This window comes from Gopherus evgoodei, chromosome 11 (genome assembly GCF_007399415.2).
Source record: "Gopherus evgoodei ecotype Sinaloan lineage chromosome 11, rGopEvg1_v1.p, whole genome shotgun sequence".
NCBI classification, from domain to species: Eukaryota; Metazoa; Chordata; order Testudines; family Testudinidae; genus Gopherus; species Gopherus evgoodei.
Genome location: NC_044332.1, coordinates 40,196,534 through 40,484,891, shown reverse-complemented (window position 1 = coordinate 40,484,891; position 288,358 = coordinate 40,196,534). Strand labels below are relative to the sequence as shown.

General features: G+C 41.6%; 3 protein-coding genes and 1 long non-coding RNA gene across 11 annotated transcripts; 3 read left to right on the top strand and 1 right to left on the bottom strand.

Moving 5' to 3' along the window:
- Nucleotides 1-6,519: 6,519 nt before the first annotated feature.
- On the top strand, nucleotides 6,520-19,988 carry LOC115659682. Its single transcript, XR_004002629.1, has 4 exons — nucleotides 6,520-6,574; nucleotides 10,877-10,932; nucleotides 14,089-14,169; nucleotides 19,624-19,988. It is a non-coding gene; the product is annotated as an uncharacterized LOC115659682 (long non-coding RNA).
- Nucleotides 19,989-90,839: 70,851 nt separating this feature from the next.
- On the top strand, nucleotides 90,840-151,226 carry ITGA6 (integrin subunit alpha 6). 2 transcript variants are annotated; one of them, XM_030580614.1, is made up of 26 exons: nucleotides 90,841-91,230; nucleotides 117,198-117,325; nucleotides 118,069-118,148; nucleotides 119,599-119,872; nucleotides 122,062-122,193; nucleotides 125,158-125,371; nucleotides 126,050-126,243; nucleotides 126,382-126,470; nucleotides 127,392-127,519; nucleotides 130,193-130,288; nucleotides 131,896-131,957; nucleotides 133,582-133,739; nucleotides 135,807-135,965; nucleotides 136,916-137,031; nucleotides 137,144-137,333; nucleotides 137,421-137,504; nucleotides 137,750-137,829; nucleotides 137,985-138,062; nucleotides 138,161-138,263; nucleotides 139,939-140,112; nucleotides 141,296-141,394; nucleotides 142,193-142,303; nucleotides 142,388-142,486; nucleotides 144,715-144,840; nucleotides 147,110-147,239; nucleotides 150,162-151,226. In XM_030580614.1, exons 1-25 carry the CDS (start codon nucleotides 91,067-91,069, stop codon nucleotides 147,215-147,217), a joined length of 3,246 nt encoding a protein of 1,081 aa, XP_030436474.1. In that variant the 5' UTR covers nucleotides 90,841-91,066; the 3' UTR covers nucleotides 147,218-147,239; nucleotides 150,162-151,226. The 2 variants fall into 2 exon arrangements, with proteins under 2 accessions (XP_030436475.1, XP_030436474.1); XM_030580615.1 differs by lacking the exon at nucleotides 147,110-147,239 and having other exon boundaries at nucleotides 90,840-91,230.
- Nucleotides 151,227-167,020: 15,794 nt separating this feature from the next.
- On the top strand, nucleotides 167,021-216,283 carry PDK1 (pyruvate dehydrogenase kinase 1). Of its 4 annotated transcripts, XR_004002661.1 has the most exons (13): nucleotides 167,021-167,285; nucleotides 172,967-173,108; nucleotides 179,877-179,948; nucleotides 181,090-181,274; nucleotides 181,569-181,664; nucleotides 181,983-182,060; nucleotides 187,930-188,006; nucleotides 193,229-193,327; nucleotides 195,337-195,447; nucleotides 196,887-197,000; nucleotides 197,115-197,276; nucleotides 209,215-209,298; nucleotides 213,820-216,283. XR_004002661.1 is itself a non-coding variant. In XM_030580617.1 (12 exons), the coding sequence occupies exons 1-11, from the start codon at nucleotides 167,168-167,170 to the stop codon at nucleotides 197,253-197,255; spliced, it is 1,233 nt and encodes a 410-aa protein (XP_030436477.1). In that variant the 5' UTR covers nucleotides 167,021-167,167; the 3' UTR covers nucleotides 197,256-197,276; nucleotides 209,215-212,874. The 4 variants fall into 4 exon arrangements, 3 of the variants coding, with proteins under 3 accessions (XP_030436477.1, XP_030436476.1, XP_030436478.1); XM_030580617.1 differs by lacking the exon at nucleotides 213,820-216,283 and having other exon boundaries at nucleotides 209,215-212,874; XM_030580618.1 differs by lacking the exons at nucleotides 209,215-209,298; nucleotides 213,820-216,283 and adding an exon at nucleotides 172,119-172,212 and having other exon boundaries at nucleotides 167,197-167,285; nucleotides 197,115-197,509.
- LOC115659877 (neurabin-1-like) lies at nucleotides 200,545-275,237 on the bottom strand. Of its 4 annotated transcripts, none has more exons than XM_030580611.1 (19): nucleotides 275,154-275,237; nucleotides 272,438-274,330; nucleotides 263,703-263,835; nucleotides 262,905-263,025; nucleotides 261,211-261,315; nucleotides 260,867-260,987; nucleotides 260,141-260,290; nucleotides 258,371-258,424; nucleotides 255,869-256,098; nucleotides 246,383-246,479; nucleotides 246,121-246,304; nucleotides 241,724-241,875; nucleotides 238,126-238,459; nucleotides 227,863-227,947; nucleotides 225,556-225,627; nucleotides 224,913-225,111; nucleotides 216,301-216,417; nucleotides 205,574-205,762; nucleotides 200,545-202,164 (listed from the first exon to the last, which is right to left on the bottom strand). In XM_030580611.1, exons 2-19 carry the CDS (start codon nucleotides 274,076-274,078, stop codon nucleotides 201,997-201,999), a joined length of 4,152 nt encoding a protein of 1,383 aa, XP_030436471.1. In that variant the 5' UTR covers nucleotides 274,079-274,330; nucleotides 275,154-275,237; the 3' UTR covers nucleotides 200,545-201,996. The 4 variants fall into 4 exon arrangements, with proteins under 4 accessions (XP_030436471.1, XP_030436470.1, XP_030436472.1 ...); XM_030580610.1 differs by lacking the exon at nucleotides 275,154-275,237 and adding an exon at nucleotides 274,933-275,092; XM_030580612.1 differs by lacking the exon at nucleotides 275,154-275,237 and adding an exon at nucleotides 274,730-274,795.
- Nucleotides 275,238-288,358: the final 13,121 nt, after the last annotated feature.

Genomic DNA, 288,358 nt, shown 5'->3' with positions numbered 1-288,358 from the left:
TGTTGCCCAATTGCAGAAAAAATATTTTATTTCCTATGTATTTGTAACCCAAAATATTTAGTCACTTTTTACCAGTAGTAATGCTTACCACTTAGTAAGATAAGCAAAGATTTTACATAATGTTTTTCTTTTTTACAATTAACTTCTGTGTTAAATGAACATGTTTATGATATATAGCTAGAGTGACCAGGTAGCAAATGTGAAAAATCGGTATTAATAGGAGCCTATATAAGAAAGACCCAAAAATCGGGACATCTCGTCACCCTATATATAGCATTCTATCTTTGTCTAACTATATCACTCGCTACATTTCTTACCTTTCCAGCTGTGATTTCTTATCATATCTTTTGCCTCTTTACCCAACAGCAATTAGCTAGGTTAAAGTAGAGACAAAGTTTCCAGAGCTAACCATACTGCATTTCATGATTATTCAACAGAAAATCAGAGTCCTTTTCAGTCCATGTTTGGGGCACATCCAATAAATAGCAGGTCAAATTACCAATCTGTTAGCTCTTTGTCTGTTACGGTATGCACAGTTAGTCATGAAATATTCATACAATTCAGGAAAAAGTCTGAAAAAAGAGCCACAGAAATGAAACCACAATACTGTAAGGTCAGTCAGCCGTACCATTCCCTAGCCCAATCCTAGGGCAAGCCTTTGATCCTGGAAACTTTGCACAAGAATTATTTACTTGCAGCTATCAGGCTTGTTAAATAATTACCAATGTCAATAGAAATTTGCAAGCATGGATTTTCTTCAACTGCCACTTTAGTGTTGGGCAGATTTTCAACCTGTTGGATTGTGACAAAGGATTAGGTGAGTATAGAATTCAGCCACATAGTTTAGTTTATTATTAATATTCCAAATGTACATATTAATAGCATTTCTGGTTTTAGTTTCACTTAAGCTGTGGCACACATTTAAAGAAAAAGACAAAACAAGAAACCCAGAATATTTATATAAATCCATTTTTGGTGGAAAAGGATTATTTATTTGCAGATTTTTTTTTTCCATATATGACCTTTTTATAGAAGACCCACTCCAGGTCACAGTTAAATCAGTTGACAGCTTCTGTTAAGCTCCACGGAAACAGTATTCGGTCCATCTATCTCTCTGCATTAGAAGAAAGTTGATTTAAATAATAAATGGCACGTTCAATGGCACTTAATAATAAAGATTATTTTGGATTGTAAAAGTGATTGAGCATAAAGTTTATAAACCATGAGAATATGTACCTGCAGTTTTTAATACAACAAAACCATATATACGCTGTGCTTCCCATTCCCTGTCTTCTCCATATAGTCTTTGTTTCTGGAAAATTAGCAGGTCAGAGAAAGTGGATTTGGACAAAAAGGTCTGGACTTTGGAATTCTGTTCTATATAAGTTCTTAGACTATGCTCATCACTAAAGTATTTGAGTGCCTTTCAGTAGAGCAGTAAAGGATGTCAACTAATATCTGTCATGTGCTGTTTGGTCTCTCAACCTCTCCCTAGTGGGAAAATTGTGTGGAGAGGAGTGTCTTGTTTTGGTGGTAGTTTTTTAAAAAAATATTCCTGTTGCTGTATATTTATGTGAGAGAAGGAAAAGCACCTTGCACTTGGAGCTGAAGGTGGTGAGGTTTGTGATGGTCCTTAGGTCCTGTGGTAGTTCATTCCACCATCTTGACCAGCCCCCAAGAACATTCTGTCTCCTGCACATATAAGCAGTACCCTTGTAGAGAGTTCCACCGCAAGGCTCTCCAAGCACAGAAGCCCTCTATATTGAGGGCTTGTCTACATCAGAAAGTTGCAGCGCTGGTGAGGGAGTTACATCGCTGCAACTTTGAAGGTGTACACATCTGCAGGGCATCACCAGCGCTGCAACTCCCTCTTTGCAGCGCTGGCCGTACTCCCGTTTTGTCTCGGGTGTAGAGGATCCAGCGCTGGTGATCCAGCGCTGGTAATCCAATGTAGACACTTACCAGCGCTTTTCTTGACCTCCATGGAAGGAGGAAGCCTCTGGTAATCAAGCTGGTCTCCTTCCCCGGCTTGCTCTCGCGTTCCCGGAACCCCGAGCAAGCAGGTCTCCTTCCCTGCGGTTTGCAGGGTGGTTCGGGGAACGCGAGAGCAAACCGCGGCGAAGCTGGTCTCCTTTCCCGGTTTGCTCTCTCGTTCCCGGAACCCCGAACAAGTAGGTCTCCTTCCCTGCGGTTTGCAGGGTGGTTCGGGGAACGCAAGAGCAAACCGCGGCGAAGCTGGTCTCCTTTCCCGGTTTGCTCTCTCGTTCCCGGAACCCCGAGCAAGCAGGTCTCCTTCCCTGCGGTTTGCAGGGTGGTTCGGGGAACGCGAGAGCAAACCGCGGCGAAGCTGGTCTCCTTTCCCGGTTTGCTCTCGCGTTCCCGGAACCCCCCTTGAAGCCGCCCAACAGCGCTGCAGTGTGGCCACATCTAACACCACTTGCAGCGCTGGTTGCTGTAAGTGTGGCCACTCTGCAGCGCTGGCCCTATACAGCTGTACTAATACAGCTGTAACAACCAGCGCTGCAAAATTTTAGATGTAGACATGGCCTGAGACTGGAAGTAGTAGCAGAGCAGCTGCTTTAGACAGACATATTCTGTGATGCAGGTGAGGAGTGTGTGCTGAGTAAGCTCTCTGAATAAACTGGAGGGAGGGAAGCAAAGGGGATAGGCCAGGGCAATGTCTACTGGATCGACAGTTCTATGAGTCTACTGGCTAGGAATTCCTGTATAACCAATTACAACACTCAAATTAATATGCAAATTAGATACAATTAACTTAGGTTTAAACAGAGACTGGGAATGGTTGGATCGTTACACTAATTGAATCTATTTCCCTATGTTAAGTTCTCCTCACACCTTCTATGGGTCATCTCAATTATCACTTCAAAGGTTTTGGTTTTTTTTGTGTTTTTCTCCTGCTGAGGATAGCTCATCTCAATTGATTGGACTCTTCCAGTTGGTATGCGTACTTCCACCTTTTCATGTTGTCTGTATGTATAAATATCTTCTGTCTGTGTGTTCTATTCTATGCATCTGAAGAAGTGAGCTGTAGCCCACGAAAGCTTATGCTGAAATAAATTTGTTAGTCTCTAAGGTACCACAAGTACTCCTGTTCTTTTTGTGGATACAGACTAACACGGCTGCTACTCTCGATTTTAGCGTTACTCCTCTCGTTTTGTAGGAGTACAGAAATCGATTTAAAAGAGCCCTTTAAATCAATATAAAGAGCAGTGGAGCAGGGCCGGCTCCAGGCACCAGCATTCCAAGCTGGTGCTTGGGGCGGCAATCTGCAAGGGGTGGCAGTCCCTGTTGTTTTACCCCAAGCAGTGCTCTGAATTGTCGCCGTGGAGGGGCAGTCTGTGTGCCCTTAGGGCGGCAAGCGCGTTTCCACGGCGGCGGAAATTCGGCGGCAGCATCTATGTTTAGCTGTCTGGGGCGGCTTCAGCTAAACATAGAAGCTGCTGCTGAATTGCTGCCATCGTGGAAACGCACCTGCCGCCCTAAGGGCACACAGACTGCCCCCCTGCCAGTGGCAGCAATTCGGCGTGCTGTTTGGGGTGGCGAAAACTGTAGAGCCGGCCCTGGTCCAGCCTAGGGGGCAGTGGAAAGTCCTACCACTTACTGAGCTGAGCAGCACCTTGGACTTTGTTTGCCCGGGAGCTGGAGACTGTGTTTCTCTTCGACAATAAACCTGGTCGATGTGTCTTCGTACCTTACTAGAGTCTGTGGTCATTGGGGGTTCTCTTGGTGTGCTGCCCCAGCTCTGTGCAGATAGCTGACACAGCAGATCCACTGCCCCCTCGGCTGGACAAAGACATCCACTCAAGGATGCATTCTTATACACAGATACAAACAAGTTACACATCACTCCTGATGTATTGAGGTGCAACCCTTCTACGTAGCAAGGTACAACCCCTCTACGTAGTAAGGTGCCGCCTCTCACCTTGTACATATTGGTTTGAACAAAACAACTCTATTCATCATATCCTTTTGGCCCTGTCATTGGGATGGGTCAGCTTGTTCCTTGTTACCTGTGTGGAATGTGCAAATATTGGAGTGTTCTGATATCTAGTGTTCAGTACCTTATAGGTATGACTCTTTTTGCAGCATCAGCCCTTTCCTTGCCAGCTTCTGTGAGCAGGTCCTGCCTCTGGCTCCAGGCCCCAGCGCGCCAAGCGCGTGCTTGGGGCGGCATGCCGCTGGGGGCGCTCTGCCGGTTGCCGGGAGGGCGGCAGGCAGCTCCGGTGGACCTCCCGCAGGCGTCCCTGCGGAGGGTCCGCTGGTCCCTCGGCTCCGGTGGACCTCCCGCAGGCGTCCCTGCGGAGGGTCCGCTGGTCCCGCGGCTCCGGTGGAGCATCCGCAGGCACGCCTGTGGGAGGTCCACTGGAGCCGCGGGACCGGCAGGCAGCAGAGCGCCCCCCACCTCCCCGCGGCGTGCCGCCGTGCTTGGGGCTGCGAAATGGCTAGAGCCAGCCCTGTCTGGCTTACAGCTTAACTTTGCTTTATGTTAGCAAAGTCTTGACCATTACTTTAGTTCAGGCCTCAAACTGGGCCTCTGATAAGGGTTTATGTTTCAGGGTCTCATCTTACTACATTCCCCCACTTTTTGTCTTTTTAAAGGGAGGATGTTTACCCACCGTCCTGGAAAAGCATAATGCATGGACTGAAGATAACCCAGTGGGCTAAACACTGTTATGCGGTTATCTTATTTTACTATCCATTCACTCATGCCCCATCTGTCTTTTTAGTCTGCACACTCCCTTGTACGACTGTTAGGCAGATTTTATTATCCAATTATTTTTTAGTCCCTTATGATGGGCCTGGGAATGTTAGGCCTGGGACCATGACTGAGGAATGTAGTATTATGATTGAGTCTTAGAGGCACTCCCAAATAATTAATATATATGAATTATATGGATATGGGATATATATTTGTAGTGTATATTGGCATATATATATAGTATGTATGTGTACCTATGACACCACCTTGTATCCAAGCATAACCATGTTTTTCAGTCTGCTGGTGTACTCTGGCCCTTTTACTTTGGTGACACAGATAGAAACACACTCCTATTAGGGCAATTCCAGTGACCACCTGTCTCATCATTAGTAGTAGGCTGAGTGCTTTGAAATACTGGGATAGGGATTGTGATAGTGTGTCCCACAGTGCTATGTATATGAGAAGTAAAACAGACATTTGGAGTAGTGACACTACCACTGAGGCCTTTATATATTAATATATTGTAATTAGTTACTACACAGTACTGTCCATTCATGTTATAGGTTACCTTTACTGCCGGCTGTCACCCTCTGGTAAGCTTTGCTGGGCAGGAAACAGAAGTGGCACTTCTCTGTTCCATTGGTTGAACTGCTCTGTGATACACCAGTAGTTGATATAGATCCAGTTGTTTCTTATGGATGCTATTTTCCAGATAACCTACTGAACAGACAGTAACCAATTTATAAAATATTGCTGTGTCTGGATTTAATATTGGTACTCAGACACTGAACAAGATTGTTTTGAGTAACATGTGCCTCAGTTAGGAGGCAATGTCACTGACTCAAATTATGACTGATACTAACAGGGAATTGGTTTATTGGTTTACCCAATTTGTAGTTACTGTGTAACTTAATTTCTTAATTTCTCTTCGACAATAAACCTGGCCGACTTGCCTTCGTACCTTGCTAGAGTCTGTGGTCACTGGGGGTTCTCTCAAGATCTGCTGTGTCAGCTATCTGCGCAGAGCTGAGCTGCGCAGAGCTGGGGCAGCACACAGAGGGAACACACGGACGCAGCCGATTGATATCAACATTGAACAGAGCAGAGCACCACACCAGTAGTGTCTGACAACAATAGCTACTGCCTCTTGCTGAGGTAAAGTTATTAAATTGACAGGAGCTCTCCCATCAGCTTAGAGCTTCTTCACCAGACGCGCTACAGCAGCGCAGTTGTGCCAGTGTAAATTTATGGTGTAGACTTGGCCTAAGGGCAGGTTGACCTAAGTTACATTGACGTATGGCCACCGCAGTAATAAAATCACTTTTGCATTCCACACTACACTCCTTGTGTCGGCAGTGTGCATCCTCCTCACCAGGAGTGCTTACGCTGATGGAACTATCTGTGTGGGACATTGTGGGACGGCTTCTGAAAGGCAGCAACAGTCAATGTAAATAATGCAGTGTCTACATTGACACTATGTCAACCAAATTACATTTACCTAAGTGCGTGCTACGGCTCTCACAGAGGTGGAGTTATTAAATCAGTGTAATGGGCGAGTTCCATCAGGGGTGCTACATTTTTTTGTATAGACACTTGCAGAGTTAAGTCGACAAACTGCCTTATGTCAACCTAACTCTGTAGTGTAGACCAGGCCTGCATCAATCCTAGCTCTAGTACTAATGTACTTAGAAAGTACAGGTGACACTACATGATGACATTTACCATTATGCATGCTTGTTTCTTCAACATTCTCATCACTATAATACCAACATAATTTACTCCCTGACTTTTCTCTTACCAGGTACATTTCTTTTGGCTTTTGATGTGCAGCTCTACAAAACCAAAGGGAAGCAGGTAAAAAGGAATGCTCTTTGCTGTCAAACACATTCCTGAACATCATTATTTTCTGTAGAATGCTATGGTACAATAGAGTTTTATGTTGTATTGTCTGTATGACAGTCACTATCAAGGGATCAAGGACTGGGACTAAGGAAGAGGGATAGCCAGGACTTTAAGTTATGGCTAAAGGAGAGGAAGCAAAGTGGGAAGACATAGTGGGCACTTGAAAGGAGACGGTGGTAATGACTCGGCCTTTGGTGGGACACTACTGAGAGTATTAGTTCAGGACAAATTGCTTAGGGCAGGGCAGTCACAGCCTCAGGCTGGTGGTTCTCCACCTCTAAGGCACATTGAACCAGCCAAACAGAGAGGACTTTGGTTTTACCCCACTGGCTAACCAGAAATCATACAAGCAATTCCCTCAGATACACCAGTTCCTTTGTATCACCACCAGCACCACTCCTTATGGGGATGAATGGTTATGAAAACCAATACCCCAGTAAAAGAAAAAAGGTTCCCCCGATCCCAAAGGACCAAGCCCCAGACCCAGGTCAATATATAAGTCAGATCTCACCCACAAATCACGCTGTTGCCAATCCTTTGAATCTAAAATCTAAAGGTTTATTCATAAAAAGAAAGAAATATAGATGAGAGCTAAAATTGGTTAAAATAATCAATTATATACAGTAATGGCAAAGTTCTTGGTTCAGGCTTGTAGCGGTGATGGAATAAACTGCAGGCACAGATCAAATCTCTGGAGTACATCCACAGCTTGGATGGGTCATTCAGTCCTTTGTTCAGAGCTTCAGTGTAGCAAAGTTCCTCCAGAGGTAGGAAGCAGGACTGAAGACAAAATGGAGATATGCAGCTGCCTTTTATAGTCCTTTTGCCATGTGGCTCGTGCTTCCTTTGTTCCAAACACAAGCTACCCAGCACATGGCATGGAAAAACATTAGAGTTCTGTCCATAGGCATGTCCCTGCATGCCTTGCTGAGTCACAAGGTATAACTGCCTTCTCTCAATGGGTCAGTTGTATTACTGATGGTCCTTAATGGGCCATCAAGCAGGCTAGTGAGTGCTGATGCCAAATTGTCTGGGGTGTCACCCAGAAGCATAGCACAAGTTTGAACTACAGACAGTATAGAGTCAATACTTTAAATACAAAAATCATACATGCATACAGATAGCATAATCATAACCAGCAAGTCATAACCTTCTCATAGACAACTCACTTGACCTCCTTTGTACAAGATTTGGTGCCACTGTAGGAGGTTGGTTGCAACGATAATCTATACGGTCACAGTTCATATCAATAACTTTACAAGGGGAAAATTGGGAGGTGGGGCATAAAGCCTGGAATTGACAAAAGGATGCGAGGAGGCAGCTGTTGTCATAGCCCTACAGGTTGGGAAGAGTGAGAAAAGGAGAAGCAGCGATAGAAATGGAGTTAGGATGATGGTTTTGAAGCTAGAGTCTGAGAGTGAAGAGTTTCAGGGAGTGGGAAACTGAAAGGTCAAAATGAGTTTCTGGAATATGCAGCAAAAGTTCAGAGGGAGCATAAGCTTGAAAATGGGGGGAATGTATCTGGCTGTGGGGTGTAGAAAAGATTTGGAAGTGTGCATCCTAAAGGCAAGCTTGAAAGCTTGGGGAGCGTTGGGCTAGGAAAAACTCATCTGAATAAAGCAGCTGGCAGGTCATAAAATGGAAGTGGGACTAAAATTTCTGAAAGAGAAGGGTGAGGTGGAAGTGATGGGAAGAAAGAAGGATGGAAATCTTATAACAAGAGGGGGTAGATAATAAGAGGGGGTAGAGGGTAAGGAAGGGGAAATGGATTAGAAGAGAAAGCTACAGAGGACACTGAAGGAATTTTTCCGGCCAGAGATTCAGGAATAAAATAAATTGTCTGCAACAAAGCTCCCTATATGAAACTTTTAACATATGGTTTCAACATTTAAATTTAAATGCACTAAACATAAACTATGTTTAACAACACAAAAGTAATCACATTAGGAATTTCAAAACATTTAATAAACTTTGTATTTCAATAGAAATATATATAACTCATGATACATGGCACAGGATAATACAAAGACAGGAGCCATGTATTTGAGCTCTTATAAATAGCCATTTCTTTTTGGATGAAAAGGCACATTATTTTTCTATTCACACATGCCAGACCTAGCACTGCTGAAGTTTATGAATCACTGCAAAATAGCAGCAGGCTCCATAAAATATGAAATTTCCATTGGCCTATGGCCAGTTTTCCTTGAACAATCTGATGCTCCACCCTGTAGCAGGATACCCTGCCCAACGGCAGTGTCAGGAAGTGATAAATAGATTTGTTTTTGAATAAGAACCTTCACTGGCATGGAAAGGAAATGTATCTGAATCCAGTTATGTTTTCTAGGATGCCAGTGTTTACCCATTTCTGACAAATCTGAAACATCCTATGATATCAGCTCTTTAGGTTGATCATTAGACGTGATGATTGTGCACCGTCAGTATCATTCATACCTTCAGAGATAGAGGAATCATAAAAAAATGAGTTGATTACTGGGATTGAGCTGCAATATTTGTATTAATTCTAAAAAGAACATCTAAAGTAAATGTGAAAGTACCCTACTAGTTTCCAGATAAGTGACTCGAACACTGTTGCAGTGATATTTATGGCAGAACGTAAATTGTGTGATTAGTGGACGTGGGATACCAAAAGATTTGCCCTTTTGGGTGAGTTACACTAAAGCTCTCCCCAACCTCTGTGAGAATTTCTTGGCATGAGGCCTGATCCATTCAATGATCTCTAGAGAAGGGCCTTAAAGAATTAAATGTGATGTGCTTACTGTATTTTGGTGTATTATAATTATCAATGTACATTTACTTCAAAGTTACTACTTTGTATTGAAATGCTGAAGAGAGCTAAAAACATCATCACATTCAGCATATGCTGCTCCTAGAAGAGGATGCCACTGTTAACTGAGATTTCCCCTGGAGATAGTGTCTGTATGCTATGTTTTTCTTTGGAAGGCAATTGCCCTGAATATTTTTTGCATTAGAAGGGTTCATAATCCTGTGACATGGAAGTTAGTATATTTAATAAGTATATTTAATAGAATTAAATGCCCTGATTAGTTGCCAGGGTGTGAAAAATACTCAATATATTGCTTTTTAAAAGATTCTGTTTTGTTCATATTTGCACAATAAGGACTTTTCTGTGACAAGGCAAAGGCTAGTATAAGATAGAAATAATTCTGTTATACTTTGCCATAGGCCATTACATTGAACTGATATTAGATTAAAAAATACTATGCATGTTGTTCCTGTGCAGAGTTTCAGAATACCATGCTGCTGCTATGAGGATCAAATCCTGCAAGGTTCTGTGTACACTCATCCCATGCTGAAGTCATTGTGCCAAATTCTGCTCTCCGCTGTACCAGCACAAACAGAGTAACTCAATGACTTTGGTAGAGTTAGTCCAGATATACACAGGTATAAACATAAAATTGACCCAGTGATAGTTCTCAAAGCCAAGTATCTTGCAGAATTAGACCCTTTTCAATAGAATGGAGGTTGCATTGCCCTTTAAGTGTTACTACTGAAAAAGGAAACTTCATCAATTGCTTGACGTCAACGGTGCCAGAATTTTTGTACAGATGCCATTGCCACTGTTCCATGCATGCCACCCATTGAATACAGCCTTATATTGAAACTATAATTCTGTGACCTGAAAGCTAAGCTTTTAGCAAAACTAACGTGTCATTTGACAGATTTGTGCTAGAAGGCTGAAACGGAGAGCTAACTTTACTTCTAGTATTCCTTAGCTTTTATTCTGGCTGTGTATTTCAGAAGTGATCTCATAACACCATACTAATAACCTCCTGTTTAAATCTTAGAACCAAATTCTGTCATCAGGGGCACATTTACAACTTTCACTGAAGTTAAGGAGAGCTGCATACAGGTATTCTAGGGCAGCATTTCTATCTGAATACCACAAAAAGTAAACAGAGCAGTCATGTACTATCTGTGGCTCATTTGTTTTCTTTCCTTGTTCAGTTTTCATTATTCTTTAAAAACAGTGAATCAAAAAAACAGATTCATTAATATATGGGGAAAGTATAGTTGCTAGTTGCTCATTTTTACTTGGCCATGATTCAGCCTAGAAAGTCTTTTAACTGGGTGGGACTCCAGCAGTGCAGTCAAGAAGTAATAGATGAATATTTTTTTGATTGTGCATAATTTTTGCCACGAAAGAAAATATATCTTAAAACTAGTTGTAATTCCCTTCTTTTCTTTTCTTTTTTTGGGACCACTTTTCTGTAGCTGTATCTGAACTATTAAGAGATAAGGATGAGTAAAACCTGGAACAATTTACTAAGGTACGTGGTAGATTCTCTGTCACTAACAATTTTAAAATTAATATTGGATGTTTTTCTAAAAGATATGCTTGAGGAATTATTTTGGGGAAGCTCAGTGGCCTATGTTATACAGGAAATCAGACTAGATGATCACAGTGATCTGTTCTGGTCTTGGAATCAGTGAATCCTAGTATTTTTTAAGGGAGAATGCCTTACTTGATCTCACTGGAGATTTATTTAAAAACTGATGTTAGAACATGATCTGTGATTAGGATTAATCATTCTACATGGGTTGTTTTAAAAGAGATATATTGTTTCTCAGAAGGATATCACACTCCCAATAGTTCTGATTCACATTATCTTGTTTGCATAAGAATAAGAATTTTCTTTCTTCTTATAAGGTAGAGCTGTTTTCACAGATGGTTTGCAATGGGGACTTCTTATTCCATGGTGATGTAACTGAATAAAGGGCCTTAATCACAAATTATAAAATTCACTTTCTAATTTTTATGCATCCTAGGTAGATTCTAGCCAGTACATGTTATGACATTATGTATTTATTTAAGCAATAACAATGGAGGCACAGGGCATTTCCTGGAGATTAATGATTGACTAATTGATGGTCTTAAGAGAAGCTAAGATCACCATTATAAAGTTGAAAATGAAAGAAACCATAAATGAATGGATTTTTGTTTTAGCAGTTGAGGCAGTTTCAATTGTATATGTATAGAAAAGTAAGTCATGGTCATTATACACAAAAGAAGAACTTTTGGGGGACCACAAGAGAAAAGAAAAAAGAGATGCAGATGTTGCTCAATTTACGTTAGGTATAACACATTCAGTAAATACCCTAAGATGAGCAAACTCATCAGTTAAAACAGACAAATCTAGACTTGGTATTTTAAAATACTAGTAAATCTTCATTGGCGTCAAACACAGCTAAGCACTTTACTACTACTACTAACCTTCTACTGACTGATCATCTTCTGTAAGTGGTGCACAGCTTTAATACATCTCTGAGCTGCCTCCCTTGCCATAAATAGGCCAATTGTCCATTTAGCCAGTATGCCAAGCCAGTCATTGCAGCAGAGGGATTTGAACTCTCCAAGCTCTGACAATAGCTTGCTTCCCAGCCAGCACTTTTTAGTTAAGACTGTGGTTCATTTCCTGTTACTGCAGTGCCTGTTTATTTCGTTTTTGTGTTCATTAGGTTTTGCATAGTTAATGAAATCATGCTTGTTATTGATTCCAAAATGCGCATCAGTATCTGCATTATTTTCTAGTGTCCCAATAGTTGAATATTATTTCAGATAAAAATGGTTTTTATTTTTCCTTTTATATCCAAATCAAACTGAAGCAAGTGCTGGTGCCTGTTCCGTGGCTGCAGAGCTCATCCTGGCAGGAGAGTCAAGTGTGGCTCTGTGATGCAGAGAAAGGGAAACTTGGGGAGAAGGCAAACACCCCCTCCACATCCAAGGACTCTCAGCTATGCAGATTCTCAGGAGTTCATGCCCTCATGGGAATGGGATAGGATATCAAAGGGAGCAGCCCAGCAGTGTCAGTTGCACCCAAGGGGAGCAGCCCATGGGTTCAATTGCACCCACATAATTAATAAAATCAAGGGTGCAAAACCAGGCAAACGTATACTTCTCCCAGCGTGTCAGAACCTCATGGCCAAACTTGAGTGGTGCTGCAGCTCTGTGGGTCAGGTCACTACACCTGGAGCAGCGAGCTAGACGGGAACTGCTGCTCTGGTGTGAGTGCAGGGCAGGCTCAATCTCCATAGCTCCCTGCCAAGGCCTCCCCTTCATACCAGACTGGGATTAGGGTTATGAGGCCGGGTGGGGGTGCCACTGCAGGTGGTTAGTGCTCACTCAGCAGTTGAGTATAGTGCACCCACTGAATAGAGAGGTTACGTTCAGCCTTGGAGTGGCGCACAAAGTATAAACTCAGCCATTAGACTGAAGCAGCCTGTGTGGATCTGCTCTTCAGTTGGAGGGGGAAGAGGAAAGCCCTCATCTCAATCCCCTATGCATGGGCCCATTGCCAAACATAGCTTTGTCTGGGTATATCATTATATATTAGGTTTTGGTGTGCTTTTACCAAGCAGTGTTACAGAATTAGAAATCTTATATACCTATGTTTCCCCAACCAAATTCTCCCATCCTGTCATGTTCTCGTGCGTTAGCTCAAACAGTTTTAGGATAAGAAGTGAAGGATGATGTATGAAATTAAAGTGAAAGGGGATTAGAGGAAAAATGCAGTTATCCAAGTTGGAATTTAGCCAGGGCACCAAGGCTAACACCCTAACTTTTAGGCTAAATACACTAGATGGCTGTGCAATGTAGTGTTATCCTTCAAAGGCAGCTACATAGCCCTGCTGTTTATGGGAAAGCATCTGGAATTGTATGGAGGGCACATCGCTACTTGGGAGGGGGAAGGATAGGGATATTTTTAATGGAGAGAGGTAGATCAGAAATAAAAGGGGTAAGAGAGAACTCAAAGAATACCCAGGCAGATGAGATCACATCTCTTGGCTGTTGCATAAGGAGACCTGGCAGAAGTGCCCTGGTTGACACAAGGAAGTTCATCCTCAAGTACCTGAGACCCACTGACTACAAAGCTAAACAAGAGCCAAATGTCTTTCTAGCAGTATTAAGCCTCAGCATGGTACAGATCTGTTTTTCAAATCAAAGAGACATTTTATTAAAACCAGTCTGGATTTCAGATTCTACAGTGAGTCCTTGTTTAATGGCAAAGACTTTCTGTGGTAAAATCATTGCTTCATTCATGAGTGCCAACCTTTATTTTAAAAATTAAATGAATAGATTGCCTTTCGATTCCACCTCCTTGCCTTGCTGCAAAATCACATCATTTTAGCTTGTTTATACGAATGTGGGTTGGATGAGGATTTAATTAAATAATAAAAGGACCGGCATTGCATAGCCGTTAAAGATCAAGCTCTAGTTTTCTGCAAAACACTTTTCAAACATTACTTAGCTAAAACGTGTTTCTTTAAAGGCATAGAATGCTCTGGACCTAATCACCTCATCCAAGTCTAATTGACAAGTTCTCTCAGTAGTGTTTTAATTGTCTTCTGGAGCTATGTATGTCCAGATAAGGAGCAACTCTGAACTTTTGAAAGTACGTTCTACATCCTGTTTTTACCCTTTATAGATAATGAAGACTCTCCCAAGTGGTGCTTCTGAGCAAACACAGGGCAATGAAAGGAGAGGCTAACATCACTTAATTTTTAAGGTAATGCTTATACTAGTCTTTGTCAAATGTATGTTTCCCTATATGCTGATCACAGTGACATTAAATAATACTTTTTAACTTTTCACTGGTTAAGCAAGTGAGAATCTGTCTTTAAAGCATGTAATTTTTAATGTTTACCTAGGTTAGGTATTTACATCATGCCAATCATGAAAGTATCTACTACTGGGAGGACAAAATAGATCCTATAGAAAACGCTACACTATATGATGTTACGGAAGTGTGCCTGGGTGTACATGATTCGTCTTTAATAATGTACATTCCTATTCCATGGCTACCAGTTCTGCCACACATTCATCACACAGAGTCTATAGCCAGATTGATGGAAAAGCTACATGCCAATCCAGGTCTCCCAATCTACATAGGCATCTTCAGTCACCCCAGAGCATGACTTACATTGAGGCATCCATTGTGGTCTCAACTGCCAGATCAAAATATGTCAGCAGCAACCCTATAGTGCAGTGAGTGGCTGGCTAACACATTTAGAATGGTTTCATTGTAGCTGATGTGACCATTTGACCGTGAGGATTTGACCTGCCACATCACCTTTGGTCTCTGCTGAACAGATTCCGAACTAGCTCAGGAATATGCACAGCCAATGTTTACACATAGGGTCTGTGTGACAACCCACTTTGTCAACATGGTCTCTGTCCGTCGGTGATGCATGTTGTTGATGAGTGTCAACTAACTAGACTTCAGGGTGGCCTTAGGGCCCTTCATTCTGCCGATGAAGCTGCTGTCAGGTAGCTTGGCAAGCACTGCAATGCTAGAAGAAGGAGGAATGTTTCAAAGATGTTTAGTACATATTTAAAATAAGATACACTAACTACAAGAAAATAAGCAACAGCTTAAAAACAAATTCTTTTTTTGTATTAAAAATGTCTAATTTTCATACTGAACAGAATACAGCTTAATACTATTGTGGTGATGTGGAAAGAGCAAGGAGATGAAAAAACATTTAAAACTATTTGCAATAATCAGTTATGATGTGATGTTGCAAAGTACCATTTACCTCACTGTTTTATTTAGACACATTTCACCATCACTCTTCCACTTTGCTTAAAGCTAAGGGCTTTTATTTAAATAAGAGAATAAAAGTGTATTTTTTCCCTGCAAAATCTCTTCTTATATATAGAAGTGTTTTCTCTCAAGGGTGTTTGCGAACAGTGTGATCAGCAGATTAGGACCTGTCATTACCACTAGAAAAACATGGCTAGATTTCACACCAGGTCATCCTTGTCTCATGAGAGCTTTGTCCACGATATAGTTTTCTTTTTTTGACTAAATTACTCATTGTTCAGCCTGCTCAACTGTCAATGAAACTGATTAGCAAAAATCATCTTGTGCAGAACTCAGCCGTGATCCTGATATCTCTACATTAGTTATTTAAAAAACAAAACAAAAACACACACAAACACCACAAACTAAAGGACATATTTTAAAACATCGCTGTTGGTATATCCGGCCCTGAGCTCATTGTGGACAAGAATCTTAAAATATTTTCTATACAGATCAGAGTTTAACAGAGGTCTACTACTAATCCTATTCATGAAGTCAGGTGTATATTTTTGTCCAACTGAACACCAGACACCTAGAAATTTTATTTAACTGAAGATGGAAACCAAGCTAAATGATGGGGAGGATAATAATAAATTGTATATTAAAAGTGGAATTACAGTGGCACAAATTGGTATAACAGAGTGGAAAGACAAGCCCCCCATATTTGTGCAAAGGACCTTAAATTTGTATCAAACAGCACTGCAATACTTAGTCATAACCTCACAAAACAGATTATACTATTTCTTCCATGGCTTTTTAACAACTGGCTATTAGTGACTATCATAGTATAATTCCCAATTCTGGACTTTAGCGTCCAAAATATGGGTACTAGCATGAATTCCCCTAAGCTTAATTACCAGCTTAGATCTGATAGGCTGCCACCAATCAGGACTTTGAGTAGAGCGCCTGATAGACTCTGGTCTCCCCCAAAAACCTTCCCTGGGGGTCCCAAGACCCAAATTCCTTGAGTCTCACAACAAAGGGAAATAAACCATTCCCTTCCCCCTCCCTTCTCCGTCCCAGCTCCTTCCCGCCCTGGGAACACTAGGAGATCGCCTGATTCAACTTCTTGAATCACCACACCGAGAGGAGTGTTACCTTCCCCCTCCCTTCTTCCTCCTCACCCAGAGGCCATACAGATTCAAGCTGCGTGAATCTAACACAAAGAGAAAAGTTATCCTTCCCTTATCCCCACCAGTTTCCTGGTGAGTACAGACACAATTCCCTTGAACCTTAACTAGGAGAAAAAAATCAAACAGGTCTTAAAAAGCAAAACTTTTAATAAAAAAAAAGAAAGAAAAAGTAAAAGGTTTATCTCTGCACTTTAGATGGTAAAAAGTTACAGGGTCTTTCAGCTTATAAACAATAGAAATAAACTTTCTCCAGCAGAAACACAATTTAAGCTACTTCCAGCAAGTACACATATGTAAATGAAAAAAAAAAATTAAAAGACTATGACCGCCTTTTCTTACTTACAATTCTGAATAGATCAGAGACTATAGCAGGGAGATTGATGAAAACCTGGTTGCACCTCTAGTCCCATCCAGGACCCAGAGAGAACAAAGCCAAACCTCAAACCCACAAACAAAGGCTTCCCTCCCATGAGATTTGAAAGTATCTTGTCTTCTGATTGGTCCTCTGGTCAGGTGTTTGGGGTCCCTGTTTGTTAACCCTTTACAGGTAAGAGAGACATTAACTCTTAACTATCTGTTTATGACAGCAACTATTCAGCTTCAAACAGGGAATCAAAAGTATTTGTATAATGTATAAAAGTACAGTGAAGCTAAATTCAGAATTTCATCTACATTAGACCAAATGCCTATTTGAAACTGAAATTCAGTAGTGTTCTAAAACAAGTGCTATGAGGTAGAACATTGTTAGCTCATTTCACAGTTGTGGAACAAACTATCTTTCTCCAATCACTAAAGGCAACTGCTCAGCCTAATTTTAACAACTTAATCAAAGAACAGCGATGAGTGAACAGGGAAAATATGAAGTGACCCAAATCTTTGCCTAAAACTTGAACTCAGCCTCTTGAGACTCCAAGTTCAGTTACTTTTAATTTCAATGGAATCCTGAGACCAAAAAAGTAGGAACCAGAATTTTTGGGAAGAGCTCTGGACAAATCATTCTAACTTCTGAAGGTCACTTACCAATACTGAAGATGCAATTTTTTACTCTGTTTTTCTGAACAGATGAAATGTAAAATGAATATTCATTAAAGCACTGAGATGAGTGAGAACCACCACAAATCTCAGATGTTGATCCAAACTCTATCAAAATTTGAAGACTGTTTGGATACAAGGTTTTCGTTCTGGGCTATCCACAATTTCAGTTATTTACCCTGTTTTTCTTATAAGTATCATTTTGCAAGGTGGTTCTCTATCTTTGTGACATGGATTTTGTGTTTGAGGAGGATGGGAGGGGACTATATAAAGTAAGTTGGTTGCTGTAAAACAGATTTAGAATGTCTGTGTTCTAATCAGGGCCAGCTCTACTGTTTTTGCCGCCCCAAGCAGTGTGCTGAATTGCCACAGTGGACGGTGGAGGCAGTCCATGTGCTGTTAAGGCGGCACGCGTGTTTCCGTGACAGCGGAAATCCGGCAGCAGCTTCTGTCTTCACCTGGAAGACAGAAGCCGCCAAATTGCTGCTGCCATGGAAACTCGCATGCCGCCTTAACGGCACACGGACTGCCCACGCTGTCTGTGGCAGCAATTCGGAGCGCTGCTTAGGGCAGCAAAAAACCACACGAACTGCAGATTGCTGCCCAAGCACCTTCTTGGAATGCTGGTGCCTGGAGCCAGCCCTGGTTCTGATCATCGCAGAAAATTCTTTAAGTTTGTATGCAGTAGAACCTCAAAGTTAGGAACCCCTTGGGAATGAAGGTTGTTCATAAGTGAAATGTTCATAACTCTGAACAAAACGTCATAGTTCTTTCAAAAGTTTAGAACTGAACATTGACTTACTACAGCTTTGAAACTTTATTATGCAGAAGAAAAATACTGCTTTCCCTTTATTTTTTTTAGTTTACGTTTAACACAGTACGGTACTGCATTTGCCTTTTTTTTCTCTGCCACTGTCTAATTGAGTACTGTCTAATTGAGTACTTCCAGTTCCAAATGAGGTGTGTGGTTGACTGGTCAGTTTGTAGCTCTGAGGTTCTATTGTATAACGAAACAAAATGCATGGCAGCTGCTGTGCTGCCAGTGTACTGACATACACTTTGCACTCTGAATGGCTTCTCAGCCTATTTGTCTGCTCTGTGTTTAAGTGGTATGAATTTAGTTTGTAATCCTCAATGAACACTTTCGTTTCAATGGGCTACTGACATTCCAAGGCTGTTTATCTTTGAGCCAGCACGTTGATAACAAGTGTGAGAAAGGAAAATCTATGTTTAGCCAGCTGAAAATAAGGCAATTGTTAACTTTCAAGGAAGTGAATGTTTGATTCTTACAGCTATGAAGCTGAGATCTTCTAATGTAGGATCTTAGTAGATTTTAGGATTTTTTAAAATATCTATAAATATGGCAAAAATGCACTTATTGGGTCTGGCTCTCATTTACACAATACACCATTCTGGCAGTGTAAATGGGCTTTCAATTAAATGGAAATGTAACTTATGCTCACTTTAAGGCCCTTTAGTAGTGTCAGAATGGTGTAAAATGTGCAAATGAGAATGGAGTCCATTATTTTTGAGACTTTACTAGTGATTTGGGCCCAAATCCTAGTCCCACTTAAATCACTGAGAAAACTTCCATTGATTTCAGTAGGACTAGGACTTTGCTTTTTTTTTTTTTTTGTTCTTTGAAAGGAACAGACCAGTTTTTGACAGAAGGTCTCTTCTGTGGAGAGGACAGTGTTCTGGTTGCAAAGATCTGCCTCTCAGTGAAATGGAAAATTGAGGGAATTCTCCTCCTCCCAACAATATATTTTTCCCACATCAAAGAATGAAAGCTACACTATATAAGCCATACATTATTGCCAGTATATATGCCAGTGCATATAGAACAGGAATGAACATCCCAGTAATAATATTTAGCACTTGCCATGACAGGAAAGATGGTCCTATTGTTTTAGCACACAAGACTGGGAGTCAGGAGTTTAGGCCCAATCCTGCAAGACCCAAGTCCTTTGAGAAATATGAGTGTCTTCAACTTCTGTTAGTTCAATAGAAGATGCAGGTATTCACAACCTGTGTAAAGCAGGCCTTTTTTAGGTGCACCCATCCATGTTTGAAAACGTTGGCCTTTAGCACTCTCTGCGTGGGATACTCCATCTGGCTGGAACTTTGTCTTTATTTGTAAAGCACCATGTACACTGATCGTATTTAAACACACGCACTCTCTCTCTTCCTTCCCCTCCTCTTCTTTTTGTAGGATTCTCTGCTTCATGGTGCCAGCCTGAAAACTAGCTTTCGAGGCACATTCCACATTATAGTGATAGCTTGAATTGAGTTTGCAGCCATCAAGCATGTTGTAAAACCATACCTAATTTGCTTCAAAATATGGAACCAGCATGTCAGGAAACTGTTTTGCTTTTACTAGAATTAAATGTGAAATAACCTTTTTTGTGCTCTTTTTACAAAATGTCCATGAAACCTGCAACAATTACAGGGAGCTCCCTACTTATTTTCAGAAGATAGATATCACTTGCTTCAAGAACTTTGTTCTTCATTATCCAAGATGCTTTTTCTACGCTTGCAGGATAACTTTCAGGATATGAAAAGTGTCTTTGAAGCTCAAATCATTTTGTACGACAGGAGCTGACCTTTCTTTCTCATAAAGAGGCTTTCCATTGCTGGAAGTAGGATTGTTGGAATTTATCATAAACACAATCCTTTGACAGATTAAAGATATTCATGATCCAATTAGGCTCTTGGCCTATTGTGTAGTATCTAGTAAAGGAGATGTTGAGTGTCAAAAATGTGCTAGGTTTTATAAAGACACATATAGGGAGAGACAGTCCCCACCCTGAAAAACTTGCAGTAAAAAATACATGCTAACTTTGGGAATTTCTGGTATTCCTTTGTACGTGGACCAGAAGTGAGACCCGATCTCAACTCACTGCACATTGGCCATTGAATACTTTCCAGATGCTTGCTGCTAGTATCTTGGGCAGAATTTGAAGTGGTGACCTAATGGTGAAAGTCTCCATCACCTGTTACTATACCTGAGTTGATCCCATGCCCCTTGCAGGGTTTCTCCCTCTGTACTAAGCTTACTGAATCACGCTGTACCTGAAATACATGACTTCACATTCATTAACTGTTAATGATCACCACTACTCCAAAGAATTGGAACATATACATCACAAAAATACATTAATGATTAAAAACAATCAGAACAGGAACACTGAAAAAACACATCCATCTGTCATTCCTGACCACTTTATATTGTCATTTGTGGAGCTGCCCTGAAGTACCATGCTAAAAAGCTGCCTAGAGATGACAAACGTTATTGTAATATCAAGCCAAGTCGCAAGACCCAAAGGTTTATACATGTATTATTATTAATAAAATAGACTGCAATGGCTCTAAAATACCAAGTCGTCTTTGGGCACTCACTCCTTTTCCTAGTACGTGGAGTTTGAATATGAGAAATTCTGGTGGCTCCAGCAGAGCCATTATAGTCTATTACAAAAACAAATGCTTTTATTACAAAGATTATTGGCACTGAAAGAGCTGTAATGGCTCATTGTCAAACAAAGTCACTACACATGTGGTCTAAACCCATGCAACTTCTTTTGAAAATGTTGCTATGCCTGTACAGAAGCCATTGTCCTAAGCAAAATAGTTTGATCAAGTTTTTATTTTGCTTTTTATTGCCTTCCCCGTGACTCTAATCTATATTTTAGAACAACAATACTTTTTACTTAGATCCAATATTTTCACAGTACATTTCAAATTTTAAGCCTGAATTTTAAACCCTACTGAATGTTTTATCCTTATTTTTCAGATGGGTAAACCGAGATGCAGAGTAAATAATTTCCCCACGGTTACAAAATGAGACTGTGCCAAAGCTGGGACTAGAACCCAGAGGTTCAGACGCCTTTTCCAGTGTTCTATGAATACCACTTCCTCTATTTCTCCAGCCAGTGGTTACATTATACAAATAGCAAGGCTTGGAAGGATTAGGCTTTTATTGGTAAGTGTCAGCAAATGTCGATTCCACTCTACAAACAAACGGATGTAAAAGTATTTCCATTGATGATAATCAAAATTTACAAAAGTAATGTAAGAAAAATGCTGCTTGAGAACTTAGAGTTTGATTTAAGGCTGTTGACTTTGTATATTTTGACATGTGATGTTGACAATTTGTGTCTTAATGGTTATCAAGATTCAATTTTTAAATCCACGCCTAGTGTCATAAAATAATTATCTGATGCCCCCTAATTTCCCTCAACTGTGAAAATTTAAAATCAATACAAATCTAAAATACTAAAACCCCATAATTTTGTGGAAATCTGAACATTTAAATACAGCTATACAGCAGTGTGGTGTCCTTCCCCACAGCCAAAGGAATGTCATCCTCCTCCTGCTTGCAGACCTGGTTGGGGTCTGTGCTCTGCCCAGGGCTGACGCAACCCATTAGGCGACCTAGGTGGCCACCTAGGGCACTAACATTTGGGGGGCAGTGACCGCGGTGGCTGGATCTTTGGCCACCCCAGTCGTTGGCAGTAGTTCGGGGGCAGGACCTTCCGCCGCCTAAGGCACCAAAAAAGCTGGCGGCGCTCCTGGCTCTGCCTTGCCAGGACTACAGCGTCTTTACTGCACCTGGTGCATGCAAGGATCAGGTGTCACCTACCGGCCCTTTGGCAGCGCAGGGAGCCCTCTGTAGCTCTGCTGCCACATTCCTGCTCACTCACTCCAATGGCAGCAGAGCTAATACAGAGGGCTCTCAGGGCTCCTGCAGGACTGTTCAGCAGGGTGGCCTCCCCCGTGGCCAAGGGCAGCAACTGCTCCTCTTCACAGTCCTGCCAGGGGATCTTTGCTCTATTATCCAAACCCCTTCCTTGTCCCCCAGCATGAGATACATGCTGTAGAGGGAGGGCATATATCTCATGCTGGGGGACAAAGACAGGGTTTGGATAATGCAGAGGTTCAGATAATAAGGTTTGGAATAAAAAGGAGTGTGCTATAAATAAAAATCTAAATCCTTAAAATAAACATCTGTTAAAAAGAAAACTGAATTCTACCCAGCCTATGACTAGCTTCTACATTTCAGACGTTTTAACTTATAGGAATACAAAAACAGCTTCTGAAACTGACTTCTACTTTTTAACTGCTATGACTTTAACAAATGTTAAGCAGATTTTATTTTATTTTTGAAAAAAGAAGGAAAGAACTAGCTCCTGGGTCAAGTGTGTCAAGCTCAGTCAAGAGACAAAATGTAAGGCTGAGCTAAAAACAGGGTTGAAACAACTAACTCTTTTATGTAGCATTTCAAATAGAGTCGTTGTGAACTGAGAAAAGATGAGGGGCTTCAAGAGAGAAGTATCTGAGAAACCAATCAGCTGAGCATTGTTTCAGCATTTCTGCAACTAGCTGCTGGATAATGTGTGGTTTCACTAGCACTATGAGTCTAAAAACAAACACCTGCAAACCAAATATTTGCAGCTGTGCCAGCACCGCAGAGCACTCCTGTTGCACACTAGCTGCTTTGCACAGAGAATTGTTGGAGGATTCATTAGAAAGAAAACCTTCTACAACTGGAGTTCTCAAACTGGGTGCCAGGACCCCTCAGGGGGTCACAAGGTTATTACATGGGGGGTTGAGAGCTATCAGCCTCCACCCCCAAATCCCGCTTTGCCTCCAGCATTTCTAATGGTGTTAAATAAAGAAAAGTGTTTTTAATTTATGAGGGGGGTAGCACTCAGAGACTTGCTGTGTGAAAAGGGTCACCGGTAAAGTTTGAGAGACACTGTTCTACAATCACCAAACCAAGTTTTTTTTTTCCTGCTCTAATTGTCTTCTCACATTAGAGATCTTAATTTACTTTTAAATGTAGGTCACTCTTGTTTTCCAGCACTGGCAGACTTTGGATAACTTTTTTTCTTAATTCAGAAACAAACCAACAAACCAAACACAAAATGCCCTAGCTGGCTTGCTAGGCAGGTTTTATTGAGTTCCCTCAGCCAGCTACATAAAAGAGCTTGCAGGTCAGCACAAAGAAACAAGCTTTTTATTATGCCAAAAACATGAAGAAATGCTTCTTCGCATAGATGTGACTGAACAGAGCCTCAGCTGGTGTACACTGATGTAGTTCTAGTGATGTTAGAGTTGCTATCGCAGGTTACACCACCTGAGGATCCAGCCATGCTGGTTTGTTTGTATGGTATAAAAGAAGCTGAAATGTTTCTACAGAGTTTATCTATAGACAGTTGTGCACATATATGTTAAGTGCAAACTGCCTCTAAATGAACGCAACATTATTGTTGAATTCAGATGCATAAATCAGGAAATTCCCATGGCCATAGTAACCCATCCTCCTTGTGCGCATGTAGTCTTCGGTATTAATGTATGTGCTGTTGAATTTATGTCTATGGGATAAGTGCTGTGTGGCTTTGAATGCGCTATTTTTTGTGTGGCTAAATTCTCAATCATAATTTTGTATTAAATGAAGCATAGCAGAACAAACTGGAATTCAGGAGGCCTGGATCACTGAGTGCTTCAAGGCAGAGTTCTATGGGGAACAGCCTGTGTCCTCAACACACAGATTTTTTTTTAAGAGATGTAGAAGGGTGGCTCCCCTCAACCCTCCCTGAGGACGGAGGGGAGCCACACCAGCTCACCACACTCTGTTGGCCTGGGTCCTGCCCTTCGCTTCCGGGCTGAGCGACAATGCATGGTCACTTGGGGCTCTGGCCTCCTGCGGCAAGGCGGAGCAACAACACGCAGTTAATTAGGAGCTCAGGCCTTCTGCTGCAAGCCTGAGCAAGAGTATACAGTCAGCTGGGAGCTCAGGCCCCTTTGCCTCAGGGCTGAGCAGCAATATACAGTCACTTAGGAGCTCAGGCCTTCTACTGCAAGGCTGAGCGGCAATATACGGTCTGTTGGGAGCTCCGGCCCTCGGTCTCAGGGCTGAGCAACAATACACTGTTAGCTGGGAGCTCAAGCCCTCTGCTGCAGGGCTGAGCAACAATACACTGTTAGCTGGGGGCTCAGACCCTCTGCTGCAGGGCTGAGCAGCAATACACAGTTAATTATGGGCCCAGCCCTAGGTTGGGCGGGACACCAAACGCAGTGGCAAAGCTCAGGCCCTCTGCTGCAGGACTGAGCAAACAAACAGTCTAGAAGCCCAGGCCCTGGGGCAGGGCGGGGCAATAAGCAGTTCAGGTGTATAAAGCCCAGGCCCTGGCTCAGGGTAGGGCAGCAAGCGATTCAGGGCTCAGGCCCTTCAGGAGGGGCTGAGCAAACAACCAGTCTGCGTGGCCTCCTCAGGCCAGGGGGAGGGGGAGTCTGCCACCCTTGGAAGGGTGGCAGGGGGAACGCAGGCCCTCCCACTCCACTGTGTTCCCGCCCGGGGCCCTAGCAGCGGCAAGGGTTCACTGCAGTCAGTGGGGGTCCTGGCCGCAACACACTGACATAGGCTCAGGTATGTCTACAGCCTGACTGGGGTCGGCTACTCCTGGGCCACTTCCAAGCTCCCCCTCACTGGGTACCTGCCATCCACCGGCACCGTCCGGTGGGTCCCAGAGCATGGGTTCCTCAGGATACCGGGCATCGGGAACTCCCGGCCATTCCTCTGTGTACCGGGTGTGGGGTGGCTCAGGCAGCTCCTCTAGATGCCGGGTGTCAGGAAGCACAGGCAGCTCCTCCAGGTACCGAGCACGGGGCAGGTCAGGCCAGCACTCCTCTGGGTACTCGGGGCGGGGCGGGTCAGGCCAGCGCTCCTCCGGGTACCGAGCACGGGGCAGGCTGGGCTCAGCAGGAGCTCGGGCACCAGCATCTGTCCTCTCCAGCAGACTCCTTCCAACTGAGCGCTGGGGCCGGGCTTTTATACTTCCTGTCCTGCCCTTTGACTTCCGGGGGGCGGGGATAGGTGGAGGTGGCTCCGCCCACTGCCGCGCCTGTTCTGGCTTGTCCCTCTCTGGCGCGGCGGGGAGTGAGGCCTCCTCACTACAAGAGGTGACAAAGAGTTGAAGGGTTTAGTTGGTTTGGACAAGTGGATCTGCTACTAGCTGTTCTCCCCTCTGCTGTTATGCTCTATGTTTATTAGAAAATTCAAATATATGCACAGAGTCAAAATTTTCAAGAGTGATTTTTGGGTGCCTCAGTTTCTGAGTGACCAACTTTTCAATTCTTGTGTCTGCTTTCCAGGAGTCCTGTGCACCTACAACTCTTCTGGGCCTCAGATGGAGTTGTGGAATCCCAGTGCTTCTTAAAATCAAATCCAAGTTACCTCAAAATCAGACATCATTTTTTAAAATATTGACCTTGACTTTCATATTGAAAAATACACAGACTATTTTTTTTTAAGTAAAATATCCAATAGAAGACACTGCAGGGAAAATCTTGTTCATGTATTCCAACCCAAAAAAATGGCTGGAGAGGCTTCCTGGGGAAGAGAATTGAGAGAACCCTTCCTTATGCTGCATGTTCTACTCAGGATTGCTTTATCTCCTGCAGCTTATCCTCTTCAGCATGCCAATAGCTAGTGCTGAGTAGGAGCAGATCCACTGGTTCCGGCTTCACTAATCCTTTCTAGACTGCCTGACCTCTCCCCAGTTCCCCACAAAGCCCTAAAATAATTACCACCCTGTGTGATGGGATAAAGCTATCCCCCACTGAGTTGCATCACTGTCATTTCAGTGTTTTTATAAATGGATCACTGCATGTTGCAAAACCCACCAATGTTAACTTCGTTGTCCAGAGCTTGCTCTCTACCGTATGCACAGAAGAGTGTGCATACGGTAGAGAACTTCTGAATCTTATCAAAAGTCACCAGAAAAAAATCTCATCTTCAGAATTTTTAAAGCAAATTTTTTTTAAACCTAAAGACATTTGTCCTCCTTGAGCATTAGGGTCTGATTCAATACCCAGTGAAATAAATGGAAAGACTTCCACTGCCTGACTTGATCCAGAGTGCCTGCTCTCACTAAAGCCCATGCAAGCAGGAGCAGGTCATAAGTTCATGTTTGAATTTTTTTTAATGAGCTATTTGAGGCAACTGAATGCCCCTCCTTCTTAGTCCTCACTCCCCATAAAAAAAAACAAAACAAACCAGCAGCGGGACAGTTTGAGTGCTTTAATACTGTGTCTACACTAGCTGTGCCATTGTAGCATTTCAGCAGCACTGCAGCTACACTGCTGTAATAGAGACACTTTCTACAGTGCCAGAAAGGGTTCTTCCATCTCTGTAGTAAATCCACCTCTCGGAGAGGCAGTGGCTATATCAATGGAAGTCCTAATGCTGTTTACACTGGGACTTAATTTGCCTTAACGGTGTCTCTCAGGGATGTGAATTTTTCACACCTCTGAGCAATGTAGCTGGGTTGACCTAACTTTCTAGTTTAGACCAGCTCAAAATCCACATTTGTTTTTAAAAATTTAAAAAGCAGGAGGTATAAAATATAGAACTAATATAGAGCCCACATCTTCTCCCACTGATACCAGTATGGGAGTTTTGCCATTGGTTTCAATGGAAACAGTATTAGACCCACAGTCAGGGCCAACTTTAGGACAGGTGGGGCCCAATTTGAAAGAGCAGCTGCTGAAATGCCGCTGAAGACAGCGGCAGCGATTGAGCTGCCGCCGAAGATACCGGCGGCAATTCGGCGGCAGCTCAATCAGTTGCTGCTGTTTCCGGTGGCACTTTGGCAGAGGGCATGGGGCCCCTCTTCTGGACACTGTGGGGCCCTCTTAGGTATGAGCCTGATTCCTGGGAATCGGGGGAATCACCCTAAAGCTGGCCCTGCCCACAGTTAAATTTAGCTAATAAAAAAATGTTAAGAAAATGAAGTAGTTTTTGAAGATCTTGAGAAATCAGAGTTGTAGATTTCTTCTTAGTTTCCCTGCCACAAGGATTGGCTTTACAGCCACCATAAACATAGATTGAAAAAGTAATTCCATTTTAAACCCCTATATTCAGGCCATTTACAAACTTCTAAGAGAAAAATGAACTGAAATTTAGTATGCTTGTTGATAGTACAAATAAAAGCTTATTTTGAAAGTTTTAAAAATCATTGAAGCTATTTTGTGATATAGGAAAAGGTAGGTGTTTTTCTTAAAGGAGAGTGGGTGGTTTTTGTTTTTTGTTTTTGTTTTTTTTTTAACAACAGTGATTTTCTAAAAGAATGCTCTTGTTCAAACAGGACTTATTTTGGGGAAAGTTCTATGGCCGGTGTTAAGCACGAGGTTAGACTAGATGATCACAATGGTCATTTCTGATCTTAAAATCGATGAATGAAAATCAGAGCCATTCTTAATTGTTTAGTGTAGAATAATTTTGATCTATGGGCTTGGTTACACTTAAGAGTTACAGTGCTGGTGGTGGCTTTACAGCACTGTAACTTACTCCCCATCTACACTGGCAAGGCACATACAGCGCTGTATCTCCCTGGCTACAGCGCTGCATGTACTCCACCTCGACGAGAGGAATAAAGAGAACAGCGCTGCTGTTGCAGCGTCGGGGTGCGCGTGTAAACAGTGATTAATCTTACTATGCTGTAACTGACCTCTGGAACCTTCCCATAATGCTTTTAAGTAAAGATAACACTCTTTTTGTTTTGTTGTGATGCCTCTCTTTGTTTTGTTGTGAACTCGGGGCTCCCAGAGCTGCTTATTTAAAAAACAAACACAACTACTGTTTGCTCGAGCAGAGGCAGGCAGGGGGATGAATGTCCACAGCTAGTGTTTGCTTGAGGAGAGAAGCAGCACGGCAGGCGGGGGGAGGGGTCCGTTTAGGAGCAGCTGTTTATCTGGTCTGTGAGGAAAAAAAAAAGGCTATTTGCATTTAGTGAATGAGAGAGGGATGGGGGAAGGGGTCAGAACTTGCAAGGCAGGGAGCTGACACAGTGTCAGCTCCAAAAATCCACACACTCTCTCTCTCTCTCTCTCTCTCTCTCTCCTCCATGCTCCCTGTCACACTCCACCCCACTCCCCTCTTTTGAAAAGCACGTTGCAGCCACTTGAACATTGGGATAGCTGCCCATAATGCACCACTCCCAACACTGCTGCAAAAGTGGCCATACTGCAGCGCTGGTAACTGTCAGTGTGGCTACACTGCAGCGCTTTCCCTACACAGCTGTACGAAGACAGCTTTAACTCCCAGCGCTGTACAGCTGCAAGTGTAGCGAAACTCTATAAAAGAGAGAGGCCTCTGACATCTGAAAAATTAGTTTTATAAATAAAAATTCTAAGTGACACAATGCAGATATTTTGTTCATGTTTACATTTGAAGTTTTGGTTGGCTAGTGCATGTTATTAATAATGAGGACTGTGTTACCACATAGCACTTTGCTACCTCACTTGGATTTGTTTATCTTCTCTCAGAATTGTGTAGAATGTTTGCCACTTTCTTTCACAGTTGATCACACAGAAATGAAATAGACTGCACTCTTTCATATTTGAGTACCTTTCAGTTACCATGGAAGTTTCCAATATGTTCTTGATCAAATTAGCTAGTTCCAGCACAAATAAATAAATAAATAAATAAATAAATGGAATAAAAATAGATACAAATGGTTTTGATTGCAGTGATGTTGATTGAACAAAGCAAGGATCAGTGATCTAATTAAGTGGAAGCACTGCATTTATCTTTTGAGATAAAGGAACTGATAGCACTGGTCAGAATCAAATTAGTGGCAGGAGAAGTTTTCCTCATGTAGCCCTGCCCATCTTCTGTCATGCTGGGATGAGGGGCACTCAGATCTAGTGACTGGAGCTGGAGTTGGGAGACAGGTACCAGGAGATTAGAGTCCAAGGAAATCCAGAGGGCGAACTGAGAGTCAGGCATCAGGAGGCAGGCAGGGTCAGGTTATCAGGAGATAGGATTGGGTGCCAGGTTACAGACAGCAATCAAAGAGCCAAGGTGAGGACAAACCAGGGTCAGAAACCAAAGTCTGGGGCCAGTCACAAGCAGGGTCTCAAAGGCAGGCAGGCAGTCTGTAGTGTTGCTCACACAGCTCCCCTTCATGGCTTCCTGGTTTAAGTACTGATATTGGCCAGTCAGAGGGCTGTGTGAGGTCACGACTCAGGTACTGCTGGACAGTACTTCCTGCCTAGCCCACCCAGCCTTGCACGGTCATCTAATCTGAGCCTGCTGTGGTGATGCAGAGGTGTCAGCAGCCCAGAACCCCCCTGGTCCCAGCCCTGCAGGTTCCAACACCTGTAGTATCTGGGCTGTCTTGTCTACAAACATGAGCTGTACTCTAGTAACTCTACCCATAAAGTAAAAGTGGTTCTGCCCCCTCGTATGGATGCAATAATGCTGGTAAAAAGGTGCTTAATACTGGTATAGCTCCTGTAAGGGGAATAAGTTATACTAGTATAAGGCACCTTTACAGTGATATAACTGTATCCATACTAGGGGTTATATTGCTGTGTCTGTTTTGGTAAAAATTCCAATCCCAACTGAAATAGTTATACTGACACAAAAACTACTTGTACCTTTCTCTTGAGCAGATTGCAAAATGTATTGGGATATGTGATCCCTCTATTTCTCTTCTCACTTTCAGTTCTGGGTCCATTGTACTAACACATGAAAATAGATGGATTTTTGTAATGCTAAAGCATAGGTGCAAGTTGGTAAATCAATGGATATACAATATGGTATATTGGAGACTGCAGAACAGAAGAGAGGCTCTTGAGTTGACCATTTGCTTTCTTTCTTATTTTCAAACTTAATCTTTTTCTATCTGCTTCCATTATTTCTCTTCAGTCAAACTTCTTCAGTCAGTTTCCATCTTACAATCTTTTAATAATTTGTTTTGTTGTTCAAATACAATGTAGGGGCTTTTTATTTCAAGAGACATGCTAGAATCTGTGTTTCTTTAGCACATTGTTCTGGGGACTCTACTCTCTCCAATCACCATATCAACTAGGGCCCAGCTTTTGTAATCTCTTGTCTCTCTTTAAATGCTAAGCCAGCTCAGGGCTGGCTCCTTGAGAGCCCTTACTCCCCTCTGAGGATTACAATATATTATTATAAATGGTAGGAGTTTGCATACTTTTTAGCTTGAGTAGACTGAGCTTACTGCACGCACCAGGGGCTCCTTGTGTCTCTCCCAGCCTCCTTCATTTTGGGAACTCCCTGCAACAACCCCCAAACTTTCCTCCATACACTCTGGTATGTGCCCTCCCTACCCTCCTCCACCCGTACATAGCTGGGTCTGTCATTCCATGCCTATTCCAGCACCTCTGTGTACACCCTCCATGGCAGGGACTCTGAGTTTGGCTAAACTTGCAGCTGTACAGCGCTGGGAGTTAAAGCTGTCTTTGTACAGCTGTGTAGGGAAAGCGCTGCAGTGTGGCCACACTGACAGCTACCAGCGCTGCAGTATGGCCACATTTGCAGTGGTGTTGGGAGTGGTGCATTATGGGCAGCTATCCCACAGAGCACCTCTTCCCATTCTGGCGCCGTGGGTTGTGGGAAGGGGGCAGAGGGGGCAGGTCATTCTGCTTCCTGTCCCAACGCCCTGTGATGCATCACTTCACATCCCAGAAATCCCTGTTTTTCCGTCCACGTTTGGCACCATCTTGCCTCTTTCAACGGTTCCTGTGCAGCACGATTTCTGTGGGAAATGGAGCCCGAACTGCTGAGGAGTATGCTGACAAGTCTTGCCAGCACATCACATTTGGCAGTTGAGCTATTCCTGAATATCCAAAGTGACAGTGAGGAGTCTGACGGTGATAGCGAGTCGCGTAATGTGTACGACACGAAATTGCTTGTGGCATTCACAGACATGCTCAGCACCGTGAAACGCCGCTTTTGGGCTCGGGAAACAAGCACTGAGTGGTGGGATCACATCGTCATGGAAGTCTGGGATGACGAGCAGTGGCTGCAGAACTTTCGGATGAGAAAAAGCCACTTTCATGGGACTATGTGCTGAGCTCGCCCCCACACTGCAGCGTAAGGACACAAGATTGAGAGCTGCCCTGCCGGTGGAGAAGCGGATGGCTATTGCAATCTGGAATCTGGCAACTCCAGACAGCTACCAATTGGTCGCGAACCAGTTTGGAGTGGGAAAGTCAACCATTGGAATCGTGTTGATGCAAGTTTGCAGGGCCATTAATCGCATCCTGCTAAGAAGAACCATGACTCTGGGGAACGTGCAGGACATTGTGAATGGCTTTGCCCAAATGGGTTTCCCTAACTGTGGAGGGGCGATAGATGGGACGCATATTCCTATTCTGGCACCATCCCACCTAGCATCCGGGTACGTTAATCGGAAGGGGTATTCCTCCATTGTTCTCCAGGCTCTTGTGGATCACCGTGAGCATTTCATTGACATTAACACAGGCTGGCCTGGAAAGGTGCATGATGCATGCATCTTTTGGAACACTGGCCTGTTCAGGAAGATGCAGGCCGGGACTTTTTTCCCAGACCGGAAGATCACAGTAGGGGACATCAAAATGCCCATTGTGATCCTTGGAGACCCCGCTTACCTGTTAATGCCGTGGCTCATGAAACTGTACACAGGGAGCCTTGACAGCAGCAAGGAACGGTTCAACTACAGGCTGAGCCGGTGCCGAATGACTGTGGGGTGTGCTTTAGGTCATTTAAAGGGGCGCTGGCGATCTCTGTATGGGAAGCTGTACTTGGGGGAAAGCAGCATCCTCGCAGTTATATCCGTGTGCAGTACCTTCCATAATATTTGTGAAGGGGTGGGTGAAAGATTCAGTCAGACATGGACCTCCAAGGTTCAACACCTGGATGCTGAATTTGCACAGCCAGAGAGCAGGGCTACTAGAGAGACCCAGCACAGGGCTGCAGGGATTAGGGATGCCTTGAGGGAGGAATTTGAGGCTGAAAACCAACAGTAATGTTTGGTACCTTGCATGGGAGTGAAGTGCAGTGGTTACAATGTTAGTAGGAATCTGTGTTTCCCAAGCTGATTTGCAGTGCCTGTTTCTTTCCTGGGCTAAGGTATCTGTGACTTTCTGCAATAATAATCTTTTCAAAGCCAAGAATTCATTTATTGAAAATAACTTTGACAGACACACAAGTTTTTGGGAACCTAAAAGGGCAGGGGGGTGGGGTGGGGAACTGTACAGTGACAGGTTTGAATATGTCCTGTCAGGAGTGCTGTGCAATGACTGCTGCACTTCAGGATGGCTATACTGCATGGTGAGGGGGGGTTGAGTGCAGAGGGTAAGGGTCGTAGTTCTCAGGGCTGGTTGGTGAACATACAGGTGTTGGAGGCAGCTGGTGGTGGTGGTAAGAACCTGGATGCTGGGGAAGGGGGTTTTGAGCTGACATGGGGACACAAGGGAAAGAGCTTTGGGACAAGGGCGGTGGTGGGTGTGGTAGTGCTCCACTTGAATGGCTACGAGCACTTGGATAGAGTCTGCTTGGCGCTCCAGGATGCTTATCAGCTGCTTTTTGCTTTTATAGACTCATAGACTTTAAGGTCAGAAGGGACCATTATGATCATCTAGTCTGATCACCTGCACAATGCAGGCCACAGAATCTTACCCATCCACTTTTATAACAAACCCGTAACCTATGTCTGAGTTATTGAAGTCCTCAAATTGTGGTTTGAAGACCTCAAGCTGCAGAGAATCCTCCAGCAAGTAACCCGTGCCCAATGCTGCAGAGGAAGGCAAAAAACCTCCAGGGCCTCTGCCAATCTGCCCTGGAGGAAAATTCCTTCCCAACCCCAAATATGGTGATCAGTTAAACCCTGAACATGTGGGCAAGACTCACCTGCCAGCACCCAGGAAAGAATTCTCTGCAGTAACTCAGATCCCATCCCTTCTAACATTCCATCACAGACCACTGGGCATACTTACCTGCTGATAATCAAAGATCAGTTGCCAAAATTAATTGCCAAAATTCAGCTATCCCATCATACCATCCCTTTCATAAACTTATCAAGCTTAGTCTTAAAGCCAGATACATCTTTTGCCCCCACTACTCCCCTTGGAAGGCTGTTCCAGAACTTCACTCCTCTAATGGTTAGACACCTTTGTCTAATTTCAAGTCTAAACTTCCTAGTGTCCAGTTTATACCCATTTGTTCTTGTGTCCACATTGATACTAAGCTTAAATAATTCCTCTCCCTCCCTAATATTAATCCCTCTGATATATTTATAAAGAGCAATCATATCCCCTCTCAGCCTTCTTTTGATTAGGTTAAACAAGCCAAGTTCTTTGAGTCTCCTTTCATAAGACAGGTTTTCCATTCCTCGGATCATCCTAGTAGCCCATCTCTGAACCTGTTCCAGTTTGAATTCATCCTTTTCTTCCTGTCTGCTGCATTTCTCTGGCGGATCCTGCTTTCCCTTGCCCTCCAGTCCTGCACTTTTTGATTCTCTGTGACAAAGTGCTGAATAATTGCTTGCAGCATGTCTTCTTTGCTTTTTCACGGCTTCTTCCAGAGGTTTTGTAGTCTCTCAGCTGTTGATAACACGGGCATCCGAGATCTCAAGGTTGCATCTGTAATGGCAAAAATGCAACACTTAACTGAGGCAGCATTGTTTATAGCAGACAGTTATTCCCACACAGTTAAGGAGGGTAACAGTCTTCACAATAGCATAATTTTTCCATCCCAAAGAGAGCGCACATAACCCACGGGAGCCCCAAAATGGTGAGTCAGGGGGACTGATTATTTCAGGGCTGTACTGTCCTCGGGATTTCTGTGTGTTGGGGAAAGCATACAGCTGCAGGGGGCACCTACACTGAACACTATCCCAACATTTTCTGCAGGAGTTTATCCTGGAAGATATCTTGCTGCTGCGGGTCACCTGGGAAGCATGGGAGGGTTTTCTACTGCAATGCGGATTCCACCCTGGCCCCTATGCAGCTTGCCTGTGTCTTGCAATGGTCCCCTCACCCCTCGCAGCACAATGGTGCAGATGCGTTAGCCTGACTGGGACAAGGACCGCAGTGGCTCTCCCAAGAAACCTGCGCAAGCGCATTGCCCACGCTGTGGTTGAAACTTTTGAAGAGATTACTGAGGCCGATTACTGTGACATGATACACCACATCAGTGCTCTGTTCCGCATCTAGGCATGCATGCATGCAGCCCTAATCCTCCCTCCTCTCCCGAAAAATTTCAGTCCTGAAAATAAAAGCCGCTTACCGGGAACCTGCTCCTCTTTTTGTCCTCCACCAAGTACTGGCTGCTGCGACTGGCCACCTTCCTCCTGGCTTGAGAAGAGCTCCTGGCTGCATGCCTCCAGGGACTCCGGGGTGTCTTCCCCCACCCCAGTACCCTCACTCTCGCTTTCCTCCTCCTCCTCCTCCTCCTCTCCTCCCCGCTCTGAAGTGTCCATCATAGTCCTCGGAATGGTGGTGGGGTCACCCCCAAGTATCGCGTCCAGCTCTTTGTAAAAATGGCAGGTCATGGGGGCAGCGCCGGAGTGGCTGTTTTCCCTCATGAGCTTTGCAGTAGGCACTCCGCAGCTCCTTCACTTTAACCCTGCACTGCACCGCATCCTGGTCGTGGCCCCTTTCCAGCATGGCCCTTGAGATCTGCCCATAGGTATCATAATTCCTATGGCTGGAGCACAGCTGGGATTGCACAGCTTCCTCACCACAAACACTGATGAGGTCCAGCAACTCGCCATTGCTCCATGCTGGGAATCGTTTGCCACGTGGAGCCATGGTCACCTGGAAAGATTTACTGATTGCACTCTACACCTGGCTGAGCAAACAGGAAGGGGATTTTTAAAATTCCTGGGGCATTTAAAGGGTGGGTCTGATGCTTGGTCACCTGAGGCCAGGGCAGTAGAGTTTGAACCAATGAGCAGAGTGGCTGAACAGGCATTCTGGGATATTTCCGAATACCTCTGGAGGCCAATAACAGCACATTTGGTGGCCACACTGGCGGAGCAGCGCTGCATTAGCAGCGCTATAGTCGTTATTCCCCAGGTCAAGGTGGAGTACAGCCAGCGCTGTAGCCAGGGAGATACAATGCTGTATGTGCCTTGCAAGTGTGGATGGTGAGTGAGTTGCAGCGCTGTAAAGCCACCACCAGCGCTGCAACTCTCCAGTGTAGCCAACCCCTCTGTATGCACTCCTCTCAAGCCCCATTTCTCCCCTTCCTCCATAACAGATCCCTCAGTTTCCCCCTCCCTATTCCAGGGTCTCAGTTTGCATTTCTTTCTCCCAATAGTGGGTGCTATATTTGTCTGCCATTCCTTTCTTCCTTCCCATGCTAGGGTCTGTGTGTATCCCTTGCCTTATAGCAGGATCCCTCATTCTCCCTCTTCTTACCAGAGGCTGCCTGCATGCCTTCATTCCCTTCCCACAACTGTCATTTGTCTGGGAGATAAGACATTCAGGTTGTCAGGCTGTCAACATGTTAAACTCTATTGGAAGGATGAGCAAAGATGAGATGAGGTATTGTTATGTTGGAAGGAATCAATGGGTGCCATCAATCAGTTGTTTCCTCTGTAGACAATTGCAGAGGTACTTGAAGCTGTGGCTATGTTAATCAGATGGCAGAGGTTCCAGTGGTTCCCAGCTTCCCCTTTTTGTTTTCTAATTCCCTGCCCCGCCCCCAAGTCAATAGGGTTCTGGTCATTTGTTGCTTACAACAGTCTCTGAAATTCTGGAATTGAAAAGTTTATCATGTTATAGACATACACTCAACTCAATGATATTTCTGTGTAAGGGCTTCACAACTCAGCCAATTACACTGGTCTACAATTTTTGAGAAGTCGTCTGCTTCAGAGATAAAATGTGATCTTGATTATGTATTTTGATGTGCTGAATTCAAATGTGACAATTAAAACAACTGATTGGCTATTGTTTCTAAGATATTTAAGTTTTTACATTTTATGTCTATGTATATTGTGTAGATAGTAGAGTTTTAATCATAAATTGTAAACCTAGGTCTTTTCATGTGTTTATGGTTGCTTTACATGATAATATTTCACCTGTCCTGTTTATGTAACACTTTAAAAATAGCAAAAGGGTTATATAAATAAAATTTATTATGAAACAAAAGGCAAAAAACTATTATGTACATAGTTTAGTCCTATTCAGTGTCTACTCGGCGCTTCTTGGCTTGTCTCTTGTATTCATTAAATGGAGCATCTCTTGTCACTGTCCAGCAATAGTCTGCAAGCATTGATGGGCTCCATTTGCCCTGATAGCCTGCCAGGAGATTCTACTGCTGTAATCTGGAGCCCAACAGCTCTGCCTTACTCTTGGGTAGTTCCAAATCCCCGTGGGGTACTGGGCGTATAGCTGATAGAATGTTTGGATAACGCACAGTCCACTTTTTCTTCTTTGACACACCTTTCCCAACTGGAGGCACCATGCAGAAGTAACAATTGCTGGTATGATCTGTTGGCTCTCTCCAAATCATTGGCACTGCAAAAGGCATAGATTTCCTTTTCCTGTTCAACCACTGGTGAAGATTTGTTGCACAAGTGTAGCAGCATATGTGTGGGGCCCACCTCTTGTCCTGATCTCCAATTTTGCAGCCAAAATAAAGGTGATAGGCTTTCTTAACCATAGTGGTTAGACTGTGCTTTTGTGATGCAAAAGTCACTTCATCACAAACATAGCAGAAGTTATCTGCACTGTTCACACAAGTACCAGGCATCTCTGCTCACTTTGGCTAAACAGAAATGTGTCCCTTTGCAAAATCAAACACTGACAAATGAGAGAGCACGACACTGTATGATTTCTAGAGCTGATACAGGGCAATTTGTTCAGCAGAGTGATGTAAGCTTCGTTATGATTGCATCATCCATGACTTCTAGGAATAACATGATGCAATTCATGTCATGTATGATGCAATACCAGCTTCTGATTGCATCATTCATTGTTTTGCCTCAAAAGCAAGTACTGTCCAAACCCAGTCATAGATTTATTCATAGATCCAGTCAAAGATGTATTTTAGTCATTTCTGGTTTAAATTGAGATCCCTTCCCTTTATAACTCACTTATCCTCCGCCATTCCCAAGTCAAGGGTCGTATATACTGACCCAATAGCATATCTTGAAAACTAGAGCCAATCAACAATTTTAAGCATCATTTTCGTTTTCAGTGACCCAGAATTAGTAAAGATGGACTACATTTATTTCAGAAGCATTTTGGCTGTAGAGCAGTGTTATTGTTAATACATAATTTGTTTAATTTTTAATGTAACGCTTTTCTGTAGCTGAACTGTAGCTCAGTGGGAAGCAATAGCACAAAAGGAAGCTTAAAATTAAGTTTCTGTCTTCTTTATTTTTCAGTTTTATCTTGTCAGGAGTTTTCATGCTAAATTCTGTGGTTGTTTAGCATATGAATAAAGTGGACTCATTTTTTAAAGAGTAATTTCATGCTCACATGGCAAATATGGAACAGAAATAACAATGGATAGAAGTTCATACAGCACAGGAAGATCATGCACAGTTTTTCTCCCTATACAGCTCTTCTACTCCACCTTAGTTTGTGTCTAACAGCCCTGATATTTCAGTCCTGAATCTGCCTTGAGCATAGAGAGCCAATTATATTAATGTTAACAAATGGTGTACCAAATATGCCTAGCTGTACCAACATGTTTTATAGACTTAAGTGAAGACTAGCAGTCTAGTGTCACTTGAACATGTCTGAGCATGGTTTACCTAGTCCTAATGAAAGATAAAATTCTAGAAGCCCTAATGGGGCTACTAATTTGAAACTAGATTTTTACTAGGATTTGTGTCTACGCCAAATAGCAGCATTATATTTTCATTCCAGAAAGTACCACCTTCCAGGAGACATCTTCCAGAAATGGCAACCAAAATATGTCCTAAGCCTATAGAAGGGATCATCCAATAGCCACTTACTCTCTCAGGGTATGTCTACACGGCCTGCAGCAGTGCATCTCAGACCCCACCCCCACTCCCTGGGCTTCAGAGCCTGAGCTCCAGCCCGAACTGCAATGTCAACACAGCTATTTTAATACTGTAGCGCAAGCCCCACACACCTGAGTCTGATGACCGGGCTCTGAGACTTGGTGCTGCAGCTGCTTGGTATGTAGATGTATTTATCCCAGGTTTTCACACATTCAGGGAATATTCCTTACTCTTTTCATCCCTCTACTACTGAATATTTGCATTTAACTTGTTAGGTAATAAAGCAAGTCCTCACTCACCTCTCCAACACCCGAGGTTGTGCGGAGTTGGAATATGGGCCCACAATTCTGTCAGAGACCAGACACAAATGCGTTGATCAACGGGCTCACACTAACCCCAAAGCTTTAGAATAAGTGTGGCCCCTTTATTAGGGGTGAGCATCAATATTTATACACAGAAGTAAACAAAGTGATTAATAAAAGATAATGGTCATGCATAATCAATCAAGATTTTACAGGAAGAGCAAGTTTAACAAGTAAATGCATAGAGATAAAAGGCTAATGGCTACTTGAGGAAGGGGGTGTCATGAGTAGTTTGCAGGTCAGTGCTTTGTTCAAAAAAAGGTTCAGAAAGGATTATGCAGAGACGGCCAGTCTGGGTGTTTTTTGGCTCCAAAGTTCACCAAAAGTTTAGACCCAACATTCCTCCATTTGTAGCTTTGAGATAACTATTAATCAAAAAGCTACACCCTATTTCAAGATCTCAAGGGCCACTTGGCAATTTCAGCCTGGGCCAATTCGAAGAGAGTAAGGCTTTTAGCTGAAGTGGGAAAAGAATAAACTGACTTACATGAGTTTATGAGGGAGGGGACACACTGAATACAGCAACACAGTATTATAAGGACTACCATGGCCCCAACAACACCCACCAAGAGGTTTTTAACCCACCCAAATCCGGGCAGCCAATTCCATAAGGCTCCCCACCAATCATAAGGTGGCTGGCCAGAGGAGTAGTTTTTAGCCATTTCCCTTAGGTGTTTGGTACATTGAAAAGTGTCAGAGTAGGTGTCATTTACAAAAACACAGCATTCTTCATTTATGAGGGCGCAAGTTCCTCCCTGGGCTGCTAACATCATATCTAAAGCCATTCTGTTTTGCAAAGCCAACTGGCGCAGCTGGGACATTTCCCCGGCCTGGTTCTCAAATAGGGTTGCAGTTTCATTGGTCAAAGATTCTAATAGTCCCTGTAGACGGATGATGGCACCCTTCAAGCTAGTGTGACCAGCCCACCGCTGCCAGGACAAACCATCACGGAGATTAATATCTCTGTCAGTTTCACGGATGTTACGAACGTGGGGAAAATGAGGGGGAGTGAGGGAGATCCGAGAAGGCGGTGCTAGCCATGCCAAATAACATGACCCTGCCCAATCAGGGGAGAGAAAATAATAAGCCTTGGGCCCGCACACCCAGTATGTTCCATATAATGCGTTTTGGGTATTCCATTTCTCAAAGTAGGAGGTAACCCACCACCCGTTGTACCACTGTTCCCCTGGTAACGCAGAGGGATCGTTGTGTGAACTGCAGAGGCACAATTTGGTAGTGTTGTCCTCAAAGGGCAGTGTAGTACTGCTTGAGCAGTTGTAGAAGGCAATTGTGTATCCTTTAACAATTAGTTGGACACCTTCGAGATCTGAGCAGGGCTTTTTAAAAACTGACTCTGAAAACCTGCCCCTCCATGAAAAAGTTGAAAAGGTTGGATCGGGGTGAGGGATCCACATATGGGATAAGTGGGATGCGCAAGGCTTGAAGCCAAGATTTTTACTAAAGGCGGTGCCATTAAAATATATGTTGCATTTACTTGTTCCCACAAAAGTTGACCCTTTTTCTTTAACAAAACACAGTGATCCTGTTTGATTGGTTACCCTGAGATATTTGTTAATTGGCACTTCTGTTTTGTCCCATGTAAGATTGGGTTGGACTGGATCTTTTATTCTAGTCGGTGGCATCCAAGTCATATTAGCAGTGGTTAGGGGAATGGGTGTGAAGGGGAGTCCCTGTGCTGCATTTACTGGAAATTGAGTACCTACCCAGCAATCACTTCTATTTCCTAAAATACGAGTTTTAACCTCGTGGGAATATCTAATAAAAGCATTATCTTCATAAGCAGAAAATAAACTGAAAAAGCATAAAAAACATACAGTTGTCAGAATAAAGGGTCCTCTCATTTTTTTCGAGTTAATTTAAGTCTAATGTCTGAGAGAGGTAAGCTGGTCCACTGGTCGAAGGCAGTGTCCTCAGTGGTGACAAGAGCTGCTGGTCCGTCACTGTGGTCCACTACGGCTGGCTTGACGTGGGAGTGGTGGATCCAAGATTTGCATCCTTCCAGGAACACTGCAGTCTGGGTTGTCAAAAGAACCTGGTGGGGTCCAGTAAACCTTGGCTGGAGGGTGTCGTCACGAACGAACTTTTTGGCCCAGACGAAGTCCCCTGGTTGGAACGGGTGGATTTGTTCCTCCAGCGGCACGGTCTGGGAAAACTGCGAGGCTTTCCAAAGGGTACGGAGGCGAGCCTGTAGGGAGAGAAACTGACACGCAGTCATATGATCCCCTCCCAATAGTGAAACATCAGCACGTGGTAGCGCCCCGCCTTTGAAAGGGGGGTGTCCATAGAGCAGTTCAAAGGGGGATAATCCCAATGCGCGGGTTGGGCGAGTACGAAGGTGAAACAGGACCAAGGGAAGTACCTGAGGCCACTTTAATCCTGTTTCCTGACAGTATTTAGCCAATGTAAACTTAAGTTCCCTATTCATACGCTCAACTTTCCCGCTAGACTGGGGGTGGTAGGGTGTATGAAAGGAGTGTGAAATGCCCAGTCCTTGTTCTAAATGGCCAAGGACATGACCAGTAAAGTGAGGTCCGCGATCTGAGTCGAGCACAAGAGGGATGCCAAAACGGGGTACAATATCTCTAAGGAGAATCTTCGCCACTGTGGCAGCAGTACAATTAGCAGTAGGAAAAGCTTCGACCCAGGAAGTCAGAGGGCAAACCAAAACAAGGAGGTGCTTTTTCCCAAAAGCCTTTGGCATATCTACAAAATCAATTTGAAGATGTTGAAATGGAGCAGCAGGCGGAGGTCTTCCACCCTTAATTTTGTTAAGAGGTGGAGCAGGTCCATTACGCTGACATGTGCTGCATGCTTTCACTATTGATAGGCAATAGGGTTGAATGCCTGGAGCATACCAAAAGCGAGCGATAGTGTCCACGAGGGCGTGCGTGCCGTAGTGACCCCCTTTATCATGGTGCCAGCGAACTGCCACGGGGTACGTGGAGCGAGGGAGGCAGGCTCGGCCATCTGGCATAAGCCAGGTCCCTTTGACCAGAGTGGCCCCGAGGCTTTCCCATGATTTTAGTTCAGCAGCGGGTACTGGTACGGGGTGCGGTGGAGTAAAGGAGGAGGTTGCAATAGCCAATGTGGGCATGGCTAAAGGTAAGGTGGCAGCCTTCTTGGCGGAGGCGTCAGCCAGGGCATTCCCACGGGTAACGGGGCTGCTATCTTTAGTATGGGCCCGGCAGTGAACTACAGCCAGGACGGAGGGTTTTTGGAGGGCGTCCAAAAGCTTGTGGATGAGGGGGAGGTGCTGAATGGGTTTACCGGCAGCTGTCTGGAAACCTCGAAACTTCCAGAGGTGGATATGACAATGCACAACTCCAAAAGCATATTTGCTATCAGTAAAAATGGTAACGGTCTTACCAGCGGCCAACTGGCAAGCTCGGGCCAGGGCATATAGTTCAGCGGCTTGGGCTCCCCAGTTGCCTGGCAGTGAGGCGGCCTCTTGAATGTCCCATTCAGAGGTGACAGCATAACCAGTGAAACGCTTGCCATCAACATAGAAGGAGCTTCCGTCCGAGAAGAGGATGCAATCGGGGTTGTCCAGTGGCACGTCAAACAGGTTGTCTCTTATCTGTAAGATGCTGTAAACTACTTCCACACAGTCGTGCTGGTCCTGGGGGACTGGCAGGTCAGGAAGCAAGGTAGCTGGATTAAGGGGTCCACACCTTTCAAAAAGTAGGTTAGTGTCTTCTAAGAGTTCGGCCTCTAGCTGTTGCTGACGATGGGCCGAAAAGACTTGGGTTGTGCCCCTACGCAGAAGGGCTGACAAGGCATGAGAGGTCCAAACCGTGGTAAAATGACCCAGGGTTAGGCTCTTTGCCTTTGTGATCAGCAGGGCAGCTGCTGCCAGAGTCCGGGTGCAGGATGGGGTTCCCTGAGCGACAGGGTCGATTTGCTGAGAGTAAAAAGCAAGCGGGAAATGGTGGGGCCCGCTCAGCTGGGTAAGGACACCACTAGCAATTCCGCCCCTCTCGTGGACAAAAAGGTGAAAGGGTTTGCTGTAATTGGGGGGGCGGAGAGACATGGAGGAGGCCACACTGTCCTTGAGTAACTGAAAGGCTTGAATAGTGTCCGGGGACCACTGCAAAGGGTCAGGAGCAAGGTTAGCAGTGAGTCGGTGGAGCGGTTTGCTTAACTCCCCGCAGGACGGCAACCAGGGGCGACAGAAGCCAATTAATCCTAAGAAACCTCGAAGTTGTTTCTTGGTGTTCGGTAGAGGGCAGTTTTGAATAGTCTTTATGCGGGCTGGGTCCATCTGTCTTCCTTCTGGGGTTAACAGGAAGCCCAGATATCGGACCTTCTGTGAGACCCACTGAATCTTTTTAGGGTCTACCTTGTGGCCTCTGGTGTGTAGGTATAATAAAAGTGCCTTACCATCGATGCGGAGGGCAGCTTCTTCGCGATTACCTAATAGGATGTCATCTACGTATAGGACCAATGTGGATCCCTGCGGACTGGTGAAACCTTCCAAGTCGTGGCGGAGGCACTGGCTGAAAATCGTGGGGCTGTCTCTGTAGCCTTGAGGAAGTCGTTGCCAGACATAACTTTGTCCCTCCCAGGTGAAACCAAAGAGATACTGAGAGTCTGGGTGCACAGGAATGCTGAAAAAAGCTGATTTTAAGTCAATAACAGTGAACCACTCAGCATCCCAGGGGATTTGGCTGATGATAGTAGCTGGGTCAGGAACTACTGCATGAAGAGGGACCACATACTGATTAACAACTCGTAGATCCTGTACAAAGCGCCAACGAACAGGGTCTCCGTCCTTTTTAGGAGGCTTTTTGACAGGCAGTATAGGGGTGTTACAGGGAGTGCGCTGAGGGCGGACTAGCTTTTGTGCAATGAATCCCTCAATAATGGGGCGGATGCCCTCCCGGGCTTCCAGCGACAGGGGGTATTGAGGGACTGACGGGGGGGTTAAGGAAGGCTTTACCTGAATCCTTACGGGCTCTGCCGAAAGGAGCAGGCCAACATCAGTGTCAGAAATTCCCCAGAGGGTTGAAGGCAAGTCAGTGAGGTCAGGGGAGAGAGAGAGAGGTGTTTCCCAATTACCCTGAGTAGGGGCCGAATCTCCTAATACTGTCATCAATAATCCTACCCCTTCAGGAGTGCAGGTTAAAGTAGCCTCAAGCTTACAGAGTAAATCCCGGCCCATCAAAGGGATCGGACAAGCTGGGGAAAAAAGAAAACGGTGAGAAAAACATTTATCAGCATAAATAACATTCAAAGGCAAAGTGAGTCCCAGAGACTGTGGGTTGCCCTCCACCCCAGTCGCAGTTTTAACCTCAGAGGATAGCCAGGGAGAGGGGGCATGATTTAAAAGAGAGAAAGTAGCCCCAGTATCAATGAGGAAAGAGACAGGCAGTCCCTGGACTGAAAGGGTTAAACGAGGCTCTTTGCTGGGAGGGCAGAAAGTGAGAAAGGAGCCGGCTAAAGACATTAAGGAAATAAGACCATCACATTGTTTGCCTTCGCCCCCGGGGTACCGTCATTGAGGAGGCTGAGTTTGCTGCGGCTGCTGCTGTTTCCCGTAGTTGATCCAGGCCTGGGGGATGGGCTGAGCTGGTGGTGCAGGGGTGTATTCCTCACTTGTATAAGCATCTGCGGATGCAACCAGACCCTCTGGGCGTCCCCAGGGGCATTCACGTTTAAAGTGACCAGGCTGTCCGCACTGAAAACAATTTCCTGATGGCTGGGGTCGCCAGGACCCTTTTCCCCGGGCACCCTGGAATCCCCTGCCACGGCCACGGCCTTTGCCTCGAACACCACCGTGAAAAGCTAAAGCCATCAGCTTATATTCTTCCTTTTTCTCTTTCTTTTTACTACTTTCCCTTTCTTTCTCCCAGGCAAAATCAGCTACTTCCAACACTGAAGTGACTGACTCACCTCCCCAACCAGGGCGAAACTTTAAGAAGTAATCCCTTACAGGGGGCACCGACTGATTCACAAAAAATGAAATAAGAGTAGGGTGGTCTGCTTCTCTCTCAGGATCCATCTGAGTGAACATTCGGGCCCCCTCCAATAGCCTCGACCAGAACTTTCTGGGCGGCTCATCAGATTCCTGCCGAATCTGCATGAACTTAGCCTGATTAGGCGAGCGGCGAGCCATTTCCTTGAGTCTCTCTAACAATCGCTCTCTATCTGTTCGCAGCTGAGTCAGCCTTAGCTGAGTCCAGTCTAGGGGATTCCAGCCAGCGGCCAGATCCCGCCTATCCATCCAAGTAACATTAGCTGCATTGCTATCTCCCCATGTCCTTTCTGCCATCCACAATCTACTACGTTCTTCTCCAGTCAAAACTCTACTTAACAACTGATCCACATCCGTATAAGTAGGATTATAACTTAAAAACAATCTTTCTAGAAGTTCTATGATCTTTCGGGGATTTTCCCCAAAAGATCCTGACAACTGTCCCCACTCTTTCAAATCCCATTCTAGCCATCCTTTATATTCCACAATACTAGCATGTTGCAATCGTCCATCATTGCTCATATAAGGTTGATCGTGCACCTGTAAAGGCATCTCTATAACCATACTTTTATTATTCGCAAGAGATTTGACAGAGACATCCTCTGGGCTATCCTCGGGGGGGGGCATGCACCCTGCTGTACCTGCTTGGACCTAAGCCTAGTAACTACTCCTCCCGAGGTTTGCCCCTCCAATTCCTCCTCATCCTTCTGCACAAATTCCAATCTGGGATCCTGCAGATTCCCCTCTGCTACAAGGAGAGAGTTCCCCTGCGGAGGAATAGGGGCAAGTGCAGAGGGGACCAGCTGACGAGTCAAAACACGCCGTGGTCTACACCCTTCATCGAAATAACCTGGAGGGGGTTCACTCTCGGGAGAGTACCTGACTGCCATAATTTTTAAAGATTTCCACAGCTCTGCTGCTGTGTCCCAACAAAACCAGTAACATAACTGTCCCGGATGGTCTTTTTCGATCTGGCTCTTTACTCCTCTTAAGGCAGCCTGCTCGAAAGAGCCATACGAAGGCCACCTCATCTCCGAGTCGGCCAATACCACGGTATACCCAGTCCAATTCCTTACACATAGTGTGTACAACTTCTTCCTAGACATTCCTGTCTGTACTGGGAGTTTCCCTTCGTTCCATAACTTATTTACAATCCCCAACGGACTCTCAAGAGGCACGCTAGTCCCTTGACCCATGGTGTCTGACAGGAGCCCTCCAACTGGCGTTTACCCTGCTGTCCAATACACGACCCCTCAATATTGAATTGGCTAGGAGAAATCTCCTGTGGCGCCTTGCCAATTCATATATGAGTGGTCCGACCACTGGACAGAGGTACCGCACCAGAAGGAATCCCGGACGAGCCCCCAAATTGTTAGGTAATAAAGCAAGTCCTCACTCACCTCTCCAACACCCGAGGTTGTGCGGAGTTGGAATATGGGCCCACAATTCTGTCAGAGACCAGACACAAATGCGTTGATCAACGGGCTCACACTAACCCCAAAGCTTTAGAATAAGTGTGGCCCCTTTATTAGGGGTGAGCATCAATATTTATACACAGAAGTAAACAAAGTGATTAATAAAAGATAATGGTCATGCATAATCAATCAAGATTTTACAGGAAGAGCAAGTTTAACAAGTAAATGCATAGAGATAAAAGGCTAATGGCTACTTGAGGAAGGGGGTGTCATGAGTAGTTTGCAGGTCAGTGCTTTGTTCAAAAAAAGGTTCAGAAAGGATTATGCAGAGACGGCCAGTCTGGGTGTTTTTTGGCTCCAAAGTTCACCAAAAGTTTAGACCCAACAAACTCATTACTTATGTGTAATACCAATTCTTTTAGAATCAGGAATGAAGATGGATCTTTACACAGGCAAATATAATGTCAGGACATTAAGCCATAGCATCAGTAGGCCTCGGCTATAAAACAGTAAAACTATAAAACAGTAAAACTACTAAAAACAGGTTTGGTAGACTAGTATGTCGTAACATGATTCCTGATGCAATAGTTTGTGCCTGCAATGAACAGGTCTACACTATAAAGATAAGTAGACCCGGCTACACCCCTTAGTGTCATAGTTAAACTGACCTAAGCCTGGGTGTAGACAGTGCTAGGTTGATGGAAGAATTCTTTTGTTGACCTAGCTACCACCTCTCCGGAAGATAGCAATGGGAGAACCCCTCCCATCACTGCACTGAGTGTGTACACTGAAGTGCTTCAGTGGCGCAGCTGTCACATTTTAAGTGTAGTCATAGGACTAATCCTAAGGGCTTCTCTACACTGGAAAGTTACAGTGAAAAAACACCCCCCTGAGTGCAGTAAGTTTCAGTGTTGTAAAGCGCCAGTGTAAACAGTGCACCAGTGCACTGTTAGCTACACTCCTCATGGGGATGGTTTTTATGGGGATGGGTTTTTTAGAGAGCTGGGAGAGCTCTCTCCCACTGCCCAGCGCTCTGCTGTGACTACACAAGCCACATTAAAACGCTGCCGTAGCAGCGCTTTAATGTTGCCAGTGTAGACTAGCTTGAAGAGACTCTTTTCTATATCTTGCTGGCTGCTGTTTTGCTCTGGAAGGAATGAAAATGTTACAAGCCTTACATATTCCTCTGCTCTGAGATTTTAGAAATAATCTCAGTTAAGCAGTGAAAGGCAGCTAAGGTCATTAGAAACTACTTTATTCTTTGCCTTCACATATTGAGCCTCTTACTCCTCCAAATCTCTCCTCAGAAATCCACTTCATTTGTGAAGCTTAGTTACTACAATGACCACATACACACATTTGTCTTTTTTGGTGTGTGCATTGTACCTGCTTGTGCTTTTAGGTGCTCAAGTTGTAACCTGTTCAGTGCTGACCTCTTTTGAAAATCTGGCCATGTAGAGATGAATAATGCGATAACAACAGTCTAAGGGAAACATGTGGAAAAGATTTAGCTAAATAGAAAAACACCCCTCACACCTTGACACTCTCCCCCACCCTCAACAGAACATTTTTCACTCCCAGCTAAGAATTTATTTCTCTGCTACAATATGATATTCACCACTATTGTCTCCATGGTTTCCCAAAATCTAAGGGCAATCAAGTGCTCTATTTCTCTTACCTGAAGTGTATCAGATTTCATTAGTTGTTAGCAGCAGCAAAAGCGAAAATTAATTTGGAAGTTAATTCTGTGTCTGAGGTTTGGCTGAAAACTGACTTTATTGCATTAGTAAATAGGATGTTTTCCACCTGATTCCTGGCCCTTCCACCCTCACTTTTCAGGAGCAGGATCTTTTTGTTTCCAATGAGATTTGATTTTTCTGCCTGAGCTCTCAATTGTTTAATACCTTTTGAAGTCAACAGTACCTGAAAGATCAGAGACCAAAGCACTAGTTAGGACTTGCCAAATACCTCTTTCATTCTGTCACAGGTTTCATGAACTGAGACATATACATAACTAAAATAATTTTCATTATAAACACAGCAATTATGAAATATCCAGGAAATACTGTGATAAAAAAATTACGCTGTGAAATACTTTACAGAAACACCCTGTGATAAGGATTTATTTTCCAGATAGGATTTAACCTAAGGGGTGAGTTTTTTCAACCTCACCTCAGTGTGTGGTGAGCTCACATTTCAAACATGTCTGTATAAAAAAAAACAAAACCAAAACAATTTTTAGCTTCTGCATTCTTAGAATGGTTCTCTCTTGATAACAACAGCCTGTAATCAAGTGTCTGGACTCCATTACACTGTCTGTTCAGTTTTAGGTAGAAATTTACATCTAAAATCCAGCTTCAATTTTGCCCAAAAAAATTCATCAAAGAATAGCTGAAACAATCACATCTCAGATTTTCATTATAAAGCATTTTCTTAAAATGTACTCTTTTTATTTGATTTAATTAAATCAAGATTCCCTTTGCATTGCACATCTATAGACTTTTAAGGAGCTCAAGTGCCATAGTGATGGTTGTGATATAAAAACTAAATACATAACCACATGCTTATTTCTTGTACAAATGTCAATATTCAGATACTAATACATTACAGAGTTAATAAGAAAAATGAAAATAATCTTTCCAGAATATAGGCCATTTTAATTTGGAAGATCATGGTGTCGTTTCCCCCCCACCCCCACCCCCACCCCCACCCCACCCCACCCAGTGATCTAGTGTTAGGGTATATAGCAACATCCTGGCTATCGCATTTAGGACCTGATCCTACATACCTTAATTGCATTGACTTGATAGGGGAATTTTGAGTGAACAAAGAATACAGGATCCAGTACCCTGATTATCCCTGTGCTATCTGTGAGGAGAGTAAGAAGACTGTTAATCTGTTGTACAAAGTCATGATCCACGATAAGGGTAAGACCATTTCAACACCTTAATTTAGGGATTTGCATTCTGGAGCAGGGACTTGGACTTTTTATTAGAAAAGCACAGTTTATGTGTGCTGCTGAAAACCATTAACAAATAGTAATAGTTTGCTGCCCTTATTCATGTGTAACTCTGATTACAATTAATGAGCATTTATGTGCACAAAAGACAGAGGTCAACCCCTTAGTAAATCTCACACTGGACATCTTACTCATTTGATCTGTCATGACAAATGTAGTGTAGATTATTTTACTTACTGACAAAATAAAACATTTTCTTAAGAATTACACATTTTTTCCTCAGAGCAGCTATTGCTATTATTTAATCTCTTTTTATTAATTGCTAAAGTAATGCACAAAATTAATCAAATTATTTAATATACAAAACATTTAACTTAAAACCAAGATAGAATGTGTTGTACTTCTCTGAGATGTGTTTCATGTCAAGCAAGATCAAGGATGGAATTTATGCTTGGCGCAATGGCTTTAATGTGCTGCATTAAAAGGCCCCAAAAAGTAATAAGACTGGAATCTGCTTATGAACTGTTCAGTTAATGAAGAAAATACATTAAGCCACAAAAATATGTGTATACATATGTGTTTAATATACAGTTACATGAAGAAAGGTGAAAGAGACTTTGTCAGGAGCTTTTATAGGAAGCAGTAACTGCCTAGGTTTTTACTGAAGACCAGAATTTGAATTAAAATTGGAATATACCGTTTGCAGAAGAGCAACCTTCTTCCCACAGAGTTTAAGGCCTAGCAAGACAGGCCTTCCTTTCTGTAGACTTAATCAAATCTATAGGTGGTGCAGGGCTGAGGCTTGCAGGGAAAAAGAGCAGGAATGATTGTTCCATTTATTTCACCATCTACAGTATGTGGTGTGCTGCTAGCCCCTAAAATGACTTCTGCCTTTTGATCTCTCTTTTTATTGCAATTACTTTCTCTCCATAAGAGAGGTAGCTAGGAGATTTTGTCTCCAAATGATACATCTTGCTTTCTAATACAGTTTTTATAACTTTCTCCATCAGAAAACTAATATATTACTGGAACCATATGGATAAAAATGTCTTGCAAGTTTCACAGAAGTCCTCTGGTTTAATTCACTTAGTAGCAAGAGGCTGATTCTTTCACAGTTAAAATATTACAAGTATGTTAATATTCTCTCTTTCCTCTTCACAGTGTTGCTACATGCAAATGCCAGATAGATACATAATCATGAATTTCAATAGCCTGGCTCCAAGATTGTTTATAGTTTAGTACAATTAAGACAGGTCTAATCTTAAAATATGCCTAAATCCTGAATAAATATAGCATTAGGGTTGCAATGAGTAATTCCTTGCTTTTCAAAAACAGTAATTGAACTCAGAAATGTTAAAGATAAACCACATGGGGGCCCAATCCATCAGATTTCTAATCTACTTAATGATACCATTTTATATGGTTAGATTCAATTAAAGAATGAATACATCTAGTTTCCTCAGTATAGGAGCTCATTGTATTTTATATTCAATCCAAATCCTAGGATGCAGTTTAAAACATTTGTTGTGATAGTGATTATTCAAATAAATAAATCTCTCAAAACCTCAAGCTTCCTAAACAAAAATTAAGACTGGTCTGGCCCAGTTTGGCCAATCGTCCATCTAGCCCAGTATCTTGTCTTCCAACAGTAACTGATGCCAGATACCTCAGAGGGAATGAACAGAACAGGACAACTATTGAGTGATCCTTCCTCTATTTTTCAGGTCCAGCTCTGGCAGCCAGAGGCTTAGGGACATCCAGAGCATGGGGTTGCATCCCTGACCATCTTAGGCCATGTCTACATCTAAAATTTTGCAGCGCTGGTTGTTACAGCTGTATTAGTACAGCTGTATAGGGCCAGCGCTGCAGAGTGGCCACACTTACAGCAACCAGCGCTGCAAGTGGTGTTAGATGTGGCCACACTGCAGCGCTGTTGGGCGGCTTCAAGGGGGGTTCCGGGAACGCGAGAGCAAACCGGGAAAGGAGACCAGCTTCGCCGCGGTTTGCTCTCGCGTTCCCGGAGCCACCCTGCAAACCGCAGGGAAGGAGACCTGCTTGCTCGGGGTTCCGGGAACGAGAGAGCAAACCGGGAAAGGAGACCAGCTTCGCCGCGGTTTGCTCTCTCGTTCCCGGAGCCACCCTGCAAACCGCAGGGAAGGAGACCTGCTTGCTCGGGGTTCCGGGAACGAGAGAGCAAACCGGGAAAGGAGACCAGCTTCACCGCGGTTTGCTCTCGCGTTCCCGGAGCCACCCTGCAAACCGCAGGGAAGGAGACCTGCTTGCTCGGGGTTCCGGGAACGAGAGAGCAAACCGGGAAAGGAGACCAGCTTCGCCGCGGTTTGCTCTCGCGTTCCCCGAACCACCCTGCAAACCGCAGGGAAGGAGACCTGCTTGCTCGGGGTTCCGGGAACGAGAGAGCAAACCGGGAAAGGAGACCAGCTTCGCCGCGGTTTGCTCTCGCGTTCCCGGAGCCACCCTGCAAACCGCAGGGAAGGAGACCTGCTTGCTCGGGGTTCCGGGAACGAGAGAGCAAACCGGGAAAGGAGACCAGCTTCGCCGCGGTTTGCTCTCTCGTTCCCGGAGCCACCCTGCAAACCGCAGGGAAGGAGACCTGCTTGCTCGGGGTTCCGGGAACGAGAGAGCAAACCGGGAAAGGAGACCAGCTTCGCCGCGGTTTGCTCTCGCGTTCCCCGAACCACCCTGCAAACCGCAGGGAAGGAGACCTGCTTGCTCGGGGTTCCGGGAACGCGAGAGCAAGCCGGGGAAGGAGACCAGCTTGATTACCAGAGGCTTCCTCCTTCCATGGAGGTCAAGAAAAGCGCTGGTAAGTGTCTACATTGGATTACCAGCGCTGGATCACCAGCGCTGGATCCTCTATACCCGAGACAAAACGGGAGTACGGCCAGCGCTGCAAACAGGGAGTTGCAGCGCTGGTGATGCCCTGCAGATGTGTACACCTTCAAAGTTGCAGCGCTGTAACTCCCTCACCAGCGCTGCAACTTTCTGATGTAGACAAGCCCTTAGTTAATAGCCATTGATGGACCTATCCTCCATGAATTTATCTAGTTCTTTTTTAAACACAGTTATACTTTTGGCCTTCACAACATCCCCTGGCAATGAGCTCTACAGGAAGATTGTGTGTTGCGTGAAGAAGTACTTCCTTTTGTTTGTTTTAAACCGGCTGCCTGTTAATTTCATTGGGTGACCCCCAGTTCTTGTGTTATATGAAGGGGTAAAGAACACTGTCACTTTCTTCACACTATTGAAAATTTTATAGCCCGCTCTCAAATCCTTGCTTAGTTGTCTCCTTTCTAAAATGAACAATCCCAGGTTTTTTAATTTCTCCTCCTATGGAAGCTGTCCCATATCCCAATAATTTTTGTTGCTTTTTTTTTTTTTTTTTCAAATTCTACTATACCCTTTTTGAAGTGGGAGGACCAGAACTACACCCAGTGTTTATAGTAGGACATTATGATATTTTCTGTCTTATTATTTATCCCTATCCTAATAGTTCCTAACATTCTGTTAGCTTTGTTTAACTGCTGCTGTGCACTGAGCAGATGTTTTCAGAGAACTATCTTTGTTGAGTGGTAATAGCTAATTTAGACCTTATCAATTTGTATGTACAGTTGGGATTATGTTTTCCAATTTGCATTTATCAGCATTGAATTTCATCTGCCATTTTGTTGCCAAGCCACCCAATTTTGTGAGATGTGTGTATATTTCTGGAAGGAGAGTGCAACGGGTTTCCTGGGGTGCAGCCTGGAACGGGGATACTACTGAGCCTCTGTCTTACCAGCCTGGACTTCCTCTCACAGTGTGATGCTGTGACAAGCTGCAAATTCCTCCAGGTCCTGCACTTGCACAGCTTTCTACAGGCAGGGCACACCCAGGGCCGGCGCTTTCATTTAGGCGGCCTAGGCAATCGCCTAGGGCATCAGGATTATTGGTGGGTGGCGTTTTGCCAGAGGGGGCGGCAGGCGGCTCCGGTGGACCTACCACAGTCGTGCTTGCGGAAGGTCCGCTGGTCCGCGGCTCTGGTGGAGCTGCCGCCGTCGTGGCTGCGGACAGTCGGCTGCTCGCACAGCTCCGGTGGACCTCCCGCAGGCACGACGGCGGCAGCTCCACCAGAGCTGCGGAGCAGCCAACCGTCCGCAGCCACGACTGCGGCAGCTCCACTGGAGCTGCGGGACGAGCGTGCAGGGTGGCGAAATTGCCGTGCGCCTAGGGCACTAAAACCCCTAGCGCCGGTCCTGGGCACACCCAGTTGAGTTACATGAATGCTTTTGCCAGCCACTCATGAACCAACAATAGAGAGGCTCCAGCCAACTCTCCCCAGCGCCCCAGCCTAGGACCCCAGAGCTGTACTGTCCTGCCCTGGTCAGAAGCCTGAACAGTGTAAGTTTATTATCCAGTTTGCCTTTCCCTCTGTGTGGCGTGGGCATGCACCAGTTTTGTTGACTGAGCAGATTTCCCATGCACTTCAAACAACACACTGTTTTAGGTTATATATATATATATATATATACACACACACACACAGAGATTTATTAACTACAGAAAGATAGATTTTTAGGTGATTATAAGTGGTAAGCATACAGATCAAAGTGATTACTTCAGAAATAAAAATAAAAATGCAATCTGAGTTCTATAGACTAGACAGGATTTGAACCAAGCAGTGTATCACCCTTATAGACAATACAAGCAGGTCACTGATCTTCCATATGCAGGCTAGAAATCCTTTCAGCGTGGGACCACTACCCCAGTTCAGTCTTTAGTCCTTCGGACATGTTTCCATGTGTTGAGTTGTGGAGGGGAGTAAGGACAAAGTGATGATATCACTTCCCCCTTTTATGGGTTCCTCCAGCTTGCTTAGAGTGACCAGACAGCAAGTGTGAAAAATTGGGTGGGGGGTAATAGGAGTCTATATAAGAAAAAGACCCCAAAGTCAGGACTGTCCCTATAACACTGGGACATCTGGTCACCTTAAGCTTGCTGGAAAGATCTTTTGCCATGAGATGAGTCAAACGGTGTCCATTGTTTATGTGCCTCCTCTGAGAAGTCTTCATTGTACACAGATCCTGTAATAGTTTGTACATGGTAGGCTGCCTGTGGGTGTTCCCAACTCACAATATATTTAAATAACACATACATATCAAACTTCACGTACAGTGATAGCACATACAATCCAACAGAATATTAATGCTCAACAGATCAAGACTTTTAAAATGATACATCACAAGGCATGCTTTGTGCGAAACATATAATTATATCATAACTATATAATCATACCACCTTGATGAATATGGGGGTGCCAGGGTGTTGCCTTGGGTACAGAGTGTCACAGAGTGATTTTGCATTAATCCATGGTAGCCTAGCGATGTTTACACTGCCACAATTTTCTTGTTCAATAAACAGTATTGCCAACCCCAAATGTTCAAAATTCACCAAAAATCAAGAGATTGGCTTTAAAATCATGAGATTATATAAAAATAATAGATTTGTTGTTCTTTTTATGTGGCTTGTGCTTTTTGAGCCTTTAGGGTGCACTGGGGTCACATTTTGAAGCTTTCTCCCCACAGCCACGAGGGCTAGAGGGCTGAAATCATAACATATCCACTTAACTCCAGGAGCTGGGGCTTTAAGGTAAACAATAATTATCATGTGACGTGTGACAAAATCCTGAGAGTTGGCAACACTGATAAAGACCCAGTGTTTGGCTGTGTTATGCTGTCCCCATTCTGCTACTGCTTTGGGCGGGCTGGCTTGATAGTACCATGGAATATTTGGAAGAGCTGATAAATAAATTTCTATTTAAAGTAATAACTCAGATTCAGAAGAGTTAGCTATAAATCTCACTCTAAATTTTGCATATTGCTTGTCTGCCACTGTAAAGGTCATTTTGCCTAAGGCTCCTTGTTTTCGATTTAATCAGCTGCCTATTTTATGGCCCAGCCCCATTTCAGCAAACATCTTTTCACTGTAATGTGACACACCCAGCGAATTTGCACAATGTGCATTTTAAAGAAATGCTGATCTGTTACATTTAAAGACAATGATCCAAGTGTTTCAAATGTTCTTAAAGCTCAGCATATCAATTCAGCATTGTTGTAACCTCCTGGTCTTTCTAAACGTGAAATTACAAGATTTACGATTCAGAGCTCCTGTGCAAGCAGTCCCTATAGATAATTTGTTGGTCACATTAACATCTAACAAGTTAATTAACATAGCTGTTGAAGGACATGAATGCTGGCTAGGCACTTGATTATGAAAGCTAAATTCCAAGGAACTCCTGTCCTAAATACTTGCTTGTTGGACCTTTGCAGCCACAAGCAGTTTTTGGTTATTTCATTGTAAAACAATTTTTGGACAATTAAGAAAATGTGGTTGTTGGAAGTACCTGTTAAGATGTGTAACATATACCAGGAAATACATAATGTATTTACAGAGAGTCCCAGTTCTCTCTCTCGCGCTCTTTTTGTCCTCAAATGTAGAATCCGAGGGAAAAGAAAGCAAAGTTTGTTGCTGGTACTAGTAAATCAAATGACATTTGATTTAATCATACAAGTGACTCATGGGTCTTCATTTTTTTTTTCCCTTTAGAGAATAGAGTTTGTGCCTTAACGTTGGATCCAAACCCAATAAACTTTGTAGAAGTTCAGCTCTGAACTTCATGGCTCAGGACTTTCTTAATAAGGAGACTAACCAGAACACTGGCTTTAAATTTCATGTATCATTGGGAAATCTTAGATCCAGCTTCAAGTTGTGGGCTTGGCCTCTTTTTATTTGCAAGTGGTATTCTTACATCCACATGGAGGCACAGAAATTAGCTACTTACTGTTTATAGTGTTGCTTTATTCCATATCTAAAGTTTACATTATTGACTAAGTAACCAGGGACGGCTCCAGGGACCAGGGCACCAAGCGTGTGCCTGGGGCAGTAAGCCATGGGGGGTGGCCTGCCGGTCACCCAAGGGCGGCAGTCAGGCTGCCTTCGGCGGCATGCGTGCAGGAGGTCCTCTGGTCCCGTGGTTTCAGTGGCAATTTGGCGGTGGGTACGTCGAAGGCGCAGGACCGGCGGACCTCCCACAGGCATGCCACTGGAAGCCGCCTGACTGCCGTGCTTGGGGCTGCAAAATACATACAACCACCCCTGTAAGTAACCAACTATCTTGCTTTGTGATTGTGACTAATGTTGCAGTGATCATTGCTTTGCATTGTTTTAAATTTTAGAAATTTAAACAAACAACTGTATGGCCCTGAAGGCTATGAGGGAAAAAACATTCTATTTTAGCTTATATGGATTCCCATACCTTCTCTACACGGGAAAGCTTTTTTGGTATAACCTAGGCTGCAACTTTAAGTAGATATAGTTATCCTTGTGTAATCCCATATGTGCACATTCTTATTCTATCTTAAGAGGGGCTGTTTTGTTTATGCCATCTCAGAGGGGGGTTAAGGAAAGCTGAAAAAAGCCACTCTTTCATATGGAAATAAGTGTGTACACATAGGTGGTTGAGATACTGGTATAAGTCTACATTTCTGTAGCTATATTGGTGTAACTGGTAAAACTTTCCCATATGAAGAAAGCCCTAGCATATGGAAGTTTGAATCAGACTCAAGTCTATTAGCAATTGTACATGTATGTGTGTGGTACTTGAATTGGTCAAAAGGAATTTGTGAGGAAAGCAGTCCTACCTTCTGAGATTGACATCCCCTCAGAACAGGAGAAAAAGCTAGAGGGTGAAGGTGGGGGAGAAGGGTATCCATCTACTCTGTGGACCTCTCTTCTGGGAAGGCTTGCCACCCAGAGAACATCTGGCTCTGTCAGTCAGGTACTGTTCATGATCATAAACATACATGATTGTGTGGGTGGATGGGTGGGTGGTGAGATGGTGAAGGGAGGTGGAATACTTGGTGAGAACAGGCAATGGTTGGACATCTCCCACCTCCATTCTGGAGGGAGGAGTGAGGTATAAGGGCTGGTGGCATGTTCTTCATGGACAATTTCAGTACAACAAATGTTCTGAAGTCAGATTGGTTCCAGAAATGGATGATGGTTTGGGGGGAGGGTGGGGGAAGGCAGAGATTTCACCAGTTTTTTCTACCCCCCAGCCAGGTTACATTGAAAAAATTACATGAAAGTGTGTATAACCAGTAGGGTGGCCAGACGTCCCAATTTTATAGGGTCAGTCCCGATTTTTGGGTCTTTTTTTTATATAGGATCCTATTACCCCCACCCCCTGTCCCAATTTTTCACACTTGCTGTCCAGTCACTCTAATAACCAGCTTCTATTCCAGTGTTTCAAGAACACTTACACTGTAGTGATGAGCCTGAGTTAGTTTGGATCCAGACTTCCACAGACTTCAGGGCTGTGGTTTGGGTCCCTTTCTACACCTTTGTAGTTGCAATGTACTTGGAGATATCTTGTGAGAAGTGTTTCTACATGAGTTCATTTTAGGCTCATAAATTCCACATTTTTGGAGCAAAAGCCATACCCAGAAGTTTAATGAATTGAGCCCTTAATTTGGGGCAACTCCAGCTCTACCTACTATTTTGGCAATGCAACCCAGAGAATTTTAGGAGTTGGTTTACAGCAGATCTTATGGCCTGAGAACTGGAAAACAGACTATCATAATGAGGGCATCTTTCTATAAATATGCGCCTTAGTAAACAGCTTCCTAACACTAAAAAAAAAAGTACTGTACAAGCAGCGGAGAGGCATTTTTTAAAAACTGGTTGTGTATAAATGACTAGGATTTGAATTTCTGGTTTCAAACTTCAATTGTGGTAAGAAAATAGTCTTCAAATTCTGATTTGATTTTGATCTAGAAGCTTTGGCTTTTAAGATAACACAGGGCAATATTGTCCTTTTGTGATTGTATAGGTATTAGGGATCAGATTTTCAAAGGTATTTAGGTGTCTAAAGTTGCAGATCACTTCTCCTCAATTTCCTTGTCCTCTGTTCTTCATTTCTCTACCTCCTTCCCTAATTTCTTCTACAAGTCTGTATGCTTTTCTGATTGTCTTGAGCACTTCTTATGTATCTCCATTATCAAATCATCCATGCTTCTCCATTGTTTTGTCCTCCAATTCACAATCCTGTCACAGAGACTGCTCGCTAGGCCTTGACAAGTTTGAGTGATGTAATTCTTCCTGACAGACAGCAGGGAAAAACTTGGTATGCACCCTTCAATTCATACAGTTTTATTCCCTCACTATACAACTACAAGTAAGAAGTAAGCATTTTTACCTCAAAAAAGCATGCTATTCCCTTAGCTTACTCATTCTGTCATCAAACTTCTTCCTGCTGAGAACTTTTCTAAAGGAGTGTGAGTGAATTTTACCTTCCAACTATCTAAAACTTTTTCTTTTGGGGGGGATGGAGATGCAGGGTGTGGGGGAGTGGGCAGTTACTGGCAGCAAACTTGCACCCTTCTCAGGCTGCTGAAACCTTATAAAAAGTTGTGCTTCTTCAGACAGCAGAATGGAAGATGGACCAATTATTCCAGGCATCAGGGATGAGCCCTTCCATTTGATACCAAGGAAATCTTTGAGTCTTGTTGTGACAGATGAACTGCTAAGTGACTGGACTGAGATTAAATTACAGTCGCAGCAGAGGGAGGCATACTAAAGAATCTCAGCAACTGTTTGGAATTTTTACTGAATGAAAAATTCTATTTTATTACTCTCCAGGAATGGACCGAAATCAGATCAGTTATAAACTGGCTTCTGCACTAGCGGAAGGGTTTCTTAACGTGCAATGATTTGGGTGGCAGCAAGTGCCATCCAGCATTGTTCACAGTAACTTGCCCTTTGGAGGGGCAGAAATCATCAAATCAGAGAAATATAGGGCTGGAAGAAACCTTGTAAAGTCATCGAGTCCATCCATTTGAGACAGGACCAAGTAAACCTAGACCATCCCTGACAGGTGTTTGTCCAACCTGTTCTTAAAAACCTCCAAACTATAGAGTGCCGGTTTGAATTTTTGTTCTACATTTGTCTGGCACTTTGAATAGTGTGACTGGGAGAGAAAGAAGTAGGAGGAGAAGTGAGGGATGGACTAGTGTAATGGTGCTGCATCCACTCAGACTGAAGCTGCAGTTAGGATTATAAGCTAAAATACACACACAAGTTTTACTGCTTGAGAAGTGGGTGGTGGATGAGCTTAATGGTACTATATCTGCTCTGAAGTTGAAGCCAAAGCTAGGATTATTGTTGGCTAAGGACCTGCCCAAATGTTTTGTATTTTCCTTCATAATAACAAAAAAAATGGCAGCCTCCATCTTCCCAGTCTTAGATGCTGAATCCTCCTCTGTTTTTTCTGTGTGGGAAACCTCCACTGTGCTGTGGTCTTCCTGGAACATATAAGGGAACAGCTCCTATGAATCAGAGCCAAGTTCATCTCTGAAGATAAGACTATTCCTGCTCTTCCTCTTCCTCCTCTCCCTCTCCTTGCTGGCTGGCTGGGATGGGCTGGATCAAGCTTTTGCAGTCATCCAAGTTCTGGACCCACACCTGTCTGGCTCTACACATCTGTCCATGCTGAAATGGGGCTTTGTGCTCATGTGACTGCTCAGAACACAGTCCAGTAACTGTAAAGTGGAAAGGTTGTTGGTATAGCACCAGCTGTCTTATTCTTCTCTATGTCCTTTTGGTAGTTCACTCTGAGCCCCGTTATCTTCTCCCTGCACTTCTGACCAGTCTGATTAATCCCAGCTGCTGAGGTACACCTTCACCCAGTCCAATGTTCTTTTTTTTACTGTTAATATTGTGGGTTTGGCTCACTCCAGCCAAAACTGCACCAAGATTCTGGTGTGTTCATATGGCCAAGTGGCTGAATGTTGATCCACAGGCTTAACAGGAGCTGTTGTTCTGCTGATCCAAACATCAGAGACGGATGAAACCGGAGAAACTGAAAGCACGGTGGGCCCATGGATACTGAGCAGCAGGACCAGTGCAAGAATGTTTCGCGCCCTAGGCGAAACTTCCAGCTTGCACCTTCCCCCATTCCTGAGCCCCCGCCCTGAGGTGCCCCTTCCATGGCAGCTCCCCATCCCCCACCCTGAGGCATGCCCCCTGTGGCAGCTCCTGGCCCTGAGGCACCCCCGTGCCCCAGCTCACCCCTCCTCCACGCACGAGCACCCCGAGCACGCCATCGCTACTTCACTTCTCCCGCCTCCCAGGCTTGCGGTGTCTAAGCTGATTGGAGCCGCAAGCCTGGGAGGCGAGAGAAATGAAGTAGCTCACCTCTGCTTTGCCTCCTCCCTAAGCACGCTGTCGCTGCTTCACTTCTCCCGCCTTGCAGGCTTGTGGAGCCAATCAGCTTAGGTGTCGCAAGCCTGGGAGGCGGGAGAAGTGAAGCAGCCACCGTGTGTTCGGGGAGGAGGCGAGGGAAGGGTGAACTGGGGTAGGGAGTTCCCCTGTGTGCCACCTCCCCCCCTTACTTGCTGCAGGTGGCCCTCCCCGCGCTCCTCTGCCCCAGCTCCCTCCGCCTAAATGCCGGCGGTGACCAGGGTGGCCGAAGATCCGGCCGCCACAGTTGCTGCCAAAGAAAATGCCACCTCCAAATCCAATCGCCAATGGTTGCACCAGCCCTGCTGAGCAGAGGGATACAAAGGTAGACTACTTTCAGTCAGGGGTCAAAGCACAGGGAGATGCAAGTTAGTACACAGGAATGCGTGCCCATGAGATGGATTGGAGGACCATAGTATCCAGATTGTTGTGGGTGCCCAGCTCTGCACTGTGTTAACCTTGTGATAGCAACATGCATTAAAAGTTACCTCAAGTTCTACCCTATAGTTCAGAGCACGGTGGCTGCCTCACCATGTGGCACTGATGGAGGTGTGTGGGTGTGAGAACTTGTACTGTGTTAATGGGGAAAACTAAGCTGAGCACAAGGTTAGTATGCAGTGAAGATGAAGCCATAGGGACAACCACATCCTTCCCGATGGAGATAGACTTTTCAGAAAAGTATCTAAGACAGCGCTTGGTCCAGAATGCTGATCTGGCACTTTTTGGCGGAGTACTTCTCTTCTTTTATGACTCAAGAACTATGGGCCCCAATGCAATTGCTCAGTACTGGACAATGGCCTCCTTCCCCTGCCTCTATGAGTGGCTTGATCTCTTCTCCATGGTGGGACATGGGCCACAGCAGGGTGATGAGCAAGTGGCTGCCCAGGAGGTTTGGGGAGCAGGGACTGGCTAGGTATGGTGGCTTGATCCTTGCCTGGTGGAGTGTGCTGCTGAGTTAAAGCCACCGAGCTCAGCACTAGTGGGATGTGGCGCTCTGGGAGCACCATGTTCCAGCTCCTCTCCGGGGCAAATATGCAGTTGCTGGGGACCCAAGCTGGACCTCAACAGTTGGCTGCACCAGGCTGGTGGAGAGTCAGGAGGAGGAGAAGAGCCAGCTGGCTGCACCCCAGCAGAGGCAGCTGGGGCTGGTGGGCTCCTGCTTGGGTCATACTGCATGTGTACTCCTGCTGCACTGGGCTGCAGCATTCTGAGCTGCTGCTGTACCAGCTGCCTGAGGTGGGTGGTGCAGAGCCCAGGCTGCCTAAGGCCAGGACCTGGCATTGCTCTTGCTGTCTGCTGGCACCAGCCTGAGTGTGTGCTTTGCCTTGCCAGCTCTGGTGCACCAGTACCTCTGGGATCTACTACTCTGGGCTGAGGGCCTGGACAGCCTGTCTAGGGTGTTGTCCTTCACCACAGGATTCATTGTGATCTCCTGTCCCTGCAGCTGGGGGCTACAGGTATGCAATAAAAAAGTATATGCCAGCACAGCATTCTTGTACTTCTTTATTTTTTTAAATACTCAAGTACTGGTCTAAGGAGAAGAGCAGGGAAACTTTCACTGCCACTATCCATGATGTGCCACTTCTGTGGATAAACACAACTATGGGTACATCTGCACTTTGAGCTGGAGATGTAAATTCCAGCTTGAGGAGACATATCCATGATAGCATTTTCTGAGCTATGTGCTAAAAATAGAGTGTAGCTGTTCTGGCATGAGTGACTAGCTGGCCCGACTATGAACTCATCCAAGATGTTTGGTACCTGCTTGGGATGACTAGCCCCTCCCCCTTCTCACGATGCTGGTTTTAGTGTGCTAGTTTGATCAGAGCTAGTGGGGGTATGTCTCTTTGTGCTGGAATTTACACCTTCCAGTTTGAAGTACAGAGGGACCCTAAATCTGCTCCTATCTCCCCCTCAAAGAGAAGTGATTTATCAGAAGAAACATAACTAACCTCCTGCCATCAGAATGTTTTCAGTGACAAAAAGAACAGGAGTACTTGTGGCGCCTTAGAGATGAAGAAATTTATTTGAGCATAAGCTTTTGTGGGCTACAGCCCACTTCATTGGATGCAAGAAGTGGAAAATACAGTAGGAAGATATATACATATGTATACACACACACACAGAGAACATGAAACAATGGCTAGTGGCGTTCTGTTATTTTCTTTGTTGGGCCTGTCAAAAGTAAGCCATAAAGATGTTGGCATACTATGGGGCCATGTGGGCTGATTTAGAACAACGCTTCCTTAGCTCTCGTTCCCTAACGCCCCTACTCTACTTGCGCTACATTGATGAGATCATCATCTGGACTCATGGAAAAGAAGCCCTTGAGGAATTCCACCATGATTTTAACAATTTCCATCCCACCATCAACCTCAGCCTAGACCAATCCACACAAGTGGTCCATTTCCTAGACACTACTGTGCTAATAAGCGATGGTCACATAAACACCATTCTATACCGGAAACCCACTGATTGTTATACTACCACATGCCTCCAGCTTCCATCCAGGACACACCACACGATCCATTGTCTACAGCCAAGCTCTAAGAAACAACCGTATTTGCTCCAATCCCTTAGACAGAGATAAATACCTACAAGGTCTCTATCAAGCATTCTTAAAACTACAGTACCCCCTTGCTGAAGTGAAAAAACAGATTGACAGAGCCAGAAGAGTACCCAGAAGCCACCTACTACAGGACAGGCCCAACAAAGAAAATAACAGAATGCCACTAGCCATCACCTACAGCCCCCAACTAAAACCTCTTCAGCGCATCATCAAAGATCTACAACCTATCCTTAAAGATGATCCCTCACTCTCACAGATCTTGGGAGACAGGCCAGTACTTGCTTACAGACTGCCTCCCAACCTGAAGCAAATACTCACCAGCAACTGCACACCATACAACATAAACACTAAACCAGGAAGCGATCCTTGCAACAAAGCCCGATGCCAGGTCTGTCCACATATCTATTCAAGTAACACCATCATAGGACCTAATCACATCAGCCACGCCATCAGGGGCTCGTTCACCTGCACATCTACCAATGTGATATATGCCATCATGTGCCAGCAATGCCCCTCTGCCATGTACATTGTCCAAACTGGACAGTCTCTACGCAAAAGAATAAATGGACACAAATCTGACATCTGGAATCATAACATTCAAAAACTAGTGGGAGAACACTTCAACCTCTCTAACCACTCAGTGACAGACTTGAAGGTGGCAATTTTGCAACAAAAAAACTTCAAAAACAGACTCCAGAGAATGACTGCTGAACTCGAATTAATATGCAAATTAGATACAATTAACTCAGGACTAAATAGAGACTGGGAATGGTTGGGTCATTACACTAATTGAATCTATTTCCCTATGTTAAGTTCTCCTCACACCTTCTATGGGTCATCTTAATAATCACTTCAAAAGTTTTTTTTCTCCTGCTGATGATAGCTCATCTCAATTGATTAGACTCTTCCTGTTGGTATGCGTACTTCCACCTTTTCATGTTCTCAGTATGTATAAATATCTCCTGTCTGTGTGTTCCATTCTATGCATCCGAAGAAGTGAGCTGTAGCTCACGAAAGCTCAAGCTGAAATAGTCTCTAAGGTGCCACAAGTACTCCTGTTCTTTTTGTGGATACAGACTAACACTGCTGCTACTCTGAAACTCTAACGAGAGTGATCAGTTAAGATGAGCTGTTACTAGCAGGAGAGAAAAAAACTTTTTCTAGTGCTGATCAAAATGGTCCGTTTGCAGCAGTTGACTAGAAGTTGTGAGGAACAGTGTGGGTGGGGAATAAACATGGGGAAATAGTTTTACTTTGTGTAATGACCCATCCACTCCCAGTCTTTATTCAAGCCTAATTTAATGGTGTCCATTTTGCAAGTTAATTCCAATTCAGCAGTCTCTTGTTGGAGTCTGTTTTGAAGTTTTTTTGTTGCAATATTGTGACTTTTAGGTCTGTAATGGAGTGACCAGGCAGATTGAAGTGTTTTCTGGCTGTTTTTGAATGTTATAATTCTTGACATCTGATTTGTGTCCATTTATTCTTTTATGTAGAGACTGTTCAGTTTGGCCAATGTACATGGCAGAGTGACATTGCTGGCACATGATGGCATATATCACATTGGTAGATGTGCGGGTGAACGAGCCCCTGATGGTGTGGTTGATGTGATTAGGTCCTATAATGGTGTCCCCTGAATAGATATGTGGACAGAGTTGGCAACGGGCTTTGTTGCAAGGATAGGTTCCTGGTGTAGTGTTTTTGTTGTGTGGTCTGTGGTTGCTGGTGAGTATTTGCTTCAGGTTCAGGGGCTGTCTGTAAGCAAGTACTGGCCTGTCTCCCAAGATCTGTGAGAGTGATGGATCGTCCTTCAGGATAGGTTGTAGATCCTTGATGATGCACTAGAGAAGTTTTAGTTGGGGGGTGAAGGTGACGGCTAGTGGCGTTCTGTTACTTTCTTTGTTGGGTCTGTCCTGTAGTAGGTGACTTCTGGGTACTCTTTTGGCTCTGTCAATCTGTTTCTTCACTTCAGCAGGTGGATATTGTAGTTGTAAGAATGCTTGATAGAGATCTTGTAGGTGTTTGTCTCTGTCTGAGGGGTTGGAGCAAATGCAATTGTATCGTAGAGCTTGGCTGTAGACAATGGATCGTGTGATGTGGTCTGAATGAAAGTTGGAGGCATATAGGTAAGTATAGCGGTCAGTAGGTTTCTGGTATAGAGTGGTGTTTATGTGACCATTGCTTATTAGCACTGTAGTGTCTGGGAAGTGGATCTCTTGTGTGGACTGGTCCAGGCTGAGGTTGATGGTGGGGTGGAAATTGTTGAAATCATGGTGGAATCCCTCAAGGGCTTCTTTCCATGGGTCCAGATGATGAAGATGTCATCAGTGTGGCACAAGTAGAGCAGGGGCATTAGGGAACGAGAGCTGAGGAAGCATTGTTCTAAGTCAGCCATAAAAATGTTGTCATACTGTGCGTCCATGAGGGTACCCATAGCAGTGCCGCTGATTTGAAGGTATATGTTGTCCCCAAATGTGAAATAGTTATGAGTGAGGACAGAGTCACAAAGTTCAGCCACCAGGTTTTCCGTGACATTATTGGGCATACTGTTCCTGATAGCTTGTAGTCCATCTTTGTGTGGAATGTTGGTGTAGAGGGCTTCTACATCCATAGTGGCTAGGATGGTGTTTTTAGGAAGATCACCAATGGATTGTAGTTTCCTCAGGAAGTCAGTGGTGTCTCGAAGATAGCTGACAGCCTGAGGAGGGAGTCTTCATAGTCAGACAATCCTGGTGTCAGGATGCCAATGCCTGAGATGATGGGGCGTCCAGGATTTCCAAGTTTATGGATCTTGGGTAGCAGATAGAATACCCCAGCTCAAGGTTCTAGGGGTGTGTCTGTGAGGATTTGCTCTTGTGCTTTTTCAGGAAGTTTCTTGAGCAGATGGTGTAGTTTCTTTTGGTAACCCTCAGTGGGATCAGAGGGTAATGGCTTGTAGAATGTGGTGCTGGAGAGCTGCCTAGCAGCCTCTTGTTCATGGAATTAATTTGCAAAATGGACACTATTAAATTAGGCTTGAATAAAGACTGGGAGTGGATGGGTTATTACACAAAGTAAAACTATTTCCCCATATTTATTCCCCACCCACACTGTTCCTCACAACTTCTAGTCAACTGCTGCAAACGGACCATTTTGATTACCACTACAAAAAGTTTTTTTCTCTCCTGCTGTTAATAGCTCATCTTAACTGATCACTCTCGTTTGAATGTGTATGGTAACACCCATTGTTTCATGTTCTCTGTGTATATATATATCTTTCTACTGTATTTTCCACTGCATGCATCCGATGAAGTGGGCTGTAGCCCATGAAAGCTTATGCTCAAATAAATTTGTTAGTCTCTAAGGTGCCACAAGTACTCCTGTTGTTTTTGCGGATACAGACTAACATGGCTGCTACTCTGAAACTTTTCAGTGACAGTTTCTCTATGTCTTAGGTGTGCCCTAATGTAACCACTGTTTAGAGAAACTATTCCTGTTTGGGATGAAAATTTGCCCATCAGAGTCTTCTTCCACATGAGGTGTGTAAAAGATGATTCACAGTTCAAAGGTATTTCAAAAGAATTTGGAAATACAATACACCTTTACTTGTGCTATTTACTGCGGTACTGCTTGTTGATCATGGATCCATCAAATTCAAAAGATGGACAGGAACAGTCCAGTTCAAAAGCAGACTGCCTTTTTTTCTTTAATATTTTTATAGAAAGCCAAAACAAAAGGTGACCATTACCAGCTATTTAATGGAATGTTTTGCTTGAATGAGAAAGCAAATTTCGTACACAGGAAACAACTGCTTCCCCTCTGTCCTTTTTGGGTACTTAAAAAAAAATCCTTACATAAACAACAACGTAACAATTATAAAGACTGGCCACTCTCCCCTTTTAGTTTTATTTTTTTGATGTTTGTCTTATATAAGCTAAAATACACACCACCACAGCTTCTCTTTAGTTTGCTTTGAAACAGGGTATCTAATAATAGCAGTGTACAATAGCAGAGAGAAGTTTTTAAACTTCATTACTGCTAATAAAGGAAACATTGTGTTTGGAATCTCTTATACACTGTATCACCAAATTCCTTAACAAACCTGCTAAAATAATAAAAATAACTTTTAATGACTACTTAAAGGGCAATTTATAACTCAGTTTATGCTGCAAAGAAATTGGATGCCTCTCCCCCCCCCAGCTGTCTTAATATCATGTTTCGTTTTTGATCTAATAAAAGCATTAGAAATAGTTGATCCTCTTGCTTTTAATCTTTACTGTCTTAGGTAGAGTGACCAGATAGCAAGTGTAAAAAATCGGGACAGGGGGTGGGGGTAATAGGTACCTATATATGAAAAAGCCTCCAAAATCAGGACTGTCCCTATAAAATCAGGACATCTTGATCTTAAATGACTTTTGCTTATAGGGATACCAAGATCCATGTGTTTACCATATGTTTAGTATGGAGCTTGTCTGGTTGAAAGTAGTCCACTTAACCACCATATCAAAGACAAAATAAAACCATTACAAAAACGCCTTGCAAGCCAAATGTGATCATGTTTCCTCTGTACTATAATATGTTTTAGTTTCCTTAGTTTCATAAAACCCCACACAACTACCTAATTTTTTATATAAATGTATTCTTACACTAACCACCAGTTTATAGTAGGAATTAAGGTGATAAAGCAATGATGAGACTTGGGAGATCCTGTTTCTATTACTGTCCCTGCCTGTTGAGTGACTGTAGGCAAGTTATTTCACTTCTCTATGCCTTAATGTCCCTGTCTGTAAAATGGGGACAGTGATACTCCCCTCCTTTTGAAGTTCTTTGAGATCTATTGATGAAAAACTGAGATGTATTATACTATTATTCGGTAACATTCTAGGACTTGATCCTGCAATTCATTGTGTGCAGAGTACCATGGGCAAAACTGCTTTGCCAGGGCAGAGCTTTGTTGATTTCAATGGGCTCTGCACATGTACAGGACTGAGGCCTAAGCCCCTACTCCTGAAGAAGGGATCTGCACACACGCACTTTTGACTTAGCCAGACACAGAATTCCTATGCCAGGGAAGGGTCCAAACTTGTGGATATTTTTTGCAGGTTAGGAGCTGGGAAAGATGTCACATGATGCAAGGAAAGTGTGAGCATGTTAGTTAACTATATTTGTGCATGGACAACACAATGCTGTGTTGTGGGAAAAGCTGCTGCGTGAGCACAACCCATGTTTGGCAGATAGGTGTCATGATGTGCCTTTAAAAATAATGAACATTTACTTTATATAAACAAGTCTTAATACTCTCTAGGTTAGAATACAATTCTCTAACATGGCTATGGAAGCATGTTTCCCAGTCACACAAGTAGTAAAACCATGACACAGAGGCCCCTAATTGTGACAAAGAACTACACTAGCATGATGGTTTTTGTAGTCAGGGCTTTAGAAGGTGGCAAAGAGAAATTAAAGGCTCAGTTTGGGCTTTTAGAACAGCTTAGGTGAGAGAGTTCAGATTCAACTATATATTTATTACTAGTCAGTTCCTTCCTTCAGAAGCACAATTATCTCTGTGTTAGACAGAAACTTCCTATTTGTCTTTACCACCTGTTATCCTGACAGCTGTAAGACACCAACCCTTAACAATAAATTCCAGTGGATTTCCCCACCACAGATTCCAAGTATTTGCATAACTGATTGGGGGTAGAGTAGCTGCTTGTTGGTTTCTTCCTTTCAAACAGGTTGCATTCCTGTTTTGTCATGAGAAAGGATTTCCAGCTGGTTCTCAATGTGTGGTGGGAGGAATTCCAAAGGCATAAGGCCAGTTCTCAGTTACTCTGTTTCTGCATTTGAATCAGGAACAGAGAGGGGGGAAGTTGACAAATGGTAGCTTTAAGTTACGTTAGCCCTGCGTGGCCCCCAGTATAAGTTAGTAGTCCCTCCAACTGCTGTCTCATTTATGCTCTGCTTCTCCTGCCCCTTCTATGGGCTCTGGGAAATGGAGACTAGATTAATAGAATTTAAGGTCAGAAGGGAACACGAATACCAGATCATCTAGTCTGACCTCCTGTGCACAGGTGTACACTTTCAAATGTGCTGGGGGGTGCTTGACCCCCAGCTCTGCCCCAGGCCCTGCCTCCAATCCACCCTTCCCCCAAGGCCCCACCCCACCCTGATTCTACTCCAGCCCCCGCTCTCCCTGGAGCACGCTGCACCCTCGTCCCCCCCCCCCCCCCGCTTTCCCTCCAGGGCCTCCTACATGCCATGAAACAGCTGATTGCGATTGGCAGGAGACACAGGGAGGAAGAGGGAGTCACTGATCAGCAGGCCCTCTGATGGGTGGGAGGCACTGATAGGGGAAGTTGCTCCTGTGTATCACAGGCCACCAACACCACCGAGCACACTAAACCCAACAATCAAATTAGATCAAAGTATTACAGCTCTCAGGCGACCCAACTATTATGTGCCACAAGCAGAGAATAGGAGGGACTGGGACCATATCTACACTACAAAATTATGTCAACCTAATTTACGCTGGCACACAGCCACCACAGTTATTCAATCGCTTGTGTGTGTGAACACTTGGCTCCTTGTGTCGGCAATGTGCATCCTCACTAGGAGGACTTGTATCAATTGTATTGTCAATGTAGGGCACTGTGGGACAGCTCCTGAAAGCCAGTAATAGTCGACATTACCAACACAGTGTCTGCACTGACACTGCACCAATCTAATTACATTGACCATGATTCTATGCTGCTCGGGGAGGTGGTGTTACTAAATCAGCATAGAGAGGCACTTATGTTAGCAGGAGCCAAATTTAAGTGAAGACACTTGGACAGCTAGGGCTTCGCAAGGCAGTTTATTTTGTAGTGTAGACCAGGCCTGAGCTTCATTAATAACTGAGACTCCTGCAATAGCAGGAAATTGATTAAGTGAAATATACCCAGATAATTCTGGCAAACGCCTGCACCCACACTTTGCAGAAGAAGGATAACCCCCAGCCCCCACAAGGTCACTTCCAGTTGGACCTGGGGGAAAATTCCTTCCCAACTGTGCCATATATGGTGTTGAGTAAGACACTGAGCATGTGAGCAAGAACCAGCCAGCCAGGGACCTTAGAGACAGAATCCTTGGTGCCACCTGACAGCACCAGCCTTCCCAATCCAATGGATATCCCTGATGTTTCAGAGGAAGGAGTTTAAACCCCCCCCCCCAAAAAAAAAACCCTCAACCCATCCCATAATACATTTTTTCGTGGTGGTGAATTCCTTCCTGACCCTGGCAGGTGACCAGCTGAAACGTTGAAGCATGAGAATTTAGGAATGGGGTGGGTCCTGAGATAGACAAGCAGGAGCTGTCTGGGAAGCCGGGTTAGCTGGATGGAGGGTGTGTTTGTGACCACCCTTGCCTCCCAAACTGCTCTTTCTGCATGCTGCTGCATTGCCTCCAGCTGCTCCTTCCTTGCTCAGCCCCCCTGTTGGAAGGCAGAAAGGGTGCCTGCAATGCACATTACAGGGTGGCCCCTGGGAAGAGTATCTTCAGGCCATCACTGGATGTGTGGGAGATGAATGTATTATTATGTATGTATTACTGATTGCCGAGCGTACTGATAGCCCCCCAAAAAATAATCTCAATTTATTTCCCCTTACTTTTCTATCACAGAATAGTTATGTTCTCAAACAATACTGTAGCATAACAACTGCTCCTTCCAACGCACTGAAAATTCCAGGGGAATTGGCTTGAAAATTGTACCATAATGGCTTTCTTTTCAAAGTAACCGCTAGTGCTCTCCTTTTAAAATTGTACTTTAGTGACATGTCCTTCTGGTTTAATGTTCACTGTGATCATGGCTATTTAGTGAGTTCCTTTTAAAATTAGCTCACTGAAATTCCAGTAAATCAGCATTTAAATATAGCTTCCACCTATGGGTGGGGGGGAGAAGGAGAAAGTCAACCCCTCTCTTTCAGTGTCTATTATTTATAACAGATGCCTACTGTAAAATTTGTATGACTTTCCAGCATTGACTTCCAATTAAAGATAATGGCTTTGAAAGCTCTCTGAACCTATATTGTTATGTAGATGAAAGAAAGCCTTTACAATTAATCTATGTACTCTCAGTAATAAAGGACAGTTATCCAGTCCTCATTTTACAGAACAAAATCCAGAATCTCAGTGAAACAGACCCAGAATCTAGTGAAACAGAACAACCAGTCAGGAATCAATGGAGTCAAATTAGTGAAGCAGACTAGTGAATCTAAGAACCAGGGGGTGATGCAGGCAGACCAGTTGCCAGCTCATGCCAAGGCCCTAAGCCCCAATGAACACGGACAAATGCATAACTGGAAACCAGTCTGGCTTGCACATATGTTAGTATTATTAAAATAAATATTAGAGTTATAAAAATGCGTTTAGTATTTAGACTTAATGGAATGCTTGTAGGATGCTGCATGTATTAATCCTACTTGTAATATCTCTATCCCATGTATAAGGTTAAATGTTTAAATGTTTGATCTGTAACTATACAGTCTTATCAAACATTTTTAAATTCTCCACAGTCGGGGGAGAAGCATTACCACGTATAAAATGCTAGTTTACCACAAGAGCTATTATCTCCTCCCCAGCAAAATAAAGTCTACAGGCATCAGCCAAGTCATTGCGGACAAAAAACTTGTCTGCTCCTCCCACACTACTGAAGAGGGTAGGTGCACAAGCCCATGGCCCATCACAGCTCCAATGCTGGGAGAAGGGAATAAAAATATCCCTGTGCTGCTTGAAATCTGAGGGGGCAATGATTTCTAAGCATAAGCAAGGAGTCCTCATCTGTTTAGATTGGGTTAGCCGTAAAGGACTTATAAAGTTTGCTTATTATAGAAGTTTTCATTACGTTTTGGCATTTAAGACTGTTACTCGTGTGTGTCTGTTACCTGCTTTAAAATTGTAAATTACTCTCATTTCCTTCTTCTAGTTAATAAACTTTCAGTTAGTTAATTACAGGATTGGCTACAAATGTTGTCTTTGGTGAGAGATCTAGGGTAAAATTGACCTTGGGTAAGTGACTTTGGGTGTGAGAGCAACCTGAATATTGTTGTAATTTTTGGGATAAGGGGCTATTTATCACAGAGGCAGGCTTATCTGAGGTGGTAAGCTAGACCGGAGTGCCCAAGAGGACTCTGTGACTCCATGTTAAGGTTGTTACAGGTGTTTTAGGAGTTCACACTTGTTACTTTGTTGCTGAAATCTAATTTGGAGTAATGCCTTATTTCTGGACAGTCTGCCCTGAGGTTGGCACTCAAGGTTGTGAGCCTCTCCAGACAGCATGACACAGGGTTCTAATGTAGAAGTCACTGTATAGAATAGAAGTATAAGCAATTTATTGTGAATTAAACTAAAAATGAAATAAAGTACCATAAACAACAAGCACTGTGCTAGCATTAAGGGGTTTGGCCTATAATGCATCTTTGAAATTAATTCCTACCATACAATCATGCAATAAATTGCTCCTTACTCACTAACCACCTGAGTTAATCACTTGGGCTTTTATAGAGTGTTTTGTTGTAGTTGGGATGATGCTGAGGATGGCTTTCTCTAGACACCCTGGAGTTGTAGGGTAAATTTTGCCTTTATTTACACTCTATACATTGACCTCAGCATGGTATCACAGGATGTGGCGTAGCACAAAATCTGGCCAACGTGTTTTAATTTGCCTGTTATACACTCCAAAATGTAAATGAAAAACAAAACAAAACAAAGGTACATTAATCTCAGGTTTGTGAAATCTTGGAGCCTGATTCTCTGCTGCCTTGCACCTTGTGTAGTCAGGTATGGCAGAGTTGTATTTTTATTTCCATGCCTTATGGTACTTGGTTTGACCCTTATTGACCTATGCAGTGATGTAGCCACGTTGGTCCCAGATATTAGAGAGACAAGGTGGGTGAGGTAATATCTTTTATTGGACCAAATGCTGTTGGTGAGAGAGACAAGCTTTCAAGCTTAGTCAGAGTTCTTCTTTTAAGTCTCCCAGGCCTGAAAAAGAGCACCATGTAAGCTCAAAAGCTTGTCTGTCTCCGCAACAGAAGTTGGTCCAATAAAATATATTATCTCACTCACCTTGTTTCCCTTATTGACATGTACTTATCCCAAATGGTGAAGGTTTTCGAAAGGCTAGGTTGATTGTATCTTCCTTTTTAAGTTTGCAGATTTGGTTTAGTAACCGTACTAGAACTGCACAGTTTTCAGGAAAGGACATAATATTTACAATAATCATTGTAAAAGAGGAGGACATAAAAGAAATCTCTTTTCCCTCTGCTCCAGCACTGAGCAGTGGCCTGCTAAACCCAGGGTTGTGAGTTCAATCCTTGAGGGGGCTACTTAGGGATCTGGGGCAAAATCAGTACTTGGTCCTGCTAGTGAAGGCAGGGGGCTCGACTCAATGACCTTTCAGGGTCCCTTCCAGTTCTGTGAGACAGGTATATCTCCATATATTAACAATAATGGTGGGACCTTGGTATGTATGGCGAGCTCAGTCTGTGCATTAATAATCAAACAGTTACATTGTTGAATATTCCATGCTGTAGCTATGTTCTTATAAACACACTACTTTGTTTGAATTCCTTTATATACTGCCTTTTTAACACAGGTGTATTTCACTAACTTGACAGCATGAGCCTGCTTGATTGCAAACATTAACATTTCTACTTCATCACTTAAACGAAAATAAATCAATATGGATGCCAACCCCTTTCTTTTCTAATGTCAGGGGGATGATGCTCATGTCTGGGCCCTGCTCTGGTACTCCCAAGTCCTGTACCCTCCCTCCATGTGGACCCTGACCCCTGGGATGGGGGTGGGGGAATAGTACTGTGGAGGCCATTGACACCACCCTTCTGTTCCCTTGTTGAAAGGTTGAGATATGTCTCTGGAAGATGTAGGGTGGGTGTACGATCTAGCCCTGATTTCACTAATCATATAAAAAGTCATAGTGCAGCTTGGTTGAAACTTGCCTACAGCAAGATACTCCATGGTCTGCTGTGGATTAGAATAAAATTAAATTAAATAAAAAAAAAAAGATAGAATCTAACTAGGTATAATCTTAGATTTAACCAAAATAAAGCAGAAAACTGAAATGTAATGGTTCATGATGCCCCACTAATTCTCAGAAACTTGACACTCCATCTTTTTCTGAATCAGGGTGTCTCTGAAGTTAAAGTGTTACAGCTAGTAATATCTTCAGGACACTTAGTGTGGCATGCTACTAATTGAAATAAGTATTATTTTTCCAAACTAAAATGCTACTGAAAGAATATTTTCTGATAGTGTCATTATGAATTATTAAGAATAGCCAAAGTTTGTTTTCAAAAGAATACTGATAATGAGGCAAATTGGCAGTCAGGAGACTTGGTCCTATTCCAGGCCCTGCTACAGATTTCCTTTGCAGTATCGGGGGAGCCACTTGACTTCATGATACCTCAGTTTTCTCAGCTGTAAAATGGAGATAGGGCAATATTCTTAACTTCCAGATGTATAATAAGAGGTGTTTCATTTTTGTTTGGAAGTACTTTGTGATAGGATGAAAGGTACTATCAATAGAAAGTATTATTACTTTAAAAGAATTGCTACACTTTTGTTTTGTTAATGTGAAGGATAGATCCACAGCAAATAGAAGAGATACGCCTTTACTGCAAAGAGCAAACATGAATTACACTGACAAATATGGCCCTGCATATCACTTGTACTGTCAGACTGTATAAATTAGACCCTGACCTGGCAGGTGAAACTTCTCTCTTTTTGAAGTCAGTAGGAGATGGGACATTTCTTACTCAAGCAAAATTCCCATTAACAGAAATAGGGATTTTGCCTGATTTAAGTAAGAAAGAGCAGGTCCAATTTCTCCATAGCCTGTAAATTCCAGAGAACACTGATAATGACAGCTGAGCAGGGTCACAATTTTAACTGTGACAAAAGATGCTGGTGAATCCAGTTTTTATATTTTCTGAAGTCATAAGTGACTTAAGTGGTAAAAAGAATTGACTACTTCCATATTTATATTTGAACTTCAAAAGTTTCCAAAGTGTTGTCATCTTCTCCAGGGGAGGCTCTAGCTTTTTTGCCACCCCAAGCATGGCAGTCAGGCAGCCTTTGGCAGTGTGCCTGCGGGAGGTCCCCGGTCCTGCGGATTCGGCGGCTCGCCTGAGGGAGGTCCGCCAGTCCCGCAGCTTTGGCGTACCCACCGCTGAATTGCCACTGAATCCACGGGACCGGCTGACCTCCTGCAGGCATGCCGCCGAAGGCTGCCTGACTGCTGCCCTCGCAGGGACCAGCAGGGCGCCCCCTGCGGCTTGCCGCCCCAGGCACGCGCTTGGAGAGCTGTTGCCTGGAGCCACCACTGATCTTCTCAAACAGAAGCACACATTTATAAAATAAACACATGCCGTTGTAAATGTGAAAACTCTAGGAATATTCCAGAACTGATCATTAGAACATGAAGAACAATAATTGCTCCTGCAAGTGCCAGTCTGGAGTTACTGTCTGAGCAAATCTTCCTTTGAAAATGATCATTACTTCAGTACTCCATACTATATAGGAATTTGGAAAGATGTTTGTAGCTTGTCTGTTTTTATCACTGAATATCATTATCAGTATAGTTTCCAAAACTCTGAAGGCCAGATCCTGATCCCATGGAAATCAATAGGAATTTTGCCATTACCTTCACTGGGTCTAGAATTTGCTACTAAAACTACAGAAATATGGAAAAACTGTAAGAAAATTAAATAATAATAAGTAACATCTTAAATCCTGTAAATAACTGTAGCATTTGAAATCTCTTCACTGCATACTTGTTTTCTTTTTTTGTTAGAACTTCACTTCAGTAATTAATTGTCTGGATTTTTACATCTCCAGCTGTTCTGGAAAACAGTGAATCACTTGAAATCAGTGAAGCCAACACAACTATTCCTATTGTTTACACTGCTCCATGAAACCCTTTTGCCAAACTGATTAGATTTACAGTTCACTCACTAAGCTTGTCTGCTCATGTCAGCATAATGCAATGAATCTTATCTCAGAATGAAACTGGAACTTCAGGGGAACAGTGCCCTCATAGATGGAGTTTTCATGTGTCCACATTTTCTTAGAGTTCCCAGTGACCTTTCCCTTTTGCTGGTTGTAAATGTTTAGAGGTTATATAGGAATTAATGCACTTCAACATTCCTCCTTGGCTAGCAAACTGTTGTAACATTTTAAAAATTCCTTGGAATAAATAAGAACAGGAAAGTGACAGCGGATTATTTAGGGTGTAAAATAGCTATATGAAGTGAAAAGGCAAAAGAAGCCAATGTTTCTGTACAATAAAAGTTTAGTTCCTGAAGCCTCCAGAGCTAAATTTATACCCTGATCCTAGAAGACTTATTTCTGTACTTAATTTTATGCACTGTGAGCAGTCCCACTGAAATCAATGGAACAACTCACAGCATGAGTAAGTCTTAGCAGGTTCAGAGCTATAAATAGAAGTCTAGGTTTAATTACAGTAGATTTTCATATCTTCCCAAAAAGGAACATTATTAACGCAACATGAAGTTATTTTAATGTGTCATGTAATAAAAATGAAATCAAGTGTACATCATCTTTAGGAATAACACTATGTTAGTGTTTTCATAAATGTTGTATAGACTTATATTACGTATTTTAATATTTTCAAAGTAGAGAGTCCACTGAGAGATAACTATACACATTTATCAAGAGAACCCCTATCCTCACGTTTATCTACAGGAATGTATTGCATGGTTGGAGTTATGTGAACGTCCACAATTTCAGAAGCACTAAATCCAGTCACTTCCTTGTTTGTGATATCTGGCTTTGTTTGTGATGTCTTGGTTTTGAAAGCATCAGGTCAAAGAATATGCTTCTATCTAAGAGCTTGCCTTCACTGAGTTGTAGCATGTACCTTCAGCTGAGTTTATCTAATGATGTAATATTAAACCAATTTAGTTAAATCAGTGAAAAAAGTTGTATGCACACCTTTATTTTGATTTAAATTGGGTTTATTACAGTTGATTAGGAACAGGTTTAAGCCAACCCATTCTTGAAACAAAATAAGACTCTCCACACAGGGTTTTGCACCACTTTAACTAAATCAAAGTGAGTTTATGTGTACACAACCCCTACACTGTGGAATATGCTGCTATATAAATGTATTTTTTATAAAAAATATAAATAAAACAAATGCGTTTATTAAGAGGTAAATATTACACATGCTAATGGCTATATGCTAGTTAATTCTTAAATATATACAGTGAGGCTTGGTTATGAACAGCTGACATAGCTGGTGCAGGGAGGTAATTTACACCTGATCAATGCCCATTGGTGAGGATTTACCCAGGTGAAGTTAGTGTTTCTGCTGCTGCCCTCTCTTGGGTGGCAAGGCTGCTTTAATTTCTGTTGGGGTTCCACTGGCATGAGTCACTGGGAGAGGGTGCTGAATCATCCTTTCCTCAGCTATGCAGTTCTCTGGCCAGAGCTGCATATCTTCTGGGCGACAGTGGACCTTGATGGCCTTGCTAGTGTAAAGGAGTTTGTGGCCTCTTTGCATACATTCCACCACTGGGGACCTCTACCGGGTGGGATGCCTTCTAGTGTGAAAACTGTGTAAACTAGCTTAGACCCTAAAATGAATCTAAGTGATTACCTGTATGTTCAAAATATCGACAGGTTAAAAATATGTAGTTTTTAATTAAGGTTTGAATCACTAAAAGACTAATTTGATGATACACCATGAAAACTTGTAACCATTGTTAAACAATGTAATGTTTCCTGATTTTGCAATGTACATTCCTTTTATATTCAAGGGTTCCATTTATGGTGGTTGTTTTGCTGTAGGAAAAATACCTTGTTACACAGCAATACTATCTGATCCTGGAACATCCACAGAAAAACTTTTTCAGGTTTATGCAGTGTGCAATTAACAATTGTTGTTCTCCACACTCCCAATGTTCTGTATCTGTTTTTCTTGGTTACTTTGAGTTACATGAGTGAAATTTTCTAAGGGACCTCAATTCAGCCCGTATAACAGCACCCAGATACCTCATTTCCACATGTAATATTTTGTATATACAGCACTGCTATTTACACTTACAAAGTGGTTAGATGTCCTACTATCTGATTTCTGTGAATAAACAATGGGCTGAATCCTGAGGGCCTTTCTTAGGGCCTTAATGTTTTTTGCAGTCTTTGCTCAGCTAAAACTCTTAGCTGATTTTTGTGGGAATTTTGCCTCCATTAGGGAGGTTGAGTACAATCAGTGAAAGGATTTCAAGCTTTGGCTGCCTAGTTTAAACTACAGATCCTATTTGCAATGTAGGGCTATCCATAGGGTTGCCAACTTTCTAATAGCACAAAACCGAACACCTTAACCCCACCTCCTGCCCCGCCCCTTCTCCGAGGCCTCACCCCCACTCACTCCATTCCCTCTCCCTTCATGGCTTGCTCTTCTGCACCCTCACTCACTTTGCAGGGTGTTGAGGTGTGGTAGGTAGTGAGGGCTCTGGCTCCAGAGTGGGGCAGGAGATGAGGGGTTCGGAGTGCAGGAGGGGGTTCCAGGCTGGAGTCGGGGGCTTTGGAGTGTGGGGAACCTCAATGGGCTAGCACTGGCTCTGAGTCCTGACTTGCAGTCTGCTGACCCAAATGCTGGAGCACTGCCCCAGTGCTGTGGTGTGCTCCAGCTGGCTGCAAGGAGAGGCTCAGTCTGAGCAGGGATCCCTGTGCATGGCCTGAGGGGAGTCTGGCACCAGCGTCCAGCACAGGAAGGCTCGAGCTGGTAAATCTCCATCTAGGAGGGCACAAACGCTTTGCCCCTCATCTCCCGGCCCATGCCTGGTGTTGCGCATGGGCGGTGTCACCGCGGCCTGCGGTGCTGGGTCTCTGTGGGATCCTCGCTGCCAGGATGGACTGGCTGCATGGGACACTGTGCAGCACTGGCCGCCTCCCTCTGAGTTCCTCTTGACCGCGCCGCCTGCCCTTTATTCTTCGGAGCCGGAAGTAGCGGCCTGGCTGTGGGTAGAAGCCAGAGGCGGCGGTTTGGCTGGGGGGGATGAGCATTTGGTCGGGGGCCCAAGCCGTCTACAAGCCAGACCTGCTGCCCACTTCCGGGGCACCCAGCAGAGCCAGCACAGGCAGGGAGCCTGCCTTACACTGCACCACCACCGACTGGACTTTTAATGGACGGGTTGACGGTGCTGACCGGAGCTGCCAGTGTCCCTTTTTGAGCAGGCATTTGGGTCAAACACCAGACACCTGGTCACCGTAATCTATCCAATGACGTTATTCAGAAGCAATGTACCTTATAAATAGGCATCTGAAGGAGGTGAAAATGACAACTGTGTAGCTTCTCGGGCCTCTGGCTCAGATCTGGTGTCTACTTGGCTGATTTACTCTCCAGAAAATCATAATGTCCATTTGAAAGGTCATTTGTTTTCTTCTTATTCTGTCTGAAATACTGCAACCATTAGTAGCTTGGAGACTTCTAAGATTAAATACGAATTTTTCAGACCAGCCCTTGAAGATCTCAGCTGCCTCTCCTGATCTTGTGTACACTGCAGGGGTGGCTCTATGTATTTTGCTGCCCCAAGCGCGGCAGTCAGGCAGCTTTCAGAGGCATGCCTGTGGGAGGTCTGCTGGTAACGCGGATTCGGCAGCATGCCTATGGGAGGTCTGCTGGTCCCGCGCCTTTAGTGTACCCGCCGCCAAATTGATGCTGAAACCATGGGACTGGTGGACCTCCCGCAGGCATGGCACCAGAGGCAGCCTGATTGCCGCCCTCATGGTGACTGGCAAGCCACCCCCTTTGGCTTGCCGCCCCAGGCACACGCTTGGTGCGCTGGTGCCTGGAGCCACCCCTAGTACACTGGGCTGGGAAATGAGTCTGAAAGCCCAGCTTAAACTTGTTTTAAACACAGTGCCAGTTGAATCAATTACTAGTGTGGTTTTGCTGGTGCATGCCTGAAGCATTGAAGTTCTAACATATAATTAGAGTGAATAGCAAGATTCAATTTAGAAAAAAATGCCAAAGTTCAGATCATTATCCCAAACTAATCAGATTTATCAGAATCTTGTATTGGTCCCACCAGACCCTGTGACCTTCCATGCAAGCTTTCCTCTGTCAGTGGGCACCAGCCTACAGCTATCTGTTGTGTTGTGTTCTTTGGTGGAGCCCCCATAGTATGCTCTCTTCCTGTGTCCAGTTTAGTTCTTCAGGGGATACCAGGAGCAGTCTGCTTCGTCCCTCCTCAGGGAGCAACCAGGCATCCTGTTCTCCCACTCTGGTGCACAAAGACTCAGTGGGCCTTCCCTCTGCCACTTCCTGGAGCTTATGTTCTAAGGTACATTGTGGTACTGGGAAACCCAGATAGCTCGAGATCCCTCCCTCCATTTCCATGATTACTGTGAATCTCCTGAGAATGTAGAAAGTACTTCATGAGGGCTCTAATGCAATTGGTGTTTTACAGAATAATGTACAGGGGAGCATTGTTTTGTTTTTAATATTGGAATGGAATGGGGCAAAAGAGACACAGCCATTATTCTCACACGACTATGGGTAAATGTCAGACAGGTGCATAGTAAATGCACAAATCCCATATGTGGTTGTTGGGTTAGTTGTGCCCACTACCCCCATATTCTTTGATGATTAACGCTGAGGTGCTTGGTGCCAAAGCAAGGAAGAGGAGGAAATACAAAATAATCTGTGTAAGTGAAAGCCCAAGAGTTTTTTAAAAAGCCACCTAATTAAACTCCCCAAGAATACCTAGACCAAGGCTCCATTGTTTTTAATAAATAAATAAATGAAACTAGAGCTATAGTGACAGAAAGTATGGAGGATATATATATAAATATATACACACACACACACACACACACAAAACAATTTGATAGCTAATGTCCACTACATTAAAAGGTATCAAAGTAATATCTATTGCCACAAGGCATACTAAAGGCAAAGTGAATTGAAGCTGATAAAACTATGTTTCAAAAAAAGAACCTAAATATTTATTGAACATCTTGAAGCTCAACATGTTCCCATTCTGAAAGAACTTGAACACCTAAGGCCAAATTCAGCCCTAATGTAATTAGCTATATGGTCACTGAAGGCAGTAGAGTTGCAGTACTTTATAGCAGGGCTGAATTTAAACTTTAGGCTATACAGTAGTTACAAATTAAAAAATATGAGGTCTTCCAAGTTCTCATCTGACAGAGCACTTAGCATTCCTGCAACCAATAGCAACAAAGGTGTTTTGATTTCATAGAGAAAGTAAACTTTGTCCAGAGCAAAAAGTTCAAGGCTTCATTTACCAATATGAGTATGTGCTGATTCGCTCCCTTAGCTGTTCCACCTCAGAAGAACTGCATCCAATCCTTCAGTGAGAAGGAAGAGAACAAGGATAGTATACGTTTTATTGTTTCAGCTTAAGTACTGAAATGTCATCTTTAGAAAGGTCATGAAATGCAATCATCATTAAGTCTTTACATTTTACATCAATCCTTTATGAGGAAATGGGAAGAAATAGAGTCGTGCTCTTTGTTGTGGGGCTTTGTTTGTTTATTTGTTTTTTAAATGAAAAAGGCCTAAAGGTATTCTTTTAAAGATTTTTTTTGCTTCTTTTTTATATGCATGATTCCACTACTACTTGATGATCTGTAGGCCCTGCCTCTGAACAACCTACAACAGGGGTGGACAACTCCAGCACTGAGCTCCTGCTGCTGGCCATGGATTTCTGGTGAGTCACACACACAGCAGAATCTGCTCTAATGTATATACTCAGATTACATGGCCACTAATTTTATTCATGATGAACACCTCAAGCCACTTTATAGCTCCTCATAAGATTAACTCAAGTAATGGTCTCTTTAGGATCTATCTAAGTTTCTGTTAATAATGAAACGATACCTGAAGAACCAGAACATGGTGGCCTTGGGCGATTGGATTGTGCACTCAGGCATAAACAAATATTGTTTGAAATTTTGGAATCACTGAAATCAATGGGAGTTTTTCCATTGACTTCAGTAGAGCCAAGATTTCACCCACTGTGTGCAAATGTGGTGTACAGCTATCACAGGTCAGCAATTAACTCTGTTGTAAGGTGGGAATCTCATAGGTTTTTTAGAATCTTTGTTTCTCTACATGAGATTTTTTCTCCTATTTGTTTTTTGACTTTTAGGGCTTGGGAAGTGTAGTGAGGTCTCTCACAATTATATTATAAATATCTCAGAATCCTATTTTTGCCTCCTTTAAAGGTATCCAATACCCTCCAGGAGGCTAGAGTTTAATACATTATAACCCCTTGAATACCTTGCATGTTCCCATTTGTCGCCACCATTTCTCTAACTCATCAGAAAAGATAACTGCCCCAGGAGTATTTACTAATAAGGGTTGTCTACACTGCCCACCATTACAGCGCAGCCATGGCGATAAAGCACTGTCTATACTATCGTGTTTCAGCACTAGAACTTTTGTCGCTCAGGGGGGTGTTTTTTTCACACCTCTGAACAACTAAAGTGTTAGCACTGAAAGTGGCAGTGTAGACACAGCCGAAGATGTTTGCTCTCCAGACAGTTCAAACTGATCATTCTAAAACTGCTTGAAGAAACGTGCCTCAGAACTTGGGTGGAAAAATGATCTCTTCTTGTCAAAGATAAAAGTAGATAGTTATTCTGGAAAACAAGGGAAAGGAGCTGATACAGAACATTGAAAGCAATGTGAATCTAGAATCTGTGAACTAGAATTCTCAACATAAATTTTTCCTTCATCCAGGATATCTTTTAAAACGATGACGGAAAACATCATACAGCAGTAGAAGATTTCAGATGAGAAATATTGTAACTCAGTTCTGAATCGTTATCTACAAAGGTGGAGTATGTTTTTCCTTTGTAAAGGAATACTAATCTGGTAGAGTGCTACATGCTGTTGTTTTCTATATGTTTAAAAGAAAAGGGAAAATAAATGTTAAAGATTTGCACATCTATTAATCTGGTACTGCCAGTTAGTTTATTTATAAAAAGAAGGAAAAGTCCAGTAGTAAATAGAAAAGTTAAGTTTGAGAAATTAATTTCTAAACAAATAAAGAGAATGGGCTAGATAATTAGACAGCAGCAGCCTTCATTTAATGATTAATTATGTAAATATATCCACAAAGTTAGGGAGGCCTGAGATGGCCAGTGGAGAATTCTTCATGTGTAGGGGAACTCAGCTGGTGTACAGCTGGCAGAGATGGCTCAATTGCCTCCTGTGTCAACCACCCTTGGCCCCTACCTGCCATAGGGGGTGTCAAGGTTTCTTTCCCCTCTCTGAACTTTAGGGTACAGATGTGGAGACCTGCATGGATACTTCTAAGCCTAATTACTAGCTTAGCTCTGGTATACTGCCACCACCCAGAATTCCAGTGTCTGGGGCACTCTCTGTTCCCCCAAAACTTTGTCCCCTCCCTGGGTTGCCATGAGGGACTTCACCAATTCCCTGGTGAACACAGATCCAAACCCCTTGGATCTTAAAACAAGGAGAAATTTACCATCCCCCTCCTTTCCCCCCACCAATCCCTGGTGAGTCCAGATCCAATCCCCTTGGATCTTAAAACAAAGAGAATTTAACCATTCCCCTCCTTTCCCCCACCAATTCCTGGAGAATCCAGATCCAATCCCCTTGGATCTTAAAACAAGGAAAAATCAATCAGGTTCTTAAAAAGAAAGCTTTTAATTAAAGAAAGAAAAGGTAAAAATTATTTCTGTAAAATCAGGATGGAAAATGCTTTACAGGGTAATTAGATTCCTATAGACCAGAGGCCCCCCCCAGCCTTAGGTTCAAAGTTACAGCAAACAGAGGTAAAATCCTTCCAGCAAAAAGAAACATTCATAAGTTGAGGAAACAAAAATAAGACTAACACGCCTTGCCTGACTAATTACTTACAAGTCTGAAACATGAGAGACTGATTCAGAAAGATCTGGAGAGACTGGAGTACTTCTGGTCCCTCTTAGTCCGAAGAGCGAACAATACCACCACCACAAAGAGTACAAACAAAAGACTTCCCTCCACCAAGATTTGAAAGTATCTTGTCCTCCTATTGGTCCTCTGGTCAGGTGTCAGCCAGGTGTCAGCCAGGTTTACTGAGCTTCTTAACCCTTTACAGGTAAAAGAGACATTAACCCTTAACTATCTGTTTATGACAGGGGGCACCGAGTATTCTATGCTCAATCCTCCACTGGCGTAAGATCCCCGCTGCTCCCTGAAGCAATTGAAAAAATTGTAATGTGAAAAAAGAGTGGGGAGAGTTGTCTAACAATCTGACAAACAGGAGCCCTGTGTTAGTGGGCTGGGGTAGGGGAAAGTGGAACCAGTCATAGAAATCAAGTCTCAGCAGACTTGTGATCATGGGTATAGTGTGGTGGTCTGCTCTGGTGGAGCAGAGATGAAGGAAATTAGGGCCTTGGCTACACTGGCGCTTTACAGCACTGCAACTTTCTTGCTCAGGGGTGGGAAAAAAAACACCCCCCTGAGCGCAGCAAGTTACAGCGCTGTAAAGCACCAGTGTAAACAGTGCTGCAGCACTGGGAGCACAGCTCCCAGCACTGCAAGCTAATCGCCACGGGGAGGTGGAGTACCTGCAGCGCTGGGAGAGCTCTCTCTCGGCGCTGGCAGCGCTGTACAGTTACAAGTGTAGCCATACCCTAGGTGAATTGACATGACTGCAAGCCAATGAATAGCAGCAGTGGTGATGCAGACTCCAAGTGCTTGGCAATCTAGGTCCTGTTGTTTTCAGGGCCTTTATAAAGTATTTTTTTGTCTTGTAAGATTAAAATAGCACGTATCTTAATTCTTCAGTATTGTTTAGTTTTTGTTTACTGAAACATGACCTGTGTGCAAATGCTGTCCCTCATTCATGGTCCTGGCCTGAGGCTGTTCCAAACTATGCTGGGGCCTGTCAGCCCCCGACTCCAGTGAAAGTGAAGGTAGCTAAAGGCCACCTTTGCCCACCCTCCCTCACAGACTGTTTCTAGCAAAAATCAACTTTGCAGTTGAGCCTTGTCTGCTATGAGCCTGATCCAGCTTCCTTTGAAGTTGATGGGATTCTTTCTCTTGACTTCAGTTGGAAATGACGGTTATTCCTGAGTTGTTTTATATAAGAATATTTGTGGTAATGTATTAAATTATTATGGTAAAAGTCATTCTACACACTAAGCAGCCAAATCATCATCCCCACTAAGACTGCTTTGCAGTGGTCACCTGGAGATCCCCATTGCATAGAGGAATCCTCCAGTCATGAGACAGAGCTGGCATAACTGGCTTTAAGCCAGCCCTACTTGCAGTACCAGGCATCAGCGGCACGGCCAAGGAAAAGGGAGTGTGGCCAGTGTACTCTTGTGCTGTGGTGATCTCTAGCTGCTAGAAAGGACTTTTGGGGAGTTACTGCTATCTATGCATCCTGCAACTTAGAGCAGCCTGAGGCAGCTTGAAATTTTTCCTTGGGAATAGCTCCGTGCCTAGTACTTCAAGGATCAGGGAGCGCCAGACACCTTTTCAACCAGCTCCCTCTCCGTTCCCAGTTGCATAGAGAGTAGAGGGGCTGGTTTTGGGCTTATGTGTGCATAGTAAATTGTGATGAACAAGATAATTAGTTGTGTTGATGATAAATTGAAAGAAAAATTGGAAATGTTTATGTATATTTAACAAGTTCATTTAATAAATGTGTTGAATTGTGACTATATTACTCCACCACTAAACAAACAGGGATCACATGTAAAATTAGTCAGCCATGGCCCACATATTATGGGACAAAATAATTCCAATGGAGCAGCACTTCTAATCTGAGGCAAGATAACCCTTGTACATTTAGCTGTACTAGGCAAACGTCAGTATGTTTGGACTCTCTACTCCCACCCACTCTATTCTGCCCCTTTTAAGAAATATATGTTTTTGCAGTAAGCTTTATATTAATTACATATTTCTTATTGCCACATCATTTACTGAGATTTCTCTGGGTCCTCATAGTCCAATACCTTGCTTGAATCTCTCTCCACTTCCACTGGAAGGACAGAGGCTCAGATCCACAAAATTCCTGCTGAATCCACTAGGCACCTAAACTCACTTGGTGCCTAAGTTTTCAGTGTAAAAATTTCCTGGGTGCCTCGTTTCTGTCTCTGAGCAGGTGCTATGCTGCCTCACTCCAGGTGTCTGGATGCCTATTTCTCACTGAAATCCCAGTGGAAAAGTCATGGTGGGGTGGGGATGAGAAAGAGAGACTGAAATCCAGTGGCTAGGTCACTCATCTCGGAGGTAGGAGATCGAGGATACAGTACCCCTGCCCCAATCACCCTTGTTATTTACCCACAGTGGAACAGCTCAAACAGAGAGACCGAGACACTCCCACGTCAGAATATCCAGGGGTTTAGAGCACTCTCCTGAGAGTTATGGGGAGACTCCTGTTAAAAACCTTTTTCCCCCTGTGGCAGACAGGAGAATTGAACCTGGGTTCCCCACATTCCAGATGAGTGCTCTAACCACTGAGTTAAAAGTTACAAGCTGGGCACTAGCAGCATCCCATCCGCCCCTTCCTCCTCTATCCAGTTTTGCATGGAGAGAGGAAAGCACCTAACTCATTCCCACAAGAAACTACTTAAGCGCCTAATCTGCCTGACTCCAGGTGGTGGGTTACTTTTTGTCGCTCATTATGCAGAAGTAGATGCTTCCTTGCAGCCTGGATTTAGGCACTTATCTCTGAGAGAGGGGCAGGGCCTACAATACACCGCTCTTGTCGGCATCTCCATTGGATGTTTTAGGCAGCTCCTTACCTTGCATGTTGGCTTTTGTAGATCTCACTGTGAGATGCCTATCTCTCCTCATTTATTTATAGGGAGCCTATGCACCGAACTCAGGCTTTGTGGATTTCAGCGTGTTCTTGTGATTGCAACGCCTAAATCCCAGTGTAGATCTGGGCCAGGGTGTCTACATTAGGATTGTAAATAAAAAAATGCCCCTCCTTTGCTTGTACACATTCAACTCAATTCATGGAGCGGTACCAATGGGAGTGCTAGTGTAGACAGGCCTCCAGGGAGCAACTGGCATTTTAATCACCATGACATCTAATCTGCTTCGAGCATATTTTGCTTAAAATGCCAGCAGCTGCAGGCATCTTGTCTACTCTACTGCTCGCTAGTGCTAACACCAGTGGAACAGAACTGAAGATAGCAGTAGTGGAAATTCTAGCAAAAATGTGCTAGTGCACAAAATAGTCTATTCAGCTGATTGCTATAGCTGCTCAGAGGCATCAGCTGTATTGAACTGATGAAAGCCAGCAATTCTGAACATTGTAAAACCATTGCATTAAAGAAATCATTCAAAAGGGTTGAGTACATGTGTAAATTCTGAACCCACAAAGTTTGATTCAATTAAGAATTCAGAGAAGCTTATAATTAGTTTTAGTACTATAGGCCTGGGTCAATTTTCCATCTGAAATTAAATACAATAAATAAGCACACTGAATTTAATTTAAGGAAGAAAAGGGAACATGTCGACATATTTTTGCTTTTCAAGAATTTTTAATGTGCGGCATGGAAGATATACAGCTGTGTGTCCACGTGTACCAGTAAATGATCCTCTACTTTTTATGCCAAATAAATGTAAGGTGTTTTTTTCATCTGAAAGATAAAGGATCAACAATGCAAGGCATCACTCTTAGAGTTTCTCTAGAACGTAGACTAAAATGTCTTATCTGGCTTCAGCTCTCCACTTTCATTTCTAAAAATGAAAAATTAGTTCTTATAATTAAATAAACAATTGTTACATTGAGGAGGAGAGCATTTCTGGCACTGATGCTTCCTCAGTATGTAGGCACAGCAAGCCAATGTCTTGCAGCCCATTTGGCAGAATACCAACATGCCATTAAAAAACAGGCAGCTGAAAATTCAGCTATGGCAAAGCATGTGTTAGAGAAAGGACACATGGCTTTGAGCTGACTGAGACAGTACCATGGCTATTGCTTCTTTCAGAAACATTGCATTATTATGCATTATTATAGCAGTCAAAGTTAATTGGCTGTCATACCAAATTTTCATCCTCCTTTATACTGGGACAGGACAAAATAAGAAGTGCTGAAGTTTGTATTGGTTGCTAGATGTCCCATATCATTTTTCTGTAGATAGGCTAATCTCTGCAATATCATGGGCCACTTGGACAAAGAAGGAAACTGACATTTTCAGACTTGCTCCTCCCCACCCCCGTAGGACATATTAAAGCAAATAAAATGAAATTTATATAATAGACCACCCGTAGCTTGAAAGCTTGTCTCTCTCATGACCAGAAGTTGGTCTAATAAAAAATATTACCTCACTCACCTTGTCTCAACCTGTTTAAGAGGCTATCTCAATGTAATTCTAAAAGTTTTGAGTGCATCTCTGCTCCACCTTATAAACAATCCATTTTTGTTGGTTCTGGGAGAGGTTTTCATGTAACTACATTTTTGAATGTTCATTATTAGTTAGTTCTGGTAATAAGAAAATGAGAAATTGTTTTTCATCTCACCACTGATATGGCTTATAGTGAACAAGTAAAAAAATGCCTAGACAGCATTGGCAAGAGGGGTCCAATAAATGTAACATAACAGCATTGGTCAAACTATTTTCTGGATCCAGTATAAGAGTATTTGAATGACCCCCCTCTCTGCCAAAGTTATTCAGAACTATTGCTACTTTTTCAAAGTACTATGTATGTAGGCTGGACGTCATTGCAGGGAAAATTCCTACTACTTTGATATAAACCTCAAAATTATTTTTAAAGGGCTTACATTTGTTTTCATGTAATTGCTAATTACTATCAAATTTATGAATTGTAATAAGCTTTCTCCCTTATGAGTACAGTCCTCTCCCAGTCCCTGTGAAATCACAGTCTAGTGTTTGTGTCAACACAAGTCCATGCCATGCGAGTGATTGTGATGTGACTGAACACTGGGGATTATGGTTTTGAATGAATCATGCAGGAAGAGAAGGCTTCTATTAGGAGTGAATATCTTGGAGCCTAAATCAACAAATATGTGTTTTGGTTTCCAGGCTACAGAAGCACATTTCTGGAGTGGTGGGGGGCTTCATAACAGCAGCAGATGGATTTCTTTTCTCTTTAAAAAAAAAATTATTTGCAGTATCAATGACCATAAGAAAATATGTAAATGTATTATGAGGACCTTGGTGAAATATATATTTAAAAATCTGCCTGAATGCATTTCAAGCAGACTCAATTGCTCATACACTAGCACCCAAAATAATTCCACTACAGCAATGTTGTCATAGGGGTTTGGCAAAAGGTTTAGGAGAAAAAATACAAGCCTATTCAAACCAGTCATGTACAGAACTAACTTGACTAAATTGAACATGTCAGCTTCAAGTCTAGTAGATTCTAATCACAAGCCGTCATCATGTTATAAGAACATTTGGGTCACAATGATACTTGCATTTTGATGAAAGACCTAGAAAAACCCATGCTATGGGAGCACAGGCATCATGACTCCTGATTCATGGCTGTTTGGTCTTTGTAGCTAAAACTTGGTCCGCCCCTGCTTTTCAGAGAATACATACTAATGGCCAAGAAGGACTACTGTGCCGTGCCATTGTTGATTTTTTTGTAGTTTTTTTTTTTAAATTTTACTTTAGGAAAAGAAAATGAATGCAGGATGCAGTGATAAAAGTCAACTGCAAACAAACTAAAAATCACCGCTGACACTCTTTAACCTTCCAGTATTTTACGTACATTACAAAACATCCCTGCAGATGTTTTGTAATATGATTTGCATGAGATAAAATGACATGGGATGCTTCAGATGCAGACTATTTAGTAACAACTATAGATTAGGAGTTAGGTAATCTCAGATCTCTTCAAATATTATGGAGGTTTGAGGCTACAGTACCCTGAAGACAATTTAGAAAAGACTTAGTATATGTAGAGTTTTTTTCTGTGTGCTTTGCAACAGGGAGTAAAAGAACCAATACAGAAAAGCATTGGTGGTGGGTTTATTTTTGTTTTGTTTTTTTTTTTTTTAGTTTGTCTTTTGGGGAATATGTAAAGTGAACATTAGAAATAGCTGATGTTCCGGGTGCTGCTGTCCAGAACTGGCTCTTCATCTTCAATAGAGGCAATGGTTTTTGAAAATGTTTCAGACCATGTAGTCACTGTCTCATGACCTGGACTGTATTTTCTTTTGGACATTTATTGTTATTGCTGGTACATGTTCCATATTAGTAAATCAGTTTTCAGTATTTTATGCTTTACTTCTTTTCTGTGGTCAAGCATATTTGGTTTTTTCCAACCCATCATCTTCCACTGGGTAATTTACAGCTTGGTGTTGTTGGGAGATGGCCTTGGTGGAATTCCGCTTGCAGCATCTGCTATTGTTTTTAGGCTTTGGGGACCAAGAAGACACCAGAAGAGAGTGTAATCAATGTGCTGGGGCTGCCTTATGTTTGTTTAATGTTGGTTACTTATTCCCAGCTCCTTATTCAAGGACTCTTAATTTGAATAAGTAAAGGGTTTGACTAGATGTAAATGACAAAATATCTCTTGGGTCACCCCCAACTCATATGTTCTGCATCTGTCAGAGGGCTCTGAACAGCCTGGGGAAGATCACTCTCTGACACACAGCTTTATTTCTGTGCAGTGTGTTATCTCGACTCTAATTTCTATTTTCCCAAACGTCTGATGGACACAAATACACATTATTGGGGTAATCTAGGAGTTACTGTCGCTTATATGTGTTGGAACCTCAGTTAGTTACTCAATTTCAATTTTAGAACCCTTGAATAAGGAACTGGAATCCTGAATAACGTACTAGGAATAAGTAACTAGCTGCAGGTTCCTTCTAGGTGACCCTTGATTGCAGCATCTGAGCTACGGAGTGCTACAGCAAGACACTGCTCGGGGAATTGTGCAAGGCTGGGGTAGCTGGTCGGGACAGGGCAGGCTGCAGGGCTGGGATAGGCTCTAAATCCTGGAGGGTTGCAGAGGTTACTTACCGTGGCGCCTTTCAGCGCTGGAGGACCTCGTGGTGTTGTTCAGGGGCTGGAAGATTGGCAGGGCAGGGCAGGGCTAGGCGAGGCTGAGGGCCGGGGCCCGGCGTGGCTGGGGGAGGCGGGGCTCGCCTCTCTTCGTCACGTAGTGCAAAGCCTGGGAGTCTCAGGAGAACAACGGGCTCATTCAGCGGGTGGCAGCGAGGGGCGCGCCAGCCGCAGTTGGGCGAAGGGCACAGAGCAGCAGCAGCAGCAGGTTCCCGCTCGGTCGCAGGCCGGAGCCGTGGGAGCAGATGGCCCCCGGGCAGACGCTCCTCTACCTGTCCCTCTTCCCCTGGCTCGCCGCCGCCTTCAACCTGGACACGGACAATGTGATCCTGCGGAAAGGGGAGCGGGGGAGTCTGTTCGGCTTCTCGCTGGCCATGCACTGGCAGCTGCAGCCGGAGGACAAGAGACTGTAAGTGCCTCCCCCCCGGCCCCGGGGCAGGAGCTTCCCCCTCCCCCCCGCACAGAAACTTTGCAGCTGCGGCGCGGGGCCGGGCCCCCTCCCCGGGCAGGCTCCTGGGCGAGCAGGAGGAAAGGAGCCAACGGCGCCGCCAGGCTGCCGAGCCGGTGCCACTACTGGCTGCGCCCAGCCCCAGCCGGGAGCCGCTCCCCGCCGCCTGGGGGTCCCCGCGCGGGGCCGGACCTTGGCATCGGTTTCAAACTCCGCCGCCTGCTCCCCGGCTGAGCTGTGTGGAGCTGGGGGAGGGGGGTTAGTCCACGGGCGAGCCCTGCAGGTGGGAGCGGGTTAGCGGCGCTGCAGCGCGTCCCCTCTCCCGCTCCCCTTCCGTCCTGTGCGCTGGGGTTCGGGGGTGTTGGCAGCTGCCGCGGCCCGGGCGAAGCCAGCGGTTACTAAAGCTGCTGGGCGTGAGGCCGCTGCTCGGGCGGCAGCACCGGTTGGGGTTTGGGAAGCTGGCGGCGGCGCTGCGGGAGGGACGGACTCCCCGTATTGCGAGCTCTCCGCGTGGTGCTTGCGGCTCTTTGGGCGCGGACCTGCCCTGGCTTCTGCTTGCAGGGCACGAAAAAGAGACTTTTAATTTAATGGGCGGAACAGTCACCTGTTAGCAAAAGTTGTGTAGATGAGGACACCAGATGCTTTTCAGAGCAGGGGAAACCGAGTTGCCGCCGACAGGACCTACTGTGTATTCTCATTGGTTTAAATCAAAATGTCTGAGCTGAGCTTGATTGTTTAAAAACCAAGGGGCAAACTAGAATCTCTGTGCTGGTGTGCACTTGTGCAGCAGCCAAAGGGGAGCTCCGTCATAAATGGCTAGCTGAGAACCTCACAATTGTTTCATGTCATAATGATTTAAAACTAAAGAGGTTTCTTCGGGGGAACAGCAAAACTGCAGAGAGACGTGTGAGCCTGGTGGAAAACACTGACCTTGCATTCTTGGTCACTGCGAACAAAGAATTCCGAAGGGGCGTATGACAACAAAAGGACCTTGCCCCCAAAGGACTTCAGTGTTCCCAAATCAAGCCAGCAGCAGTGGCATCAGAATGAAGTGCTCAGCAAAGCAAGTGTACTCACTCCTCTTAGGGAAAAGCAGACTCAAGCAAATGATGAAACTGATGCATATTAGTAAATCTTTAGTTTTACATCATCAGTATTTACAGTTGATTTTTAAATCTGCTCCCATTTGTGCAGATCACTTTATATTATAACCCTACTGATAAGCTGTACTCTTGCTGCATAATCACAAAATGCTGATCCATGCTCTTTGCTGATGTAGGAGTTAGTCTAGACATTGTCCTGAGATGAAGTTGGCTGCTACTAATAATACGTGATTTGAATTTTTGAGTTAAAATAATCATCCTAGGTTCTCTCTGACTTGCATGATGACTAGATCAAAAGCAATCCAAGTGATGATATGTGTGTGTATTTCTGCAATAAAATCACTGGTGTTCAAGACTGAACCTGTTCCACACTACAGAGGTGAGCTCCTTCGGGAAGGGCTGGGCAAATAAATCCAGTGTTGCCAACGTAATCATGATAATAAAGGCATTGTTCATGGAAGACCCAATAGCAAAATAAAACTGTTCCTTTATATGGCTTCAAGGAGGCCCATGTAGTAACTGAATGCAGAAGTATTTGGTCCTGTGTGAAATTGGTCAAATAAAAGATATTACTTCACCCACCTTGTCTCTCTAAATCTGAGCACATTTACAGATTTTACTGTATATGATGTCTATGGGTGATATAATACTATGTGAGGGTTTATGAAAGACCAAAACTAATATTTTATTTTAATTAAAAAAGAAGAGCATGGAGTCCAAGGAGAATCCATAGTGCTTAAGAGAAGAAGTGAAGCCAGCAAGAAAGTTACCTGATAACCTTACTTAAAACCTCCAGGGCCACATTCTGCCCTGACTTGCACCCTATACATTGATTCCAGGGAGGTTGCATGGGCTTAAATCCTGAGCTTTAAGAATTCCATAGTTATTGAGGATATAAACTACTCCAGTGCTAAAGAATGAATATCTGAACCCCCAAAATTGCCTTTTTTAGATTAATACATCATGGCCCTATGTAACAGCTTATGCATGTGATTCTTGAAAGCTTGTCTCATTTTACTTTTTCTCAGTAAAAGGATTATTTTAAAGTTTATTAGAAACCCATGGTATTGTCAGTGCTGCTAGTAAGTGTATCAGGATGTGCAGGGACAATTGCAGTCATTCATGGATTACTAATAATCCCTTGGAGGGCAGTCACAATACTCTTTGAGTCTGTGAAATTTAACTGAAACGTCTTAAAAATGATTAGCATGAAATTGCCTTCTCCATACCTGAGAGCAATCCAAATCTGTGGATGGAGAAAACCCATAGATTCTTTCAACTTTGACATGGCTTTCTGGATCTAAACTTTCATGAAAAGGAAAAAAACAAAATTCTAAAAGATGACAGACCAAACTGTGGGTGCTACATTCAGAGGCTGCTAGGTAGTTTGGGTATGTAAAGACATTTTGACCACTTTTTTTTTTTCTCAATCTGACTCTCCCAAATGTAGAATCAAGAAGGATGGTCCAGTAATTTAGAATACTAGCCTGGAACTAAGGAAGCCTGGGTTCTGTTCCCTGCTTAGCTGCAGATTTCTTGTGTGACTGTGAGCAAATCAAATGAGGATATAGCACTTCCCTACCTCACAGGGCTGTTGTGAGGATAAATCGGAAGTGAAAGATTGTGTGGTGCTCAAACAGTAACGGAGACCAGATTAGGATAGATAGAAACCCTTACAAAATGATGATATTGCCTTCCAGAGGTTTTACATTTTTTATACTGTCTGGGGCAGGAAAAGTGTTTTGTCTATGGGTCAAATCCTGAACTCCTCACTCAGGTCCAATTTCTGATGTAACCCATTGAACTGGTGGTGTAAATGACATCAGAATCTGAACCTGTTTTTACTCAGCCCTTACTTAGATAAAAATTTAATTGACGTTGATGGAGGTTCTGCTGAGAAGAGGGGGGAAAAAAACAAACAAACCCTGAGAAATTCTAAATGAGGACTTCCAGACTTGATCTTATGTTTGCAAAATGAATGGCACTCATTTTCATAATTCCTATTTGGAATGCCTACTGGGTACTGATACTAATGGAAGCTATGCCAAACATAGCGACTGGTTATAGGCAGGACAAGTTGTGTCTACTGTCCAGGTATTCCAGGGAGGTAGGCTAACCTGTGGGAGAGAAGTTGACAGAAATTGAGCCCGTATGTTGGTAAAAATGACTCTCTTTCACTGTCACAGCTGAGAATAAGGCCATGGTGAGAGGGCAGTGGTGGTGGAATACTTGTGAATCCCCAGCTATATTTCTCCTTTTCAGCATGTTTTTTAGCTCTTTTGTAAAGGTAGTTTTATACACAGCTGTGACATCTTCTGGCATGGGCCCTCATTCTAAGCTGAAAAACCTTATAAAATCAAAACTGGATACATATGTCTCATGCCAGGTAACTGTTTTTATTTTTTGCTAAAAGATCCAAACAAACAAAACCCCCAACAAAAAACGAACAAACCGCAAACCAACCCAACCACCACCAAGCAGCAAATAAAGAAGCCTCAGGCATCGTCATTTGAATCTAGGAATATATTACCCATTTCAGCCTGTGAATGATGAAAAGGGTGGTAAAAGCAAACTACATTTCATTAAAGGCAACCACAGTTATCTCGGTTACATTTCCTTAATCTCTTCCTCCTCCTGCCCCTTGTTTGATGAGGTTTTTTAAGATAAATGATTTTCATTTCCCTACTGGCAGCGTTTGAGTCAGAGTGAGAATTGTTAAAATCAGTAGAATGAGGGCTGGAGAAGTCTGAAGAAGTGTTACTGAGATAAAGGGCTAAGGGCAGTTGCCTTTAATATAGCACAGCATTTGCTTTTGATCATTCTTTTCCTCATTCACGGGATGCAATGGATATATATTCCTAGAGTTAATTTAATGATTAAAAAATATATTTATAATACAAGGAATTTGTATGTACTTCATAATGATATTTGTAGATAAGAGTAAAATGTCACAATTCATGTTGACTGCCATGGAGTTACTTTTGATTTAGTTCTTTGCAAAGTCACACAGATTGAAAGAGTGTCAGCCTGAATGTTGTGATTTAGACTGCCGATCATAGGAGCCTTTAAGCCTATGCGTAACTTTACGTGCAAGAGTAGCCCCAATGAAATTAGTGTTTTGAATAGATTTTAAGGGATAACATTTTGTCAAGAAAGGAGGAGATGGCATTAGTCAAGATTCAAGATGTTGAGGACCTAGATGAAAGTTAAACTGTATGGATGGAGAGCAAAGTCCAGATCTCTGAAATCAATGGAATTAGGAACCTAACTCACTTAGGCAGTGGTATTTACAAAGGTGCCTATCTGAGGCCATGTCTCCACCATGGGCACCATAGCGGCATAGCTGTGGCACTGTGGCTATGCTGCTGTAACTCAACGGTGTAGATGCAGTCTATACTGATGGAAATGGTTTTTTCTGTCAGTGTTGAGTAACATTATGTAGGTCCATGGATTTTTCACACTTTGGGCTGGTCTACACTACAGGGGAAAATCGATCTTAGATACGCAACTTCAGCTACGTGAATAACGTAGCTGAAGTTGAAGTATCTAAGATCGAATTACTCACCGTCCTCACGGCACGGGATCGATGTCCGCGGCTCCCCCTGTCGATTCTGCAACTCCATTCGGGTTGGTGGAATTACAGAATTGATATAAGCGCGTTCGGGGATCGATATATCGCATCTAGATGAGATGCGATATATTGATCCCCGAGCAATCGATTGCTACCCGCCGATACGGCGGGTAGTGAAGACGTACCCTGAGTGCTATAATTATGTCAACATAAGTTTTAAATCAGGCCCCAATCTTTAGGCACATAAATACTTTTGTTAATCTGGCTCGTCATGCCTATATCTCTTTTGAAAATATGACTTAAGTTCCCTGGTCATGTCAGTGGTTTTGAAAATTTTGCCCTTAGAGTAGACTCTTTCTTGATTCTCCTACTGCTGACTGTTCTTCCACTGTCGTTGGGGAGTGATCCCTTTGCTCTGATCCTTTGGATTTTGTCCTTTTGCCCGTAGATGCTGACTCTGTGGGTGCTCCAGGGCTGGAGCATCCATGGGAAAAAATGAATGGGTACTTAGCATCCACTGGAAGCCAAGATCCCTCCCCCAAACCCCCAGCGCCTCCCATCCACCACAGTCAGCTGTTCCATGGTGTGCAGGAGGTGTTGGGAGGGAGAGGGGGGAGCAGGGATGGGATGCGCTTGTAGGAGGGGGCGGGAAGAAGCGGAGTGGGGGCAGAGTCGGGGTGGGAAGAGGCAGGCTGGGGGTGGGATTTTGGTGGAGTGGGGGTGGGGTCTGGGGCTGAGCATCCCTGGGACAATTGAAAGCTGGCGCCTGTGGTTGTGCCCCTTCTACGCATAACACTTAGGGTATGTCTACATCTACAATTTTGCAGCGCTGGTTGTTACAGCTGTATTAGTACAGCTGTATAGGGCCAGCGCTGCAGAGTGGCCACACTTACAGCAACCAGCGCTGCAAGTGGTGTTAGATGTGGCCACACTGCAGCGCTGTTGGGCGGCTTCAAGGGGGGGTTCGGGGAACGCGAGAGCAAACTGGGGAAGGAGACCAGCTTCGCCGCGGTTTGCTCTCGTGTTCCCCGAACCCCCCTGCAAACCGCAGGGAAGGAGACCTGCTTGCACGGGGGTTCGGGGAACGCGAGAGCAAACCGGGGAAGGAGACCAGCTTTGCCGCGGTTTGCTCTCGCGTTCCCCGAACCCCTCTGCAAACCGCAGGGAAGGAGACCTGCTTGCACGGGGGTTCGGGGAACGCGAGAGCAAACCGGGAAAGGAGACCAGCTTCGCCGCGGTTTGCTCTCGCGTTCCCCGAACCCCCCTGCAAACCGGGGAAGGAGACCTGCTTGATTACCAGACGCTTCCTCAGGTATGCTGGGATACCTGCTTATTCCACGGAGGTCAAGAAAAGCGCTGGTAAGTGTCTACATTTGATTAACAGCGCTGGATCACCAGCGCTGGATCCTCTACACCCGAGACAAAACGGGAGTACGGCCAGCGCTGCAAACAGGGAGTTGCAGCGCTGGTGATGCCCTGCAGATGTGTACACCTCCTAAGTTGCAGCGCTGTAACCCTCTCACCAGCACTGCAACTTTGTGATGTAGACAAGCCCTCAGGTCAATCTAGCTATGTTGCTTAGGGACATGAAAAATCCAAACCCCTGAGAGACACAGTTAAGCTGACCTAAGTCCCAGTGTAGAACCCGCTGGGTTGATAGAAGAATTCTTTCATTGACCTACCTCTAGAGGTGATGGATTTACTAGCGTGAGTAGAAAAACCCGTTCTGTCATTGTAGTGTCTATGCTACAATGTAGCTGCAGCACTGCTGCTGTAGTGCTTGTAGTGTAGACATACACTTGTTCTCTCCCTACATCCTATACTTGGGTAACCTAATCTAAAGGATTCTTTCCCGCCTTTATGTGTGATGGTGTAGCTGCATTCTGGACAGAATAGCGGGGGCAAGATGAGTGTCAGAGGCCATGTCCACACTACAGAGTAAAATCGAAATTAATAAAATCGATTTTATAAAACATTTTATAAAATCGATTTTACACGTCCACACTAGGGCACATTACTTCGGTGGTGTGCGTCCATGGTCCCAGGCTACCATCGATTTCCGGAGCGGTGCACTCTGGATAGCTCAGTAAAAGAATGGGACCAATAACTTCGATTTCTGTCCACACTAACCCTAAATCGATTTAGTAATATCGATTTTAGAGTTACTCCTTTCGTTTAGGTGGAGTACAGAAATCGATTTTAAGACCCCTTAAAATCGATTTTAAGTGCTTTGTAGTGTGGACGGGTACAGCGTTAAATCGATTTAACGCTGTAGTGTGGACCTGGCCAGAGAAGCTGGAGAGGAGAAATAGGGTGCGGAAGTTGAGGTGTGAGAGCATTAGGGCCTGGTGCTAGCAATAGGGAAGAAAGGACAGATTTTGGAGATGATACAGAAGGAAAAGTAATAGTAACTGAGATCAGTGTGATGGGAGAAAGAGAGGGAATTGAAAGCAATTTGGTTTGTTAGCCTAAGTAGCAGGGAGATTGTGGAATTTTCACCAGTGGAGGAGAAAGGGAGGTTTTGCAAGGAAAGATAAAGAGCTCAGATTTTTTTTCCTCTGCATTTGAGTTGTCTATGGCTCATCTCAAGGGACATTTGACGATAAGGAACTATATGCTGTAATAAGTGTGCTGCCGATAGAAAGCAGTCTCTTACCACCATTCCCATTACCTGGTCCAGTCTCTTGACATGGGTTGCAAAAGGTTACTACTCCTGTCATGAGAAAGGGGTCACTATTAACTCCCATTCCTATTACAACAGATGGAGGAGGAGAGATTTCAGAGTCCAAGGACAGAACTCTGAAGGACATTGACAGCAATAGGTGGAGGATCATCACTCACTAAAGGAGAGGTTGAAAGAGTGGTCAGAGATGTAGGAAAACTGGGAGCAAATGGGGTCTCTGGGCTCATCTAAACTAGAAAGTTGCCCTGATTTTACAAAGATGTGACTTAAAAAAAGTGATATAGTTAACCTGGGATAAAAGGCTGTGTGGACACTCTTATTTTTGTTTAAATCAAGCTTACTTCAGTTTAGTTTAAATTGACCAGGAACTGGTTTAATCTAAATTGAAACAAGCAATTATTAAACCAAAAATAAGTGTTCACACAGGGCTATTACCAAACTGCTTTAGAATCACATCTCCAGTTATTTAAGTTTAATTTTTAGTTTAAAAACTGGTTCTCTAATTGGAACAACTTTGTCCTCTTGAGAGAGCCACTGAAGCCTAGAGCATCTTGAGAGCCTCAAGGCAAAAGGGAGGCTGAATTATGTCAAAAGATTGAGGAGGATAACACTGAAACAATGTATTTCTGCAAACACCTGCACCTACTATACTATGAATTGTAGAACTTGTCATTTTTCAGTGGAGAATGTTTAAGCAATGTAACATTGGAATCTTGGAATAAGCAACCCATTCATGATCTCAATGAAGCTATTCATTGCAGTCCATTTCTCAGGCTTAGTTTTATACTCAGAAAGTTTTACAGTGTAGTTCTACTGGTAAGGGGTTTGATTTTATTTATTTATTTATTTATTTTGCTGACATAGTTATGCTGGTAAAAGCCCTAGTATAGATGCCGTTATATCGGTATAAGGTGCTTTGTACATCTATAGCTTATTTTGCTTTGCTGAATTGGAATAAGATGTGCAGGTATGAACACTCTTATGCTGATAAAACTGCTTCTACAGTAGAGGGATATTGCTGCTTCAACTGTGTGAGTAAAGTTAAAGCAGTAAATTTAGAACAATAAAGTTTAGAACAATAAAGTGTAGGCAAGACCTCAGACTGTACCCACTCTAACTAAGCAAGAGAACATGGTGACATACTTCTTTAGCACAATGTCTTTTAAAACAGCATTGTTAAATATTAGGATCAAATAAAAAAACCAATGCATTGCTTTGTTCCCTTGACTTCAGGAGGAGTTTTGCCTGAGGAAGGACTGTAGGACTTTGCCCAGTGTGCATAATGATGATAAATAGTCTCCAACTTTCAAAAAACAAGTTAGATTAGCAGCTACAATTAAAGGTTGTAAAACTTTTTTTTAACTATTGGAAGATGCACACAGCCAATCACTCTGCTTGGTTTAACATATTTTCATCTTTAAGTATGTTGAGGCTGAGGGTCAAATACAGTCCTAATGTGAGCCCATGCCATTCCATTTTCTTTGATGGAGTTTCAGTAGTTTATATGGGGGTTGAATCTGGCCTTGACTCTCTGAAAAGAGGATATATGCAGATGGCAGAGATGATGAGCTAAGTAGTAGTAGTATGGGTTGATAGCCTGCATCTTTCTGATTTTAAAAAGTCTTAGGCAGCTCTATTAGTCTCTCATTAGGTTGGAACAATAATATTGTGTTTAGAACAATAACTAACAATGTTCTGCAAGCTGAGATTACTGTGTGCAGAAAACATGGATGTGGCAGCCTTTGTAAGAACATCTTTATAATATAACTAGGCTTGGAAGGATTAGATTTTTATTAGTAAACGTCAGTAAACACTGCATGCACCAAACCAATGCACAGTTTTTCCATTCATGGTGATTGAAATGTACCAGTAGGTAAAGTGGAAAAAAATGTTGCTTTAGAACTAATTTGAGTTCGATTTAAGGATATTTAATCCATATATTTTGACACAGGATGCTGACAATTTGTATTTTAAAAGGTTATAAAGCTTTACATTTTTCAATCTCAGTGTCTGCTGTCATTGACCTCCTTTGCAATTTCATGCAACCATGAGAATTTAAACATATAACAGAAAAAGTCAATATTTTAAAATTTATCTGTTAATTATAAAAATTGAATTCAGCCAAGCCTAAATATAACTGTTCTTTTTACCAAAATTGCTTTTAAGTTCTTACCCTTCCCTTTTATTGCACTCACCCTTTCTGAAAGGGGTGAATTTGTGATTATAGTTTAGTATTCAAGACAGTTTTTATTAAATAATATGATAGTATATAAATCAACCTTCTGAACGCCGTATATGGCTAGCTTAGTCAATTCTGATGTGATCAGAGTACAGTATTAAAAATGTCTTAGAAATAGGAAAGAAATCGGATCTAAAAACTAATCTTGCATATTCCCAGACTGAAGGTGAGGATAGGCCAGGCCAGTGCAAACGGAACAAAAATTGTACATAGTCAGTGCAAACAAGGGCAGACCTTGAACTGGGGGAAGAGGGAGAAGGCAGTTGTCCTTGTTCAATTTAAATTAATATTTGAATGTACAGGTTGAGGACAGAAGGAAAAGAATTATTTTTGTCAAATGTTCATTCTATCCTTGAGCGAAGGTGGTCAATGATTTTTATAATTTAACTTAAGTCCAGTCCAAGAACTATGCATAGAAGTTAATGGAAAAAGAAAGGGCTGAACAATAAATAATACAGCTATTCTGCTCCTTTCTTCCAGACTAGGCTGATATAGACATGCACAGACAGATGGGCAGACCTCTGCCATGTAGTCAGACACACAACACAGTCGTGCTGCCTACTTAAACTGTAAACCTCATGTCTTCAGTGAAGCTATTGATGAATCATTCTTTTGTCCAAAGGGGTCATGATACTTAACACATCCATCTTAATAAGTAAAACATCTGGTACCTTCCAGACTGAGAATCCTAGATGTCAGTGGGAAGGGATAAAGTTTATCTGAAGAGCATGACTGTTATCATCAAAAGTCTGAGGAGGGAAGAAATGAAGAAGACTCTGTCCCCCAGCCCTCATTGTTCAAATGAAAACTGAAACCAAAGGAGTGATGTTGGCTGTGGCATACCTGCTATTTGTGTGTTTTTCTCTCGTTCCAGTCTGTACAGAAATGGTGCTTGGAGCTAAGAATTGAGGCTCTGTGCAGAATCACAACCCTGAAAGCTTCAGCTGGCAAACAGCTTCACAAACACCAGTTGCAGCATTAATCTCATGGACTGGCACAAGAAGTTTTGTACTGCTTTTTAAGAGTGAAACTATGACCCAGTCAGCTGAAAAAAGGTAGAAAGAGAGAGCATAGAGCATGTGTGTGTCAAGATGAAGAGGTTTAAATAAGTGCCTTCAGAAGCATGTCTTGTGCATAAAACAGGGCCCACAATGCTATGTGCTGTATTGCTTCAAAGGAGCAGAGTTTGGGGCAAACATGCCATTTAGATTTAGTAACCCCTCCATAAGAGTAGCGTTTGAAAGAGCATTGTACCGTCTAGTGTTCTAGATATTGGAGTCTTAAAACTTCCTATTTATATTTGGAAAAACCTTCTGCTCACAATCTCAGTTCTCCTCTCGTAAATATGCTGAGGAAGAAACTTTTAGACTGGCCTCTGCAGAAGGAATAACAGCGTTTTGGGGCTTGAGATGAAGACGCAGATCGCAGATCGATGGTGGTGAAACAAAGTGGGTGGTATGTAGCAGTAATCTTGGAGATTGAAGGAATTTCCACATTGTTGCAATTGCATGTCAGGTTTTTATTAGGAAGAGTTGCTTCTTTTCCATGCTCAGTTTTTTTTTTAAACCAATTTAACTATTATGGTTAGCAGGGTTTTTTTTTAATTTTGTACTGCAATTACCTAGTTGCAACCACTAGTGTGGATGGAGTTATATTGATTGATATTAAGGTGGCCTTATATCCGTACAGGATAAGCTATATACACCTTTATTCAGATGTATCTGCACCCCTCTTGGGAGGGTAAGTGGTATAGTTTTTGTATGCAGACAAGCCCTAATTCACCCTTTTCTTCCAATCATGATGCCCAAGTAGAAAAAAAGTCCTTGCATGGGAGTTATGACAGACAGTCTTAATTAGCTTTTAATTAGCTATTTCAGTAGAAGCTTCAGATAAAGTTGATTTGATCTGGCTTATTTGATGGATTGAATTTGTAATAGGTTGGAGCCGTTGTAAATTTGCATAATGGGGTTATCAAAGTGGGGGAAAAAGTCATATATTATCTAAAGTTTGTTAGAAATCTGTTTTGGTAATAAACAGTCTTTAAAAAAACAACTGGTATAGCATCTTTCATCTGATGATCTAAAAGCAATTTGCAGTCGTGGGTGTTACCCCCTTTTAGAGAGAGGGAAAATGTGGGAAAGTGAGATTAAGTGACATGCACAAAATTTTTGTCATATAAATAGCTGAGCAGATTAAAACGCTGCATGCAACACTTAAAAAAACAAACAAACAACAACTAACCTTGATTTTTAAGTAAGGCAAATAACTTGTCATTCAGAAACAGGGCAGGTAGGCTGACTTCCCACAAATGGTATTCCGTGTGAGGCTAATTACAGAGGAGATTGGTTTCCAGATCTAATTCATTGCTGTCTGGTTTCTCCATCTCACAGAATAAAACAGAACAGTTCCCAAAGCAGTATATTGATTAGATGCCTGGTGTTTTTATAGAAGTAAATCTTTCATCAGCCACAGTGTGTGCGCCAGTCCAATTTTCTTTTGTTAAACTAGGCAAAGCTTCACTCCAAATATGACTGTTATCTGGCAAATTGCTCACAGAAATAGCAAGATCCACTGTAGAATAACTGTTGTTAAAATCTATTCTGTGGCACTTTTTTTTTTTTAACTTTTCAAAATCAAGTTGGAACTGAAAAAAACATCTGTATCCCAGGACTGGTAGAAACAAAGTGGTTTGGAAAGGTGAGATGGAAGGGAATAAAAGTAGGCTAAAGGAAAGCCTGCTAGTAGGTCAGTGGACTCTAAAAACAAGCAAGTGAAAATGATCCACACCAAGTGGACAGGCTGTGTGTAACTTTTTTCAGTGAAATCTATTTTTTATATAAAGTTACCATCTTATGGTAATGTGCTTGCTAAGACTTGGGGTATTAAGATGCAAATATACTTAGGGACATTTTGAAGAAACAAGTTGTACAAAACGATATGGGAAATTCATGAGTAATGCATATATACCTCTACCTCGATAGAACGCTGTCCTTGGGAGCCAAAAAATCTTACTGCGTTTTAGGTGAAACTGAGTTATATGGAACATGCTTTGATTCACTGGAGTGCGCAGCCCCACCCTTCCCGAGCACTGCTTTACCGCATTGTATCCGAATTCGTGTTATATCAGGCCGTGTTGTATTGGGGTAGAGGTGTATTTATTTCTAAGAAATGAAATGATTGTAGTTTGTTTCGGATATACACAAGCAAGCTGCTGTACAGTAAATAGCCGCATAAGAATCCAGTCTAGAAAAAAGAAAGATTTGTTTGAAGCGTTGTCTTAGTGGATTGTGTCTGTCACTTTTAAATGACTGTTCTCTTTGACCTTTATCACCCCTAAAAAGGTTATAAAATAATGGTGCTTCAGGTATCTTAACTTGTGTGTTGTGCTCAGAGCCCTTCTGCAGTTTTAACATAGGATGTATGGTACTCGTGATAAGATGGAACATGCCCTTGTATCTAAGAAGTGAGAGCAATATGTGCCCAGTACTTCTTAGAGGCTGCCATACAGGTATTCTTGCTTTGCAAACAAAAATCCAATTTAGCCATTTTATTTTCATGAGCAACTCAGAAGTATTCTGCTGTAAAATATATGGAAAGAGACTATACTTGTACAGTGCTCAGGAATCATAGTAAAACTTTAAAGCGATGGTTCTCAAATTAAGCAGCAAAGAATCCTGTGGCACCTTATAGATTACCAGACGTTTTGGAGCATGAGCTTTCGTGGGTGAATACCCGCTTCGTTGGATGCATATGTTCTCAAATTGTGGTTCACAAAGCACTTGCTGATGTGGTCCATGTACAGCTGGCTCTGTGCATGGTGTTGGCTCTCTTTCTTGTTTCCAACTGCTAAATCACAGCTAAAAATACATGTTCATAATATTATTTTACTCTGGAAGCAATTGCTATAGTTTCTATAGGGATATTATCATTAGAAAGGGTGGAGGTCCCCAGGATCAACAATGAGAGATGCTCCATGAGATGCTTTCTCTGGTTGTAGTTTACACCATGGAAACCTGAAATCTGTATTTTACAGTCAGTAATAAGCTCCTCAGCAACCTCTAAGCTCAGGGGAGATGAAACTAGGGATGCTGTGGGTGCGGAAGCACCCCCTGGCTTGAAGTTGTTTCCATCATATACAGGGTTTACAGTTTCAGTACCCCCACTATAAAAATTGTTCCAGCGCCACTGTGTAAGCTACGCTCATATACTTCTTTTTGCTCTTACATCCTTTTTTCAAGGAAATGAGGAATCTTTGAGATACCAGGATATACCAAGACAAAGTAATCATGAACCACCTTTTCTGTAACTTCATCTGCTGACTCAAGTCTAAAAAACATTCTACATTGTGTGGGACTTGAGTGCCAAAATGGATAATAGCTGTGTAAATACCTGAACTGCTGATGAAGAGTCGGGGCCTGATTTTTATCAGAAATGCTGAGTGCCCGCAGTTCCCATAGGCTTCCGTTTGGTGTTTTGGGTGCTCAATACCTCTGAAAATTGGGTCCACAAAGTATATCTTGTAAATGCACAGCACAGCAAAACAAAACATTCAGCCTTTGAATGTCACATCACACTTATACAGCAGTGCGCTTGAAAGTAAGCGATGTTTGCACAGTAGCACAAGCACAGGTTGAAGTTCAAAAGAAAATGCATGTTTATTCAGGGAACACCCAAACTAGGCAACCAGGTGTTGCTGATAGCAAGTCTGAGGCTTTCTGGGTTCAATTTTCATAGCCGTTTATTTTTTACCGTTCTTGATAAAGAACCACTGTTACAATTTTATTTCCCTGTTCTACTATGTATGGTGCTAAAGTTTTGTAACCGTTAAACCTACTGGCTGCATCTGGCCTTTGCTTTCTACAGTGAAATATGATGAAAACTGCTCACTGTTCTCCCACTTATAAACTTCTCCATATTCACTTGGTGTGAGTCGTAGTCTTCATTTATTGGAGCCAAGTCTTAGGTGAAGATGACACAATGCACTCATTTGAAGCTGTCAGAAGTAAATAATGTTTTTATACATACCAGAGAGTAATATTGGATGGATTTTGAGCACAGGGGGTAACTGCATAAGCCCAAGTTACATTTTCATCTGCACACATCATACTTGGTGAGACTGAGACATTTGTTGATTATGACTGTGATGTCTCAAAACATTGATTAGCAATCAGTTTATTTTCTTTTCACATATTTTTTCCCCACACATGTAGCAAAGAAACATTAGCAATTGTCAGCCGAGTTCCAACTGAGTTCTACCAGCTAGAAATGGGAGAACTCATATTCTTTCAGACTGAAAGTTAGGCAATATCAGGGTCTCAAAAGTTGTACTTGACTCCAGTGTTGTTTGCCTCATGTTCTGCTTAAATCAGACTGAAAAGAAAAAAGCAGGGGAGAAAACTGTGTATAAGGAAATGGTTTTAACTTTGGAGGCTTAAGCTCTCAATCTTCAGTTAGTTTTGTGAACAAGTAAGTTGTTCTGAGACCTTGAACTCCATGCAGTTTGTCCGTTCCTACTCACCCTAAAATGTAACACAGTATGGCAGGTTTCCCCTGTCCAGTCCACATGTGGAGAAAGAGGGAGATCTGTATCTTTTTAATAATATCTCGTTAATTTCAGTTTACCTCCTTGATACTACTCTGTACGTATGTATGAAGTTAAACCAAAGAAGCTGTTTGGGTGATCTGAATAAACATACAACTCCTTTTGAACTATGGTCTGTACTGCTATAAAACATTTTAACAGATTGGTGCGCTTCCAAGTGAGGTGACTATCTGCGTTTTCAGTTTATTTGAATAAATTGTATCTTTTTGGATGACGTATTTAATATCACATTTCCTTTTTGATTAGGCTCGGAATTTAAGGAAAAGTTTTTACTGCAGTAGAAAGAAAAATTTTCATATTAAAATCCTACCAACTTATTTGAATTTTTGATAGTAACCTTTTTTGTCCTGTAATCTGCAGTTAACTGAGGGCCATGATGGTTTTATAACTGGAGTCATATTGTTGTCTTGTGTGTATGTTAACTTGACTTTGGCAACTATATATAGTGTTACCAATAAGATATTCAGAAGGGACTATTTGCTGCTGAGTTAATATTTATAAGGGGCACAAACTGTTTGCCAATGTTTGAGAAAAGTCATAAAAGTAGCATCTATAGGATGGAAGTGGTGTTTTTGTCATGGTAGTAAATTCACACCTTTGGGAAAAGTAGCTAGGTTGATGGAAAAGTTCTTCTATCAGTGGAAAAAATTCTTCCCTCAACCTGTTCCTACAGTGGTTCAATCAACCTAACTACTCTGCACAAGGCTGAAATTTTTCACACCCCTGAGCGATGTAGCTATGTCAGCCTGAATTTTAGCTGTAAACTAGGCCTAAGTCACAGTCTGACAGCAATTTGGATGCTCACCCATGTTTGGCCAAAGAGTGCTATCAAAGCCTGTAGTGAGAGATTCATCTGGACAGTGCCAGCAGTATATGGTTTTAGAACTGAAATTTATCTTCCCAGCTGGTAAGATTTGCTTCACAGAGACTCCAAAACCCAGAACTGTAAATACAATTGTGGAGTTGGGTAAGGGGTTAAATCAATAGAGAAAAATCAATAGTTCATTTTTATAGTGAATGTGCATAGACTGGGTGATCAGAACATAACTAATAAAGCTTTCTGTGCACATGAGAATATAATATATCCAGCAACTAGCCGTTTTAAGCTTTTTCAAATTGCTTTTGGGAAAGTGGTACAAACCAGCCTTTTCCATATTCTAATGACTGCCCTTCTGGGTGCACACTTCAGAAAAGCAGCACGGTGGATTATGTACATGGGTGTGGCATTTTATTTTATAAGGCTCTTGGTTGAAAGAGAGATGCCTTTTGTAGAGTGTATGAAGAAAAGCTGATGCAAAAACAAGAGCTATAACTGACAGGTTCAGACTTTTCAGGATATTTTAGGTAATTGAAAGTGAGTCTAGTTACAGCATGTTTCTGGCAGATAAGAAGTATGGAGCTTGTGAAATCATGGTCATTAGAAAAATGAAATGCAATAGCAGGACAAACCTAATCACTAGCTTCTCTTCGACAAATACAGCTCATAATATTGTTGACTTCATTTCAGTGGGATTGCTTACAGAGTTACCTACTGGCACAGATTCCAGTGCCTCCTTCAAGCTACTCTCTAAGATTTCTTGAGGGAAATCTACACGTCTGCTACTCTGGATTCCTCGTATGTTTCAAGCTCCAGGAATCAAGCCACTGCCCATAATCTAGGGCTCGGAAGGCACACTCTCAGGGCACAGACCTTCTGTCTGACATCCGTTTCTGAGTTTTGGACCGCACTGGCTGGCTGCTCAGGGTGCCATCCAGACTTCCAAGTACTTAAACACATTCGCTCCCAGAACTCCACCCAAAAGGTGTGAAAAAGTTTAACTCTCCCAGTACTACCAGTTCTTGTGTTTGAATGTTTCTATTCTAGAAACCTCTCATCCTCTTTCTCATTTGGTGGTCTGTAATAGATGTCTACCATTATGTAATAGATCCCTACCATCCCTACCCCTTTTATCTTTACCCAGAGACTTTCAGCTGGTCTGTATCTCACCTCCTTCTGGACATCAGAACAAGTGTTTAGATTCTTGATGTAAAATGCAGCACCTCCTTTCTCCTCCCCCTCCCACCCCGTGCTTCTTGAACAATGGCTACCCTATGCAAAGTCAGACAGATAGAACTGCACATAGGAAATGGAAACATGCATTTTAAAAGGATTTGTTTGGTTCAAGAGTTCATCTTTGTAGTTTGCCAGAAAAATATAGTTTGTGCCAAAATACTATATCTACAAGGTCCCTGCTCTTTGAGTATGAAACACTTAATATTTAACCTAATGGATGGCAATCAAACTTGTTACTGTTGATCAGTGGTCTCCAGCCGTTTTATGCCCAAGATCACTTTTTGAATTTAAGGGCAATCCAGGATCTGCCCTGCCCCTTCCCCAAAGCCCCACCACTCCTTCCTCTGCTTGCTCTCCCTCACTTTCACTGGGCTGGGGCAGAAGTTGGGGGTTGGGAGGGGGTGTGGGCTCTGGGCTGGGGCTGAAGGGTTTGCAGTGTGGGAGGGGGCTCTGTGCTGAGCCTGGGTCGGAGGGTCAGGGTGTGGGAGGGGGTGAGGAGTGCAAGCGCTTGGAGGGAGTTTGGGTGCAGGAGGGGGCTCTGGGTTGGGGCAGTGTTGGGGTGTAGAAGGGGATAAGGGATCTGAGAGGAGGGTCAGGGCTGATGCAGGAGAGGGCATGGAGTGCTGGCTCTGGGATGGGGTTCAGGGCTGAGGCAGGGGTTGGGATGTAGGAGGGGGCATAGGGTGCTGGCTTCTGCCAGGGGGCACTTACCTCGGGCAGCTCCTGATTGGTGGCACAGCAGGTCTAAGGCAGGGTCCCTGCCTACCCCGACCCCACTCACTCACATCAGCACCTCCTCCCAATCACGAGCAGGGCCACCCCCCGACCCTGCCAGCCAGTAGTGCACCACGTGGCCACTCCGCTCCCGGAAGGGGCCAATGTGTACTCACATGCTCACAATGCTGAATTTACAAGCCAACAGACAGACAGGTGAGTAAACATCCCTTGTCTCATAGGCAACCTGTTTCCTCACTTCTGCTGTGATACAGAATGTAAGAACATATCTTCAGTATACATACATATCTCCTTACCTAGTATTTGTATATGCCTTTCACAGACTATGTTAAAGACCAATGGCCCTGGCTTTCATTTAAGACCTCACATGACATTCTTTGGTGAACCAGAATGTACATGTCAGAAGCAGGATATTCTTGTAACCTTCTGGCCATTTGGCATTGAGGGGTTTTTGGGTAAGAGTGGAGATCTGCAAAAGATCCTTAAAATCCATATGCAATAGGTTTTTTTGAATGAGTGTGAAGGTGGAGCATTTGTTTTTCCAATTACTTTATTTGGGCACAGAACCATTGGTGTTGACCCTTCCTATGCACCAGAACAGAGGCTAGTTTGCCTTCCCTAGTTTGCTTAGTGGTTACTTACCCTGCCTCTTCTGGTGCTATCCATTTCTTCTCCCATTCCCTATGACACAATCTGCACTTTTGGGAGAGCCATGAAAACCACAATCCTTTAAACACCAGGGCTTTAGAAAACAGGTTAGTGATGTCTCTGGGAAGCATCTTTACACTGATAATTTGAAAATACACCAATGGAGTCATAGAACCATAGTACTGGAGAGGACCGTGAGGGTCTTCTAGTACAGTCCCCTGTACTCTAGGGAGGATGTCACGTATTAATGACCCATTGGTACAAACCGTAAATGGTGTTTATCCTTGTAGAAAGTGTCACAAAGCAGTTCTGCACTAACATAAACACCTGTTGGATTTTGGGAGATCTTGGGTGTTGAGCGGGGGAAGGAGGGCTGATCTCTTGATGATATGCCATATAACTCACGTGCATGTTAACAGGAATTATGCAAGTGTACAGAGAGAAGAATAGACCCCACTAGGTATGTAGACAGTGACCTGTACTGTTTGTTTTCATCACTTCTGAGAGTTGAATCCAATCATAAAGCAGAGATGGTGTCTGTGATACTAACATTTCAAATAAAACTTCTGTGTTGTATTGACCAGCTTATTTTAGCAATGTTGTGTAGGTTGAGCTGTCTACCGACATTTTTAAAAAGCCAACAACAGTCAAGACATTTCTAGGGACAGTGCTCACTTGGAGATAGATGCCTGTAATGATATGTCTTAGAATGGGTTGGAACAGTGCTTTCACACGCACAGGGCCAATCCTGTTCCTACTGAGGTCAGTGCAAATCTCTCATTAACTTCTGGCACAATCTGCTCTGACCGTACACAGAATGTTTCCCACTTGACTTTCTCCTTGTGATCTCTTCATGGTTATGGGCTGTTGCCATCTTCTAAGTCAAATTGTTCATAAATGCCTTTAATATAGAATTATTTACAAGTGTTGCAAGAATGTAATTGCCCCTGCTTATGCTGAGAAAGAGGTTTGAACTTCAGATCTTCGCTGCTATCTACTCCTTGAGCTCAAGGATTAGATTCCTTAATTGGCATCATTGGCAGGCACACAAACTTAGGGGAGAGAGACTCAGACTCAGTCTCCTGCTGAAGGTTATCCAGATGCCTCAGTCAGGATCAGGGTCATATTGTGCTATGGTAGAAATTGTCTCTGCCCAGAAAAGCTTAAAATTTCATCTGATATGAAACCAGTGAGTGTGGCAAACAAAAGGAGTGCATTGCTGGGGGAAGGGAGAGTGGGTAACACAAATAGGATTAAACTATGGTCTGTGAATTACCAGTAGTCATCAGAGCTCTTCTTTCTGGGCAATATAATTAAACTCTTTGAGAGCCAAGCATTGGGAGTGTGGGAGAAAAAGCATTCAGAATAGAATCACTATCCTCCATAGCGGTCTGTAGGGTGAAAGTTCAGCCACTGCAGCACTTACCTTCATCACTTTCCTAATTTTGTGTTACTTGTGTTTATGCTGCAATTTTTTGAAAAGTACAGTGGTGACAATATCCTACACTATTCCCAGTAATAGCAACCTTAAATTGGATATTTGTGGTGGATGAAAGTAACCGAAATTAAAACTGCAGATACCTTTGACTACTTTATTCAGCCTATTTGTAGATGCAGGTAATTTGTTACCCAGAAAACACTTTCAGTAATGCTTTGTGGTCCTTTCTAACGCTATCATTCTGTGCTTCCTGCAGCCCGCATAATGGTGATGAGGCTGGCATCATTAACATAATCCTGTCACTTTAAAAAAGCGCACGGCAAATATAGGGTGTATGAACAGGATTTTCTTTCTAGTATGTTAATTGGATGTTTTCGCTTTCAGTTTTTCACCCAGTGTAGTTTTTGGTCTAAAGTTGATGTAATGAATCACTTAATTTCTATTTCTTACAGAAATATGTTTTACAAAATGTTATTGTCTCTTGGAAAGTACTGAGACATGAACAAGATAGACATTCAATAGAGCTGCGAAAGCATCCAGTAAAGTTTGGTCAAGTGTTAGTGGTGAGGGGTATGAACAAATACACTTTTAAAATAATCTTTGATATGTGGTTTTCATCTTAACTGCAGGTCCCACTTCACAAGTGATGGATATGTTTACATGAAAAAAATAGGGGAGTAAACTGAGATAGTTTTGAGTTCTATTTGTGTTACCACAGTTTTCATAGATTCATAGACTTTAGGGTCAGAAGGGACCAATGTGATCATCTAGTCTGAACTCCTGCACAAAGCAGGCCACAGAACTCTACCCATCCACTTCTATAACAAACCCCGAACCTATGTCTGAGTTATTGAAGTCTTCAAATTGTGGTTTGAAGACCTCAAGCTGCAGAGAATCCACCAGCAAGTGACCCATGCCCCACGCTGCAGAGGAAGGCGAAAGACCTCCAGGGCCTCTGCCAATCTGCTCTGGAGGAAAATTCCTTCCCAACCCCAAATATGGCCATCAGCTAAACCCTGAGCATGTGGGCAAGACTCACCAGCCAGCACTCAGGAAAGAATTATCTGCAGTAACTCAGATCCCATCCCATCCCATCCAACATCCCATCACCGACCACTGGGCATACTTATCTGCTGGTAATCAAAGATCAATTGCCAAAATTAAGCTATCCCATCATACCATCCCTTCCATAAACTTATCAAGCTTAGTCTTAAAGCCAGATATGTCTTTTGCCCCCACTACTGTTCCAGAACTTCACTCCTCTAATGGTTAGAAACCTTCGTCTAATTTCAAGTCTAAACTTCCTAGTGTCCAGTTTATACCCATTCGTTCTTGTGTTTACATTGGTACTAAGCTTAAATAATTCCTCTCCCTCCCTAATATTAATCCCTCTGATATATTTATAAAGAACAAGCATATCCTCCCTCAGCCTTCTTTTGGCTAGACTAAACAAGCCAAGCTCTTTGAGTCTCCTTTCATATGACAAGTTTTCCATTCCTCAGATCATCCTAGTAGCCCATCTCTGAACCTGTTCCAGTTTCAATTCATCCTTCTTAAACATGGGAGACCAGAACTGCACACAGTATTCCAGGTGAGGTCTCACCAGTGCCTTATATAACGATACTAACACCTCCTTATCTTTGCTGGAAATACCTCTCCTGATGCATCCTAAAACTGCATTCGCTTTTTTAACGGCCATATCACATTGGCGGCTCATAGTCATCCTGTGATCAACCAATACTCCAAGGTCCTTCTCCTCCTCTGTTGCTTCCAACTGATGTGTCCCCAGTGTATATCTAAAATTCTTATTATTAATCCCTAAGTGCATGCCCTTGCACTTTTCACTATTAAATTTCATCCTATTATTATTATTACTCCAGTTTACAAGGTCATCCAGATCTTCCTGTATGATATCCCGGTCCTTCTCCGTGTTAGCAGTACCCCCCAGCTTTGTGTCATCCGCAAACTTTATTAGCACATTCCTGCTTTTTGTGCCAAGATCAGTAATAAAAAGGTTAAATAAGATTGGTCCCAAAACCGATCTGTGAGGAACTCCACTAGTAACCTCCTTCCAGCCTGACAGTTCACCCTTCAGTACGACCTGTTGTAGTCTTCCCTTTAACCAGTTCCTTATCCACCTTTCAATTTTCATGTTGATCCCCATCTTTTCCAATTTGACTAATAATTCCCCATGTGGAACTGTGTCAAATGCCTTATTGAAATCGAGGTAAATTAGGTCTACTGCATTTCCTTTGTCTAAATAATCTGTCACCTTCTCAAAGAAGGAGATCAGGTTGGTTTGGCACAATCTACCTTTAGTAAAACCATGTTGTAATTTGTCCCAATTACCATTGACCTCAATATCCTTAACTACTTTCTCCTTCAAAATTTTTTCCAACACCTTACATACTACAGATGTCAAACTAACAGGCCTATAGTTACGCGGATCACTTTTTTCCCCTTCCTTAAAGATAGGGAACTATGTTAGCAATTCTCCAGTCGTACATTAATGTTGTAAAGGATTCTGCAAGCATATAATGCTGCAGTTCTATCACAATCACTTGTTGAGAAACTTAAGTGTTGTTGATGAAAGCAGAAAGGAATTTAAATTAAAAGTGTCTTCTGGTTAGTATTTTTGTATTCAAAAATATTCTGGTTAAACTGGACATCTATTGCTGGTTTGTTTGATTTGCTTGATATTGCAGTAGTTGTTCATAATTTTTTAAGCACTTAATTGGACTAGGTTTGATGAAACTAGGTTGCTCCCATTTATCTATTTGAAATTCAGACTTTTTTCAGTGAACAATGATCAGTAACAGTTCCCCCTAATAGTGTCTGGATGGCCAATTCCCACCTCCTCTCACTTATTAGAAATGTATACAGACTGCATGTGTGTGTTTTAAAAAAAAATTAAAAAATCATGGGGCGGATCCTGCTATAGCTGAAATCAATAGGAATTTTGCTGTTGGCTTTGGTGGTGAGGGGAGTAGTATAGTTTCCCATATGCTTTTGGAAAAACAAGTAAGTTTTGTCTCCATAATTCTGTCTGTATAGAACATTTATTAGTGTTGTACAGCAGTTCTCTGTAAAGTACTTTTAACTATAATGAGCCGTGGCTTCAAGCACACACAAACACCACACTGGTTGGCAGGGATTGAATACTTATTTGTATTCATAATCCCTTTGAGGTTATTTGCCAGTAATCAGCCCTAAGTCTGCACAACTGAAACTGTAAAAAGATAAGGTTCTGACAGCGGCGCTAACTTGCTATACATCTATATTTTATGGCTTACATTTTGTGACATAAATGGTAATATATTAAGCTGCACATAAAAGTAGAAAAATCAGTTACAGAACCTGAACCTTTGAGTCTCTGGTGAGCACCCACATGTTGCTCCTGTTGACTCAACAACTTTCAGAATCAGACTCTGTTTATGAAGGTGTCTAAATATGGATCTAGAAGCCTGACTTTAGGTACTTGTGTTTGAAAGTTTTAGTCATAGCCCTTATGCATTAAGGGAGAGCTTGCAATAAATAGGCAAATCATCCTCAGAAAAATTCAAGGACTCGCTTAACTCCATTTTCATAGTAAGCATTTTGTTTTTAATCTTTATTGTTTCCCCTGCCAAAATAAGCATAATTATTTTTTTTTAATCCTCGTTTGTTCTGGTTCCTTGGGAAGAAGGGGTTTTGGTCACCAGCAAAAGAGTTAAAATAGACTCCAGAATGCACACAGCTGCAGAACAATTACATTTCTCAACATAAGCTCACATTTATTTTTTGTTGAAGTTCCTTTTATAAAAAAAAAAAGTAGAATAAGTAACAGTCCAATGACTACTCAAATGTAAAAAAGAGATGATCAATCTGTAATGATACTCATGTGCATCCATCAGAACTCTCTAGGCAACATACAATCTGATTCATTTGGACTGCCTCAGCCAGGGTGAAACTCATCCTGGTGCATAAGGCCCAGCATCACTAGCTTTGTGCATATCTCATCATTAACCAGAGATTGAGCTTTACTTTAGTGATGGTAGTACAGTAATTTCTATTATGGACTTTGCTATTTAAGAATGGTATGCAGGGTGAGTAGAGTGCATTGTTCATGCATTGAGATGCTTGACTTGAACCATTCAGTAAGTTTTGCTTGATTTATTGAACTAAAGATTAATTGAATGTTGTTAGGAATGAAAGAAATTAAAATGTAAAATTAATAGTTCTCAGCATGTTTACAATGACCTGTGCTGCAGTGCTGAAACTGTCTTTTAGCCCACTCTGCTGTGCTCTATGGGGCAGACATGTAGTGCTGCAGCATAGTTTCATTCCAGCATATTTTAATATCTTTTTGGGCACTACTTGAAAATGCATCCTAGAATGTACCAATTATATTGATCTAATAATTTAAACCTGTTTCACTAGAGCCTGTTTATAATGTGCGTGATTGTTTAACTGTCTTATGCATCTGATAAGATTTAAGATTTACAGCACCATTCAGCAGTAATTTATGTAAGATGATTCAAGATTTTTCTTGGTTCATGAACCTGGTACAGTAATAGTCTCAAAGGACAAACAGGAGCTGCCTAGGCAAAAACCATCTGAAAAATGTTTAGACTTTTGGGGATTATGCTATTGCAGCGACAAGCTGATAGTACTTAGATACCTTTTTAAAAAATCTAGTTACCTGGAAAAGAAAATAAAGGTATGCTCTCTTTTTTTACTCCTTTTATGATGTGTAAAGAAGGCCTGAAGCAATTTTAATAGAGCTGGGAATTTTGTATTGATTTTTTTTCAGCAGAAAATGCAGGTTCTGAAAAACTTAAATCTTGCAAACTGTTTCCCATTAGGAAAATCTAAACAAAATATTATGTTTCAGGTTGAACTGAATAGAAGCATTTTAGTTTGAACCAATCAAAATATTTTGTTATGGGTCAGTTCAACATTAATATATGTGTGCGTGAGTTGCCATGTTGCCTCATGCGAGTTCTAGTTTGGTGCCATGTGCCCTCATTTTTTTCCTGTGGGCTGGGCTTCCGGGCTGGACTACATCTTCCATGATTCACCAGGGTCTGACCTCTTCTTGAATTGATATGTGTTGGGGAAAGGCGAGAGCAAAGAAACTCATGGGAAATATAGTCTGGACGGGGAGCCCAACCTCTGGGCATAAGGCACTCAAACTACAGCAGGTTGTAGCACATTATATCACAGCAGGTCAGGAGGACACAGATTAATGTTGAGTTGAGCCAAAATTAAGCATTTCAGTTCCAAAATATTTTTAGTCTTGATCAGAAATGTCAAAATGAAATATTTTGAAGCAAATTTTTGGAACTCAATCCAGTGAAAAATTTTATTTCAATCTTTCATCTTGATTTGGGAAAACAAATTTCCAAATACTGTAACAGAATTTTACATTGGATGTAAATTCTGATTTTCTACAAGCTCTAGGTTTTAAAATTTTTAGGGTCACCTTCTGTACTACTGTTGAAGGTTAACTAGCCAACTTGTTTCTCGGATCTCAGGCTGAATTTGTTTGGATGGCAATTAAAGAAAAATATTTGTAAACTGAGTATATTTGATATGAAATCATTAGATGATCATTGGAGAACCTCACAATGCCATTGTTATCGTCAGTTTTCATAGAACCACTATGCTTTTAGAGAGAGACAATTTTTAAATGGTCTACTTAAAAAAAAGAACAAGAAAAATTGTCATGGTGTATGCCATCCTCCTTCAATAGTTTACAAATCAGATCTCTACTGACATATGACCAAAATAGCATCCTCTGATTCTACTCTTGTTGCTTCTCTCAAGTTACTCAAGTCCCTCAAAATGTTTGATTTTCTATTTCTCTCTCAACAGATTGCTGGTTGGAGCACCTCGGGAGAGAGCCTTTCCATCCCAGCAAGCCAACAGAACTGGAGGGTTGTATAGCTGTGACATTACATCCCCAGAGACGCATTGCACACGTGTCCTCTTTGATGACAATGGTAGTCTCTTCCATATTTTTCTTTCAAGTAAAGCAACTGCCTGTTTTTTCTTATCAGATGTAGGCCTCAGTGGTCTTTCCCACTGAATATAGCATCTTTTTTTCTTAAAATCAGTGATTACAAGGAAAACTTATCCTCTTTAAATGTTTTTACAGCTTTTCTTATTTATTTTTTGAGTGAAAACAAGTCTTAGCTTAATTGCTAAAGCAATATTGATGACTTTGAATCCAGATGTTTTGCTTATGATCATGTTCTTTAGTAAGTAAGTTATATCTTAATTAAAAAAGAAAAACCACAACAAAATCCTTTTACATTGATGTAACTAATCATCCTCATCAATTAAGGTTTTGTTGTACTGGTAAGTGTATAGACAGTGCCACCTAAAGGCTGTTTCAGGTACTGTATAGCATTGTTAACAAATACTGAATTAAAATTAACGAGGAGTCCTTGTGGCACCTTAGAGACTAACAAATTTGTTTGGGCATAAGCTTTCGTGGGCCATAACCCACTTCATCAGATGCATGGAGTGAAAAATAAATTGGGTTATGGGCCACAAAAGCTTATGCCCAAATAAATTTGTTAGTCTCTAAGGTGCCACAAGGACTCCTCGTTGTTTTTATTGAAACAGACTAACATGGCTGCTACTCTGAAACTGGAATTAAAATTGTGTGTTTATAATCAAAGCACAAAATCTTCTGACACGAGTTAACCATAGTGTGTAAAATTGTGTTGTGATAATGCAGCTGATCCAGCAACGGAGAGTAAAGAAGACCAGTGGATGGGTGTAACTGTCCAAAGTCAGGGGCCAGGAGGAAAAGTGGTGGTAAGTCTATAGGACTTGAATATTTATTAGTGTTTGTTCAGGCTTATTCTGCATGTTTTAAAGTTGTCTGCTTTTCTGTACCTTTACGGAACTCTTTCTAGGTTTTGTTGCTATTGGATTCCTAAACATAAGGAATTAAATTTTTCTCTAGAGGAATGAGGCACTGCAGAGAATCTGAAAGATTTTTTCCCCATCATGATAACTCAGAAAACAGCAGAGTTCTTGAATGTGTTTCTAATTCTCTGAATTTTGAATTGTTTTGATTTCATGATCCAAGTAATCTAGGGTAGACAGTAGATAGTAGTAAAGCATCTCTGTGGCTGGTGTTACTAAAGTGTGGTTTTAAAATGAAAGCATAAAGTACTTCTCATTTTTTAATTTTTTTTATCCTTTTATCCTTTTGTATGACTTTGGTAGAAATGTCACATTTTCTTGGACTTGTTGTCAGTATTAATAAATGCAAACCTCCATCTGAGGAAGTGATGTCCTCCAACAGTGGATCTGATGATTGTTTTCACTCCAGGATTGTGGAGTGAAATCACATTTTGTAATTCTACTTTCTTTTAAAGATGCTAATGATGATGAGTCCATATACCCTTATTTTACATGGTGCAGAGGGAAGAAACTTTCATAAGATAGCACAGAATGATGCCATAGATTTTTGAATCTTAATGCTTTTATTGCTAAATACACTACTTATGGTAGTACAGTACATCAGCTATGGATCAGAAATGGGGGCATGGCGAGGAACCTTCCCCCATGTTGCTATGCTCATGCAAAACTACCGCTTCCAACTTTACTACCCTCCAGAATTGTCTGCAGTGGTGCTGTAGCCACCAGTTTCAGGATATTAAAGAGACAAGGTAGGTAAGGTAATATCTTTTACTGGACCAGCTTCTGTTGGTGAGAAGGACAAGCTCTTGAGTTCCACAGAGGAAGAGCTCTGTGGAGCTCACAAGCTTGTCCTTTTCCCCAACAGAATTTGGTCTAATAAAATGTATTACCTCACCTATCTCGTCTCTCCCTTACCTCCAAAACTGTTCGTTAGTAATGCTGTTGGAGGCTTCTGCACAAACCATGCTGCCATTTCTGGTAGAAGCAAGCATGCCCCTCGCCCTCCAACCTATGTGAAATATTGAGTATGTGATAGTAGTGCTGTGATCTGCAAGGTTTCAATAACTTTACATGGGTTAGCACAGCCTGTGTGGTGGTGGTGTTTCTTCCCATCAGCATGCAGACGTTACAAGAATATGTGACTCAACTTCTGAGTCTCTGTTGTCACTGTTCTTTGAGACATAAGTACCTGGTCTATATGCTTATGGTTGCTAGGGGAGCATGTGGCTTATAGAGAATGGCCTTCTCATTATTTGGCTTTAATGATGATTTGCAGGAAAAAAAACCAGAAGGCATAAAATATTTTGCTTATCGACTGTATCTGTTTTTCTTGCAGACATGTGCACATCGCTATGAGAAAAGGCAATATGTAAACACAGTTCAGGAATCTCGTGATATCATTGGAAGGTGCTACCTGCTGAGTCAGGATCTCACTATTAAGGATCCTAAGGATGACGAGTCTGCTATGGATGGTGGAGAATGGAGTTTTTGTGATGGCCGACTGAGGGGCCATGAGAAATTTGGTTCATGTCAGCAAGGTGTAGCTGCTACTTTTACTAGAGACTATCATTATGTTGTATTTGGTGCACCAGGAACGTATAACTGGAAAGGTATGACCCTCTCTTCTCCCATCCTAAGTTTTTCAGCATTTATCCCAGTTTTGTAAATGCTAAATTATTAACTCATGTCACATTAAAAACTTGTAAGGCAGAGGTCCCCAAACTATGGGTGCACCCTCCTGATGGGGGCACGGAGGAACATTTGGGAGGGTGCGGCAGGGGCCCAGGGCCAGCCCCCATGAGGAGTGGGGAGGGAGAGCCACCCAGGCCCGCCCCCCCTGGCCCTGGCCCTGTCTGCCTGCCTGGGGATTCACTTCCAGCCATGGCTGCTGGCCCTGCGCCCCTGGTCCCAGCTGCTGGCCTTGACCCTGGCCGAGGCTCTGCTCCCATCCCCTGCCTCCAGCTATGGCCCCAACTTTGGCCCTCTTACCCCGTCTGCGTTCCCCCCTCCTGGTGTCGTGGCCCCACTCCATGCCTCAGCTCTGGGTGGGCACGAGATAAAAAATTTGGGGACCAGTGTTGTAAGGGGAATTTTAAAAAATTGGAATAGCTAATGGATGGATTACATAAATTAACATGCTGTTGTAGAAAACTCCTACCTCACTGGTCTTAATTTTCTTGCAGGATTCAGTGCTTGTTTCAAAGAGTGGAACTTTCACACTGAGTGTGTATATACAAATTTTTAGCATTATTTGGTCAACATCTCGTTTTTCTGCATTTGAGCAATTATTCCGACTGTCTGCACTAAAACTTGAATCCTAACTGAGCACATTGCCGAATCATTCTTTTTTGTTTGTGACATCAGTCATCTTCTGTAGAAACTGGGGTACCTTTCAGTGTGTTTAAAATCTGCAGCCGTGAGTCTCAGAGCCTGGGTCTTCAGCCTCAGGGTGGTGGGGCTCATGCTATCATGCTAAAAACAGCAGTGCAGAAGTGTAGGCCCAGGCTGGAGTTTGGGCTCCAAAGCCTAGGGAGGTGGGTGAGTTTCGGAGTCCAAGCTCCAGCTCAAGCCACAACGTCTGGCCTGGCCCGTCAGCCTGTGTCTGTAGTCAGTCTCTGAGACCCGCTGCTGCAGGTTTTTAAAACTCAGTGTAGACATACTCTAATATATCACACAATCAGTATGGCAGGATCATGGGAAGATGATTTAACATTTAAGGGCAAATATTTAAACATTCAAGGGCAAATCCTTATGTTTTTACTCCAGTAAAACTCCATTGACTTTAATGGGTGTTCTACCTGAGTAAAAACCTAAGGACTGTGGCAACTGGCGCACATCACCTAGCAAATGTTACAAAACTCAAAAAAAAAATAAAAAAAAAATGGATAGATTCGTATCCTTTTGGTTTATGCTGAGAAATTTTCAAATGCCCGGCCTTTTTTTTTTTTTTAAGAGATTTATTTTTGCACATCATTACACCAATAGCTGCAAAATACTTCCCTCGCTCTCCTTTAGAATGCCTGTCTGATCTTTGACTCCTCTTATAGAGTGTTCTTTCACACACCTGTGAACCATGCAAAGTATTTGAGTTAAGCTCTGGCACAAGGTATACTTTTGTGAAGACTTAATCTTCCAAATATCTGTTTCTGTCAAGAAAATTTGAACAAGCTGAAAGAGCATATTGAGTTCAGAGATTGCTTTATGTTAATTGCTATGGCAGTACATCAGTTTTATGAATATGCTTTCATATCATGGAAAAACATGTCTGTACTTGGCAAACTGTTAAAATATGCCTGACTAAAGAGAAGCACCCATTTTGATTAGGTAGAGGTGTGAGATGTAGCTCTTTTTCCCTTTTAAAAAAAAGATGTTACCCAATGTATATTATTGGCTCATTTAGTGATAATTTGATAGTAAAATTACTATCAGTATTTTGAAATCTTGTGGATCTAGAAGCTTTCTCTATAATGCCTTTGCTGAAAGAGTGAAATGATATGCTGAGTGAAGGGGGTTGATGATCAGTTTATTCATGTTTTTGTTGACAAATTTAATAATGTATACCATATTTTCCAGATCATTGCATGGCACCATAAAGTTGCTGCATCATGAGACCCATGTGTATACAATACCATGAGATTTTAAAACATAACTTCAGGCTGTGTGCTATTCTTCCTCCCAATCCAAACATGATCACAAGGATAATGTTGCTAATGTCAATCAGGAACCATATATCTATTATTTTTCTCTCTTCATTCATTCGTCATTCATCCATTTTTATTTTACCATTTCATTCCTTCAGGGGTGGTTCGTGCAGAGCAAAAGAATCAAACGTTTTATGCTTTGGATATCTTTGATGATGGGCCTTATGAAGTTGGTAGTGAGAGTCGCCGAGCTGAGAATCTAGTTCCTGTTCCAGCTAACAGTTATTTAGGTAGGATTAAGCACAGATGGTAAAACTCTTCAGACTTCTTGAATACTCACTATCCAAATGATGTGCAATACCATAAAATACAAGCAGAAAGCAATTATTTTATGCCCTTGTAAAATGCAACCCATATTTGGTCATTCACATCCTCCTCTACATTTACGGGCTAGTGTGAAGTATAAAATGATACTCCGTTGAGGTACCTGTAAGAGCTACAAATGTAATGAGACATTTAAGAGCTGTGATGAGGACCTGGAAATTCTCAGTATGTGGTTATAATCACTCTCTAACAGTAAGTACTGTCTGTGGATTCATACTCCTAGATCACGTGGCCACCAACATGTAGAATTGGGAGCTGTAGCAAAGTCTGAGTTTCTGAGAATAACAGTTTAAGTCGGCATTGTGTGTGTGCTGAGAGCATAAACATTGCACCCAACTACCAGTCCCTTAACTCCTAAGGCTTGTTTGCAATAGCTAATAGCCGTCCTAAATATCTCAAATACAACATGGCAATTACAGATACATTTTTAAAGGCTTTAATCATTAGCATGGATTGACACTGATAAAAATGTAGTGTGATTTTTATGATGAAAAGCTAAAGAAAACTGTCCTGCTTAATGCAAACAATGAAGAAGAAAGGCCAAATGAGAGGTGCTATTACAAACCAGAAAGGCTGAATGGGATCTTTGAAAAACTGAATAGTGTCAAGAGAAAGAAGTGTCTTTTTGCTCCAAATGCTGATTTGTGTGACACTTCTACACCAGCACTCTTTACGTTTGCAATGGGTTAGTAAAATGGAGTGCTAGTAAAATGAAGCCAGAAGAGCTGGTGATGGAAAGAGAGCGATTCATTCTTAGCATCACGTCTGGGAGAGAGCATTGCCATGGAGAGAGCCACTTAGAGTGAAGAAATGAAAGTGAGAATGAGACTTGTTATAAGAAGAAATAGAACATCAGTTGCAGTTAAACAGGAATCAGATCAAGAATTTGTAGGTGCTGGGGACCATAAATAGTGATGATAGAGAGACGAATTCACAGCATTTCTAAAGATCTAAATGGTCCATTTGGATTGAGGCAGGAATGCCAGGACTAGGGATGTTATGGAGGAACTTTCATGCTGTTGTGAACAGAATAAGACTGCAATAAGCATGACAATAGTATTTTTGTCTTCCTGTTCATCAGCATTAAATTTTCATAACAAGGCTAATGTATTTACATCCTGGAGGCTTTGTCACTCTAAAAAGCTCCTTTGCTTGATTTGACACGTCTTTGGAATCAAATTAACTTCCTCTTTCATTGGTAAGTACTGCAGTGCCAGCCTGGCATTAATTGGCAGTTGCTGTGCCCTAGGTTATATGTGATGTGCAGTTATTTTTACTGCCTGACTACCATATTTTTCTTCTTTGATCTCTTTCTCCCCCATATATGTTCACAGGTCTTCTGTTTTTGACAAGTGTGTCTGATACTGATCCTGATCAGTTTGTATACAAAACATTGCCTCCCAATGTAATGGTGGACAAGTCCACTGGTGTGATGATGAATAGCTACCTAGGTTTGTTACCTGAGGTGACATTATATATGATCTTGGTCATACCTTTTTGTGTGTGTGTGTATCCAGACTTTGACATAATTTTTATTTATTTACTTTCCCCCCATTTCAAATGCATTCAAGTAAAAAGCATGTAACAGCAGAGATTCAGATGCAGGGTAGTTTATAAAGTAAGCGGCTTCGGAGAGGACTTGATCTGTTAAGTAGCTCTCAGAATATACTGTAGCCTTCTTACCAATCTTATCTGAAACTCTGTCTTATTTTTGTAATTGAGAATCAGAACGGCAGTGGTGAAGGATTCCAAGAAAAGGAGACTAGGGGAGCTTGATATTTACTTCTCTTCTAACCTAGATTTTTCCTCACAATTTGTATGACTTTTGATATTTGGATGTATAGCACAAATTCATGCATTATCCTAATATATGTATGCAGAAATCCTGTTAAAATATGTAAAATAATAATTAATTCGATACGCCTCTACCCCGACATAACGCTGTCCTTGGAAGCCAAAAAAATCTTACCGCGTTATAGGTGAAACCGCGTTGTATCGAACAAGCTTTGATCCACTGGAGTGCACAGCCCCACCCCCCGGAGCGCTGCTTTACCGTGTTGTATCCAAATTTATGTTATATCAGGTTGTGTTATATCAAGGTAGAGGTGTATTAACTTTAGAATTTAAACTGAATATTTAGGACTGCATGCTTTTTAAAATGTCCTTTATAGACATAATTAGCATGTTACTGCTGATTTCACCACTACTGTATACAGCAGATTCTCAAATACTGTCCAACATTAACATAAAATACTGTGCTTGTACAATGTTTTGCATGTTTATAACTGAAAATATCATTTGTATGAAATTCATAAGTGTTCATTCTGTTAGAGGCTAAGTACTTAAGCAGTATTAAAGTGGTTAGATTTATTAAATTGATTTTAAGTTCTACATTTTTTTTTAAATATCCACCATAACCAGGTGTAGCATCTGTAAAATGTACAGATGGTTGGTGTGTTTGTGTGCATTTACACACACATTATAGACGCATACAAAAACACATCCATAGAGTATCAGATTGGTTGATCAATCATCTGTACGTTTTACAGATGCTACACATGGTTATGGTAGAGATAGAGACATGTAATATTAAAAACTTTCACTTAAGGTCTTTTCTTTCTACACATATTACATGGATATATGCTTCATATCATTCTGTATTCACACTTTTGTGTACTATTTCATTTATAAGGTGTTTATTGTTATAGTAGATTTAAAACTAAATGAAATTGGTAGCATGTAGTGAATATATTTGCTAAACTTGATTTCAGTAGTGCTACCCGCACCACTTTAATATAGTGCATATATATTATTTTCAAATTTAACAATAAAAAACTCTAGCTATTGGTTTTTGTTTTCTTTTGTTCTAGGTTTCTCTTTGGACACTGGTAAAGGTATCGTTTCCCAAGAAGAGACAACTTTTGTATCAGGTGCACCAAGAGCCAACCACAGTGGAGCTGTAGTTCTGCTGAAAAAAGATACTCAGATTCCGAGAGCACTCTCGCTTGTGCATATATTTGAAGGAGAAGGGCTGGCCTCTTCTTTTGGCTATGATGTTGCAGTTGTGGACCTCAACAATGATGGGTAAGGCCCTTGTTAAGCTCATGCTATTAAATCCTAGTTTTGTATTTCTGCAGTGCATTGTATGTATAGTGTATCTAAAGATGACTTGCAAATGAAGTAAAAAGTGGAGGAATGGAGTTGTGTGCCACTCCCCCCGACTTTAGGATGTATAGGGAAGGCTTTCCAGTTTGCTTGTTTTTTCTGCTTGATTTTCACATTAGCAATATAGGGCATACTAAGTCTGGGCTTCCTTTTCAGAGAAGTACACTGAGTGCTGTCTCCGAATTTATTTGAAGGGATGTGACTATTGAATAGTTTTAGACGTCTTTTCTACTCATTGTTAGAGCAATCCAGCTAGATGAAAAGTTGACTGAAACGTGAATGGGTAATATGTAAAAGAAACCAAGCAGAAAAAAAAAATCACATTCAAGCAAAAATCCTTTTAGGTCTTCTTTATACAGCACAGAAAAGAGAGGGAAAAGCCACAAACTCAACTTATTTCTTTTATAAAAATTGCCAGGTTAATTTTCCACTGTTGAACCAATTTAATGTGCTTTCTAGTGACCTTTGCTCAGCAGCTGCCTCTTTGTGTGTCCAATTTACTCACATTGTATTCAGCGTGTAGGTTTTAACTTGCCAGGAATTTTCACTTATTTCTCAGAATTCTTTAAAAATTTCTGTACTTTGTTTCATTTAAAGTTGGCAAGATATTGTTGTTGGAGCCCCACAGTATTTTGACCGAGATGGAGAAATTGGGGGTGCTGTGTACATCTACATTAACCAACAAGGCAAATGGGAAGGGGTAAAGCCAATTCGCCTCAGTGGAACCACTGATTCTATGTTTGGTGTTGCAGTTGAAAATATTGGTGATATTAATCAAGATGGATTCCCAGGTGAGAAAATTGACCTTGGAAGATGAATGTCCATATATTTTTTTTTCTAAAACTAGATTCAGAGCATCTTACTTTATCATGACTGTAACCATTCATCGGGATAACATTTAGCTAAATCTTCTAATTCCTTTTCAACAGATATTGCAGTGGGGGCACCATATGATGATTTTGGCAAGGTGTTCATATATCATGGATCCAAGAATGGAATAAATACAAAGCCAGCACAGGTAATTAAACATCCGTTACCACCTGTGCTCAGCCTTGCAGAGCATTATAAGCATAAGAAGTTTAGAAGTTTTGTTCTACAAAAGTGTATAATACTGGGCAACCTCCACAATAGGCATTTCTCTGTGCACCTTATGTAAGCCCAGATCCTCGGCTACAGCAAAGCTCAAGGAGGTGTCTGCGCAAAAGTGGCTTTTAGCTCCTTTTTCTGATTTCCCCCAATCCTGGACTGGCTGTGTGTTTAAAGGAGCCTGAGGATTCCCAGGAAGCCATTGTGGCACACAACAGTCACCAGGGTACAGGGAAACCCAGTCATATCCTTTGTGTCGGCAGCAGGGAGGTGTGATGGTAGAGGATATATCATGGTGCTTAGATACTACAGTGATGAGAAGCAGCATAAAACCCTGAGATGGACATCTAAGCTACCCAATGATCCTACTACACTGGTACGATCTTCCTGGCTGGCTACCGTGACTTTAGGGTTAATTTGCACTCCACACAGTGGCCATATTGCAGTGCACGCTTTGTGCCAATCTGGCCTATAATATTTAAGGGCCAAATTCAGACTTTCCTTGCATCTGCCAGACCTAAGGTCTGGAACGGGAGCAAGTGCCACCTGAAGGGAGCACTTCTTCAGAGGCATGGCATTTTGGAAAAGTGCAAGTTATCTGTTGCTTTTCCATAACTGAGAACACAGGTTCAAAAAGGAAGAGTGCAAGTGAGCATGTTCTATTCACCAGCCAGTTATATTTTGCTCATGCTGGATTCCCCAAATGGTGGAAACCCTATGCACAAACAGAACAGAGCAAAGGAACATGTGAATTTGTATGCCCCACTTCTCCTCCAGTTTTCTTAGATTTTTGGAGTATAAAGCAATGATAATTACTTAAATGTCTTATTCCCAACAATCTGTTTGTTTTTAGATTCTTGATGGCAAAAAATCCAGTGTTCAATATTTTGGTTATTCTATTACTGGAAATATGGATCTTGATAGAAACTCGTACCCTGATATTGCTGTTGGGTCACTTTCAGATTCTGTCTCTGTTTACAGGTGTGTACTGTATATAGTATTTTAACTAAATCTAGATTGGTTTTCTAATGAATTGCTTTGAAGAGATGAATGGTTTGTAATGCATTTTTTTTCCTCCAGAGGTTGAAAATTGTGCGGACGATATGTGTGTATTTTTCAGTCTGGTCTCTTTTGGGTATGTCTACACTGTACACTCAGTCCAGGCACTGACTAAGATTTGAGTCCAAACCACCCTTCCATCCACACACACATCAGTTTGACTTGGATTAGCAAGCACTCCTAGGATCCTGGTGTGGGGGGAGGTGGGTCAGAGCCCAAGTCCCGCTGGGACTAAGGCCTAAGCTCTGTCATTTTACAGTGTGGATGCTGCTCAAGCCACAGACCTGGGTGAGAGGTTGGTGAGGAGCGGTATAGACATATTAGCATATTATCGCTTATTAACATGGCTGTGAGAACCAGATCCAGCAACTAAACACAGGTTTACAATGTTGTGTGAATGCTCAAGCATGGACTTGGAAACACTGAGTCCACAGGCCTGAGTCTTGCACACCTGGGCTTAGTCTACAGTGTAGACATACTCTTCTACAAAACTGGCTGAAAGATAGCCTAACATCCCTTATGTTTAGCTTTTGTTATGCATTTTTTAAGAAAACTGTAGATTATGAGCTCTTGGAATGATGCATGTAAGGTGGCATAATTATAGTGGCTATTGGGAAAATCATGCATGCATGCCCACCATGACCAAGTAAGGCCTTAACACTGAGGAATCTATGCATTTCTGCTGTTTGCGGGGTGAAGGGCTGAATTCAGAAAGCCCATGTAGGTAGCTCTTAAACCTGTGACATGTGGAGCTCTGCTCCATGGGGCTCCCTTAACACCAGTCTGCAAGGAGATATTGTGTGAGCGACAGGGTCAGTGGATCTGCTATTGCAGACCTACCTGTCATCCCTTGATTGGGGCAGGGACCACCTTTTACTCTGTACCATGTTGAGCATAATGTGGGACCCCCATGCTGCCTCTAGGTGCTATCATAATACAAATAATTATAATCTTCCCCCCAGGCTCTCTTGCAGATGCGGGTGCAGTAGACGTAGGATGTACTGAAGCTCTCAAGTTACATTCGTGGCCACAGAACAGTTTGGGGATGAGGAATCTGATCCCTTGCTGATCTCCTAAGCCTATAGCCTGGTTACTCAGGCTTTGCACTGGGGATAGGATTTGGCTGCAGAAAGATTTAATTTTGCCACTTAACGTAATTCCTGTCATCATATGGAACCACTAACATTAAGTAGGAAGGGGAAACATGGGTAGGACTTTGAGGTCTGAGTCAAGTTTGAGGTCTCAGTCCATATCTTCAAGGCACTCATGGCCAAGGCTCAGGATATCTAAAAGATCGCCCCGGGATGAAGATTGTGTTTGACAACTCTGCTCCTTGGGCACAGTGGAGCTTTCTGCAACAAGGCTAAAGCTTGTCTGTTCAGGGAACAGAGCTTTCTTGGGGTCGGTCTGAGACTGGAACAGACTCTCACGGGACCTAAGGACTATCCCATCATTGACTGTGCCTTCTCTAATATAAGCATTGCAGCGTGCACATAATTAAAATCCCTAAAATACCAAGAAAAGTAAAAAAACAAGACACTCGACTGCATCCACAATTCTCCCCCTTGGCAGAGGATGAGAGCAAAACCCATGTGTGATGGACATAGTCATGTCATACAAGACCTGGTGTCTCTCAGTATTATGCTGATGAGGGCAATCTAAGTCCTTATATAAACAGGAGGTGAGGACACAAATCTAGTGTGGTGTAAAAGGGGTGAGTCAGTGAAAGAGTTCCACTGAAATAAGCATCGCTGCATTCAGCTTCTAAATATTAAAAAAATGTACCTACTGCCCCTGTTCTGCTACCATTAATGGCAAAACTCAGTCACTTCAGTGGGAGCAGGGTTAGCCATTCTCTTCATCTGTGTAAACGAGCCTATTTTTAAAAATAAAAGAAATGCACTCCTCTCGTGTTTAAAACATAAAATAAAATAAAGCTGTAATGCAGTATTATGCCAGCAGTCCTACATGCATGAAAGTCAGGAAGTGAAAAATTATGTTTGTCTCAGCAGCCATAATTCAGCCATCCACACTGCACGTTAAAGTTGACATATATGTTAATCTAAATGACTTCTGCTACCCACTGTATACACACAGAGTCTGAATTACAATTGCTGTGGGAACCATCATATTGGATTTCCTGACTTCTCGTTCATGTAGAATGACAACCGTAACATTGCATTAACATAGTGATTTAAAAAACATTAATACAAATCACTTGACCTTCGTGGGTTTTCAGGGTTGTTCAGCTTCTCTACAAAATGCTGAAGAAGAGCTCTATTTTAAGCTCCAAAGCCTTCCTCTCTCTCTCTCTCACCAACGGAAGTTGGTCCAATAAACGATACTATCTCACCCACCTTGTCTCTTCAAAATGCTGTAAGTTTTATTTCTAACCTTTCTGAAACTCAAAACATTTCTTTGAATAGTACTGCGGTGTAGGGAATCTTCACAGCAAATCAATGCAAGTATAAGAGTCTGCTGCTTCTGTTAAACTCAGAGTAACACATTTATTTTTCTAATTGTAACTTTTTTCCCCTCTTTTTCCCCTCCTCTCCTCACACCTGTTCCCCCACCCACCCCAAAAAAATAAAAAAGGTCCCGGCCTGTTATAAGCATTAAGAAAACCATCAGGATATCTCCTGACAAAATTGACCTGAACAGACAGACCTGTTTGGAACCTAGTGGAATCTGGTAGGATATTTATTTTGTTGTAAGCTTTGGCATATTGAGTGCTCCATGTTTTCAGTGTAATGGGGATGGGCATGCAGACCCACTGAGCTGGGGAGGCATATGCAGTATGATTGATATATGTGAAACATATTCAGATCTTCGTGTCCAATAACTAGCTTTGCTTCTGAAAAGTAAGAACAGGAGAATGGGTTTCCATTGGTTGCCATCTATGTGCATTTATTCCCTGTCCTGTAACTTTTATAATTTAGAGCCGGTTACTCTTAAAGCTTTATCCAGACTGGAAAACCTATTAGTTGTATGGCAGATATCTTAATCAAGATCCCAAAAGGCAAAGGTTAGGTAAATAGGAGTAGTAGACTTCTTCAAGATGACATGTTGGGCAATAATTAAATTTGATGATACTCTTCCTTAGAAACTTACATTTTAAAAAGTTTTTAATATAACTTCAGTGCAAGAATGAAGTGGTTGGTGGGTCATGTATAGGTGTATTGGTCCCATGTGATCTATCACTATCTGTTTAATTCAACATACATGCATATTTTAGAGTGCCTGAGATGGCTTTTAATCATTGGCACTAAATGGAAGTTTAAAGACCAAAAATAAATAACTTTTCAATGAACATTGACTCTTTGTAACAAACTAAAAATGCAAACTACCAGAATAAAAAGAACAGATCCTTTCAATCTGAGTAATACAAAGAAAGGCTTGATTCTTCTATACTTACTCTTAATGAAATATTGAGGGTGCAGGACCAATGTAAGAGGGTAGAAGGCTTGGGGTGTACTGGTGGTAACTTGTGAGTTACATCCACAGGGAAGTATCACATGGGTGTTTTATATTAGAAAAGCTGAAACTGGAAATACCTTCCCATGTATCAGAAAGTAAATTAGAAACCAGTCTAGTTTTATAGAAAAACAGATCTTGATAAACATAATTTGGTGCTATTCTCTCCTCATGCACTGGCTTTTTATAAGGTGGTCTACAAATAGTGACAATCACAAGAAGCAATTATCTACTTTAGATATTTAATAGCTAGAATTTGCCAAGTGGAAGAAGACTTCCGTAGTAAAAACCCATTAGCAGACATTAAATACATAAAAAATAAAATATGTTTTACATCCTGCTGTGGCACCAGTGTAAATGACTACACTGGATGCAGCCAATAAAGAATCAAGCCCATTCATGTTAAACAGTCAGACTAAATATTTCCTGTCCACTCACTGGCTCAGGTTTCAGTCTCCTGTAGTGTCATAATCCAATTAGTTCTCCAAGAGATTCTCCAGCAAATGCAGGAAAGACAAGATTTTTATTTATTTAAATGTGAAAAACAATTTGCTTTTGTAAAAACTTCTTGAAGCTTTTTTTTTTTTTTTTTTTTTTAAGTATCTGAAAGAGTAAAAGAGAAAAGCACTTTTTTTTCTTCTGGCTCTGTAATTTACCATTCACTGAGAAGCAAAATGCCAGTTCTGTTAATTCATATAATATGAATCATATTATAAAAGCCAAGATAACGGAGAGGTGACTGTATTGTTTAATGAAATATTCAAACTTTCAATCTGTTGGATCATGGCTTTTAACATGAATTTTAAATTCTTGACTCTTTACAGCATGGATGTTGAAGCATGTTTTGAATATATTGCTAACCCCAAGGACTTCAATCCAAAAATAAGTAAGTAGTTATGAATGTTTATCTGCTTGTCATAAAGTTTTTTATTTGCTTGTTTTTTAAGGCTGTTTAATGTTCTGGAAGAACAAAGATGTGGTCAATAAAAGTTATCTGCTGAGGCAGGTATGTAAATGATGTAACACACTCACGCTGTGTCTGCCAGATCTAAAATGTAATTCAGTACATGCTGCCAGTACTGGCTGTCACTTGAGAGCTGTGGCCTGAGCTAACAGAAGTGTAGCATTCTGTAGAAATGTAATTAAGTTGTATTACTAAATTGCTTGTGTGAAAGCTAGATTTTTGGCTGGTTCAAAGCCATGTAGTGTATGCCAACAAACACTCTGAGAGGAACAGTAAAGCCTATTCACACACCAGTGTCACTCCATAAAATATAAAATTTTAAAATCCTGTTTGATAAGTAGTAATTGCTGTTTGTCGAGGGACTTTTCCTACAAACTTACTACTAAAGGTGTTCCTCACATGATTGGTTCCTTGGAAGCAGCAACTGGAGTAAGGATTACACGTGTGTGTGTGTGTGTGTGTGTGTGTGTGTGTGTGTGTGTGTGTGTGTGTGTGTGTGTGTGTGTGTGTGTGTGTGTGTGTGTGTGTGTGTGTAAGGATTTGGAGGCCTGTGCAATAAACTTATAAAAGTTTAAGACCAATTTCAGATGTTTTCTATTTTTTCTGATGTGACCAAGATACTGCTGTTGTTGTACCATGGGAAGGTGTGGGGGTTGTTTGTTTTTTTTGGGGGGGGGAGGAATCTTACACGAGAGGGCTTTAAAAATTATTTTTTCTCCTGACTCCTCATCTCCAGTGTGTGTTTATTGGGGACGAGCAGCCAAAGTCCCAAGGAACTGCTTGAGTACAGCACTCTAATGCTGACTACGGCACAGATCCTGCAAACACATGAGTAACTTTATGCTCATTAGAAGCCCTGTTGACTTCAGTGACTATACATACCTAAGCATAAATGTTTACAATTAGAGTCTATCATATCTGCTGCTTGGCCAGGCCCTGTAATATTAATTCAGGTCCGTGGGTACAGGTTAAAACTGAGCAGGGTCTGTATCTACCAAAACCAAACGTGGCTAGAAGGGCACTGACCTGCATGGTTGGCTTATACCACAGTCTCTATATAAATACCTAACAGTGGATGCTGTTGTCTCATCCAGTCAGGTGCTTGTGGGGCACATCAGGGAAAAAGAGAGAGTTTATGTGGGGCCTTCACAATGTTTTGTGTTCCAGCCTTGCCTCTGCTGGCTGTGCATTGTAATTACCATTTGTATTGTCACAACAGTGTGCACATAGGGGACGTTGGTACACTGAACAGGAAACTTTTCTTTAACAACAACAAAAAAGCCTATTAATTGTGAAAGTTCCTTTTGGACATGCACAGGGAAAGGGAAGCTGGCTGTCAAATGGGAAATGGCCAAAACAGGCAGATAATTAAGGTTATGCTCCAAAGATGGCTTTGCAAACAAAGGAGAGTAGTTAATAAGCCCAGTACTATACAGTGTGTAGTTCCCCTGGCTAATATGACAAGCCTACAACTCATAAATTAGCATTCTTAGTGCTATAATATTTCCTAATGTAGTTCTGTATTTTCCTTCTATTTTTGATCTAGAACTTAACTATACTTTTGAAGCAGAAAATGACAGGAGGCGGTTAGGCCTGCCATCTCGAGTTCAGTTTTTTAAGCATCTGTCTGATCAGTTGATTGGAAGTATAACTCTAGGAGGACAGAATAGAAAAGGATGTGTGAAAACTTCTCTTGTGATGCAGGTAAAGTGATGGGAGAGTATTTTATTTTTGATTTATACCCAATAGAAAAACTTCTATCCTGGGCACCAAGTACCTTTTTGACATAACTTAGAGTATGACATACAAAATAAAGCCAGCACCACCTTCTTTCTTCAAAATGCGAGGGGGGAAGAAAAACAAAAAACAAACAAACAAAAAAAACAGAAGAAACAAAATCAAGCTCAAACTGACCCTGACTCTCTCACAAATGCCATCTCCTACCTCCCCAAAAGCCTGAATTAGAACATATGAGCCTTGTAGTGTTCCCTGAAGAGCAACAGTCTGAGGCTTTCAGAACAAAGGAGAGAGAGTAAAAACTGAGGACCCTCATGGAAGACCTGTACACAAGAACAATGGCTACTCCTAGGGGAATTCTGCACCAAAAAAATAAAAATTCTGTGCACAATATTTTAAAATTCTGCATATTTGTCAAAATAACACAATATAATCGCACCAGTTTCAATTATTTTAGTAATTTATTTCAAAATACTTGTCAGCAAGTATGTCTGTAACTATAAACAAAACAAAACAATTCAGGAAACTCTTTTTGACAAATAGACTCCTTATTAAGTATATCATACATAACTTTGAGTAATAATTCATTTAAAGTACAATACAGTAACATATTTCCTGCACCCCTCAGAAGCAGTGCAAAGACTTAGGGGAGTCAGGGGTAACAGAAGAGAGAAGGAACCTGGGAGTGAACCTGGAGGGTTGTATGTGGGTGGGAGAAGTATGGAACAAGTTTTATTTGGGGAGAAGTGATTTGTTACAGAGTTAGGGAGCCTCCCTCATGCAGACCCTGGCTGACCTCTAGCCTCTCCCATTCAGTCAAGCACATCTGCCCCCATCCCCTGCTGCTCCTCCTCTCCCTGTCTCCATGTGGCCCTGCAGCTCCCTTCCCATTCAGCCCCTGGCTCAATGCTGTTACTCCACTGGCTCCTGAGCCAGCTCCCCAGTCTGTTTCTCCCACTAGCCTTCTGAACCCCAGTCTGTGATCCCCCAGCAGCCCCATGTGCCCCCCTCTGTCCCTCCTGTGTCTCCTCACCTGGCCCTCCTGTGAAGAATCAACCTTTCAGCCAACAGCTGGCTGCTGTCTCTTCTGGTGCCACAGCCACCCCTGGTGAGTGAAAGGCATAACTGCATTGCCTCTCCAGCAGAATCTATATTTTGCAAAGGAAAAAAAAAATCTATGGGGACCATGAATTCTTTACATATGCAGTGGCACAGAATTCCACAAAACTAAATAGCCTTGGGCATTTAATGTGGTTCTTAATCGACAGAAAAAGGATTGTTATGGAGGACTTTTGTTATAAATTTATTTTCCTGGAGGACACTACCCTGGGGCCGAGTGTGAGGGGCAGGAAAATGATCTTTGCACTCAATGCCTAGTCTGTGACCAAGCAAAAGCCTTGGAAGTGTCACTGTTGCAAGCCAATTTTTGCTTCCTTTTTCCTTCCACAATTGAATGAATCCTTTACAGCCATGGTTTTCAACCTGTGGACTCCTGGTGAACCGCAGACTGTGTAAGGGGTCTGTGAAAGGTTGCCATTACAATAGAACAGTGGTTTTCAACCTGTGGTCCATGGATTCCTGGGAGTCTGCATACTATGCCTAAGATTTCCAAAGGGGTCTGCACTTCCATTTGAAATATTTTAGGGGTCTGCAAATGAAAAAGGGTTAAAAACCACTGCTCTATAGGAAGGGGGGATGTATGTCTACTGTTTCCTCCTCTAGTGGATGGTTATTAAAGATATGATGCTTACCTTTGTGTTCCCAGATGTTATTCCTAGTGATCATTACCTGTGAGAGACATCATTAGTAAACCAATGAGCCCTGGGGTTCAGATGGCCCTTACTAGCATGTCTGGCGTTAATGTTCTTTAAGTCAATGCATATAATGAATACATTCAATTTTTTTCCCTTGAGAAACATAGCGAAAGAATCTTGATTGCACTCTAAACAAAAGAGAATATATATTGCTCAGTTACCAAATCTAGTGGGATTTTTTACATTGTATATTAAATAAGCTATTTCAAATGTTTAACAGGAAAATATCAAAGATAAACTACGTCCAATTCCTGTATCGGTTGGCGTTAAAATCAGCGGCTCAGAATCCAGTTTACCATCAAAGAGAAGACAAGGAAGATCACTTCCAGATCTTGTTCCAATTCTAAATTCAAACGAACCAGAAACAGTGAACTCAGAAGTAAGTCTCTTCTTGAACAGATCTTTGGAAGATAATGCAAAGTGGATTGTTAGGCCAACAAAACACAATGTTTTTATGACAGAAGAGTGGAGAGGTTGGGTTATTTGCATAGGTAATTAGTTCCAGTATAGTCTCCAATTCAGAGGTGTGTGTGTGCGTGTGCGCGCACGGCACATGCACTTGTATCAGAAGTCACTGAATTAAAGGCTGTAAAGAACTAAGCTATGACCAAAGAGAAGTGAGTGAGTAGGCACATGACATACAGTTAATTTATAACCTCAGCTGTGTGATTATATGGGCTCTCATCACTTGTGGTAGCAGAAATTTAAAACATGCTCCTGAGTCATCCTAAAGTAGAAGTGAAGATGGCACAGCTGGTTAATATACTAACTTTGCACCCCAGAAGACTCAGGTTGAAATTTAGCCTTAGTTACGTGTGAAAATTTAATTGAGTTGTCTCATCCTTGTGAATGCATGTCCTACATCACATGAGCACTATGCAATTAACGTTTGCAGGGTCAGGGTGCCCTGGAACGATTGTCCCTGGAACTTGGGGTTTGTATACACTTCAAGCCAGGGATGTAGTCCCCAGCTTGAGGAGACATACCTGTGTTTGCTCAACTCCCATTAAACTAATGAGCAGGAGAGGCACATATCACTTTGAAACAGTGGGCCCCAAATTGACCCAGATTTTGTATTTCCACATGACATGATGCTTTCACTTAGCAATAACAAGAGAGATTTCCAGCAAAGCAATAGTGTCCCCATCTCCTTACCGCTGAAAAGGTGAAGTCAGACTAAGACCATGTCTGCACAAAGAAGGGTGTATGAAGCGTCTGTGGCTCTGAACTAACTGTAGCATATGTCAGCAACTGTGTTTTGTTTTTTGAACATAGATTTTAGTATTGTCGTATGTCCTAAAATAAACTGATTTTTTGGCTTTTATATAGGTGCAGTTCTTAAAAGAAGGATGTGGAGAGGACAACATATGTAATAGCAACCTAAAACTTCAATACAGATTCTGTACCAGAGAAGGAAATGATGGCAGATTTGCTTATTTACCAATGTAAGACTTAATTTATACATTAGCAAAAATTAATGCACTTGGGTGGATGTTTGGAAGGGACATGTGTTTTTTTCCCCTAATGTGTGAGACTTGTTATATTTTGTTTCCATAGTGAGAACAATGTTCCGGTGCTTGTCCTCAAAGATCAGAAGGACATTGCGCTAGAAATAACTGTGACAAATAATCCATCAGATGCAAAAAATCTCCAAAAAGATGGTGAAGATGCCCATGAAGCTAAACTAGTTGCAACTTTTCCAGATAGCTTGACCTACTCTTCTTTCAGAGAGCTGAGGGCTAATCCTGTAAGTATTCCAGAAAACCAGGACAAAGGTATATTACATCTATTTAAATACTTACTGTGTTTTGACTTCTGCACATCTTTAATTCAGGAAAAACAATTAACTTGTGGTGCCAATCAAAACGGTTCTCAAGCAGAGTGTGAACTTGGAAATCCCTTCAAGAGAAATTCCAATGTGAGTGGCTTGTTTTTTCTTTTTTTAATTAAAGATGGGCCTAATATATAAAGTTAGATTCTGGACTTAGTCCTGAAGTTTCCCCTAAGTTCAGGAGTGTTTATGTCCTGGGGTTTGATTTGGGGCCTATCTCAGTTTTCAACATGTCAGAATTCTATGATATATTTTTTTTCATAAAACAAAGTTTGTGCTTACAAAAATGTATTCGCCTAACATCATACTGTGTGGATTTTTTTCTTGTTTAGGTAACCTTTTATCTGATTTTAAGTACAACTAAAGTTAACGTTGACACAACTGACTTGGATGTTCATCTGAAATTGGAAACGTAAGGTTTTTTGTTTTTACCTTTTCTCTTGGTGTTTTCCCATATACTTGTAAACATTAAGGAATGGCTTCAATTTGTTTTGTAAAGGTAATTTTACTGTAATGTGAAAACTGTTAAAATTTAAAATAAACATTGCCATTTCCTTTTCATTATAGAACAAGCAATCAAGTTAATTTGGCTCCAATTACTGCTACTGCTAAAGTGGTTATTGAATTGCTTTTGTCACTCACTGGGTAAGTGTTTATAGTTAGCATAACAAATCAGTGTGAGAACAAACCCTTTGCTGCAACCCATACTAAAATATGATGGTTTTTTTTTTTAAATTGAACAGAGTTGCTAAGCCTTCCCAGGTGTACTTTGGAGGTAACGTAATTGGTGAGAGTGCTATGGAATCTGAAGATGATGTTGGAAACATAATAGAATATGAATTCAGAGTGAGTTGATCTAGATTATTAAGAAATCATGATTTGATTTTTTTTTCTGACACTTGTGTTTAATAAAATCTGGCTGATTTGAAGATGGCTGCCCTAGCACTGAATCACCACCATTAACCACCTCCCTCCTCACTTCTGCAACACGCAGCCTGACTGATCCATCAAGACTGGGGCTTCCTCCAGCCTTGAAAGTTCAGGTTCACACTTCCAAAAAGCATTTTCCATTTGTTTGTGTGTAGTCCCCTGCACCTACAATTTTCCAGCATAAACATCCATGCCTTCAGGTAACAAAACTTGCATGCACAAAACCCATCCATGGTATGCCCAGTGTTAGTGCTTAGAAAGTATGTGCAGATATTTGTGCACATAAAGCCGAGCATTCACAAACAAGCGGTGCTGCAGCCCTTTTTGAAAATATGGCCGTGAGCTCACTCTCTTGGCCTTCTGCCTTTTAATTACTAAGACAAGGATCTCATATCCACATATCTCTGCATGGTCTGCAGTGTTGGCAATGTAAATTTTTGCTCCATGTATTTCCCTCCATCCACACATTTGTGCTCCACACTTGCTCAGTGTAGCCCATTCCTTTTTTTCAAGACTGGCTGCTCTTGCACCAGAACCACCCCCTTGTTCCTCACCTTCCAAAACACATCCTGACTGGCTGTGGTGTGTGTTGAAGCTGGAATCCTGGCCTCCTCTCCTCATACCCCCAGTGGACACATGACGAGGTTGTTAATGTGTGCATTCATGGTCTTTGTTAGAGGGTTGGAGAGAGATTTCAGGGGAAGGGAAAGGAGCATGTCTCAAGTTCAGAAGCACCTAGATTTGTTTTATCATTTGTGTCCCTGCCTTGGGTTCCTGAAGACTACTTTCTGCTGTTCTCTTTAAATACAGCTGATGCAGTAATTAGAATACTTGGAGTAGTTTGTAGTTTCTGTGGCTCAGAGATGACAAAGCTCTAGATATTGCAACATTGCTCTCTGACTAAAAGAACAACAAAAAACAACTACCCTACTGCTGGAGCAAGACGGACAGAAGTGCAATTCTGTGGCATCAGATGTTCCCTTATAGTTGTAATCCTCCTGCTTGTCTGTAACTGAACACATTTTTGCTACTGCTAGAATGTTCTGGCTCCTGTTGCTGTCTTACAGGAGACTAGATCTCACTTATGTTTTCAGACATTACTGGCCCAGGGAGCAGACATTCCAATTGTTCCTGCACTGGAAAACATTTTAACACTAAATATGGCTGCTATCAGCCAGGCCAGCCACACAGTCTTTGTATATATGCTTTTGCTTACTTTATCACCTTTTTGTATTTTGTTAGATCTCATAGACCAAGTCTTGCAACTACTCTAGTTTTATTTTTATCAACAGAACTTTTAAATAAAACTTTAGCAAATCTAGTTTTTCCTGATTTTGTTATACAGAAGTGTATGCTAGATCATCCAGAACGTCATGCTGTGATGATTTCTATAATTAGGAAGGTTAGCTGCCTTTTATTTCTAGTCAAAAGTTGTTTGGCAAATCCCAAATGTATAGTATCTTCGGAATTTGTGTTTTTCCTGTGATTTTTCTTAATGCCAGAAAAACCCTTCTTCAACAATTGTCAGTGCAGATCTGTAGCTGTAAATTCCAGTTAATAAGAGAATTTGTGGATTTTGTATTCCTAACAGATAACTAACTTGGGTAGACCACTTAAAACATTTGGCACAGCTTCCTTGGACATCCAGTGGCCAAAAGAAATCAGCAATGGCAAATGGCTGCTTTATTTGATGAAAGTAGACTCCAAAGAATTGGAGAAAATCCCTTGTGAACCTCGAAATGAAATAAACTCTTTGCGACTTAAGGTATGTTAATGTACTTTCACCTGTTTATAAGCAAGTTCATGTAACATTTAAAACACAACAGGGAGTGTGTTAGTAGGATACTGGTGCCTGCCTTGGAATGAGCTTTGTATCTTCAGTGACTCGAGAAGTGCATCAATATCCTATGCTAAATATACATCCTGCCATAGCTATTAGACTATGGCTCTTTCATTTCACATTTAAAAAATGTGAACTCTCTACGTGTTTTGCAAAAACTTACAGGTTTCCCATTGAAATCTAATGAGTAACACATGCATCTCTTATAAGCCACTTTGCCAGGCCTTGCTATATTGGTGAACCAGTGGAGTGTGAAACACTTTTATTGTACATACTCAATGAACACATTTAACAGGAGCATATCTACCTACTTTGGAATATATGCAGTGTTGTTCATGATATTAGAGAGACAAACTGAGTGAGGTAATACCTTTCATTGGATCAACTTTAGAATAGTTTTTTTTCCTTATGAGTGTAGTAGGAATAGCACACTCACTTTTTGGTGTGTTTAAAAAATGAAATGGCTTTGAAGCAGAGTGCAAGTGAAACACTTTGCCTCACTGCCCTCCATTTTTGTTTAGATCACTTTAAGTTACATCTTAAATCCTGGTAATTGCTGTGATAGCATTCAGTGCTAGCAGGAATGCATAGAAACACAGTCTCTGGCAGCAGCGCTCAGATATGGAATCCTGGTGGTCATGTGGCAGACACATACATTTGCCTTGTGTGACACCTGCACTAGCCCTACTATCACTGTGTTTTTCTTTCATCTCCATATTTTTACTTGGAGGGTCAAGTTTAGGAAATCCGCTTTGTGGTGCCACCAATTATTGGGGCAAAATAGCTTCAGATTTGTCTGTATTTATTCCTAGGCCTGCTTTTTGAAACTGAAACTCTGTTCAAGTCTAAAGGAAAACTTGTTTTTACCTGAGCTATGTTTACAGTATATAAATCCTCGAAAATGGGGTAATATTATGGGAACTGCAACTGACACTAAACATGCCTGACTTTGGCCAATATCTCTACGCTTTAGTACTTGAATTGCTTTTTAATACCTCCAAGAAGCTAAATATCCAAATGTCCAATATTCAGAGTCTTTTGCACATTTCTGTTTTGCTTAATAATCAATTTTGTGTCATTTATCAATATATAATTCTTTGTTTTACAGGAGTCCCATAGGTCAAGAAGGAAACGTGAAGTTGCAGAGAAGCAGACTAATAATGGCCAAAAAATGTCTTTATTTTCAGAAAGAAAATATAAGACCCTGGTAAGTATTTCCATATCAAAACAATTATCTTCCATCTCTTTACCTTCGCTTTACTCCTACAGAACTCTTAGATTTAGCAGCGTGAAGGAAGGCATTTTGTTGTATACATCAGGGATTGGCAACCTTTATTGCTGATTTGTTTACCTGCCAGGTCTGTAGGTTCCGCCGATCGCAGTTCCCAGCCAGTGGGGGCTGTGGGAAGCGGCAGGGGCCGAGGGATGTGCTGGCTGCCGCTTCCCACAGCCCCCATTGGCCTGGAGGTAAACAAATCAGCAATGCCGTGTGCCAAAGGTTGCCGATGCCTGGTATAGAGATTCTGTTTGACTTTTTTATAACTTTTTAAATATTTTTCTCTTCTGAATCTGACAAGTATATTGGAATAATTTCCAGACAGCTGTAAAAGAACAATTTAATACATCTCTCTAGATTTAATTAGCAATGTAAATAAGATAAGCATTTAGATTTCAAAAATGGACTTTAAAAGGGAATGGGATAACTGACAAGAATAAAGTAAAGAAATTGTGCACAGGCTGATTCCTACATTTTGACAGATATTTGGTTGACAGTATCCATTCCTATCATTGAAATTAATTAATAACAATTTTGCCAATGATTTCAGCAAGCCAAGGACTGGGCCTTCTAAAGGGACCACACTTGTAAGTCTACTGGACATACATACTCCTGTTTCTTTGCTACAGCTATTTTAACCCACCTTGTAATTTTTCAAATATTTTTCTGTAAAATGTGACTTTTGATAGTGTGTGTATATGTATGTATGTTTATTTATTTAAATTACAGGACTGTAATGTGAATGCACGCTGTGTGAATATAAAATGTTCCTTGCAAGGCTTGGACAGAATGGCATTGATTGTACTGCGTTCAAGATTGTGGAATAGTACCTTCCTAGAGGTATGTCCTATTGCTATTCTTGAGGCATTTTTGCACTCCTCCATCTTTTCTCTTCTAATGTATCCTCATTGTATTTTGAAACAGGAATATTCTATGCTGAACTATCTAGACATCCTCGTTAGAGCTAAAATCAGTGTTCCTGCTGCCGCTGAAAACATTAAGCTCACAAATGAAGTTGCTCAAGTGAGTTTTCAAAATTTCTTTAACATGGGTTGTAGTGAAGTTTCCTGTGTATATAATATTTATTACTCCTGGGGGAATTCTGCACCAGCGCAAACTACTGTCCCCTGCAGATTTTACTCTTTCTCGACAGTATAATTGAGTCATGTGCTCTCCAAGGCAGTGGTACCAAGTGGGTACAGCAGGAGCAGCCAAGGGAGATGTAAATCACTGCTTCAGAGGGTGGGACTGGGCATGCCTGCGAGAGACTGTCCTCTTGCCCACTATCCTGGTGAGCTTGGTGCTAGGGAGAGGCAGGGCTGGGATGCCCTGGCTGGTGGCTCCTAGCTTATGTGGGGCTCCAGCTGCTAGTCTGGATTAGGACAGGACTTCCTGTTCCCCTGCATGGGCTGGGTTGGTGTAACACCCACCCCTGGTAACCTTTCCTGTCTTCAGGAAGTTCTGCACGCTCTCCCCTTTCATTCCCCACTTCCTGCTCCCATTGCTCCCAAGCTGTGGTCGGAGGGGTCACTGGCTGGGGAGCTGCCCCTTGTCCTGCATCCTGACACCCACCTCACCAAGTCCCAAACACCGATTTACAATAATGGGCTACAGTATAGGATCTTGCAGGGTGGGAAGTCCCAGAGCTCTGGCTCCAATCTGAGCCTGGAAGTCTGCACAGCAGCAAAACAGCCCCACCACCTGAGCCCTCAGTTGGCTAGCACAGGTCAGCTGTGGGGTTTTCTTTGCTGAGTAGACAGACCCTTAAAGTTTTCTGTGCTTGACATATATGGAAATGGATTAGTAATGCCATCTGCTCTGTAGAGCCATAGATATGCCTAGTAAGGAATCTATTTGTCAAACTACATTTCCTGGATCTTGTTTGGTGTCTGTATTGTTACAGGACATACTTGCTGACAGCTATTGTGAAATAAATTACCAAAATAATTGAAAATGGCATGCTTGTAGTATGTTATTTTGGCAGAATTTTAAAATATTGCACAGAATTTCCTCAGGAGTAATGGATCACATATCAAACATCCTAATCCAGAAGCTTCTATCATCACCTTTTGGTTCCATAGAGCTTTCTGTTCCTTAGCAAGAGGCATTCTATATGATATGAGAGTGAACAGTGTAGGTTGTACACAGTCATTTTTACCTAGATTTGGTCACTAACAGTACACTGCCTTTCCAGCCCCACAACCTGTGGAAAACCCTGGGTCATGACTTTGCAGGAGGCTGATTTACCTGTAGCCAACATTTTTCTATTGCAAAACTCAGAGCTTTGTGGCTGCATGAGCAAGGGGTGCTAAGGAAGGAGAAAATATGCATATTAGCTTCCCAAACTGCAGTATTTCTAATTCTGTGGTATGCTGAATGGATCACCCAGAGTGGGAAGTGGAGAGACATGGTCCTAGTCCCAGCCATGTTGCTCGGGTTGGGGAAAGAACCGGCGGTGGGAAGTTGAGCGCAGTGGCTGGGAGCTGGCGGAGTAGAGTGGGCTCTGGCTGGGCTTCTCCGCTTCCCACTACTGCCAGTGAGTGGGGGGATCCTTTCCCCTAAGCGACACGGCTGGGGTTGGGGCACAGGAAGTGGAGCAGGCTGTTCCCGGTCCCTCGCTAATCCCCCTGGCCACGCTGGGCCTGTGGGGCCCCCAAAGCTCCTGCCTCCCAGACCCAGGGGGGGCTGCGTAGGACACCCAAATGGCTTGGGATGGCCCCTGGTTGTGTGACATTCAAATACTTAATAAAATGGACAGTCCCTGCTTTGAGTTGGGCAGGTTTATTTTTTAATCTCTCTTCTCCCCCCCAACCTCCTCCACAAAAAAATTGTAATTCAGGAAGGGTTGTAGTGAATGTTTAGTTTAATCCAGTACTTTCCCCATAGACTCTGCTCATTCTAAGAGTTCAGTACTTCTGGCTTGTAGGTCCTATATGCTTCTGAGCTTCCATTAGTCTGGAAGAATTCACTGGCAACTGGGATACATCTCACCTGAGTACATCCCATGGAATCCCCATCATCATTCTCAAGAGCCAGGCACAGTCAACTGCTGCTCTTGAAAACTGGGTGATAAGAAATACTTCAAGTAGGTATATAAGAATTGTAGGAGACATGATGTCTTCTTCAGACTAGTGACTAGCCTCCCTAGCACAGAAAGCTCAAGGCACTGCTGTAGAAGTGAATTTTGGGTTACAATTAGGAACTTGTTAAACTTTCCATCCCCCTTACTCAAAACTTCTTCCCTCCCATAGGTGCGACTTACTGTTTTTCCTGCAAAGACAGTAGCGCTCCATACAGGAGTGCCTTGGTGGATCATTTTGGTGGCTATTCTTGCTGGAATACTGATGCTCGCACTGTTGGTGTTTTTACTATGGAAGGTAAGTTATTTTACAGATCACTCTTATCTTTCCAGGTACAGGTCAACATATGAAATAAGATAGAAAACTAGTTAAGCAACTCTCCAAAAATGCATTTTCAAAATATTGCTATAGGGACATAGTCTGCTTAATCATTAAAGAAGTTTCATTTCATGCTATTAGTAAAAACCTTACCGAAGATTAATTTAAAAAAATCAAGGTTTTTTTATTTCTCATCTTGGAAAATAACCAGTGAAGTTGTATTTTTGCTTTGTAGTAAAAATTAATAGTATCTTCAGTTTCTGCAACATTTGGGCTGAAGAAACATGCATGGAAATGTTTGTTTAAAACAAATGTTTATGGAACATTTTCTGTTTGTTAGATATTGTACACAAACTTTTATAAATCCTAATTTGGGGGCAAATTTTGGTGATATAACAACATTATTTTACAATATAAAAAGTTATTTAACTTGATTGGTATGTGGATTAGATCCAGTTAGGGTTTACAGTTCAAACCACTTCAAATTGGCCTGCTCATTGAAACTGTCAAAATGCATGCATCACAAATTAGTACTATCTATCTACAGTACTTGGAACAGTAAAGCTTCTTGTTCTGATAAAACATTTGGATACATTCTTGTGGCTTGAGAATATTATGAAACATAATAGATGCCTATTAATACCCCAAACAGAATGCATTGTTCCTTTATGTACAATGTGCTGAGAAGTTAATGCAGACATTACTGAAAAATGTTGATTGTAAATGCTGCATTATCTTAAAAACTTACTTTCTCCCTTTAAGTTAATACGAGATTAAAGCATGATTTATAAAGTCAAAAACATAAGCATTTGGCCTTCACCTTATTCTTTCATTCTTGGTGGTTTGACTTCTTAGGCTCAGTGTCCCAGTTGTATATCACCTAAGAATTCCTTATAGAGCCACCCTTGTCAGGGGAAACCAGTAGTGAGGCAGGAATCATTTTAAATGGAAGGAGTATAATCCTCTTATTCCTGATTCCCACCCACACTCCAAAATTCCTAGCTAGACCTTGTTGCTAAGGAAGCAAATTCCTGGATTAGGAAAATCCCTTCAGTCCTTGGTACCATCTGGTGCTCTGATACTTCTGCTATGTTTTCTGAAGAGACCCTGAGGAACTTCACTTGAAAATAGCTTCTCTGAACAGCTGCTGCTGTTTGCTGACCATAAAAAGTGCTCTTGTTCAGAGTTTCTAAGATGCCCTTAAATTCCCTTTTGATTGTCCTGTTATGCTTTCTTCTAGTAGGTACATCAGCCTCTGTTGTAAAGTAATAGTACATAACTGCACCAAAAAATTACTTCTGATTAAATTTTTAATAACTCACTTGAGGTGCTACTTTTTGACTGCTAAGGATTGATTACGCACGTGTCATTTGTATTAAGCAGTTGTTCTTTCAATATAAAAGATCTATCATCCATGTATCTTATACTAAAAGGAGAATTAACTACTAGAGAAAAGTCAAAGCTTCTTAAGATAATAGAATATAATATGGCTACCTCCCCACAAGGGCAAAATGATTTACTTAATTTTTTTATGTAAAAGCAACAAGAACTTTCGCCATTGTGGGAAGTTCAGTAGAGTCCTGAAGAAAAAGTGACCATCTCAAAGCAAACGACATACAAATGATCCTTTTGGGTGAAAGTACAATAAATGTCCACTTGTCTTTTGGGACCTAATGTGACCCATTTGTGTTTCTACCATTTGAGCATTGTACGGGTGTCTTAAAATGTAGGTATTCCTTCTCTTACCTTGTATATTCTTTATTTGGAGCCAATCCATAAGCTCTTGGTTCTCAAATGTCCTGGTGTTCTGCACTACTAGTGTTAGTAGTTAATACTTAATCTGTATTTTTGCAATACTGTCTTAGATATTTTAAAATGCTTGCTAAACAATTGGTTAAGATTTGTGACTGTGCATGCTATCGACATAAAGGTGCCCTAGGATGCTGACAGATTAGTCAGAAACTACAACCTGGTGTAATAAATTCTCTCTCCCCTAGAGGTGGTGTGTGTTTTTTTTTTTTTTGGTTCTGCATAGAGGGACATGCTATACTGGGAAGTGTTTTGAAATACCTTTTTCCACCCTCACCTATGTTCACAGTTGATGCTCTTGTGAAAGGGATGGTAAGAATTACTGTCCATTCCATTTGATTTGTCTTGTGAATTGGCTTTAAAATGGTTTAATAGGCTGTCACTTTTTTCCTTAACATACCAATCCATAAAATTGACTAAATACCTTGCTTCCTTGTAGTGTGGCTTCTTCAAGAGAAGTAAGAAAAATCATTATGATGCCACATATCACAAGGCTGAGATCCATACTCAGCCATCTGATAAAGAGAGGCTTACTTCTGATGCATAGTATTGATCTACTTCTGTAATTGGTAATTGATCAATATTTTTTACTTTCTAGCTGTGGGACATGCTAGGGTTGTGGTGGCTAACAATGGGAAGCTTGCTACTGGGTTTCAAAATATCAATATTTGCTTGCTTACTCTGTTTATAATCACCTTTTTCAGTGCATGACGAGACACAGGCTCTTACACATTACTTTAAATGCTTTTTGTGTGCGTGTTTCAACAAAAAATCCTAACCTCTACAGTGGAGTTCTACCCACTGAAATAACTTTATTGAGCATTTGTATACTAAGTATTTTGAAGCTTTATACATGGTAGCTACAGAGAATAAAGTTTTAAGATGTAAAAAAGTTTTTGGTTTTGTGTTAGCGTTTCCTGATATTTTACATAAATTGCTTTATTAACCTCTTATGCATGCTAAAAGTCTTTGTGCTGCTCATGATGAAAAGGCATTTCCTTATAATTATTTTTAATTGCTGTGGAAACTGATAAAGGTTTAATGGGTTTTTGGTTACTACTTCAGATCACATCAGAGTATATTTTAGAATGTCTTAACACATTTTTTTCTCCTGAAAACTGCCAGATGTTTTATGCTTTTTGTAAATTTTGCTCAGCATAGGAAATCATAAGTGTGTGTGTGTGTATGTATGTATAGATATATCTATCTCTTATCTGATGATGCTTTGGGATCTAACTAAAATCTGTCAGCACCGTGCACACAGTGAAAGAGTAGATAATAGAGATGAGCTTGAATTAAACCTCTGAACAGCGCCAGACTTTGGAATACTGGTCTCAACCTTTTCTCCTACCATTTATCATCTTTAAAGTGACTATTTTTTTCAGTACTATATAATTAAAGAGCAATATTTCTTATTCAGTGGTCTACTGCAAATGCATAAGTATTCTGCACAGAAAGCTCTTGTAGTAAACTCTCTACTCTTTGTCTGCATCTCTCTTCATTTCTAAGGCCCTGATCCTGCAAAGCCATTCTCATGTGCTTAGCTTTGACCACACTGGGACTGTTCACTGAGCAAAGTTAAGTGTCTGCATATATAACTGTGGAAGACCAGGGCCTCAGCAGTGAACTGTTCATCACAGCTTTTCTTCAATCAGTTCTTAATGGAGAACATCTCCCACTCTGACCCTGCAATCTTGAACTTTTTACTACTAAAAATAGATCTCCCTTAGAGACTTGGAATACCCTGGTCAACTAATCAAATGCAATGCATCCCTTGACTCCTCAGTTTGAGTCTACAGATGAACGAACATCATAAATTGTACCCTATAATCAGTTAAGCCAATATTTGATTAAAATAAACAAGACTCAGTTGATAAAGATATTTGTAGTTAAACAACTATATTCATAATGTTGTTTGGTAAGTCTTAGGAGCTCAAAAGCTGAGACCCTAATCTAATGCCTAGTGAAGTTAGTGGGAGTTTTTCACTTGACTTCACTGGGAACTGGATTATTTCCAGATTCAGGAAGATACTGTAAGCACACACTTAACTTTTAAGAATGTATTTAAATGCTCTCTCGACTAGGAATTATCACCATTTCAGATTAACTGCACCTGCATTCCTGAGGTCACTCACTTAAAGGTTCTGAGCTCCCAGCCATCAGCTCTTGTGAGCAGCTCTTCCCTTTCCCTCCTGACCACCCATAACAAGGCTTCTCAGTTTCCTCTCTACACTGTGATATTCTTAGCAAGACTGCCTAGACAGGCTAGTGACTGCACTTTGCTTTCTCTCCAAAGGCTATGAACTGTCCGCAGTTCGGTAGCCCACAGCTCTTCCTAAGCAAACACATTAAATTGAAAGCATTACAGAGAAGACATTAAACAATGAAAAGCTTAGAGGTCACTCCTAGGTCAGGCCCTGTGGGTTTTGAAGGACTGACACACAACTGGGTTTTCCATGTTTACTAATTCAGAAGAACCTACACTGGGTAGTTCAGCTGTTTCTTTATGCATTTTGGGCTTGGTATCTCATCTCCAGGAACAAGTAATCAGCAGAAAATATCCCATTCTTCTGCACATAACTTTAAAAGGCTGAGTTTGTATAAACAAAGGTTAGGGAATTTGCATTAACCTCTCCCCCTAGGTATTCCCCAGAAAATTCACTTCACACTTCTTGTACCACACACAAATGGATTTCTGGGACATTTTCCATATAGTCCTTTGAGCTCCCAGGCCTCACATCACATCTCCTTCCTGACCCACAACAATACACAAACTTTGCATTTAATACAACTACCTCCAAAAGATACTTACTTAATTCAATAAGAAAGTATTTTTCAAGGAATTGCCATATTTATCACAGGGATGCTTTCTTGAACCGAGATTTTAATCTTGCAATGCAAAGGCCTAGTCTACAGATACAAGTTAGCTGTGTTGCTCAAGTCTGTGAAACTGCCCTGTGTGAAGTAACTGCCAGTGTAGCTGCAGCTAGGACAATGGGAAAATTCTTCCATCTAATTACCTACTGCCGCTGAGAGAGGTGGATGAACTACAATGGAAAAACACAACCTTCTGTCGATGCAGGAAGTGACTGCTGCAGTGCGATGGTGGCACAGCAGCACTATAACAGACATACCCACACAAGTAATCCTATAGAAGTCAACAGGAATTAATGCACAATGCTGCAAGACTGTGCATCTAAAATTAGCCTTACAAAATTAATGGAAGGAATTTGTTTTACACTCTTGAATTGTTGGATTGTGCAGTTTGCTTTCACCTGCTGCTGATAGTTCTAATTTATAGACTTTGGCACAGTTTCACATCTGTAGACACTTTTTGGTGTGTGTTTTTTTTAAACTTTTCAGTTACCTTGCCTCTCGCTTCTTTCTTGAAGGAAGCCATTTCTTTTGTACTAATGCAAGCAAAGAGTTTTTGACCTTTATACTTACAGTACTTTGATTGTAATTTAATCCTAAACTGTTCCCTTTCCCAGTGTGGATTCTTCCAGCGCTCCAGGTACGATGACAGTGTCCCCCGATACCATGCTGTAAGAATTCGGAAAGAGGAGCGACAGATCAAAGATGGGAAACATAAAGAGAATCTTGAGAAAAAACAATGGATTACAAAATGGAATGAAAATGAAAGTTACTCATAGGGAAAAATTTCCCCCCTCAACTCCAAATTCAGATTTTAATATTTCTTCTTTAATGGAATACTGATGGACTCAGACCTACATACAATATGGACCTATATTTTTGAATGTAGATTTTTTACTTATATTGAAGCTTTTGTTTTGCACGGCTAAATTTAAGATTGCTTGACTGATTTTATCTGCATTATTTAAACGTCCAGATAGAGACAAGCAGCAAAATTGGTGCATTGAACTGAGCATTCTATGAAATAAATATGCACATTATAAACTAATGTCACAAAAGGGTCCTTTTCTGCATTCCTGAAGTCAATGGATTTGCAAGGAATGCAGGATCTGGTCCCAAATATATTCTCCAAACTTCTATCACAATATGCAATCTATTATAAACACACTGTAGCCTTGACACACTTTATTCAAATAGAATTTGGGGAATCTGTGAATGTGCTATTCTTGTCATAAGACTCTGCAGCTATGAGGGCTTAACCTAAAGTGTCTTAAATTAAATGTGCAATAGGTCATGTTGCTATGTTTCTCACACCAAATATACAGTTTTTTTAAAAAAAAACTTGAAGATTAGTTGTATGTTTTTGTATATATTTTATTTCTTGTATTTATTTTTTTATCAGCAGCCATTTGTCTTTGACTAATTAGGCCAAAGACTTTAAGTGAACTTTAAAATTGGTATGGATGTTATTAAATAGGATATGAAAGTCCAGTTAGACGTGAAGCTTTCACTGCATTTAAAGAGTGCCAGTGCTTTTTTTAAAATGTAAAATTTCAATCACTGACACATCCTTGAAATATAAACATTCATGCCAGTAGTTTGTGGGGGCATTTTTTCTTATTTCTGTTTATGCAGCAGGATTTAGTAAAGATGTGGACAAATTGGTGAGAGTCCAGAGGAGAGCAACAAAAAATGATAAAATGTTTAGAAAACCTGACTTATGAGCAACAGGTATATATAAACAAAAACTGGGCATGTTTTAGTTTTGAGAAAAGAAGACTGAGTGGGGAAAGGGGAACCTAATAAGTTGTCAAATGTTAAAAGCTGTTGTAAAGAGAACAATGATTAATTGTTCTTTGTCCTCTGAAGGCAGGACAAAGAACAATGGGCTTAATCACAGCAAGGAAGATTGAGGTTAGATATTAGGGGGAAAAAAAAACACACTTTCTAATTATAAGGATAGTTAAGCTCAGGAATAAGCTTCCATGTGAGGCTATGGAATCCCCTCAGTGGGGGATTTTAAGAACACCTGTAAGGCAGGGTCTAGGTTTTACTTGGTCTGGGCTTGCCTTTGAGGCCCCTTGCAGCCCTTCATTTCTATGACTAATTATGTTCCTGTAACATAATGTGGGTGTTAATTGATATTTCAATTTTATTTTGTACATCCAAAATGTAGAGGTTTTTCTATCTAATTTTTATACTTAATACAAAAAGTGAAAGGTGCTTCTGGAAACAATTTTCCAGCTCCGTATGGATTTCGTGTTTAGAGAAAGGTGTGTCTACTACTGAAAATGTTATATAGCACTTGAAAGAAAACAAGCTCCTATCTGTCCTTAAGGATAGATCTGCGCTGATCCCTTTTGCGACTACTGAGTGATGTCCTAAATATACCTAAATGTTAATTGTAAGAATAGTGCCACAATGTTGTGCTGCTCAATAACCTAACTGTTGTAACATAAGAGCTATTTAAAGAGTTTATTGGATCTTTTAATCTACATTCTAAAATGTTGGTACTATTTAAATAAGAATTAAGATTTCTTATTCCATATAAAAAATGCTAATGAACTGTGTGCGTAACTGCTTTGCATAGGGATGAGAATTATGCAAAAACTTGTAAAAGTATTTTCTTTACAAGCTGCTGGCTTTACCTTCCCCTGAAGTCCATTGTTCTAATGCAGACTGCTGAGGTGACTGAAGCAAGCAAGACTGGTCACCAGTTGTGTGGGTGGGTTTTGTTTTGTACTATTCATTTCTTTCATTCAGTCAGGCTTTTTGAAGCTTTATTTCTTTAAAAAGGTTATTTTAGAAGCTAGATTCTTGTGCTTCAAGGTTAACAGGTCCCATGTATAATTTCCTCCCCTCCCCCAATCTCATACTTCCAAAATTACATTGTGACCTCTGTTTTGCAATGTGTGTACACATAGCTGTTTACTGCATAATGTCAGTCTGTCTCCCTAATGAGAGCTACAGCAGTGTTTAAAATTCCAGCTCCTCTTCCCAGTGGCTCAAAAACCCAAGAAACTGAACTCATCAGTTGCTAAGAAATGGGAATTTTGAGACTGACAGCCCTTGTTAAAACATATGGTTACATATGGGGCACCCTCTTATTATAAAGAGCAAAATAATAGATGTCTTGGTAGTGTAAAATTTAGGACTATTGAAAATATCATCTCATGTCCTGTCACTGGTATGCTATCCTCTCATATACGCAACTAGTAATGCTAAATCATTCCAGGATTAGAAATTACCTGTGGATATTTGTATTAAAAAAGTGTTTTTTTTTAATTAAAATACACATTGCCTTTATATTACTAGTATATTTCTTACAGGACAAATTTCTTTTATCAGAAAGAATTTGTTAAACATAAAAAACATTAGCATCTGAGTTTCTGTTAAGTGGTGCTTAGATTTCACAGCTCACCAATGTGTTATAACTAAAGCCAGCTTGCTCTATATGTAATTTTCAGCACGAATTAAAGTGAGAAATAGAAACTATACAAGATGAACTATTTAATTTGTTACTAGTTTACTTAAAAACCACTGGGTTTATATAAAAGGGGAAGGATTTACATGCTACATTTAGGTATTAATGCCAAATCCTACTGGGCCTCACCCCCTGCAAGTAGTCTGATACAGAAGCCTTGTATACATGAGACACTGACTTTCTACAGCCCAGTGGCACATGGGCTGTTGTCTTGTCACCACAGTTTGCAGAGGTGGATAGCTTGCCCCTTTGCAGAGCTGCTGCTTCCAGCAGAGCAGTCAGCGGCAATTTGCTTTGCTAACTACGATTTTTTAGGGTAGTAACTGAGCACCTTTTAATATCTCCTCCTCCTTCCCCATGTAACCTATGCAGAGGGGAGGTAAGTCAATTTATTTGCCAATTCTGTAGCACAGAATTCCTCTAATTTAAAGTGTTTACACAGATCATGAATTCCTATCCTTGCAAGAGACTACAGCTGGACTTTCTATAGGAACCCTTGCAATAGAAACAATAGATTTCACTTTTTCTGTCTCTCCTTAGAAATCCAGTACTAGAGCTTTACCATAAGATAGCTACAGGCATGTGCATACAATTTCAAATTCCTTTATATGAATAAAGGCTCCAAAGATAAACCATTATAGCACAGCAGTTATAATGCACCCTAGCTGGACTAATATCACTGTTCTATTCTTTAAAGGAAAATATCTGAAGGGCCTGCACCCAGAAGTACATATATCCATAAAACCTTACAAAATAAATACAGGGATAGAGATTGGGACTTTTAGAGAACATCTGCTTTCACATAGGCTCACCCTGGGTATTATACTGACAATTAAAACAAAACATTTAGTTGTACTACATCTGGGGTGGGCAAACTTTTTGGCCTGAGGGCTGCATTCTGGTTCCAAAATTGTACGGAGGACTAGTTAGGGGACGCATGGCCCAGCTCCTGCCCCCTAGCCAACCCTGTGCCAACCCTGGGACCCCCACCACCTCATCCAACCTCCTCTCTCCTTCCTGACTGCCCCCTCCCCCCCAGGACCCCAGCCCCCATTCAATCCCCCTGCCTCCAGCCCCTTACAGTGCTGCCTGGAGCACCTGCGCCACCTCGAGCAGGCAGCTGCTCTGCCCAGCCACAGCACAGAGCACCAGGTCAGGCCCCGGTTCTGCAGCCCTGCTGCCCAGAGTATTGTGGGTTGAGTGGGAACAGCAGGGCAGGAGCTCGGGGGCCAGGCAGGAGGGTCCCAGGGTCTGTAGTTTGCTCACTTCTGTTTACTGCATAATCAGTTATTTCAGCATCCTCATTACTGAGCACATAGAACTTCAAGAAAACAAACAACAACAACTTACAATAGCTACTATAGGCACTAGGCTCACAAAGACATTTGGCCTCCACTCTGCAATTCCTCTTTCAGGTGTTTTACCAGTCAATCCTCATTGCCTTCTGTAAAACGATAGGAAATTGTATTGAGATCCACTCCCCAGGTTGAGCCTGGCTTACTCCGGCAGCTCTATTTCCTGGATTTGACAGGTGCTCAAACTGACAGTTTTGTCCCCCCGACAGCACTCACTACTGAGTGGCCAGCCACTTCCAGCTTCTAACTAAGGGAGAAATGTAGATACCTGCAGGAATGTCTGCGCTTAATGAAGCCTTTGCCAGTACCAAAACAGCGATTGAGCAAGGTTAATTTCCTGCCCTTCCTATAGTGTGCTGAAACAGCAACTACTACTTTAAGGCCAGGGGTAGTCAATAGGCAGACCAAATCCAAACTGCTAGATGCTTTTGAACAGATCCCAACTTTTTTTTTTCCTTTTAATTATGTTCTCTGGAGTCTGGACCTTGACAAAAAAAAAAAATTGACTACTCCTGCTCAAGGCTCTGTACAGCCATTTTACCTGGGAACGTTGATATATCAACTCAAGAACAAGTAGAAACAGCAGCTGTGATTAAAGCAATAAGAGTTTTTGGCTGAACGCTATGAAATAAGAGAAAGAAAAGGGGGGGTACACCAGCATCAGGTAAATTGGTAATGAGATGACAAACTGGATGGCAGAGCACAGAAGTAGCAGTCTAGATCCAAGGCAGCTTTCACAGGCTCTTCAAAAGGCAAGTGGTGTCCTCCCTCTTTGCAACCAGCTGCCCCTGGCACAGCTGCCCCTGGGACTAAGTTGGAAAGGGGTTTTGGAATATACTCCATCTCTCTCGAGAGTGATGCAACTCCAATGCAGAAAGTCCAATAGTGGACTTTAAGCATTTCTTGAAGAGAGTCCAAGGATGAGGACTCCATGTTGGTTCCCAGGAGGGTCCTCTGCAAGACAGGACAGAAAAAAAAAAAAGGCAAAAGAGCCAGGTGGGAGTGGGAGAGAGAGAAAAAGGCTAAGAGAGTCATCCTTGAACACAGTCTCTACCTCTTCTGCTGAGGAAGGAAACCTTTCTGATCCAAGCCTTAACAGGACAAGGGAGGGGGGGTGGAGGGGGAGTTGAATAGGAAATGTTTTTGCCACTACCACATTGGTTACAATGTGCAAGAATATGGCATCATTCACTATTAAAATACAGCCTGATAAGGAGGTATTAGATGACAAATGGTGCCAAGGACCACCACTGTTAGCCAGAGACAACATTCACCTGCACCTTCCTTTCGAACAGATAATCGGATAAGTGAGACTAACCTGACAAGGGAAAGCGGGTACAAACACTCTCTCTCTCTTACTTAAGAAGATTCTTTGATTTTCCTGCAGGAGACGAGCATCAGTTTGACACCAAATCCAGTTGGCGGTGGGAGTGTGGGGGCAGACTATACTTGGCAGTAAGTGTGGAGAGGCCAATGTCAGAGGTTCCGAGGGTTGGCTGAGATGCCAGGTTGCCTGCTCCACCTTTGAGTCCAGCTGGAGGGAACCATTTCTCAATCTTGTCAACATACTGGAGGATCACAAGAGAATCATCCTTGGCAGGGACATGACCACCCTGGAGATGCAGGATCAGATTGGGAAAGAGGTGCCAGGCTCCCACAGGGAGATTGTCAACTATCACTCCTTGATGGACACCTGCCATGACCAACCAGCAGATGATATGGGCTCCTTCACCACTGTTAGTGGCATGACCAGCTCTAGTAGTTGGATAACATATCCTGATCCAAGATCCTGTGGGTGCACTTCAACACCTAGGTTCCTTCCTAGGGTTAAGGTCCCAAACCCTGGTTAGGGCTGGGGCCAGTACATGGCTCCAGGCTAGGGTTTAGGGCCAGAAGGCAGCTTTAGGTTAGGGCTGGGGACCCAGGAAGGGTTAGGGTTGGTGATGGTAGGTGGCTCCTAATACCAGGTTAGGATTTGGGGTGGAAAGCAACTCTAGCCTAGGATTAGAATTTAGATTCACAGGGGACTGTGGGCTGAGGACGGTCAGGTTCCTCAGGACAGGATTAGGGTTGGGGCTGGTAAGAGGCCCCAGGCTAGGCCTACAGTTGGGGAGATTATGTGGCCCTGAGCTACTGGTACCATTAGTGCCAGCAGCCCTGAGCTATAGTTAGGGTTGGGGCTAGCAAGCAGCTTCAGGTAAGGCTATGGTTGGGCGTTTGGGGCTACTCTGACAGTTTAGGGCTGGTAGGCAACTTCAGGTTAGGGACTGAAGCTGGTAGCAGACTATAGGGGGACCTCACCTAGGATTAGTGACAGGGTAACTAGGGTTATGGTTTGGGCTGGAAGGGGCTCTGGCCTAGGGTTAGCGATTGGGCAGATAGGGAATAGGATAATGTTAAGGATGGGGATGGTATGCAGCCCCAGAAAAAAAAAGATTCACGTAAGGCCAGTAGGTGGTCACATGTTAGGGTTAGCTGGTGGCCCTAAATTATGGTTAATTTTGGGCTTGGTAGGCGGCCATGGGCTAGGGTTGAGATTAGCTGATGGGAGACATGATAGTATACTTATGTATAAGGGTAATGTCTAGGAACTTAAACAATGGTACTTTGAGGACGTAAGAGAGGTGTATATATGTGGAGAAAGGGCAACATTCATGCTTTTTCTGTGTTGTCTCTTCCTTGAGTAGTGAGAACATGGTGTCAGAAGAGAAGCAAGTCCTGCAGATACATAAAATAAAAAACTAAGAATATTACAAACAAACCGAAAAAAAAAAATAAAATCAGCACACCAGATCCTGTCCCAAAGAAAATGGACATGGGCTGCCATGTGCTCCAACAGCATCTACATATATCAGCAACAGATGAAGAATTCGAGTAAAAATCTTAGATATCCTCCCAAAGATTCCCTTCCTCCACACAAAATGTGTTATATATTAGTTATTTTTTCAACAATTGTGATAAAAAAAAATCTGGAGAAACAATAGATCAGCATATTGCCAAACTGTGCAAAATAGCTGACTCATGCAATTATAAAAAATTAACTAATTTGTGACAGACTAGCAATAGGGATGAAAGAGGCAGGAGCTCAAATAAGAATGCTCGAAGAGTCCACATTACTCTACAAAGAGCTATACGTAGGGAAAAACTCAGGAACAAACTCGCATCTAAATACAGAGAGTAAGTGGAACTGACGCAGGTAATGCACTATGTAACAAAGAAAAATATACACCAAAACTCATGCAAGACCAAATGCACAAAGCAGAGTACATTGAAAAAATTCAAAGGAAGACCTGTGGGTACAGTAGAATAAACTATGGAAAATGCTCCATGTGTGGGATCATAAGTAATAATTGGGCAAGAGAAATTATGCTAAAGCTTGCAGACAAGAAAATCAAAGAAAAACCAAATCCACTATACTGAGGAAGTAAACAGTGACTCAGAAGATGAGATTCTGCATGTATGTGACACGTGTGCAGTGCCAAACAGCAAAAGTTAATGGTTTATAAAGCTCAGACGAGCACCAGTTGCAAAGAAAGGCAACAAACACACAAACCAGAAATTGAATGTCAGATAAAACAGTGGGTCACCAGTGAATGTGATAAGCTACAAAGACTTCCTCAGCATTATGCAACAAAGGAAAAGCAAAGTCAAATGAAAGTTACATAATGACATGATAAAAATGCCATGAGGACAATATAAGTTACAAGTAGAACAAGAAAATGTACACAGGCTGACATTTCAGGTAATACAGAAGACACTGCTTTCAGCTAAACAAGTGAATTCACAGACCTAGTGATATTAAACCTGAGACAAAAGGACTCACGCAACAGACTCATAAGCAAAACTAAACACATATCCAGAGCAGACAGTTCTCTGTGGCATACCTGCAGCAAACCCACTAAAAGATTACTGTGATGTTTTTAAAAGGACTGGGATGTCTTCCAGGCACATTACACCTGGAAATACGTAAATCAATTCAGCCAGTACAGAATCTGGGATAGGAAACCATCTGAGTTGTAAGTGACCATAAACCTCTAGAGAGCATTTTTTAAGAGCCACTGCTTAGGGGACCCAAAATGCCTGTTAGCACATGCTACTGAAATTGCAATGCTACAACTTGTGTGCACACTACAAGAAAGGAAATGAGATGTATGTAACTGACTTCTTATCCAGAGCAGCCCTGCAGCATGAAAATATGGCAATGGATCAAGAATAGGAAATCCTCAACCTGACAGAAATACAGAAAACCTCAAAGATATAGAAAGCATCAACCCAGATAGTTATGTGCCAGTTTCAAGACAGCAGCTGGAAAGAGGCAGAAAACAACTTTCTGGCCTTAGAAGTTATGAAACCATAAAGATTTACAAGTGCTCACATCCCCTCTTCTGTCAGGATGGGCAGACACCAGGGGAGAAACTTCACCTGCCTCTCAAATTTACTAGAACTATTGACATGAGCATACATGATACCATCATATATACAGGCAATAAAATCATAGTACCCAGTGTTATGGAGAACAGAAACTCTCTCAGGAATAGAAGCCTATATCCAGAATACATGTGAGGGAAATGCAGACCAAGCAGCATAAAGGGACAATGAAATACACAGCTTCCCCAACAGACTTGTGTATTTTCTTGTTCCTGCTAAGCTGTGAGGCAAAATGCACCCTTCTGGATCCATGACACAAGTTATGCGCATTTCCATGCTAGCAGCATTACCTACATGTCTGGCCCAAACCATCCAGGACTCCAACTCTCTCACTGCACTGGGCAGTTACCTACTTAACTTAGTCTGCTCACCCATCTGGTCTGTGTGTCAAGTTGCAATCGCACTGTTTTCACATGTTCTGCCCCTGCTGGCTAGCAATCGCTGAAAGTTAACATTCAGGACTTTGGTCTTCTAGTCTATCTCCAAGGTAACTCCATTCATATATTGACAGTTTTCCATAGTTCATTCATTTCAACCCAGACTTGCCTACTCTCTCTCTGACTCCTACCCAGTCCCAGGAAAGAAGTTAACCCCTTCAATCCCAGTACGTAGTTATATCATACTGAGTGGGGAAACAGAGTTACACATCTGTGTTAAATATAATACTGAGATTTCCCACATTCTTGATGCTACCACCTCATTACAGAATGCTATTTAGACTTCTGAGAACCAAGTGAACTGTCAAACCTGGCAATGACCACTACGGACAAAGCTGTTACACCCATATTCTTCATAGTGATATGATTATGACATCTTGCATAAAATGCATTATAATTAGAAGTCATGTGAGATGTCACTGAAAAGGTTATGATTTGCTGAATGATTATCCTATTTGTATGCATGTATCATTTTTGTATCTGAAGTTATGAACATTAACTATGTCTCTATTTCAAATGCAGTTACATCTGGGGAATGCCCACTAGACAAGATGCTTTCATTCTAGATGGTGGGTGGGGAAGGCCTATTCAGGGCAATGTGCCATTGGGGAAAAAACAACAGGCCTTAGGAGGAGCTCATCTCCAATCTGGGGAGCCTTCCAGAGAATGCTACAGCCAGCCTCTGAGCAATGGCTGCTATGACTTTACGAAGACATGTGATGTGACCATGGCTCTAGATTCCATCTTTCGGATGTCAGTGTTTTTTCCAAAGAGCGGTCTGGGAACCAAGCTTTGAAACACAAGGCTACTGCCATATGCAAAAGCTATACCAGGAGGGGAGTGACATCTGGTGTTCTTCGCTCCCCACACAGGACTCCTGAAAACATCTGAGGAATAAAGACTGAACTGGGGGAAGTGCTGGACCCAGGCTAAAAAGGATTTTTAGCCTGTGAATGGAACACCTGGGGATTCCAAGCTGAAAGCAAGTGCAGCTTGCCCCTTAAGAATCTCCTATTCATACTCAAATCTATTTAGCATAGCAAGTTTGCGTTTTGTGTCTATTTGCTAGGTAATCTGCTTTGATCTGTTTGCCATCACTTACAAAAAAAATTGTTTGTGTTAGTAAACTTGTTTTTACTTTATCTAAACCAGTGTGGGAATCATAACTCAGAGGCAAAAGGCTGTTGCATATTCCTCTCCACACTGATGTAGGGGGCAAAGTGTATGAGTTTACATTATACAGTTCCTTGTGCAGTGCAAGACAGTATAATTTTGGGTTTATACTCCAGAGGGGGTTCATGCCTGAGGAGCTGATAGTTGGCCTAGCAGTAGCCTTCCCATGCAGGGGCTGGTCAATGAGCCTGCATGTAACTGCACCTGGGTGTGTCCCTACCTTTATGTATGCTGGTGAAAGTGCAGGCTGGAGAGAGCTTTGCAGCTTGTCACAGCAGTACAGCGTAAAAGGGAGCCCAGGCTGTTGGGGGCTCAATGGTACCTCAGTTCCAGGTGGCACCAAGGGGAGAACTCATCACAAAAGCAATGAAACATTTCAGCAGGTCTGGTATCCCAAACTATATAGTATCAAACAACGGACTCTGATTTACCCACATATCATATCAAAACCATCAAATGCAAAGTTAGAAGCACTTAGCAATTCTAAGACTATTAAAGAAAGCTGCAAAAAGCAATGAAAATAGTAGTTACTTTATTTCCCAATGTTGCAGCTATCCCAGGAACCATAAGCAAAGCATCAGACCTAAAATACTACAGACCTGTGGAGCAGCTAGAGCTACAATGTGATGCCTCAGAGAGAGGCCTAGGAGCAACACTGATGCAAAGCCAGCAGTGTTACCTGTCAGCTCTGTGTTATTGGGGAACTAGGGCGCAGTACCAGCCTGTCTGACTCATGAAAGACCTCCCCACGCCTCTGCTTGAACCAAAACCGATCAGAAGAAAGACTTACAAAAAGCAATGAAAAGGCAGTGGAAGACACACTTAAACTCCTGGAACAAGGGTGACAGGATTAAGGAAACTCCCCTAGCCTCATCTGCATTGAATATGGGACAGGGAGGCATCTCCATTAGCATACAGAATGGAGAACAGAGATTCCAAGGCAATAACTGCATGGACCTCGGGGACCAGAAAAGCAGGGAAGCACTGCATGATGGGGGATCTCTGCTCCAGAGGTTAATGAACCCATGCCTGCACACACCCAGCTCAGTAGTTATCAGACCAATTCTAGTAATAAATCCTTTACTGGTATCCAAAATAATGAAGGTCCCTAACTGCATTGTGGGCTCCCTCCAAGGAACAATGCCCATAGTCAGGAATGATCAGTTCCTACTGTCTAGCCTGAATAAAACAACTTCAGTATACTCCATTGAGCCATCAGTTTACCCATAAACAAATCTATTGTTCTCCCATTGTTGTTTCCCTACAAAAACCCCTTCCCATGCTCAAGTGTTCTGATGCCTGGATCCAAAGTCTGCATCAGTTCCATTCGGACTTCATCTTCTCCTGACTGATTGTGCTGGGGGCTCTGCCTATCTCCAGCACTCCGGAACTGCGGCGACCACCACCACCACCTGGGACCCCCAATTGATTCAAGCTTCATGGAGTGGTGAGAAAGCAGCTCTCTCTCTAGGTATAGCCTTCTGACCCTGACTTGTGCTATCAGTTATAGTTGTCTAAACCTGACCACCACCCCCATGCAACCTCCTCTCTCCTTCCTGCATTTTTGCTAAAGTCTATTTAACTTCCTTGACTAATTAATATTTTGAATAAAGGAAGTGTTTGTAAAAGGTTCAACCCTCACTCCCTTCAATTATTGTGAACTCTTAACACCTTAAACATCCATTTATCTCACATTTGACCATCAATAAAACCAGGGAAGAAAAGAATGTTAAGTCTAACAAGCAGAAAAAAACCTTGACTTTTAAATAAACTTTGCAGCCTTCATTATACATCATAAATACATAAAAGGGCCACAAGCCAAACCTGTTATGGGGAAAGCAGCAAACAGTTAATAAAGTGGCACAAGTCATTTTGTCTGTCTTTAAACCCACCCATACCATTCCATGTGTGGGCGCTGGGTATTCCCCCCTCTGGAGGGTCACCAGTTTTGAGGAGAAAAAACGGGGGCATTAAGTCACTGTCACAAAACCATTTTATTCAAGTTAGTTAATGAGCTAATTAGCTTTGCAGTACTTTTCTTTTTTTAAATGGCTTTACGGCTGGAGAAAGCAGTTTCTGGCCAGAACTGGCAAATTAACTGTATAAAAGGGCACCAGTAGACAGGGCCGGCTTTAGGAAGTGCGGGGCCCAATTCAAACAGTTTTGACGGGGACCTCTCAGGGATGACTTAAAAAAAAAACATGTAAAAAAACACATGGGGCTTGTATTCACTGGGCAGTGCTCTGAGTCTTTGGGGGCACTTTGGCGGTGGGCCTTCACTCGCTCCAGGTCTTCAGCGGCATTGAATGAACCGCTGCCGAAGCATCGCCGAAGACGGAGAGTAAGCGAAGGACCCGCCGCTGAAGTGCCGTCAAAAACTCGGAGAGAGTGAAAGACCTGCTGCCAAAGTGCCGCTGAAGACCCAAAGTGCTGCCAGGTGAGTAAAAATTAAAAAGGCACCTCTAGGCAGGGAAGGGATTCTCACTGGATGCGGGGCCTTCTTAGGCACAGGGCTCAGTTTGGGGGAACTGGTGGAATAGGCCTAAACGAGGCCCTGCTAAGGATAGGGCACTTGGAGCTAGGGTTAGGATTCCTATGGGTAGGGCACTTGGAGCTAGGGTTAGGGTTCCTATGGGTAGGGCTTCCAGCCCTAGGGCTACGGTTACTAAGGATATGGCACTTGAAGCAAGGGTTAGGGTTCCTAAGGGTAGGGCTTCTCGCCCTAGGGTTAGGGTTCGTAAGGGTAGGGCTTCTCGCCCTAGGGTTAGGGTTCCTAAGGGTAGGGTACTTGGAACTAGGGGTAAGGTTCCTATGGGTAGGGCGTCTCGCCCTAGAGGTAGGGTTCCTATGGGTAGTGCATTTGGAGCTATGGTTAGGGTTCCTATGCATAGGGCTTCCTGCCCTAGGGTTAGGGTTCCTATGCGTAGGGCTTCCTGCCCTGGGTTAGGGTTCCTAAGAGTAGGGCACTTGGAGCTAGGGTTAGGGTTCCTATGGGTAGGCGTTCCTGCCTAGGGTTAGGGTTCCTATGGGTAGGGCACTTGGAGTTAGGGTTCCTATGGGTAGGGCTTCCAGCCCTAGGGCTATGGTTACTAAGGATATGGCACTTGGAGCAAGGGTTAGGGTTCCTGTGGTTAGGGATTCTCGCCCTAGGGTTAGGGTTCCTATGGGTAGGGCTTCCCACCCTAGGGTTAGGGTTCGTAAGGGCAGGGTACTTGGAGCTAGGGTTAGGGTTCCTATGGGTAGGGCTTCCTACCAAAAGATTAGGGTTCCTATGTGTAGGGCACTTGGAGCTAGGGTTAGGGTTCCTATGGGCAGAGCTTCCCACCCTAAGATTAGGGTTCCTAAGGGTAGGGCACTTGGAGCTACAGTTAGCGTTCCTATGGGTAGGGTTTCCCGCCCTATGGTTAAGATTCCTAAGTGTAGGGCACCAGGAGCCAGGTTTAGGCTTCCTATGCGTAAGGCTTCCCGCCCTAGGGTTGGGGTTCCTAAGGACAGGGTATTTGGAGCTAGGGATAGGGTTCCTATGGGGAGGGCTTCCTGCCAAAAGATTAGGGTTCCTATGGGTAGGGCTTCCCGCCAAAAGATTAGGGTTCCTATGGCTAGGGCACTTGGAGCTAGGGTTAGGGGTCTTATGGGTAGGGCTTCCCGCCCTATGGTTCGGGTTACTAAGGGTAAGGCACCTGGAGCTAGAGCTAGGGCTCCTATGGGTAGGGCTTCCCATCCGAGGGCTAAGGTTCCCATGGGTAGGACTTTCCGCCCAAGGGCTAGGGTTCCTGGGTAGGGCTTCTCGCCAAAAGGTTAGGGTTCGTATGGGTAGGGCACATGGAGCTAGGTTTAGGGTTCCTATGGGTAGGGCACTTGGAGCTAGGGTTGGGGTTCCTATGGGTAGAGCACTTGGAGCTAGGGTTGGGGTTCCTATGGGTAGGGCTTCTCGCCCTAGGATTAGGGTTCCTAAGGGTAAGGCACTTGGACCTAGGCTAAGGGTTCCTATGGGTAGGGCTTCTCGCCCTAGGGTTAGGGTTCCTAAGGGAAGGGCACTTGGAGCTAGGATTAGGACTCCTATGGCTAGGGCACTTGGAGCTAGGGTTAGGGTTCCTATGGGTATGGTTTCCCACCCTAGGATTAGGGTTCCTAAGGGTAAGGCACTTGGACCTAGGTTAAGGGTTCCTATGGGTAGGGCGTCTCACCCCTGGGTTAGGGTTCCTATGGGTACGGTACTTGGAGCTAGGGTTACGGTTCCTATGGGCAGGGCTTCCCGCCCTAGGGTTGGGTTCCTAAGGCTAGGGCAATGGGAGATAGGGTTAGGGTTCCAATGGGTAGGGCACCCTGCCCTAGGGTTAGGGTGCTAGAGGTTAAGGCACTAGGAGCTAGGATTAGGGTTCCTATGGGTAGGGCTTCCTGCGCGAAGGTTAGGGTTCCTATGGCTAGTGCAGTTGGAGCTAGGGTTAGGGTTTTTATGGCTAAGGCTTTCCACCCTAGGATTAGGGTTTCTATGGGTGGGGCACTTGGATGTAGGTTAAAGGTTCCTACGGGTAGGGCGTCTCACCCTTGGGTTATGGTTCCGATGGCTAGGGCACTTGGAGCTAGGGTTAGGGTTCCTAAGGGTAGGAGAGTTAGAGCTAGATTTAGGGCTCCTATGGGTAGGGCTTTCCACCCTAGGGTTAGGGTTCCTAAGGGTAGGACAGTTGGAGCTAGATTTAGGGCTCCTATGGGTAGGGCTTTCCACCCTAGGGTTAGGGTTCCTATGGGTAGGGCTGTTGGAGCTAGGGTTAGGGTCCCTATGGGTAAAGATTCCCACCCTAGGGTTGGGGATCCTAAGGGTAGGGCACTTGGGGCTAGGGTTAGGGGTCCCATGGAAAGGGCGCCCTGCACTAGGGTTAGGGTTGCTATGGGTAGGGCACTTGGAGCTAGGTTTAGGGTTCCTATGGGTAGGGTTTCTCACCATTGAGTTAGGGTTCCTATGGCTAGGGCAGTTGGAGCTAGGGTTAGGGTTCCTAAGGGTAGGGCAGTTGGAGCTAGGGTTAGGGTTCCTAAGGGTGGAGCTTCCCGCCCTAGGGTTAGGTTTCCTAAGGGTAGGGCACCCTGCCCTAGGGTTAGAGTCCTAGAGGTTAAGGCACTAGGAGCTAGGGTTAGGGTTCCTATGGGTAGGGCTTCCTGCACAAAGGTTAGGGTTCCTATGGCTAGTGCAGTTGGAGCTAGGGTTAGGGTCCCTATGGGGAGGGCATCCCACCCTAGAGTTAGGGTTCCTATGGGGGAGGGCCCTAGGAGCTAGGGTTAGGGTTCCTATGGGGAGGCCTTCCCGCCCTAGGTTTGCGGTTCCTAAGGGTAGGGCACTTGAAGCTAGGTTTAGGGTTCCTAGGGGTAGGGAGTCCTGTCCTAGGGTTAGTTTTCCTATGGATAGGGCACTTGGAACTGGGTTTAAGGTTCCTATGGGTAAGGCTTCCCGCCGTAGAGTTAGGGTTCCTATAGCTAGGGCATTTGGAGTTAGGGGTAGGGTTCGTATGGGTAGGGCTTCCCATCTTAGGGTTAGGGTTCCTAAGGGTAGGGCACTTGGAGCTAGGGTTAGAGTTCCTATGCGAAAGGCACCCCGCCCTAGGGTTAGGATTCCTATGGGTAGGGCACTTGGAGCTAGGGTAGGGTTCCTATGGGTAGGGATTCTCTCCCTAGGGTTAGGGTTCCTAAGGGCAGGGCAGGCTTTAGGATGTGTGTGTCCCAATTCAAACAGTTTTGACGGGGTCCTGTCAGGGATGACTTAAAAAAAAAATGTAAAAAAAACACCTGAGGTCATATTCACCAGGCAGTGCTCTAAGTCTTTGACGGCACTTCGGCGGTGGGTGCTTCACTCGCTCCAGGTCTGCAGTGGCACTTAAGGACCCGCTGCCCAAGTGTCTCCGAAGACTCAGGGTAAGCAAAGGATTTGCCACTGAAGTGCTGTTGAAAACCTGGAGAGAGTGAGGGACCCGCAGCTGAAGACCCAAAGCACCACCAGGTGAGTGAAAATTAAAACAGTGCCTCTAGCCAAGGAAGGGATTCTCACTGGGCCCGGGCCCGATTCGGGGGAATTGGTGGAATAGGCCTAAAGCCGACCCTGCCAGTAGGACAAACTTGCTACACGCCCTTCTCTGCCAGGATGCCCCATCTCTAACCATGGGGGAGACAGGGGAAGGTCAGTCTCCAGCCCAGGGCTTTCTTGCCCATGGACAAGTTTATAAGATCAAACCAACTCACCAGAGCATCCCAGGAAAGTAAACGACTGGCTGCTTAGCAAATCCAACCTCAGCGCACCACGGCTGGGGTGGGGCACCACGAGGAGCCCCCAGCAGGGCCAAGCGGGCCAGCCCCGACAGAGCTGAGTTCAACGGGGGGTCCAGGCTAGGTGCGAGGCCGGCCTGGGCTCGCTGTATGGCCAGGCCCGGGCCGAGCCCAGCCCAGGGTCCCTGCCTGGCGTAGCAGACGGGGGCGGTCCCGGACCCTCTCTAAAGTCTAGGTCGGCAGGCTCCGCTAATCAAACCTCTGCTCCATTCCCGCCCCCACCGGCGGGGCGCGGCGCAGAGCAGGGAGGGAGGCGGCGCCTGGCCGCCCGTTGCCACCCCCAGTTCAGTGCAGCGCCGCCCGCCTGATCCTCCGAGGGACGCGCGGCGCAGGAGGCCGTGGCCCGGGCAGGAGCCGGGCCTCCGGGCAGCTGCACTGGCGGGAATGGCGGCCGGGCCGGGCTGAAAGGAGCGGAGCCGCGTCTCGAGGCCGCCATGAGGCTGCTGCGGGCTCTGCTAAGAGGCGCCTCCCCGGCCGGCCTCCCGCAGCAGGTGGATTTCTACGCCCGCTTCTCCCCGTCGCCCCTCTCCATGAAGCAGTTCCTGGACTTCGGTGAGCGCCCGCTCCCCCGCAGCCCGGCGCGCTAGGCCGCCCGCAGCCCACCCGCGCTGCGCTGGGGGTGGCAGGACCCCGGCGGGCTGCGCTGATCCGTCCGCCTGCCCGGGGCAGGAGGCTGTACCGCGCCACCAACGCCACGTGGGCAGTGGAGCCCCTGGCTCCAGCCTAGAGACCGGGCTGCAGCGTGACACCTCCAGCCTATGTGACCGCCAGCGGGTTGGGGGCTGCCAGTTCCACCTCTGCTCCGCGCTCACCCCCAGTCCTCCCCAAGGCTTACCCGGGCTCCTCTGGCAGTGCCTGCGGTTCTTCAGCCCCCGGGCGCCTCTTCTCCCCCTCCAGCGTGGGGGGTAGGCAGCGGTGTGGGCTTTGCACCCTCCTCCCCTTCCCAGGCCCGCAGAGATGGAGAGAGCGGACTGGGCTCTTTACTCACGGGAGGGGACCCCCGAGTAAGCTTCTGGGCTCTCCAACCCTCGCCACCTCCCAACTCTGGCTCCCCCCCGAGAGGCCTGATTGGCTGCTCTTTCCCCAGGAAACGAGAGGGTGGGGCAGGCATCCCATCAGAGGGGGGTTTCTGGCTAGGCAAGGACTGAAATTGAATAGAGCGCTGCCGCTTGAGGCCTCATCAGGAGACTGGTTATAGCTGTGGCCAAAGTTGTCGCGCTAGTGAATAAATGGGAGACATCTAGCAAGAAAGCAAAATATCTTGCAGAGTTTTTAAAATCAAAATTGCAGTCTGCCACTAGAGAGCGAAGTGCTACACACAAAACAGTCTTAGAGGCAGACATTAGAAACCTTATCAAGTCTGGGTATGAAGTCACAATGCAATGGATCCAGTTTCTGTAGGTTCATCTCTTTGATACATTATATATACACATACCTGGGGAACTGGGTCTAACACCCTTGTCCATCAGGAGTCAAAAACAGGCTTCTATTGTTTCAGTTAAAGAAGATACCCCTCAGCTGTTCAAAGTTAAAGGTCCCTAATAACATCATTCATTTTACAATATGTTATGTAAAGACAAATGAGTATCCTTTATATATAAAAAGTCTATTCTAAATAATAAAAAAAATTGAATTAAACTATTAAATTAAAATTAAAATGATAAATGATCTACAGCATTACACAGTAACAACTGTAATTATTCTGTGTATACTATATTTGAACAAGGATTGTAGTATTGTTCACAGTTACTTTTTAAAACAAATATAGGCCCAAAAACTACTGTCTCCCCCTTACAGTGAGAATTTGCTTTCAAGGCAAATATTTCCCACAGCAAAGCAGTAATTTATGGACATCAGTGTTTAGACATTAGGTCATGGATAACCCGAAAAAATGTTCAAAATATATCAACTTTTACAGATTCTCAAAAGCTAGAAAACCAGCTGCTGAGGCTAAAAATTGTAGTGGATATGATTTTGTGCTCAGAGGTAGGAGTCTGGCAATAGTACATGATCAGACATTCTCATGCATTAAGTAGGATGGCTTTTTCAGTCTGGATTTTCTTAGTTTTCTTTTTTGAAGCTGCACCATTCACACAGACACAAAACTTGAATATTCCATATCAAGTCTACATTAAAAGAATGTAAAGATCACAAAGTCATACAGGGTGAATTGATTTAAGTCAAAGCAATTTAAATCACTGATTTTAGTCATTGGTTAAATCAGCAAGCAGTAAGCCTTGATTTAAATAATCCATTTTAATCTTGTTTTATACTTTGTACTTTTTAGTTATTGTCCTAAAGAGATGCGGATTCACATTTTAGTAGCCATTAAAACACATTGATTTGCAACTAAACAAAGTTTTTACACTAAACTTGGTGCTTCTTTTTGCTAACCAGATAGATATACTGCAGTGGTTCCCAGACTTTAACAACCTGTGAACCCCTTCCACTAAAATGTCAAGTCTCGTGAATCCCCTTCTAAAAATGAATGTTTCCTGGGATTTTCTCCTTTACCTGAGTATAAATTATAAAAGCAGTGATCTTGGAAATATAATTGTTTTATGACATGCTTATTACACACTGTTTATTATTCATTATTATTCACCATTACAGTATTTTATTACATTATGAAAACGGCAACACTCTTCCAAGATCTCATTTTTGTAGCTTGTATCACTTTGAATAAGCCTGTTATAAGACAAGGTTCCTATGTTTCATCAAGGAGTATCAGATGTGAAACAGCATGAAGGTATTTAAGAAGCCAACTCAGAGAGTTCCTCCTACACAAGCATTCAGGTCTTGAGCAGTCCATGCAAACAACGCATGTTACAACAAAGCTTAAACTTATTGTTTTTAAAATTATTATGAAGAACACTAGCTGCCTGGTTAATTTTGAAAACAGCAAAAAATATGTACCTCCCTTTCCGTTTCTTATAAGGAGTCTTGAAGTTTAAATTTCCTCCGTGTGTTAGACATGCTTGCTTTGATCTACTTAGCTCTTGGAAGTCCAGGGGCTCTGAGCTGCTGGCCCTATGGGATCCCTATGGACAGCTCTGTCTTCCATTAGGGAATTTTTTCCCCAGAACCCCCTGTAACATTTTGCGAACCTCCAGGGGTTCACGAACCCCAGTTTGGGAACCACGGATATACTGTATCTATAAACATATTTAAGCACTTGTACAATTTTACATACATTTATTTAGGTACTACATATTTTAAGTTATTAGATTTGTTTAATTTTTTACTTGTGATTTATGTCCAGCTCAATTTGGGTCGCAATTCACATGCAATTAAAAATGCACAGAACCAGCATTTTAAAATGTTTATTATTACTTAAATAAAACTATCTTAATTATGCTGGATATATAAGAAAAAGTTTTGCATTTAAAATTAACTGATTTATTTAACAAACGAAGTATTACTGTAGTTAGTGAATTGAATCATTTTTCTGGTCACTATGTATTTCAAGATTTTAGAACTAGTGGATCTCATCCTCTTATGCCTAGTTTTTATACATAGATTTGAAGAGGAAAACAAGTGTTCCTTCTTTTTCAACTCAAATTTGTTAACTTTGAATTTAGCTAGTCATTGAACTCAACTAGTTGAACAAATTGAAATGAAGAAAATATTCTCTCTGCACCTGCAGAAGAGGCTAATGCTGTCAAAAAATTGGTTTAGCACATCAGCAAACTCTGGTTCCAGATGCTTAGCCAATGGCTTTCATCAGGTCAGTGACGGAGTCTTTAAAACTTCAGCAGCAAATATTTACTATGTTTATATCTATTATGTTTATTTAATGTAAGCGATTTTAATAGATTATCACCACCTATTCTAAGTTCTAAACTTACCATATCTTCACATTTAATTTTAAATAGTTTAACATAAAAATAAATCTAATTTAAATAAGTTTTTTTTTAAATCATCGATTTATCCTGATATCATAGCTAAGCTACTATAAATAACTTTAACTCTGTGTCCTGCTGCAGATGTTACTTCAGTCTTTAATTACATGATCACAATATTGTTTCTCTACAGCAGGCATTGTTTCTCTTCAGCATGCCCAAGTTAGACTGCACAGGATTTGAGGCAGTTGTTCAATCTTTGAATCCTCATTGTTCAATTAACAGATACACTCATCCAGTACATATTGTCCTCCAAATTTATGACACAGTAATGGCAACATTTGGTCTCAATTATTACACTGATTTACAGAACCTTTATGTCACTCGTATATCCCTGCCTCATTTCCTTGCACCATCCAACTTGAAGACTGATGAAAGAAGTCCTATAGAAAAAAATAGTATCTCAGTGTGATATTAAAGGTTGATGTCAATGGGACTATCCACAGTGCATAAAGTTAATCACATGCATAAGTTTCACAGGATTGGGGTCTGTCTCTTGTGTAAATTACAGATAGATTGGGTCTCTTAAATCTTAATGCTGATGTTTTCACTATCTTAGAAGGTGCACATTGTGGAAGAATAGATCTATTTAATGGGGAGCCATTATGGTTTAGGCCTTTATTCAGGAATTCACTGTTCATAGGTGCACAACTGCACTTGCTTGACACCCCATTTCAATCACAGACAGGGTTCCCTGTGGTGTGCGTGCATCCAGTGAATTTCAGAATCAGAGTTTTATGTTCTGAGGCTTGTTTGGAGAACATATATTTGATGGATTGTTATATTGATAAAGCAACTGTCACTTTAGAGCCATCTTGGCTTATCTGCATACTGCCTTGGGTTAGTGAAAATCTAGTAATCTCTCTTGTGATAAACTTGCTAAGTATGACAAGGAACTCATTTTACGTGAAACTGACTATTCCATCCTACAGATTGAAGTGTTCTCAAAATTAATTAAAAAATACCAGGGATGTGAACTAAAAGTATTGTTACTCTGCACATGCGCAAAGAAGAGTTCCATTTTTCAGTATTCTTGTAAAAGATAAATAGATTAAAAAAAAACCACTATGTTAGTTTGGTTCTTGTGAAAGACCAGCTGACAGTCCAGGAGACTGAAGTCCTGGAATCAAAAATACTAGAGTTGGAAAAGTTTGACTTGATGATTAAAGTCTGTCCCCCTACCAGTGCAGGATTGCTCCCTATAGTACATTTTCTAGCGTTTTTCTAGTCTAGTTTAAAAGTCTTATTTAGCCGCATAAGTAAGTTGCCCCATGTTTGTACTGCCAATGTGCTTCAACCCTTCTTTTAAAGGACCACCTGTAGGTTGGGAATGAAGGATTTCTCACCCTCCCTTCCCACCCCCATATTTTAGATCCATGATCTCAGCTAAAGCTAACAGTGCCATTTAGTGTCACCTATGAAAGATGTGAGTTGGTTCAAGAAAATGCTCGTTGACTAATATTTTGTTGTGTTTTCATCCAAGAGCAAGTTTTTATGCCTACATAAAGTTTGACAGTGCATGTTTTTCATGGATTGGATCTCTTGACAGTTCCATTAAACAGTACCTCTAACTTATGGTTAGTTTATTTTTATTTTTTTTAAGATATAGTCTGAAAAGGAATTGGTCATTTTAGAGGTCTGAGTCGTTCTCCAGTTTTAAGGAACATTCTACATTTGAGCTGAATCTGTTCCATTACATACCAAGTCAGGCATTGTGCCAAAAATGTTGGAGACAATGCGACCCATTCACATACCTTTAGCTTAGGGAAAGGTGCATAGATCTAGAAGATAGGCGATAAAGAGCTTTGGTCTTACCTTGAGTTATCACCCTTTGTTTCTGGACATTTTATAGACCTTATTGCTGACAGTGGTGTCAGGTCTGTACCCTAGCAAGTATCATCTAGTCTATCCTCCCATGCTGAGGTAAAACAACAAAAGAGATAATAGAGCTTGTATTGGGATGTGAAGGTCCAGGTTTCAGATCCTGTTGATCCACATTGCTTTATGGTTGCATGTGATGACACCCTTCCCCCAGTGCCACAATACTTTTTGTAAGCAACTGGCTTATTTAATACATGGTGAAAAAATCTTTTAAAACATAATTATTCCTCAGTGACAAAGTAACTAGTATCTGCCAATTTTTGTTTTAAGGTGAAATAATACAAAGGGTCATATCCAAGTTATCCCTGTGTTCAAATCTGGTCTAATTTAACCTCAGAGCCAGACCACAAAAATGTGCAGGAAAATAGTGATCTATATTATGTTAGCTAGGAATAGCTATCTATACATGTTAACTATATTCTGATTTTTCCAAATATATTTTGGTTTTAGGATCTGAAAATGCTTGTGAAAAGACTTCATTTATGTTTTTGAGACAAGAGTTGCCTGTAAGATTGGCAAACATAATGAAAGAAATAAGTCTGCTTCCAGACAACCTGCTAAAAACACCTTCAGTTCAGCTGGTGCAGAGCTGGTAAGAACTGTCTTGTATTTATTATTTTACCTTTAAGGGTTATTGTGCAAGTGTAATAAGAAATACTAAGTATATTAAGAAACTAAGCAGTTGCGAAAGAAACTCTTCACATACATGTTTGTTAAATGGTAGCATTAAACAATTTCTTCTGAGTGTGACTGTTCCTATCTAAAATTCTATTTTGAAAACATCCTGGTCTACATTGATAGATTGAGAGAATGTTGAGTATTCTACTTCTAGCTGATCATCATGTTTTTACTCCTTGCTTTTCTTTCAAGAAAAAACAGACTAGTCAGTTTCACTTCTGTTTGTAGTTCATATTCAGTCAATTTCATTCATCCTTCTAGGTTGAAGACATTGAAAAGACATTTGTTTATGTTTAAGATCTTTCCTAATTTTGAGGTCAGAAGGGGAGCATCATGATCTAGTCTGACCTCCATAACACACACAATCTCAACCATTAGTTTCTGCATCAAGCCCATAACTTTTGTTTTATTACAGCATTTCTTTTAGAAAGATATCTAGTCTTGATTTAAAGATTTCAAGTGATGGAGAATTCATCATATCCCTAGATAAATTATTCCAATGGTTAATTGCCCTGACTGTTAAATTTGTACCTTATTTCTAGTCTGAATTTGTCTAAATTCAGCTTTCAGACATTGGCTATTATGCCTTTTTTTGCTAGATTAAAAAGCTGTCAGTCATTAGAAATCTCTTCATTTAAGTACTTATAAACTGATTGAGTCACTTCTTAACCTTCTTTTGGAAAATAAGTAGATTAAGCTTCCAAAGTCTGAGTAGAGGCATGTTTCCAGACCTCAAGTCATTCTTTCAGCTCTTTTTAAAACCTTTTCCAATTTTTCAACATACTTTTTGAATTGTTGATACCAGAAATGGTGTAGTAATATCTCTCCATGCAGCATTAGTGAGACTATCACCTCCTCACTCCTGCTTGATGTTCCTGTTTATGCAGGGAGTCCTCGGACTTACGACACAATTTGTTCCTCAGAATTGCGTTGTAAGTTGAAACCGCATTTCCTATAGGAATCAACGGTATGAATGGGGAATTGGTTCCTAACCAAGGCTTGATACACTATTTTCACCACAGTAACCCAGATTTTTGTACTAAATGACTGATAGCTGACTAATGTTGCAACATCAATGTATTTACTGTACACTGTATTTTGTAAACAGCATCCAAATAAATAGATACACTCACATATGCCGCTCAGAATGCGGGCAACACAGGCTCAGAAACCAGGGGGAACGGTATATATGTTGAGCCTCAGCCAATTACCGTTCAAAGTTTCTGATTGGCTGAGCCGGGGCTGGGAGCCAATCAAAACAAGCAGCAACCCTACCCGGCAACAAGCTACGCTGCTGCCTCAAAGCCAATCAGAAGCGAGTCCTGCTAGCTCCATACCAGTATTACGCAACCAGGAAGTGATTTCAAGCAAACTTTATGCAAATCGAGCGTCTTAAGGGGGAAACAGGCGTTGTAGGGGCGAAACGGGCAGTCAGTTGAAAAGTGTTGTAAGTCCGAGGACTCCCTGTGTATCCAAAGATTGTATTAGCCCTCTTAGCTGCAGCATCACACACAAACCTTGTCTACACTCCCCTATAGTTTGGACTACAAGGGTTTGAATAGCAGCGTGCACCAAAGTGCTGCTCTCTAACTCCCCTGTCTGGACACTGCTTGTGTGAACTAAAAGGTTTCTGTTCATGTGAACTAGGAGCCTTTTAGGATGCGCTCACAGGGTTCACACGGGGACGTCACAGAGCAGCACTTTGGTGCACAGGCTTATTCACACCCTCACAGTCTGAATTGCAAGACAATGTAGACATCGCTTAAGGTTTCATGTTCAGTTGATTATCTGCCATTACCCCATATTCCTTTTCACTGCCCCTGCATTCCAGGATACAGTTCCCCTTTTGTGATCTATATTCTTTGTTTCTAGATGTGAGTTTGCATTTGGATGTATTAAAATGCATGTTGTTCAAATGAGCCTGCCTTACCAAGCAATCCAGACCTGTATAACTGGTCTGCCCCTTCAATTTTCTGCTGGGCCAATGTGTCATCTACAAATTTTACCAGCCATAATTTCTTGATCAATAATCCAAAAAAATATTTAGTAGCTTTAAGCCAAGAAAAGATCCCTGCGAGACATTAGAAACACCTCCACTGGATAATGGCAACTTACATAGTTATTTTGTGATCTAACTAGTTTATAATCCACTTGACATGGACTACATTCATTTTGTGTAGTAGTTATTCCATAAGAATGTCATGTAGGATTCAGAGACGTGCCTTACAGAAGTCTAAATGTATTATGTCAGTTACCTTTATCATTTTGGGTGAGATTATAACTTTGTTAGCTAAAGCTTGAAAGACATGTTTATGCCACAGTCCTTTAATTCTTTGATCCAATGCAATAATTATTGAAAAGCTGATATGAGATTCAGTTTCTTAACTGCCAGTTTGTACTCATGGCTATCACCTTCCTATTTGTTGTTATATTTTTAACAGCTACTTTCATTTCCTCTTTTAATCAGGATGGTTTTAACCTAAAAAGCCGTTGATTGTGGATTTATATTTTTGGGGCAACTAGAAGCATTCTTAAAAACTCACATTTTGAGGTTTCAGTTTTCCTACCAATCATTTTGCTTGCTATTGTGTAACTTTGGGAAATTGGTGTTTTTAAAGCGTTAAGTATAGGTACTACTGGTTAGGACTATTCTATTTGCACATAAATGGCATTCAGTCATGATCATTTGCGTAAAGGCAGCTGTCAATATATATCCACCAGAATGAGGTCCAGTATAGAATTATCCCAAATTGTTGGCAATACTTGTTAGAAAGTTATCAACTATAATTTAATCATAATTAAAGTTATCATCCAAGGATGTTATACTAGTGGCAACATGAGACCTCTGACTTATGTCTCCAATATTGAAGTTCCCCATCATAATGCAATTTTTCTTTCTATAAATTATAAGTAGAAATTTAAGGAGCTGCTGATTCTGTTCCTTCAGCTGATTTGGGGGTCTATAATGGACTTCCACCTAGTAACTCCATCTTGTAATTTATCAGTTAGAATGTTAATTCATAATCATTCCAGGTCCTGTTCTTCTGAATTATCAATATTTATATAGGTTCCTAGCTGCCTCCCCTTCTGTCGACTCTCTTTCTTAAATAGTGTATCCAGTGATTTTAACATTTCACTTGTGACTCACCCTGTCAGGTTCCAGTAATACCAGTGTCAGATTTCTGATAGTAAATGAGCATTTCCAGTTCTTGATTCCCAGCTGTCTAGCAATGGTATATTGGAGAATAAATTTGATTGCCATATGCCCCTCGATTCTTTATATGCATGCTATCTAGAGTCTCAATTATATGCAATGTGTTTACCCCCTTAGATGCATCCTCCCAACTACTTTAGCTAGTCTGTTCCCCCCAGAAGATTGATTCTCCTTCTTCTGAGTTGGAGGCAGTCCAAGCCCTACATCTTTCTTTCTCCACGGAAGGTGATCCAACGTTCCACAAAACCTGTTTTACACCACTTACCTAGCCAACACTTTACCTGCAGTATCTTCTGTTGTCTCTCTTCTCTCACCACTGGGAAGAGAAGATCCAAGATCCTTACCTTCCTCTCCCTTCTAAGATCCTGGAGCCTTCAGTGATCTGCAAAATGTATCCGCTGTATTTCTATTGGATAAGTCATGGAAATATTGGATTTGTTTTGTAAAATCTGATTTTAATAAATATAAATGTTCACCCAAACTGACAGTTATGTCCCTATTAGTAGTTTTTCAAGACATTTTCCAGAAAGTTACCATTACTATACTGAACAATCATGCACTAGCAGTGAGATTAAATACATGGTCCAGTACTGAAGATCTTTCCATTTTTAGGTTTGTTATTTGTACTGTGTTGTATGAATTTAATATAGGACTACTTTTCTGTTGGCAGTAATGTTTTTTTGTTTTACTGATTAAGAGCTTTTAAGAGATTAGCTCATTTCCCCCATACATCACTTAAAATAAATTACAGCATTAGCCATACCAAATATGTAAGTATGGCAGGAGCTTACTTGGTTTGGCTTTGGGCTCACCCACTGCCTCTGTTTCCCTGTTTAGGATTTCACTCCCAAACCACACATAGGCTCTCATATAGCAAACACGTCCCTTTATCGGTTCTGATTTATTAAAACAACATCACAGTTCAATGTCAGCTTAAATCAAAACCAGTCTTTCCTTAGCTTTACAGTTCCTTCAGCCCCTGGCTGGGTGTAATAGGTCCTTCCCAACCCTAGGTCCTTCAGCCTAGTGTTTCCTAAAGACACTTTCCCTTAAGGCCCCATACCTTCATGGCAAATAGCTCTACCCAAGTCTTCCCCTCTGGGTGGTATAGAAAGTCCTTTCCCACGTATTCTCTAATCCTAGCTCTGTTACATGAGCCTTCCTGTATGCTGGAGAGCTCCCCTTCTCTAACTGAGCAGACTCCCTTTTATAGGAAGTACCATTGCTGATCTGAGGATCGGTTGGCTTCCTGATTATCACCTGATCCCTACCTCAAAACCTATCACCTGGTAAGCCAGTCTAGACGGTCAGGATGAGCCCCATCCTTTTTAAAGGGCTAATTCACCATGTGGCAATAAGTATGTTATCACTTGTGTACTGGGTTGGGTGAGTGAAGGGGTCTGCCTTCAGTGTGTGGGTGTGTTTAGAACCTATCCTCCACCCAACCCCCACATACTTCCCTGCATAAAAATAGTTTATTGGATTTTGAGGGGCAGGTCTAATTTTGCACATTAAAACATCATCTGATGAATTTGACTTTAAGATCAGCCCTGCAGCAAATGAATCATCATAATTTTCATCATTTTAAATGTAGCCGCTATACTGAACATTACTTACTTAAAAACCTGCTGATGCATCAGGTCCTCCTGGAGGAATTCTGCACCAAAAAATTAAAGATTCTGGGCCAAAGTAATAATTCATTTAAACTACAACAAAGAAATGTATTTTCTCCACCCCTCAGAAGCAGTTCAGAGGCTTTGAGGAGTCAGGGGTAATGGAGGAGCTGAAGGAGAGGGAAGTAAATTGCTGAGAAGAAGCCTGGGTGTGAACTTGGAGGGTTGTTGGGTTGGGTGGAAAAAGTATGGAATAGGGGGGTTTTTTGGGTGTGGGGGAGGGATTGTTAGGGAGTTGGGGAGTCTGGTTGACTCCTAGCCTCCCCCATTCAGCCAAGCACATCTGCCCATGTCTCCATTTGGCACCAGCTGCTCTCATCCTCGTGTGTCCCTGCACCCCACCCCACCATCCCCCACTGTTCCTGCATCCCCATTCCCCCCTGCCTCAGTCTGTCCCCTAACTAGCCCTTCTGAACCCCAGTCTATGACCCGTCAGCAGCCCTGTGTGCCCCACTCTATCCATCTCCCCCATATCCCATCTCCCCTCATCTGGCCCCACAGGCATGTCGCTGTGAGAAAAGCAGCCTCTGCTCTCTCCCTATTGAATCCTAGCTCCTATGGTGTGATGGCTGCCCTCTATTTTGCTGCCACATCAGCCCCTGGTGGGTGAAAGGTGTCACTGCAACACCTCTCCAGCAGAATGTATTTTCTGTGGAGAAAAAAAAATCTGCAGGGGACATGAATTCTTCACATGTGCACTGGCGCTGAATTCATCTAGGAGTAATCAGGTAGAACTTGTAATGAATTTAATGAATGTTAAATTCACGTGAAAGTGAAAAATTGACAGAGTGGCTGCATATATAATAAAATAAGAATGTGTCAATTAAGCAGTTACATTATGAAAGACTTACGGGAATGTATTTTATTGGGAAAGTCGCTTATTTCATGAATTTATTTAAAAAAGCAGAACAGGCTAAAACATTTTAATATATATTATAGAAAAACTGACTTTTTTATGAGTTATCACAACCTTGAGAAGCAGTCTCAGATTGTGTGTGTACAACCCTGCACCTAAAGAGTGTTTTAAATTGGCCAGGTAAATAGAACACTATGTTCAATTTGTTACAACCTGTAAAAACTTGGCATATGTGTAGTTCTCAATAAAGCTGTCAAAATGGAGTGCAAGAAAAATATGACTAACTTCTTTGAGTGTGAAAAACATTTTAAAATGATTTTGAGTTTTAATGCTTTTTTTATCCATTTGAATTATTAACATTTTTAACAAACTTAATCTTTTGGTAGGAGAACAAGCCAAAGCATTTTCAGCATACAAGATGATATTTTGAAAGTTGAAAGTGCCTGAAGGTAGGGGCTAGTAATGAAAATGCCTCTTTAACCCTACCTATCACATGACTATGCCGGGGTGGCTAACCTGAGCCTGAGAAGGAGCTAGAATTTACTAATGTACATTGCCAAAGAATCACAGTAATACATCAGCAGCCCCCTATCCGCTCCACCCCACTCCCAGCGCATCCTGCTCACCTGCAGTCCTGATCAGTGCCTCCCTCTCCCTCCCCGCACCTCCCAGTCAGCTGTTTTGTGGCATGCAGGAAGCTCTGGGAGGGAGGGGAGAGGAACGAGGGGAGGGGAGAGGGTGCTATACAAAGAACTGCATATTAATTTCTGAAGAGCTGCATGTGGCTCCAGAGCCACAGGTTGGCTACCCTGGGTCTATGCTTTTGTTCCTGATTTCAGGCTAAGGAATGTTAAAAGAAAATTGTTAATGTCTTCACAAAATAGAAGATCTAGATGGACTATCATGACAAAAATCTACCATACAGGATTTATGTTTTAGGTATGTCCAGAGTCTTCAGGAAATCCTTGACTTTAAGGAGAAGAGTGCAGAAGATTCAGAAGTTATTCATAGGTAAGTGTGGTTTTTAAAATACTTTAAAATATGTATATTTATAAACAGTGAATGGCAATTGATGGTTCAGATGAAGAAAATTTCTAAGAGTATGTCTACTCAGCAACTAGACACTTGTGTCTGGCCTAAGCCACCGATTTGGGCTTGCAGGACTTGGGCTGTGTAGACTTCCATGCTCCATTTGGAGCTTGAGTTCCAAGACCCTCACACGTTGCAGGGTCCTAGAGCCTGGGTTCCAGCCTGAGCCCAGAAGTCTACACAGCAGTGAAATAGCTTTGTGAGCCTGAGTCGGCTGGCATGGGCCAGCTGTGGGTGTCTAGTTGCTGTGTAGACATACCCTTAGGGCCTTGACCTTTTAGTAACAGATCATAATCGTAATATGACTCAGGTTTTCACTAAATCAAGAAAAATGAATGTTTCTTTTTGTTTGTTTGATTTACCAAAAGTATAATTCTGGTCCCCAAAACTCAGTTTCTGGGAAATTGTTGAAAGTGAGTATGAGTAGAATGGTGTGGTTTAGATAATGGCACACAGGGGCGGCTCCAGGCACCAGCACGCTAAGCCACGGGGGGCGCTCTGCTGGTCGCCACGAGGGTGGCAGGCAGGTTGCCTTCAGAGGCATGCCTGCGGAGGGTCTGCTGGTCCCATGGCTTCGGTGGACCTCCCGCAGGCAAGCCGCCGAATCCGCGGGACCAGGGACCTCCCGCAGGCAAGTCGCCGAATCCGTGGGACTGGGGACCTCCCTCAGACAAGCCGCCGAAGGCAGCCTGCCTGCAGTGCTTGGGGCGGCGACATACCTAGAGCCACCCCTGATGGCACATGCAACCTTTTACTTTTAGTCCAGTTCAAGTCACCAGTGTCTGAAGGTAGTTGCCATCTGATAGCCACATGGTGATCTGTGCAAACATTGTTGGTCTCACTTCAGTCCTTACTGAAAAATATCTGTAACCCCCCCTATTATATATGGCACCCTTATTGGTAATTTCAGTTTAAATGAGGCTCAAGAGTGACCTCTCTTTTTCTGCTAGGCTGGTTCTCTGCTATATCAGTAAATAGTGGGCTTCACTTTCCTTTGCTGACAGGAATTTAATGGGTGTTAAATTCACCTGAAAGTGAAAAATTGACAGTTCATTAATGTTAGGTTTACAGATACTGTGATAACAATCCGGAACCGACACAATGATGTAATTCCTACAATGGCTCAAGGTGTGATTGAGTACAAGGAAAGCTTTGGTGTTGATCCAGTGACCTGTCAGAATGTGCAGTATTTTTTAGATCGTTTCTACATGAGTCGCATTTCAATCAGAATGCTCCTCAATCAGCACTGTAAGTACTACTGTTAAGGGGGAAAATCATGAATGGAATGTGTTGAGTAAATATTGATTATTTACTGAAATATGCTGCTTACAACATTGTCTTGATGCATTTGGAAACACCTATGTATGCCTATAAAGCATTTTTTTGTCATCAGCATAGCAAGTGAACCATTTTTCTTTAAGAATGCTACAGCCAAAAATTATAAACTATGCTTATTCTGTTCCATTCAGCAACGCTGAAGACATGAAAACTGAAAATTGTGAAATCACATTGCCTATTAAATGTTGTTTTCTTTGTTGGCAGCTTTGCTGTTTGGTGGAAAAATTAAAGTTAATCCAGCTCATCCAAAACACATTGGAAGCATTAATCCTAACTGCAATGTTGTTGAAGTTATTAAAGGTAAATTCAGGCAGACCAGCTGACCAAGAATTTTGAAAAGGTACATTAAAATCTATAGAGAGAACTAATATAGATCAGGTTCTTATATTGTACTAATATCATCCTTATGTGGAACAGAAAATTCCAGTTCAAATTTAATGTTTTTGTAGTTCTACCAGTATTTCAGTTTTTTGTGAGAAAATATGAAAGGTCCACAATAAGAGTGCAGAATGAGTTTGGTTTTTAGTTGATGTTCTTTTTAATAAACTACAAAACATCTGAAAAAAGGAGGGAAATGTATTTTTTGTATTTACATTTTTCTGTTCTGATTTTATGTAGATGGCTATGAAAATGCTAAGAGACTTTGTGATTTGTATTACATGAGCTCTCCAGAACTTGTGCTTGAAGAGTTGAATGGTAAGTGTGTGTGGAAATTGGGGATCCTCCTCTTTCAAACGAGGAGCATCAGTCTGAGCAGAAGGTTTTACAATAGTTTTTCACTGTTGGTCTAACACAGTGTCTAAGGGGTCTGCGAAAGGTTGTTGTTACCATAAAACAGTGGTTTTCAACCTGGGGTCCGTGGACCATGTCTAAGATTTCCATTCCATTTGGACCTCCATTTGAAATTTTTTAGTGGTCTTCAAAAGGAAAAGGTTGAAAACCACTGGTCTAACAACTTTTAACAGTCCTGTTCCCCCTTCCCCAAGATCTTTTGTATCTCTCCCCATCTTTCAGTCTTTACAGTATGCCTATAGCTTTCTCATACGCTCATCCTCTCTGTGCCTTTGTCTTATTTTTCCCTCCTAACTCCTTTTTTATCGGTACAATTCATAGATCCAGTCAGTATTAAAGCTGTATTCCAATTTCTCTCTTTCATTTACCTATCAACTACTTGACTTATGGGTCTAATTAGGTACTTAGATGTGGCCACGTATTTGCACCACCAATTGTGAGAAAACAGCTTTTGAAAAATTGACTACAAGCATTCATACACAGATGCAGCAGAACTCATATCTTAAAAACTAATTGAGAATTGAGTTCATAAAATCAAAAAAATTTAATGAAATTGAGTATCTCAAAATTACAGTGGGCACAGTGCATAAATTGAAACATTGTGCACTGGATCACATTTTTTAGTCCTTAAAACCCCTGCAAATCAATTTCCAATGCAATAAATGCATTCGAACGCAGAGGAATGTTGACTTGTTTTTTATCAATATCATTTTTGTTACGTGACTTTGGTTTTTTTCACCAATGGGAAAAATGATTCGTATAAAAGGTCAGCTATAAGATTGGTGTTTGTAAAATTGAGGTTCTACTGTACAGAAACATGCACGTGTATGCATATATTAAAGTTACTTGAGCTCATCCAAAATATATTGGCAGCATTGATCCAAACAGCAACATTCCTGAAGTTATTAAAAGTAAATTCATGCAAATCTGCTAACAAGAATTTAGAGTAATCTAAATTGCATCTACAAATAAATGCATGAGCAAAAATACACCGCTATTTATGCCAGCAAAAATGAGGGCACACAAAGGAAAGCCTGATTAAGGTTGGACTAAAAGTGAGGCCTTAATTATGTTGTATAAGCACTTACCAGTTTTATTCTTTTGATTTTGGTAAGTTTATCATTCTGTGTCAAGGTAAAATATGTTCTCCTCCATACTCTGAGCCTGAGGGTTGGAAATATTTGTTGAGAAAAGCATGTTAAGTTGCTGCAGGTGCCTCTTAGAAATTTTGATTGTATTATGAAGTATGATCAGTCACACTGTAGTTTACAGTGTAGTTACAGTTTGGATATACAATCATAGAAATGTAGGGCTGAAAGGAATCTAGAGAAGTCATCAACTCCAGCCCCCAGCACTGTGGCAGGACCAAGTAAACCCAGGTTGTCCCTGACAGGTGTTTTATCTAATCTGTTCTTAAAAACCTGTGATGAGGATTCCACAACTTTCCTTGGAAACCTATTCCAGAGCTTAACTACTCCTATAGTTAGAAAAGTTTTTCCTAATATCTAACCTAAATCTCCCTTGCTGCAGATTAAGCCCATTCTTGTCCTACCTTCAGTGGACATGAAGAACAAATGATCACTGTTCTCTTTATAAAAGCCCTTTACATATTTGAAAACTGTTATCAGGTACCTCCTCAGTCTTCTCTTCTCAAGACTAAATATGCAGAGTTTTTTTTAAACCTTTCCTCACAAGTTTTGTAAACCTTTTATAATTTTTGTTGCTCTCTTCTGGCCTCTCTCCAATTTGTCCATATCTTTCCTAACATGTGGGACCAGAATTGGACACAATACTCTAGCTGAGGCCTCACCAGTGCTGCGTAGAGGGACACTTCCTCACGTCACTTACCTCACATGTCTTACATACAACACACCAGAATATTAGCCTTTTTTCACAGCTGCATCACATTGTTGACTCTTTCAACTTGTGATCCACTATAACCTCAGATCCTTTTCAGCAGTACTACCACTTGGCCAGTTATTCCTCATTTTTTAGTTGTGCATTTGATTTCTCCTTCCTAACTTAAGTATTTTGCACTTGTCTTTATTAAATTTCACTTTGGTAAATTCAGACCAATTCTCCAGTTTGTCAAGATTGATTTGAATTGTAATCCTGGCCTCCAAAGTGCCTGCAATCTCTCCCAGCTTGGTGTCATTTTTAGATTTTATAAGTATATTCTCCACTCCATTGTCCAAGTCATTAATGAAAATACTCAATAGTACCAAACCCAACACCGACCCCTGTGGGACCCCACTAGATTCACCCTCCTAGTTTGACAGCAAACCATTGATAACCACTCTAATGGTCTTTAACTAGTAGTGTAACTACCTTGTGCTAATTTCATTTAGACCACATTTCCCTAGTTTGCTTATGAGAATGTCATGTGGGACTGTATCAAAAACCTTACTAAAATCAAGATATACCACATCCGTTGCTTCTACCCTATCCACTACGCCATTAACCCTGTCAAAGAAGGAAATTAGGTTAATTTGGCATGATTTGTTCTTGACAAATCCTTGCTGGCTATTCCTTGTAACCCTGTTACCCTCCAGGTGCTTACAAATTGATTGTTTAATAATTTGTTCCAGTATCTTTCCAAGTATTGAAGTTACACCGATTGGGCTTTAATTTCCTGGGTCCTCTTTTGTTCCCTTTTTTAAAAGACAGCTGCTATGTTTGCCCGCTCTAGTCTTCTGGGACCTCAACAATCCTCCACGAGTTCTCAAAGATAATTGCTAATGGTTCTGAGATTGTTTCAATTAGTTTAAGTACCCTAGGGTGAATTTCATTAGGCCCTGCCAATTTAAAGAATATTTATATAAGTTAGATATATTCAACCTGTTCTTTCCCTATTTTAGTTTGCATTCCTTCCCCCTTGTTGTTGAGTATCTGATTGCCATTAACTTTTTTTCTAAAGACTGAAGCAAAATAAGCATTAAACATGTCAGCCTTCTTGATGTCATCAGTTTTTAGCTCTCCTTTCCCTCTAAGTGAAGGACCTACACTTTCATCATTCTGTTGCTCCTAATTTATTTAAAGAACCTCCTCATATTGTCTTTCATGTCTCTAGTTAGGTGTAACTCATTTTGTAACTTAGTCTTTCTGATTGTGTAGTCACATGGGCTTGTGCTATTTTTTGTATTCCTCCTTAGCAATTTGTCCATATTTCTACTTTTTGTAGGATTTTTTATTTTTATTTTCAGGTCTCTTAAAAGCTCCTGATGGAGCCCTATTGGTGTCTGTCTAGTCTTCCTATCTTTCCTTTGTATCGGGATAGTTTGTGATTGTGCCTTTAATATTATTCTCTTGAGAAACTGTCAGCTCTCTTGAATGCCTTTTTCCCTCAGATTTTCTTCACACTGGACCTTACCTACCAGTTCTCTAAGTTTGTTAAAGTCTGCTTTTTTTAAGTCCATTGTCCTTATTCTGCTGCTCTCACTCTGTTATGCTTTTTGATAACACATCACTAATTAATATAACTGGAATTGTGTTTATTATACTAATTATGTGACTTATTTATTATTACTGTGTTTCATACTTAGAATATATACATTTAGATTTTTAGGTACACTAATTATGCAAGGTCCTGCTACACTGTACTTATGCTTTAATGTAGTCAGCTGGTTTTATGAATTAGTGTAAATTACAGGCATTAAATTCATAAAGCATGGCCATAGTTTAATCACACTGTAATTGCAATGTAACTGCAGTGTAATTAATCATTATTGTAAAGTGTAACGATTTTTCAAGACCATCTTTTTAAAAACAATTATTTCTCCTTCCCAATTTTATTACTAGAAATATGTTCAGATAAGATCTCAGCTTCCTCCCATTCTCTGGAAGTTGTAGGGCTCTGCACTCATTGTGTTCCATAATCTTGTTTCTGACAACTCAATCTCTACAACAACTAATCATGACATCACAAACGCAGGATTTGGATATCAGATGATGAATAAGCCTCAGGAACAGATTTGATGTTCTATGTCCAATACTTGCTAGCTCAGATTCTCCTGTGCATTATGGCTGCTCTTTGCCATTCTGGCAGTGCAGCCTGGATCTAAAGCTGACATAGCCAGCTACAGGAGGATCATCTCAGGGGAGGGAGAGCCTCTAATGGAGAAAAGCTTCTAAACTTCATCCTATGGCTGGTGTAAAGTTATGGCCAGGGATTCTCTGCACCTCAGGAATGCCTAACTACTATAAAGGTACCATAGTGTTGCAGGCACAGAGGATGCCCGAGGCAAACAACAGTGGTTTGTTGCCCAGAGTGCGTAGCACCAATAAACACACCAGGGTGGAGAAGCAAGCAAAGTTTATTTGAGATCTCAAAGTGGTGCTGGGAGACTTAGCACGCCTCAGATCCAGCACCCCTACACAAGCGGCTTCCTCCTTTTATATCCCAGTTGCTTTCTGAGAACTTTTTCTTGCTGACTAGCTGATCTCTCACTCCCCCATCCTTTCCCATCCAGCTGCAGTATCTTTTCTCACTCAATCTTTTGTATTTCCCCTTCCTCCCCCCTCTCCGCTTCTGAGACACGTATACTGTATCTAAAAGCGGCCTCGAAACTTTCTTCAATTTAGCTCCAGTGTGTTACAGCAGGGAACTGGCTGTTACAATCAGAAAACTAACTGCTGACATTACATTTTACAGCTCTCAACATATTAGGTTACACAAAGTGTTTAACATGGAGGAACATTGGTTCATTGAGGCCTACAACAGGAGGGCTTCATTGACACTTGTGGTCTACCACCCTCCCGAGTTACCTAGGGTTATGCCTAGTGACACCAACAATAAGACCATAGCAGCTAGTGCATCTTACACTGAGGGATAGGCTCTGTGCCCAATGATGGAAACACAAAGGTAGTTCGAAGCCACCTTTGCTCTTCCCAGATCCTGGGCCACCTGTGCATTCTTCACCCACCACTTGCATGGGCTAAGCTGAGAACTGAGCCCCCCTATATTAAGACTTGAATCGAAGGTAAAATAGCACTGCTAGCTTGAGTGAGTGATAAGGGTAGGTCTGGCCTATTTTAAGAGCCAATATTTTTGACCTGCTAAGGTAAAAATAATTTTTCCATGTGATTTGAAATCTCAGATGGCATACAGCACTAATCTCTAACTGTACTGGTTCATGAAGTCTTGGCTGCTAAAACAGCATGGGAAAGACTATTACAAAGGTAATTAGCTTGGTGAACTGATGGAAATATTTTTAGGGCCAGTAATCTTTTCCAAGCACTAGTCCTGGATTAGTGATCAAAAAAGAAGAAAAATCAATTCATGAAAATATTCCTAGTAATTTTTTTTTGTTTGTTTTAAAGAGTGAGAACAAAGAGAGGTTTGGAAACCAAGATGAGCAGAACTATCTACAAATAGAATATTTATCAAAGATTTCCAGATAAATCAGCAGATCCTTAAATAGACAAATGAATCCAAGAACACATTGTACTGCAGTTATTGTTCAGACACATTATGTACTCAAATGCAATATTACTAGCAGAAATAGCTTTTAAAATTTCTACAAATACATTAAAACAAAGTTTCAAAATTCTGAAAATATAGAATTATGAATGAGTTTTGACAAACATTATAGTAACAAATGTTTTCATGATTTCTATTCAAATTTTCTTTTCATTTCCCAGTACTGTGTTTTATCAGTGAAAACTATCAAAACAAAACCAGATTCTGTTTGTTATTTGAACTACTTGGATATTGCCAAAACTAATAGTGGGCTTCTAGTATGTTGTCGAATTGATTGGGTTATTTCTTTTCCAGCAAAATCATCAGGACAACCCATCCAAGTAGTATATGTACCATCCCATCTCTATCACATGGTTTTTGAACTTTTCAAGGTTTGTACAGTCGGATTACACAATCTGCATGGCATGTTTGTGTTCTGAGATGTGTATTTCTTTGACATGTTGAACCAATTTTTAAATAACAACTTGCAAATTTGTATCTGCAATAGCACGATTCAGACATCTAAGTTCCTGACTGCACCCACAGATCAGGTAGGTAGACGTCTAAATCTCATCATTTGTACACAGATGACTGTGTGTAAAATCAGAGGCTTTGAAAATGTGTCCTTTATCTTAATCATTCATGCAGGAATACTAAGACTTCCATATCAAGCCACATCTCTTCAGATACTTTTCTAACATACTGAACCTATGCAAATGTAATTTAATCACACTAGTGAAGGAATTCAGAACTAAAGCTATGCTTTTTCATATGCCTGTAGACTACTAATTTTTTTTTTCAAATTCACTCTTGTTGGAGAACCAGTGAATTTATGATATCACACAACATTGATAGGTGATAATTGAGAGAGAGTCTGTGTAAAACTTTTTTTATTAACAGTTGCTAGTATTTAACTCCAGTGGCTTAATTAATCCTTAGAGAGGATGTTTCTGTAAGAATTCAGCTCCTCTCCCAATAAAATAAGGCTAGCTCATGATATACATCTCCAAGGCCTGGTCTAGACTATGCGTTTAAACTGATTTTAGCAGAGTTAAACCGATTTAACGCTGCACCCGTCCACATGAGGGTCTTTATATCGATATAAAGGGCTCTTTAAACCAGTTTCTGTACTCCTCCCCGACGAGAGGAGTAGCGCTGAAATCGGTATTACAATATCGGATTAGGGTTAGTGTGGCTGCAAATTGACGGTATTGGCCTCCGGGCGGTATCCCACAGTGCACCACTGTGACCGCTCTGGACAGCAATCTGAACTTGGATGCACTGGCCAGGTAGACAGGAAAAGCCCCATGAACTTTTGAATTTCATTTCCTGTTTGGCTAGCGTGGAGAGCTCACCAGCACAGGTGACCACGCAGAGCTCATCAGCACAGGTAACAATGCAGTCTCCTGAGAATCGAAAAAGAGCTCCAGCATGGACCGCACGGGAGGTACTGGATCTGATCGCTATATGGGGAGAGGATTCAGTGCTAACAGAACTCCGTTCCAAAAGACAAAATGAAAAAAATTTGAAAAAATTTCCAAGGCCATGATGGAGAAAGGCCACACCAGGGACTCAGTGCAGTGCAGAGTGAAAGTTAAGGAGCTCAGACAAGCCTACTAGAAAACCAAAGAAGCAAACGGAAGGTCCAGGGCAGGGCCAAAAACATGCCGCTTCTACGCTGAGCTGCATGCAATTCTAAGGGGGTCCGCTACTACTACACCACCCCTCTCCGTGGATTCCGAGGTGGGGGTGGTAATCTCAGCCATGACTGAGGATTCTGCAGACGGGGAAGATGAGGAGGACGAGTTTGCAGAGAGCACACAGCACTCTGTTCTCCCCAACAGCCAGGAGCTTTTTCTCACCCAGACGGAATTACCCTCCCAGCCCTCCCAAGCCACTTGCCCAGACAATGAAGCCATGGAAGCGACCTCTGGTGAGTGTACCTTTGTAAATATAAAACATGGTTTAAAAGCAAGCGTTTTTTAATGATTGATTTGCCCTGAGGACTTGGGATGCATTCATGGCCGGTACAGTTATTGGAAAAGTTTGTTAACATGTCTGGGGATGGAGCGGAAATCCTCCAGGAACATCTCCATGAAGTTCTCCTGGAGGTACTCCAAAAGCCTTTGCAGAAGGTTTCTGGGCAAGGCAGCCTTATTCCGTCCACCATGGTAGGACACTTGACCACGCCATGCATGTAGCAAGTAATCTGGTATCATTGCAAGACAAAGCCTAGCTGCGTAAGGTCCCGGTGACTGCTGGCATTCAAGCAACATCCATTCTTTATCTCGCTGTGTTATCCTCAGGAGAGTGATATCATTCATGGTAACCTGGTTGAAATTCAGGAATTTAATTAAGGGGACAGAGACGGCCATTCCTACTGGGCTGTTTTGCCTGTTGCTTAAAAGAAATCCTTCCTTGCAGGTAGCCAAGTGGGGGGAGGGTGGGGGAAATGGCGCTGAGCTTTTTCGCGTTTGGCTAGCAGGGATCTTCCCTGCTACCAGCCACGCAGTGGAGGGGAAAGGGGGTGATTAGCAGTGATCTTCTATGATACCAGCCATGCGGTGCGGGGAGGGGTAAAGCGATCATCCCAGAGAATTGGATGGGGGGATGGTTTCTGCTGCTGCATGTTAACAGGAAAGAAGCAGCACTGAACGGGATTTGCTTGGTTTTTGGGAAAGGAGGGCACTGTGTATATGAAGGCTGCAGAAGCCGAAAGACAATGGCTTACCATGGCTGCATGCAAGCTGAATTCTGATGCCCGGACCTGCGTCTGTGAGATCTCTGACACCAGAGCCGCAGGCACTCAATATTAAGATGAAAAATGCGACCTCGTAGTGAAATCACATGTGCTACGTAAGATGAATAGTGTTGTTCACCATGAAAGAGTATAAGCATTGTTCTGTAAAATGTATCTTTTTAAATACTTCTCTCCCTTTTTTACCTCCCTTATGCGGCTGCAAATTTTTCAAGCCTCCCTACTCCATCCCGAAGGCTATCTCAGATAAGGTGGAGGAAAAAAAAGACACAAGATGAAATGTTCTTGGAAATCATGAAAGTAACCCGCAATGAAAGAGCTCATCTGAATGAGTGGAAGGACGTGGTATCAAGTTACAGGAAAGATGCCAGTGAACGTGAGGACAGGATGGACGCTAGAGATGAGAGGTGGCGCCAGGAAGATCAGAGGTGTAGGCAGGAAGATATGCGGTGGCAGGATGCAACGCTGGGGCTGCTGCGTGATCAAACTGACATCCTCTGACATCTGATGGAGCTTCAGGAACAGCAGCAGGGTCACAGAATGCCGCTGCAGCCCCTGTGAAACCACCCTCACCACTCACCATGTTCCATATCTTCCTCACCCAGACGTGTAAGAATGCGTGGGGGAAGGCTTCGTGCACCCGCCCACTCCACCCCCGTGGACAGCCCAGCCAAAAGGCTGTCATTACTTTGAAATATTTTTAGTGGCCTTTTCCTTCTCTCCTATCCTCCTCCCAAACCACACCCGGGATATCTTGTCAGTTCTCTCCCTCATTTTATAATGACTTTTTAATAAAGAATACATGATTTTTAAACTATAGTGACTTTATTTTCTTAAGCAAGCTGAAATCGAAGGGGGAGGGTGGGTTGCTTACAGGGAATGAGTCAATCAAGGGTGGGGTTCATCAACGGGAAACAAACACAACAGTCACACTGTACCCTGGCCCATGATGAAACTCGTTTTCAAAGTTTCTCTGATGCGCACCGCTTCATGGTGTGCTCTTCTAATCGTCCTGGTGTCTGGCTGCGCGTAATCAGCGGCCAGGTGATTTGCCTCAGCCTCCCACCCCGCTATAAAGGTCTCCCTCTTATTCTCACAGAGATTGTGGAGCACACAGTAAGCAGCAATAACAATGGGGACATTGGTTTGGCTGAGGTCTGAGCGAGTCAGTAACGTGCGCCAGCGCGCCTTTAAACTGCCAAATGCACATTCTACCACCATCCTGCACTTGCTTAGCCTGTAGTTGAACAGTTCCTGACTACTGTCCAGGCTGCCTGTGTATGGCTTTATGAGCCATGGTATCAAGGGGTAGGCTGAGTCACCCAGGATAACTACAGGCATTTCAACATCCCCAACTGTTATTTTCTGGTCTGGGAAGTAATTCTCTTGCTGCAGCCGTTTAAACAGAGTAGTGTTCCTGAAGATGCGAGCGTCATGAACCCTTCCTGGCCATCCCATGTGGATGCTGGTGAAACGTCGCTTGTGATCCACCAGTGCTTGCAGCATCATTGAAAAGTACCCCTTGCAGTTTACGTACTGGGTGTCCTGGTGCTCTGGTGCCAAGATAGGGATATGGGTTCCATCTGTCGCCCCCCCACAGTTAGGAAATCCCATTGCAGCAAAGCCATCCACTATGACCTGCACATTTCCCAGAGTCACAACCTTTCGAAGCAGCAGCTTAATGATTGCTTTGGCTACTTGCATCACAGCAGCCCCCACAGTAGATTTTTCCCACTCCAAATTGATTCCCGACTGACCGGTAGCTGTCTGGCATTGTAAGCTTCCAGAGGGCTATTGCCACTCGCTTCTAAACTGTGAGGGCTGCTCTCATCTTGGTATTATGGCATTTCAGGGCAGGGGAAAGCAAGTCACAAAGTTCCATGAAAGTGCCCGTACGCATGCAAAAGTTTTGCAGCCACTGCAGATTGTCCCAAACCTGCAAAACTATGTGGTCCCACCAGTCTGTGCTTCTTTCCTTGGCCCAAAATCGGCGTTCAGTGGCTAGAACCTGCCCCATTACCAGCAGGATCTCCAAAGCGCAGGGGCCCGCAGTTTGAGAGAATTCTGTGTCCATGTCTTCATCACTCTTGTTGCCGCTCTGCCGTAGCCACCTCCTCCTTGCCTGGCTTTGCAGGTCCTGGTTCAGCATAGACTGCATGAGAATGCGCGAGGTGTTTACAACGTCCACGATTGCGGTCTTGATCTGAGCAGGGTCCATGCTTGCTGTGCTATGGCGTTTGCACAGTTCACCCAGGAAAAAAGGCGGGAAACGGTTGTCTACTTTCACGGAGGGAGGGGTGAGGCTGTACCCAGAACCACCCGCGACAATGTTTTTTGCCCCTTCAGGCACTGGGATCTCAACCTAGAATTCCAAGGGGCAGGGGAGACTGTGGGAACTATGGGATAGTTACGGGATAGCTACCCACAGTGCAACACTCCGGAAATAGACGCTAGCCTCAGTACATGGACGCACACCGCTGAATTAAAGTGCTTAGTGTGGCCGCGTGCACGCGACTTCATACAATCTGTTTTACAAAATCGGTTTATGTAAAATCGGAATAATCCCGTAGTGTAGACATACCCTAAGTCTCCCCCAGTAAGACCGTAGCAAAGCCAGGGAAGACCAGACTTGATAGTCCTGATATTTCTGTGGAAAAAAGCAAGCAGGAAATGTTTTTTAAGAAATATGTTTTTATTATATCTTTGTACAAGTACCTAGTAAAAATGGAAATACAATCTATAAATGGGCACACATAAAACTGTTTTCCTAAGCTGACATGTTAACAGCACAAAAGTTACAATCAAATCTATGATTTCGTTAAAACTAATTTTACTTTAATTTTAAATATTTCTTAGAATGCAATGAGAGCCACAATGGAACACTATACCGATGGAAGCGTTTACCCTCCAGTTCAAGTACATGTCACATTAGGCAATGAGGATTTAACTGTAAAGGTAACTGCTTTGTTTGATGCTTAATTACTTTAATGGAAAATAGTTCGGAACCTGGAGGGAATATATTATTATGAATGGGTGATGTGACACTGGGAGTTTGTACCAATGCTGCTAATGTATTGTGTAAGGAATAAGACCTTTGTGGGATTTCAGGCCTTTCAGCATATTTATTTTTACGTAGCTATAATGTAAATAAACCATGTTTCTGTTCAAGGGTAAAGTGCCAATTTAGGAATGGAAGATAGCCAGCTTTGTAGTTTGTCCAGAGCAGGTGTCCTATAAGTAGAAGTAACTGCTTGAGTGAGGTGCAGCACAGGTGAAGCCTGCCTATGTTAGGCCTTGCCTTGCAGATATTTCTTTTAAGGGCGCATCTCTTATATGGTTAGTGTTGGACTTTGGTTGCAGTATATAGGTTTTCCTTAGAATTTGACTTCACCTATGTAGAAACAAATTTTCAGATTTGCTGTAGTAGTAAACGAGTACTAATAAATTGCGCAGCTATGTAGCATCTTTGTTCCTAGAGTGCTGGCCAAAGTACTGAGAACTTTGCACCCATAGGAGTCAGTTGATATGGCCATTACTGACTTTTACTGAACCTAACTTCTTCCACATGAAGATTAGAAATTGGAAGGAGGGTGAGGAAGAAAAAAAGGCAGTGCACAACATGTAAGTGTATGGCTTCTAAGGGTATATCTACGCAGTCCACAGCAGTGAGCCTCCCAACCCATATCAAAATTCAGGCTTGTGCCACTGCACTAAAATTATCAGCGTAGACAGTTCATACTCTGAAGCCTAGGGAGAAGAGTGGGCTTCAGAGCCTGAGCACCAGCGTAAGCTGTAACTTCAAATCACCACCTACACCGCTATTTATAGTGCAGTAGCATAAGCCTGAGTCCATCAGCCTGGGTTGGGAGGCCCTTTGCTGCAGACTGTGTAGACATAGTCTTAAGTAATTCTGTGTAATTGTGGACATTTTTAGTGACAGCATTTTGGGAAACATCATTAACCTCAGCTGGGGTTTTGTGTGTATATGTTGCTGTGGTTTATCAGATGATGATTTTCTGTATTACCGTACATACTCGATCATAAGCCGATTTGTTTATAAGCCTACCTCCCCCCAATATGGAGAAGTAAATATGGAAAATTTTTATGACCTGTTCATAAGCCAACCCTATAATTCAGGAGTCAGCAAACTTTGGTTCCTGGGCCATGAGGATAAGCTGCTGGCGGGCCAAGAGGTTTGTTTACCTTGAGCATCCACAGGCACAGAGGTAAACCTAAGTAAACAAAGTGTCCCGGCCCGCCAACTGCTTACCCTGATGGGCTGGGACAGCAACTAGTGGGGAAGTTTTTTTGTGGGGGGATAAAGTGGGGGTCAGGGGAGTAACCCCTGTGACCACCCCCCACATGACCCCACCTGTAGCCTGGGACCCCAACTCTCCCTAGCCTATCCCTTCCCACTTTATCTGGGGAGGATGTCTCTGGCCTGGCTGGAGCTGCTCCGGCAGGCTAGGCAGCACAGCCACAGCCTGTTCCAGCGGGCCAGACCAGGCGGCACGGCTGCATGTTCCATCGGGCTGGGTTGGGCCGGGCCGCACAGCCACAGCCTGCTCTGGGGAGCGGGCCCGAGCGGCACAGCCACAGCCTGCCAGCCCTGGAGCTACAGCTGCTTTGGAGGCTGGGGGGAGAGCAGCCTGGCCAGAAGCAGACATTCTGGCACCACCTCTTCCTTTCTACCTGTGCTGCCTCTCCTTGCTGCCCACCTCTCCCTCTCTATACCTGTTCATAAGCCGACCCGCTTCTCTGGTGCTTCCCTTTTTTACTAAAAAAATTTGGCTTATGAATGAGTATATACGGTAAGTCTGATCCGATGATTTAATAAGGACAACTTGAGACTGTATAGTCTTCAGACTTCCATTATACTTTATTCTTTATGAAAATCAGCTTGTGTTTCTGTTCTCTTTTATATACAAAGAACCTAAAATTAAGCGTGTTCATTCATTTTGTAGATAAGCGATCGTGGTGGCGGTGTTCCGATGAGGAAAATCGATGGACTGTTTAACTATATGTATTCAACTGCACCACGTCCCCGTGTTGAGACATCACGAGCAACACCTCTGGTCTGTAAGCCTTTTTTCCTTTGTCCTCTGATGGTTGGGAAGCAAAAATTACCTGTATATTTGTACTACTATGTGTTTTGCAGATAAGTGAATAGTCTAGCAATTATGGTGTAAAAAGTTAAAGTGCCTTTCTGAAAGAAAAAAAATTTTTTAGACTCTTACAGCATTAAAAAGAATTTGTAGCCTTAATGGTAAATAAGAAAAACACTATTAACCAAAATTTGAGTTTGAAATTCTGTTTCTTCATGCTCTGAAGGAGGAGAGAACAAGGAGCGATATTCCTTGAACTGTTGTAGGAGTTTCTGTAATCTGTTTCTGGGCAAGTACAGGACTTTGGTTCTGGAAGCAGAGAAGGAAACAAAATTAATTTAGGATTTTAGGAACTTCTGGTTTTAAAATTGCCCCTTCTTTTGGAACAAGTCCATACTTGTCATTTTGAGTGAAATAGCTGTTCAGTTGTATAATCTTGACAAAAATAAAAGTATTTAGCATGTGGTCATACAGATAAAGAGCTTACTCCCATGGTCCTGGCAAACTCCTAGTGGCTTCAGTAGATGTTTTAAGATATGTAAGAAATGTGGCATTGGACCCACTGTCAACTTCCAATTGATGTTATCCCATTACTCTGCCTTGGGCTCCTTTTTTATATTGGCTTATTTTATTAACAATTTTCTATATCCAGTGATTGGATAATTCCCACCAGTCTAAACCCATCAAAACAAACAGTGATAGTCCTTTAATCAAAGTATTTGGTTCCAGAGATATTGCACACATTGGACTAGTGATTAAGTGAAAGGCATCATAATATTTCTAACTTTTGCTCAGTGTTTAGTTGTTAACAATTTAGGAAGGGTTGTCAGACTTTCATAGTGTAGGCCACAAGCAAATTTAAGGAGGTTGCCTCTTAGGATTGCAAATGAGAGGGCAGGTGGCCCAACATCTGTCTTAAGTCTGCCTTCTAAAGATCAGCAACAGCCAGACTAATGCCTCCATGGCGTTAGAGATAATCATCCAATGTTTCACAGCAAGGCAGAGTACTTCCACAGTGCTCTTGCCTCGGGATTGCTGCAAGTAATAGCACCGTGTTGTATAGCAGCCCTCAGAGGGAAGGTTTACTCCTTGCAGTCCCCTCCCCTCCCCTCTCCACAAAGAACTAAGAAGGTTTTTGGGTAAATGGGTAGGAAAGGAGGGAAACTTGGAAACACTGGGGTAGGGAGAAGTAATACTTAAGATTTGGAGTCCTCAGCTCCTCTCCGGTCCTATATAAGTTATTACTTTTCTCAAATGCTAACATGGATCCAGCAATATGCTGACCCTAGCTGGATTTCCTCTAAATTTAAGTGGTACAGATATTGGTCTGCTATGCTGACAGATCTTCTGCAGATGATGCAGTTAACTCAAGTGTGCTTTTGTATCTCCTCCCTCTCCCCTCTTATCAGGCTGGATTTGGTTATGGTTTGCCTATATCACGTCTGTACGCACAGTATTTCCAAGGAGATCTGAAACTGTATTCCTTAGAGGGGTATGGCACAGATGCAGTTATCTACATTAAGGTATAGTTTACCATCTTTTGGTACCAGTCTTAATGTAACTTGTAATTTTAATTAAAGAAGTTTAATAAATGCTCAGCAAAATAGACTCCACTATAGCTTCTGCTCTCTTTACAGGCTTTATCAACAGAATCAATCGAAAGGCTCCCTGTGTATAACAAATCAGCTTGGAAACATTATGTAGAAAACCATGAAGCAGATGACTGGTGTGTGCCAAGCAGTGAGCCAAAGGACATGACCACATTCCGCAGTATATAATTGTACAACAGTCCATAAAAAGTAAACATGCTTTTGTTGTCTGTTTGCAAAGAGATTGTTTTAGCAGGTTTATACCAAACATGGTTCAAATACTTCATGTGGAAATGTTTTTAGTAGGTAATAATAAGTTGAAGTTCATAACTGTTTTCCAGTACTACTTTAAGGAATTAACTAAATTAAAACCAAGTACACCTCTACCTTGATAGAATGCTGTCCTCGGGAGCCAAAAAATCTTTCCGCATTATAGGTGAAACCGCTTTGTATGGAACTTGGTTTGATCCACCGGAGCACATAGCCCCGCCCTCCCGGAGCACTGCTTTACGACATTATATCAGGGTAGACGTGTATGTAGTTTAAGAAATACACCTGTAATTTGTTCCACTTTGTATTTCCAATTTACTTCTGGAGCAGCAATTTTAAATTTTATACAGGGTCTAGGATAACTTATTTCACAGCTGGCTTGAATAGCACAGTTCACACAACTTAAACTCTCCTAATAGAAGCATTATTGAAATAAATAGCAGCTCGCCAGAACTGCTAATGCCAATTCTTTGTATTAAGCATTGGATGAAGTTATCAAATGATCAAAACATTAAAGTAGTTATTTAAAGCATTAATAGATTTATTAAACCCATTAGGCAACCTTTCGCATTTCTCTACCATCTTCTAGCTAAGGAGCTCAAAAGCACTTTACAAACCTGAATAAATTTAGCAAAATTAGAAACAAATATTTGAATTCAAGTACAGAAGCTCTAATAGGCAGTCGTGTTGTTTTACTTTGTTCTGAAATCAGTGAATCAGTACATACTACTAGTAGTAGATTATTCAGAGGGGGAAGGCAACAGCTGTAAACTAAACGATTCTCAAGTTGTATTTGCCTATACAGTTTATCAGCTGTGGAAATCATTCTAAAAAATGAAGCTTTCTTTTTGAAAATCCAATCTTAACTGCTGCCTCTGGTATAATGCATTGCAGGTATAAAATACCAGTTATGGGTCTTCTGAGAACTGTATTGAAAATTCATGAGAAACAGAAGTTGGCATACTTACTTACTGTGAAATAGCAGCTTCTGAGGGTTTACAGTAAAGATTTGCAAGTCTTCCTCTCTCTTTCTGCAGGTAATGTCCAAATACCATTTGTTGGTAGTCAGTGGCTTTGACATTCTGGTAAAACCTTGAACTCTGGGATCATAGATTAGGTAACTACTGTTAATATGGAGAAACTCTATTGCAAAATCTGCATCTTTACTGGGCAGATCAGTGTATAGTAGGACAACAGGACCTACCAGTTAACCAAGTGTATTTAAAGAGTACAATTAATGTTAAAAATCAACTTTATTTTGCTATGCTCTTTTTTCCTATAATAGTTTAGGTATATCTGCTCTCTCTAGTGAGGGATGCAACAGTGTTGATAGCTTCAACTTTTCTGCTGACACCAGCTATTTAAGCCCTTGTAATACCTCCAGGTCATGCGTGTACATCCCACTGAATTCTCACATCCCCAAAAACGTAGAATGCTGCAGAGAAGCACTTGCAGTCCCAGCGCCTAACTCAAATGACCGATCCTTAATTGCTCTATAGATGAGGGTGAGAGATATGCATGTGCCAGAAAGCACACAGTTTCAGCAGTCTACCAGGTCAAAATAGAGCAGAGGATGACAAGACTTAAACAGGTCTGCTTGATCACAACCCTGTGATTTCTTATTATTGAATAGATAAGGAAAGAAGCTGGAAGGGTAAGTAGGCTATAGTCCTATTTTGTGAGAGATGACTTCAGGTGAATTCCTCATTTGTAAATGGAGGATAGATAGGGATGTTGAGGGTAAATTTTGTTTGTGTGGCATGTCACCATTGTATATAAGTGCCTAAAAGGCAATACAATGTAAGACTATTTCCTACTCAAATTAATGCCCCAGTCTTGCAACTGAATCCAGGCAGAAAAGGGTTTGTAGAATGGGGTCAACATTTATATAAAGGAGGGAAGTGTTTGCTAAACATTTGCAACTGTCATTCTTGACAGCCTAATGCTAAAAGTAATAGCATGGATTTTTAAAATAAATATGTTTTGAAACATATACTTTAACATGTTAAATATTTAATCATATTTCCACTTAAGAATTCAGTTGAACTGATTTTAGAATGATTTCCCATATTTGTTCTTAGACATTACTAACAGATCGGCTATAACAGATTGCCTGCAATAAAGATCTATCCAAAGAATACAAGAGAGTTTTCATGTGGAATTAATGAAGTAGAAACCTTTGCTTGTATCTTTGCTACCCACAGCTTAACATAATCAAGCTATATGAGAACAAAAGTTCTGGGCCTCTAGCAAAGTAATCCAATGTAGATATTTCAATAATTTTTTCCTCTTCCACTGGCTGTGGCGGAAATTAACTGTTTAGTAAATTACAGAGTGGCAGTATTTACTCCTAGTCATGAGAGTTGACTTGCTATGTTTCATTTACTTCACTACAGTAGATGGTTCAAAATATTGATTTTTATATGTACACATCTTCGTTACTGTACTGAAAAATAATCACTGCCACTTGGCTGTTCAGTATCAAAAGAAAATTAACCGGTTGCAGATGTAGTGAAATAGATAGTTATACTCTCTTGAAACACTGGGATTCAACCCTATGTTTAGAATTTTTGGTTTGTGTGTGATAAAATTAAACTGCAGTGTGATTTTTTATCATATTGAAGCAATAAATATGTCCATTAATGCAATTTAGAAAAATCAGACTTTCAGTTGACTTATTCTTTGGGTGACTGGAGACTGAAAAAGTTCTAAGGAGTCATCCAACCCTTTCGGGCCTCAAGTGCCGGGGGGGAGGTTCTCTTTCAAAGAGTAACTCGTGCAGCACAACCAGTCACCTTATCTGCACCTGTTCAACTGTCACAGCACTGCAGTGACAGGCTTGTGAAACTACTATTCATATATCCTCATAAATACAGCACTCATTTCAATGGCCCCAACCTTCAGATACTGTGGAGCTGGAAGAAGGAAAAACCCTAGGACACTAAACCTCCATTCCATGGATCAGCCCTTCACTTGTTCCTCACATATACCGAGGGGAAACAGTACCTGGCATTACAGGTCTTGCGACACTCTAGAATTCTGACTAACCTGTCCCAGATAGGCAAAAATTCTCCTCCTTTGGCCACTCAACCTCTGCAAATGGATTGACTGACTAGATACCAGGAATCATCTACCTTAAACTCACTAATTTCCTATGAATTAAAAATTACGCAAAACAATAAGCTGCTTTTCTTAATTAAAACAGAGCTAAAAATAGAGAAGACATTTAATAGAAATATGAACTTTAAATTTTATTTGAAAATTAGTAGAGTGAATGTGCATTTCCACAAAGTCCTTTTCCTCTTCTGAATTCCATAGAAATCTTCCATATTTTAAACACTTCAGAAATGTCAGAAGTGAAATGATCATTTAATTAAAAATGAAAAACATTAATTCATATATTTAAAGGAGAACTTAGTCCACATAATTGCAATATTTAAACTAGCAATTCAGAATTCCAAGATCTTGAAATTTTCTATTCCACTCCATGATGGAATTAATTTTTATTCCATTATTTTTATGAAAAAAAATCTAAGGAAGTGCTTTTGTAATATTTCTACAAGCTATTATGCAATTACACAAGAACACACATCAAATCATGTTCTAAACTATTCCAAGAATCAAATCCTCCTTTAAAAAGAGTCTATAGTCTACAATTTAACAATTAAATACAATGCAGAAACCCAGTGCATCGATAAATTTTTCTACAATTCTCATCTCTGTATTTTAAGTATAGAAAAACAGTATTGTTTAAAATTAGCAAATATATAAATTTGGTCCCCAAAAATCTTGTAGTGAGTATAAAAGAGAAATACTCATTGCAAATGGATCTTATTCATAGCATAAAACTATAAAACTATATTTAGGAAAAATATGTAAAAAATGATTTTATTTATGTTTACACCCTGTTCCAACATCCCATAGTGTAGCTTACAGAGAGAACTTAGTGTTATGCTTAGTGTAAGTAGTTTGTGAAAACTACTTAACATACTATTTTCAGTAAGTTACAACAAATGAAATTCAAAAATCAGCGTATAACTACGGTAAATTTTGAATTAAAAATGGAACACTGGGAAAACAAGTTTTTAAAGAAAACAATTCAATAAATTTGAAATACAGGCTTTTTTTTTTTTAAATAAATTTGACATTGCTGTTTTCTTAAACTTAATTTTTCACTATACAACACTAGTTGCAACAGATAAACAGTGTCACACTGAACTTGATGGCCGGATTTTCTATTGTCCATATATCAGATTAAACCCAATATTTATAGTTTAAGTCAACTGCAAAGTTGGCTAATATTTGAATGAATACCCTTTCCCCCCACCCCCAACGTGACATCCCACTTTCCACAAACATAAGTTTCAATGGATATTTCAGGGATATGCTGTTTTTACATAAGTCATAAAAGCATGCACAGTATTTAAGGCAGAAAGTTAAATTATTGTCCATTAGTACAGGCAGAGTCAACTAGATAAAATATTGAAAACATTATTTCATTTTAATGGAACATGTAGTGGGGAGGGAATACAGAAATTAAAGTAAATAACCTACCATGTTAAACTGTTGCACTTTACCTCCCCAATTGTACAATTATATACAATTTTGTTGCACTTCTTCAAGTTGAAGTAAGTCTGTGCTAAAATAAAACCAGATGATTTTAACAGCTTGATTCTACAACAGCTACCACTCTGCCACTCTTGCGAACTTCTCTTTCCTTCTTTTGACCTTTTTCTTTCTGTTTTTCCAGTTTTTCTTGTGTTTTTTTAATATCCTTAATTTTCTTCTTTATTGTGGATCGGTCGTTTTGGCTGGAAACCCCCAGAGCCTTTAAGAGAAATTGTGTTTAGGTACTCTGGTTTCAATAAAGTATTACAGAAGCTGCAAGAAATTGTATAGGTCTTTACATCTGAGATAAAGGGAGTAAATCTATAGAAGACCATTTACAATTTTTAACGTGAGATGGTCACTTTGCTGATAAATGGGGTGGGGGAGGTGGTTAGCCTAGGTTTTGTATTGTTGTTGTGAATAAGAAGTTTCATGTGGCACTTAAAAGAAAGTGGAGCATCTGAGATTTTCTAATGAGTGATAACAAAATCAAATTAAACTGTTTTAAATTAAATCTTCTGCTGGCTCCCTTGATGCAGCTGCACTTTACATACACGAACTGCTGTTACTGTATTCCTACTTCTTTTACAGAGAATGTTGCTGAACTCAGATGAATCATCTGCGATATTTAGTAACCTGAGAAAACTACCTATGAAAACAACTTGCAGGACTCAAAACTATCTTTTAACACAAAGTCACATACAATTCTTGGCAGTTCAATGAACTGAATGAAACAAAGCTAATGGGTGAAAAAGCCCCTCTTCCCCTCAGCGACAGTAATACCTTTCAAATGCCAAAATCCAACTTGAAAAATTTGTTTCAAGACACATTAAGGAAAAGTGGGTTTGTGCTTTTTTTTAATCACTTCATCTAGAAGCAAAAAGGAGCAGGCTCAAAGATTCCAAATTTCCAATTTTTTTTTTTTTTAAAAAGGGACTGCAGGGTGATTTTACATTGGAAATTCAGGTTGTGTTTGCCCAGGGAGAAATCATCACAAATGAAGTTGAAAAGACAACACTGAGACAGTGAGATTGAAGTAACTGAGAAGGGATTTTTAGTTGCTGTTTAAAATCTGATTTTTTTATAACATCTATTTTACTTCAATGATTAGCAATTTGAATTAACATTTGGTGAGCTCCTTCCTGCCTTCTCCCCTGCCAGCACTGACCCTAGTCTCCCACAATCCCTTCACCTGCCACAGTTAGCCCATTCCAACCTCTTCTACTGCATTATTCCATTCTCATTCCCTTCCTAATTCTTTTTCTAGATTCTCCTTGTCCCCTGACTCCTTCCTCTCACAATAGAAGCCCACCCTGGTCTCTTCTATCCTCAAAAAACCCACAACACATATCCCACAACATTGTCTCTCCAACTGTTTCACCATCTCTCTCCTCCCCAGTCGCCTCAACTTTTCAAATATGCAGTCTAACACTCTCTCTCCATCAGTGCTTTATTTCAGCCCTTGCAGTTTCTTTTTCCTCCACTCTACTGAAATGATTGCAAGGTCTACCAGTTTCACCCCCGCCCCCGAGTGAACACAGCCACATGTAAGGGGCCCAAAGTCATGGCAGTGGCCAGGCCCGTGGCCAGGTGCGATTCCACTCCTGGCCCCGCCCCGCCCCCAGCCTTGGTCCCAGACTGGGAACAGAGCTGTGCTGAGGTTGGGGATGGGAGCGGGAGCAGGCATAGGGATGAGTGCCACTGGGGGCAGGAAGGGGCTGGCCGGCGCTTCCTCCCCAGAGCTGTGGCCCTGCTCCCAGCCCCGGGTGATGGTGGTGGTGCAGACAGGGATAAGGGGAGAGGGCATGACCCTCAAAAGCTTGGGGACCGCTGCTTTAAAGCTTTAAATGTAATTGGGAACTGATTATCTGAGACTGCCTCTCACTTTGGTGCCACATTTTTCCCATGGGTCTGTCATCATCTTGGATCTGTTAACCTCCAGGTAATATTGTAAGGGCCAGCTTTCCACCCAGACATGTAGGAAGGGAATATTTACTTATTAGGAGCCATTTGTTTGTGATGGAAAAGGACTCTACTTGTTATACTGAATATTAACAGGGCATTGTCTATCTCAGTTATTGTAAGCATTGCAAGAATACAGGGTAAAGTCTTAATAGAAAGTAGCTTTATAAATCGAAAGGATGAAATCAAAATAAAGAAGGGCTGAAACCAGTACTCAATGAAGTCAGTGGCCAGACTACTATTGATTTCAGTGAGTATTGGATCAGGCCCTAAATCACCACACACATTTTTCAAAGTACTTTTGAAAAATCACTTGCCTCACTGACAACTGAGGTGTCAAATATAAGGTACTGTAGACTTGTGATAGCAATACAATCAGACTTTTGAACAAGGGTTGATAGTTCATTCATGCCATGTATTAATCCAATATTAGGATAATATAAAGAATCCTGTCAGCTTAATAGTTTTTTTAAAAATAGGTTTCTTTGACTGTTATTTAAACCATAATAGATCGTTATAATGGAATCTACAAAGTAAATAATCTCTCTTTAAACACTACTTTGCTTGTTTACTTTTTGCATTTCTCTCAGGTAGGACAGTGAAAATAAACTAGACAATTCACTTCTCTATAGACTGTTTCTTTTTAATTTCACTTCCAGGTTCTTATGCTTTAGCACAGCATTCAGTGTAAACAAGCACTGCAGTCCCTTTAAAAAAAAATTCCAATGGACTTCTAAATAAATTCATAGAAGCATTTCCATTAGTCTTGTGTTTGCAAAAGCATGTTTATAACTTAAATTTTGAATAAAACTGGACCTTACAAGGTACTTTTTAGGCAACTAAAACAAATATATTTTAAAAGATAGGTGTAGTAAAATTGAAAACATCTTACATAATTTTAACCTGCAAGTGTTTATACATTTCATCTTCCTTAATTATACTTTTGTATTAAGTTGGACAGTAATATTTGTGAGTAGAGTGCATTTCAATTTTTGATCAGCAGATGGCAACATCTGATTTCAGTTCCCAAACAGCAGTGCTATTTAATATCTGGAGAACTCCAGTGCAATACTGTGACTGTTTGAAGCACCAGCATGCCACGCTTCCCATAGTTATCTGTTAAGATATGAAATACTGTTTTCCCTGTTGCCCAAGGAAACATTTCTATGTTAAGTTATAGGAAATTTAGAGTTGCAAATCCATTTGAAGAGACAGGTATATTTAAATGGCAGTTAAAGGTTCATAAAACTACATTTTTTCTTCAGAAAAAGATATTCTAATCCCGCTATTAGTCACTAGATTTTGGTTTCACACTTTACTGAACTGTGTCAGAGAAAACCTCCTTTTACAATGACACCTTGCCAATCCAAAAAGTAATCTAATAATATGAATGAACAAAGAAGAGCTGGAATGGATACGCAGGATGCAAATATCAGAGGCAAGATGACTGCCTCAAGGCTGCAGCTGATTGTCTCTCTCGGGTTTTTTAAAAACCCAGCTACGTATCAAGAAAACATGCAAGGAAAGGCTTCTATATTACAAAAAATGTTCATCAATGCCTGAACAGGAAAAGGATAAGTATCTATATTTAAAAGAAGTTTATATGAACTGGCAATCATAAACTTCTAACATTTATAAATTACAAATACACACGGGCATGTGCTTACCTTTAGCTTATCACTGTCAAGCAGCATTAACTGCTGTCCATCTATATTCTTGGCGGTAAACTCTGCAATATATTGCTCCATGTTCATCCCCATCAACCAATGGCATACCTGTTGGGTTGTCCACTCTGAAATTGGTCTACTATGCCATTGATTTTGTTTTCCTGTTGCTGCACATTCATCATCTAGTGCCTAACCAACCAAGAAAGTTACAGTGAATAGTTTAAAATGAAACATTTTCCCCACTTAACTATACATCAATTTCAGTTACCAGCTGGGTTTGGGTAACAAAGTGCATATTTTAATACTAACAATTCTATCACTCAATCAATTCACACGGAGTTCTGAACTTGAAAGTTAAGTATCTTAATGAAAATATTTTGATCTAAATTTAAGTAACTGGATTTTAAAAGTTTTAAAAATCGTATTTTTCCTCTACAAAACTTAACATTTGTTTAAGAGGGCCTCATAACTTGTAGTCACAGTTAAATTTTTTTTTAAATTCAAGACATATAAAAGCATCACAGTAGCCACGATGACAAAATTCATTATAAAAGTAAGGAAGAAAATCTGCAAGGCATTTTAGTTCTGTCTGAGAAGTTTATTTCTAACGAAAGTCTAAAACTGTTGCTAGATGCCAGCTGGTAGCCTCAGCTGCTAAGAGTGGACTACAGTTCCAGCTGCCCCCAACAGAGGCTGCTGCAGGGCTTGCTAGCACCTACAAAGAGGCTGCTCCCTGCCTGTGAAAAGCCTGAATGGCTGGTCCATGTGGGCAGGTGGAGCAGCAGCTACCTGCTCCTTTCATTTTCTCACACAGGAGAAGGGGAGACAAAGGTGAATTAAATGTAGAGCTGAAGGGCAGGGACCCACAAGAATGTGCCTCCCTCCTGTCCAGACAACTGCAGGGTGTACTGGACAATGAACAGGGAAGATGTGTAGAGAAGGGTCTTTCCCATTACTGAATAGTGAAAGGAAAGACAGCTCCTGCATACTGTGCATTTATTGTACTTTTCAGATCGATCACAGCCCTCCTACTTTACCACTTGTATTCTTGCATTGTATAGGATTTTCAGTTGTTTGTGTTCTCTTAACCGAAGGGAAGGCACAACTATTTTTAACTTAGGGAGGGTCACTATGTCAAAGTTTGAGAACCTCTCTCTTACTTTTACTGAAAACAATGAGGTCTTTGTCTATTCAGGACAAAAGAGTTTGTGCCTGCCTCCACCCTAGTTGATATACACAAGAGAGACCTCACAATTGTTACAAAATGGATGAGGAAACAATCTTCTAAGCAATGTTGTCTGAAGTACTTTATGTAATGCCTGTATCTGGATAGAGACAGTGAAGTTTTCTACTTAAGACATCAGGCAGTAGATTCCTGAAGTACAGAGAGAAAATCCACTGTACAAACTGCTAATGGGAATGGAAGAGAATTTAAAAAAAAAAAAAAGTTTTGAAAACAATATACTTTTGACAAAGTACCAGAGTTCAGAATTCCTTGATCTGATGCAGTAATGCAAAATATATATATATATATATTAGGAGGACAAAAGCTCCAGATGTCTGTAGCACCAAGAGACTCAGAATATATATATGTATATTTTTAAACTGCAGCTCAGGTTCATGGGGATTAAAACTCTGATTGCAGTAAAGGCAACTAAAATTATCTGACAATTTATTTTAAGATCTGTGAATTGAATGTATTATTCAAACAGACATTTTCATATTTGATTGTGAGTAACGAACAATGAGTACGAACATTTAAACTGAACAGCTATTGGGAATCCTAATTTTTGTGAACATAGCTTGGGCAGAGCGTGAACAAGTCTACTTGACACCTATTTTCCAGGACAATCTTGAATGTGTTTATCTAGGGGGAACAACCATTAGCAGAAAGAACAGGGCTTGTTATACTACTCATTGCAAGTCTTATATAAGCCAAAAGCAACTTTACTTTTAATCTCCATGCCATACTAGCAGCTGCTAGAGATACTCAGAAGTTTTAATTTGTACTTTCAACCATTCAAATTTGACCACGGTATGAGGTTAATGGACAGTCCTGTTGAAGCCGCCTCAACAGAAGTAAGAAAACAAGAATATATATGTTGTCAAAGCTAAAAGTAAAGTAAAATATTATCCAAATATATTTAAAGTTATATAAAGTACATGAAATCTGGAGTTAAAAATTTACTTATCAGATTTATATTTTGTTTCTTTAATCTACGGTGCCTGTATTACAATTTTATTGTTGCCAGTCCAGAATATTAATACTTAAGAAGATGTATTCCAGTTACATAAACAGGCCCAGATTCTCTAATACACTAAGTTTCCACTTGATACAACAGGAGAAATCAGGTCCCTCAGGGAATCTGGTACAGTTATCTGGCTCTCAGGGAGGATCTCTGCTGCTGGCCGTCAAGCTGCGCTAACCTACTCCTGCTGGCAACACTCCAAGGCACTGTGACCCAGTCATATCCTCAGATACTCCTTCCTGACCCAGACCCTCCTACATTAGAGTTGCAGTGCAAAAGCCAGGTACACTGATTATGCCAGCTGAGAGCTCCCTCACATGAAGGGAATTCTCAGCTGGCCAGATCCAGCTGCTTTCCAGCCCCTTTGCATCTCTAGAATACCAGAAGAGGGCCAGACTCTGGCTCATACTTTTTTCCTTTACTTCTATAAAAATGACATGTTAACGTTACAGTATTATATTGCTTACTGATTTGCTTATTACATACAACAATTTGTAAAGTCATCTTATTTATCCTCAAGACTTAATTTTTTTTATTCCTCCAAAATGCTTTGCCCTTTGTGCTGACAGGTCTTTCACTCTCCGCCAGCTAAGACTGACAAATTTAGTCAGAAATTATAGACTCAGACTGATCTACATTAGAAAATTAACTTGGCATAACAGCATTGCTCAGGGGTGTGAAAAATCCACACCCCAAGCGGTGTAGTCATGCTGACCTAAGTCCCCATGTAGACAGATTTATAGGGTTCTTTGAACATGTATTATCTATATACCAGAGGAAGTAGGGACAAAAACTCAGCCTTTGCATTAAAACAGTCTAAAACACACCCCCACTCCCAAAATAGGGCAGAAATTTCTGACCCTACACATTTTTTTTTTCCCCTCATGGCCAAACAGGGAAAGCATGGGAGAGGATAGAAGAAAAAAAAAGGTAAAACTTCTTTAGAGAAAGTTGAGGGGCTGGGGAAACAGAATGCTAGCCTTTTGTAATTTAACAGAGTTTATAATACAACAATGTGATTAAAAGAACCAAACTTGTGTGGGAAGGCTTAATGAATGGAGAAAAAGATTAATCACTGCGTTCTGTAATTAGTTCTTTGAGATGTGTTCCCCATGGGGGATCTACTTCAGGTATGCATGCATCCCACATGCCTTTGATCCGAGATTTTCATTAGCAGTATCTCTTCAGTCCACGCATGCAGTGTTGATATGCTCGTGCCCTAAACCAAGGCTATATCAGGGAAGAGGTTTCCCACACCTTTAATGAATCTTATTGTTGTTGTAGAGTGAGTGAAGAGCAAGAACCCTCAGTTGTGGAAAGAAAAGTTGTTATGGTAGCAAAATGAACCTTAAGAGAACTAATTGACAATCCCATTTTCTTTAATCGCAACAGACAATCCAGAACAAGCAGAAGCTAGGTGGATTCAGGAACAACTTTCCAGAGTTCACACCAATGACTAAATCCCCACTTTTGAAGGTAAGCATTTCTCGTTGAATCTTTCCTACAATTTAGAAATATCTGCTGTAACTCTGCAGAACAAGCCAACTAATTCCTGCAAAAGGAGGAGGCGGAGAATTTTCAGATTACGATGCAGCAATCAATTGACATCCTGGGAGAGAAGCTGAGGAACAAGTGGAAGATTTATTGTTGGACAAAGAGCTAGAAACTATGCCTATCTCAACTACGTCAGGACTATTAGGACAACTCTGGCCTCGTTCTGTTAGATTTTGTTCACCATTCTGACATCAAAACTGCCAGGGGAAATGCATTAAAAAAAGAGTTGCTTCATCCTAAGGAGGAGGAAGGCACCTAACAGCTCCACCCCTTAACAGAACAGATGACAAATCCTGTTTGTAGCAGTGATGAAGAGCTTCACCTCTGGGAATCCCCAAGTTTGAATTATACTGACAAGAATCTGGGAGTCCAATTCTCATTTGCAGTACTGAGGAATAAAACCTGCTGGGATCATTGGCATTCACATTTTGCCTGCCCAGGAGATACACTGCTGATATTCTTATGTGATTTGTTTTTAAATGCACTAGGTTCCATAACCTTATTGCTTTGGCACAGAGGGAAAGGGATCTCACTCCTCCATGCCAAGTGATATAAAACATGCAGGCCACATTGTCTGTCATGAATCTGTCTGATGAGAGGCAGAAAATGGAGGCAGGCATTTCTGACTGCTCTGAGCTCCAACAGGTTGATGTGGAGGATGGTTTATTGGGGTGACACTCTGCCCTGTATCATGAGAGCATCAAGATGTTATTCCTAGCCTAACAGATGCATCTGTGGCTAGTTACCCTTAGCATAAGCTAAAGGAAGGGAACTTCCTTTCCCTACACTGCAATGGTCTTTCCATCAATCTAGGGAGTGCTTCACCTGTTGGAAGAACTGACACACATTTGTCCAGGCTATGTCTCTTTGGTAAGCAAACTGATCTGAGCCATCCTGGAAACAATGAAAGAGTAATCTCACATATTCTGTCAAAGGTGCAAGCCACCAAGTGACCTAGAAGTTGAGGACAGTTTCTGACAGGGGGTCCTCCTACTGCTTCCTTCTTGGCAGCGACCGGGGAATGGGAGCAGTGCTGTGTCGGGCGTTTTTGGGGCCCAGAATATAGCCAATCCTGAGATGAGCATGGGATCTTCTGCGGTGCCGAAGAGGGTACCGCTGGAGGAGTGCTCCACACCGAGATACTTGGGCCCGTGTCTTGAGGGGGCCACAAGGCCAACTCCATGAGGAGTTGCCTAAGACGAATCTCCCTCTCCTTATGCATCCGAGGTTTGAATGCTTTACAAATTCTGCACTTGTCTGCTTGATGACCCTCCCACAGACCTGAGACAGGAATCGTGGAGGTTGCCCGTAACCATGGGCCTGTTGCAAGACTTGAAGCCCTGAGATGGCATGCCCCAGGGCCCCGCAGGGCAGTCATTGACGAGACTGCACTCAACAACTAAACTACACTTAATACTATAGAAAAAACAATTAATACTTAACACTGACTACTAACAATGAAGATAAGAGAATGCTAGGGATAAGTGGAGCACCTGATAAGGCAAGAGACCACTGTTCCAACCACCGTCACAGGCGGTAAGAAGGAACTGAAGGGGGATGGGTCGGCCCGGCAGGGGCTTATATGGATCGCCATTTCGGTGCCATCCCAGGGAGTGCTAGGAAAAAAAAAAAGTTTCTGACGTCCGTGCACACGCTGCGCGCGCACACCTAACTGGAACTGATGTGAGCAATCACTCGAAGAAGAAATCCTTTACCATATTCAGGACTTCTCTGAGGAAATCAGACAACTATAGCCAAGATGCCCTGTGCATCACCACTGCTGTGGAAATGGAGCAGGCTACAATGTCTGCATCATCCAGAGCTGCCTGGAAAATTGTCCTCGCCAGTACCTGTCCCTCAGCAATGGTAGCCTGACATTATTCCCTTTGGTCTGGAGGAAGGTGTTGAATGAAAACTGAATTTTGCATAATTTGTGAAGTTATATTTGGCCATCATTTCCTGTAATTCATAATGTGGAATTTAATGGTTGTAGATGAATAAGATTTCCTTCCTAAAAGGTCCAGGCACTTCTGGTCTGTCATGGGGGGGAAGGGAGGGGCGGAGGATGTATACCATTTGTTCACTGGTGTCAACTACTGAGAGTTGAGTGGAGGGTGGGAAAATAGAAACTCGGAGTCCTTGGTGGGAACTTAATACTTTATCGGCTCTCTCAAACATAGATGTTACTGTGGGTAGCGTTTGCCAAATGGTTTTTGCAGGTTCCAGCAGAGCCTCACTGATAGGAAGGGCAACCCTGGATGGTGTTGCAGAGTGAACAATATTCAACAGCTTCTGTCATGATTCTTTGATCTCCTTGAGAGGTATCTGTAGGGAGTTTTCCATGTGTTTAATGAGGTCTTGAAATCGCTGACCATCATTGGCCATAGGCGGAAGCATCATTACCACCACTCTGGGTGATGAAGAAGCCACCCCTCAGACTACCATCCCATCCTCATCTGCCCTTTCCTCCTGATCCTCAAACCTTTCCTCTTGTTGAGTGGTGTGATGGGAGAGGAGAAGCTTGAGTCTCCACCATCATCTCAATGGGAGAGAGCTGAGGCCTTGGAGAACTGTTGACAATAAGTTATCCAGGTGTCCCAATATGGCCACTGAGCACCATATCCAGGGGCAGACATCCAGAGTTGTTTCCACCAAGAATGATGAGCTCCCTAGAAACCCTCTGTCTCTTTGAGAAAGAGGTTCCTATGTGGGTACACAGGAGAACGTTGGACAGAGACCTCCCTTCAGTATCACTGATCTCTATCACTCTTCATCCTCTAATTGGGGAACTCCAACTGAAGAGGGAGGTGAGTCAGAGAGGTATATGGGTCTATGACAGAGTGGTTCTCGGTACTGATGGAGACTCTGGTTCCATAAGTCCTTTGGCTACTTAAAGTCTTGCAGTACTGAGCAGAATTGTGGTAACCATTGTGGTACCAAAGGCGTGGTATGCTCATCCCTGCAGGATGGTACTGAGAATTTCAAATGTTTTTGAAGGCATTGACATAGATGGAGACAGTCATACAGGTACTGAAGAACCCAACAGGGATACTGGAAGAGTGGTTAAGTCCAGTGGTACTGGTCTTAGGTATTTGTTCTGGCCATTTCTGCTAAGCGGTAGTGGGTTCTTCTCAGAGACACACGCTTACCCTTAGAGATATGTGATTTCCCCTCTTGCCTTTCTCGGAGAAGATATTCGCCTCTATTGCAATGACTCTCAAGGTTGAAGAAGCTGTTCACCTGCCCAGAGAACGAGGTCATTCTGAGGTACACTACTTAATAGGAGAGTTAGAGATCCTCTTTTGGGGACCTTTAGAGAAGGTCTCTGAGGCTTTCCCTTTTCTGGGGGAGTACTGCACCAAGCTCAAAGAGTGCAAGATACTCCACAGAGATTGATGTACTGAGGAGAGGGGAGGGTGTTGTTCTGACCTGGCTCTGAAGTGGGGCAAAATGACTGCTCTACCATCAACAGCCACAGCTTGATTTCCTGGTCTTTTAGAGGCCTGGATTTGAGGGTGAAACAGAAGTTACACTTCTGTGCAATGTGCAACTTCCCTAGGCAGCAAATGCACGTAGAGTGTTTGTTGTTGACCAGAATGACCTCTAAACAAGGCAGCGTTTAAAGCCCAGTGAACTGGGCATAACAACCCTTTCAGGGATGGGCTCCCTGAAGGAAATAAAACAAATCTTTTAAATAACCAGTTGAACTAACTACAAAGTAGTTAACTAAAAGTAAAATAAATTAAGCTAGACCAAAGTAAGCAAGTAACTGAGACATGCCTGATGCGGATACACTAAGTTCTGTCTCAGACGGAGGCAGCTGAGAAGGAATTAAAGGTAATTCACCTGCAAGCCTGATACAGCCTTGGTCTGGGGCATGAGGATCTCAACAGAAAACTGCTAATGAAAATCTCCAAACAAAGGCTCATGGGGCACATGCATACCTGGCCACTGACCAAAGAAGAATCTAAAGTACTATAAGATAACATAATACCAAAATACCAACACTCTCCCCAATCTGACATACTGTTGCTATGACAAACTCTGACCTCAGCATACAGTATACTGCCTTAGATTCTGCTCAGTTAAAGCATTTTAAAACATAGCTTAAAGTAAATATTTTTTTCCCTTGCAAATGCTGCATCAGAAGAAAATTTTTTTTAAAAAACTAACTGGGCCCACGAACAACATACAAGTGCCTCAGCTCATTGCTCCACAACCAGTCACTAAATGCTAGCCCAGTTTTCCTCTACCTTCACTGAGGAAAATGGCTTAAAGCATGGATGGACTTTTCTTTTTATGAAAACTGAAATGCAGCAAAAAGAGAGAGTGTCAGGGTGAGCAAGGGTCCTAAAAACAAACAAACAGCCACCAACAACACAGCTACAGGTATGTTAATTTTTAACTTTTAAGGATCCCTAACTGATCCTCTCCTTTTCATAGGCAGAAGTGCTGTCGCTGGCTGTTGGTACATCAACAGGAGTGAAGCCAGTCACAGGAGCTGTTGCTGGGAAAGCAGCTCCTACTTGCAGAAAAAGACAACTGCCAATTCAAAGAACAGGATCCAAGAAAGTTGTGGAGAGTGAAGACAAGGGAGATCAACTTTCCTCACCCCAAAGTATCTGGGTAATCTTGGGATTGACTGAGGATAAGACCCCACAGAGCCCAAAGACTGTAAGGGGATGGTGAGACACCAACAACAGATCAAAAGGTTCCCAAGAGGGGAAAAGGGGAGCACCTACATGCTGGGTGGTAACCAGTTTACTAGCAAGACACTTGGGAAGCTGGGAAGCTCAATATGCAGGACTGGCTTCACTGCAACTATCCTGCAGAACTCCCCAGAAGCACTCCTCTTCACTCAGTTCTCTATATTTTTGAGAGTATTCTTGTGTTCTACCCTACCCTCAACTGCAATAGAGGGAGGAGTCATAGGGTTAACGCCTTTCTCTAGGCAACTCATGCACCTTTAGGAGGTATTTCATCCCCAGCCTGTTCTAGACTTTTAAAGGGCATGGAAGAGGTGTGTACTGGTACTTCCCCCTTTTCCTCTTTTGCAACAACTTTGTGAAGCAGAAGTTTGTCCCTCTGAAGGCAGGGGATGCTTTGTGGCTAGTTCACCTCTGGTGATGATATATGAAGCTACCCAAGGAAGGTGGGACTTCTATCTGTGAAGGAGGTGCTAAGTCTGAGGCCCTAAATGTTCAAAATTAATCTTTAAGAATGACTAAAATTGGCCACTTACTTAACCTGACCCTCACTTATACCAGAACTAATAATAATGAGTGGAAATAAATACTGTTTATTTTTTACCACGTAAAGTCATAATTCAGGAATAATTTTAATCTTTCTGCCATGCATATGCAGCTGTTGAGCAACACTTTAAAAAAAAAAAACAATTATTGTACAAGTTATAGCATAGTTTATGACAGATACCAGTTTAACAGCCACCAGTTTAACAGCCTCTCACCGACTACCCCAATTTTTCTGAAGTTGGAGAGCTGCAAGTACAGGTAAAATACCTTTCTCATTGAAAAAACTGCTTCATGCACAAAAATGCAGCAAGCTCAGTATTTCCAAGTACAAATTTTCTTGGGACAGGACAAGGATATTTAAGATAATTGCTTAAAAAAAATGTGCTGTTTAAAGCTAACTTTCACTTGCTGACATACAAAGCTCATAAAAATATCAAATGAACAAGTAACAATACTGGTACCATGAAAGAGTTACATTTACTAGTACAATCTAGTTTATAACAATTTAGGCTTAGTTACAATTTTATAAACACTATATGTGCATACAGACAACTATTGCTGGAAGTCTAAAACTGAGAATTAGCTAAAAACTGCATTTGAAACTTAACGATCAAATACTCAAGAAAATATTGGGCTTAGTAAAGATTTTAAATAAATCTGCATTACTTGACATTTTTAGCAGCATGAATTCTATCCACTAACCTCAAAAGAGCATAGTGCTTTCCAGTGGTATGTACTAAGATTCCCTTGGATTTTGGTTAGAAATATGACCATTTCCCCCCCAAAAAACTATCAGAAATTATTCCATTCCTGAAACTTCTGACCATTAAGATTATATTTTAGACACCATGTAATTTTTGTGCTAATGGACACAAACTTGTAGCATCATGCATAAAAGTCTATCTTTTTAGATAATAAATATCAGAATATATTTTATGCACTTTACCAAAATTTGGTTTAAGTTAATTATCTAAGAGCGTCAGATCATTCATGACCTGCTGTTAAAAAATTTCTTCGAACATTATCACTATCTGTTTAGCTGCCTTGAAGGCGCTATAACTCTCATCTGAAAGATGACTGAAGTATACAGTTTTTGCAACTGCGTCCGTTCTTTTATTGTTTGGTCTATAAAACAGGACGACAATTCCTTTATACAGAAAACCTTTTTAAAATATATAAAAGACTAGATTAAGTCTAAGATTTCCGCTGAAGGCAAAGAAGGTTAGAGTTTTGCCAGAAAAAGAACTCTGACTTTTAAATATATTTAATCTATAAAAAGCATTTAATCTATCTAAATAGTTTGTTATCTTATACATGAAAAAGAAATTTAAACATGCAATGATGTGAGGCAAGTTGAAAAATCCTGCAAATTTCATTCACCCACTCAAATATTTGGGGTACATATCTTTGAAATTCATAATTTTAATTTACTATACAGCATTACTACCAATTAAAGCTATATTTGACTATAAATTGTGACGCAAAGGCTAAAATGCCTCCTTACAACCTGCGTCCTTAGTTAAGTAACTATTTCAGTATTAAAGATGATAAAAAATATTAAGATACTGTGATAACTATCTAGTTTCATACAAAACAAAGCCTATTATATTAATAGACAGTCTGTAGTATGAATTGCAAGATCAACAAGACATATACACACTTTGAAACTCACCTCATTTGAAGAGAAGGTTAAAGTGTGTGAACGCCCTGACAGATTTGGTTCTGTCACTAACCCTGACAGATCACAACTTGGCCTGCTATGGTATGAATCATCTATGACAATTCTACTCTGCAAACAAGTGAAAATAATGTTTTATTAACTGAACCCTTGGAATAGTAGATCAGAAGGAGACATTCTAGAACCCTTGATACGTTATAAAAAGAAATTAAATGTGAGTTATCTATAAATTTTAGATCCATCATGTATGAAATATGTTCACTTCATCAGGAGTCTTGACTTGTTTTTGCTGAACTCCCAAATTAACAATTATAGCAGCAGTATTGAAGCCACTCTGGCAGTAATGCCACTTTATGCAGCAAGTCAGTCATGTTAAAATTAAGTAGAACTGAGCAAGGTCAGTACTTGGAAAGAATATTTCAAAAGGTACATCCAGGTCATGCAGGAAGTGGTTAGAAATTCAGCTGGTGGAATTATTCCCTCTAAAATTTGTATGAAACTAAAGACACAGCATGGTATTATGGGATATACTGTCTTTTGAATGACACAAAACTAAAATCCTGACCATTTATGATCATAAAGCTTTCCCTACCACAATAGTAGCCCCATGCCTTGGGGAAATTTCTACTCTTGTAATTATACTTAAATTTCCCCTGAAGTTTTAGTCTTGTCTTAAACTGTTGTGTGGCAATGCTATGTACTTAAACAGTATCCTCATTTCATCCTGGAGGTGGCTGCATTTCCACAGTAGATAAAGTGATCAATGCATAGTTGGATCTGTAAAGTACATTGGAATGCAAAAGTACTACATAATTGTATAATATCAGCAGGAAGAACTTAAAAGGAGATATAGCTGCACTGTTCTGGTATTTTTTAAGACAAGATGTGTCACGTCTTCTATTTATAACCAGTTTCAGTCAAGAGGGCTATATATAGGAGGAGCTCTATTTTTGTACTAATCTGAACTGATCACTACATTTTAGAATGCAAATTAAATAATTTTTCAGGAATCTTCACAACAAATGCTTGGTTTGTCTTAATGTGGTAACATTTACAGCAGCCACTCCATTGGATAATCTACATACAAGTTAATACATTCTAATTATCTCCCAAATAGTAAATTTCGGTGAACATATTCTTAAGTACTTGCCATAAGTGACTACACCTACTATACTATTAAATATTTTTGACTATACATTGTTATTCAAGTAAATTTCAGGTTAAAAACTACTAATGTAAAGCATACTTTTTTATAGTTAGCAAATGTTTAATCTTCATATTGATAAATTTTTAACTTACTTAAATCAGTTAGTACATTAGGATGTGCTTAATCAGGAAAGCATTTTCACCTATAGGTCTTGGCAAGGAGGTGAGAACCTGAGCATTCTGGGTTCAAATTTAGCTGCAGCCACTAACTGACACCTTGGACAACTCACCTGACCTCTCCTTTTGACTCAGTCACCTTACCTGTAAAGTTAAGATAAAACTAAAGGCCTCACAAAAAAAAACAGATATTGTCGCTGACAAACTTTTCAGAGTAAGCCACAGGATAAACTCAGCATTCTGAACAAATAAGATCCTAAAAGAACAGGTCCTAATCACAATCTTTTATTTTTATCTTGCTGAAATAGAATTCACTGAGGCATGTGATCAAATGAAGTTAGTCTTACATTTTAAAAGTGCTTTTGATTATAAAAGCAAAATAAGAGTTGCAAATGCAGGATTAAGTTTTGCTCCCAAATACATACCTGCTAGTCCACTGGAGATGTGTGCATTTATGGAGGGCAGCAATGGTCTCCATAGTATATTATTGCATATATTTAACAGCATCTTTTCTATTCTGATTACTGCAATCTCCATCACTTTGGTCTTGACACCATTTCACCTTTCTCTGGTCAGTGCAAAATGCTCATATACATTGCTTTGACCAAGACTTTTTTTTTTTTTAAATCTCACCACTGGTCCTCCTTTGTGTTATTTATCAAATTAAGACTCCTTTGTTTTCAAAGCCTATCCTGAGTCAACTCTAATTGGTAGGGATGTCATGCAATAACCATATACTTATAATGAATGTCTTAGGGCACAGATTAAACTAAACTGATTTGTAAAGACATTTTTCCTAATTTCTTTTCTTTATGGTGTCACTGGACTGAGTTAAGGTTGTTTGGGTGCTTTACTTATACATTTACCTACTTGACTGTATGGATTTTTTAAGTTTAGCTTTAACGCTGAATATCCAGAGTTTATAATGCTTGTTTTGGGGATAATTACTTCATCCTTGTGTTGTATTTTACCTGGTATTACTGATATGTACTCCAACCTTAATATCTTATTAACACAGTTCTCTCTCTCGCTGGGATTTTCCTACCATTTCCTCTCTTTTTTCTTTTTCTTTTTTTTTTTTGCGGAAGAGGGAGGAAGAATGTATTTTAAAATCTGTACATGCTTCTTAGTAGGGGCTGCTCTTAGTATCAGCTCACATCTCTGGTTTTACTAGTTATTTTAGATTTTAGGGTCTGTTATAGCCTTCCAGATACATAAAATGTTGTTATCTGTAATTCTACAATCTGATTACTACTGCCTCCTTTTACCAAAGCAATTCCAACCAGCAAAGGAAGAGACTATTTGGGAGTCTCTCTCTCCAAGACAGAATCATACTCCCCAGTAGCATCTTCCTTACCTTCCTAGTAAGTTTAGAGGCAACTTCCTGTTCAGGATTTGTAAGTGAGGGTGCAGAATGCTATCCATAGTATCATCAATTAAGAGTGGTGCAGAGCATTGACAGAAGCGTCTTTGTAGTGCAACTGTGCACATTCCACTGAGAGAATTAAGTGGTCTGAAAAAAGCCTTTTGATGTACACTGTTTTCATTTAAGTGTTATTTTAAAAACACAACAGTCTAGTCACTAGTGGTTAAACTGACAAAAAGTATGTTCTGAATTTAGTTTGAAAAGCAAGTAGTTTTCAGATTATACAGTATATAGTAGTTAATAAATACACTACTTTTGGTAGGGCTGTCAATTAATTGTAGTTAATGCACACAATTAATGCAAAACAAATTAGATTAAAAATAGTTGAGATTAATTGCAGTTTTAATTGAACAGTTAAACAATAATAGAATTCCGATTTAAATTTATTATAAATATTTTTGAATGTTTTTCTACATTTTCAAATAAGTTGATATCAATTACAATACAGAATACAAAGTGTACAGTGCTCATATTATTACAAATATTTGCACTGAAAAATATGAACAAAAAATAATTTTTCATTACACTTCATTCTGTCTACATTTCATTACACTTCATACCCAGTCACCATTCAGTCCTACTTCTTGTTCAGCCAACCACTAAGACAAACAAGTTAGTTTACTTTTACGGGAGATAACACTGCCTGCTTCTTACTTATAATGTTGCCTGAAAGTGAGCATAGGGACCTGAATGGCAGTGTTGTAGCGGGTGTTGCAAGGCATTTACATGCCAGACACGCTAAACATTCCTATGCCCCTTCATGCTTTGGCTTGTAGGTTCTAAAGTTTTACATTTTGAGCGCAGTTATGTAGAAAAAATAAAAATCTACCTTTGTAAGTTGCACTTTCACAATAATGTGATTGCACTACAGTACTTGTATGAGAGCAACTGAAAAAAGATTTTTTACAGTGCAAATATTTGTAATAAAAATTATAATAGAAAGTGAGCACTGTATACTGTATTCTGTGTTGTAACTGATAAATATTTGAAAAATGTAGAAAACATCCAAAAATATTTATAATAAAATTTAAACTGGCATTCTATTATTGTTTAACAGTTCAATTAAACTGCGATTAATCACAACTGTTTTTTAATCTTGTGATTAATTGTGATTTTTAAAAATAATTTGACAGCCCTAATTAAATTACATCATAGCTGCATCCAGTGGCCCTAATCAGATCAATGTTCCTTTGGGCTGGGTTCTGTAGAAAGACTTGACTCCATACATTTTAATAGTTGATTAATGATATGGAGAATGGCATGGACTGCACCCTCAGGAAGTTTGCAGATAACACTAAACTGGGAGAAGTGGTAGATACGCTGGAGAGTGGGGATAGGATACAGAGGGACCTAAACAAATTAGAGGACTGGGCCAAAAGAAATCTGATGAGGTTCAACATGGATGGGTGCAGAGTCCTGCACTTAGGATGGAAGAATCCTATGCACTGCTACAGACTAGGGACCGAATGGCTAGGCAGCACTTCTGCAGAAAAGGACCTCGGGGTTACAGTGGACAAGAAGCTGGATATAAGTTGACAGTGTGCGCTTGTTGCCAAGATGACTAACGGCATTTTGGGCTGTATAAGTAGGGACACTGCCAGCAGATCAAGGGACGTAATCATTCCCCTCTATTCGACATTGGTGAGGCCTCATCTGGAGTACTGTGTCCAGTTTTGGGCCCCACACTACAAGAAGGATGTGGAAAAATTGGAAAAAGAGTCCAGCGGAGAGCAACAAAAATGATTAGGGGGCTGGAGCACATGATTTATGAGGAGAGGCTGAGGGAACTGGGATTGTTTAGTCCGCAGAAGAGAAGAATGGGGTAAGAGTAGGAGTAGGGATTTGATAGCTGCTTTCAGCTACCTGAAAGGGGGTTCCAAAGAGGATAGATCTAGACAGTTCTCAGTGGTACCAGAACAAGGAGTAATGGTCTCAAGTTGCAGTGGGGGTGGTTTTGGTTGGATATTAGGAAAAACTTTTTCACTAGGAGGGTGGTAAAGCACTGGAACGGGTTGCCCAGGGAGGTGGTGGAATCTCCTTCCTTAGAGGTTTTTAGGGTCAGGCTTGACAAAGCCCTGGCTGGGATGATTTAGTTGGGGATTGGTCCTGCTTTGGACTAGATGACCTCCTGAGGTCCCTTCCGAACCTGATATTCTATGATTGCCTGCAAATGTTTAACGTAACTATCAAAATGTTCACAGGAAAGAGGAGGAAAATTCTAAGTAAACAAATTTCACTAAAAGTTTACACCTCATTAGGAGGAGAACTATCCTTCTTGCATAAATGCTCAGGAAAAAAAAAATCTGCAAGAACTCTGGAGTGGTGTAAATCATCTCATTTCACATTTGTTCCATAAAGATTAAGGAATTTAGTAAGATGATTATATATAAATATATGACACTACAGTGTTTTTCATAGCGATACAGTATTGTTTGGCAATGTGTGGAATATTTTTGTGCGTGGCTAGAAGCTTAGGAGGCAGTGCCAAAATATCTAAGTTACAGCAAACACTATTGAAGTTAATTATCATCTAAAAAAATTAGCTATGTGAATGGTATATACACACCATGGGCTCTACCACAGGAAAGGACTGTAAGTAAAGTAGTATTAGGAAGAACACTGAGTAACTTGTCAATCTCAAAGGGCAAACTACTGAACAGACAGTTGAAGCATTGGTAGGACAGTGTAGGAAAGTTTGTACTACTGATGCCCTTGCTATGCCTGAGAATACAATAAGTCTCCAAAGTGGTCACCTTTCACAAACATTAACTTCTCTTCAATTTAGATAAATTGCTATTACATGGTAAACTCTAATTCTGTACATTAGTGAAATAAAATCCTAACACTAGAGTAGTTTTATATACTCTATTGAAAGATTAAATGCTATATTTACGGATTTTCATCCAACAGAATAATCAGAAATAGTTCTTATCATACTTTCAGGAGTTTCTACATTCCACTATTTCTTTTAAACAGTTATTTTCATGAATTCTCCACAATGGCTGTAAAATTATTACCAATAAGTAATAAAGATACACAACCAACCTCAACTGCAACAATATTATTCCCCTGGAAAAGGTGTAATGGGAAATTGGTCCATTTTTTGTGTTACTTAAATGACAATGTGCAATACTGGGTACTCAACTCAGCTACATCTCAATCTTAAATTTCATTTTCTTCTAAAATTAGGTTTATTTGTCCAAAACCATACTATTTGTAATTCAGTTAATTCAATTTGATTACTAACTGCCTGAGTCAGTAGTTCCACTAAGCCAGAAGAGGAGACCACAAAGCTGATCTTGGTGGGACTGTTAATATTTTGTATCCCACTGAGTGTGGATTTAGGGCCAGCCAGTACACAGGTAACCGTCAAAGAATTGGTGTCAACTTTCACCACTAGGGGCCTCTACAGCATAGGCTAATGACTAGCTAAAGACTGCTGTGCCCTCCAGGCAGAAAAAACTGTCTCCTAGGCCAAGAAAAGAGCCAAGAACAACCATCAAAACTGAGGTATGAGAGAAATGAATGGGAGGTGGAATCAGTTGGCAGTGGGACACAATCTATTGGAAAAGTTGGAAGTGATAATGAACAGGATGAAAAGGTACGAGGTGAAGGAGAATCAGTTAGGGGTCTGGAGGGGAAGAGATGAGAGATCCCCAGAGGCACAGAAAATGAAGTCAATACAGGTGAGAATAGGCTCAGCATCCTCTACCTGAGCATGCTTTAAGTGGGGCATGTGCTGGCACATCACAGCACTGGGCCTTCTGCCACCTATCAATAAAACTATTACTCCAGGGGGAAGGGCTATATAGAGAGAACCTCATGTTTATCATGCCTCAAATGGTTCATGAAATGCTGAACTGCTGGACACTACTGGTACACAAACACTTTAGGTAAATTCTATCATTTCTTGTTTACAGAGAGTTTTGCAATATCATAAAGAGATATCAATTGTAAATCCCTTATAAATTATACATTAAAAATAACCTAATATTCACCAGGATTTACACACACTCACTCTAACAGAGGGCCTGGTGACCCCAAAGCCCTGGCTCATTTGGAGAAGCATCCCTGGGGGTGGGGGAGGAAGGGAGATATTATGGCTCCCACTACACAGATACAATGGATGGCTAGAGAAGAACAAAGATACACAAGTTCCACAAATGAAACAAACAAACAAAAAAACAATAATAAAACGGCACAACATTCTTTAAACTAAAATGCCAACATATTCCACTTTAGGGATTCTCAAACTTTTCATGGTAAAGACCAGATTTTAACATGAGAGACAGAAAACAGACACAGAGAGAGACATCTTGCAATAAAACTCTTCCCATCCTACTTATAAACTCACAGACCACTTCCTCTCCCACTTTTAAGTATGGAGACCCCTTTAACAGAGTCCTGTGACAACTACTGCAATTCCTTACGTGAAAAACATCAGAACAGTTTTTAATATATTTTAACAATTTTCATGTAATTAGTAACTAGACAAGGAAAGCCAGCACCATGTTCCTAGCAAACTCCACACATTTATCAGTGGCTTCCCTATATTGTAGTACAGAAAAAACTCTGTTCTATATGTTCCATATGGCCCTAGATCAAGTGGTATAAAGTAGAATGTGAAAGCCCACTGTAGAGGACTGAAGACAAAAAATCAGTTGTAGGAATTAAAACTGAATTTTGGGTAAGTTTAATATTTTAATAGTTTATAGTCTCTGACAAGAAAAAATCCAAAGGGAACACAGGAATAAAGATAAACAGGTAAATTAAAAATGGAATGTAGTTATTAGTATTGTTTGTGTATCTATTTTTAAATGTGTTTAGACAACAACCAGTGCTTTATGGAAATTACATTCACTATAGCCAAATGAAAACTACTTAATGGGACATTATCAGAATTTTTAGTAAATTTCAGTTACTTCTTCTCAGGACCTCTGCTTCCACTAAGCCTAATAATACCCTTACCCAAATAGTTCAGACTGTCAAGACGGAAACTTGATAGTAGTAATTTGAATTATGTAGTGTCATTTTTTATAGAATGTACGAAAAGCTTTTTTTTTTTTTTTTTTTTTTTTTAAAAACTCACTAAATCGTTAGTAGAATTACTCAGTAGTAACTTTCAAAATAGCACTGTCAATGATTTAAGACAGCATTTCCCCTCCCCACTCCCCAATTTAGCAATGTGGGAAGGGCTAGGTGGTCACAATTCCCTACACCTGTTTATGACCTCAAATTGAGAGCCCCAATTTAAGTTATTTAAAAGACATTGGGTGAATTTTTCAAAAGCACTTAGGAGCTTAGCATCCATTTTCAAAATAAACACTTGAAAAAGAGTTTACCCATTTTCAAGTTTTATTTTCTGTACTTGAAAGTTTAAGTAAAATTTATTTTAGTTTTCCTTCTGGCATATAGTTTCCTCTGCTCTGCTACCCCAGCCCTTTATGAATGCTGAAGTCAATGGGCACCATTTTATTTTCCTTCTTTTTCTTCTGCATAAAATTAGGTGGCCCTCAAAAATATGCACAGTTTAAGGAACTGTCAACTTGTGCACAACCAGCTGAAGGAACACAAAACAAAATACATTATTTCTGAGCAGGACCTATTTAGTTCCTTGGCAAAATACAAAGTAAAGTGTTTAGAATTTGGAGGATAAGTCTCACCACATGCTTATTTTATACGAATTCAAATGTTGGCTCTCAATTACTTACAGAATCTTGTAATCATTTCTCCTACTATCTGAAAACACTTAAAGTATTAGTTTTCAAGATTCTAAATACTTAGAACTTGGACCCTGAATGAGTAAAACCATATCAAACCCAAATGTTCAAAATATAGCTTATCTGTGTACGTTTACCTTGCTTCTGTTTTTCTCTTGACCCTGTTCGAACACAGTGGCCTGTCCACTCTGAGAAAAGGTTAGGCTGCTACTGGAAACCTGAGGCTCTTTGTGACTGTCCCCAAACCAAGAGAAAGGTATGCAAGTAGGAACAGGAGAGTCTGAATCTGATGCAGACTGATTGTTGCCAGAGTCTTCCAATAACTCTCGGGAGCCTCTGAAATACATGGAATGATAATTGTCTTGCAATAACCTGCTATATGTCTTTAATACCTGTCTAAATGGCATATTAATAAAAAATATATGTACCTTAGAGGGTTAATATAAAAATAATTTATTTAACAGCTTTAAAAACATTCAAGATGGCTTAACACTTTCAAACTAGTATCCTGGGACTACTGAGAATTACTCCCGAAATGGCTTTTCTTGCTACAATACATTTTTTGCTTGCAAGCAGAATGGAATTCGTTTCATAACATGAGTAACTAACATGTAAAACGATTTTCCTTATTTCATAAGCATAGAAGCCCATGTTCCCATCAATGTACTGATTTATGCAATATTTAATTGCACATATACTAACATGTACTTGAGCCTTAAGAATACACAGTAATGGTAGTTAATTATTTTTAAGAATGCAATATAGATTTATAAAAAATACCGGCTATCCAGAGATCTCCTTGGATTTTCCTTCTCTTGTTTCTTGCCTTTACCACCAGATTTCCGTAAACCTCTGAAGTAAAAAATAAATAAATAAAATAAAATAAAAATAAAATAAAATAAGCTTTTTAAAAATATAATTACTACAATTTAATGTTTTATATCAAAAGGAGTTAAATATTTGTTATGCATTAATACAAATTTAATTCATAACATTCATAAAAGTCATTTAAAATACCACACACAGTGGAGCCCAATTTTGCAGAATATCTTTCATGTGATTTAAGGTGCATTACTACAAACAGGCAAAGACATGCAAGAAGGAAGGAAAAGATTTAATGAAACACCTACAGGAGCATATATGCTAAAGAAATAGATACCAGGTCCCAGCCCCAAGCAGTTTACTATCTAATGGATAAAAATACCAGTACTGATACGTTTACCATCGGGGGATAGAGGAGGTCAACACAGAGAAAATCAGTTAAAGGGAAAAAATGTGTTGGACTCAAGGCCTATGTACTCCATTTCACAATGATACCAAATTCCATGTTAGCAACCCCTAGGTTGCACAGCAACATTTACTCTATTTCCATATATTTAATGACCCAAACTTTAAAATGCCACTTGATGTGAAATGTGTTGCTTATTTTCAAGGATGGGGGCGGGGTTTTTCTTTTGCTGTGCTCTCCACTCAGTCTGACTCCATCCTCAGTTTCCTGCTATGCTGGACAGGTGGCTTGGCTGTGTTGCCCTCCAAAGTACCAGGGAAAGGGAGAAGCTTAGAGCTGGCTTTGTCAGCGGTTTTCCCCATCTTCCTAAATCTCAGCTGTTGCACTATCCTCCCAGCAAGCCAATGCCTTAATCTATACTTATGACTCTCCCCCGACCCTCTCTTCCCAGCCTTAAACTGGACTGCAGATTTGACTCCCTGATACCCTGCTGCCTGCCTCCGTGGAACAGTGTAGTGAGCGTGCATTATAATCTAATCCCATCCATGTGAAGAAAGGTAGGGCAAAATAGGCATCTGCAAACAAGAGGTAGAACCAAGCAGAGAAACAGAAAATATTGGGCTCCCGGCTCCAGCAAAAAGGTTACATTTTGAACATGGTAAGATACGAAAACAAACAATTAAAGCACTCAACCAAGCATAACTCTGCTCTGTAGAGTTGCCATGCAACAATCTTATGGTTCAGGCATTTTAGTGTTTAGTCTCATTTTAGATTAAATTTATTTTTCTAAAAACATTTGCTAACCTCATATCATGGAGGTAAGAAAGTAAATGGAGGCAATGGCCATATTTGCTAAGGGCAGTCCATGGCTTCAGTTCCATTAATAATAATCATAATAAAATTAGAGAGACAAGGTGAGTGAGGTAAAATCTTTTAATGGACCAACTTCTGTTGGTGAAAGAGACAAGCTTTCAAGCTCTTCTTCAGTTATACTGCTACAACACCACTGCAAACAATAAGATGGCAGCTGTTTTGAAAGAGGGCAATTCTTTGAGGAATTCTCTGACAAACCACTCTCCAGCCTCTGCTTAAAAGGCAAAAAGTGGTCACTAATCCTAAAAAAATATTTGAAACGTTTGAAGAGGATGCATTACTCAGATACTAAGATAATTCAAAAGAAAAAAGTGTCTGCATTAAGGGGTTCATTTTCTTAACTGATTTATTTTAAAAAGTGAATTTAACTGAAATCAATGGATTTACTTTAAATTCTCAGAAAATTAATATTTTACTCAGAGTAAATGCTGTCATTTTGGGGAGGGCATATTATATTATTTTTCTTACATAACAGAGGATAAGTCTCTGTTTTAAATGCAAAACATATAATTTTGTGTGTACGTATTATGGAGCTGCAGCTGGCACCTGCATAATACACATAACACAATTATGTTATAAGTACACCATCCCACAAACTCTACACATGTGTTTACACATTTTGTTTTGGTAATTCTACCATGCCAAGCACCAGAGTGAAAGTGGACAAGGACTAAGTGGGTATTAATATACGCTATTGGAGCTGGAATTACCGCAGCTGCTGGCACCAGACTTGCTCTCCAATAAATCCTTTAATGAGGATCCAAAGTGTACTCATTCCAATTACAGGGCCTCATAGCAGACTGCTAGCTAAAGGAATTTAGGAATTTGGAGACAGTACCTTGGGGGCAAGGGAGGAGTGGGAGAAAGAGTATCACAAATGCACAGGAAAAGTATGTTTCACAATATTTTCTATTAAAGAAGATGGTAACTTAGCGTAAGTAATATTTAAAGCTACTTATTCCTCCACCAACTCATAAGTCTCTTACCCAAAATCTGGAAATCTCCTTTTGGCCTTTCCTGATGATGCAACATCGTTTGTTTCTCCTGTCTTGTCTTCATTTCTCTTGTCATCTATGTGAAAAAGAAAAAGAAATAATCTGTAAACTTACTAAAGCTATCTGTAAGCTTTGAGTGTATTGTTAAGATGCATGCCCTTCCCAACCACAACAAAATTTAAAAAGAAACTCAAAGCATAAGTTCACAGTAATTAATTCACATCCACTGTACAGCTACAGAAGTGAAAAAACTAGTGTTAACTGCAGGAAGGGAATAGATCTTTCAACTTCCCATTTAAAAAAAAATATGCAATTGCATCTTATACTATAATTTTACTTGATGTAAAATCCTTAAATTCCTGCCACCTTGTTTTGATACAAGAAGTCTTAAAAATTACATTTTGTAATGTATTCTCTCAAAAAAATTGTTAATGGAAGCTTAAGTTTTATACCCACAGAGTCCAGGAAAATCCACAGTTAAGGTTGCCTCACCATTCCTTCAGTCTATATTCCATTTTCTCAAGCTATACTCATCTGTGCCATTTCCTTAGATATTTTCAATCAGATGTAGTTTTGATATTCATAAAGACAAGGCGGTAAGCACCCAAATTGTTGGGTAAATATTAACCCTTTAGGTTAGCCATAAAGAAAGGAGATATTTTACTGAATTAGCATATAGATATACCGACAAGAGATTTTCCTTCTGTTTTCCTTTCATTCTGATTCTGCTATACTGCCATTTGTCAGTAACACTGTTTTTGGTAAGTAGCATATTGTAGCTCCTCCATATGATAAACTCTGTCATCTTAAATTTGTTTTGCTCATGTGTTACTTTAAAGGCGGTACAAAGAGAAAATTGCTTCAGAATGGCTTCTCCTCCTCCCAAAATATAAGCTTCCAATTCACATTATCTGTCACACACCTAAGCTAATACACATACAGAGAAAATAAGCTGTACTAAGTATTAAAAGCAGCAAATAGCATAATAAAGCTGTTTGGAAAATATTTTAATTGAAAATGAGCACACTAGCGAAAGCACTGGTATGGGGGTGTGATTCAATATCACTCGTAAACTAATGACGAGATGGGTATTGGGTGAATGTTGCCTGAATTTAAGATACTATTCCTTTTATATTACAATAGATAAAAAAAACCCAATAATTTAAAAATAGATTTTTAAAAAATTAAATGAAGTTTTACTTTTTTAAACTAAACATTTTAAATTTGAAATTGATAATCTATTACAATTATTTAAATTAAATATAAAAATAATATTGGGTAGTATATATCTGCTGCCAAATGTTAATGAAAGTCAAACCACTAAACTGATAGAAGTCACTGGCTAAGTACCTGGAACCAGAGTCTGCTGAAGTGCTAAACCAGCTTTTGATAACAGTAGCATCTTTTGCAGGTGCACAGAGTATTTTCTTCATGTCAGTTTACTCAACTAACTCAGTTCAACACCTAATTCATAAAAACTAGGTGTGAAGATGAGACCTACTAGTTCTAAAATCTTGAAGGACTCAGTGACCAGAAATAATCAGCTCAATTCACTAAGTACAGATAATAAATCCTGTGTTTGATCAGTTTTTAAATGCAAAACATGTTTTGATAAACTTTTCTCTTTTGCTTCCCAGGACACTGAAAGCACTTTATTTAATAAAAAATGTTGTTCTTGTTAATTTTTAATTGAATTTTCACCCAACAACTAGAACTTGACACAAATCGCAAGTAAAAAAAAAAAGTAGTAATTAAGAAATGCTGTCAACATTTTCTAGTATAAAATTTAATTTTCCATTTTAATATGAAATTTATGAGTCTGAATAAATGTAAATGTAACTCTATAATTGCTTAAATAAATGTGTATATAGTGCGTTCTCCTGCTTAGCAAAAAGAAGCACCAAATGTAGTATAAAGACGGTATTTAATCCACTGAAATCAACATGTTTTAATGGTTACCATCCAATGACACTCAACCTTTCTTTAGGAAAATAGCTAAAAAGTATAAATTCAAATCATGATTAAAATCAATGGTTTAAATCGAGGTTTCCTGATTGCTGAATTAAATCGTGATTAAAATCAGTGACTCAAATTGCTTTAATATAACAGAGTGACTGATTTTAAAAGTTTGTAAGGAAATTCACTTAACCTTAGCATTTTTTTTTAAATGTAGGAAATATTTAGGTTTAATTTGTATTTGTAAAGGTTGAATAAGGGTAACCCTCTAAGTCAGAGTCTGAAAAGTTGTTTTGCCATTGATTTAACTAACTAGTACATTGGAACTGCCACACTAAAACAAATCAGTGGTCCATTCAGTCCAGTACCCTGCCTATGACAGTAGCTAGTACCAGATGCTAAAGGAGAAGGTGCATACAACTACAACCACGGTATAACAAGCTCATATGGGAAGTTTTGTCATAAAATCCTATCAGTTATTGGCTTATGCCTTGAACTATAAGGGTTTACACTCCCTCTAAAAATGTTTAAAGTCTAGCTAATGAAACTGTGGATATTCCCATTTCCCAAATAACCATTTGATTTTTTTTTAAATCTCCTAAACTCCCACCTCAGTGACAACTTTAAGCAGTAAGTTCCACAGTTTCATTATGGATTGTAAAAAAGGTATTTTCTTTTATCAATTTCAAATTGTCTGCCTTTCAGTTTCATTGACTGACCCTTTGTTCTTGTGCCATGTAATAGGTTCATAGGACTGCTCTATTTATTTTCCCTACCCTATTAATGGTTTTGCAAAGTTCTATCATGATCTTTTCTAAAATAAAGAGCCCCAGTGTCTCCTCATATGGAAGTTTTCCATGCCTGTAATCATGTGTCACCTTTCTCTGAGGCCCTTTTAATTCTGCAAGATCTTTTCTGATATGGAATGAGCAGAACTAAACACAGTGTTCCAGTGAGCCTTCACAAGTGACTTATACTGAAAATATTAAATGCCATTATAAGTCTACTCAATTCTTCAAGTACCCTAAAATTTTGTTAGCTTTTTTGATCACTGTGCACTGAGTAGAGATTTTCATTGGGCTGGATGTCCACAATGACATACAGGTATTTCTCATAAGCCGTTACAGTTAAATTTAGAACCCACTGAGGTGTATGAATAGTTGTAATTATTCTTTCCAATGTTTATTACCTTACATTTGTCAATGGTGAATTTTATTTGCCATCATGCTCTCCATTCAGATAGCATTATCAGTCCTCTCAAATTCCTCAGTCTTCCTCTTGTCTTGACTAACCTAAGTAACTGTATCACCTGCAAAATTTGCTACTTCACTGTTCACATGCTTTTCCAAATTTTGCACAGGATCACTAAAAATAAATAAATTAAAATAAAAAAAGAGAAAAAGCAACAGCAATCCTAGTGGTTCCTCATGCACGAAGATCACCAGGTTTATTGGATCTTGGTACTGCTAGATGAGGCCTTTTCTATATCCAATACATAATCCCAGTTTAGAAGCTCTATGTCAAAATGTCTTGGAAGCAGACAGCAAAATCTTAGAGATGGTTTGTGATGGTCTGCTTCTCCTCTGAATGCCACCAGATGTGCTGCGATGCCACTGAGTCAGCCTATGCTGCCAGCCAGGGTCCCCTCTGCCTCGTCTTGCTGGGCTAGGCTCTCACACCTCTTCCAGCCAAGCACACAGGCAGTGCCATGCCCAGCTACACAGGAGAGACAGAGAGATCCTCTCTGGAAAGATTCAGCCTTAGCGGCTTGCACCAACACACTGATGACCATTCTCTTTAAGGGGTACAAAATCAAGGGTTTTATGAAATTTGCCTCCTCCCTCAATGTGGAGGAAGATATACACAATTTCTTGCCCTTGCAGTTAGAAATTACATAAACTGAGATATTATAAACAAGAAATATGTTTATTAACTAAAAAAGGTGAATTTTAAGTGGTAAAAGCAGTAACAAACAAAACAAAGCAGATTACTGAGCAAATAAACCAAAGTTCACAAGTGAAACTCAATATATTTAAGAAACAGGCTACAAAATGTAATTTCTTACCCTAAATGTTATTTTAGGCAGGTTGCAAGCTTTCTGTGGTTCAGAGTTCCAGTTATATTTCATTTCAGACTGGACCCATCTCAGTCTGGACTCCCTCGCACATTCCCTTCAGGTGGCTTTAGCAGTCTTTCTTCTTGGTCAGACAGGCCACAGAGAAGAGGATTCCAGTTTGCCTTCCTCTCCACCCTTAAATAAGATTTACACAAGGCAGGATTCCTTTGTTTCTCAAACTTCACCCCGCCCTTACCTTCCACTGGAAAGTTACAAGAAGTCCCAGATAATGACAAGATCACCTAACATAGTAGTGTCACAGTTATGTCCCCAGATGCCTCTCAGGAGGGAGAGAGATTAGTATCTTCATGGTTTTGTTGTTCCTTCCTGATGGCTCATCAAATCTGATGGCCTATCGTCTGGTGGGCATCTTCTCATCCAGTTGTAATTGTTATATAGGCCATATTTCTAACTTTAGATACAAAAATGATACATGCATACAAACTGGATAATCACATGATCACATCCTGGAATACTCGAGGAGCTGACTGAGGAGATATCTGAGCCATTACCAATTATCTTTGAAAAGTCATGGAAGATAGGAGACACTCCAGAAGAATGGAAAAGGGCAAATATAGTACTCATCTACAAAAAGGGTAATAAGGACAGCCTGGTGAATTACAGACCAGTCAGCTTCAACTTCTGTACCCGGAAAGTTAATTGAGCAATTAACTAAGCAATCCGTTTATAAGCACCTAGAAGATAATAAGGTGATAAGCAACAGTCAGCATGGATTTGTCAAGAACAAATCGTGTCAAACCAGCCCAATAGCTTTCTTTGACAGGATAACAAGTCTTGTGAACAGGAAAAAGTGGTAGATGTGGTATATCTTGACTTTAATAAGGCTTTTGATATGGTCTCACATGACTTTTCCATAAACAAACTAAGGAAATAAGACCTAGATGGAAATACTATAAGAAGTGTGCATAACTGGTTGGAAAATCGTTCCCAGAGAGTAGTTATCAGGGGTTCAAAGTCATGCTGGAAAGGGCATAATGAGCGGGGTCCCGTAGGGAGCAGTTCTGGCTCCGGTTCCGTTCAATATCTTCATCAATGATTTAGATAATGGCATACAGAGTACACTTATAAAGTTTGCCAATGATACCAACCGGGAGGGCTTGCAAGTGCTTTGAAAGATGGGATTAAAATTCATAATGATCTGGACAAACTGGAGAAATTCAGTAAGGACAAATGCAAAGTATTCCACTTAGGAAGGAACAATCAGTTGCACACATACAAAATGGGAAATGACTGCCTAGGAAGTTGTACTGCAGAAAGGGATCTGGGGAGATCATAGTGGATCACAAGCTAAATATGAGTCAACAGTGTAACACTGTTGCAAAAAAAGCAAACATCATTCTGGGATGTATTAGCAGGAGTATTGTAAGCAAGATACAAGAAGTAAGTCTTCTACTCTACTACACACTGATTAGGCCTCAACTGAGTATTACGTCCAGTTCTGAGAGCCACATTTCAAAAAAGATGTGGACAGAGTGGGGAAAGTCCAGAGAAAAGCAACAAAAGTGACAAAATGTCTAGAAAACATGATCTATGAGGGAAGATTTAAAAAATTGGGTGTGTTTAGTCTGGAGAAGAGAAGACTGAGAGGGACATAACAGTTTTCAAGTACATAAAAGGCTGTTACAAGGAGGAGGGAGAAAAATTGTTCTTCTTAACCTCTGAGGATAGGACAAAAAGCAATGGGCTTAAATTGTAGCAAGGGCGGTTTAGGCTGGGCATTAGGAAAAACTTCCTAATACCTCAGCGTGGTTAAGCACTGGAATAAGTTGCCTAGGGAGGTGGTGGAATCTCTATCATTGGGGATTTTTAAGAGCAGGTTGGACAAACACCTGTCAGAGATGGTCTAGATAATACTTAGTCCTGTCTTGAGTGCAGGTGACTGGACTAGACCTCTCAAGATCCCTTCCAGTTCTATGATTCAGTAAATCATAGCCTTTCCGATGATATCTTACAAGACCCATCTAGCATAAAGTAGATCTCAGTTATATCATATTCATATCATAAGCATATTTTCATAAAGAATATGGAGTGCAACATTACATGGTTAATTTTGATAGTCCAGGAGAAAAGGTGGGGGAAGTCAAGTATGCAAGGAACTGAACCAGAATTCCATTTTTTAAACTGGAACAAAGACAGAAGTATTGATTCCAAGAAGCTGAAAATTCCAGCAATTTTACAGTTTCTTCAGGATGGTGTATGCACAGTCCTGATGTACAACTCAGTAGGGTACAGCTTTTCACCCTAGGAAGTGTCTTCAACTCAGACTGCCACTTTTCTTTGGCTTACTATCTCCCATGTTATCAAATTTAAGAGCAGTTCAATTGACGAAACCTCTGCATCAGCCCATCTTTTCCACTTGAGATCTCCCTATAGTACTGTAAACCCTTGTTTAGCTCCTCTGAACCTCTCAATTTATTGGATCCATTTATTTTAATAATTAAATGCATTTCTTGTTGGCAACTACATCTGCTGGGTGGATATCTGAAACCACTGCATTCTCCATGGAAGAACTGTACCATATTTTCATGAGGCAAAGTAGCTCTTAGAACAGCTTCTGATTAAACTTCAAAATGAACACTCCACTCTGTATTTCCCAAGATACTGTACTGCTTTCATTTTGTTCTAATACAGCCCAACAGAAAAAAAGCATGGTACAAGCCGGATGAAACACTCTTTCTAAGCAATGAATATAAGAAACTATGTCCCTATTCCTTTAATACTACTCAAAGCATGAAGGAAAGCAGTCATTAAAAACTCCTGTAAGTAAGATGATATATTATATTGCTGAAACATTTGTCTACCCCATTTCATGAGAGGATCATAAGGTTAATAACCCATATCATAAGGTTAATGAAAACCTCTTGCAAAAAAAGTATTGACTTCAGTGGATATGATATGGTTAAGCAACAACCTGATTTTCAAATCACATTCACTAGATGTTACAAAATGGATCTTCAAGCATCGACAGGAGGGTGTTTCAGTCAACAGTCCCTAAGTAGATATTTCAAAGGCTTCAGTCAGGGCTATCTGTCCTTACCTCTTCCCCCTAATTTATTTTCCACTACTCACTACTTGTCTGTCAGGGAAGAACAGTGGAAAAATTATCAAGAATGGAAAAACTATTTATCTGCTAATTTCCTTTATTCTAGTAATCTCTCTGCCAATTTGGCTCACTCAGTGGAAAGCAAAATGTGTGTTTTTCATTAAAATATTAGGCTTTTATGGCAGTGAGTAAAAAATTTTTTTTTAATAAATGTATTAAAATAGAAAGTTTTTATAGCTTCTGGAAGGCAGATAGAACAATATCACCCTGAAAATGTTACAGCCACCCCAAGGCCTGTATATAGACGAAGGTATAATTATGGTCAATCGAGGATTAGTGGACAGATTGTTAATTTCCTTTCTTTTAGTAGGTGAGTAAATTTTTTCATTCTAGGCACATTTACCATGCACGTATCTGCCTCCATGTTACACAGTTGCCTAATGTTTTTTAGATCTTAAATTACTTAGAGTAATTTAGAAAACATTACTGGCAAATTTTTCCACTTCACTGTTCATCCTCTTCCAGATAACACATTAAAAATACTTCCGAGGTACACCATACTAGGAATTTAATTCCATGTTGAACACTGTATATTTATTCCTACCTCTTATTTTCTATCCTTTCCCTTCAACAATTTCCAGTGAAAGACAGAAGTTTACTTCTCATCTCATGACTTAGTTTCCTTTATGGCACTTTAAACCAGGTTATTTTGCAACAAAAAAGTTTAAAAACAGACATGTATTTCTCCAAGAGAATTTTATAAAGAAAGGTAACATTTTCCAAAATGTGAAAGAGCAGTGCAATTGTTTAAAAAATAAGCAGACCAACTGATACAAGCTGTATGGATGGGATAGGAGGAGATAGAAAGGATTGTTCCTCCACCATTAAATATAATTGGTAGGCATTAAATTTCATTAGAGAGTTAGAATCCAGCCACGGAAGTGTCATTTAATGTCATTTTGTCCAGAGAATAAACTTGCAGTATTAGTAATCTATCATCTTTAATGTACGGCATTAAACTCTACAACACCACTAGTTTTAAAACAAAACATTTGAAACACTTCCTCGGGTCACTAAGAAATTTCTGTACTCTGTGACAATACCTGCTTATGGTTCAGTGCAGAAGAAAACTAAAATCATTTGCACATTATGTATACGCTATGACAAGACCATTTTTGCACAGCCAAGTGTACGACCACTTCAGTGCTAGCACTCCAGAGATATGCTGAATCAGTAGCTTACAAAACAGCAGCTGTTGGCTGAGGATATAAAAATGATAGTCTATTGCAACAGAGTGCAATCATTATCTGCCTTAACACAGCTTGTTAACTGGTGAATGAAATACTTGCCTTACAAAATATTTAATCTGGTTCCTTTTTCAATTACTCTATGAGAAGACCATATACTTCTCTTGAATTATGACTATTAGTGAGCAGCATGATTATAATCTGTTCAGCCTTCTCATATTCTTTGCATCCTAAAATATGAAAGCCCTAATACAGTAACTCATCAGAATGTTCACAACCTGTTATTTTGCTCGAACATTCAGCTCACCTTTGGAAAAGGCCAGGCTATTACTTAAACTTTGCAAGAGTTAATTTACATCAGCTAAATGAATAGCTCTAAGGTCATGGCCCAAGGAAAGGAGCTAAACTTGCAGTACCCGTACAGATCAATTTTTCTAAAATATGTACTCTAATTCAAATAGGAATTATTTCAGGGAACTTCTGTGGCCTGTACTATACAGGAGGTAACAGATTATCACAGTGGTCCTTTCTGGCCTTGGAATCTAAGACTCTATTAAGGACAAATAATATGCTTGAAATGTATTACTACATTACCCACAGATTAGCTCTTCTGCATACCCGGACAACTGATATGGCTCCTTTATTACTTATGTGGAGACAATGTCTTAGACTCCCTGGAATTATACATTTGAGACTCTCCTCCTTTGGAAATAGATAAACGGAGGTGTTTAATTTAAGCTTTTCTGCTCTCTGTATAGATGCTAAAGAACCTATGACACTTAATATAAGAAAAGGGGATTTTATCCCAGTAGTCTTAGTCAAAACTTCCCCCCTCCCTACTTAATATACAGCATACCGTCTGACTGCAACTGCCCACCCTAGCAGGGAGCTTGCTATTTTTCAGCAGTGCTATACGTACATGATTTCTAAAGTGTTTTTGGATCTTTTAGCATGAGAAGCCTATCAAAGTACTCTGGCTAGGCTAGTCTGTTATTTTAAAACTTGAAATACTGTGATAAACTTAAGGCAAACCAATGTTTGGATATATACTTGAAAATATTTCAGAGGGAGAGACGTGGTCTAAGGAGACTGAACACAGGACTTTGTGCTAGAAATCCATGATTTTGATACAGACTCTCAGGCCTTGGCAAGACAAATTCTGTCTCAGTTTCTCCTTCTGAAAAAAATGAAGATGTATCAACCTAACAATGCTATGAGGGTTCAATTAATATTTGTAGAGCACTATTTTTCATAGTTTTAAGTATTAAACAGAATCTTCATTTTCCATTTTAGATGCAGATTACACAGTAATTAGCATGATACATATTGTACATATGATGAATAAGAAAGTCCAGTGTCTATAAAAAAAGGAGTTGTATCAAGAAAACAGGAAACAGAGTGGTACCCTAGGTGTCTAATGCTTAGATTTTGTCTTCTAACTTCAAGCTCATGTTGTGACCCCAAAGCCTGACATGAACTGAAGTCAGAGTACCATTTTAATTATATGGACTTTAAGAAGTCTTGCCCCCCTCTGCACAGAGGTTGCCACTATTAAAACATCTGTATCTAAACCCTGTTCCAAAAGAACATAACCCACAACATCTCCATTTTGTAAAACTTTCCTAACCTTGCTACAGTATGGACTAGGTATCCTGAATATCACAGTAGTACTACCTTCCTAAAATTTTTAACTAGTCTCATAGCATACAATTAATCTTACACTAAGAATACATTTTACATTAGAATAAGTAGCTTTTCCTTTTCTAGGCAGATAATTGAATAGCTACTGTTCAACACTAATTAAAAAAAAAAAAAAAGAGAGAGAGAGAGTATTTTGACCCAAAGGCCCTCAAAAAGCCTTTATGACTTACCTTTGGCCTCTCTTCCTCTCCCTTTTGATTCTCTGTGCCTAACATTCTTGGAATATGCTTGGGGAGAACTGGGAGTTACATCATCACTGGGAGGAGAGTAAGTAGTACTTGTGCTGTTTTCATTGCTTGGTTTGTGTGTAGGAGAAGAGTGAGTGGAAACAGAAGGACTTGACTCTAACAAACTCTCTGTGCTTTCCACTGGTTCAGACTTTTCAATCCTTTGATCTGCATCATTCAACTGGGATAAAGTTAGCTTTTCTGTTACTTCGAAAGACTTGACTTGACATGCTGAACCAATTTCTCTATTGTGGATAGCATCATCTGTATCCTCATCCTATAAATATATTTTAAAATAAAAGAGGTTATGGTAAATATACTATTCAATTGTGCAGTCATAACATATATGGTAAAAGCTTTTAAAAAAATAAAGCATTACAAAAATCAAACTTAATATGCCAAAGAAATTATGTCGACTCTTTTCTGTTTAAAACATAGGAGTTTCTTTTTCCTCAATGCACATGGAGATTGACCTTATAAACTACCTTCATTGTAATACAACATTTTAATTTTAATAAAAACAGACTTTCCATATTCCTCAAGCTTTTATAATCTGGGCACACAGATTATACTGAGATAAGGGGCCTGCATACAGACAGACAATTATACTATCACAGTACACAGAGAGCAGTCATCAGTAACTAAATTCTGATTTTATTAATCACTTAGAGTTATCATATCATCAACTTTCTCCTCTTTTTACAGCTTCAAAAACCAAAATTTCCTCTTCATCTAAACCAGTGAAACCCTCAGATATGCCTTCGTCATCTCTTGAAAATGGTGATTTCAGGAATTGTGTCATTTTCCTAGGCTCCTCTCGGATCCAACCTAATAATTCTACTAAAATCATTCAACTCCTGCCATGTCACACACGCCTGAAATTCTTTAACTGGCTTCCCCGCATCAAGATCACATTTTTTGACCTGACCTTAAAGGCTTAGCCAGAATGTTCTACTCACAACTCCAGTCTCTTTCCGTTCTATTTCCTCTCTCAGTTTTCCCAGTCAAGAAGCCCCATTTTTTGAAATCTGGTCTTTTTGACATCCACAGTGTGGAGAAGGGCTTCACCAGAATACACATGCCAGCACACAAAGAATGCTGACAGGACATTAAGACGCAATGCCTACATTCTCTTAAGAAGGAAAAAAAGAAAAAAAAAAAGTAAAGCAGTAACTATGGCCTAAAGCTCACCTTTTGCAAGCTAAAGTCACTGCCACTAGGATAATGACTTTCCACATAAGAAATGTAAGGTCACAGAAAAGGAGCTGTCATCAGTTACCAGGACTGCACAAATATGCCACAATACAGAGCTGCATCATTGATGGGTCAGTTTGTCTAAGTTAGAGAACACAAGCACTCCCAGCCTGTGCGGAAAGATTACCGCCAAGCATTTCATGAAAACATGGCACCAGTGCTCAAAAATCACATTTTTTTTTTTTTTGCTAAACAAACAACGACAACAAAACCCCACACAATTTAAACCGGAATTGACAAAGAAAGGCAAATAATTTTAGAAAAGGATATACTATGAGCCAGAACTGACGTAAACACTCAGGTACAAAGAACTCCTTCTCCAGAAGAGGAAAGCAAAACTGGCTTGAAACACATGGGCAGCAAAATATATAGCCGGCTATGTTCCCTCTAAGCTGTGCAGCTGCCAAAGAGTCAACCGAGTGCTGCACACTTGATTAGCAGAGACGTGCACATCCGGCAACATATGTTCAGGTGCCCTTCCTCCCGCTGCCCTGCAGCTGCATTACTCCGGCCCTCTGCCTTGGAGCTCCGGCCAGCTGCTCCCCACGACCGTCCTGCTTGCTATGCAGAGTGAGGGAAGAAGGAGGTGCTGATGTCAGGGTGTCCCTCTCCTCCCTACCCACATACCCCATCTCTGCAGAGTGGGGAAGGGGAGATAGGGCTCAGAAGCAGGACAGAGCTGCAGTGATCTGAACGAGCCTTCTGGTGAGTGCCTCTCTGCTTAAAGGAGACAGTGCACACTTCCCCAGCGCACGTGCGCACACACACACTCTTTCACATTCACCTCCCAACACATACTTGTGTTATTGTTTTCTTGGTACTTCCTGCAATGCATATATATCCTCTATAATTCTATTCTTTAAAAGTGCTGTTATTTTAGTTTTTTGAATGGTGTATGCATTTAATAATTTCATTTCTCTCTCATGCTTAAATTTAATTGAGTAGTGAGTTCTAAAATACCTAACTTGTCCTGGCTGGAGTAATTTTATATTTTTAAAAAGTTACCATAGGGATATTATATTCAGGTTTTCTGTTTCTACTGGTGGCACACCTCACCTCAATTATTGGTGCACATAAAATTCATTTGGCAAATGCATGGAAAATATTAGAGGGAACATTGATAGCTGGGGTGAACAACATGTAATGTCTGCTAGTGGGTTTGGTCCATGCGCTACTCAGACTACTGCTGCCTGATATGGCCCAAAAATGGTCTTTGAGCTTTGGAAGTTCTGTTGGTTTTGGGGCTAAGAGAGAGAGCATTAATCTAGGATTGGAAAACCTGTTTCTGGTGGCTTCAGACATAGATGTCTAGCTGCTGTCTAATAAAATGGTCAAAATGATTACTGGCTAGAGCTATGCCTTCTCGTTTCCTGAGTTAGAGAAGTATGAAAGAATAAAGCTGTGCACGCTATTACAAAGAAGATGAAGTTCCAAGCTCATACAATTACCAAGAGCAGTGATCCATCCAGGCAATACTCAAAGAACGTAAAACAAGGAATAGAAACTGAGAAAGCCTAGCCACACTTAAAATTTTACTGTTTGCAATGCAAGGCTAGACAATAAAATGATTTGAAGCTAAATCATATTCTCTAACATGTTTTAGAATACTATACCAACACCCTCTTTCTTGTGGAGTCAAGTGGCCTTTACACAGAGGAGACAGATTTTATTTTAAACTAAATTTTGGAAGACATAACAAGCTATAAACAGAGGATTAAAGGTTAGCAAGCAAGCAAGCATATTTCAAATAGAAAAATTACCAGACTACTTGTTTAAATTTATCACTTATATTCACATTAACAGTTGTTTTTCACGAAGACTGTTTTTAAAGTTATGCACAGAGGGTGAACTTTGAAAGAATTGTTCACCCAACCTAGCATGAGAATCTGTGATACTTCTGCACCATCTGAATAAAGCATGTCCACGGTTCTTGGTGTGCTGCATTTCCCCCTGCAGTACTGCAGTATTAAAAATAACGTTTATCACAATAATATTTATACTTATTTTCCCACACTTACCTACTTTATATGCTTATTGAAAATATTAAATACAAAATAAGAATCATCATACGTTTAGCTGATTTGATCTGGTTTAATTTAAGAAACATCATAAAGTTGTGTATTGAACAGCTTACACATTTCTAGCTTAATGATAAATAATTCTTTAGAGGATTTACTGATTCTAGTCAGAAGTCACAAAGTAGAAATTACTTTTGTATAGTTATTTTAAATGGTGAATATAAATGAAAACAGTGTACTGAATATATATTATACATAGATATCGGTACCTGTAGAACTGATTTCTGCTGTCCAGCTCCAAGAGATTCTTTTAGCTTTGATCGAGAAGGTGGCTGACGTTTTACTTTCAGAGCAAGCTGAGCTTTTGCTTTGTGGGCACTAGTATCTAATCTTGGAGTATCCCCCATAAAAGTATCAAAATCTGCAACAAACAAAATAAATAAATACTTACAAAAAGTTGTGCCAGGAAAGTTCTCAAACATATTAATCTTAGCAAAAGCCAAGTATTTTCTGTTACTTTCAGTATACATCTTCAAAAAGTAAACACAAATTTCTCTCATCTGCTAATTGTTTACCATTATGACAATACCATTTTATATGAAAGGTGTGTCCCTATATCTGTCAGTCAGAGATGTGGCAGCCAATCTGAAAGTAGGCTCTTTCAGTCTCTTTTCCTCCTACAAACATTTCCCCACTCCCACCTTCCCATACCGGAGCTGAGAATTTCCAAAACTGCAGAAAAACAAGTTAGGCTCCTCCACGTTTTCCAGAGAGCCATCTTCCCTGAGCATGACACCTAACTGGCACCAAGAGATCATGAAAATCTGAATCTTACTTGCAGATTCTGACAGCTTCTGGGCAGGAAAGGAGGGGCATCTGGGTTCAGAAGAACCAATCTCAACAGTTGTAAGAATGGAGTAATACATTGGCAGTAACTGATCTGTAAAACCCTCTTACCAAAAAACTGGTAGTCCACCGCCATCCAAGATGGATTTTTGCTCTCCAATAAACCTCCTGAGTGTCTTAGTGAGGTTGGAAACTAAGTAGCCTATTCCTTGAGGGAAAACGCCATTAGGATTTCCCAAGGAATGAGAGGGAGGAGTAGGACAAAGAGCAGAGAAAGGAAAATTAGCATTCAGGAAGTCTACTGGGGCTGTGGGGGGGGAGGGGTTGAGAGAGGAAGAGAGATTTTCCCATTGAGAGGCAGCACACAGGTCCCTGGAAACAGTGAAGAAGGAGGTTAAGTGTCCTGCTTCAGAGTCTTCTTTGGAGAAGATAGGAAGGGAGCCCCAAAGGAGGAAGAGATGAATAATCTAAAATTAACGCAAGCAATGGCCCTGAGGTGAAATCTCTCAAGCTGATGAACAAGGAGCAGCCTGGGATGTCTCAACATCCAGGATGATCCTTGTTGTGATTCTCTGAGCTGGTGTCCTCCTCTTTAATGTCTGGTTCTTCTTCTGTTCCTAGAGTCCCGAAACTGAAAGAGGCTATTAGAGTATGGTAGGGGCATCTTATTCAGAGTCAACTATGTTCCCCTTCTTCCTTGTGCTCGCCATGGCAGAACTGTAGAAGTAGTTTGGGGAGAAGATGGACACACTGAACAGTAAGGACTCAATGCAGGAGTTGAACAGGATGGGCTTTTTTTTGGTATCTCTGCCCCCGTCCCAATTCTTTTAAAAGTCTTAAAACTTCTTCTGCTTTGCCAGAGCTCTGAAGTACATGGTCTCAAGAAAACACAGCCACCACATCTAAAGACTGGGCTACTGCTGCTGTTCCAGAAAGAGGCAAGAGAATAAATGGCAGAAGTCAGCCTGCCTTTCACAGATGGGAGTGGGGGAAACTAGGCACAAAAACTCTAACTCTGGATTGGTTTCTACGTGCTTAACAGATGAGAGGACACATGTATATTGGACACATGTGACAAAAGCTGGTAACTGCCACAGATGCCATATGCACTGATATACCGTTACACGTTAAAAGTTGAACATTTCAGCTGTTCATGCCAACACCTCAGGTTTTGTTGTTTTTTTTTAAAATGGGGCTTGCATTTCTCCTCAGAGGAGACCATCCAGGAACTTTGAAGGTTGCAAGTTGAGGGCAGTGTACCTGAGTGTCTGTAGAAATTCTACCCCATAATTTTTTAAGAATCATAACAATGGCAACTCAAATCCTATAAAATATGGATGTATCAGAAGAGGTACTTCTAGTAGAGATAAGGAGGTATTAAATGCCATAGTACAAGGCGTGATTAGTAAGACCTCATCTAGAATCCTCTGTACTGTTCTGGTTATCCATGTTCAAGAAAGATGCATTCAAACTGGAACAAGTCCAGAGAAGGACTACTGTGATGATCAGGAGACTGGAGAGTTTATTTGAGAAGAGATATCATTCTCTCTATAAATACATCAGGAAGGTAAAAACCAGTAACAGAGAAGAAATAGCTGAAGGATAATGTTGGCAGAAGAACAAAAGGGTATAAAACTGGCTATGAATAAATTTAGGCTGGAAATTAGAGGAATGTTTCTAAACATCAGAGGAACGAAGCTCTGGGGCAGCCTTGCAATAGAAACAGCAGGGGAAGCAACCTACACAGCATTAAGATGGCGTTTAAGTTTGTGAACTGGATAACATGTTGGGGTTGCCCAGAACAGCAGGGGACCGCACTCGATAACCGAGGAAGTACCTTCCTGTCCTATGCTCAGCACAGAACCTTTTTTGTTTCAGATTTTTTTAAGCCTCAGGTAGCAGCTAACTGCAAATCTCTCCCCTCTACTCCTCCTACAAACACTCCGAACTACACAAAACTTCTGAAACTGGTATGGTAAACTTTGCAAATCCCAACCCCATAGCAACTTTTTACAGGATGGTCTTATGTTATCTTTAAGTCTCACCAGTTTACCCTAACAATTCACTGGCCTATTAGACCAAGAATCATCATCAACTTAGGGTAAAAGTTCTCAACCTTTTCCAGGATCCCCTTCCCCTATTCAGTACTATGGAAGGGGTAGGATGGTTTTGACCCCTTGAAACCGGTTTGCAATCCCAAGCTTTAGAACTCATGCCTTTCGAGTATTAAAAAGAAGCATTCTCCCCTCCCCCGTGAGTTCTATTTCCACTTTTTTCCTCAAATACCTTGTATTTGTTCAGTTCCACTCTGTCCAGTGTCTAAACTGGCCCCTGCAGCTAACGTGAAAGGAATCTACTGCAATTCCTAACAAACCCCTAACCAGTCAATCAAGACCAAATTTGCACATCTTCATAAATAAAGCTGACCAAAGTCAAAGTCATCCCAATAACCTGATGGGAGTTTAAACATCTTTCCACAGGTATTTAAAGGGAACTGCTAAGTGCTGGATTTCCTGGGGTAGACAAAGCAAAGCAAAAACTAGAGGAGAATGTTACATTCGGTCTCTCCCCAGGGTTAGCATTCTCTCTCCTGCTCATTTCTTTGTATCCGAAGAGATAAGACATGGTTAAATCAATCACATATAGATAGTGGAGTACAAAACAAGGACAAATAGGAGACTCGTAAATATACATGAGCCTAGAAACAAAAAAGGTCAGGCAATGTTTCCCATTGGAATATGCATATGAGCATACTTTGATTTAGACAGACGAAATATTCATATGGCCGACAAATTTTCCATCCTGTAAAACTTTTAGGCATGAATTTGTTTAGTCATTTAGATCCAGCACCAAAACAAGTCCATCCATCCTTCAATACCAAACAAACAGATGTAGATTCCCTGAAGTCCACAGACTGTGATTGGAACAATGCTTTCCACGAAGATGTGCAAAGCTATAAATAAAAAAAGATGATCCTTTAGAAAGATTCTTAGGAAAATTGGATAAGCCTTCTGATCACCAAACAGAAGTTCAGGAAATGGGATAACACTGCATTAGAAGCTTCTATCAATTTAAGAGTTTCTGGAGAGCCGGTCAGATCTCAATATTTGAGTCAGTCAATTGGGTAAAGTTTAGTAAATAAACTCATAAGATCTTCACACTGAAAGGAAAAAAAATTATTCCATTCAGACTTGATGGTTTTATGACCTGGAAACTGCATTCCCAATGAGGACACATGATAAATAAAGTTACCTCTATCCAAGAAGTCAGTTTCCTGGAAAATAATGACCCAAGATGCTAAAGAAAGCAAATACACTTCCTAAGGTTGTAGCAAAGGTGTTGCCAAAAATGCCTCTCTTTTTCCTTTGTGTCTGGTACAGCATTCTGATAAGATCCCTATCACATAATATTGCCCATCATGTAAATCATCCTTTTCTAGTACATTAAGAAAATATCGACGAGCCATTCAAAGTAAAACTCAACGCTTGTTTAAAAAAAAAAATTTTTTTTCCAGGGTACTTAAGCAAATACATCAGTGTCCAATCTACACACTTCTTTTCATCAAGATATGTATAATGCTCCATTAAAAAGGACCACAGTCAACTTTGTGCCGATCACTTCCCACACACAATCCCCAAAATCCAGTATAAGTACAAAACAATTTTGTGTACTATATGGTTTTTAACTTTTTTTTTTTTTTAAACACACAAACATAGCTCTCTTCCACCACACACCCCCCTATTAACTTATTTGGTTACAGCTGATACTTTAAAAACCTGTGATAATAAAACTCTCTAATCTCTATTACTGCTCAACTTACCAGTATCTGAAGAAACTAATTTTTCCACCGCTGATGACTCTATTTCTTTTGTATTTTCTTCTTTAATCTCCAAACATTCATTTAGTTTTTCTGGACTTTGAGAGCCAGTGTCCAGCAAAATGCTACTGCCAATCATACAAGGTATTCGCTCATATATTTTTAATTTGTTCTGAAGCTCTGAAATCTGCAAATGTTAAAATTCAAAGTTAGATGCCACTTCTCAAAAATGAGAAAACTGTATTAAAAATATTATATTGCCTACCTCCTCTTGCAATATGTTCAGTTGCGCTGCATGTTTCTTGTCTCTTTCTTCAAGAACCTTTGTATGATCCTCTTCTTTTTTCATAAATTCTATTTCTCTAGTAGGGGAAGACACAATTGTACTGCAACATTAGAAGGGTTTCAGGTGATAAGGAAACATATTAAAATTGGTTATTTATTGAATTAATTATACTTGTTGCAACGTCACTATTTAAAAACGGCAAATGGCCATCACAGAACTTCCAGTAACGATGTTCATTATTTTTGTAAGCCCACTCTCCCCTCAAGTATGTGCATTATAAATACCAGGAAAAACTGGAGTTATAACTGTAAAGTTTACTCCGGGCTGAAGTTTAAAATGCTATATAAGGTCAGTGGCACTTTTTCACCCTTAAGATTCTTTAGAAAATTCCATTTGGCTATTTTTAATCTGTAAAAATTCAAACAAATATTTATGAGTATAAGTTGTTATGTGGATATAGAAGCCAAACTATTAGAACTGCTCTGCTTTTTCCTAAGTTTTACATAAGTAAGATGGTGCAGCTGCCAAAAGTATTCTATATGCATTCCATAGGTTGCAATAGGGCTCCACAGCTAAGCACCAATATCCTGTCAACTTCCTTTTTCGCCCATCCGAGTGAGTATGTAATGGCCTGCAGTTTATGCAACAAAAATTATTCTGAAATTGCCTACCAAAGAAAGCAAGCAGGACAAAAGCAAATTGCCCCACGGAAGCGAGGGAACATCTTACAGTGAAACAAAATGCAGCAATACCACTGTAAATCAAGCAACTAAAAGAACCTGACTGAAAATAATAATCCAGGTCAGCCAGAGAGCAGTAACAGCGTACACAATGCAGTGTGGAGCTGAGAGCCAGAATGTAAGCAGACATATTCATGTTATGTTTGAGCTCCAGAGCAGGGAAGCTTCAAAGAACAGAAGAGGGATCTTTCAAGAGACTCTTAAATTGTGTAAAAAGGCACAGGGTAAGAGGCAGTAATTCTAGATGTGCGTAGTAAACATCACAGACTACACTCAGAGAAGGAGCAAGTGCAGAAACTGCATTGTACGCTCACAGCAACTACTCAAAACATGCCACAGGTGTGTTTTGCACTATCAGACACTTCCAAGTGGACTTTAGGGATAGCTCAAATTTCAGTAGTCTACCCTGGAGAGAAGAAAGGCGTTAATGACCATTGCTATATCTGAATAAGAGCAGACTATTCATAGTCTCTTAAGATGCTATGGCTGATATTTAGATACCAATCACAGACTGAGCTGGAGATCGTTTTTGGCTCTATCAGGACTCACTATGGGGACTCATGGACCTTTTCTTAGAGGCCTAATGTGAATGGCTCATGGGCAGCTCCTTGGGATCTCCTCCCTTTGAAGTACAGGGTTGTGGCGAGGTCTCCTGCTGTGGCTCAGGTGGCTGAAGGGCAGACTCTGTGAGTAGGAGTTTGAGCCTCGGTTCTCTGTCTTTTCTGGATCTGGGCTTCAGTTGCTGACACAAACCACACTTCTGTGGGATGTTTCTCTCCCAGGTAGCAGATGCACTGAGAGTGTCCGTCAGTCACTGGGCTTCAGTTGCTGACACAAACCACACTTCTGTGGGATGTTTCTCTCCCAGGTAGCAGATGCACTGAGAGTGTCCGTCAGTTCTTGAAGCCCACAGAGCCCCCTAAACCGGGGCTTGATGAAAGAATAAAGTCTTTTCTTTTTCTAGACAATGGCCAAATAAAAATGTAAGGAAAATCAAAGGAAGAAAAGAGATTTCAGAAGGAAACTAAAGATTAGCAATTCTAAAAAAAGTTAATCCATGAACGGACAGCTAAAGTGCAGTCTCTAACTGAGGTGATTGAGAAGGAACTGAGAAGCGTTCGCTTACACACACTGGTTACCCTCAGGGCAGAGCACAGGGTGGGCTGAACAGACACTGCTACCAGAGTTCTCTGATTAGCAGTGCAGGGATGCAGACATACCTACAGTGGAGCACCCACAAGGATACTATTAGAAGAAGAAAGTTAAGTAATCAATACTTAATTGATTAGTATATGCCCCATTATTAATTTATTTAGCACCTAGGAATGTCAAACAGGGATTATGGCCCCACTGTGTTCAGCACCATGCAACAAAGAGTTTCTCTTTCGGAAACATCACAGTTAGAAAGAAACTATGGGAAAAAACAGGAAAAATATTAATGCAACTCTGATGTTATCTGATTAAAATATGACCATATAGATCATTGTTGCAACCACTGTTATATACTTGCAACATATCTTATGCAAAATGTGGCATGTAAGAGGTCTATGGAAAGATTATGATTTGCTGAATATGATTATGCTATGTGTATGCATGTATCATTTTTGTATTTTAATTTATGAGTATTGGCTCTATACCTGTATTTCAAATGTTTGCCCCTGCGGTAATGCCCACAAGGTATTTAGCCTGCACATCTTGAAGGGACTATTCAAATTAAGTGACTCATTAAAGAACACTTAACTCACAATGGAAGACACCTATCCACTGTTAATGGAATTTCCTGCCAGGACTAAGTCAAGTCATGCATGGACATGTGACTTGCTCATGTCTCTCCAAACTCCATCTTGTACCTATAATTATCCACTAGCAGTGCTGAGGGCTTTGTTTGAAACAATGGATTTCTCTCCACATGGCAGAAGCTATAAAAAGTCCTTGAAACACCTCCATTCTGCCTCTTTCCTGCTCAAGCCTCTGGACCATTGGTGGCAAACTGTGGTCCCGCGGCTCCTGTCCGGCCCCTGAGCTCCTGCCCCAGGAGGCAAGCCCCCGGCCCCTCTCCTGCTGTTTGTTCACCCTCCCCCGCAGCCTCAGCGCACCCCGCCGGCGGCGCAATGCTCTGGGCAGCGGGCTGCAAGCTCCTGGGGCAGCACTGCTGCAGAGCCCAGCCTGACCCAGTGCTCTGTGCTGCGCAGCGTGGCTGTAGCGCTGCCAGCCACCAGTACTCCAGGCAGAGCAGTAAGGGGCAGGGAGCAGGGGGGGCTTGGATAGAAGGTAGGGGAGTTCACGGGGGTGGATAGGGGTCGGGGCAATCAGAGGGGAGAAGAATGGGGGCATGGGTCCCGGGGGGAGGGGGGGCGGCAGTCAGGAAGGAGAGAGGGGTTGGATAGGGCAAAGGGGGGGAAATCAGGGGACAGGGAGTGGGGGGTGGGTGGATGGGGCAGGAGTTCGAGGGGGCCATCAGGGAACAGGGTGGGTTGGAGTCCCGGGGGACAGGATGTGGGGGCAGCCCATGCCTCTCTCCCCTAACTGGCCCTCCATACAGTTTCCGAAACCCGATGCGGCCCTCAAGCCAAAAAGTTTGCCCGCCCCTGCTCTGGGCTATTAACTTATACTAATGGGAGCATTCCAACCGAGGGACTGATTACTTTCCAATGATTTGGAAGCAGCCAGAGACTTGACTCAAGCCAGCAGTTTATTCCATCACTGCTACAAGCATGAACCAAGAACTTTGCATTTATTGTATGTATTTGATTCCTTTAACCTATATATAAACACCTTTAGATTTTAGATACTAAAAGATTGGCAACAGCATGATTTTGGGGTAAGATCTGACTTGCATATTGACCTGGGTATGTGGCTAGTCCTCTGGGATCAGAAGAACCTGTTATTTGATTAAATTGGTTTTAAAGAACCATTCATATACAAGTCTAGTATTTTCGGTGGTGATACAAGGACTGGAAAGTCTAAGGAAACTGCTGTTCTGACTTCTTGTTAGTCTGTGTGTTGAAACAGAACTTTACTTTTGTTGCTAGTTTGGTATATCTCGTGGGAGAATAACCACTAGTTTGGGTGTATCTGCCCTATTTCTCAGCAGTTTGTCCCGAATTTGGTATTCTCAGTTGGGATCCACAAAGGCACAGCTACAGCAACAAGGATGGAGAAAAGTATTTAACCAGTTCAACCCACCACTACATGCAGAAGTAGTCAGGTTTTTGTATTTAGGAGTGCTGAAGCACTTTGTTATCACAAAGCCAACCCTCTCTGCACCTCAACATGCTACCCCTTTATTTCCCTCATCCCACTAGATGCATTATTACATCCTCTTGTTGCATAACCACTGGCACCAGCTATCAGTCTATTCTTCAGCAGGCTGCAGAGTAAGATAGATGTCCCTGCTGCAAGGTAATTCCCAGATCGGGTAGGAAGTACACGCTAGCTCTGATCGACCTTGCATGCTAAAAATAGCAGTTTGGCCATGGCAGCGCAAACAGCAGCTCAGGCTAGCAGCCCAAATACATACTGAAGATCTCAGACAGGATTGTACTTGGGCTCCTAGCCCATGCTGTCGTAGCCACAATGCTATTTTCAGCACACTCCCATTGATCAGAGAGTTAGTGTGTGTACAGCTACATGAGCTGGAAATTGCATCTTCCAGCTGCAAATATAGATAAGCCCTAAGGCTACACACTTTCTTTGGTATAACTGTGCTTCTTGGGGTGTAAAAAATCCACCCCGGAGCGACATAGTCATACTGACCATAATGCCCTGTATAGATAGTGCTATGTTGGTGGGAGAAGGTGGAGTTATTGAGCTGACAAGAGAGCTCTCTCCCATCAGCTCTGAGCATCTGCACCAATGCAAGTTTGTAGTGTAGACTTGTCCTAAATGTTACAGTAAGTCAATTAGTAACTCTGGATTGCTCCCCACCTTGTGTCCTAACTTCCCCTGCATCTGACACACAGGAAGAGTGAGAGTGCGCGAGACTTGCCCTTTCATTATCTGAAAAAAATTCAGGAACAAACAAGATAAATACAATTCTGGAAATCAGCTAAAGGCCATTCTCTCAATATGATAGGGTGAATGAGTTGCCTCCAAATATTTCAACATTTACATATATATATTCTAACTACATACCAAAATTACATTAAATGTGTTAAGGTTTCAATGTCAATCATTCAGAAGTTAGAAAACACCAGAAATGAGATTCCTCCTGCAGTCTTAATTCACCCTGTGTGCATATACAGCCTTAATTACATACTATCCCCATCCCCTCATAACAACAGGATCCCTGCCTCATTCAATACATGGATGGTGCTCACTACATATTTCTTTTTTATCCTTATCATTCAGTGTATAGCCACAGAGGCTATATTTATCACATCATTCAGACTCATCAATGAGTACCTTGTCATAGACAGTCAACACTGAATATAGTATCATTGATTGGATTTTTATGGTGATTATCACCATATTACCTGAATGCTTCACAATTTATTTTCACATTTCGAGAGGTAAGGTGCAATTATCATCAACATTTAAGAGATGGGGGACTGAGGTACAGATTAAGGGCAAAACCTGTCAGCAGTATGTACTATAATTCTGGATGTTCAATTTGTGATATCTGAAAAATCAGGTCCCAGAGTATTCAGCATTTCATAGCCCCTCATATGTTCAAAACACAGCTCCCATTTAGTACATTTGTTGTTGAGAGTGCTCAGCACTTCTACAAACCAAGCCCCAAGTGTCTCAAGATAAGAACCCAATAAACAAAGAGCATAGTTAGTGGCTGGCTGTTGAACATTCTAGTTTAGGTGACTTGCCCAGCTGGTCATATAGAAAACTGTTAGAGAGAGAGAGAGAGAGAATCCGCTCTTCAGGTAGTATTCAACTGCCTTAACCATGAGACCATCCTCTCTCTTCCTGAAGTTCTCTGCCTCTTTCACTACACAACTTCCAATTTTTGCAACAAATGAGGCAGAGGTCCTATAAACAACCTCTTTCAATACAGAACCCCAATTCAATCCGTGTGCCACCATCAATTCTATGAATGAGGCAGGAGTATTGAGGGAAACCATATGGATCATGCAATTAAACACTACCATAATGCATATGCACAAAGGGCTGAATTAAAAGTTGCATAGACAGCCTTAACTCTGGTATTTCCTAAGTTCTGAGTATTTGACTTTATAAACTTAACATTCTTTTAATTTATGATTTTGCATTCAATTTCCTAAGTTTTTAAACAAGCAAACTGAAAAAATAAATTCAATCCTGTGGAATTATACTTATCCCCATATGGGTCATTATAAGCAATTTGGGGGCAGGGACTGTCTTTTTGGTTTGTGTATATACCCTCTAGCACAATGGAGTCCTGGTTCATGACTGTTGCTCCTATGGGCTACAATAATACTAGCACAGGTTGAAACTTTTAGAGCCACACAATAGCCTTCTACCACTTGAAGTAACATAGTATTTGGTAGTAGTAGTAAGTTATCAGCCATGGGGACTAGCCATAAGCAGAGGATGAGACACACTTTGCCTGCAAGTCTCACAACTATTTGCTAGACAGTATATGAATGCTGGGACTTAAGAATCCTGGGTTCTGTAAGGGAGTATGTCTATTGGTTATGGACCCATCAGCCCTGTCCCCAGCAGTACGTCCCCTTCTGGCACTACTCCTGTGTCCCCAGTTTTTATCTCAGCTTGTCTCTGTGCCCCACTGCTAGTATACAGCCTGACCCATCCCTCGCTCACAATATGATTCTTCTCCACCTTCCTGTTTTTTTCCCTTCCGCATTTGAGTCAGGCTGTTCCTGTTTTCTCCTCCATGCTGCTGAGACACCAGCAGGGAGAACGCTGCAAGGACAAGAGAGATAGACAACCTCCCTACTTTCAGATCCAATGCCTGACATCACAGCAACCAGGAGTAACAACTGAAGGAAAGTCTTGCTCAGGCCATGTCTACATCTAAAATTTTGCAGCGCTGGTTGTTACAGCTGTATTAGTACAGCTGTATAGGGCCAGCGCTGCAGAGTGGCCACACTTACAGCAACCAGCGCTGCAAGTGGTGTTAGATGTGGCCACACTGCAGCGCTGTTGGGCGGCTTCAAGGGGGGTTCCGGGACCGAGATAGCAAACCGGGAAAGGAAACCAGCTTCGCCGCGGTTTGCTCTCTCGGTCCCGGAGCCAGCCAGCAAACCGCGGGGAAGGAGACCTGCTTGCTCGGGGTTCCGGGACCGAGAGAGCAAACCGGGAACGCCGCGGTTTGCTCTCTCGGTCCCGGAGCCAGCCAGCAAACCGCGGGGAAGGAGACCTGCTTGCTCGGGGTTCCGGGACCGAGAGAGCAAACCGGGAACGCCGCGGTTTGCTCTCTCGGTCCCGGAGCCAGCCAGCAAACCGCGGGGAAGGAGACCTGCTTGCTCGGGGTTCCGGGACCGAGAGAGCAAACCGCGGCGAAGCTGGTTTCCTTTCCCGGTTTGCTCTCTCGGTCCCGGAACCCCGAGCAAGCAGGTCTCCTTCCCCGCGGTTTGCTGGCTGGCTCCGGGACCGAGAGAGCAAACCGCGGCGTTCCCGGTTTGCTCTCTCGGTCCCGGAACCCCGAGCAAGCAGGTCTCCTTCCCCGCGGTTTGCTGGCTGGCTCCGGGACCGAGAGAGCAAACCGCGGCGTTCCCGGTTTTCTCTCTCGGTCCCGGAACCCCGAGCAAGCAGGTCTCCTTCCCCGCGGTTTGCTGGCTGGCTCCGGGACCGAGAGAGCAAACCGGGAAAGGAAACCAGCTTGATTACCAGAGGCTTCCTCCTTCCACGGAGGTCAAGAAAAGCGCTGGTGAGTGTCTACATTGCATTACCAGCGCTGGATCACCAGCGCTGGATCCTCTACACCCGAGACAAAACGGGAGTACGGCCAGCGCTGCAAACAGGGAGTTGCAGCGCTGGTGATGCCCTGCAGATGTGGACACTCTCAAAGTTGCAGCGCTGTAACTCCCTCACCAGCGCTGCAACTTTCTGATGTAGACAAGCCCTCAGACACTGCAGCCCTTGGCTGCAATATACTCAGGGAGCATAGAAAGTTTGGAAAATTTTGCTTCCATCTTATAAATAAATCTGTAGAGTATATGTGAACAGCAATTTTCAAAAAAGGTTAAGTTGACCAAATTTGGATGGATTTTCACAGGATAAAAGGCAACTCTCTCAACACAAGAAAATGTACATGCTAATTTCAAGTCTGTCTTCCAATGTGAATGTACCCACGTCCACCCCCTACACACTACTGTAATAATCTTTGTACAAGTATGCCTGTAAGGTATCATTTGAAAATTCATAATTTGCTGAACAAGAGAGTCCTAATAAAACATGTGGGGCAACGTTGTATGTGAAGTTAAGATTTCCCTGTATATTAACAACACATGTTCCAAAACACAGCCCTACCCAAACAGAAGTTGGCAAAACAGGTCCATCCTAAACAAATGAATGTGTGCTCTGCTTAATTTGCATTTAAGCAGTAATCAGAGTCATCAAGCAGGAAGGGGACAGAAAGGAAGCTCAAACAGATGAGAAAAAAGGAGCAGGGAACATCCTTCTACAGAAACTTTGTCTCCTGATACCCAGCTGGAAATGTTTTTCAAAAGGGGTACAGACACTATAAAAAGGAAGACACCCTTCTCTCCCTTGCTGCCCATGGCATTCACAGCAACCAGGAGTAACAACTGAAGGAAAAAGTCTTGCTCAGACACTGCAGCCCTTGGCTGCAACATATTCAGTGTGCATAGGGTTAGGGTTAGGGTTGAAGCACTCATTGGATTCTGGGAGAAGGGGTCCTGACCTAAGAAGTTTTGTCCAAAGACTGTTGAGAGCATTAGTGAGAAAACTTTGAATTTAACACAGTTTAAGATAGGCACCATTTGTGTTTTATCTTTCTTTTTCTTGTTACCATTTCTGACCTTTTAGCCCCATTACTTGTACTAACTTAAAATCTCTCTTTTTAGTTAATAAAACCTGTTTTATCTAATCCAGTGTTTTTAAATTGAAGCATCCGGGAAACTCCATTAGTGGTGGCAAGTTGTGTGCATATAATTTCTATTAAAGAAATAACAGACTTTATATAAACTTGCAGTGTCCTGGAGAGGGCTGGGCAGTACAGGACATGCATATTGGGAGATGTGTGTGGAAAATCTAAGAATTAGGATGTGTTGGGGTCACCCTGCAGGTTGGTGAGGTAACTAAGGCTGATAAGAGCTGGTAAGAGCCAAAGTGTGGCTGTAGCACACAGAGACATAGCTGGAAGTGACTTGCACGCTGGAGGCTGTTTATGTGCAATCCAGGCTGAAGGCTACAGCAAAGCATTTTGAAGGGCATCCCAGGTTAGAGGGCAGACGCGACACAGCTATTCAGTCTGGATTGTACCATGGTATGTCACACAACTAAACCGCTGTTGGAATTTAACATTTTCAAAACAATGTATTTTTTCCTACCCGCACTCACAGAAACAGCTGAACCATTTTGCTGAAACTCTCCCTGCAAAAAAATCAGCCTTTGGCAGACTAGTGGCATGGAGAAATTCAGCCTGATGGTTAAAGTTTGGAAGAATTATAAGCAACTGGAAACAAGATCTATAATGGAGAGTACTAAGCAACCTTAACTAGCTCTGCCTATGTCGGGCAGATGGAACCAAGAAAAGACCAGTTTTTTTAAATCTTTTCATGAAATTATTTCACTTTAGTGTACTTACTTCTGTTGATAATCTTTAAGTAATTTTTTGGCCTTGTTGTATTTCTTCTCCAGGGCATCATACTGTTCCTGGGTTTCTTTAAGATGTTCATTTACGGTCTTGCATAAACTTTGTGCCTCTAACCAATAGGTCTCCAACTTCTTAATTTTCTCTTTGCTCTCTTCTAAAGTTTGTTGAAGCTGGGATTTACTTGACTCCCATTCAACTTTTTCAGCTTCAGTAGTTTTTAACTTAAAAGGAAAACATTCAGAACAATCCTTAGAACTATATCTTAAGATAAAAGTTAAAAATAAAAACAGCTGCTTAAACAAGCTTAAGTGGATAATAGTGACTAACTTACTAAACAAATCTCAGCAGTATTAAAAGAAGACCTTGAATAGGTATACAACCTTTCATCCAGTAGTACCTAAAATGTTTTAAGTCTCTTTATATAGATATCACTTCAATACATCCATCACTTTCCATGCTGTGTGAGTTTTAGAAATAAGTCAAGAATCTCCCACATGGTACAGAAGTGGAAGAAACACACAAGACAACTGGCCCAGCCTATTTCCTTATTAGTGTACCTTCTTGCCAAACAGATATCAAAATAAGAAGAACCCTGGTTTTCAGCTTATATTAACCTTGCTGGATATCTAATTTTCTGTTAACTTTTCTGAGACAAGTCTACCTAAAATAGCAGAATAAGCCAACTCGTAAATTACTACTTGCTTTTCAATTCTGATCTTAGACCATGCACCTAATGGACACCACATTTCCACTTTAAAGCCAATGAGAGTTTTCTGCACTGTTTAATTCTCAAAAAGAAAGCAAGAAAAGGAAGTCATTCTGGAAAGTTGCTAGCAAACATGCAAGGAAAAAGGTACTGAATCAACCTCTAGCCCTAGAATGCCAACAGAATATAATACCTAAGATCTTTTATCTATAGCAGCAGTTCTCAGCTAGGAGTCCGGGGGCCATAAGCAGGTTTCAGAATGTGTGCCAAAATAAGCCAGAGAGCCAGGCCGGTGTTAGCCTCGCTGGGGCTCATGACAGAAAGCCGAAACCCAACCTCTTGAGGCCACAGGCAATTGCCCTGCTTGCTACCCCTTAATGCCAGCCCTGATTTTTAATCTACCATATATGCAAAAAAAACAAAACAACAAAAAACAGTTGTGACAAAGCTGGGACGTGGAGGTTTTACAGCATGTTGGGGGAAGGCCTCAGAGAGAAAAATGCTGAGAACCCTGATCTACAGAAGGTACAGACACACAAGAGACTACTGCTCAATATGTTTTCTCCTTCCCCTGCCTCAGTATTTTCCTACTTGTTCTCTGATTCCCTAGCAAGTTACTAAGGCCCCGATCCTGCAAACAGGTCATCACATGTGGAATCCCTACACTTTCTCAAAGCCCAACAACATGAGGCCAGCTGCATGACTGGGACCTAGATTTATGTTTCTATTGAAGTTTCCTGTTTAATTTTAGTATTAGCAACATTTTAGTGTTCATTCTCATGTTTGAGTGAGAAGTACTGTCTTTTTGGTTTAAAAATAATTCTCCTCTTGATTTCCCTTCTGTCATGTTGGAATGTAAATGTAACAAGTTAATAAAGAAATGTTCTATAGTTCCAAATATCTGTGAGCTTAGTAGTGTATCTGCACACATGGCCATGGCCCAGTTGTCTAACTTTCTGTGCTGAGGCTGAAAGACATGCAGCATACACCATTGTCACGTGCACAGGATGCTGATGAATGCCCTTCTGGAGACAGCAGTAAATGGCCAAAATTCATCAGAACTGGTTGTAACCTGGCTCACGGAGAAGAATCAGAGAGACACGCTGCTGTACTTTCTCCATGCCCTAAGACCAGTATTTCTACACATAAGAAAACGGCTGCTCACAGCTCTGTCCCCACCTCACCCAACAACATGGAAAAGAGGAGACAAAACGTCTCTTTCCCAGAGCAACCAGAAACTGTAAGAATGCTGAGCTAGCCCTCAGCCCAAGAGAAGTTATATGGCATGCCCTCTCACCCAAGAAGCTTGTGTATTTGCATTGTGGGGAGGTTGGCTGGGGGAATCTCCACCCCAGTTCCCCTTCCTATAACACTCCAAAAACTCTTTCCTAGAAGTGACCACTGCCCCAAAGTATCAAATACATCCACTGCTCTCTAATTTCTACACAAAGGCACCTAATTTTTATGAAACACTAATACTGAACTGAGGCAAATTTCTATCCATTGAACTATTCAATTCAATAAATTCTACTTTAAACAATATTATTCAAGCATTTTATCCTATTATAGAATTTCTTCAATCTGTCACAGAATTCAGTATTTGTGTAACCCAGAATTTAGGTTTACAAATGTGTGTCTAGTGTGCCCAAAGTACATGGTGCCCTAGTCTTAAAATAGACATCTACTCACCTTCACTTGGTTTCCAACTTTTTCCTCCTGTAAACATTGTTCATGATAGGATTAATGTGAACATTAAACATTGCAAAACTTTAAAAGTAGTAACTTACTCTCTCTTTTAGTTGGTTAACTTCAGCTGTTGTTACTGCATGCTTTAATTGTAGCTAGAATGAAATGTAATAGTTTTGTCAAGAAATATACAGAAAGATATTTGAAAGATTATTGCAAGTTTGTTACTAAATATTTAAGGCCTGATTCTCCTCTCACTTAAGCCAGTTTTACATTAGTGTAAATCCATTCACTTGCTCAATGAAGTTACTCATGATTTTCACCAGCATTAAAGAGGAGAACCAGGCTCTGTTACTTTACATGTTTTTCCAAAATTAAGCTCCCAATTTAAGTAGAAACGGTTTATGGGTCTTATGATGTTCATATTTGTTATTAAAAAAAAAACAACAAAAAACCAAATCATGACCATCTGTATTTGAAAAGTTCACAAATTAATTTATGGAAATGGCTAAGAAAAGCAAGCAAATTAAAATCCTGTTTGAAATGAAGTGAACATGCCAAAAACAGTGAAAGTCAGTAATGCTTTGTAACTGGGCAAGTAGTAAATGCAGTCAAGTGAAAAATACAGTAGTGCTAGGTCTTTTTATTTAAGTTCATAAAGACTATCATGAAGTATTTTTACATGAAGCCGTATGTTAAGGAGCAAGACTTTGGTATCAAGAGATTTCAGTAGATTACAGGGGTACATAACGGCTTCATTTAAGTCAAGAACACAGACAATTACAACAGTATGTCTTCAGAAATCTACTATTAAGTATGCATACATAAGGGCGATAGAAATTTGTTGAAGACAACCTCTTAGCTCTTAAATCTCACCTTAGAGGCACAGAATACCAAAAGTATGTTGAAAAAAGTGAAATTATGAGTTTGAACACTTGATTTAGATTCACGATCAACAGAGAATGGATTTCCACCTAGAGTCATTTCTCATCATATCCCCAAGTACCCCATAAGGTATTTTATGCATGGATGTCCCATTATGGTCTAGTAGATTCTCACCATGCTTCCCTAACTTAAATAACATTGGAAGTGGTCTCCAGTCTGGAATCCAAACTCCTTCAGTATCACCAAGAAAATCAGCTTCACAAATCCTCTAATAAATCCAAACCTCATTGGAAAGTAAGTAGGGAGAAGCATGCACCACTGCCACCACAGGGTGACAGAGCTCTTATGCAGAGCATATTTTGCCCAAAAAGCAGTCTGCAAAAATCAACTTGCACATACTTGTTTACAAAACAGCATGTTAATCATGTTATGGGAAAGGGCTATAGTTCAGATAACCTCAATTTTTGTTTAGTGTATAGGAATAATATTCCTAGATTTGCTTCATATACTCTTAAGAACTCCCACACTAAACTCATGCGGTAAACAGAAGAATCAAGCCAAAGAAGATAGTTACGCCTATGTCTGGAATATGTGAAAATAAGTATTAGTTTGAGTTAAGTAGAAAAGTTGATACATTTATATGAGATTTATTTTTACTTTTATCAGCTGAAGCTGGGACCATGGTACACTGGGAAGGCAGTATAAACAAAGCCCTACAGTTTCTGATAGTCAACGTCTTTTGATCCAATGCTCTGGCAGCTTTTTTTTTAAGTTTCTGAAACATTTATTTTGAATTTTATGTACGTCAATTTTGACAAAATCCCCAAATTTGAAAGGTCGTTTACAAGAAGCCTTTTCTTGTCAGAGGAAAAAGAAGAATATGATGAGACAGGGCACAAAGGAGATTAATACCAACTTTAGAAGACCCAGATGCTCTTCGATACACCACATAAGATTTGTAAGAAACTTAGGCTATGTTATTGTACCTCTTTAAATTTAAGAAGAAACTGTGCTGAATCCATATCCAGTGGCAAATTCATATCTTCATTTTCATTTTCAGGAAGATAAAAGACTTCCACAGACTTTCCATGTAAATGTGACTCAAAAGCATCCTCATCCTCATCATAATCATCATCCTAATAAGATATAAAAACATTACTTTACTGAAGTAAAGCATAGACCTTTCTTTAATGGCAAAAACCTATTATCTTAAACATACAGTCTTCAAATAACCCAAAATCATAATTACATCACTTCTTTTGACTAGCAATTGTCCTCTTTCCCTTGTTGATTGAGCAACTTATACTTATAATGTACTGTTAAGGTTATCTGCAAACATTTTACATAAAAATTGCCCAAACAGGAAGGGCAAATAAGAAACAGCTATCCCAAATGATAGTTGATTTTTAATATTTAACTTCTTCTCTTCAGGTTCCCTTGAAGTTTTCTCCCAGAAGACTGTGTCCTGCTCAGATAGGATACCAACCTAAGGCCTGTTGAGAATGTATTAAGTGACATTATTATATGAAGTGATAGTTCAAAGTTTATATGTTACTATTATCATTTTTAATCAAGTTGCACCTTTTCACTTTTATCCCTTGGTTGTCTGGTTCAAAAACATTTAGTCCATTTTCTGTAAAATATTTCCAAGTCATGATTAAAAATACAGACTTACTTTATATACTATATAGCTATTTTATTGGTAGCTATACCTGTTCTGTATCATCTCGGGCACAGTGCTGCTCATATAGGCATCTCTCTTGCTCTAAAGTCTCACTGATAAGACGAGCTACTTCACTCTGAGTCCCAGGTTTCTCTCTTCCAATTAGAAACCTATAAGGAAAAAAAAACAATTAAAAGGTAGTACAGGGCAAGTGTATGTTTAATATATGGTAGCCTGTTACACTGTTGTCTTTGGTGACCACTTATGTTAAATTTATATAAAAACATTTTACACAATTTGCTGCTTCTTTCCCTTCATCTCTCTGTTAATGAACAATTTATTCCCAATTATTTTTTAATTATAAAAATATATACATATATAAAAAACACATACCTCACGCTGCCTTTGGTGTTTTTTAGCACAGTGGCTGCAAAAAGCTGAGTTACTCCTACTAAACTTATACCATCAACCTCAACAATCTGATCATTTACTTGGATTCTGCAAGGCAAATCATTCAATATTTAGCAATAAAGCTGACAAAGATTTTCGTTTAACAAATTATCTGCACAATGTAAATTGAAATTATTATTAATTCTATGTGATAAATATCCCTTTAAATTCTGCAGTATTTAATTTGACAATTTGTTTAGCCTCAGGTTAACAGCTAAAACATTGATCTCCTGTCCCTTGACTCCTATGAAGTTAATCTATTTTCATGTGTTTTATATTTGCCTTGATATTTTCAGCAATTTACATTCTTTCTGGCATTTCGGGTTGTCAACATTATTCTTGTGGGAATGTTTTGTGCATGCATATCCTGCAAGTGTTTTCATTGCTGCTGCAGGCAAACCTAACTTGTGCCTTGTAAAGGTGACAACTGTTTGGAGATCGGGAACATATAGTTACTAAAAAGCAGAAGAAATAGTTGAAGCAATCAGATAGTCAAATGAATTCATAAATAAAATATTCCTACCTCTGAAGAAATAACTTTATCACAACCGTATTAAATTATAGTCTTTTCAAGAGGTATCATACTACGGCTTCTAGATCAATGCATTAGTTGAAAGATATCACCATGCACGGCTGGGTAAGCCAAGAAAAATAAATGGCCACCTTTTTCCACAGGCACTGCCAGTAAAGTAAGTGGCACAGGTGGACAAAAATGTCCTGCAAATGCCCTTACCTAAATCCTACCACTATCTTGGTGAACACAGAACTCTAGATTTAGTTTTGCTTATTTTGGAGTAGACTTTATAGGGATGTTTACTGATACCTTCACAGTTTAAGTCACATGACTTGAAAAAGTCCAAAATGAAGTTTAATCAAATATTAACTTTTGCAACATAAGACATAGGAATTAGCAAACTGGATCGAACCAATGGTCTATCTAGTCTATTATGCTTTGTCAGCAGCCTACAGCAAATGCCTAAAAAGAAAGGTGTAAGAAACTCTTATGGATAAGTATTGAACAATCTTACCATAAGAGAAGGTTCTTCCTAATCAGATAATCAGTACTTGGCCTATGCCTACAACAATTTATTTCTCTTCTTATTCTTAGGATAATTGTGTACAAGATGGAAGATAAAGGGTGAGATTTGCAGCTCGTGTAAATCAGTCTAATGCCACTGAAGTCAAAACCACTGTGCTGATTTACACTAGCTAACAGGTATAACATGTTTAGTGTTTTGATATTTAACTTGATATGTCTCCTAAGGCTTTTTCATGCTTAACTAAATACCAAAATAGTGGAAGATGAAGAAATTGCAGATGTCTGATATTAAAATATGCTGTACTGTATTATATCATCCTGTACTTTGGGATTAGAATAATTTATAAGAAGATTTGAGAAGTCAAATTCAATGAAAATTGCAGTTAGTTATCTGATTAAATGTCATAATATTTTAAGAGCATAATACTATCAGTTTTTTTGCCTTCCAGGTTTCTGTAATTCATATACTGTACATCTAAAAAGAGAATTACTATATTACATTTTATATATATTTCACTGAAGAGTCTTTGATTGTAAATCGTTTTTGCAAAGTCTAGTAGTTAGTAAAATGGTATGAGCAACTTGAATGAAAACTCACCGTCCGTCTCTTTGAGCAGCTCCACCTTCAGTTATTGTTTTTACAAAAATTCCCAGTTTTTCCAGTCCCTGATCTGCACCAACACCCATTCCAATAATACTAATGCCTAGACCACTGTCACCTATGGGACCCAAAAATTCTAACATTAGCCACAACACATTTTAAAAGGTAGTTTTCATAAATTATTATAGTCATCAATGAAAATGCACATGTGCTATTCCTGGTCTTCATCTAACATGTTCACTGGCTTGCTGCGTCTCCTCCTTAGTAATATTTGCAACATAATGATAACTCAGACTGGCTGTTTCCAGTAAGATTACAACTCAACAGACAAATACAAAATCTTACTTAATTAAAATGATCCAGAACAGCAAAAGCTTTACATCCCCATTATGAAAGTCTGTGTGTGTTGTGAAAAGAGTTTAATGTTAATTGTCTATCTAGGCACCCAACTTCGGAGGCCCCCACACTGTTGTATCTGATAACTTTGGATTGAATTCTAAAGTTTAGGAGTTTGAGCTACTAATGGTTCCCATTTTACAAACACTTATGTACTTTACGCATTATGGGCCAGATCCTTAGGCTGGTGTAAATTGTCGTACCTCAACTGGACTGTAACTGAGCGACAGCAATTTACAATAAATACTTAATTCAGCGAAACCATTCTGAAGTAAAGTAAAGCTGCGTGCAAGTCTTTCAAGGATCGAGGCCTAAACATAGTAGAAACATCTTCAAATGGCTTCAGCCTATACAAGAAAAATCATTTTCCCAAGCAATTATTTGACATTTAACTTGCACCTTTTTCAATTTCCACGGGAAACACTTCCATTTTTTCCACCCTCTTCTCTAGTTCATACTCTGCTGATGCTGCCACAGGGTCAACCTCTTCATTACGTCTATCATAATCTTCATTTGAATAAGTACTGAAAACCTTAGAAAGATAAGAGATCTTATTTTACTGCAGTTTTGACTCAAACATGAATATCAAAAAGAAAGCCAACCTAACTATTTCATTGTCCTACACACTCAACTTATCTGAGCAATAAAGAGGTTGCAGGATTTTGTTTTCAAATACATACACAGGATAGTTTCAGAGGGGATAATATTTATAAGTGTCAAGCCAAATATTTCAGTACCTTTTACTTGAATATGAAACAACTATGCACCTGAACTCACTGAGGCATACTTCTCTCCTCTTAGATAACCAGGGAATGCTATTATAGAGCCTTTGTAAGATCGCTATAAAAAATAGAGCATAATCTGCTAATCACTTTATGCTATGAACAGATGCAGTTTGATTTTGCAAGAGATTCAAACTGTCTCCCAGAAAAAGGAAATACCATGTTACATACATTACTATATTTAGTAATCACTGCAGCTGAATGTTTGTTAAAAATAAAGTGGTAATAATAAACACGAATAAATAACCAGGACTAAAATGGCAAATCAGAAACGAGATGAAATAGATACTATATCGACAGTGGTTTTTATTTACAATGAAAGAAAATGTTCATGCTTAAATATATAGTTTTATGCTGGGGGAAAAAAAAAATCAGGTAGAAAGTTAGGGGGAGGACAAGTCCCCGGCAGCAGGGGAGGTCACCCCACTACTGAAACAGTTCCTGCCCAAGAAGGACACCCACATTCCTGGATGGTGAGTGAGTAAGGCTAAGGCTGTCCCTACTCATACGCAAAGTATCAGCTCAAATTTCCTGGTACCCTACGTAGCTGCGCGCTCCTCCAGCCCCTGCTCTGCCTCTTCCCCATGGCCCCCACCACTGCTCTGACCCAGCCCTTCCCCCATTCCATCGCTTCCCCAAAGCCCCCACCCCTGCTCTGCCCCATCTCTTCCAACCTCTGCTCTGCCCTAGCCTCACCCCCACTCCCCTGAGGACTGCAGCAGGGTCAGGCCTGCTTTCACTGGTGGCAGGAAGTGCAGCAAGGGAGTTGCATAGCCATAGGGCATCAGAATGGCTACGGATGGCCTTGAGTAAGGCCGTGACAGCAGAGCTGCAGAGGACTCCCTGCATGGCTGTGGGGCCGGTGACACACAATCCTTGCAGGCACAATGTGTGGGGGGAGGCTGTGGTCTTGGTGAGGCAGAGCAGAGAACCCCAATCAAGACCACAAGGAGGACAACAAGCCTTCAGTCCCAGCAGAGGCCACCCTGTTGCTGAATGGTTTCTGCCTGGGGATGGAGCCATTCAGCAGCAGAGTGGCATCTCCTATAGATGAGGGCTCCTCCTCCTTCTCCAAGTCCTGTTTTGGGGGAGTCTCTGCTTGCCAAGACCCCAGTCTTCTCCACATCTTGTGCCAGCAAGGACTGGGTGTCACTGGCCTCGCGCTCTCACTCTAGTGACGGGGGTAGGTTGCAGAGGGCTCCCTGCACAGGACTGGGGACACCCACTTGCTGCAGGCGCAAGGTGTGTTGGGAAAGCTGTTCTCACTGTTACCGATGGATTTTTTTCATTTATTTCAGTGTGTCAGCTGAAATCAACATTTACAAACATCTACTGAGTTAAATCTAATCCGACCAAGCCTATACTGCACTGCCAAGTTCTAGCCACTTCTACGCCTTTAGTCCAAAGGTAGATTACATCAATATCGGTCCAAAGACAAAATAGTGACGTTAAACTTGTTTTCCTGTGTGTTTGTTTCCACCAGTGTGGATTCTGGGATCTGTCTAGCTATATCACCCAGGTAGGGAAAAAGGTACTAAAATGACTGGCCAGAAGCAGTAAAGAAGAGTGGGACAGAAAAAGGAAAAATAAATGGCATTAGGCTTGGCCTATGCTGGGAAAGAGGAAGTAGTGAACTCAAACTAATTGCTGTTTCTCATCTTCTCTTTCTACCCTCTGGTCGGCCGCTGTGGAGCACTCCCTTAGGCTCAGGCAGAATCAGTCAATTTCTTATCCTGCTCTTCCTAGGACTCCCACATCCCAGAAGAGAAGTTAACAAGGGAGCAACCAGAGCTACTTGCTCCTCCCTTCCTGCAATTCAGAAGATGTCTATAGCACAGGAGCTGATGGGCAGCAGGAATGCTCAGGGAACTCCCAGCTCAATCAGTGCTACTTTTGGGATTACAGGGAAGGCAGTGTGCCATAATTATATGGCTAGTTTAAACGGTTCCATTTTTCAATCAATCATGGCTCAGGTAACTTTTTCAATTAATAATCAAATACAAGGTTTTCTTCTTAACACAGCTTACTCCTGGGGGAATTCTGCGCCAAAAAATAAAAATTCTGCACATTTTATTTGTCAAAATAACACTTTATAATCATGCCTATTTCAATTAATTGGGTAATTTATTTCAAAATATGTATCAACAACCATGTCTGTAACAACAGAAACAAAAAAAATTCCTCCAGGAGTAGTTAAGGAAACCCCTACAACAACCCAGTTCCTGTTTCTCTACCTCCTATCCCCTAGAGCCCAGCCACCAGGCCCCGCCCAGCCCATACACTCACAGCCCTTCCCCCCAGAGCCCAGCCACCAGGCCCAGCCCAGTCCAGCCCCCCCACAACCCTTCCCTCCAGAGCCCAGCCACAGGGCATCCCCCCAGAGCCAGCCACCTGCACACACCCCCTCCCCCAGAGCCCAGCCACCAGGCCCTGCCCAGCCCAGCCCCCCAGAGCCCAGCCACTGGGCAGCCCCCAGCCCAGCCACCCACAACCCTTCCCCCCAGAGCCCAGCCACTGGGCACCACCAGCCCAGAAACCCACAACCCTTCCCCCCGCCAGAGTCCAGACACTTGCACGCACCCCCTCCCCCAGAGCCCAGCCATCCACAAACCTTCCCCCCAGAGCCCAGCCATTGGGCACCCCCAGCCCAGAAACCCACAACCCTTCCCTCCCCCAGAGTCCAGACACTTGCACGCACCCCCTCCCCCAGAGCCCAGTCACGGGTCCCGTCCAGCCCAGAAACCCACAACCCTTCCCCCAGAACCCAGCCATGGGGCACCCCCCAGCCCAGACACTCACACGAGTCCCCTACCCCCCTAGAGCCCAGCTGTGGGGCACGCCCCCCAGCCCAGACACTCGCATGTGTCCCCTACCCCCAGAACCCAGCCACGGGGCACGCCCTCCAGCCCAGACACTCGCATGTGTCCCCTACCTCCAGAACCCAGCCACGGGGCACGCCCCCCAGCCCGGACATTCATACACACCCCCTACTCCCCAGAGGCCAGCCGTGGGTGCCCCCCTGAACCAAGACACTCACATGCTCCCCCTCTCATCCAACTGTGGGACTTCCCCAGGCCAGATACTCATACCACCTTCCCCCCACAAGCCAGTGATCCAGAAGGAGAAACAGCCTGATGCTAGATCCCAGGCTTGTACAACATTCCCTGTAAGCCCCCTCCTTCCTTCAGGGTGTGCTGGGAACTACAGCTGCTGGGAACCCTTCCCCTCCCCCTCTCCTCTATTTGAAAGCTAAGCTCTGTGGGTCCAGGTCCTGCGCCCCCTGGTGACAGCCAGCAGCTCTGCAGCCTATTTCGGGGGCGGGGGGCATGGGCTGGGAGGGAAATTCTGCGCATAATATTAATTTCTGTGCAAATTCTGCATTGCGCAGGGCACAGAATTCCACCAAGCCTAACAGTTGCCCTGAAGAGCCCAAGTGGCTTATGGGCCACAGACTAGACCAGGGGTCAGCAACCTTTCAGAAGTGGTGTGCCAAGTCTTCATTTATTCACTCTAATTTAAGGTTTTGCATGCCAGCAATACATTTTAACATTTGTAGAAGGTCTCTTTCTGTAAGTCTATAACATAACTAAACTATTGTTGCATGTAAAGTAAATAAGGTTTTTAAAATGTTTAAGAAGCTTCATTTAGAATTAAATTAAAATGCAGAGCCCCCTGGACCTGTGGCCAGGATCCAGGCAGTGTAAGTGCCACTGAAAATCAGCTTGTGTGCCACCTTCGGCACCCCTGTCATAGACACTACTTCTATTACCCCAACATAAGTGCCATTCAAGACAGTGCTATGTCAGTGGGAGAGCTTCTCCTGCTGCTTGCAGAGTTGGTTTTATTATGCGCACAGAAGAGCTCTCTCCCATCAGCATAGAGCGTCTTCACCAGACACACTGCAGCGCTGTACATGTAGATACGCCCTAATTTACCACACTGAAACACTGAGAAAAAGGTGCTTTTAGGACTGATCAGAACATCTGTGCCACTTCCTAAGTACAAGACCCAGATTCCATGCCACAGATTCTTGACACTTCTACTTCAAATTGGCTTCCCCCCCTCACCCCACTATGTTATGCTCCTCTATGGCTGTTTCAACCCTTTCCCAGACAAGGCAGCAAGCTCTCATCCCACCTACTGTCAGCAGCCACCATAGCATAGACTCTGGGTTCAGCTTTGTGCCAAAAGTCCCAGGCATCTGATGAAAGCACACACTATCATCTACTGCTGCTTCTACGGCTGAGGATGAGAAAGCAGCAGGAAGAGACTGCTCATACAAAGGAGGATGACTGGGAAAAGTGTTTGTGGTAGTAGGGAGTAAAGCAGAGAGAATCAGTGCAGGTAAGGTTTCTCAAGTCAGCCCCTTCAACCAGCAACTCCAGTCCTCCTCCCTGGCACACTGATTTACCAAAACCCTAATTACATCCATGTAGAAAATGACCAGTTTTGTAATATTTAGACACAGTCTTGGGCATAATGACTTAAGTATTTCTTACTTTGTATTCTATCGGCCAAGCAATCATAGACTCATTCTAATTTCATCCCCTTGCCCCTATTTCAGCAAATCCCTTAATCAACTTTAAGACACAATCTGGAACACCAAACACCTGTCTTAACTATATTATTTGTTTTCACACTCTCTTAAAATAAAATTAGGAAGGATTTTATATAGTACTGACAAGAATAAAGGATGCAGTGTACTGGGTTCAAAGGGGCCGAGGATCAAGTCTACGTTTGTCCAAAAGGAGCATATGAAGAGGTACAAAGAGGACAGAATTCAAAGCACTTGTGAGAAGAATGGACATTCCAATGCCAAAAAATGAAACCTCTCAGTAGTCAAACAACAAATGCCGAAGTGCTAACACAGCAAGTGTCAGATTTAAAATTTTTCTTTCCAGACTGTTGAGTTAAGATCTCACTGGAAGAGAGAGTGCTCCGATATGGTTAGAACCAAAACAGGATTTTAAAAAGTAGGTATGGAAATTTCTAAAATCAAAAATACCTTATGTAAACAATTAAACATTTTAATTGCAGTTTACCACATTCAGAAAAATGAATCCTATGCTGGAAAACAATTTGGATGTCTTTAAGGTAACACAGGTTAGGTGATATTCTGTATTAATTCACAGCTATTCACATAGTTCAAGAAAGTTAACCTAAATATTTTAAAGAAAAGACTAAGTTGTTCATAACTCTGAATACTCAATCCTGTATTTTGCTCACTTTTCAGTCTGTTTCTAGATATAAACATTAAGAACTTTCATTGAGTTCTTAAAATATTCATAATCAGATACAAATGAGTATACCACCTATGAATTCTGCAAGTTTACAATCAGATTTTATATATCTTTTAAGTTTAAAAATGCACCCTTCACATAAGAACTGTAGATTAGCTGTAAAAATAAATTACCTAAACTGACTAACTCAAAACACCAAGAGGAAAAAAAGCGAAGGCCACACAAAAAACTCAAATTCACTCAAGTTATCCATCAGAAAACACCACATCCTCCTTGTCAAACAAAGATGAAAGAATACTCTTAGCTACTGAAGTAATCTTTTGGAATCCTCAGTCTCTCCAGGATTGCAGCAGGATTCAAAACTGTGAACCCCTGAAAAGACATACAGATACTACTTACATGACTGCCCTTTACTACTTTACTTAAGGGCTACACTTTACTACTACCACTTCCATTACCAGAATCTGTTTCCAACTCTCTACTTTCTAGGTTGAGTAGCCCTTATCCATATCCCATCTTGATCAAAAACAGGAAAAAAGCAAACATGTTATTTCATGCAGGTGCAATAAGGCGATGTAAAAGAGCTACGTGTCATCATTATATTGGTATTGCCACTCAAACCATCTCATGATCTTCCTTAGTGGCTTCACAAATACTCTGAACAGTAGAGATAACAGAACAAACAGGTGGTCTTCAACATCATCCTAAAAGCAGATGAGCAATCACTCAATACCACCCACCCTCTCACTCAGTTCCCTGTATCTCCACCACAAAGCAGCAGGGCTTGAAAAATCCACTCACCTAGAGGAAAGATTCCTACTACCCATCTGACAGCATCTGCAGAATCTATACTTTTATTTAAAAACACCTCTAACCCTCCTGGCCGAGAAGATAATCCTTCAAGCTTAAATGCATCATAAACTAATGCAATGTTGGCTTCCTAAGTCCTCACACAGCTACAGTGCCTCTTCTGCTGCTCAGAATTTTGTTGGTTTCAGTGTTGAGCATAGAGATCTGAACAGCACAATGAAAAGTCATAAGAATAAGATCAGTTTCATGCTGCTGTTGCTTAAGAAACTCTTAACAGTACAGTCAGGCACTCAAACTATTTCCCCTCCCCAAAAAGAGAAGCAGGGATGCAGTAAAGCAGCAAAGACTGCCCCCACCCCATCTCCCTCCCTCCCACCACCCAACAATCAGGAAGCAATGGGATGAGACTGTGGAACAGAGAGAGAGAGAATGTGTCTCCCTTCAAAACATCCAGAGTATGCATTTTGAGACGTTTTAAATTTATCAGATATCTGCAAGCCAGAGGCTATAGAACAAGACTGAGGCTTTGGAGGGTGGAAAATAGTAAAGCTATTCTTGTTGCAGTCACCAGAAAGCTAAAAGAGGGGAAGAGTAGCAGACATAACAAAGGGATGGCCACAGCTAAAGATGAGATATTGGAGGGAGGGGGCCAGGGCTCACAGGTGGCACCAAACATTTTCTCTCTTGGGTACTTGGCTGGCTGGTTCTTGCTCACATGCTCAAGGTCTAACTGATCACCATATGGGGGGTGGAGTGGGGAAGAAACTTTTCTCCAGGCCAGACTAGCAGTGACAGTTTGATTTTTTGCCCTCCTCTACAGCATGTGGGCATGCATCGCTTGCCAGGATTTTCTAGGTGTATCACACTGCCATTGCAAGGGTCTCTGGCACTGGTGCACCTCAGCCCAGGGCCAGCTCCAGGCCACAGCGCGCCAAGCGCATGCTTGGGGCGGCACATCACGGGGGGGCGCTCTGCCGGTTGCCGGAAAGGCGGCTCCGGTGGACCTCCCACAGGCATTTCTGCGGAGGGTCCGCTGGTCCCGCGGCTTCGGTAGACCTGCCGCAGGCGTTTCTGCGGACGGTCCGCTGGTCCCGAGGCTCCGGTGGACCTTCCGCAGACACGCCTGCGGCAGCTCCACCAAAGCATGGGACCATTGGACCCTCTGCAGAAACGCCTGCGAGAGGTCCACCGGAGCCACGGGACCGGCGAGCGGCAGAGTGCCCCCCGCGGCGTGCCACGGTGCTTAGGGCACCGAAATTGCTAGCTCCGGCCCTGCCTCAGCCCCTCCTATTCTCTGCCAGTGGCACTTTAAAGACTAGTCTTCTGTGAGTTGTAAAACCTTGATCTAACTTTGGCTGTTAAGCTTAGGATTTGGGTGCTGCTGATGGCCTGTGAGACACAGGAGGTCAGACTAGATCTGGTGGTCCCTTCTGGCCTTAGTCATAGCATGTATGAGAAACAATCAGTTCAATTCGCTAACTTCTGATAATACTCCCTAAGTTTAATAAATCAGCTTTAAATGCAAAACAGGTTTTGATAAATGTCTTTTTTTTAAATGTACCCAACACATTTAAGGTAATTTTATTTAACTAATACATAATTTTAAAATGCTCTTTTTGTGCATTTTAACTGAATTCCAATTTCCATCCAAATACAGCTTAACACAAATCACAAGTGAAAAAAAATAACCATTTTTCCTCCACAGACAATGCAGTTCAGTCCTGGAGTTTAACTAGGATCAACAAATTACTAACTCTGTACCTTAATCATGCTACTGCCCAGTTAACATCTACTGCAGCAGAATAGGTTTGGGAAGATGATTAGAACAGTGTTAATTAACAGGTTGATAGCATACAACTGTGTTTTAGCCATGTTGGGAAACTATGGGGTCCTCCACTATAGGAATTACAGCATAGATTAGACCCTTTTTAGGTCCCGCAGTTCAAAAGGAGGGAAAGCAAGCCCTAACAAGGTAAAAATCATGACTATAACATAGATGAAATCTGTATCCCCAGAATATCATCATCTAACAGAGAAAAGTATGCTGAATAATCACACACACACCCCTTGCATTTAAAGTATAGCCGGAATAACTCAGGTTTGCTAGATGACCCCAGGTAGAGAGGAGGTTGAAATCCTGAAGAATTTTGCAATTAACTGTTAGAGGTGGTAATTCTTGTTTACAACTCTATTCAATATTGCTTCATTTTGCAATTTAAATCTAATACAATAAGAAATATAAACACCATTTTAAAAGTTTTGAAAGGTGAATAAAGCAAAACATCATTACGACATATTTTACCTTGATAGGGGCTGTGGAAAACTTGACTCTTTTGTCCGGCTCAGGATCTTCCTCTTCAGACAGCCCAGGAAACTCCTCATAATCACTGTCATAGGTATACTCCTCTTCCTCCTCCAATGTTTCTTTACCTTCAGGGCCCTGGTTTTCAGACTCTGTATCCCGGTCATCATCAAAAGCTGCATTCTCTATTCCAAAAGCACTGACAGAAAATGCAATAAACTTCTCTCTCTGATTTTCCACAACATGCTCCTCCTCCTCCTCCTCTTCAGTGTCTCCCTCCTGTTCTAGATTGTCCCGAACCTGTGCGACAAGAACCTCCTTCAGAGACACTCCCTCTCTTATTTCTTTCTGACTGAGCTCACTGCACACTGTTATCTCTTCCAGTCCTCCAAATGAATGATTGTTCCTGTTCTCTTCCCCAGTTTGGTGCACGAGTGGTTGTTCCTCATGAAAGACACTATCTTTCCTCAAGGTATCTTCTTTATTCCCTGAGGTTTCTTTTTGCACTGCAACCAGTTCTGCCCGAACCATCTCTACCTGGGAGATCTGTGGGGAGCCACTGTCCCCTAACCACTTGGCCTCCTTATCAGATATGTTGTTCACATCCTGCAGGGCCCTCCCAGGAGCCACTTGCTCCCTTGTATGCACTTCTTCAGGTGACTGACTCAGCTCATCCCTGCTGCTGAGACAAACAGCCTCTCTGGGGCATGGACTCTCCTCAGTGCATCCTTGAATAGCAGCAGGTGACTCCCAGCTACAGGGGAGCACATACCCTTGACTTGGGGTGCCCTCACTTTTGGAAATTTCTTTGGATTCTTCAGTGTCACTGTCACCAAGAAAACTTTCCAGCCTCCTAGAAATTGGTCCTGCATTCAAAGAGGAGGATCTCGGTCCACCACTGAGATGCTGCTGCCTGTGCTCATCACTGCCTTGACTTTCAGCTCTTTCCAGGGCCATATGAGGGATCACATCTATATTGAAATTAAAATGATCCACCACACTGCTGCAGTCAGGAGAAGCTGAACCACGTCTTGTCTTATCATCACTTCTTTCACATTTGCTGGGAGAATATCTGTCCAATGAGCTCCGCTGCTTTATGTTCCTCTCGAAAAGTTTCCTAGTCTCAGAAAACTTTTCTGCCAAGGCAGCTTTGTCCAGATCACCTTCATCTTTGCTGCGGATGATTTTGTCACCCATGGAAGACGCAGGCAGTGAGTCCAGGGGGCTGCAGCAGGGGCTAGTATTAAGGAGGTTATTTTTTTGGACACTGTAGAAAGATGGGCTGCTGGGAGAAGGTACAAGATCGGTTGGTACTGCCCTACTGATGATCTTGGCCTCAGTGGGGGAACTGCTTTCACACAGTGGTGTGGCAGAGGAGCCCCCCATCTGCAGAAACATGTTTTTGATCTTGTGTACTCTGTTGCCATAGGTGGCAGCTCTGCCTCGGCTGTGAAGGTCATTCCCCCCTCCACTGGAGGTGGTGTTCAGCTTCTGTTGGGGGCCCACTTTGTTGGAAGCATTTTCAGGGATGTTTACCCCATCAAAAGAGCATTTGATGGCATGGAAATCAGATTTATAAGTATTTCTGTGTGGAGAAGCGCTTCTCAAAGTCCTTTCCCCTTTGCCTTCAGTTTTCATCATTGTTAGAAACAGAGACCCTCACTCTGGACAAAGAATGTGGAGGAAAATCCACAGCACCAACAGCCTCTGCCACCCCCACACTGCCTAGATATGATCCTAGAGTGGCTTGGAGAGGGTAAGACTTGAAAAGCAGCCTCTGGCTGGGTTATTCTTCCATGCTCACATTGAAATGAGTTATGGGAGAGAGATCAGGACATATCTGGTTATATATGATATTAAATCCTCTGGTGATCATGGTATCCAGAAAGCCATCTGCAGAGAGAGGAAGAATAATTTAATTTACTTGGGACCTCACCTCACTAGTGTGTGACATGCATCTGAGCTTAAAAGGGAATTTCCCACCCTGAGGAAGGGCGAGAAATAAGCCCACTGTGTCCCCCTTCCCTGCAAGGAAAGAGCAGATCAAGTTCTCTACACGTCTGCCTGCCCTGCCCATGAACAACCTGAAGTGCAGCGCCAGACTAACACTCAGTGAGTGTGTCACTCTCACTCTATGCCCTCCGGGGGTGCCACGGCCCACCACGCCCTCCATACCCGACACGGACTCGCCTCCCACGGGCCACCCCATGTCCTACGGGGCGGCCAACGCCAACCCGTCCCAGCGCTTGTCCCACCCACCCCGGCTGCCGGGGGACACGCTGGCTAACCCACCCCGCTCCACTCTGAGCAGCTGCGGCCAGCCTGGCCCCTCCCGTGCGCCGGCCCCGCGGCGTGGTGTCCCAGGGGCGCAGCGCTCCCAGACTCGCTCCCGCGGCGCCCTGGGGGGCAGCTTCCCCCGGCCTGGCCCGCCGCCGCCGCCGCACGTCCCTCGCGGCTCCGGGCGCCCCGCGCTGCCCGGAAGGGAAAAAACCCACAAGTTTCGGCCCCGAGTTGGAGCGTCCCAGCAGAGCGAGTCCCTCGAGGAGCCGCCGGGACTCGTGGGGCGGGAGCTGGGCTCACCAGCCCCTCACCCCAAACTTTCCAGCCCAGCTGGGGGCGGGGGTGCTGCCCGGCTCCCTCCCCTCAGCACGCACAGCGCCGTCCTTACCCACCCCCAGGCGGCCGCAGCCCGAACTCCTTTCCCCGCCCCACTCACCGGCCGCATCACGCCCGCCCGACTCACTCTGCCCGCCCGGCGGCCCCTCCTTCCCCGTGCGCGGCGCCCGCGCGCTCTCACACAAAGACTGGCGCGACGAGCACGAGCCTATTCGGCTCCACATTGGGGGAGGAGGGGTGGCGAGGGAAGCTCCTCCTCCGCTGGGATATACCACGCTGGGATAAGGGCTTGGTTGGGATGGTACCATCTGGGGAAGGGGGCAGAGCGCTGTTGTGTCTGGGTCACTCTGCTCCCGCTGCTCAGAGGAGCCTTCCGCCCTAAGGGTGGTTCTCTCTGATCTATAGTTTCCCCTCCCATAGTCGCCTGTATAGGGGCCCGTTCCTGGATCTAGCGGTTCCCATTTCCACTGGGCCCGCTTCTGAGAGGTGATGAGACTCAGCTCCAGGTCAACCCACGGGCCAGGTGATCACCGCGTCTCGGGATTTCCCTCGTAATTCCAGAACTGAAGCAAAAACCATTTCAAAACGCTAAATTTTAAAATAAAGTTTCCGGCCCCCACTCGCAGAAAATATCTTGGTGCTTCTACTCTACAGCTGTTTTGCAGAGTTGGAAGGGATGGTTGTGCCCCCGAGCGTTTTTTTGTGTTAGATAGGAGCCCCAGTCCTGCAAGCTGCTCCCTGCAGACGCAGGTGTCTCCTTGCAGGATCGCAGCCATGGAGCGAAGAAAAAACATTTAAAAACACGAATAATAATGTTTTACCTAAAAAGAGTCAGTTTGCCTAAAAATAAACACAGCGCAGTCAACTCTGGAGATGTTTGGGGTTTTTTCTGAAAGTCCCAGCTCCCAAAGTTATGTGACAATCTTAACTTCCATTAAAACAATAAATAAAAAATAAATCCAGCCTTCCTGGTTGCAGCAGGGAAAATGTTGAATAATGAATCAGAAGGCAAAGAAAAATATATATTTTTTAAATCTCACGATTTTTGAATATGCAAAATTGTAAACACCAAAAAATCAGAAAAAGTAAATATCAGAATCCAAATATTGTATAATTATCAGTCAGATAGGCCCCATTGACTTCAACAGAGTTGGATCAAGACTATTCAGAGGAGAATGGAAGGAATGGAATGAGAGAGAATGGAAGGAATGGAGTGGGCGGTTTAATAGGAAAACGCTTCTAGCCACCTTATGCACCCAGTTAACTGAGAGCATAGAAACCAAAAATGGGCCGTTTTGTGTTTGGAATACTATTGTAATATGCATGGCTGGTAAGTGTACACCTGTTACTGATTTCCTCAGAGTTAAATATGCTAATAATATTAACTATTAGCTTTCTTCACCCACTGGGCAAGATCATGGCTTGCTGTACATATCTGAGACTGCACAAGGAAGTAAATGAGCTTAAACCACCCCTTTACTCTTCTGTTCAGGCTATCTATATTGTGGATTACAGTGTAGGAGGAGCTGCAGGCTCTGAGGTGCTGCTACTACTGTTAGACAATAGAAACTGAGATTCCGCAAAAATAATATTGCATATATCACATTCTCTCTTCAAGTACACCCAGGCAACACCAGTAACTTCAGCCTGGTTGCCTGGATGTAATTAAGGGGAAAATCTGGCCTATTGTCTGCTTCTTGGAATAGACATTCACATATGACACATATGAAAGAACGCTAAGGAGCCAGAAGAGTCTTTAAAGAACCAATGTGCACTTGGCATCAGCAACTGAGACAATACTAAAAGATTGATAGAGCTGATCAGAATCCAGAATTCTTGTTCTGTGGGAAATTCCTTTTTTCTTTTGTTTGTTTTTTGGTTTTGAATTGGAACAAAAATGCAAAATTCCCATGAAATGGGAATTCCAAAAGTTAATTTTGGGAAATCAAAACAACATTTATTTTATCCTCATAAATAATTAGCTGTATATTATATTATATTTATATTTATTTATTTTATTAATTATTTATTCCTGCAGGACATTTTGATTTCATTGAATCATCATTTTCCAATGGAAAACTGTTCCATCAGAACAATTTTGATTAGATGAGTACTTCTCAGCTGACTTCCTGTGGTGCTTTAGTGGGCACTTCAATGCCCAGAATATCTAGGATTTAGTCCTAAAACCATGAAGCAATTTCTAATCTGTTTTAATAACAGTTAAGCAGCAGTAAAAAATAAAACAAATATTTAAACAAGATGTTTCTTTAATATTTAAGTAGATGTTAAACTTCAAAATTTTTCTTCTGATAATAAAGCAGAGTGGAAATTAGTTTACAGTCTCTTCCATTGTTTTTACACATTGCCAATGTCAAAAAATAATACAGCTTTTCACCATGTGACTGCCTCCAGAACTAGACTAAAGGGCAAGTCTACAATACAAAATTAAGTCAACCAAAGTTACATTGACGTATAGCCGCCGCAGTAATTAAATCACTTTTGCATGTCCACAGTATGCGCCTTATGTCAGCAGTGCATGTCCTCACTACCACGGCTTGCATTCATGCAGAGAGCGGTGCATCGTGGGTGTGATAGATCGGCCACAGAGACCTCCTTGGGACTGCCACATGATGTGCTGAAACTACGTCTGAGCCCATTTTCTCTGCCAGTTTGGGCCTTCAGAATCCTGCACAACCAATTGTCCTAGTTGATGGGAGCCATCAAGATTCCAAACCACCATTAATGGCATAATTGCATAATTATAATAGGACCTTAGAGTTATATTTCATATTTCTAGTTTCAGATACAAGGATGATACATTTATACAAACAGGATGATCACACTCAGTAGATGATAAGCTTTGTAATGATACCTTACAAGAGACCTTTTGCATGAAGCATATTCCAATTACATTATATTCACACTTATTAGCATATTTTCATAAAATCATGTGGAGTGCAACATCGCAGTGGGTATCTAACCCACTGTGCAACTTGCCACCATATAGTGCAGGGTTTTCAATGCCTCATGGAAGCAAACAAGTTGTGCAGGGCTGATTTGGAACACAGTTTCAGCATCATGATGTAGTTTTCTCCATCTCATAATTTTATCTGCATCCCATAATGTTTCATGCCTCTTTTCAAAAGCCCCACATACCCAGGCATCTGCCATAGCTGTGAGAAGCCTTATCCTACCCAGCTCTGCACTATAGTGATGGGTGTTGTGAGCATGATCTTGCAGTATTTGCAGAGCCGCCAAAGGAGCCAGGTGGCAGAACAAGACAATTCCTTGGAGGCTGCCTTGCTGTGGGACATAGGAAGAAACAATTCATAGTTGTTGGCATTTACAGAGCACCTGCAGATGGTGGCGCACCAGTTCTGGGCCTGAGAAACAAGCACTGACTGGTGGGATTGCATCATTATTCAGGTATGGGATGATGGACATTGGCTGCAGAACTTTCACTTGCACAAGGCCACATTCCTGGAAGTGTTTGCAGATCTCACCCCAGTCATATGGCACAATTACACCAAAATGAGAGCGGCACTGACCGTGGAGAAGTGAGTGGCGATTGCTGTGTAGAAGCTTGCAACACCAGATTGCTACTGATCAGTTGGGAATCAATTTGGAGTTGGGAAATCCACTGTGGAGGTTGTTGTGATGCAAGTGTGCAGAGCCATTAATCGAGTCCTGCTACGAAGGACTGTGACTCTGTGCAGGACATAACAGATTTGTGTAGGCCCATTTCCAGCAATGGGGTTACTAAAGTGAGGTAGGGTGATAGATGGCACACATACCCCTATTTTGGCACCAGACTACCTTGCCACAGAGTACATCAACAGAAAGGGTACTGGAAGTGCTGGTGTATTACTGGGGACTTGTTACCAACATCAATGCAGGGTGGTCAGGGAAGGTGCATGACTATACATCTTTAAGAACACAGGCTGTTCAGAAAGCTGCAAGCAGCGACTTTCTTTCCAGACCAGAGGATCATCATTGGGGATGTTGAAATGCCATTAGTGATACTGAAAGATCCAGTTTACCCCTTATTCCTGTGACTTATGAAGCTGTACACTGGCCGCCCCGTTCACAGCAAAGAGCACTTCAACTAGAGGCTGAGCCAGTGCAGAATGATAGTTGAATGTGTCTTTGGCTGTTTGAAAGACCACTGGCACTGTCTACTCTCGAGATTAGACCCCAGTGAAAAAAATATCACTATGGTTATAGCTGCCTGGTGGGTGCTTCATAATACTGCGAAGCAAAGGAGAAAAGTTTCTGCTGGGGTGGAGGGAGGTGGAAAAGCTGTCTGCTGATTTTGAGCAGCCAGATACCAGGGCTATAAGAAGAGTTCAGTGTGGAGCTATTCAACTCAGGGAGGCATCGAAAAACTATTTTAATAGTGAGCCACAGTAATGTGTGTTGCTGTACTGTGCTCTGCCTGGCCTTGTTTTTTTGCACTCAGGTATGAACCTTATAATGAATGCTGTGTGCATAGTAATATAACATTGCACATGCACCTATTGCTATTATCTCTGAATGATGTGAGACCAGCCAGCATATGTTGTAAACTAATAAAAATGATTTCAGTTTCCATATCTAGACTTATATTCCAATCTATGCAAACAAACATATTAATAACTGAATTCAAGAGAAAGAACCTTTGAAAGGGAAAGAACAGTCATTTTCATTTCACAAACACATACACCATTTCTCTTACAGGTCAGTATATGTGCGGCTGTGATTGTGTCTTACTGTCCTTCGGGGTGGAGTGATAGGGTTAGAGCAGCAGCCCCGCACACCACATGGAATGTATGAAGGGTGTAGGGAGGTCATGGAATGCAGTTCTCTATGGGCTGCAGAGGGAGTTGAGCATGGGTCTGTTGACCCTGAAGGTCAACAAGAGTCTCCAGCACATCTGTTTGCCTCTTGAGAAGTGCTACCATGTCCTGCTGCCTTTTTCTCTCCTTGTCCTGTGCTTTTCCCCTCTCCTCTCTATCCTTGTCCATTCCGTCAACAGTGGTGATCCCCCAAGCCCTGTGCTTGGTATCTGAAGTATCAGAGGCTTGCAGAATCTCTTGGAACATGTCATCCTGCCTCCTCTTCCTTCTCCTCCTTATCTGGCTGAGCCATTGGGTTGTGTGGATGGAGACACCCTCAAGGCCATATTTCCAGCTGCAAAAGATACACTGCACAGCGGTGCTATTGTGAGTGTATACACAAGATAGATAGAAACAGTAATACTGAACTCACTCCCCTTGATTCACACAAGTTGCAAGCACGACAGTATCACTTCTCCTTGGAATTCCTAGAGCACGGCAGCAGTCTCAGCGATGGGAAGTATCGCCAGAGTTGGGGAGGAGTGGACAAGTTGGGACAATAAGGTGTGGGTGGGTGGGGGACTGTTCCACAGGCCTGAGTATATATATGCAGATAGGGCCATAGAGGTGAATTCTGGCACCATTTTCTACAGGCAGTGGGTGGTGATTTTAGCTGTAACCTCACTCCTGAGGGTAACAGACACTGAAAGGGAACAGCTCTTGCACACATCTGGCTGCAGACTGGGTCCGTATGCTGCTAGCTTCTGTGCTGCGATAGTGCCTGCTGAAGTAATTGCTCAGTGGCGCGGGAAAGTGTCCTACTGCAGTGGAAGAAATAAGACAAGTCCCTCTATCCCCACCCCTGAAACCTTTAGCAGAAGATTGCAGATGACCTTCAGGAAACTTTCCTTTCTATAGAGGATTCACAGGATATCCCAGGGCACATAAACAAACTGTTCCTCTCTGCCTAATTGTACATGGGAATGAGAAGCATCTACCGCTCTTGATTATTTCACTACCTCTTCCTGGTTAAAAAGGTTAAATGATAAATAAAGAGTACATGAACAGACGTGTCCCTGCAATATCAAAGCAAACTGCACACCTACCAGAAGTTCCTTCCCCTGCATCAGGCTCGCCTATGCTGGACTGAAGGGACTGGCTCAACTGCTCTGGAGTCAAGAACAGTTCCTGGCTCGCCGTGCCATTGGATCCCCTGGTCACCTGTCCTGGAACTCCTCCTCCTCTTCCTCATTCAAAACCTCTTCCTCACTGTTCACTCTGGGGACCTGTGACTCCAGCTACCCTGACATGTCTGCAGGACTCCTTGCAGTGGTTGCAGAGTCTCTTCTGAGGATGGCATGCACCTTGTTATAAAAGTGGCAAGACTGTGGCTCCGCACCAGAGAGCCTCCCTTGTCTTCTGGTACGCTTGCTGCAGCTCCTTGGCTTTCATGCAGCACTGTTGCATGTCCCTCTTTTAGCCCTTCTCCTTCATGCCTGAGTGATCTGCTTGTATATATCTAAGTTTCCACAGTTGTATCGGACCTGTGCCTGCATAGCTGCTTCTTCCCACAGAGCCAGGAGATCCATCATCTCCTGTGTGCTCTAGGCAGGAGCGCATCTGCAGTATGGAGCTGGCATAGTCAGCTGGGCATTTGCTAGGTGAACTCTCCACACAGTGCAAACAGGAAATGGAATTTCAAAAATTCGCAGGGTTTTAAAAGAGGAAGGATATATATCTGTGTAGTTGGCTGCTGGGTCAGTGGAGTTCAAAACGGAGACCAGCGCAGTCACAGTGGGGCATTGTGGGACACCTGCTAGAGGTCACTACATTTGACATAAGTAATGGAGTATCTACACAGACACTGAATTGCCCTAACTATGTCAATCTAAGCGCTACGCCTCTTGCAGAGTTGGAGTTATTAAGTCAGTGCAGATGGCAAATTACATCGCAGGTAGCAACATTTTGGCATAGACGCTTATGGAGTTAAGTCAGTGTAAGCTGTAATGTAGACCAGGCCTAAGAAAAGCTATTTGTAATGAAACATTTTTACAGATCATTTTACTATTCATGGTGACAAGTGATGTGGTCACCTTGAAAATATATAAAGTGTTATGCTGAGCAAAATAGTGATGTATTCCTTTAAGTAAGCAGTCTGTTTTGTAATCTTTTTGCCAGATTTTCCAGAGACAGACTTGGTAAGAATCATATATAAATAGGAAAAGTCTTTACTGGCACTTTTACTGTATGCTGCTATTAAAGCAGAGGCTAGGAAGGTGGACACTCTTTATCTCCTGCTAGCTAATCACAAACTCTTATTCCCAACTGCCACAAAAACTTTTGGTTCCAATATTCTCTCTCATAATCAACAAATAAGCCAAACTAGACCCTCTTCCACTCTGAAACACATTGCAGTTTCACATATAATGGTATTTAAATGCAGCTCTCTCAGCAAGGACAGAAAACTACACCTCTACCCCAATATAACGTGACCTGATATAACATGAATTCTGATATAATGCAGTAAAGCAGTGCTCCAGGGGGGCAGGGACGCACACTCCGGTGGATCAAAGCAAGTTCGATATAATGCGGTTTCACCTATAATGCAGTAAGATTGTTTGGCTCCCGAGGACAGTGTTATATCAAGGTGGAGGTGTATGTAGAAGAAGATAGCGTTCAAAGCAGATTTCCAGTTCCAACCTTTAGGGCAACTACTTAAATAGCTTCTCCACATACATTTCTATCAGCTTTTTCTGCAGACAGTGTTTTATGCAATGTTGTGGCCCCAGGATATTAGAAAGACAAGGTGGGAGAGGTAATATCTTTTATTGGAACAACTTCTGTTTGTGAAAGGGATACGCTTTTGAGCTTACACAGAGTTCTTCTTCAGGTCTGGGAAATATATTCAGAGTTAGTGTCGTAGATAAAAACAGGATGGAAAAGATTGTTTAGCATAAGTAGTTAACTCATATTTTAAGGGGCCATTAAATATGAAAAGTGGCTTGTTAACACCCCCCCAATCATAGGAGAGAAAGGAAAAGAGGGTGGGGGAAAGGCAGCTTGGGTGGTAGTGAGGAAGTTGTTAATGGAATATAGTTTGTTGAATAAGCCATAAATGCAGTGTCTCTATTCAGTTCATGATTTGTAGTGTCTAGCAAATTTATGAATTTAAGCTTCCAGGCTCCTCTTTTGAAGGTGTTGTGCAGGTTTCCTTTGAGGGTGAGGACTGAGAGGCCAGATATAGAGTGATCACTTTGTGAAAAATGTTCATCCACAGGTGTTGGGATGTTTTTGTCTTTTATCATTTTCCTGTGTGAGTTCATTCAAGAGCATAGTTATTGTTTGGTTTCTCCCACATAGTTGTTATTGGGACATTTAGTGCACTGGATGAGGTCACCACATATTGTGATAGGCATGTGTGGGACCCAGGGATCTTCAAAGGTGTGTTGTGTGCGGTGTTGATCATCATAGCAGTGGAGATATGTCTACAGGTTTTGCATCTGTTCTTCTGGCAAGTTCTGGGCTTTTAGTTGGTGTGTCCTGGTCTGTGGGGAGCTTGCTTCTGATGATGAGCTTGGAGAGGTGTGTGTGAGGTCATTAGAAGAACAGAAGAAAGGGTTCAGGAAAGATTTCTTTCAGGATGTGATCTCCACTGAGCATGGGTTGTAGCTGTTTAAGGATATCCCCGTATAGGTTCCAGAGTGGGGTAGTAGGTGACAACGAGAGGGTGTGGTTGGAGGGGATTTCTATATTGAAGCAAGTTCTCTTAGGATATTTGGGTACTCTGTAGCTTTTTCACCTTAGCTCTTGTACTGGAGTCGTCTTGACATGTTAAAATTTCTGGCCAAGAGAGTATTTTTAATAGTCTAAAATGGCTTTTTTGAACACAGGATGGATCCCAGATTTAATCCTCCACCATGATGGTAACAAAGTCAGAGAAGCCTGGCTCTTCCTTAACAAGATTCCAAAATACAGAGAAGGAAAGGAGTGGGGGAAATGGAGGAACTGCTTATACAAAAGCTGCTTATACTAGAGCTGGAAATTTGAAATTGGCACTCAGCTGATAAAATTCTTTAACCAACTCATGCATATCTTAGTTTTAAGCGTCTTTAGAAAGAAAGAAAGAAAGAAAGAAAGAAAGAAAGAAAGAAAGAAAGAAAGAAAGAAGGAACTGGAGCGAGCAATTCTTTTGGTAGAGATAGAATTTAAAAAGCTCCCTCTCCTTTTCCCCATCATTGCTTTGCTGATCCCGATAATTGACTGGGCAGTATGCAGTAGAGATGGAATAAACGCCTCACAGGAAAAAGGAAAAATCAACACTGAGTATAAAGTGCATTATTAAAACCAGTGATCAACTGAGCTAAAGAAGCTTGCATGCCTATTGAACAGAATCAAGGCTCCTGCATTCATTGTAAAGCTTTATTCTCTGAACTTTTACTCTTTAAGTCATCTGCTTTATCCACATTTTATCATGTGATCTGAAGAACACTGTAGCCAAATTTATAGTTAATCTTCCATTTAGTGCTAAAATTACACCAGTCATTTAACTTTACATAGAATTCATGTATATATTGTACTTTTGTGAAATGCTAAGTGTTGAAGGGCTTAATTAAGCAAAATTTAGAGTATCATGAATATTTCTACAGATTTTAAAAGCTGTGGTTTTTTAAGCAAATATTTTTAAGCAAAGATTGTTATAATTTTAAACAATAAATTCTAATGTGATTTTCCCCAAGTTATTTACCTTATATCACTCCTTTGCAAAGTAAGATGGAATTGATTTCTATACAGGTTTTGGTCTAAACCTAAAGCTGACATTTCAAGGACAACATCTGCACCAGTGATGAGAAGGTCAAAAAGTTGTATAGCAGCTGAAGAGATGTGTCATGTGTGAAGAGAAGTGTAAGAGGATGTACACTGGGAGTGGTTCAAGAGTTTGGTGGAGAGGCTGAGAAGGGCATATCTTCAGGGAAAAGGATCAGGGTTTGGATATGGCCAGGTAGAATACATTCAGAGCTGCTACAAGAAAATTAAGTACAAAGTATAGTCTAACTTAGGCCTTTTCTACACACAGTTTGTTCACAGATTTAAATAAATCAGTTTAGGTACATTAGTACACAAATTGTGTGTAGACCAGCCCTTAAAATCAACTGTCTGCTTTAAGGGAGAGTGAGGAGCTGCAAATCATTAATTTGCAAAAGCAGCCACATTCAGCACTTAGCCGTAACAAAACCTTACTCGCATTTTTCACAGGTAAATGAGTAAGTGATGCTGGTTGGGCCAAGGAGAGTCTTAAAATAAAAAAAGGACTAGATCTGTTCTGAGCAGGTTTATGTTACAGTGGTTAAAATGCTGGCACCCACCTGGAGTCTTTCTTGTCCATACTAGCATTCCTTCTGTTGCTAACATCTGGAGTTGCACTGATGCTAATGCTGGTGGAATTCTTTTTCAGAAATTAGGCTAATATAGACACAGCCTCTGTCTTTCTGTGCCTCTTCATCTTCTTGCCTTACTCCCTCTTTTTTTCCTTCTTTCTCAGTTGGTCCTTCAGTTGTCTTTCTGGGTGTCTCCGTACCTCTGTTTTTTCCTCCATTTCTCCCTCTTTCTGAGTCTTTCATATATACACAGTGAAAGCAAGAGAGAAAGTGGGGGATGGCAGCAGAAAAATGGAAGAGGAAAAAGAAAGCAAAAGGAGATAATCAGTGTGGGGAAGAGGCAATACTGAATTTGGGGTATGGAATGACTGAAGAGGGAAAGTGAGTCATTAAGTGATAGGAAGGAGCAGGAATGAGAGAATGAAGAGGTTGTTGAAATGAAAAAAGAGAGAGCATAAGTGAGAGAGAGAATGAGAGGGTGAAAGACGTTTGAGCTCTGGCAGTCATTCATTCCTATCACAGAAAAAAAATTAGAAGACTTTCTGAAGGTGTTGACTTTCAGTCATATCAAACCAGAGCTGAAGCTAAACCAGTGACCTAGAGGTGAAAAACCCTGTAAGCCAGTACCAAAATCTCATCTCGGCTAGTCCCTGCTTAACCTTATTTTCTGAGATAAATTTCTCAAAGGATTTGGTCTTTCTTTGGTTGAAGTGTAAAATCAGTTGGTTGTAGCAGACCACAGACAATTTGCTGTCCATGCTATACCTAATAATAATATGACAAAAATGATTACTGAAATAATTAACTCCATTTTTTTCTGGAGATATAAGAAGTGTTGTGGGTCTGACTCAAAAACACACAAAAAGGCCAGAAAAATTGCATTTAAAGTTAAAAATGTGGACTGAAACATCAGTCTTAATTTATGCCATTTAAAAAAAGGAATAAAGTAGTCTTGATATAAGATCCAAAAGGTTTTTGCAATTGTATTTTTTAATCTTTACACTAGTATTTTAAAAATGAAACACTTTACACCAGTGTTACAATATATTTTTTGTTACTCATTAAACATGAACATTGTAAACACATTACTCTGCCACTCCTTTTGTTTTAAAGTTAATGGCTAATCTGCAATAATGTATAATCTGGCATTTGACATAAATCTTTCTTATCCGATCTTTCATGCCAGAGCATCACAAAATGCTTTCTATATTTAACAAAATAATTATACAATTAAATAATAGATAAAAACATTTACAGAATTAATGAATATAATTTTATACCATATATAGAGAGACTATGAATAGCTGCAATGTACAGTGATTTGAGTGAGAGCTTTAAAAAACAATCATCAGCCTTTTTAATTTGATTTGTTTTCATTTGAGGATCACTAATTCGAGCATTTGTTGAGTATTATGGTACATAGTTTACTTTGGATGACACATATGGACATATTTCTTGGATGAGATGTACATTTATGTGTGTGTATAAGTGATATATGTGTGTGTATATGCACATACACACGTGTGATGTAAGTTTCTCATTTTTAAAATAGTCATACATATGTGCATATATAGTATTATTTTTGAAATTAAAAACTTACATGATATATTTCCATATATAAATATACATACACATATACATACTCATTCATATATTCATTCACTTATGAATGCATATCTCATCCAAGTGATAAGTACCCATCCCCAGTCCTTTTATTTGGACACCCCAAATCAATAATTGCTTGTGAAAACTATAGCTGTATACAGGCCTGGCAGAAATCAGTTTTGATGTTTTTATAATTTTGACAGATAATATCTATGTTTAATTCAAGCATCTTTTTATTTTTACCAGTTTAAATTTTCACAGTTGCAGGAAATTATGGGCAGGGTCAGAGAAAAAATATTTAATGACAGTAGATGTTGAGATTCAAATAGTTAAAGCTTTATAATAATTTAAACATAAATTGTCAACATTGCATGTCAAAATTTACAGAGTAAATATTCTTAAATCAAACTCTAATAAAAGTTCTCAAGCACCATTTTACTTACTTTGCCTATCTTTAAAATTTGATTATTACTGATGGAAATATTTTTTCATTCGTTTGTGTGTGTACAGTGAAATATGTGTTTACCAATATTTACAGATAAAATTCTTATCCTTCCAAGTCTAGCTAGAGAGAGACAGAAAGAGACAGAGACTAGAGTTTAGGTTTGTAGTATAAAACTAAACCATTGTGGTTTAAAAACATAACCAAAAATATTCTAAGTGCTTATTTTTGATACAGAAATAGTAATTACGTTAGAGAAAGAATAGGGAAAAATGCAATGATGTAGGTAAATCATTTTATTGGACTAACTAAAAATCAAAGTTAAAAAGGCAAGATTTTGAGACTCTATTGATCCAGAGAGAGAGAAGCAAGGGTTGGCTGGAAGGATGTTGGTTTAGAATTTATAATTAATATTAGCAATAAAGAGATGTCAAAATAATAAAAAAAAAATGATGCTACTATGAATTGGAATTTCCTAAATATCTCTGTCTGGATCACAATGACTAGAAGCTATATCTATCAAAATAAAAAACAAAGAGTGGAGCTAAAATAAATGATAAATAATGCATACAATAGAAAATAAACTAATTTGATTAGCTAGCAGGACAGTTTCTACGTAAACAATTTGTAGCTTGCTAGAAAACTAATATGTCTTTTGGAGTTCATTTTGTTTTATATTGAAATTACCATTGTTCATGGCTGGTATTAAAATTCCATCTTATAACCAAAATGGTCACTTCAGAAACTGACTGGTCTGTCTCGTATTGGTCTCTCTCTGTCCTGTGTGGAAATGTCTTTTGTTTTTTCAGCTTCACTAATAATTATTGTTCATTATTTTGTACTACAGTAGCACACAGATACCCCTGTTAGGATCAGGGTCCATTATACAGGGAAGTGTTCAAACATACAGAAAGACGTACTCTTTGCCCTGAAGAGTGAGTCACAATCTAGCAAATGACTGTGTGAGCAAGAAGCAGCTGGGCCTGGGCAGAAGTCAGTGAGGCTTTTCACAGGTACAGCAGTCTTACCATATGCTATCAATTGAAGGATCAGGACCTAGATATAACGT

Excerpts from the sequence above, each read along its gene's own strand:
- ITGA6 (XM_030580615.1), top strand. The coding sequence starts at position 91,067 with ATGGCCCCCGGGCAGACGCTCCTCTACCTGTCCCTCTTCCCCTGGCTC. Across the intron at positions 142,304-142,387 it reads GGAATAGTACCTTCCTAGAG|GAATATTCTATGCTGAACTA; the intron begins GTATGTCCTATT and ends ATTTTGAAACAG. Across the intron at positions 144,841-150,161 it reads TGGTGTTTTTACTATGGAAG|TGTGGATTCTTCCAGCGCTC; the intron begins GTAAGTTATTTT and ends TCCCTTTCCCAG.
- PDK1 (XM_030580617.1), top strand. The coding sequence starts at position 167,168 with ATGAGGCTGCTGCGGGCTCTGCTAAGAGGCGCCTCCCCGGCCGGCCTC. Across the intron at positions 167,286-172,966 it reads GAAGCAGTTCCTGGACTTCG|GATCTGAAAATGCTTGTGAA; the intron begins GTGAGCGCCCGC and ends TTTTGGTTTTAG. Across the intron at positions 173,109-179,876 it reads GTTCAGCTGGTGCAGAGCTG|GTATGTCCAGAGTCTTCAGG; the intron begins GTAAGAACTGTC and ends TTTATGTTTTAG.
- LOC115659877 (XM_030580611.1), bottom strand. The coding sequence starts at position 274,078 with ATGATGAAAACTGAAGGCAAAGGGGAAAGGACTTTGAGAAGCGCTTCT. Across the intron at positions 263,836-272,437 it reads TTTCCACAGCCCCTATCAAG|GTTTTCAGTACTTATTCAAA; the intron begins GTAAAATATGTC and ends TATCTTTCTAAG. Across the intron at positions 260,291-260,866 it reads CCCGAGATGATACAGAACAG|GATGATGATTATGATGAGGA; the intron begins GTATAGCTACCA and ends ATATCTTATTAG.